A 282,307-nucleotide genomic window follows, 5' to 3' on the forward strand; every position below is an offset into this window, starting at 1 on the left:
TCCCTGGTGGAGGAACGAAGATCCCGCAAGCTGCACAGTGCGGCCAAAAATAATAAATAAATAAATAAATAAATAAATAATAAAAATGCTCAAAGGACTTGAAGAATAGATGTTTCTCCAAAGAAAAAATATATATAAATGGCCAATAAGCACATGAAAAGATGCTCAAAATCACTAATCATTAGGGAAATGCAAAACAAAGCCACAAAGAGATACCACTTCACACCCATTAGGATGGTTATTACAGAAAAAAAGGAAGGAAAATAAGCGTTGGCAGGATGTGGAGAAATTGGAACCCTGCTCTTTGATGGTGGGAATGTAAAATGGTGCAGCCCTTGTGGAAAACAATCTGGTAGTTCCTCAAAAAACTAAACCATAGAGTTACCATATGACCCAACAATTCCACTTCTAGGTATATCCCCAAAAGAATTGAACGCAAGGTCATGCAGAGATATTTGCACACCTATGTTCATAGAATCATTATTCACAATAGCCAAGAGGTAGAACCAACCCACGTGTCCATGGACAGATGAATGGATAAACAAAATGTGGTATATACACACAATGGGATATTATTCAGCCTTAAAAAAGAAAGGAAATTTTGCTACATTCTACAACGTGGATGAAATGTGAAGATATTATGCTGAGTGAAATAAGCCAGTGACGAGTATAAGTAAGGAGAAATACTGTTTCCAATTACATGGGGTCCCTAGAGAAGTCAAACTCATAGAGATGAAAAGTAGTATGGTGGGTGCTAGGGGCTGCGGGAGGAGGGATGGGGAATTAGTGTTTAATGGGTAGAGTTTCAGTTTGGTTGGATGAAAACGTTCTAGAGATGAATGGTGGTGATGGCTGCACAACAGCGTGAGTGTATTTAACGCCACTGAACTGTGTACTTAAAAATGGTCCAAATGGTAAATTTTATGTTATTTGTATTTTACCGTAGTTAAAAATATTTTGTAAAAAGAGGAAAAAGAAAGAGAGATAAGAGCCCATGAGCTGTGCTGGTGAGATCACGTGTATGTGTTGGTTGGACAGAGCCCCGAGGCCACATTTTCAATGGTTTAGTGACAGGTAAACCCTTGAAGGAGCTTGATGAGGCTGGAGAAGGGCCTAGAACTTTGAAGGAACTAGGTTAGGAGTTTTGGCCCAAATTTGGAGCTGGGTAGGGGTGGGAGGGTGGAGAGGATGACCGGCCAAGGTAGTCCCAGACATGGAAGGACAAACAGAAAGGGGCTTCTGTGTTGGGTGAGGTGTGCATTAGCCCAAGAAAGGCTGATTTCAGCTCAGTAGGAAGGAAGACTTCTTCACAATCTTGAGCTCTGAGTCATGAGAGAGTTGCTTTGTGGCACAATGACCCTCCTGATGTGGTCTAAATAGGACCCGGTGACCAGCTGAAAGCCCCACCCCACCAGAGAGTAACCCCCTGCAACCACGAACACCTCTGCGGGGCCTGCCAGACGAGTCGCACCTCCAGTCCCTGCAGGGCTCTTGTTCAGCAGGGCTAGAATTCCCTTAGTGATCCCAGGGCCTCGGCACCTCTCAGAGGCTGAACTACAGCCAAGCAACTGTTGTCACCAGGCCCTGTGTTTGTTTTTTTCTGACATCAACCAATTCTCCGACACCAGGTGGGTGTCAAAGGATTCAATTCATTTCTCACATTCACCTCCCGAGTGAGCACAGACCCCACAGGTGGAGGGCTCAGTCCCACAAGGCTACCCACACCCTGAAAGCAGTTGCTGCAGGCTGCCCACACTTCTGCCCAGCTGACTACAAATTCAGGGGCTCCTACAACCCTTCCTTTCATGTTCCACATATTGCTAGAATGACTCACAGAACTAGAAAAGCACTGTACTTGCAGTTGTAAAGGAAATAAATGAACAGCCGTATGAAGAAGAACATAAGGGAGGTTTGGATCCTCTGCGGGGGGTGGTGGTGGTGGTGGCAGAGTGCACCACCCTCCCAGCACATGGGAGTGTTCACCAACCCGGAAGCCTGCACCTCACTTGTCCAAGAGCACTATGGACATTTCATTACGTGGGCCTCAGTGATGAAGTCACTGCCACAGACTGAACTCCAGCTCCAGCCCCCGTGCCCCCGGGTGGGAGCTGATAGTTCCAGGTCTTTCTGGTGACCAGCCCCCCATCCTGAGGCGAAGTGAATAACAATAGACACCCCCACCACTCAGGCAATTCCAAGGGTCTTAGGAGCTCCATGCTGGGACAGAAAGTATACACCCAATACATATTTTTACTATGTTACACCGTGGGTTCAGATCCACTGAGCGCACCTGGTGGAAAGTGGATTGAGGCAGGCAGGTGGTCTCAGGGGGGTGGCTCATCTCCCTTCCTGTCGCCCCAGGGTCCTCAGGCAGACAGATGCCCACTTCCCTCAGTTGAGAAATGAGGGCATTCACTTTAAGGTTAGCTGTGAAGATCAAATGAGGTGTGTGTCAGAGTGCTTTAGAAATGTCAGAACTAGTGTCTGAGGCTGCCTTCGGGCCATTTCTGCACTTGTGCTCAAATACTGAGATTGGGCTTAACGGCAGATGTGGAAATCATTCATTCATTCCATCAGTGCCTTTGATGAGAATCATTCATTCATCCCACCAGAGCCTTTGGTGAGAATCATTCATTCATCCCATGTGGCCTCCCACTGAGCATGGCCTTCTGTTAGGTTATGAATACCTGCCCACCACCTGCTGAGTGTGGCCTTCTGGAAGGGTCCTCAACTTTAAGAAGGGGAGTTCAGAGGGGGCAGACCACTTCCAGATGTCTGGGAGTTCTTCTTCGGGTGGAGATGCCACCAGGGTATTTGCATAAGAGCTCCCCAGCCCGGCAGAGCGCCCGCGCCCCCTGGTGGCCTCCGGCTGCACCTCGCTCCTTCCCGGATAGGATCTGCAGCCCGGCAACCTGGCTCTGGGTTCCCTCCCTGGTCCGTCCATTCACTGGTTGTTCTTGAATGGCTTGCGAGTGCCTGCGGGCCTCCAGAACTCTCGGGCTGTGCTGTGCGCCACCAGCCACAGGGCTCTGAGCACTTGCAGCGGGGCGAGTCCAAAGTGAGGTGTGCAGCCAGTGGCAAACACACCCTGGGTGTCAAAGACAGTACCCCCAAAAGTAAAATGTGATGTTGATAATTTTATATTGGATGCCTGTTGAAATAATAATATTTTCAATAAATTGTGTTAAATAAAATACGATTAAAATGTATTGTGGCTGTTAGAAAGCTTAAAATTCCATATGTGGGGTGGATAGTGCCGTTCTAGACCCTTGGTTCCCAGGCTTTGGGATTTCACGGGTGAGCAAAAGCCCCCGCCCCCCCGCCCCACCCCAGGTCTGACTACCAGTTTGATACTTTGCTAAGTGACGGTGTTTTAAAAAGTACTGCCGCCGCTATTCCCGTGAGGATGGCAGGATGCCACGGTCAGAGTAGAGAGCCCGCTGAACTGCCCACTCATGGCCCATTGATTCGTCTTCTCACTGAGTAGGGAGAGCTCTGTCAGGCCCAGAGTGCAGGGCGGCTCTCCGAGGGGCCTCTCTTGTGAATGCGCACACGGTCTTTCCCTCTCCCTTCTCGGCGTCCACGCCTTCTGCAGCCCGATACCTGCAGGAGCCCTGCGAGGCGCGGGGACCCGGGAAAGGTGAGGAGGCAGGGGACTGCCCAGCCTCGGTCTGTGGGTGTCACGTGGTCCTTAGAGCCACGACCACTGTGCGAAGCTGAGCAAGACCCGGGCAGCTGCAATCAATCCCCAGAAGAAAGGGCAGGCTCAGTCCCTAGACCTGGCCCTTGGAATCCCATCACTGTCCCCTGATCCCTGCTGCCCACCCTGCTCTGCTCAGGGACGGAGAGAAATATGCTAGGGAAGGCCGCATTCCAGGTCCACATCCTTAGGCTCACTGGCGTAGTTCCTTGTCAAGGGTGTGATTTGGGCTCAAAATATTTTTTTTTCTTACTGCAACATAAAATACGTTCAGAGCATAAACTTCAAAAGATAGAGTTGACTAAAAGGAGATAAAGACACACAGCGACATCATACAAAAGATAGCACCGTTAGCAGTAAGATCTCTCCTGTCCTGCCCCCTCTAATACACACCCATATATTTTTCAAAACTGTAATTAGGGACTTCCCTGGTGTCACAGTGGTTAAGAATCCGCCTGCCAGTGCAGGGGACATGGGTTTGAGCCCTGGTCTGGGAAGATCCCACATTCCGTGCAGCAACTAAGCCCATGTGCCACAACTACTGAGCCCATGTGCCACAACTACTGAAGCCCGCATGCCTAGAGCCTGTGCTCCACAACAAGAGAAGCCACTGCAATGAGAAGCCTGCACACAACAACCAAGAGTAGCCCCTGGCCGCAACTAGAGAAAGCCCGAACGCAGCAACGAAGACCCAATGCAGCCAAAAATAAATAAATAAAATTTTAAGATAAAACAAAAATAAAAATAAAAAAATTAATCAGCAATCATATTAGGTACAATTGTATTTTTTTTAAAAAAGGGGAAAAAGGGACTTTCCTGGCAGCTCACTGGTTAAGACTTTATGCTTCCATTGCAGGTGGCGCGGGTTCAATCCCTGGTTGGGGAACTAAGATCCCACATGCCTTACGGTACGTCCAAAAAAAAAATGGGCAAAATACTTGAATAAACATTTCTCCAAAGGAGAGACACGAATGGCCAATGAGCACATGAAAAGTTGCCCAATGTCATCAGTTATCAGGGAAATGCAAATCTAAACCTCAATGAGATACCACTTCACACTCTTTATCATGGCCATTAAAAAAAAAAAAAAAGAAATAGGGCTTCCCTGGTGGCGCATTGGTTGAGAGTCCGCCTGCCGATGCAGGGGACATGGGTTCGTGCCCTGGTCTGGGAGGATCCCACATGCCGCGGAGCGGCTGGGCCTGTGAGCCATGGCCGCTGAGCCTGCGCGTCCGGAGCCTGTGCTCTGCAACGGGAGAGGCCACAACAATGAGAGGCCCGTGTACCGCAAAATAAATAAATAAATAAATAAAAAATAAACAAAAAACAGAAAATAACAAAAGGTTGGCAAGGATGAGGAGAAATTGAAACCCTTATACACTGGTGGTGGGAATGTAAACTGGTGCAGCCACATTGGAACCATCTGGTGGTTCCTCAAGAAAGTTAAACTTAGAGTTACCATTTGACCCAGCAATTCCACTCCTAGGTATATACAAAGAGAATCGAAAACTTACATCCATGCAAAAACTTGTGCACAAATGTTCACAGCACCATTATTCATAGTAGTCCACCAAATGTCCATCAACTGATTAATGGATAAACAAAATGTGGTATATGCAAACAATAGAATATCATTTGTCCGTTAAAGAATGAAGTACTGACATGTGCTACAATATGGTTGAACTCTGAAGACATTATGCTAAGTGAAAGAAGCCAAACGAACGAGATCACACGTTGTATGATTCCATTTATGCTAGGGGTCCCTAGGCTGCGGACCACTGGTGGTCCGTGGCCTGTTAGGAACTGGGCTGCACAGCAGGAGGTGAGCCGCGGGCTAGAGAGTGAAGCTTCATCCGATGCTCCCCATCACTCCCCATTGTTTGCATTACCGCCTGAACCATTCCCCCAACCCCTGTCCATGGAAAAATTGTCTTCCATGAAACTGGTCCCTGGTGCCAAAAAGGTTGGGGACTGCTGCTTTATGTGAACTGTCGGAATAGGCAAATCCATAGACACAGAAAGTAGGTTAGTGGTTGCCAGAGGCTGGGGAGAGGGGAATGGGCATGACTGCTAGTGGGCGACAGCTTCTCTTTGGGACGATGAAAAGTTCTAATATTAGATAATGGTGCTGGCTTGTTGCACAACCTTGTTAATGTACTAAAAACTACCGAATTGCCCATGTTAAAATGGTGAATTGGGGGGACTTCCCTGGTGGCACGGTGGTTAAGATTCCGCGCTCTCAATGCAGGACGCCTGCGTTCGATCCTTGGTCGGGGAACTAGATCTCATATGCCACAGCTAAGGAGCCCACCTGCCACAACTAAGACACAGTGCTACCAAATAAATAGCGTTAAAAAAAAAAGTTACTTTCTTCTTAAAAAAAAAGTGGTGAACTTTGTGTTGTGTGAATTATACCTCAATAAAAAGTGGCAGGAGTGTACGCAAGGATAATTGAAAGAATTAATTAAGTCTATGCATTTTTTGAGGGGAGACCAGTATAACTTTACTTTTTTTTTTTTTTTTTTGGCAGTACGCGGGCCTCTCACTGTTGTGGCCTCTCCCGTTGCAGAGCACAGGCTCCGGACGTGCAGGCTCAGTGGCCATGGCTCACGGGCCCAGCCGCTCTGCGGCATGTGGGATCTTCCCGGACTGGGGCACAAACCCGTGTCCCCTGCATCGGCAGGCGGACTCTCAACCACTGCGCCACCAGGGAAGCCCTACATTTAAAAAAAAAAGAAGGTAAAAAGGCCACCTTTAGGGTTCTGTTTCCTCATCTGCTAAATGGAGACGGCTTTTGCTGCTCCTGTGGTTCTGGAGGGACCAGACATGCTGAGGGAGCCACCGACTAAGCCACACATGGAATTTTCATGTCCCTGCATCTGGATAAGGCTCACTCCAGCATGCTAGACATCTTCCCTAGGGCCTCATGTAGTCCTCGAAACAACTTTAGGAGGATGTTCTAGCAGACTTGTTCTGTTGATAGGAAGCTGAGAGGAGGGCCCGTGTCTGGGTTACCCGATTCTAACAGGAAGAGCTGGACTTTTTTTTTTTTTTTTTTAAGAAATAGACCCCACATATACAGTCAATTGATTTTTAAAAATTAAGTAATTAATTAATGAGTTTTTGGTTGTGTTGGGTCTTCGTTGCTGTGCGTGGGCTTTTCTCTGGTTGCGGCAAGCGGGGGCTACTCTTCGTTGCGGTGCACGGGCTTCTCATTGTGGTGGCTTCTCTTGTTGTGGAGCACGGGCTCTAGGCGCGCGGGCTTCAGTAGTTGTGGCACATGGGCTCAGTAGTTGCGGCTTGCAGGCTCTAGAACACAGGCTCAGTAGTTGTGGCTCACGGGCTCTAGCGCACAGGCTCAGTAGTTGTGGTGCACGGGCTTAGTTGCTCTGTGGCATGTGGGATCTTCCCGGACCAGGGCTCGAAACTGTGTCCCCTGCATTGGCAGGTGGATTCTTAACCACTGCGCCACCAGGGAAGTCCAGAAGAGCTGGACTTGAACCCAGTCTGTGGAGCTTCGGGGTAGGTGCTCCAAACCCTCACCTCAGCTTCATTGTAGTGAACGGCCACAGTCTGACATGCTCAGAGCTGGCAGGTTTGCTTTGTGGGTACATGGCCCTTCTGGGGGGAGTGTGTACTTTTGGCATGGAAACTCTCTCTATGTGAACACTTCCCATCCTCAGTGGGAAACCTCAGCAGGTCAAAACACAAGACTGCAAAAGTGGCCCCTTCTGTGGAAGGCGGCCCTTCTGAGAGATAAACCCTTGACAAACCCTCTCTAGACCCAAGCCTGTCTGCTTTTGTTTTCTCACTGACGGGAGCTTTCTCTGCCAAGCTGCCACTCAGCAAACACCTCCTGTCGTTGGTCAGTGAGTGTCCACCAGGGCCAGCCCCGCACTGGAGCCAGCAGCTGCGGTGGTGAGCAGGGCAGCGTCCATCAAGGCCGCCATGACTGGCGGTGAGGACTGACGCAAACAATGACAGAAACCAATGAAATGTTTGCAGGTGACCTGCGTGCTTCAAGAGAGAAGTACTGTGTGTCTTACTAGCTCAGGACAAGGTGCTCCGCAGAAGGGGGCCATGAGGGTGGGGTGGGAGGGGAATTCAAGGAATAAAGAGCATGTAGGAGAGGACCTGAGGAAGGAGGCTCAAGCAGGTGAAGAGGGGCAACAGGGACACTCCTCCCAGAGGTAGAAGCATGTGCAAAGGTCCTGAGGATGGAAGGCGCTGGGGTCCTGTCACCTGAAAGCGCTCTGAGCTTGTGTGTGGGGATGATTCTGGAAGGCCAGCAGGCCCATCTGATTGGGATGTTGCCGTCTTCCTAAGTGTGGTGAGAAGGGGGTGTTAAGCCGGGTGGCATTCTCCATGGACAACTGGTAGCCACAGGGAATTAGACGGCAGCAGGTTAGGATTTGTGAGAAGGCGCAAGTCCAGGGTGAGAAGTGTGCTGATCCCACAGTTACTCAGGGGTGGAGCCAGCTTGCCTCGGCAGGGGCCCCAAATAATGGATGGAGGTGAAGGGAGGCGGCAGGGACAGGAACACCGGGAGGAAGGGTGTGTCCCAAAGCCACCAGAGTCACCAGAGCCGGGGAGAGATGCCGGAGTAGGCCATCTGGGGGCTTTGGGGGCCCCAAGGCCGGGCTTAGTCAAGCTGTTCTTCCAGGGCAGGAGCAGCCAGACACAGACCTGCATGGCGGGAGGTGACCCCCCCCCCACCGCCAGGAGAGGAGAGGTGACAGTGACATAGGGGAAGCCTCAGTAAGTTCTCAGCCCTTCCATGACACACCCAAAGGCCACGGCAAACAGAGAGCGACCTCTCTCCACACCAACAGGGCACAATCAAACAAGGATGCCCCCAAACTTAGGGTGCCCCAGGAAGAGGAAGAGAGCAGCTGTGGGGGCAGAGAAGCCACCTACTGAGAGAGGAGAGGAGAGGGCCTGGGGCTGGAGGGGGCCGGGGCAGGGGCAGGGGCTGGGGAGAGGCTCTGCTAGCCTGAGCGGGGGCGGGTGTGCTCACTCTGGCCTTCCTTGGGTTGGCTTCCTGGAGAAACCCCAGGCACGGGACGGGCTCCCAGAGTCTGGGGGGTCCTGGCTACCGGTGTCCCAGAGGTAGGGTTCCCAGGCCGTGGGATGCCCATACCCAGCACCGACACAGACAGCAGCTGGGACAGTGTGTGCCCCCAGTGTGTGCTCTGCCCAAGGACGTCCCAAGACAGCCCTGGGACCCCCAAGCTTCCCCAATGGCCCAATAGGAACAATGGAGTCCTACAGGAGGGGAGGAGAGAGAAAGAGACCAAGGTTCTGGGGACATTCGGAAACCCAAGAGGGGCAGCCTTGGATGCAGGGGTCAGCAGAGGACACTGGGGTGACATTTGCCAAATCGGCGGTGGCTGGAGACTGTCCACCCCCGGACACAAGCCTACGCCCATCACAGACTCAGCGTCCTTTATTGCACAGCAAGACTGCGATCTTTCCCCGGTGTGGGCGCGGGTGGAGAACCCCTCGGCCGGGCCCTGGTATGGGCGGGTAGGCCGGCTCAGCAGCCCGGCCACAGGAGGGTGAAGGCACCGCGGCTGCAGCGGAAATCCGGCTCTGGCTGCTCCGGCTTGGGCTCCACGGAGACCAGGCGCCGAGCCCCGCGCTGGATCAGCGGGATGCAGTCGGAGACGCGGACCTCCAGGGCCCGGCCCTCCCTGAAGGAGGGAGGTCAGGGTCAGGACGGGCAGGGCTCCGCAGCCCCGCAGCCGCCCCCACACCCCGAGACTCACCCCTGGCAGTGCGCGGCCAGCACGCCCACCAGCTCCCCGACGCGGTTGTCCAGCGGCGGCCGGGAGCGGTGCAGACACATCACCAGGTCGTCGTAGCCCCGCGCGTGCAGCACCACCAGCTGGTCCCGCCCGCTGGTCACGCTCAGCCCGGTCACCTGAAGGGGGCGGGGTCTCAGGGTCAGGGGCGCGGCAGGCCCTCCTCCCCAAACCCTCACCTCCGCCCCGCAGCCCAGGAGCACAGGCCCGCCTGCCCGCATGCATCTTCCCCTCCCCAACACCCCGCCCTCTCCCCCAGGCCCCACAGCCCTGCTGTCCCCTCTAGGTCCCCTTCCTCCCTCTCTGGTCCTGCCCATAAAGGGGAAGGTCGGGCAGGACGCACCGCACACGAGGGCTTTTTGCCCTAATGGAATGTTCTAGATCTGCACAGTCTAACGTGGCACCACTGCTAACCTGTGGCTCTCCAGCACCTGAATGTGCTGGTGCCACTGAGGAGCTGAACTTTTCCTTTTCTTTCCTTTTCATTGCATTTAAATAGCCGCACGGGTCGTGGCCACCATACCAGATGGTCCCCCACCCTGACAGGTACAGGGACCCCCAGCCTCAGTCCCTGCCCTGGGTCGCCCCTTTGCCTGTGGGAATATGAGCTGCTACTCCAGGGAGCAAGTGGGTAACAGAACTGGACAGAGGGGTGAAAGGGGGGGACAGGGTCCCACGGGTGGCAGCCACACACTGCAGCCAGCTCCATGCAGTCCAGTGGTGGAGACCCCCGGGCAGGCACTGGCACAGATGTGGGGAAGAGGGGCCATTTGGCATTTCGTTCTGCCAAAGAGTGGAGCAGGAGGGGGGCGAGGAGGCCGAGGATGGGGCTCTGGGCCCCCCACCCGTGGGGCAACCGGAAGCCTCTGCAGGCTGTTCAGCAGGGGCACATGGGGTGGGGGAGGATTTGCCATCCTGAGCTGATGCTGAGTTCTAGAAAGCTCCAGCCATCCCAGGTAGGCATGAGGGGAGGGGCCCGGCAGTGCCCAGCAGGACACCGGGCCAGCTGGGGCCGCATGGATGCCCCCGCCCCCGACCAGGGCTCACCACGTCCAGGGGCACGGCCCGCATCACCCGGTACTGCCGGCCCGGCTCCAGCTTGTAGAGGTGCCGGTCTGTGAGCAGCAGCGCCCGGTCCCGGCTTTTGTTGAAGCGATTCACCTGCGGGACAGGTACTCTCAGGGTCACTTGCCTGGCCCAGGGGGCTCCCCAGCAGGTGTGGCCGGTGGCCTCGCCTCCCTGAGGCCACTCTCTCACTGACTCGGCTGGAGCTGACTACTTTTGAAGTTTCAGGATCAGCTGTGAAACCTCTAAGCTAGGCCTGGGCCGGGGCTGCCATGGACCTGCAGCCCTGCATCCACTGCTCACCTTTCGGACATGGCTGGAGAAGAGCACGGCCCCGAAGCCGTCCTTTTCCCGAAGCGTCTTCAGTCGCTGAGCAAACAGGCCTGAGGCTGTGGGGTTGTCTGTGGCCTGAGGACAGATGGGGGCTGCTTGGGATGGGGTTTTGGGACCATGCCTGACTGACAGCAACTCTCAGGGAATTGGCACAGTTATCCTTGACCTCAGAGAACCTCGTCAGGCCATGCGCCAGCCTCCTGGTGGGTCCACCTGCCACGCTGGCTTCCCTGAAGGCCCACCGCACAGACCCTCTGCAGCCCTGAGGTTCTAGGCACACATGTCTGTGCCCTCCACACACCCCCCCCAGCCCAGCTCCCCACGCCAGGCCTGGGCAGACTGGGAGATGGAAGGGGCTGGGTGGGACCTCGCTCCTCCATGCCAAGCCACCCACCTGGGCAAACCTCGCACCCCTGAGGCTTCATCCCCTGCAGAATAGGGCCGGGGGGGGGCTCATAGCACCTGCGTGGGCCAAGGGGGGCCAAGGCATGGAGTCAGGGGGCTGTGCCTAAGAAGGGGGGTCTGTGCCAGAGAATGGGGGGGCTGACCTGAAAACACAGGAAGGCAAGTGGGAGTAGGGCAGAGGGGGAGGTGCTGAGTAAAGCCCAGGCTAGCTGGTTCTGGGTGAAAACCCTTGAACTTCAGAGGCCAGGGGCAGGAACAGAGGGGTACAGCCCACAGGACAGCCAGGCTCAGGGAGAGGACAGCTGAGGCGTACATGGGCAAGGTTTCAGCCTTGAGCCCCTCCTTGGCCCCCAGACCCCACAGCCCTGACACTTACGGAGGACAAGTAGTCCCGGGCCCAGGCCCGCCGGCAGCCCCAGTCCTGTCGCAGCTCCTGCAGGGCCGCCATGGCGGCCACCTTGGCCTTGATCTGAGCCATGTCTGAAGGGGGGATGTTCTTCACCAGCTGCCGGGCCCGCCACCTGGAGAGGGCCAGGTGGTCAGACAGACCCCCGTGCAGGTCTCACCCTTCCCTACTCCTGGTTGTGCCCCTTTTCCTGAGAACACACGTTAGTGCCTTTTCATGTCCCTTCCCCCACAGGATAAGGCCAGGCCCCTCAGCCAGGCACTAGCCACCCTCTGTGTCCCAGCCTCCCTGGTCTCAGTGGAAGGTGGCCTCTCCTGCTCTGAGCATGCTGGTTGCCCTTCCCACCTCTCCTAAAGAACTCCTACTCAGCCTTCAAAGCCCTGCTCAGCTGCAGAGTTTCCCCCACTTCTAGCTCTGACCCACCACCCTCCCTGCAAGCCTCTCGCAAGGAGATGGAGGCCTGCATACCCTCCAGATGTCCAGAATGGTGCTGGGGACATTAGGTATCTTCCACCGGCTGTGGGGTGTGGGCAGCCAGTTGATGTGCACAGCCCCCTGTTTTCCTGCTTATCCAATGGGACCACCTGTCTCCTGGCTAGCACCAAGGGGTTCAGATGGCCCGGTCCGGGTGTTCAGTGGGCTCTAGCTGAGTGGAAAAGAGTGAGGGGCGGTGACAGAGGGCGAGTACCTGCAGAAGAGTGCCTGGCAGATGTCCTGGAAGGGCTGCAGCACAGCAGGGGGCAGCGGCCACACAAGGTCACGGCCGTAGAGCGGGGGCTGCCGTGCAGCCTGGAATCGCCGCTGCATCTCTGCCAGGTGAGCGCGCACCTTGTGCCTCCGGAACCAGCGCATGATGGTGTAGACGGCCCTCAGTCGCCGGCAGTGCCGCCTGGCCAGTGTGCCCCGCCATGCCTGGTGGGCCAGTGGGAGGTGGTGCTCCGTTAGGCCCTGCCAGGCCCCACCTCCCTCACCTTAGGAGACCCCAAAATGGAGGGGCACCCGAGAATGTAACCGTCAAAACCCAGACTGAAGATCCTACAAGGCAAGCGGCCCGGCGAACCCACAGATTAAAACAGACTTAAGCAACGTATAGACCCTGAGTTGAACAGACTGAGGACACGACTGGGGACATGTGGTTATTGACTGGACAGGACAGCAGCAAGTCAGTGTGAACTTTCTAAATCCTGTTTCTGTGATGGTATTAGGTCATGTTCTTAAAAAAAAACCCTGTGTGTTACAGGAGATAACAGAGGTAACAATGAAATGCAGTGTCATCCTTAGTTGGATTCTGGGTTTTTAAAAGATGTAATGGGGGACTTCCCTGGTGGCGCAGGGGTTAAGAATCCTCCTGCCGGGGCTTCCCTGGTGGCGCAGTGGTTGAGAGTCTGCCTGCCGATGCAGGGGGCACGGGTTCGTGCCCCAGTCCGGGAAGATCCCACATGCCGCAGAGCGGCTAGACCCGTGAGCCATGGCCACTGAGCCTGCGCATCCAGAGCCTGTGCTCCACAAAGGGAGAGGCCACAACAGTGAGAGGCCCAATTAGTTAAAAAAAAAAAGAATCCTCCTGCCAATGCAGGGGACACGGGTTCGATCCCTGGCTCAAGAAGGTCCACATTCTGTGGAGCAACTAAGCCTGCGTGCCACACCTACTGAAGCCCGCGTGCCTAGAGCCCGTGCTCCGCAACAAGAGAAGCCACCGCGGTGAGAAGCCCGCGCACTGCAACGAAGAGTAGCCCCCCGTTCGCTGCAACTAGAGAAAGCCCGTATGCAGCAGCAAAGAGCCAACGCAGCCAAAAAAAGAAAAAAAACTACTCTACCATACCATTTAAAAATAAAAAAAATTAAAAAATAAAAGATGTAATGGGTCATAGTGGTACCCTTTCAGAAATTTAAATATGGCCTACATATTAGACATTCAGATGTGTAGAATATGTTTTATCAGTGTCAGGTTTCTTTTTTTTTTTTTTTGGCCATGCTCTGCAGCATGCGGGATCTTAGTTCCCACACCAGAGATGGAACCCGTGCCCCCTGCAGTGGAAGCGCAGAGCCCTAACCACTGCACCGCCAGGGAACTCCCAGTGTTAGGCTTCTTGAACGTGCTAATGTCAGTGTGGTTATAAAGGTGGATGACCTTGTTCTTAGGATATGCCTGCTGAAGGATTTAGGGGTGTCATTACTTTATATGGTTTGGGAAAAAGTACAAATATATGCATATGTGGGTGTCTGTATGTGCGTATGGAGAAAGAGAGATAGAGACAGAGAGAGAGACAGGGTGTGGGGGGGAGGGGAGAACATAATTGGAGCAATCCAGGTGAATAGTAATCATTGTACGAATCTTTCCACTTTTCTGTAGGTTTGAAATGTTAGAAATAAAAAGTTATGGGGAGAGGTGGGAGAATCCTTATCCTTTGGGTAGACATACTGAAATGATTGTAATGAAATGATTTGCTTCAGAACTGGGATAGAGGTGCGATGTCTACCCAAAACCACGTTGGTCATGTGACATGGTTGACACAGGGCAGTAGGCGTGTGGGAATATAGCACACCATTCTGCACGCTTTTTTCCAGGCCTGAAATCTTTCAGAATAAGTGGAAGAAAAGAAGGAAAAAAGAAAGGAATGAAGGAAGCCAGATTCCTGAATGTCTTGTTTTGAGCACCTGGGCCTGAGGCTGGTGGCCACAGAACAGAGGTGACCCGAACAACATCCACACTTTTTGCTTAAGTCAATTTCCGTGTCGGTTTGTCACCTGCAAGCGGAGGCTCCCCCGGTACTTGGAAGTGTGCCTGTTCTCCCCTCAGCGCACGCACACCCCCCCCCCACGACTCCGGGTGGTACACATCCATCTCTCCCCTCCCCCCAGGTAACGCACACAGCTCTCTCCTCCCCATCCTCCCACACCCTCCCCGGTGGCCGTCCAGCCCCGCCGCACCTTCTGTAGCAGCAGCACGATGATGGGGATGAGACACGCGCGGCTCTGCTCCAGCGTGACCAGCGTCCGGGGCGAACGGATGAAGAGTTTGCTGTGGCCGAAGGCCACGTCCCCCTGCAGCCCGTGCTGCTCCAGGAGGGCGCTCACGGCCGCCCTATCGGAGCCCAGCAGGTGGTTTGGCCACGTGTACTCACAGGTCATCTTGTACCTGTCACAGAAGGACCGAGCAGTGGGCACCAGACCCTGGGGAGGAGTGCGGACCCGTCCCGCCTTGACTCGCCCCGCCCCCATGCCCCCGCACCCCCCCACCCCCGCGCACTCCAGCGCCACGCCCACACCCTCCCTGCCGATCCCACGCAGCCCATCCCCGCCCCACCCAACCCCGTGTGTCACAGCAGCGTGCAGGCTCCCGCCTTGAAGTCTGAAAAGCGCCCGCTGCTTTGGGCACCCACGCGGCCCGCTGCTGGAGCCCCTCAAGGACACGCCCCCGGGGGAGGGGCCGTACCTGAGTAGGAATCGAGAATAGGGCTGGCGGGAAGCGAAGCCGGCCCTGCGGACCCTCACGTTCTCCAGCAGCCCCAGGTATGCGACCTGGTGGCGACAGTGGCCCTCGTCCAGCTTCGCGGCCACCTTGTCCTCATTGGGCTTGATGCAGCGGACGTAGAAGGGCTCCTGTGGGGACAAAGGACACTCGGAAAGGCCAGTGTCGCGGCCCTACAGTCACCCGGCAGGGGCAGCAAGCGAGCTGTCTCCATCCTGCCGTCTCCATCCTCCCAAGCTGCCGTCCGTCTGCGTGGGGAAGAGGCTCTCGGGGGAGGGGGAGGCTGAGGGCCCAAGGGCAGGCCGAAGGCTGAGGCCAGGAGGAGACTGGGGATGAGGAGTGGCGGGCAGCATGGGACCTGGGAGCCCAGTGCTGGGTGCGGGCAGGAGGCTGGCCCAGAGCCAGGTTCTGACCGGGCAGCAAAGCCCCTTAGCTTTTCCTTTCGCTTCCCAGAGGCGCTGCTGAGTCTCTGGATATTCCGCTGTCCTTCCACTGCCCGCTCTGACTTTGGGCCCCAAGCTCTGTGAGGTGCTCGTGCCACTTTCCTGTCCCTGTGGCCCCAGCTTCCAGAAGCTAACCCCGTATCTGGGCAGGGCCAGGGCTGGGCCAACCCAAGCTCTGAGCAAGGTCTCCCCCAGCCCATCCCCAAGAGGCAACGAGGGCAGGGGAAGGCTGCTGGGACCCCGCATTTACTCAAGCCTCGGCCTGGTCCAGGGCACCTTAGCCTGTGCAGCGGCCGGTCCCTCCCTGCTGGAGGGGGTGTGGCTCGCAGCAGACAGGAAATAGAAGGATCCGGAAGGATCCAGACTCAGGGTGGGGTTGGGGGGGGTGCCGTACCTTGGAGGCCAGGTTTTCCACCAGGGCCACCATGGAGTTCTTGAAGAGCGTGCCGGCCGTCAGGGGGCGCTTGGTCACCTCTGTGATGTCCTGCTGCCCATCTGGCCACATGGCCCGCAGGGTGGGGTCCGTGCTGTGGACACAGGCTGCATGGCCAGCCGCCCTCCAGGACAACCCACACCCCAGCCTGGCCATTTGTAAGCTTCATGGCCTCAGCTTTGACCCTCAGGCTGTCTGTGAGGGTCAGACCGGAGTGTCTGAAGGCCCTTCCAGCCAGAGCCCCTGGGCCCTCGCCCTCTGGTGCCCACACGCATGCCCACAGAGCCTGCTCACCTGTTGTACAGCAGCCGCTTGAAGTCCTGGAAAAGGGAGTCTCTGTTCTTGTCAATGAAGCCCTCCGCCGAGTACCTGGTCGGGGGGGACAGGGCCATTGAGGAGACGGGGCCCTCGGATGGCCCCCAGCATGCCCCTCCCCCTCCTCCCACCTGGTCAGCCTCCCTTCCTTCCTCCTCACGTGCTTCTCTTCTTCCCCTCTCCTTTCTGTCTTCCCTCTCATCACATAAGCCCTCCTCCCTCAGAAGTTTCTCTCCTGAGAGATGCCAAATGTCACATCACTGAACCCTGGCTCTAGCACATACATGCGGTGTGACCTGACCTAGGACAAGTTACTTAAACTCTCTGTGCCTCAGCAGAGACCACGAGCTCAGAACAGTGCCTACTGAGTTTCCAAAAACATCGGCGATTGCAGTTACAACCAGGAACTCCTGAGTCATTGGTCTATTTTGTTCCAGTGGCCCTGAGAACCTCAGATTCATCGTCTCGTCCCTTGACTGTTAGAAAGCTCAGCGCTAAAATCTTGGCTTCCCTTGCAGCTCCTAGAAAGGCTCAAGGCCATGGGATCTGACTTCTGGTGGCTTCGTCTTTTGGACTCTTATTTCTTCACCTTGTGAAGGACACGTTGGACACTTGTGCCTCTCTCTGTGTCACCTCAGATCCACTTCCGGGTGAGGTGAGTGACAGGGAAATTAATAATAATCATGGCCACTCCTGAAAGACACCTGGGGCCTCGGTACTCGGTGTGTGGCCCGAGGACCCGCAGTGTCCATCTGGCCTGGGAGCTCGTTAGAAACACAGCCTCTCGCCCCTCTGCCCCTCCTCGCTGGCCTGCACCTTGATGTGCAGGCTTTGCTCAAAGCGTGACAAGAACTGGCCCTGGGCTAGGAGCACAGGTCCACCCTGGCTGCACCTCGGAATCTCCAGCCCCTCTCCCAGAGATGGGCATTTTTTAAAAAGCTTCCCAGGAGATTCTATGATGCAGCCAGGGCTGAGAATCGCTAGCTTTTGCGGTACGCGGGCCTCTCACTGCTGTGGCCTCTCCCGTTGCGGAGCACAGGCTCCGGACGCGCAGGCTCAGCGGCCATGGCTCACGGGCCCAGCCGCTCCACGGCATGTGGGATCTTCCCGGACCGGGGCACGAACCCGTGTCCCCTGCATCGGCAGGCGGACTCTCAACCACTGCGCCACCAGGGAAGCCCGAGAATCGATATCTTAAAAGCCCCATTGTATGCTTGTGAATCTGGTGAAGGAAATATTTTCAGTGCCTTAAAAAGGGGAGGGGGCAGACGCTCAGTGGGGGGCCCTTACATGACATCCCCTGCATAGTGCTTGATCCGGAAGTCTCGGCCAAACTCCATGGTCTTGTCTGTGGGGCAGAGCTATGGGCGGGAGCAGGCCAGGTCAAGGCACAGAAGGTGTGGGGGGGATCTGGGGGAGGGGGGGACAGTCCTGCAGAGAAGGTTGAGCCACCGCCAAGGACCCCCCCCCCAAGACAGGCAGCGTGGCACCTGTGGCACCCTTTCCAGTGCTGGGACCAGCCGGAGGTGCACAGGGCGGGGGCGACCGCAGGGGCGGAGGGGCACCTGGCGGCTGGTGTAGTGTGGGTGGTGGCGGTGGTGCGTGTCCAGGGTCTGCAGGAAGATCCGGTCAGTGATGGGGCCCGCGCTGCTGCAGGCCTCATCCAGCACAGCCAGGATGCCCCGGTGGGGCCGCTCCACCAGGTCCACGATGGTGGCATTGTTGAAGTACTCCACCTGCGGGAGGGCAGGCAGGGCAGCTCCAGAGCCCCGTCGGCCGGCCTCTCGCCCAAGTGCCTGCTCGGCGCCCGCTCCCCCGCGTCCTCCTCTGCACACACCCGCCCGCCCAGCGCCATGCCTCTCCCTCCGGGGCCCGCGGTGTGCAGGACGGGCCCGGCACTCACGCTCTGCCAGGCGATGCCCTCCCGCTCGTATTCCTCCTGCTCCTGCTTCAGGATGAGCTGGATGAAGAGCTGCTGCAGCTTCTCGTTGCAGTAATTGATGCAGAACTGCTCGAAGCTGAAGGTGGAGGGGCCGTTGAGAGTCACGCCTCGACCGCCCACCCCAGGGCTTTGGCTCCATGGGGAGCGAGCGCAACATATGGCAGACTTCCCCGCAAATAGATCCCCTGAAGTTTGCCTGAGGGGGCTGGTGCCCGGCGCCCCAAGTGGCCTCTCTGTCGGGGAGCATCTCCCACTCCCAGGCCGCCCTTTTACCCGCCTGCCCCCAAGTCCAGCACACACGCCCTGGAGTGGATCTGGGAGTCCCAGCAAGGGGAAGTGAGCCGAGATCTTGCCTTCCCAGGCACCAGTGGACGGCGGCACAGCTGAGGCCGGCTTGAAGGCACGAGCCTGGGGCCAGGGACCGACCGGCACCGACGCCAGACAGCCTGCTCCCCAGCCCAGCCGAGCTCCCCAGGACTAAGGCGGCCTTAGAGGGTGGGCGGGGTCAGGGTGTGGTGGCAGGGCTACCCACCTGTTGACAGGGAACACCTCGAAGCCGTAGATGTCCAGCACGCCAATGACTGTGTCCTTGCCGTCGCGCCGGGGATCCCGGTCCCGGGGTTCCATGACACGGTTGATCCGGTCCACCACCCACTCAAACAGCCGCTGGTACACTGCCTGGGAAGAGGCCAGGAGCCAGCTGCCTCTGACTGCCTCTGGCCTCGTCTCCGAGAAGGCCTCCAGGTTGCCCCCCCACCTCCAGAGCACCTTGGCACAGGCGTCCCGGGCATAGCTGGCCTCGGCCACAGTGTGGCCCTTCTCGATGAGTTCCCTGCCTCCTGAGGCCACGGTGCGAGCCAGCAGGCAGCGCAGCGCCATCGCCCGGGGTGTGGCCGTCAGCTCAGCCACGTGGTCCACCAGCACCTCATCAGTCACCGCCAGGCACCTGTGCTCCAGACTGCCTTCCTCCAGCTCCACAAACTCGATGTTTCCCTGGTGACGCGGGAACCATGAAGTCAGGCTCCGCATCTCAGAGGAGCCTGCTGCATGCACCCCTCTGCCCCCGGCGGGGTGGGGGGAGGCAGGGACGCAGGGTACAGTAGAGCTTGGCTTCTACCACATACACAGCCAGAGAGAGAGAGGGGAGCGCTTCCTGGAGCACGCCAGAGCCTTCCCCAAGGCTTCCCACCCGAAAGTCATGTGAATGGTCCCACTGCATCCTTCTGCAGCTGGCTATGTGCTACCCATTCCTCTTGCTTCCTCAGAGAGAACTAAGGCTGAGGCACTGAGTAACCTGCCCAAGGCCACACAGCTCTTAGGTAACGGAAGCAAAAGGCCGGTCTGCATGTGCTCAGCTTTACTGAGCCCAGACTGCCCTTGCCTGCTAAGTCTGGGCTGATCTACCAGACAAGGACCAGGCCCATACTGGGCATGCAGGGCCCACGGCTCAGGGTCCGGCCTGTGGGAACCCATAGCCAAAGCAACTCAGTTTCAGCAGAGGGAGAAGTGGGCCAGTTACATGGCTGGGTTGTCAGAGGCCAGTCTTCTTCTCCAGGGGAGGTGCCCGGCCAGGGCACCCCATGGGGAAATGGCCACAGAGCCCACAGCCAGGCTCACCAGGTGCAGAATGGCGGCCAGGATCCGGTGCACGGAGGCCACCTCCTCAGGACTGAAGCCGATCACCCGCATGGCCTCCGTCACCGCTTGGTGGTGGCTCTTCTCGTCGCTGTCCAAGACCTGGGGGAGAAAGGGCTCAGCACCCCAGTGCCACCCTGAGCCTCGAGTCCTGTCCCAGGGTGCATGCTCACCCACTGCACCCCCATCCCGGCGCTGAGCCCCGATTCCTCCAACTGAAAGCCTGCCGAGTCAGGGCCCCACCAGTCCCTCTGAGCCATGCACACCGCCCTGGGCCCTGCTGAAGTCACTGGCCACCAGCACCAGGGTCCTGGGACTAAGCGTGATTAGAGCCTGGGCTCCCTGCCCCACTCACACTGAGCCCCGCCCCCTGGCGGGTGAAATTATAGAGCGCAGCGTTTCTCTGCAGGTGCAGTTCTTGCAGCTCCTTGTCCTCACAGCCCCGCAGCACCTGGAGGACCCGACACCCCTCCGTTAGGCCGCTGAGCTCCAAAGACCCCACCCACGTACGCAGGACAAACAGACGTGTCCTTCAACCACCGCTGACCCAACACATTCATGGTGTGGGTCAGCACAGTGATGGTATAGACACCGCCTGAGCCCAGGGAGAACCTACTTCTAGGTCAGATACTGTGTAGACACCACGCCTATCCAGGGAGAGACCACTTCAGTGGTCAGACATGGTGTAGATACCACCTGAGTCCACAGAGACCCACTTCAGAGGTCAGACGCATTGCAGACATTGCCTGTGTCCTGGGAGGACCTGCTTCAGTGATCAGACACGATGTAGACACTGCCAGTGTCCAGGCAGAGGCACTTCGGTGAGTCAGAAAGAATGTAGATACCACCCAAGTCCAGGGAGACACCACCTCAGTGGGTCTAACCCAGTGTAGACACTATCAGTGTCCAGAATCCACCTCAGTGTCAGACATGGTGTGGACACTGCCCTGCTCGCATCCAGGGGGACCCCACGTCAGAGTCAGATGAGGTGCACACACAGCCGTGTTCAGGGAGCTCCCACCGCAGTAGGGGTGGGGCCGGGGCGATGGCATGGAGGGAGAGGGGAGGGCAAGGGACTGTGGGTGGGGCAATCAGAAGGCCTTCCCTGCAGGTCTCCCCCTGCCTGCTTTGGCTCACCTGGTAGAAGGCATGGAAGTTCCTCTCGCCCACGTGCTGCTTGAGGACCCGAGACTGAGAAGAGAGGAGCAGCTGGACCGAGGCCTGGATGCTGGCCCCACCCCAGGGGACCTGTCCCAGAGCCCCCGGGGCAGTGCAGGTGGGGGTGGTGGCTGACCTGGCTATAGGGGGAGCCCCGCCCGGTGAAGCTGGGACATCTGAGAAGGTAGGTTCCTGCCCCCAGGGTGCCAGGCCTGGGGGGCTCAGCGTGGTGGGGCAGCTCTGCCTGGTCCCCCCGAGGGAGGCCTTTGTGTGGCCCACCTGCCCAGGGTCTCGGTAGTAAGGCCCACCTTCTCCAGCAGGTAGCTGTGGATGTGTCCCCCTACGGGGTCTCCTTTGAAGTCAAAGTTGATGTCCATGTACTTGCCGAAGCGGCTGGAGTTGTGGTTGCGGTTGGTGCGAGCGTTGCCGAAGGCCTCCAGCACGCAGGTGGACTTGAGCAGCACGTCCTTGACTCTGCGTGGGGCAGAGGGGCCGAGGGGCTATAACGCAAAGACCTCGCGCTGGGGACTGTGCCCAGGTCCAGCATCCCTGTCTGAGGCTTCCCCATCACAGGAGGAGAGGGAGCCTGAGGGCCTGGCCTCACCCTGCGCTGCCCCTTGCAGGCCTTTGACTCTGAGATGCTGGGAAAGGCACCTGCAGGGGGCTCATGCTGGTTGTCCTGTAAAGCCTTGAGCCTAGAAAGGCATTAGCCCTGCCTTCCCAGACCAAAGCTGCAGCCCAGTGAGGAGCTGGGTCTGGACGCTCGGTGCTGCCAGCCATGTGTGCTTGGGAACTTCCATCGCTGTTCCCACCCCACTCCTGCCCCGAACCCCACCTTACCCCACCTCAACAGGAAGAGCCGGGGCTCCCACACAGGAAGCTGTTCCTACAAATCCCCGCTGGTGAGCAGCTGGCAGGCAGGTGGGCCCTGGGTTCCGGGTTCCCGACGCAAACCCTGACACCCGGCCTGGCATCCTGGGCCTTCCTGACGGGCCAGCCAACTTCTCCACCTCCATCAGGTCCCAGTGAGGGCCCGGCACCCGTCTGTCGGCCTGCTGCACCTCACTCCCTTCCTGTCCCTAGAGGAAGGGCACCCACATGCTGGGCCTCACCTCTCCTTGGGTCGAGAGGTCCGGGCTGCGGCTCACCTGGGGGCTTGCTGACAGCCACTGAACTTGGCCTGAGCCGGGCTGCATTGTGTCTCTTGCCCCCCATCAGGCATGAGGCCCCTCCCCATGCCCTCCCCGCCCTCACCTCTCCACCTCGGCCCTCTGGCTAGGGTTGGTGACAGCAGCGATGTACTGCATGATGTGCTTGCTGGCTTCCGTCTTCCCTGCCCCGCTCTCCCCTGCCGGAAAGGACGACAGACCGTTTCTGGCTGTTCCCCCTTAACCAGCTCCCGGTGCCCATCTCCACTCCCAGGCGCTCCAGTCACCTCCCCATCTTTGACAAATGAAAACACTGGGGCCCAGGGAGGCTGTGAGCCAGAGCCTGGGCCCTGGCTGCAGGGCAGGTACCTGAGATAACAATGCAGGTGTCCCTGGACCGGCGCTTCATCGCCCTGTAGGCAGCGTTGGCCACGGCGTACAGGTGGGGCGGCCGCTCATAGAGCTCGCGGCCCTGGTACCTGGCGATGGCCTCGGGCCCGTACAGGGGCAGCTCCTGGTAGGGGTTCACGGACACCAGCACCTCACCGATGTATGTGTAGATGCGGCCCTTCTCGAATCTGGCACAGACAGGACCAGTCCTCAGTGCTCGGGGCCTCGGGGACACACACCTAGGTCCCGGGGCGCTGGGCCCAGGCGGGAAGCCTTGGGGCCCTGGCCCACCCACAGGGCTGAGAGTATAGACGAGGGTGTTGGGGTGAGAGGGGGTGCCGGCTGACTTGAGCCTTCCTGGTGCTGTTTGCCGGGAGTCGCACCCCACACAAGGCAGTGGTGGCATCTAAGCTGCTCTCCACGGGGATCCTGATGTCCCGGGAATCATGACTACCCACTTTATTAAGGGACTGACTTGCCCGAGGCCTTGCTGGCCAAGGCAGAGCTGGCAATGTGGGAAGCTGGGTTGAGGACCGGGAGCAGATGGGGGCGGGAGGCAGAGGGAAGGGCCTCCAGCTGTTTCCGTCTCAAGACCTGGGCGGGACCGGAAGCAGAAGCAGCCCAGCCCAGCCCCACCCAGACAGCAGGGACTGGGAGGGGTGCCACCACCCTCCCCCCGGGCACTTCCTCAGACTTCTGGACCCTTCCCTTCAGGAACCTAGTCACCCAGAAGGGTGCCTGTGTCCACCGTCCCTCTCTTGACTCTTCTGCCCTGGGAGGAGCACCAGCCTGCCTGCTGCCCTGACGGACCCGCCCTGCCCCTGACAGCCTGTCCTCTTCCTCAGCTGCCTCGGACGCGGGAGTTCCCTGGCCTGGCTCCCTGCACACCCGGGACCTGCTGGAGACAGACTCTCCCATCCACAAGCTGTGTGGCCCCAGGCTCAGGGTTCCATCGTTAATACGGAGATGGTAATACCTCTCTCAGAAGCTACTTTATAGGAATGAAGTGAAATCATGCTTAGCTCTCTGCCCCATACAAAAGAGAAGCTCATTTCCTGTCTGACTCTCCATCCCACAGCCCTGGCCTTGGCTCAGGGCCCGCCCGTGCCTGACTTCAGCAATCTGGGGTCAGTGGGACCTGTCCCCAAGCTCTGCACAGTCACCTTCTGCTCCCCCTGGCTGTCCAGGGATGAAGCCAGCTCCTGGTGCCACCCCATGTCACCACCAACTCGTCCCTGCCCTCTGCCCTCTGGCAAATAGGGCCCCGTGTCACTTCTACCAGCCACGCCCTGAAGCACCCCACATGCCCCCCTGAGAGTGTCATCTCAGCTTGTCCACCTGCACCCCCCAGGGTGGGCCCTGACCACTTCCCTTGGAGCCCCCAGGGCCCAGCACGGCCCCACAAGGGGGATGGAGCATCCACCCAGCCCGGGGGCCTGGCACCTGCCAGGAGGAGGGGTCAGGAGGCACCTGGGCTGTGTGGGAGGCCCGGGTCTGGGAAGCCTGCTCTAGCACTGGCTGGTTGCCCTGGCCCTGAGGCGGGGATGGGGAGAAGGGGAGCCCCTGCCCCTACCTGAGCTTCAGGTTCTCCATGAAGTCCTCCATGGTCACTTGGTCCAAAAGCACGAAGTCGGGCTTGCCACACTCAGGGCCTTCGTCCTCCATCCTGCCGGCGGGAAGCACCCAGGCCAGGTTGCCCCGACCTTCCTGTGCAGAGCAGCTCAGGGGAGGGGTGCTTTCGCACAGGCCCAGCCCTCCCTCCCACAGCGGTGTGGTGAAGTAGGAAGTGGCTTCTTGTGGCCCCAGGGAGGGGTTGCCCTCCCTGCTTGCCGTCCCCTCCCAAGGGGCTCTGACCCCTGCTTCCTGGTTCCCCTCAGAGCGTGCCTCATGGTCGAGGCAGTCAAGGAAATGCCGACCCTCTGTGATCTCACCCTCACCCCAAGCAGCCGCGTCTCTGCAGTCCCCGGCCCTGCTGCATCCGAGCCACGGGTGGGACCGTGAGCAGGGTTTTCTTGACGTGGCGGTGGCCACAGAAGCCGTCAGCTCTCAGACCTCAACACTAGGCGGATTTTCGGGTAGGTACATTGCACCTTGACAAAAGGTGAACAAATGCCGATACCCAGGCCCTTGGGGCGGGAGCCTAGGCAGTACTCCTTCCAAGTGTGACCACGCTGCGATGTGAACCACAAAGCCAGCTTCCAGGCTTAGCCCGCCACAGCCATGGGGCTGGTGGTCTGGGTTCGTCATGCTGAGACCCAGTCTTGCCACTGGTCCAGGCTTCTGGTGTTTCCCAGATGGGCTCTTTGTGTCCTCGGGGCCCACCTGCCTGTCCCTCTAGTAGTGAGGACCAGGAGCTGCACCAGGGGCCCTCCTGTCCCACCTTGGTCCTCACCTCCCAGAGGTGTGGCCTCACTCCTCTCCCTGGAGCAGGCGGGCCCTTTACAAGTGGCCAGACGGGCCAGCTCAGACTTGGACCACACGGGTTGGGGACATGGGGCAGTTCTCTCTCATCCCTCCCCTCGCACAGGGAGGACAGCGCATTTCCCAAGTTTGAGGCATCCGTGTACTACCTTTGGGATTCTCTACTCAAAAAGCTACTTTATTTAAGAACTGTCCTTCAGTCAAGTCACTTTTTTTTTTTTTAACCTGAATGAATAAAAGAATTTATTCTGTGACATTTAGGGTCTAGACTAGAATAAAATTTTTGGTTCATTTTAGCTCGAGACTAGAATAAAATTTCTAACCAAGCGTGATCAAAAGTCTCTTTTTTTTAAGTTTTATTGGAGTATAGTTGCTTTATAATGTGCTAGTTTCTACTGTACAGCAAAGTGAATCAGCTACACATATACATATATCCCCTTTTTTGGATTTCCTTCCCATTTAGGTCACCACAGAGCATTGAGTGGAGTTCCCTGTGCTATACAGTAGGTCCTCATCAATCAACTCACTTTTTAAACTCTGAAACATTGTTTGATATGCAAGGGTTTTTTTCCTTCAAATACTTTAAAACGAAAACATATCTAATGAAATTGTAAACTGCTTATTTTCAAATGCCTGATAAAACCAAGCCTCACAGCACTGCGCCCCTTCTTCTGAGGGGACCCTCCCTTCCGGACCAGGCTTTGGCTCCACCCTGCGCCAGGCCTGGGGCTTTTCTTGAGCAAGTTCTGGTCAAGTTTCATCCTCCCAGTCTCTGAAGACCCCCCCTTCGCACCCCCTGCCTCTTTGGCTGGTGCTTTTGAAGGGTTTTCCAAACCAAAGCTCAGGAGTACCTGGGGAGTTCTCACAGAGCCTCAAAGTTTCACTTCCCCAACCTCTGGGCCCGGGGTTTGCATTAAATTAACAAGTGAAAAAAATGACGCGGCTGTTCAGTGAAGCTTGAGACACTGAAACCTGAACTCTTTTCATGTCATGGGACTTCCCTGGTGGCACAGTGGTTAAGAATCTGCCTGCAGGGGACACAGGTTCGAGCCCTGGTCCGGGAAGATCCCACATGTGACGGAGCAACTAAGCCTGTGCACCACAACTACTGAGCCTGCGCTCTAGAGCCCACAAGCCACAACTACTGAAGCTCACAAGCCTAGAGCCTGTGCTCTGCAACAAGAGGAACCACCGCAGTGAGAAGCCCGCGCACCACAACGAAGAGAAGTCCCCACTCGCCACAACTAGAGAAAGCCTGCATGCAGCAATGCAAAAACCCAGCACAGCCAAAGCCAAAAAAAAAAAAAAAAAAAAAAAAAAAGCTTAAAAAAGAGAATTCATGTCACAAAATAGTTTCCTTTGGGTTTTTTTTTTTTTTTTTCATGTAAAGATGTCAAGACTGTTCTTAGGTTGGGGGTTGGCCCGTGGGTTAACCAGTCCCAGCTTTAGACCCTGCTACTGTGTGGCCCTGCACGTAACTGCAGTCAGGACTGTGCTCTCCACTGACAGCTGGCACAAAGGATTTGCCACCCGGTGCCTCATTTGTCTATGAGGCCAATGACAGCTCACCAGAAATCCTTCCCCGTCCTGGGTCTGGCTGGACCTCCGGGTCCGCTGGTCTCAGGCAGGACAAATGGTGGCCCTATATGCAGCTTCCCCGGGGTAGCGTCTGCCAAGTTGGGGCACAGTGACAGGTGGAACAAACAGGTGGTCAAGTGAGGACGGAAGGACAGCAGGGAGGTGCCCCCGGGCGCCGAGGGCGGCAGTTTCACTCTCATCATCTGACCTAGGTCGATTTCAAGATGCCGCCCTCTGTCCAGTCCCTTCGATGGCCCCTCACTCTGGCTCCCCTTGCTGGTGCCATTGCCCTCTGAAGCAGGTCCCCAGTCCCTTTGTTTCTCAGTTCCCCTACACAACTGTACCCACCTTAGGATTTGCTTTAACTTCACCTCATCTCAGAGCATACATACTGTTGGGTTAGTTGCAGGGAAGGGCCCTGCCAAGGTGCCCTGGAGCGGCATGTACCCACAGAGGCCACACAGCTCATCCTCTGACGCTCAGGAGGCTGCCAGGAGTGTTTTCCCTGGTACCCGGTGCGGAGCTGTGAGGCTTTCGGCCCCCGCCCCCTCAGGGTGTAGCTGCAGTGACTCGCGGGGCAGGGACCTTTGGCTAAGTTTCCACTCACACCATCACTAACAAACTGAATGTAAACGCAGCTCACTGAATCTTTTCTAGCTCAGTTGGCCTTGGCCTAACCTGCTGACATTCCTTGAAAAGGTCACAGCGTTGAACTCAATGGGCTTTTATTGTGAAGTTATTTATCACATGAAATAGATAACGAGGGTGCATCACTCATCCTACAAGTATCAATTCACACACTGTAGACTCAGCACTTTGGTGTGTATCCGAGTCTGACCCATGCTGGTGAAGAGGACAAAAGGCAGAGAACGCCATCAAGCCAGTGGAAGCTACTCCAGGACTGGTGCCCTACCACCCACTCGGCAGTCTCAAAAGCAATGAGAGTGGGAGACACCCCAGGGGCCCCCTCAAACTTGGCTGAAACTCCTTCAAGGAGGAGAGGGCCCTCCTCCTCTCTGTACCTAACATATGGAAAACAGAAACAGAGGCTGGACTGAACTACAAAGTTTACACCGTTTTATTAAATCCCTTGTTTCTCATCCAGGAGATGCCAGAGGGGCCTGGGTCCTGATGTACAGTGAAGATCCTTGTTCTGGAAGCAGACAACACGGCACCGAAACCTGGGGTCAGAGAAGGACAGTCAGATATGCAGACATGCACACCTGGCCCTGAGCCACCCACACCTCAGCTGGGCCAAGAAACAGAAATTCCTGACTCCTGGAAGGGGAGCAAGTGAGGATTTGAACCTGCTCAGAGAACTGTGGTGCAAAGGCTTGGGTTCAAATTCTGCTGCACCTTCACCAGGTGTGTCAGTGTGGGCACCTCAGTTCCCACTTCCTCATCTATAAAAAACGAGGAAGGGCTTCCCTGGTGGCGCAGTGGTTGAGAGTCTGCCTGCCGATGCAGGGGACACAGGTTCGTGCCCCGGTCCGGGAGGATCCCATATGCTGCGGAGCGGCTGGGCCCGTGAGCCATGGCCGCTGAGCCTGCGCGTCTGGAGCCTGTACTCCGCGACAGGAGAGGCCACAGCAGTGAGAGGCCCGCATACCGCAAAAAAAAAAAAAAAAAAAAAAAACCAAGGAAACAACTTGGAGGCCTGCTGTTAAAATACAGTGACGTGAGGATATAGCCAGGGATTGTTGTCATTGCCAACTGCTACTGAGTGGCAACAAACAAACGAACCTGAGTTCCCACTCCTGACTCCACCATGTGCCAAGAGGCCCTTGTGATGGAGAATTCGTAGCTGCCCACCCTTTCCAGGCTGACACACCACTGACCTAGGAGATTCTTGGGGAAAAGGCTGCAGGTTGAATCCCAAACCACAGAGGCAATCACAGTGCCATGCCGAAGAATCAGAGCTCCACGAGTCTAGATAGTAGACAACTATCTGTCCACAAAACAGTCTCGGGAGCTTAAAGACAATTCATCTTTCTGAGACTCAATCACCCGACTTACAATATGGGAAGGTAAGAATAAATGGATGGTTTTGAACCTCTTGACAAGGGGACTTAAGGAAAATTCACATATAAAATGGAAGTGAAGTGATTTGCTAGGCCAGACCCTGCATACTTACCACTGCAGAGTCCCCAGAAGAACCTGTCATCCACGGAAGGGATCATCTCTCCGGTGTCTCCTAGCTCTCACATCCTGGGATTTCTGCTGCTGAAGCTGGAGCAGGAACACAGGGCAGAGTCTGTTGGGGGTTGGGAGGCTGTGCTGTCAGGAACTGTGAATGGTCTGACATACCCCCCCAGCAATGGCACGTGACAAGGTAGCCCATCAGTTACATGGAAGCTGGTAGGAGACACAAAGCAAAGACAGTTGGTTATTCACCACAGCAGTAGGTAGACAGAACACCAGCGTTCTCCACCAGCCCCATTTCCCATCGGGTGACACAAGGGGAGCCAGAAGGCACTCACAATGCAGTGGGCTGCATCACAGAAAAGGCACCCTGAGCACAGGAAAGCCAAATCTTTTACAGTCGACAGTGGGCAGCACTGCTCTCTGCTCTGGAAGTACTAGCTCGTACATACCCAGGCTGTCTATTTGAACATCTTTGAAAAGAAAGTCAAAGGGCAGCCAGTGCCTCGCTTCTAGGATTGCAGAACCATGAGACTCACCGACAAGTGTCCCGACGGCAGCCCCAGGAGACTGGTGTGTTCAGCATTTGCACTTGGACTGAAGAGAGAGATCCGAATCTGCTAGAAGCCTTGACCTTCAAGGGAGAAGGTGTGGTGTGACCCCCGCTGTGCAGGAGCATAGGAGCTGTGCTGCCCTGCTATGACCATGCTGGCCATATCCCTGCCTGTACCCAACAGCCCTCACCCCAAGGCAAGGCCCAATGGCATTTCCCTAGAACCAAAACTTCCTACCCGCTTCTGGATTCCATTCCTCCCTCCCTCCGTTCCACCGCTGCAGAATTTAGCCTTTGGTTCTCTTTGGTTTACCCGCAAATGGTAATGTCCCAAAGGGCAGGGCCCATCCCTATCATTCCTTTCTACTCTTTATTCCCTGTTGCTGGTCTAACTTCACCTTTACCACTCCCTCTGAGCTTCACTTTCAACTTCTGTAAGGTTTCTGTTTGAACGATATAATAAAATAATACAATAAAATGTACCACAAGCCTGGAACAGAGCAAACAACCGAAATCCAAAAGGACTTCGGCAAAGATATCAACGTTCTCTAATCTGCACGGTGCAATATAGTAGCCACTTGCCAAAAGTGGCTACTGAGCATCTAAAAATGTAGGTAGTGGAAATGAAAAACTGAGTTTTAAATTTAACCATATGTGTCAAGTGGTCACCGCATCAGACAGTACAGATCTGTATGCTGCCCAGCACACCAGATAGGGAAGGCAGCAGGCAACTGTCTGAAATTTCTATAACCTTGCTCTGGATGGAGCAGGGCAAGGCCTCAAACCGTTTCAAAATTTTTCTTGCAAGCACTGTAGGAATGCACAGGGTCACTGCAGACCCAAGCACGCTGGAGGCTTGCAGCCCACATTCCTTCCAGCCCCTAAAGCTCTGGACAGACAGCCATACTCCTGCTGAGCACCAGCCGGGACCAGAAACTGGGACAAAAGATCACGGGTTGAATTAGGCCTACTTGGGTTTACCCACTGGACACAGAGAACTGACAAATAGTAGGAAGGGAAGGACTCCAGACAGCAATCCCTTCTGGCTCAGGGAGTAAGGGAAGGAGCCTTGGGAGAGGCAGCTTTGTCAAGCAGTTGAAAGGACAGGAGTTAACTTTAACTTCATTCCTTACGACCCTGTAAATATCCTTATCACCACCTCATTGCACAAAATCGCCTTTTCTTCCACAGTCTTCTCAGAACTGTAGACCATGACACAAAAGTTGACTCGATCCGTATTTTTTCCCATGAAATAATGGTGGAGAAGAACTGCGGGCCTAGTTCCGGGAACGGGAAGCTGGGGCCGGAGCAGTGTCACTTACCAGGCCATCTTACAGATCATCTGCTGCGGAGCAGTCAAGGGCCGTCCACCTGGAGGGGGCACGGGGTCAGCTCAAGCAAGGTCTCGTGTCGCCTCCCTAGATCTCGCCCCTTGGGAGGCTATACCCACGAGCCCATTCCTCCCGGCGCTGCCTGCCAAGGCCGCATGTGTACTCCGAACGGGACCCTCAGAAGCTCGGTTAGAACCACCCTCGCGTTTCCCCTCCAACCGCAGGACGGAACGGCCCGGGCCGGGCACCCGCAACGATCACTGGACCGACGGGGCCAAGCGCGGAATAACTTGGAGACGGCGCGCCCGCTCCAACTGGGCCCGGCGCCCCGCACCTCGCACCCCTGCAAGGCCCGCACGCCCTACGACCCTCACCTGGCCTCAGTAGATGGCAGGCACCGCCTGGGACCCTTGATGGCACTGGATGGCCACGACCCCCAGGAGCAGCCTCATTCCAACTGCCACCCATGGGTGCAGCCGCGCACGCTCCCGCCGCCCGCTGGCAGACGCACGTGGCATCACGTGACCTGCGCGGCCCTAGGAGATGACGTCACGAGGGGCGCCAGGGCGAGGCTGGGTGAGCGTTAGCTGCGCCCCTCGGTAGTCCCTTGTGAGGCCGAGAGCAGAAGTCTAGTAAACTGGTGGAGGCGGGGCGAGCCGCGTTCCTGTTACCCCCGGGAGGCGCTGGGGGACCCAGGAAGGCGGGGAAGCGGGCCTCGTAAAGGAACCGGAGGACGGCAGCCAGCGGGGAGCTGGGCGCGGCAGGCTGGTGCAGGCGGAAGGTCGCACAAGTGAGAAGCTGGACGCTTGGTCCCTGTTCAAAATAGGGGAAGACACCTCCTTTGCTTTTAGAATTGAATTCTCTGCCCTTTTCAAAGGAATGTCAATCCCTAATGGCTAAATATGCCCACGGCTAGTCTCACGACTCAGGATTGTTTCCCAAGGGCCTGGGAACACTCTTTCTGAAATGTTATTGTCAAGGGGGAGAAACTCTGATCTCCCAGTGTCCTGGGAGGCTAAGGGCCCACTTGTCACCTGACTCCAAATTGCCCTTAACTATATGGAAGAGTGGGGTTTCGTTCTGTGTTTGCGTCCCTTTTAACTGTGATGCGCATTCCACATTCTGGCTTTTCTTTCTCTTCTGTCTTTGTGGAGAGGTTCTCTGGGTTGGGAGGAAATTTGGGGTTTAAATATATTTCTTCCATGCAGGCAGAGGAAAGCGCATTGGAAGGTACTGAGACGGGAAAGGGCGTGGCTTGTTGGAAATACAGCTAAGTATTAACAGGATTGTAGAGTCCTCTCCATGAGGAGCAATGGATAAGAACTACATAGTCAAAGGTCTTGAATATAAGGCTACGAAAGCAAGAACTTGGCTCTGTAAAGAAAAGCAGAGCAATACTTGAAACTCATATTTTATGTATAGCACCTAGTAAATACATTCAAGCGGTTTACAGTATACAAATCCCATTATTTTGTTAAATGTCATGAGACAGATAGGGTGGGAACAGATTGCTCACATGGAGACTAACATTCACCCAAAGAGGTTAAGTGGCTTGCTCAAGATCTCATAGAGGGCTTCCCTGGTGGCGCAGTGGTTGAGAGTCCGCCTGCCGATGCAGGGGACGCGGGCTCGTGCCCCGGTCCGGGAAGATCCCACATGCCACGGAGCAGCTGGGCCCGTGAGCCATGGCCGCTGAGCCTGCGCGTCCGGAGCCTGCGCGTCCGGAGCCTGTGCTCCGCAACGGGAGCGGCCACAACAGTGAGAGGCCCGCGTACAGCAAAAAAAAAAAAAAAGATCTCATAGACTGGTAGGGTTTGTTTTGTCTCAGATCACTGCTCTGTCCATTCTGTCACTTTGCCATGATGTAATCGAGAGAACCAGGAACGTAACTGGTTATGGTGGGTCAGAACATGGGTGACAGTGTGGGTGTCTATGTGTGACCAAAAAAGGTGGGCTTGCCAAGGACTAAAAGAGGACAGCTTTTTTCTGAGATGATAACAAAATTCACTAGAAAGGGGAAGATGTTCCATGGAAACTTTTATCCAAGTAATAAAAAAGGATGCCAAAACATTAAAAACCACATAATCAAAGCTCAATTGCCTTATACTAGGAGGTTGCATGAGACTGGCACAAAGAGAGACAGACCTGTCAGCAATTTCTTCAGTACTCATCGGAATATTGAAAAGAACTTTTTCTAAAACCACATCTCCAAAGAGTAACTCCATTATTCTTCCAAGCCAATTGGGATGTATTCCTGGAAAGAAAATCAGAGATTTGGCTCTGAAAGAATACATAGAAAGCAATAGGAGCTTCCCCAGTGGCTCAGCGGTTGAGAATCTGCCTGCCAATACAGGGGACACGGGTTCGATCCCTGGTCCAGGAAGATCCCACATGCCACGGAGCAACTAAGCCCATGTACCACAACTACTGAGCCTGCGCTCTAAAGCCCGCAAGCCACAACTACTGAGCCCAGGTGCCACAACTACTGAAGCCCGTGCAGCTAGAGCTCCGCAACAAGAGAAGCCACCGCAGTGAGAAGCCCGTGCACCACAATGAGGAGGAGCCTCAGCTTGCTGCAACTAGAGAAAGCCTGCGTGCAGCAACGAAGACCCAACGCAGCCATAAATAAATAAATTAAATTAAAAAGAAGGTAATAAGCAAGGAGGTATCAAAGTAGGGCTTACAAGGTTTCTTTCACCGGAGGCACACAGGGTGGCTCTACTTCCAAGGGGTCATTATGATTTAGCGTTGGTTTGGTCCTTTATCATTTACAGGCCTGGAAACTGGATATTATAAATGCGTTGAGAATTCACTTGAATCAACTATAAAGGAATTCTTTTCTTCACTAATTAATTCAATACTGGATTTGTCACATGCACAGCATGGTATGAAGTATTGCATGGCATATGTCGAAGAACAACTCAGAGACACCTAGGTAGTTATTTGCTAGCTATTTAGTTCTCGATGGGTGAGAGGGACAAAAAGGAAAAAGCTGCAGTCAGCCTTGGAAACAGTGAAAAGATTCACTTAAAAAAAATAAAGAGCTGGAATCTAGTAAAGATGTGAGTCCAGGAAACTGTCTTTGAACAGGTCAACTGAGGGTAAATTTTCAGTTGTTCAGGGATTTTTCGAAAACCCTAGCTCGGAAGCATCTGTACAAAGGTGTCTCCAGGTGATGTCAGTGCCTTTCCATCTTAGTCTGGCCTGGTGCACATCATTCCTCTCATTAGAACTCTCAGATACAATGAGGAATCCCACACAGTCCCTATCTTTACAGGAACTTAAGGATCTAGTACAGGAATGTCCTAACGTGGTTAACATCAGAGACATATGAATAAAGTGCTTTGGGAGCGGGGGAGGAAAAAATTTCATCCAAAGATTTAGTGGAAGAGGTGATACTTGAGTTGGGTGATAAAATCTAACAGGTAAGTCCACCAGGGACAAACCAGGTGTCCAACGAAGTTTGTTTTATTAATCTGCTGCAACAAGGGAGAATCCCAGGGGATTCTGGGCTGCCTTTCATTACAAGAGTAGAAAAGGGGTTTTGTAAGGTTTGGGATTGCACGGAATAATTCTGAGGAGAGGAGAGGGGAAGTGAGGATCAGCTCCAGATTGCGGCTTTCATGAGGTGCAGGCAGTTCAGTAACTGGGTCCCAGTCATTTTTGTTCATGGGATGGGGCCACAGAGCAGGCTAGGGAAGTAAGTGGTAAGAAAGCAGTAATCACGACAAAGGAGGAGGTTGTTGGGACACTTTACAGCTGAGGTGTGACCTTGGCAGAAATATTGTTCTCAAGTAACACTGCAGCTAGCCTTATGTCTGTTACGAGAGACTGACAGACAATGGTCCGACCATTTACAAAACTAGCATTCTGACCCACAAACCGCAGCAACCAGCCCAGGGAACCAACCCCTTCTCTACAGTAGCCAGCCCAGGAAGCTGGCTGTTGTTAAGTCAGACTTGGGGGGAGTCAGACTGCTATCTCTAGTGACGATCCAGGAAAACAAATGATAACCTCCAAGCAAGCCAAATGGCCAGAACTTGGCCAATAATTTACAGCTTCCCTAATTTTTGTTCCCACTTCTAAATTAGGACCAACCAGAGAAAGCCCTACACAGTCCTCCAATCGATCGCATGGATACCCCACTTCTAGGTAGCCCACCTCCAGCCTCCCCAGGCCACACCCCCGACTTTTTCACTTGGAAGCTCTCCCACTCCTCTGCCTGCCTTTGGGTCTCTGCCAGATGCACGTGATGGTGGCTGACTCCTTCACTATAGCCAGCTCTGAACAAATAGCCTTTGCCTGTTCTCATTTAGTTGGTCCTCCTTTATTTCCAAAATTATCACCATCTGATTATTAGTAGGCAAAATTTTACTTGAAGCCTGGACTTGTGTGTGTGGAAATGAGGCAAAGGCGTTCTAATGGGTAGGAGCAGCCTGAGGAGAGTCAGCCTAGGATCAGGTTGTGAAAAAATAGCAAATACCTATATTAGCCTTTACCCCTGGTTCCTAGCACAGAGCTCCCACATCGCTTGAAATTTCCTGGGTGAAAGGAATGTCTTTGTTCTAATGAGGCAACTCTGGGTGGGCTCCTGGTTGGTTCCTGGATGGGAGCTGGTCACCAGAAAGACCATGATTAGGAGCTTGAAATTTTCAGCCCCACCTCCCCATCCTCTAGAGACAAAATAGAGTTAATAATTGATCATGCCTATATGATGAAGTCTCCATAAAATTCCAGTAGTATGGGGTTCGGAGATCTTCTAGGTTGGTGAACACGTGGGGGGTGGCTGGGAGAATGGTGTGTTCAGAAGACAGCTCTATACCCCTTCCCACATACCTTACCCTAAGCATCTCTTTTATTTGTCTGTTTGTCTGTATCTTTATCATATCCTTTTATAATAAACTGGTAAACAGTAAGTAAAGTGTTTTCCTGAGTTCTGTGAGCCATTCTATCATATTAATTGCACCCAAGGAGGGGGTCCTGGGAACCTCCAATTTATAGCTGGTCAGAAGCACAGGTAACAACCTGGACTTTCAATTGTCATCTGAAGTGGGGGGCAGGGCAGTCTTATGGGACTGAGCCCTTATCTGGTGAGATCTGATGCTCTCTCCAGGTAGATATTGTCAGAATTGATTTAAAGTGTAGGACGGGACTTCCCTGGTGGCGTAGTGGTTAAGAATCCGCTTGCCAATGCAGGGCACATGGGTTCGATCCCTGGTCCGGGAAGATCCCACATGCCGTGGAGCAACTAAACCCGCGCACCGCAACTCCTGAAGCCCGTGTGCCTAGAGCCCATGCTCCGCAATAAGAGAAGCCACCACAATGAGAAGCCCGCGCACTGCAACTAGGGAAAGCCCACGCGCAGCAATGAAGGCCCAATGTAGCCTAAATAAATAAATAAATAAAAACAAATAGTAGGTGTTAGGAGCAGCTACTGTTCTGAGGGCTGAGTGTCTAGGGAAGACTCCCTCCCCGCCTGCCCAGGGCTGAGGGCCAGACTTTGTTGGAGAGAGAATAGCTCACCGAATGGCAGAGAAGTGCTGGCAGAACTGGCTGAAGTCCACCCTCTGGAAAACTGTTCATGGAGGTGTCTTGCTGACCACTCGGATATAAAACTTCCCATGGGTGCTGGAGGAATCTGCCAGCTGCTGGGTACTGGGTACTGCTGGCAGCCCCGCACTGCAGAGCCAGGTGCTTCGGAGAACCCAGAGCTGGAGAAGCTACCCTTGATGTAGGGAGGTAGGCGCTTCAGAGGCCTCTTTCTGCAGGTGCCTGCCGAGAAAGCTCACTGGAACCAGGTGGCAAAGCCCCTTCCTCCTGCACTGCCTCCCAGCAGTTTCTCCTGGCAAAGCTTCACACTGGGCCACCTGGCAAAGGAGGAATGCTCAAAGGGCCCAGCTCCATCCCGCGAAGAGAAATGAGAGTGAATGTGGAGCTGAGAGACAATATATTGACCACTGGCACAGGAGACAGTACTCTTAAAAAAAAAAATCAATTGAGACAAAAACTGGTTTGGTGTCAGTTTACATTCTAGCTGTGCTGCAAAGTTCTTACTGCCAGCTTAGTCTAGTGGCAAAATAGTGGGGCTGCTGCTGCTGACTCCAGTTTGCAGTGTGCTTTTGGGCAAACCAACCCATTGGGACCTCATCTGTAAAAGGTGGCAGTTATTTCTAAGTGACTGTTAAGGTTCCACGTTTTATTCTGATAGGGTCCGGACGGGCTCGCTGTTGTATTTAAACTTTCCTGACGGGTTTGCCTAAGGAAGTCTGACATTGGAACAGACGAAGTCTTAGAAAAAAGCTTCACTGTGGCCGCAGGAACGGGAGGCAAAGGGAGAAAAGAAAAGGGAGTGGGTCCTACGCCCCTTCCCCAAGGCCCGGCTCCTCCAGGAGGTCCCGCCTTCGGTTTCCCGCAGGCCACGCCCTTCTATTCTCGCCGGCCACTCCCATCCACGGCCCCGCCCCTTTTGTCACCCCGCCTTCCCCTCCCACAGGCCCCCTCCTATAGACCCACACCCCACCCTCTTCCCGTCCAGCCCTTCCCCACAGGTTCCACCTCTCCCACCGGCCCCGTCCTCCGCTTCCTGTCGGCCTGAGCTCCCTCTCCCTGAGCGCCAGGCAGGCTGGGAAGTTGGCTGCCGTAAAGATGGCGGCAGAATTGAAAAGCTGGAGCAGCTCCCTTGGCCCTGAGGGGACGGGAGGGTGGGCTGAAGGCGGGGCAGGCGCGCTCGGGCCCTCCCTGAAGGGCGTGGGGCGGGATAGGGGCGCGACAGGCGCGCTCCCGCGGCCCTGAAGGGGTGGGGAGGGCAGGCGCTTTCTCGGTCGCTCACAAGGGTTGGGGGCGGGGCGTGTGGGCCGAAGGGGCGTGCGCACGCGGGGAGGGGCATGCTCGCGGGGGCGGGGCCGCCCCCTCGGCCCGGAAGTGCGGGGTGAGGGGTGCGGGTGCAGGGCGCGGACGGCCCCTGGCGGCCGCGGGCGGAGACTGCGGCCAGGCAAGCGGCGCAGGAGCGGCAGCAGCCGCGGGGCCCGGGCGAGCATGTAGCGGCAGCGGGCGGCGCGGGGCTCCCGGGGCGGGCCGGGCCGCGGGGGCCGCTCGCGGCGACATGGAGGAAGAGGGCAAGAAGGGCAAGAAGGTGAGCCTGCGGGGCGCGTCCTCCAGAAGGCCGGGTGGGGGGCGGGCTGGACCCCAGACCGAGGCAGGCGGAAGGCGGCGGGGCTGGGGTTCGGGGGGCGAGGGGAAGACGGGAGGGTCCCCCGGGGCCGCCCGTCGGTCTGCCGGTGCGGGGCGTGGGAAAGTCTGGCTTGGGGAGGTCCGTGGAGGGGAGTTCTGATTTGGGAGGTTCGGCTTGGGGAGGCTAGGCGTGGGGAGGTCCGGGACAGGAGTCTTGTGGGACTCCAGCGTGGAGAGGTCCCGGGCGGGAGTCCGGCGTAGGGAGGCCCGTCAAGGGGAGTTCCGAGGTGGGAGTCCGGCGTGGGGAGGCCCCAGGTTGGAAGTCTGGCGTGGGGAGGCCCGGGGGCGCACACTGTTGGAGGTGAGCGTGGCGGGCAGACCGGGGCCCCCGGGTGGACGGCGCACGGTCAGGCCCGGGACAGGGTCGCTGGAGTCGGTCTCCGCGCGATGGAGTAGGAGGCGAGCCCTTGGACAATGGGGTTAGGTGGTCCTTTGCCGGCCGGGCGCGCGGGGGAGGAAGGAGCCACGCCTTTCCGCCCCTTCCGGTCAGTGACTCTCCCCCAAACCCAGGCTCTGCACATGGCCTTCCCCGCGGGTCAGTGACCAGGGGCTGCAGAGGAGCTGGACCCCGTTATGGACGAGAAAGTTTTCCAGGGTTAGCATCTTGAGAAAATGGGGTGTAAGATTAATGTAGAAACATTTGCTGCTTAGTTGACTTCAATATTGGGGTACCAAGTAGAAGCAAAAACTTCATGGTGCAGCCCGTTCACGGTTCGGTCCGGCCGGCGCGGGCTGAGTAATACCAGCTGAGTGATTTCAGTGACGTTACATTTGGCAGTTGGATTTAGGACACAGTTCAAGAGGCTCCTTAGTCTTTGTAATTTTTTAAATGTGGCTTTAATTACAAGCTAGAGTAATTGATAAAGAAACTCAGCATTTTAAGGAGACAAATAACCATGTGAGGTAAGCTATCATTAAAATGTAGAATGGATTTCAATGAAATCCATTTCAAATACAGGCTTTATAATCGAAGTGTCTTACCTGTTATTTTCGTTTTAATGAATGTGTGTGCACTTTTATGTGCAAGTTTAAAACAGACCTTGATAAATCCTCTGATCTTCTGCTCTTCAGAGCCAGCTGTGTCCTTCAGTTGACGATTACTCATCACAAGGTGTCCCATTTTACAAAGGTATTTGAAATGAAGTGTAGCCAGGTGGTCTTCGGGGGATTGTGCAGTGCTTCTTCTGTCACTTTCTTTATTCATTGTTTTGTTAGGTTATTAATACACATGTGTAATTTAAGTGCAGTATCAGTTGCAGTTACCTACAAAGATGGTTTAAGTCTGGAAAACAGCTCAAGAAAGTGATTCAGCCTGCAAGCATTAGACCCCAGAGGGATGCTGCCCACCAAAAAGGGGGAAAGCTGAGTTCAGTGTTTCTACCAAAGCTGGTAGATGCCTTCACAAGAAATGTAGTCAGTTGCATCCTTTCCTGTCACAGATAAGCAGGTGGGCCAGGGCCCTTATAGGAGAAGCCCTGTCACCAGTGCTCTTGGCTGCCAGCATTCTGTAGATAAGCTGGCTCAGTCCTAGCAGAGGACCAATCCTAGCCACACGGTATCTTCCACAATCAGTCCAAATGATGCCTGCTAAGGAGAGTTATTCCCTTCAAGTGGGTACTAGCCTATCTGATGGGGAGGGATGAGAATGAATTTTTCCCAGAACTTTCAACCAGCTCTGGAAGAAGCATTTGAACATTCAGCATATTGAGAGAGACAGAGAAGTGGTAAGACATTCCTGAGCTTTTGGAATAGAACCAGTACATCTCAAGAATTTTATAGTGGGGGCAATGGAAAGATTCAGCCATAGAGAAGATTAATACATTTCATTGTCTCTATTAGAGGAGAGAACCAGTTAATTCCACAGTTGCCTAAGCCAGGAGGTTTGTGTTTTCTGTGTACTCTGCCGCTGCCGTATCTCATTTTCCTACAGGCAGGCTAGACAGAGAGCTCTGGGGCATAGATTTCTATCCAGGCCACGACTTAGCACACTTTACCTCTTGCTCTCAGCCAATCACAAGCCAGTAGAACCTTCCTGCTCTGCTGCCCCACTCAACGTGAGGTCACCTCCAACTCAGTCAATGTGATGCTTAAGTTGTTCTCATATCGTAAATTAACTAGAGCTATCGATTGTAAAACTTACACACAAATTCAAGTTGAAGCGGCGAGTAGTGACTTAATAGTTTTATGAAAGTACCATTTGGACATTTAAATTCTCTTTCCAAGTTAGCTTCCTCAAAAAGTGCAGATTTAAGCCTTTAAAAATGTAGATCGATAGGCTCTTCAGGTCTTCAGATGCTTGTCTTGGTGTTCTGTCAAGCAGTTATTCAGGCTTGTTCTAACGTGGCCTATTTCCTCAGGACAGGACTCATCGAGCTGCCAGAGAACCAGTAGACCAGAGTGGATTTCATATAAAGTGCACAGGTACAGCCCTGTCCTTTCTCAGGCTACCTTGGCACATACGATGAGGGTGACAGGAGCCAGTAATGTCCCGTGGAAGGTGCTGGGTGATGGGGTGTGAGAGGAGCTGATGAGGAGATGGGGAGGTCTGGGGTATGGATGTGTGGACAGAGAAGTCCACTAGCTGCCAGAGGCCTGGGACCTGGGGAGTAGGAATGACCATGGAGGTCACTCTCCTGCCTGAACATCCCCAGAGTGACTGGTACCTTTCAGGCCCCCATTCCTGCTTGGGGGTTTGGAGACTGAGGCTTCCTCCTTACAGAGCAGACCCAAGTTCCATGCATTTTGATACTCTTCTGTTAGGATGTAATTCCTTTTTGTAGGAAGCTTAGGTGTACGCTTGAGTTGGATTATGTGCATTTTTATAAAAACACTTGACTCAGATGCGGATCACAGCCTTTGCGAAGACACAGTTGTGGGAAGTCACCCTTGGCCCTCAGCCTTGTTCAGGTCCCGGTTTCTGCTGCTTCTGCTGCTCTCGGGGCATAGGTCGCACCACAGGTAGCCATGATTTCAGCCTGAACAAAGTTAAGTAGTTTTACATTGGTCGTTTTATTTGTATTCTTTAAATGAAAAAAAACAAAGGTTATAAAGTACCCTAGAAATGTAGGACTTGGTGTAAATGATAATGAGGCATTATTATTAATTTTGTTGGGTGTAATATTTGTAATGTTTTGTCAAGTTCTGATCTGATAGACATATACACTGGGGTGTTTATAGGTGAAACAATATGATTTCGGAGATTTGCTTTCCTCAGACTAGAAAAAAAAGAGGGGAGATAGCTGAATGCTTTGTCAGTGGTTATTCATTATTCGTTATTCTGCTTACTTTTGTGAATTTTTGAAGTTTCCATAAGAAAAGAGGGGAGAAAAAATTCCTCTAGGTTATGGGTCCCCAGTTATCAGCCCATGTACTTGCCAAATCATCCCTTAGCTAGTGTCTGTGAGGAAGTGGGAGTTTGAGCTAGACCAGCCCTCAGGCAGCCATACCTTCTCTACAGGTATGTGTGCATATGTGTAAGTATTTGTATAGCTGAAATGAAAGTTTAAAGAAACGATTATTACTACAAGCAGTGCACTCTGATTTTTTTATTCTGTTCTTTTTTTTTTTTTTAAACTGCTGGTCATGACCTACTAAATTGCTTTTATAACTATATTGATTCTGTAGGTGTCACAGCCATAATATAGGTTAACAAAGTGAATTTGGGCCCCTACACCTTGTTTTCTTTCCTCTCGGATAGTTGTCACAGTGATTCTTCGGTGGCAGTGTTGCACCCTGGGGTGAGGAGGCCGGAAGACCACTGCAGGAGGTATCTGGTGGAGACTAGACGTCAGGCCGTCAGTAGATGAGTCCAGAATAACTGGCAAACATGAGGCTCATTCCTCTTCTGGTTTGGAGAATTACCGTTTACATAGTATCATGTATTTATTAATTTTCTGCATTAGGAACTGTAAATTCCCTGGTCTTCTTCAGTCAGATTGATAACCCACTGATCCTGATAATTTAGGTTCAGAAAGCACATCAGAATCTTCTAGTACTTTTCTGTTTCTGCTCTGAGCATCGTTTGAGAGGAAGACTTTTTTTTTTTTTTTGCGGTACGCGGGCCTTTCACTGTTGTGGCCTCTCCCGTTGCGGAGCACAGGCTCCGGACCCGCAGGCTCAGTGGCCATGGCTCACGGGCCCAGCCACTCCGCGGCATGTGGGATCTTCCCGGACCGAGGCACTCCGCGGCATGTGGGATCTTCCCGGACCGAGGCACGAACCCGTGTCCCCTGCATTGGCAGGCAGACTCTCAACCACTGCGCCACCAGGGAAGCCCTGAGAGGAAGACGTTTTTATGACCAATAGTACTGCAATAGGGGGCTGCTCTGGAATGGGAAGGGCTGTCAGTGTTCTGCCCTATGAGGTCAAGGACAAGTGCCTTCTGTACCCAGTAAGTTTGGTCACTGCAGTTACTGTTAGTCTTTTATTTCTTCATTTCTGTCAGCAAGAATGACCCACCTGCTCCATCCTCATCACCACTCTGTGGTGTGATGCAGTTAAGTACTGTAGATTTAGCCGATTGGTGTGAAATCATCCTATTTATTTATTTGGGTGCCTGTTACATGCTTAGTACAGTGAGAAGGGCTGAGGCCATCTCATTTTATTTGGAGAGTAAGCTGCTCACACCATGTTAGAGAATGAGAGAAGGCCAGTGCCCTCATATCAGGAGAGACAGGTAGGCATCAGCCTTTTCCACCTGGGAGACCATGCATGTGATGTACAGAAGCAGGCAAGGTGGGGACTGAGGCCCTGAAGTGCTGGGAGGGCTTGGAGCCCAGGGTGTGTGTGTGTGTGTGTGTAGGGTTGGTTTTGGTCCCGGGTGCAGCTGAAGCCATTGGAGGTTTTCATTCATTGCTTTAAGAACTGTTCATTGGCACTGACTGTGCGCCAGGTGCAGATGCTGGGGAGACAGATGAGGTCTGTGGCCACAGAGCTTGAAGCGGAGCTTAGAGGACAGACGAGGCTGGATCTTAGGAAGTGTGATTTGATAAGAGTGAATAAGGAAACCTTTTTGTTATGAAGACATCAAGTACAAGTGTAGAGAAAATCTTCTAATGCAGATTCAAATGCCACAATGTCAAATATCATCAATGCATGGGCAGGTTGTTTCAGGTACACTTTTTCCTCATCCACTCCTGCTCCCCAGGTGTTATGGGCTGAACTATGCCCCGTGCCCCCAACTCATATGTTGAAGCCCTGACCCCCCCAGCACCTCAGAATGGGTCTGCATTTGGAGATAGGGCGTTTAAAGAGGTGATGAAGGATAAGTGAGGTTGGGCTTCCCTGGTGGCGCAGTGGTTAAGAATCCGCCTGCCAATGCAAGGGACACGGGTTCGAGCCCTGGCCTGGGAAGATCCCACATGCCATGGAGCAACTAAGCCCGTGCACCACAACTACTGAGCCTGTGCGCCACAAGTATTGAGCCCGCATGCCACAACTACTGAGCCCGCGTGCCACAACTACTGAAGCCTGTGCGCCTAGAGCCCGTGCTCCGCAACAAGAGAAGCCACTGCAATGAGAAGCCTGTGCACTGTAACAAAGAGTAGCCCCCTGCTTGCTGCAACTAGAGAAAGCCTGCATGCAGACCCAGCACAGCCAAAAATAAATAAATAAATAAATTTATTAAAAAAAAAAAAGGGTAAGTGAGGTCACTAGGGTGGGCCCTAATCCCATATGACTGATGTCCTTATAAGAAGAGGAAGTTTGGACAAACAAACACCGGGGACGTGCATCCAGTAGAAAGATGATGTGAAGATCAGGGAGAAGATGGCTGTTTCCAAACTGAGGAAGCGGCCTCAGGAGAAACCAGCCCTGCTGACCCCTTGGTCTCGGACACCCAGCCTCCGGGACTGCGAGAGAATAAATAACTGTTGTTGAAGCTGCCAGGTCTGTGGTGCTTTGTTCAGGCAGATTAAGGCAGTGGGTTATTTTGAAGCATACCCTAGACATCATGCTGATGTGACAAGAGTCTAATGCAGTCAGTCCTCTGCTAGGACTGGTTCGGTGGGACCTGGTCTCATTCTAGCCTGGAGGTTCTGAGGACCTGGTCTCCACTGTCGCCCTAGACGTGGATGAGCTACTCAGAGTGGCGGGACCACCTGCATGTGCTCTGTGTGGGCCACAAACCACACACTCAGTGTGGTCATGTGACCTAGGGTCTGTAGCAGGGGATTGGGCTGAGCCACATTTGCCCAGCCTCCGTGCCATTGTCCTGCCCTGTGTTCTTTGTGGGCACTTTGACTGCTCCGTTCGCCCTTTCTTATCCCTCAGTCCAAGGCCAGTGGCCGTTCTTCAGATGTGACACTCAGTGTTAATGGTTATGCAGTTGCGACAGAGTTTAGATTTGGATTTGTCGATTTAGTAGAAATAAAAAGGACATTTTTTCTTAGCTGTGTGCTGGTCCCAAAAATGTTACAGGTTCCTCCGAAGTGTGCCTGAACAGTAGCAGTTTTCTGCTGGATTGCGTTAAGAATTAGGGCATTTGATCACAGGCATTAGATGTATTCAGTGCCATGAAAAGAAATCCTCTTTAATGAGTGCAGTAGGAAGTTGGAATTTGGGCTTTTGTTCGAGGCTTAGGACGGCGAACTGCGGCGTGTATCTTGTAACCCAGGAGGCGGAAAGAATATTTGAATTCTGAAAGTGAGAAAAGTGGTCAATCTGACCCTGTTGTGTTACCTGGTGTGGGAGATGCTGGCTCACCTGTGTTGTTACTTGTGACTCTGAGAAGAAGAAACTTTTATTTGTTTGAATCTTTATTATTCATTCTATAGTTTGAAAGGACATGCAGTTTTTTCCCCAGATCTCTAATATGCTTCCTGTGTGTCGTTACCATTAACTCCACAGTCAGGTGTGGTTTAGAATATTCCATTTTCCCCTTGCCGTTTACACGATGGGGATACAGTTTTATTAGTTTAAGGCCTTGGACAGACCTACGTGTCAAGTATGTTATCCTACTTGTCAATGTCAGGAAATGTTCTGGGTCAGACTGTGTCTAAGTTTTTTATTACTGCCGGTAGAGGTGTCACTCTAAATAGCTCTTACATTTTATGTTCTGAAACATGCATAGTAGCTGAAGCAGACCTGCCCCTGGTACATCCAATGTCAGACCTATTTCAGGCTGTGTTCTAAGCCTCCACATAGAACGTGCATCTTCAACGCCACTTCTCGGAAGAGGAGTCTACAGCCACAGTCTGCTTCCTCCGCCCCCCACGCCCCAAGCATTTTATTATGAAAAGTTTTGAATACACCAAAGTTGGAAGAATTTTATGGCAAATACCCATATACCCACTGCCTAGATTCTACCATTAACGTTTGGTATATTTGTTTTATCTCATGTCTACCCATCTCTTCATCCTTCTACCTATCCATCGACCCATTTTATTTTTCTGATGCATTTCAAAGTAAATTGCAGACATCAGTTCACTTTGATCTAAACACTTCAGCATGCATATCATTAACTAGAGTTCAGTATTTGTTTACAGTTTTCTTTCGCTGTAAAGTTTATGGTGAAATGGACACATCTTAAATGTACATTAGCTCAATTTTGACAAAAGCGTACACCTGTGTAACCCACCCCCCTGCCAAGAAATAGACCATAATCCTCAATCAGAAAGGTCCCTTCCTACCTCTTAGGAAGTCCCTTTCCCAGGCAACCATTGTTCTGTATTTCCACTATAGATTATTGCTGTTTGGATTAATTTCCAATATACATTAGTGCTGTCTGAATTAGTTTTATCTGCTCTAGAACTTGATACAAATGGATTCACACAGTATACTTATGTGCAAGAACGTCTTTACTTAGCATAATGTTTTTGAGATCCATCCATAATGTGTGTATCAGTTATTGCTGAGTAGTTGTCTATGGTACATATATACCACGATTTGTTTATCTGTCACCTTTTGTCAGACATTTGGGTTCTTTTTAGTTTTGTATTATAATGAAAAGCTGCTGTGAACATCTGTGAATGACCCATTGTGTGGACATATGTTATCATTTCTTTTGGACAATAACTAGTAATGGAATTGCCCAGTTACATAGGAACTATATATTTAACTTTGTAAAACGTTGCCAAACTGTTTCCTACTGAATTTTTGTATGCTGATTCTGTCAGTTATTGAGAAGGGGGGTGTTAAAGTCTCCAGTTATTGTTTTAGGTTTGCTTGTTTCTCCCTGTAGTTCAGTTCATTTTGGCTTTGTGTATTTTTTTTTAAATAAATTTATTTATTTTTTAAATTTATTTTTGGCTGTGTTGGGTCTTCGTTGCTGCGCGCGGGCTTTCTCTAGTTGTGTTGAGCGGGGACTGCTCTTCATTCCGGTGCACGGGCTTCTCACTGCGGTGGCTTCCCTTGTTGCGGAGCATGGGCTCTAGGCTTGCGGGCTTCAATAGTTGTGGCTCACGGGCTCTAGAGCACAGGCTCAGTAGTTGTAGCACGTGGGCTCAGTAGTTGTGGCGCGCAGGCTCAGTAGTTGTGGCACATGGGCTCAGTAGTTGTGGCTCGCGGGCTCTAGAGCGCAGGCTCAGTAGTTGTGGCACGTGGGCTCAGTAGTTGTGGCGCGCAGGCTCAGTAGTTGTGGCACGTGGGCTCAGTAGTTGTGGCGCACAGGCTCAGTAGTTGTAGCACGTGGGCTCAGTAGTTGTGGCACGCAGGCTCAGTAGTTGTGGCACGCAGGCTCAGTAGTTGTGGCTCGCGGGGTCTAGAGCGCAGGCTCAGTAGTTGTGGCACGTGGGCTCAGTAGTTGTGGCTCTCAGGCTCCAGAGCACAGGCTCAGTAGTTGTGGTGCACGGGCTTAGTTGCTCCACGGCATGTGGGATCTTCCCAGACCAGGTCTCGAACCTGTGTCCCCTGCACTGTCAGGCAGATTCTTAACTGCTGCGCCACCAGGGAAGCCCCCTAGTACTCTCTGAGTTCTTGCTTACGTTTGCCACAACAAGATGCTCCAGGTTCCTCTGATACTTTCTTGTCCAGCCCTGAGCTTGATGTTTGTCCAAGGAGCACTGGTTGTGCTTGGTGGAAATGATACTTAGAAACCAAGATCTGGTCAGTAGATGTGCTTATTGCTACTGGGGTGCTATTACTTCTGGATCCTAGAGTTCATAACCCTGATTGGTGAGAAAGTTATTCTGATACAATCTACTCCTCTCTTTTGCAAATAGGAACCTCTTCGGTGTTATTTTTTCTTGACAGTATTTTCTGGAGCTCTTTCATTATGGGTATGTAGTTTCTTTGTTCTTTTTTAGAGCTGAATGGCATTTTCTCCTGTGGATTAATATAATTCATTTAAACAGTAGCCTGTTTATGGACTTTTAGGCTGTCATTTTGCTCTAACAAAAAATGCAGATCTTAGCTTTCTACCAACCTTTCATATGTGTGTAAATGTATTTATAGGATTAATTCCTGAAAATGCAATTATCAGGAAAGCATACGTACATTTGTAATTTTATAGATATTGACACATTGTTCCCCATAGTGATTGTTCCAGGTTTTCTTCTTCTTTATTTTTTAAAAAAATATATTTGTTTGTTTATTTGGTTGCTCGGGGTCTTAGTTGTGGCATGCGGGATCTTTAGTTGTGGCACGTGGAATCTTTAGTTGTGGCATGTGGGATCTAGTTCCCTGACCAGGGATTGAACCCAGGCCCCCTGCATTGGGAGTGTGGAAGAGTCTTAGACACTGGACCACTAGGGAAGTTCCTAGTTTTTATTCTTAACAGCAATTTATGATGTTTTTTAATATCCTGTTTTGTAATACCTTTGCCCACATGGCATATTTCCAAGCTGTTGAATATTTGCCAAGCTGGTAGATGAAAATGGCATTTGCTAATAATTTTGGATTTTATTTTCCAAAGTGCACTTAAAAGTTGGTTTTTAAACAATTAATTAATTAATTAATTAATTAATTAATTTTTGGCTGCATTGGGTCTTTGTTGCTGTGTGCAGGCTTTCTCTAGTTGTGGTGAGCGGGGGCTACTCTTTGTTGCAGTGCGCAGGCTTCTCATTGTCGTGGCTTCTCTTGTTGTGGAGCATGGGCTCTAGGCACGCAGGCTTCAATAGTTGTGGCAAGTGGGCTCAGTAGTTGTGGTGCATGGGCTTAGTTGCTCTGCGGCATGTGGGATCTTCCCGGACCAGGGCTCGAACCCATGTCCCCCGCATTGGCAGGCGGATTCTTAACCACTGCGCCACCAGGGAAGCCCTGATGTGTGTTTTTAAGAATCTTTTTATTTTGAAATAATTTCAAACTTAAGAAAAATTGCAAAACTGGCCCAGGAACTCCCACTAATTCCTTAGCAGAATTAGCGCTGAGGTGGAGGTGGAGTTGTGTGTGCACTGCCCATCCCTTACGCTCAGCAGGTGCTCGGTGTCCGTGTACGCATCTCCTGTGTTGCTTCCATCACATTCCTGACTATGTGCTCACCAGGGATGCGGATAGGTTTCCAAAGGCCGTCCTCTTGGCTGCACCAGTCTCTTCTGGTCGCCCATCACCAGGGGGTCAGGCTCTAGTGGAGATGCTTGTTGGCTTTGCCCATGGCAGCGCTTCCTTTGTGGGTGCTTACGTGCGGTCCATGAAGATTCGACGCATTGATAGGTTGTCACATCTGTCTTGCAGCAGGGAACCTGGATGTTTGCCCCTTGGTCAGTGTGTCCAGTGCGTTGGACTGTGGGACACTCATGATCAGTCATGCAGGCAGCTGCAGCCTTCCATGGATCATGCACCTCAGAAGTGAGGCAGGCTTTACCCTCCGTGACCTGGGTCCAGTCTGGTGGGCGAGGCTCTACCTGAGTCAGCAGTGTGGGTAAGGTAGTGGACCTTGCTTCCTCTGGGCCCAGACCACGTGCAGCCTCCTGTTTATGGGAGTGCATGGGTTTTACCTTTAAGTGGAGGTGTTCTTTCTGTTGGGCATGTCTGGGCCGGGTCTCACCTTATGAGAATGCAGTTGGGAGAGAACTTGTTCGAATTGTGGTCGAGCTGTCATCATTTTTCCTTCAGTGAGTCTTCCTCCCCCTCATCCCATTCCCACCTTGGGTGCTCCTGTCCTTACAGGAGAAGCGCCTTCTGTATCCCAAGGGGCCATCAGGGATTGGCATCCTCTCTGTTAGTGGCTGCGGGGTCAGAGTGTGACATGCTGTCCGTGATGCTGTCCAGATGGCCCACAGGTGACCCGGGGAAACCAGGCCTTGGACTTTGCTCTCCTCATGACCTGCCCCTTTAGACAGAGGTGGGCGGGTGGCACGTAACCCTCGCGGGTGGTTCTCTCTGGGAGCCATCAGTCTGCTGCGACTCCCACAAGAGTGAAGTCCCACCATCACTCGGCCGGTGCTGGCTGGGCAGCGATGGAGAGTTCAGGCAGTAAAGTCTGCTGTTCACTTTGCCAGGTGTAGGCAGACTGACTTGTTTTCTTCCCAGAGGGCACAGCTTTCTTTCAGAAGGCACTGGTGGTGTCTGAGGTGGCACATGGGGAGCCATCAGTGGCAGCAACACATTCAGGCCCAGTTGCCATGCTGGGTGGTATGGGGACAGCGGCCCTGCTGTTTGAGGGCTCCATGCACCAGTGGCTTCTACTACCCTGACTGGGTGGAACCTCGGGCCCAGACATGGGTTCAGTAGTGCGTCTTGGCCCCTTGAGGGGTGGCAGCACCTCTTGCCATGCATTTGGCAAGGCTTGCCATGCAGGGTCACCTACACCAGCCTCCAGGCCCTCCCACCAGTGCCTCTGTAGCTTGTCGCCCAGTTACACGGGCCGATGGAAACAGCTAGTGCAGCTCAAATGCAGAAACCACAGTCAGCGTTCAAGTCAACAACACAGGAATATGTGGGGCCTGGGGGTCCTCGTCCTCTTCCCCACGTACCCCAGCCCCCCAGTTCCCGCACCCCAGGCTGGGCTCTTGTATCGGTTGCTGTCTCCTCCCGCCCAGTTGCTCTACAGCCCCTCCAGCCAGCTTGGCTTTTCCCTTCGTCTTGTTGGAACGCCAGCGTATAATAGAAGATCCTGTTTACGATTATGAGTACATACCTTAGGGTTAAAATGAACAGAAATATCCAAAATCTCTATAAGAAAAACTCCTGGAACACACAAACATGGACTTGAAGAAGTGGAAGACCCCTGTGTTCGGGTGGGATAGTGGCATCATGACTGTGTCTGCTCTCCCTGAATTAATTTTTTTTTTTTTTTTTTGCGGTACGCGGGCCTCTCACTGCTGTGGCCTCTCCCGTTGCGGAGCACAGGCTCTGGACACGCAGGCCCAGCGGCCATGGCTCACGGGCCCAGCCGCTCCACAGCATGTGGGATCCTCCCGGACCGGGGCATGAACCCGTGTCCCCTGCATCGGCAGGCGGAATCTCAACCGCTGTGCCACCAGGGAAGCCCCTGAATTAATTTTTAACGTGATCCCAATAACTATACCATCGGGCTTCTTAATGGAGTGAGACCACTTGACTTAAAGCTCATTTTTTGTTACGAACAAGCAAGAACAATCTCTGAAGAAGAACAATAAGGGAACAACCCCAGATCGGGTCGTGCTGTCTCGCCCCCGATTGAAGCGGTGGGGTTGTCCTGGGATAAGCTGCAGGAACAGAGGAGAAAATACAGAAACAGACCCCCCTCCATGGAGAAACTTGAGTGCCCAGTAAAATGGTGTTTCATAGCAGTGGGGACATCTGAGTAATGGGTGATATTGGGGTAACTGGACAAACGTGTGGAAAAGGATGAAATCAGATCCATTCTTCCTAGTGTACACAAGGGTGAACAACAGATGGTTCAGAGATTTAAATAAGAGCAAAAATAATTAAGCCATAGAGGTACTAGGCAAAAACATGGGTGAATTCTTCAATGATCTGGGAGAGGAGGAAACTTTTTTTTTTTTTTTTTTGGCCGCATCGCGTGGCTTGTGGGATCTTAGTTTCCCGACCGGGGATCAAACCCGGGCCCTCAGCAGTGAAAGTGTGGAGTTTTAATCACTGGACCACCAGGGAATTCCCGAGGAAACTTTCTTAACTATTATTCAAAATTCAGAGCAAGGAGGGGAAAGACCAGATCTGATAACATAAACGTAAGCAAAGTAAAAAGACAACAAATCGAGAAAAAATATTTACAACTTAAAACAAAAAGTAAGTATCCCATATATAATAAGGTGCTTCTAAAAATAAGGAAAACAAAGGCTGAGGACCTGAGAGGAAAAAACAAGTCAAGAGATGGGAACAGACAGTTCACTGCAAAAGAAACTCAAATGGCTTTTAAATGTGTGAAAAGGCAACTCAGACTCTTGCATAATTAGAGAAATGCAAATTAAGAGCACACTGAGCTACCTTTTCTCAACTTTCAGGCCAGCAGACATCCCTACTTGGTCGGGCATGAGGAACCAGCCAGCATAGCTCTTGACAGGGCATAAGGGGCTATGTATGTCTGGCTGAACTCTGGTGCCGTGACTGACCCAGCATCCCACTTCCAGAAACCTCCCCCAAGGAAACATTGGCAAAAACACGAGGCAGTGTGTGCACCAGGCTGTTCATTTTGGCCTCCTTCCATCCCTGGGGTGCAGGCTCGCTACACCGTGCAGCCTCCTCACAGCGGCCCGGCCCGGGGTGGGAGGGTGCAGTGTGGAGCCCCATCTTAGATGATTATCTAGAGGGGAGGGGCTGACCTCTCAGCATGGGCCTTGTGAGTTTGGACCACGTAACGATTTAAAGGATTACAATTGAATCCAAACATTAAAAAAAAAAATTACTTAAAAAGATCAAAAGCAAAGGATTAGTAAAAATGGCAAAAACAAACAAAAGACATAACCCCACAGAAAAGAGTTATTTCAAGTAATGAAATCAGAAATTCGGCAGCAGGCTGGCAGTGGGACATGCACTAAGGACAAGAAAAGCAACAAAAAAACTTGAAGCAAATTGTTTTCAGTAATCATTTTATGAGTAATAATACTGGTATTATTGTCACTGTTCCGTATGTTTTAGGATAAAGTGGAGCTATAGTTACATTAACAACATGACACACTGGCTTTCACCGTAGGAGGAGTGGGTGGGTGCAGATAATACCAAAGTATGTGATCAATAACCCTGTCATCCTACTTTGGATTGGAAATACCACTGTGAGTTCATGAGGTTTTTCTCTTAAACACGAAGTGCTTATTTCCTCACTCTCTCTGGTGCCAAGTCCCAGGCGCAGCGAACGCCCTCGGTGAGTGGTAGTGGGCCTGAAACAGCACTTTCCTCTAGAAGCAGCAGTGGCCAATTCCAGGTCTGAGGAGCCCTCAGCAGCTGCCAGGGTCCACTTTGAAGAGGCCGCCGCTGGCCGGGGCGGGACAATTGGATCGTCCATAAGATGATGACTAATGGATTGTTTAGCTCCGGCGATTCCAAGGAAGCAGCATTGCTGAAGAGGAAGGATGATGCATTTAACTTGACTTTTCTGAATGATCTGTACCTCAGGGTGACCAAGTAGTCGAGGAGGGAAAAGGTCTCTTTATGTAAATGTTTCCACTAATAAATGATGAAGGAATTGTGGAACCAGACTGTTGAAAAATATCCAACTGTGAGACAAAGGGGCCAGGCCATAGCCATCAGTGACAGGTCACTGCCCAATATTATGTGCCCCCCGATGGAAGCATTCTTGAAAAAACATCACACTTGAGTTAAATAAAGCCTCATGATCTAACCACCGGTCTACAAGAAATACAGGGGCTGAGAAGCATCCTCAAAGTTGTGACAGAGATACAGCCTGAAGGAGCCAGAATGTGGGATATTATACAGGACGACCTGCCCTGGCTATTTAACAAATGCATCAAGAGACTTAAGAATTGTGTCGGCTCAGGGCAGTCTATTGATGGACCTGATTTGCATCTTGATTTGAACAAACTATTAAAAAAAAAAAAAGTGAGTCCGTTGGTGAAAAATTTGAACACCAATTGGATAGTTGAAGATTTAAAAAAATTCCTGTCAGGTTTTAAAGCAAAATAATGCCACTGTGGCTGTTTTTTAATTTTTATTATTATTTTTAAATTTTTAAATAGATTTATTTATTTATTTATTTATTTATGGCTGCATGGGGTCTTTGTTGCTGCACGGGGCTTTCTCTAGTTGTGGCAAGCGGGGGCTACTTTTCGTTGCGGTGCATGGGCTTCTCATTGCGGTGGCTTCTCTTGTCACAGAGCACGGGCTCTAGGCGGTGGGCTTCAGTAGTTGTGGCACGTGGGCTCAGTAGTTGTGGCTCACAGGCTCTAGAGCGCAGGCTCAGTAGTCGTGGCGCACGGGCTTAGTTGCTCCGCGGCACTGGTATCTTCCTGGACCAGGGCTCGAACCCGTGTCCCCTGCATTGGCAGGCGGATTCTTAACCACTGCACCACCAAGGAAGTCCCAATATTTTCTTATTTTTCATCTTTCGCTTTATGTCCTAAGATAGAGTTGGCAAGCTTTTCATGTAAAGGACCAGCTAGTAAATGTTGTAGGCTTTATGGGCCAAGAGGTAACATTCAGGGTTTTAAGGAGGTATCACGTCAGAAGAGAGAAAACAACTTTCCACATTTTCATTGATGAAATTCAAAGTATGATAATCACTAAGGACAGTGTTTTTGTGGCTCCATCCTTCCTAATAGGAATGGAGTTCTTTGGGGGCGCCAACGTTGTGCTTAATTGGGGTTCAGAGGTGGTGCTGTCGATCATCAAGTTGATTGGAATGTTCATTTGTAAAAGTGCCCCCGTATTCCAGGTCACTAATTTGGCTTTCAGTTACACCCATTTTATTATTCAGCCCTTCTATTGCACTCTTTATTTTGGCGATCAGATACGTAATTTCTAAGACACCTTTCTTGTTTGCTCTGCCTGTCTCTGTCTCTCTCTCTTGGCTGTATTTATGGATGCTGTTCTCCTCAAATGCCTCTAAACCCTCTAGCATTTAAGCCCCCATCCAGTCTCTCCTTTGCCCCCTGTGCTCCCTGCCCTTTCTCTTCCATGCTGACCCTGTTGATCATTGTATCTGTGAAAGCAGGACAGGTTGGCTTGTATGTGCAGCTGGTGGGCTTCCTTTCATTTCCTGTGTTTCCCCGGGAGGGGCAGCTCTGGGACTTCGGAAGGGTGGGCTGTGTGTTGCATGCAGGGGGACCTGATGGGGAGCAGGCAGTGGACTCAGGCCCCACGGTCACCAAGATACGTCCTGGGGGCTGCTCCACCTCCTGAGGTCTCTGAATCTCACTCCTGGTTCCCTTTCCCTCAGGGCTACCTGATCCTGCTCTGCAGGGGCAGCTTTTAGAAAGAAGGAGGAAGCGGAGTCCAGACAGTACCCACGGTGCCCTGTGTGTCTAAAGAGATAAAGGGATAGTCCAGTCAATACCAGATGTTTATTCACACAAATCTAGTGCCGTACTCCTTACCCGGTTTACTGTGCTTTCTACATCTGCGGCATGTGTAGTAACTGAGGCATGAAATTATTGTTCTGAACCAGTCTTTTCTGAATCAAGAAATACTAAACTTTGTTACAGTTTCAATTGAACCATATGAAATAGCCATTTTTATGGGCAGAAAACTGTTGAAAATTAGCACTTTGATCAAATCAAATCTAATATTAATCTACTATTAATAAATCTAATGTCAGTAAAATTGTATTATATTTGTTATGTTTTGAGCTGTGAATATGGTCACTCTAAATCATCACTCTAATTAACCAGAACAGTTAATTAAGTAGCCTCTCCTATTTGCAGCCATTCTGGAACATCTAGAGAGTGTAAGAGTCTTCAACATCAACAAACCCAACTTCTCCTTTTCAGGATCAGATTTGACCCTGAAGAAGTTAAAGTGAGCTTGCTCAAGGACATACTCTTTAGTTTCAAAGTTGCATCTCAAACGCAGGAGTCCTGGAGGCAGGTAGAGGCTTTTGTAGGCTGACGGGCATGGAGAAGGTGTGCTCTGCACAGGCCCCCTGGACTGCTGTGCCCTGAAGCAGGCAACAGCCGGCCGGAAACAGCCAGGTCGGTGGGTCCCACCACACAGGTGACAACGCACGTCGGGAGGGGGAGCCCCAGCAGTGCTCTCAGCTTGCTTGCTTACTCTTTCTAACTTTGTCGTTTGGATTTGCAGAATGGTCAGACTTGCAAAACAATGTCCTTCAACTGACTACACAGTATTGGCTAGAAATGTGGGGAGGCCACCCATGGGCTCTGCGTACTATAGAGGTAGTAAGGAAGATGCACTGGTTTAGTAAGAAGATGGGCTGGTGGGCTTCCCTGGTGGCGCAGTGGTTGAGAGTCCGCCTGCCGATGCAGGGGAAACGGGTTCGTGCCCCGGTCTGGGAAGATCCCACATGCCGCGGAGCGGCTGGGCCCGTGAGCCATGGCCGCTGGGCCTGTGTGTCCGGAGCCTGTGCTCCGCAACGGGAGAGGCCACAACAGTGAGAGGCCCGCGTACCGCAAAAAAAAAAAAAAAAAAAAAAAAGAAGATGGGCTGGTTTAGTAAGAAGATGCACTGGTTTAATAAGTCTGTGCACTGGTTTAGTAAGAAGATGCACTGGTTTAGTAAGTCTGTGCACTGGTTTAGTAAGAAGATGGGCTGGTTTGGTAAGAAGATGCACTGGTTTAGTAAGAAGATGGGCTGGCTTAGTAAGAATATGGGCTGGTTTAGTAAGAAGATGTGCTGATTTAATTAGAAGATGTGCTGGTTCATTAAGAAGATGGGCTGGTTTGCTAAGAAGATCTGCTGACTTGGTAAGAAGATGGGCTGGTTTAGTAAGAAGACATGTTGGTTTAATTAGAAGATGGGCTGGTTCAGTAAGATGTGGAGGTTTAGTTAGAAGATGGGCTGGTTCAGTAAGGAGATGCGGAGGTTTAGGTAGAAGACGTGCTGGTTTAGTATGAAGATGTGTGGGTTTACTTTACGTCTTTTTGTGCATGCAGCCTGTTTGGATTTTGCCAGCAGTTTTAGGGTGTTGCCTGCCTGAAACTTTTTTTAAAAACTGTAAACAGCTTCAGTGGGGTTTGCAGAAGGAAGCTGTGGTTTCTGGTCTTCCTGTTCATTCACATGTTTTTTTCAGAGGGAGGGCTAACATCTGACCATATTTTTCATCAAGCTCAGAAGTGAACAGAGGAGAATGCACAGTAACTGTCGGCAGAGGGGGAGGAAGCAGAATTCCTCCAGAGAAATTCCTCCTCACGCAGCCTTTCCAGCGGGGTGGTCCATGGAGAGCGAGGTAGGTGCAAACCCAGCGTGGAAAGAGCCATCTAGGATGACTGTTTGGGTCTTGTGACCTTTGCTTTGGGAAGGTGGGGTGGAGGGTTCCTGCTGGCTTCCGGGTCTGAGAACGGGCAGCCCCAGTGGCCAGCGAAGTGAGCAAGATGAGGAGCTGTTTGTAGGTTGCTGGGTTCGTCCATCTTCACTTAAGGAGTCAGAGGCTGCGGATGTCAGGGCTGCTGAGGAAGAGTGACGTTCATGTAGATTTGTAGTCAGTTAGGACCCAAGATGTGAGATGGAAAATGATTCAGGGAAGAGGTCAAGAAAGAGCACGCTCACAGTGCAGACTCGCGCCTGGAATTTCACCCGGGACGCCTGAGGGAGGAGGAGGGGCGCCACGTGCCCGGCAGGAGTGGCCTCGGCCACTGTGTGGACGGTCAGGCGCAGTGTGTGTCACCGGAGCAGACCGCTGCAGTGGGGGAGGTCAGGTTCACGTCTAGTCCTGAGATGGGGAACTTGAGGTCTGTAGGAGGTCCTGGGGCGAGGGCTGTGTCGTACTCCTTATTTGGGCCTCTGCGGCACCTAAGAAAGGCTCTTTTTCTGTTGGTAGGCGCTTAAGTGCTTAACTTTCTTTTTAAAAAGATAGTGAATCTGTTGACTTGCGTTACAGGGAGTTGGAGTTAAGATAGGCAACGTTGAGATGCAGTTTTAAACAGTGGTGCTTATAGGAGAGGATTTGTCGGGGTGCCTCGTGCACCTGGGCGGGGGTGAATCTGGGGAGTAGCTGCTGCCTTGCCCAGCTGGACAGTTGGACAGTGGCTCTGCCCGGCCCACGCTCTGGCCTGGGTGTCTATCCCTGGTGTTGTCCCGCAGCCCTGCAGAGCCTGATCCTCGCCGAGCAGTCCCCCTCTCTCTCCCTCAGCAGAAGGGGCCCTGGGGCAGGGAAGGGGGTCCCTCGAGGTGCAGCCCCAGTGCCGGGCACATGCCAAGTGCCCATTAGACGTTTGCTGAATGCCAAACTGAAGGACCCCAGGGCATTGCACTTGAAGCCTTTGTTCTGGGGCAGTCTTGTGTTACTAACTAAAGGAGTAGGTAAGGGTGCCTGAACACCATACTGAGGCATTCGAGGTGCCCAGTGCGTGTTTCCTTCCTTCACTGCCACACGCTTTCTCTAGAACGCGCTGGGCTGAGCGTTGTGCACATGGAGTTACTTGGTGTATGTCACCTTATTATTCACTTTGGTCCGCAAGTAGAGGCCACTGTCCCGTGAGCAGTTGTGCTGGTTCCTTCAGCACACGCATTTCTTATTGTAAATTAATAAACAGACACTCTGACGGAGAAGTTAGCCTCTGAGAATTTGTTTAGGAGATGCAGTTACTCGGAGCCTGGTCACCCCAGGTGAGATGCTATAAGTCAGGCTTTAATCTAACAATACCCAAGGCCAGCTTGGCCCCTGCTCCCTCCTCTAGGAAAGCGCTAAGTGGGCCAGAGTTTGTGTGTGTGTGTGTGTGTGTGTGTGTGTTGAAGAGCTGCATTTGAGGTTTCCAACTTCAAAAGTTGTTTCAAGCATAAGATGGAACATATATTGGAAGAATACTGTAAGCCTCTAGGGATCACTTCTGAGGCAGTTCAGAAGTTCTGCTCAGTTCTAGGAAGCAGCGTGTGTTCCGTGTGAGAAGTCTGCAGATGCCGGACAGCGCCGCCGGGGCCCCGCTTCCCCTCCCTGGATCTGTGCCTCGGACCCTCGGCTGGTTCCTTCAACACTCCGTTTCTTCACGAGAGATTCGGGCACAGGTGGACGCCGGTGACACTCGGTGCCAGGGCTCCATTCACGAAGAGAACCCGTGCTTGGCGTTGTGCTCCTTCCAGGGGCTAAATTGCTCCTTTTGTCTTTTGGGGTCAAAGATGGCAAGATCATTTCGGTGATGATGAACATGGGTGCTCAGTGAAAATACCTGTTGAGTGAAGGATGAACCATTGCACGGGCTAAAACCACTTTTTAAAACTCTGTATTGATCTGGAGGCTATTCCAGTGAATTAAAGACTCCACAGTCGTTTAATGGAATCCTGATCCTGTGCGTCGGAATATTCTTTTTCTAAAATTAATTAATTAATTTATTTTTGGCTGCGTTGGGTCTTTGTTGCTGCACGTGGGCTTTCTCTAGTTGTGGCGAGTGGGGGCTACTCTTCCTTGCGGTGCGCGGGCTTCTCACTGTGGTGGCTTCTCTTGCTGTGGAGCATGGGCTCTAGGCACGCAGGCTTCAGTAGTTGTGGCACGTGGGCTCAGTAATTGTGGCTCGCGGGCTCTAGAGCGCAGGCTCAGTAGTTGTGGCGCACGGGCTTAGTTGCTCCGCGGCATGTGGGATCTTCCTGGACCAGGGCTCGAACCCGTGTCCCCTGCATTGGCAGGTATATTCTTAACCCCGCTGCGCCGCCAGGGAAGTCCCAGAATATTCTTAATTGTTCTCAGTTTATTTTTTTCAAGCAGAACTTTCTTTTACATTTTCATGTTTAAAAGCAACATAGGCTCCAAAATCCTGAGGTGCCCTCTTGTTCATTGTGTTTCTGGAAAAGCTGAGGGCCCCCCACTGTGCCTGCCATCCCCCAGCTCCCAGCCGTGTCTACTTTCCAGCTCCTGCAGCGGGAGCGGGGTGTGCACCTCCTGTGTCACACGCCTGCTGTCCTCGGGTGGAGCAGCCGCCCCCGTTCTGCGCTGAAACAGGGCGAGGCGACAGAGGAAAGCTGCAGGTTTGCTGGGGTGCATTTCTTTACATAATGGTTTCAATATTCCACTTTCTAGGGAGGCTCATCCACTGGTTGAACTTACTTGGGATGTTAAAAAAAAGCACATGATGCCTGGGGTATGCAACACTGAGGACTGAGTTAGGGAAGCTGTGTCTGATTCCAGATCAGTCATGCCAAGTTCACGCTTGGCCAGGTGGTCTTGTGTGCAGCTTGGGTTCTGGGGCGGCTCCCCTCGCCTCTGCCAGCCTGTGAGCAGTGGAGGGCAGGTGCCATTATTCGTCACGGGGCCTCACGGGGCCGTGCCTTGTTGCCAGGGTAGCTCCTTTAAAAACAGGGCATTTGGGCCCTAAAGCACACCTTCGAGGCACCTGGCTGGCAGGTCTCATCATGGATTCAGTCCCTGTTCATCTGCTTTGGGCTTATCTCCCCCTGCTTGACGGTGACCACCTTGCGGGTGGGAATTCCGTCTCACCCCCCCACAGGGCCTTCCTTCCTGATGCTGGCTGGCACAGGCATCAGACACGTTACTGCTCCCCTGTAGGGTGCTGACTCCCAAGAGGTAAAGGCAGCAGAAGGCGGAGTGGGGCTCAGCATAGGGAAAGCTGATCCTTGAGCAGTAGGAGGCGTCTGCAGTGGGCGTCCTGGTTTCCTTGTGCAGGGGCCAGACATGAGGCATATGGGCTGGCGGAGGGTCTCTCCTTAAGGTGGGTTGCAGGACTCGGGCTCTGGGTCCTTGCCACACAGACTGATTCTGTGTGCAGACTGTGACTTTACGACCCGTCCCTCAACATTAAAATAACGGCATGGGTTGCATGTGGTCTGTGGACCTGGCGATTTGGCATGGGCTTCTTGGTAAGAGGCTGACCTTGGCAAACCCCTCGTCTCAGAACTGGTTTCTGTTGCTCCCAGGTGTAGAGGGGTAGCGAGGCGGAGCAGCAAACAGGTCGAGCTGAGCTGCTCTCGTGCGCCGTCGGGCCCAGAATCAACTGCGGGCTGTGCCCGTGCTGGTTATGATTGGGAGAGTGAACTTTGTGAGGTTACCAGGTGGACATGGTGTAGGGACAGAGGTTTACTCCGGCCACTTTGGGATACAGGCCGTCTGTGTAACGTTGCACCGCGCGTCTCGGTACTTGCACAGCCCTGGGGCAGTGCCTTGTGCGTCACAGGGGCTCGGAGGTTCTCAGTGCAGATACACAGTCCAGCAGAACAGGACCGAAGAGGCGTCTGTGTGCCCTTGACCGCCTCGGACGCCAGCCAGCGTGGCAGTCACGGTTCAGGGCCGGGCCTGACCTGCCTGCGTCAGGCTGGCGAAAGGTGATGTTTACGTTACTCAGCTCTCAGTGTCAACTTTACCCTCAGTGCTTGTCTGGCAAATGGCGGGTGACAGTGTCCCACCGTTTCCACGTGAGCCCTACATCGCGGTCACCTGGTCCAGACCCCCCCGCCCCCGGATTTCACCTGAAATGCCTCACCCTCTCTTCCACTCTCCGAATCTGTGCTGGGGCCGACAGCTCCTGTGGGATGGAGGAGAAAGAAGCCTGAGCAGGCCCAGGGGCGGGCTGTCTGAGGGCTGGGATCAGTCGTTTCGGGCTCCTCCAAGGAGCCCCCTCTCTCCTCTGTAGTTCATCTGAGATGGTGGAGATGATGCTCTCTTTATGATGGTGGGCTTGATTATCTTGTCTCCCTTAACCTTTCGTGCTGTTATCTTGTCTCAGCTTAAGTGTAAGCAGTTGTAGGCAGGAACTGTACTCATCCTTCAGAAACAAAGTCTTATGGATGATTTCAAATGTAAACAAGAGCAGAGAGAAGTAAACGAAGCCCCACACGCACGTCGTCTAGCTTTGATCCTCCCCAGCCCCGAGGGTCTCACATCAACATTATTCCCCCAGTCCCCCCACGCAGCACGAAGTGCTGAGGGGCTGCACTGGGATGGGCAGTGGGAACTCGGTGGGTGTCCAGCGCGAGGAGGGGCGCTCCGGTATTAGTTGTGGTGGATCAGTGGGGTAAAAGGCAACTATCCAAGGGCCAGGTGCTCAGGGATAAGGCGTGCAAGCCGAGAAGCAGAGGAGGAAAGCTGGGCTCTGGCTGTAGAAGGAGCAGGAAGAATGCTGGGGTCCACTTGGCTAAGGGCATGTTTTGTGTGGGGCGGGCCCTGCAGGACCTCCTGGAGACCCACGAGGCCTCACCTGCCTTTGTGAGGGAGTTAGGGCCCCTCTCCATCCTCCATCTGTGAGATTGACGGGCTGCCGAGGCACCTCACAGGCATTGTTTTGGGTGGGATATGGCATGTGGCTGAATTTCCCCCTTGCAGAGGAGAAACAGGAACAAGAGCTTTTGGTACGTGTTTGGTGACATAGGCATTTGTTTCTTGTAAGTGTTGGTCAGAGCTAGGCCTGCCCTAGGTCCCGGCCGCTGTCTGGCGTTGGGTCCTGCCCAGGCAGGCGAGCTGCAGAATCACAGACAAGACAATGGAAGGTGACTTCTCGGTTTGGTGTGGGTCATCACCTTTGGGTTTCGCTGCTGTGTTCGGTGATGTTTCCCTGCCCAGGCTGCACATTGGCGTCTTGTGTTCTCTGGTTTTACGTTCCTTTGCGTGACTGGAGGCAGTCACCTTTGGCCTCTGTGTGCAGGTGCCCAGTGCTCATGCCTGACTCTCTGAACATCTGTGCCCGCGGAGGGCCTGGAGGGCTCTTACAGACCTGCAGGGAGGGAATCCTGGGCCTTTTCCTGGGGCCCGCAGGCGAGGTTGACTTTATTCTCCCCGCTGTCCCTGGCTCTCCCTCTGCAGGTTTACTTTGATCGCAGGGTTGGCCTCCAGGCCCCTCTAGACACTGACCACGGGGTGAGGCCACCCAGGTGCTGGTCAGCGCCCTGAGCCCCTGAGGCCCCGGCGGAGGGAGGGGAAAGCAGAGCGTGTGCTGCGTTCCTACGGGAGAGGGAAGAGGCGGGCCTCGCGGTCGTTGAGCTGAGTTTCCTGTTGATGCCACAGCCCTGGCCGTACCTCCCCGCCTTCTCCGAGGACCCTGCAGGGAAGTGACCCAGCGGACCCGGGAGGTCACTTGAGAGCAACGCTGCATTTTTGTCTTCTGAGGGAACCTCTCCCTTCCTGCCCCTTCTCGCCTCCTGAGTTTACTCACCTTGAGAATTGGCCCTTGACCTTGTAAGTGTCCATGAACAGGTGAGGGGCCAGCCCCTCGGTGCCCGAGGCAGCACTGGGCCCGGCGCACCCCGGCTGGCAGTACCCGGCCCGTCTGCACGGGGACCGTGGTGGTGCTTCTGGCCACTTCTGCTTGTTAGCCATGGGTACAGTGCAAAGCCTTTGTGAATAATGAACTCCAATCATTGCCGTTTCTGCCTGCAGCCTGGAATTGTGTCGCCGTTTAAACGAGTATTCCTAAAAGGTGAAAAGAGTAGAGATAAGAAAGCCCATGAGAAGGTGACAGAGAGGCGCCCTCTGCACACTGTGGTGCTGTCCCTGCCTGAGCGCGTCGAGCCCGACAGACTGCTGAGCGACTATATCGAGAAGGAGGTGAAGGTAAGTCCACGGCCGCAGGACCCGCCTGCCCGTCGCCAGCAAAGGCCCCCTGATGCACCAAACGCCGCGGTTCTGGGACCCGTCCCCACTCACACCTCGGGTGACTCCCACTCGGTGGTGCCCCTGCGGTGGTGTGTCCGATAACTGGGTGCCCAAACCCCAGGTCTCTGTCTTCTGGCCCCATTTCTGGCTTTCTCTCCAGTAGCAAGCTGCCTCCTTTCTCGTAAAGGCTGGCCGTGTGTTTCGGTTCCTTGGTCAAGGCTGAGAGCTAATCCGTGTGCCGTTGTCACAGCCTAGGACACGGACCCCTGAACCCTGTCAAAGCCCCTGCCCACTTGTGGGTAAACATGATGCGCACTAGTGTATTGTCAGCGCTTCCCCTAAACACTACATGAAAAGAAATGAATAAAACTGCGCAGTCAGAGAGAATGGGAAAGGGGACTGTGGTGATGAGAGAGGCCCGTGAACTTGCAGAGGGAGCTGACGAAGGTTGGGTGACGAGTTCACAGAGCCCACGGAGCTGGACCTGTGTCCGTCAGAGGACGCAGAGCTGTCCAGCTGGACCTGGGGGCTGGGGGGGCGTGAAGCACGGTGTGGGCTTTTTGGAGGGGTTTGCTCTCACCTGCCACAGGGGGAGGTGGGAGGTCTCCCTGGTAGAGACATGACACCAGGGGGGCTTTAGACGTGGGGACACCTGGCCCGGAGGAGGGTGGGGAGAGACCCAGTGTGAAGATGAGCAGATTAAGTCAAAGCCTCTGTCCGGAGCGGTGAGAATTGCCCACCCCCTTTCCCTCAAGCTTCCAGATAGGCCTGCAACCAGGCCTCTCCCACAAGGGGATCCTCGGAGGGGTGCTTTCATGTGGAAGCCACGCAACCCGCAGAAGTGCCGCCTCGAATGACGCTGGGGTGACCCCCCAGCCGGCCTGAGAGAAGCTGACAGTCTGCACCTCTGCCCGTGCACATGGCCTCTTTCGTGGGCAGTCAGGGAGACGTGCACGTTTGAGCAAGACGTTTAATCTAAAGATAGAGCCCAGGACAAACACAAGACGTAAACGTGAATGCAACAGCAGCAGTGCGGAAACGGGGGGGAAAATAAAAATACAGAATGTTGTCCGAAAGATAAGAGGAAATCCTGTTAACTGTGAGATAGCAGGATAACAGGTGGAGACGAGCTTTCGGAATGAAAGGATCTTAATTATGTGTCGTAAAAGATTCACTAGAGGGGTCAAAAGACAAGGAGGTCAAACATCAGTAAACAAAAGGTGAGAGAGAGAAAAAAATGATAGGATCCATCCAGAAGGTTCAACCTCTGACTCATAAGAAGAAAGAATGGAGGAGAGTGGGAGGAAGTTGTTAAGACAGTAATGGAAGAACCTTGTGCAGAAAATTCACCACCAGACATGATTCTCAGATCGAGAGGGTCCCTTTCTGGTCGTGATGACCGGACAGTCAGGTTTCTAAAACGTGAGCCCTCAGAGCCCGTTCTGACGAGGTTCCTGGGAGATGTGCTGCCTCAGAGCACAGGGACGCACCAGGAAGGTGGGAGATGCAGATCCAGAACCGGGGCTCTAAGCACGGAAAAGAACAGAGGGAATTCCCAAGATGGGACTCTGAGGAACAGGCTAGGGCAGCTCTGGGAGAAGAGAACACAGATGGTTTTATATGTTGGAGTCGAGGCTGCTGAAGAATTGGGAAGATAGAAGTGTACATTGAAAACAAAGCAAGTGGAGGGAAGGGTGGGCCCATATTACACCAGGAAAATTTAAAGGTTGGGGACTTCCGCTTCCAGGAAGAGGGAGTCGACATATTTTTCCCTATTCCTCTCACTAAGTACACCTAAAACTCCTGGACGTTATATATACAACAACCGTAAGAAGGCTCTGAAAGGTAGAGTGACGGCAGACCATCCAGGGGCCTTGGGACCCAAGGGGCGACCCCTTTGGTGAGTGCCCCGGTTCTCTTTTTCCTCATGTATCCCAAGCTTGGAACTGAAGAAGCTGGCAACCCAGAGCAGCCAACAGGTGCACACAAAATCCCAACAAAATTCACTCTCTCTGGCCAAAGGACCAGGAAAGGGATGGCTTAGCAGGACAGAAAATGTTTTACAGTACCTGCTCAGTTCCAACCAAATGTGACTGAAAAATCTGTGGCCCCACTGCCGCCTCTACCAGCAAAGACTGTGTAGGGGCCAGCACCCACCCCAGAGAAGGCTGAGTGGGGAGCGGGGGCTTTATCCCTGATGAACCCCTAGTGGAACTGCGGTGTCAGTGGAGACCATGTGGGGAGCCTGGAATTCTGCCCTCAGACAGCAGCAGTGTGACACACACCACCCCTCATGTCATTGGGCCACTTGGGGAGCCAGAACGCCAACCATGTCCAGCAGGGAAGAGGAGCCCCCCACTCAGGTGGCAGCGGAGGCCAGTGGGGAGTCAGCCCTTCCACCTGGTAACAGAGTGTGCTCCCCTCCCGCTGTGGGACTAGAGCAGATTTCTGACACTTGTGTCCTCAGAGTCCTGGAGGGAGAAGAGACGGGGTGGGGTGGGGCTGAAAAGTTGATCAAAGGAATCGTGGCTGAAACTGCTGTGATTTGGTAAAAGACAGACTCAGAGATTCAAGAAGCTCACCACAGACAGGATAAACCCAAAGCAGTGCACACCAAGACACGTCGTAGTGAAACTTCCGAAAATTAAGACAAAGACAGAGTCTTGAAAGCAGTGAGAAAGAACACTTTACCTGTAGGGAAAGCGGAATGATAGATTTCGTGTCAGAAACCACGGGGCCAGAAGGAAGTGATGACATCCTTCAAGTGCTAAGAGACCCTGAAGAATCAAAGTCTGATGAAAGCACCACAGGCGACTGCACCCTCAGACAGCAGCCAGCAAACAGACCAGTCTCTTGAAGAGCACAGACTGCCACGGGTCACCAGTAAATAGATCATTTGAATAGTCCTGCAACTATTAAAGAAATTAAATATCTAATTTGAAAACTCCCATAAAAAAGTCTCCAGGCCCAGGTGGTTTCTGGAAAATTCTATCATATGTTTAAAGAGTTAACACTAATTCTACACAGTCTCTTCCAGAAAAACAGAAGGGGAGGGAACACTTTTTAACTCATTTGTGAGGTTAGTATTTCCCTGATACCAAAATCAGGCAGTACGAAGCAAAAAATATATTACGGTTGTGAATACAGATGCTTAGGTATAAACGTAACAAAACGTATAGGATTTGTACGCTGAAAACTACACAACACGGATGAAAGGATCAAAGATCGGAATAAGTGGAGAAACATACCACGTACATGGATTGGAAGATTCAACCTAGTTAACATGTCAGTTTTCCCCAAATCGATATACAGGTTTGATGCATTTCCTATCAAAATCCCGGCAAGATATTTTGTAGATATAGACAAGTGTTCTAACATTTGTATGGAAAGGCACAAGAAGTAGAATAGCTGGAACGGTTTGAAAAAGAAGAGTTAAAAGAGCGGAATCAGTCCGCCTGATTTCAAGATGTACTTTAGAGCTACAGCAATGAAGACTGTGAGGTAGTGGCAGAGGGACTGACACAGTAATCAGTGGAAAAGCATCATGAACCCAGAAACAGACCCAGACAAAGACACCCAACTGATTTTCGACAGAGGCGCAAAAAGCAAGTCAGTGGAAGGGCCGTCTTCTTAGCAAATGGCGCTGGAGCCGTGGGACACCCATTGGGACAAAAAGGAACCTCACGCTAAATCTCACACCTTATACAAAAATTAACTCAGAATGGATCATGGAATTAAAGGGAAAAGGTAAAACTCTAACACTCTTAGAAAAAAACCTAAGAGAAAATCTCCAGGACCCAGGGTAGGCAGAGTCCTTAGACTTGACATCAAAAAGGGAATGATTGGTAAACTGAACTTCAAATCAAATTTAAAAACTTTTGTTCTGCAGAGGACTCCGTTAGGAGGATGAAAACACAGGCTACAGACTGGGAGAAGATATCTGCAAACCACCTACCTGCCAAAGGTCTTTTATCTAGAGTATATAAAGAACTGTCAAAGCCCAATAGTAGAAAAGCCAACAATCTGATTAGAACATGGGCAAAAGTCATGAAGAGACATTTAGTTCACCAAAGCAGACAGTCAGTTGGGAATAAGCACGTGAAGACGTTCAACCTCACTAGCCGTTAGGGAAGTGCAAATTACAACCACAGGGAGACATCACTACACACCAAACAGAAGGACCGAAGTTAAATAAGTAGTGAGAACAGCAGATGCTGGCGAGGATGCAGAAGGTCACTCATGCATGGCTGGTGGACGTGTAGAATGGTGCAGCCGCTCTGGAACACAAGTGGGCAGTTCCTTAAAAACGAAACATGCAACTACCGTCTGACCTGGCAGTTGCACTCTGAGTATTTATCCCAGGGAAATGAAAATCTGTGTTGACACAAAAACCTATACATGAATATTAAAAGCAGCTTTATTCATAATGGGCAAAAACTGGAAATACCCCAGATGTCCTCCAGTGGGTAGATGGTTAAACAAATGATGTGCATCCATACCGTGGAACCCTACTCAGCTGTAAAAAGGCATGATTTACTGATTGCTTCACACCCTCCAGGAATCTGCCGAGAATTATGCTGAGTGAAAAAAGCCAATCCCCAAAGCTACATACTGTATGATTCCCTTTGTATAACATTCTTGATATGACAGAATTATTGAAATGCAGAACCGATAGGGCTTGCTAGGGCTTAAGGAGGCGACCAGGTGGGTGGGAAGTGGGTGCGCCTGTAAAAGAGAAGCGGGAGGGACCTTGTGATAGAATGTTCTGTAACCTGACCTTGTAGTCACTCTCCTGGTTGTGATGCTGGGTGATCACGAGATGTTACCTTAGGTATAACAGGGTGCGGGGTACAGTGGACTTCTGTGTATTATTTCTTACAACTGCATGCCATTTACAATTATCTTAGAGTTAAAGGTTAAAAAAAATTAAAGACTCTGCTTAAAGAAAATTGTGATTTCACTACCTCTTGGCACAGTGGTGAAATAGAATGTACCTAACAGGAGGATATAAGCACCAAGTAATGATTAAGTAATAATTATCTAAATTGTAAGAAAAAAGGAAGAAATGGGGGTGGTGATGTAAGGGAGTTAACTCTTTCTCTGCCGTAACTGGAAATCAACAGCTAATGTCTTAGATTGATGAATCAGGCAGTAGCAATGTAAAACCATTACTTAGAAAGTTGGTCCTAGATCCAGAAGACCCTGGAGTTGCTGCCTGTGGGAAGCAGTTTATAGGGTTGCCTGGGTTGGGACCAGATGGTTGTTTTTTGTTACACACTTCTGGGGACTATTTACGTTTTTAAACTTCCTACATGTATCACTTTGATAAAAATAAAAACAGCCACGACAACACAATGCACTAGTGGTGAGACTTTTCCTCCCGCATACTCGAGTGTAGTTCTTTATGGAAAGTAGTTTGTATTCAGAATGAACATTACTAACATGAAGGTGAGAGGCACTTCACAGTAGCTTCTTGTTTCTGAATGCTTACCTACTGTACGGCAACACTTTAACATTTTAAATACATTTTCTCATTGAATCCTCACCCGGCTTTTTTAAAGCAGAAGCATCCTTCCCAGGGTTTCGACCCCATGAGGCCCAGGGTGGTGCAGGGGTGCAGGCTCGGGACCTGTGAACCGACACTCTGGCTTTTAATTCGGGGGGCAGCAGCGGGTAATTAATCACATGTGTGATACCAAACCCAAGATGCTTCTTGATAAGCTTTGTTATTTCTTATTTATTGTATTTTTGAAAGTTGAATAGGTAAGTTATGGACATGGTACAAAATTCAGATAGTTGAATAGGTAAGTTATGGACATGGTACAAAATTCAGATGGTAAGGAGATGCCTGGTGAGGAGAGGTCCCCAGTCCCCCCACCCCCCTGCCCCTGGAAAGAACCATTGGCATCAGTTTCTCGTGTGTCCCTGCATGGGCGGTCTGTCCGTATCTGAGCGCACACATGCATTTGTTCCCAAACGATTACCTAGTGCACACTTTGCACCTCGTTATTTACACGCAACAGTATATCTTGACATATCTTGGTGGGTTGGGGCACATAAAGCTGCCTCGTCCATTTCCCTCCTGTTATAATGGCTGTACCGTATTTTATGTAACCAGTGATCTATTCATACATATTTAATTTGTCTCTGTTACACATTTTACTAACCCTCTAGGATAAATTGCAGAAGTAGAATTGCTGGGTGTAGGGCTCGGTTATTTTTGTCTTGACAGACATTTCCAGGTTGCCTTTCATGCGGGATTTAAGCTGGTGTACACCACGGGCAGTCTGGGCGAATGCCTGTTCCTCCACACTCTAAGGGGCCACATAGTGTACATGCGGGGCTTCTTGATCTTTGCCAGCCTGATGGTCATAGTCTGTTACATCGCAGTTTGTACTTCGAGTGAGGTTGTGTATCTTTTCATATGGTCGAGTCAGATCTCTTAAGTGTCTTTCTACAGCCATTTTTCTGTCGGGTGGTTGGTGGTTTTCCCATACGTCTTCCCTAGCGCTCAGTGTGGTAGGTGAGTTTGCCCTTCGCGGTGAAGTTAGTGTTAAGGTTTTCCCTGTTTGTCGCTTGTCTTTGTTCAGAGATGTCTCGGTTCTCTAGAAGCAGGGCCTGAAACTGGAGATTGTGTTTGATGATTCAGGGTGTGTTCTCAGGAGAAGGGGAGGGAAGGAAGCAGGATGGAGCAGAGGAAAAAGATGTGTATCTGCCCACTGATGGGCATGTAAGGGGCCCCTGAAGGCCACACAGGCACCTCTTTGTCCCCAGTATGTAGCAGCTTCCCCACCTCCTCATCATGATCTGGGCCGGTTGCCCCTGCAGCACAGTACCACCTTTCTCTGCTTGCTTGTCTGCTGGCATCAGGAGGTGACTGCGGTTTTAAGTTTAGATCCCTTTTGTGTCCCCTGGTAGAAGCCTTTTACCCCTAGAGCCAGGCTCTCAAAACACATGGAGCCAAAAGTTTCAGGGCTGGGAGCACACGTTCCCCAAGTGGGTCTCTTGGATTGATGGTGCTCAGAGCCACTCCTGCTGCCGTACCTTGGAGCCCAGAGCCATGCGTTCTGTCCACTGGGGACCAGGCGTGGTGTAATGACTGTTGGTTCCAGATGTGCCCTGCGTTCTGAGGAGGTGTGGCATCCTTGCAGGTGTCCCCTCCTGGATGTGCCCCGACCCTGTAGCGGACCTTGCCGGTGGTCTGGGCCCCTGCCTTTCAGCATTGTCTCAGACCCTCTCTTCCAAGCCTCGAACAGTTTCCTTCCCCCGTGTACTGTTACCCAAGTGAGTGGCTGTGAGTCCCTTCGGAGGGAACTGGGGGCGTTGCTGCAGCGCACACTCGTGTGGGTGTTACAGATTCCTTCTCCTGGGCTTGGCCTTTCCCTCAGGCACTTCCTGGGACTGGAAACCGGGTCAGAGACGGCCACTCTGCGTTGGAGCAGCACGCTCAGTGGCGGTGTCCTTGTTTGTGTACATGGCTCCCAGCAGCTCCCTGGCCCCTGGGAACACCTCTGCTCTAGTTGCATCTCTGTGGGGCCTGCATACCAGCCCCCGCCCCGCCATTTGGCCATTTACAGTCACTGCCCGCTGCAGTGAGCACGCCTGCCTGCCCTGCTCCTGGTGGCTGAGGGCTGCCCCCGGGCTTCTGCTCTCGCAGGGTCCTGTCATCCCCCTCGCTCCAGGAAGCCTAGTGCTAAAGCATCTCCCCCATTAGCTCTCCCCCTGAGAACAGCCACCGCCGAGCTGCTGGGTGGTGCCAGCACCCCTGCCAGCCCATTCGTTCCAGCTCATCCTTGAGGGTGGGGTGTCCTCCCAGCCCTCCCAAGTAGCAGGGGCAGTCGTGGGGTTCCAGGTCTTACACGGTAGACCCCGTCCAGCGGGCCCACCTCTCTGCATCTTTTGGAACCTTTATCCACAGTTGGTTCGGCAGTTCTGCAATCTCCACTGAGTTTAACATGGGCCTTGTGTTTGCTGAGCTTCTAAGCTGTGCTTGCAGTGCATGAGAGCCGTGTCCGGGCCCCTGACCAGGGTTAAGTGCAGAGCCCCATAGACACGCTCATCCAGCTGGCGGTCCATCCACCTCCATCTGGCACCTGCTGCTCCATCAGTGTTCAGTCTCTCTTCCCAGCGGGTCCCGATCGTGCTATGTTGAGATTTGATCCCAGGAACAGGTCTTATGGCCAGGAGGGGCAGACGGGGCAGACCCTGAGGAGAACAGCATCGTCATGAAAGGTGCCCATCCCAGTGAGGCCCGTGTGTCGTTTGTGAGCAAGGGCTGTGTGTGTGTGTGCGTATGTGCGTGTGGGGGTCCTGTGGCTTGTAACAAGTGGGATTGGACCACTTCTGCAGGCCTAGAGTGCTGAGAAGAATATGAGATTGAGGTTCTCAAGTGCATCTACCTAGGTGTCCCCATCCCACGTCTCATAGAGTCCTGCCGTTCCATCAGCGCCCACGCTCTGCCGTGGAAAACTTGTTGATCAAGGTCAAATAGGTGGATGTTATAGGGAGGCTGACTTCGGCTCAGTATAAAAATGGACTTCTCTTGTATCTCATCAGCAATTATTTTTGGAAATACTTTCCGCTGTTTAGAGCTGAAGTGACGAGCTCACCAGCACGTTCCTGTGTTGGCTGCAGTCTCTATAAGGGCGGCAGGAACGGCAGTGGGGTTAGCGGGTGCCCAAGACAGTACGGCTTTTGCTGCCAGGGCTGATGGAGCTGATGTGACCACTAGTCAGATGTCCCCTTGGTCTGTGTTGTTCCATCACGTTCATCCCTCTGCAGCTGTGACCTGAATGTGCTATGATCAGTTAACCGGCACAGCACGCCGCGCCATGTCATCTCACGGCGGGTGTGGGCTGGTCCCTGACGTCGCTGAAGGGGGCGCTGCACGTTGGTCAGGACTGGCAGGGGACTGCCCAGGACGGTGGGGAAGGCTTTTGTGAGAACTGCCCAGGAGGCACACTTTGTCCCATCTGGAGTTACAGCAGGAATGAGAGCTGCAATTTTCCTTTTTGACAAAACATGTTTTACTAATACATATGTTACAGCGAAAAAAATCTCCAATGAGTGAGGACTCACCTCTGTGAAGAAAGTAAATCCTTCTTGGTGATCTGTGAGCCTGAGTTTGAAGTGTGGTGGCACTTTGAGAAAGGCAAGACGGTGGTGGTGACCTTTTGTCCCCCAGGCCATGTGGAGGCGGGGCAATCCTTGTACAGTCCTGCAGACATGATAACACCAGGGCACTTTTATATGACCCCAACGTAGTCAATATATTTTTTATTACTATTTGAATTTAAGCAAAATTAATAATTTGGGATGATACACATCTAGAAGTGGTAACTAATACACAGTATAATACTGATTATGATTCAAAAGGTTTTTAGCAAATGCAATTATTGAGTGAAGCTAGGATATGATTTTTTTATTGTGGTGAAATATGCATAACATAAAATTAACTGTTTAGGGCCTCCCTGGTGGCGCAGTGGTTGAGAGTCCGCCTGCCGATGCAGGGGATACGGGTTCGTGCCCCGGTCTGGGAGGATCCCATATGCCGCGGAGCGGCTGGGCCCGTGAGCCATGGCCTCTGGGCCTGCGCGTCCGGAGCCTGTGCTCCGCAACGGGAGAGGCCACAACAGTGAGAGGCCCGCATACCGCAAAAAGAAAAAAAAAAAAAAAATTAACTGTTTAAGTGTATATTTCATTGGTATTAAGTATACTCACGTAGTTGTGTAGCCATCACCACCATCCATTTCCAGAACTTTTTCTTTTCAGAACTTTTCAGTGCAATATATATATACACACACCACATACTATTTATCCATTCATCTATCAATGGGCGTTGGGTTGTTTCCAACTTTTTTCTTTTTTCTTTTTTTTTTTTTTTGCGGTACGCGGGCCTCTCACTGTTGTGGCCTCTCCCGTTGCGGAGCACAGGCTCCGGACACAGGCTCCGGACGCGCAGGCTCAGCGGCCATGGCTCACGGGCCCAGCCGCTCCGTGGCACGTGGGATCTTCCTGGACCGGGGCACAAACCCGTGTCCCCTGCATCAGCAGGCGGACTCCCAACCACTGCGCCACCAGGGAAGCCCTGTTTCCAACTTTTGACTATTGTGAATAATACTGTTATGAACATGGATGTACAAATGTCTGTTTGGGTCTCTGCTTTCAGTTTTTTTTCTTTTTTTAATTGTGTTAAAATATAGCATAAAATGTACCATCTTAAACATTTTTAAGGGCGCAGTTCAGTAGTATGAGATACATTCACGTGGTTGTGCAGCCATCACCGCCATCCATTACCTTAACTCTTTTCATCTTGTGAATCTGAAACTATACCTATTAAACAAAAACTCCGCATTCTTTCCTCCCCACAGCCCCTGGCAACCATCGTTCTGTCTCTATGGATTTGACTTCTCTAGGAAGTTCATATGAGTGGAATCATACACTGTTAGTCTTTTTGTGACTGGCTTATTTCACTTAGCATAATATTCTCAAGTTTCACCTGTGTTGTAATGTACTGCAGAATTTCCTTCCTTTTTTTTTTTTTTTCTTTTTGCGGTATGCGGGCCTCTCACTGTTGTGGCCTCTCCCGTTGCGGAGCACAGGCTCCGGATGCGCAGGCCCAGCGGCCATGGCTCACGGGCCCAGCCGCTCCGCGGCATATGGGATCCTCCCAGACCGGGGCACGAACCCGTATCCCCTGCATCGGCAGGCGGACTCTCAACCACTGCGCCACCAGGGAGGCCCTTTCCTTCCTTTTTAAGGCTGAACAATATACTATTGTATGGATATACCACATCTCGCTTATCCGTTCATCCATCAGTGGACGCTTGGGTTGCTTCCATGTTGTAGTTATTGTGAACGATGCTGCTATGAACATGGGAATACAGAAATCTCTTTGAGACCCTGCTTTTAATTCTTTTGGGTTTATCTATACCCAGAAGTAGAATTGCTGGGTCATATGGTAATTCTATTTTTAATTTTTTGAGGAACCTCCATACTGTTTTCCACAGCAGCTGCGCCATTTTATATTCCCACCAACAGTACACAGGCGTTCCAGTGTCTCCACATCCTCGCTAGCACTTGTTATTTTCTGTTTTTGTTTTGTTTTTCACTAGCCGTCCTAATGAGTTTGAGGTGGTATCTCATTGTAGTTTTGATTGTATTTCTCTAATGATTAGTGATCTAAAGCATCTTTTCATGTTCTTATTGGACATTTGTGTATCTTCTTTGGAGAAAAGTCTATTCAAATCTTTTGCCCATTTTGGCATCAGGTGTTTTTTGTTGAGTTTTAGGAGTTCTCAGTATATTCTAGATATTAATCCCTTGTCAGATATATGATTTGCAAATATTTTCTCCCATTCCGTGGGTTGCTCTTTTACTCTGTGGATAGTGTCTCTTAATGTACAAAATTTTAAAATCTTGTTGAACTCCAGTTTGTCTGTTTTTTTTTGCCTTTGTCGCCTGTGCCTTTGGTGTCAAATCCAAGAAATCATTGCCAAATCCAATATCATGAACCTTTTGCCCTATGTTTTCTTCTAAGAGTTTTTTTTTTTTTTGCGTTAACGCGGGCCTCTCACTGCTGTGGCCTCTCCCGTTGTGGAGCACAGGCTCCAGATGCACAGGCTCAGCGGCCATGGCTCATGGGCCCAGCCGCTCCGCGGCACGTGGGATCCTCCTGGGCCGGGGCACGAACCCACGTCCCCTGCATCGGCAGGCGGACTCTCAACCACTGCGCCACCAGGGAAGCCCTCTTCTAAGAGTTTTATTGTCTGTTTGCAGTTCTTTTACATAGATATCCAGAAGTGGAATTGCTGGATCATATGCTAATTCTATGTTTTATTTCTTAAGGAATGACCATACTGTTTTCCATAGTGGCTGTACCATTTTACAGTCCCACCAGCAGTGCACAAGGGTTCCAATTTCTCCATGTCCTCACCAACACATTATTTTCTGTTTTGATGGTAGCCATCCAGATGGGTGTGAAGTAGTATCTTACTGTGGTTTTGATTTGCATTTCGCTAGTTACTAGTGATATTGAGAATCTTTTCATGTGCTTATTGGCCATCTATACACCTTCTTTGGAGAAATATCTATTTAAGTCCGTTGCATATTTCTTAATCAGGTTGTTTGTTTTTTTGTTGTGGAGTTATAGGAGTTCTTTGTGTATTCTGGATATTAACTTCTTTTCAGATATATGATTGCAAATATTTTCTCCCATTTGTTAGTTGTCTTTGCACTCTATTGATGGTGTCCTTTGATGTACAAAGTTTTAAATTTTGATGAAGTCCAGTTTGTCATTTTTTTCTCTTATTGCCTCTGCTTTTTTTCCACATTAAAGGTTTTTTAAATTGTGTTAAAATACACATAACATAAAATTTACCATCTTAACCATTTTTAAGTGTACAGTTTAAGTGTTCTAACATTCACGTTGCTCTGCAACCATTACCACCATTCACCTCCAGGATTGTTTTCACCTTGCCAGACTGACACTCTGTACCTATTAAACAATAACCCCGTTTCTCCCTCCTCCTAGCCTCTGACAGCCACCATTCCACTTTCCGTCCCTCTGAATTTGACTACTCTGGATACCTCGTATAAGTGGAATCATATAGTATTTACCTTTTTGTGCCTGAGCTTATCCTTGTTGTAGCATGTATCAGAATTTCCTTCCTTTTTAACGAATAATATCCCACTGTTTATAACACATTTTGTTTATCCAATTCTTCCATAAAGAATTGAGTTGCTTCCACCTTTTGTTATTGCCTGTGCTTTTGGTATCATATCCAATAAATCACTGCCACATCCAATGTCATGAAGCTTTTCTTCTATGTTTTCTTCTAAGAGTCTTATAGTTTTAGGTCTTAAATTTAGGTGTTTGATCCATTTGAGTTAATTTTTGTGTATGGTGTTAGCTAAGGGTCAAACTTGATTCTTTTGCGTGTGGAGTCTTGTTTTCCCAGTGCCACTTGTTGAAAAGATTGTCCTTTCCCCATTGAATGGCCTTGGCACCCTTATCAAAAATCAACTGACACTGTATATGAGGGTTCATTTCTGAGCTCTCTATTCTATTTCATTGCTCTGAATGTCTGTCTTGATGCCAATACCACGCTGTTGGTTATTGTAGCTTTGTAGTAAGTTTTGAAATCAGGAAGTGTGAGAATAGATGAAAGGTAATATTGATAAATTTAAGGAAGGGTTTGCATTTGGTTTACATGAACACATAGAAGAGGATAGGGCTTCCCTGGTGGCGCAGTGGTTGAGAGTCCACCTGCCGGCGCAGGGGACACAGGTTCGTGCCCCGGTCCGGGAGGATCCCACATGCCGCGGAGCAGCTGGGCCCGTGAGCCATGGCCGCTGAGCCTGCGTGTCTGGAGCCTGTGCTCCGCAATGGGAGAGGCCACAGCAGTGAGAAGCCTGCGTACTGCAAAAAAAAAAAAAAAAAAAAAAAAAAAAGAAGAAGATAGAAAGGCCTCTGCTAGCTGCACATCTGTGACAACGTTCTGGAATGTTCATTTGTAACAACCTTAAGTATGAGCCAGTAATTAGATGTGCTGCTTATTTATTTCTAAACTGTTCTGTCAGAGGGGTGGATTCTCAGCCCTGTAGAGAGTGGGGAAACTAATACACAGTTTAGTTTTATTCTCTCCCCCTCACCCCAAGCTTAGAAAGGATAAAATCTAAAACTTTTTAGAATGAGTATGCATTTCCCTTTGGAGCTACCCAGCACACACTGAACAGCTTTTGAATGCAGCTGTTGTGAAGTTTAGGATGCTCATCTGACTGTGCCTAGACTCAGCCTGTATCTGCTTCTGTGCCTTACGTGAGCTTCTGCCAGTCCCTCTTCTCTCTGTGCCAGTTTTCTTCTCTGTGGGCAGGTGGTTGCCTGGCACAGCAGTAGGTGAACTGGCTTAGGCCTCTGTGTTTACCTTGCTTGCATTTGATAATCCCCAGAGTAACCTGCCTGCTTGGTTCCCCCGTCAGAGAGGGCATCTGCAAACAAAGACAGTTCGATTTCTTCCCTCCCAATCTTTACCTTCTATTTCCTTTTCTTGTCTTACTGCATTATCTAGGACTTCCAATACAGTATTGAAAAGCAGTGGTGAGAGGGGACATCCTTTCCTTGTTCCTGGTCTTAGGCAACCTTAGAGCTTCTTACAATTAAGTATTGATGTTAGCTGTAGGTTTTTTGTACATGTTCCTTATCAAGTTGAGGAAGTTCCCCTCTATTTCTAGTTTGCTGAGAGTTTTTGTTATGAATATTAGAGGTTGTCAAATGCTTCTTATGCATCTGTTGATACCATATGATTTTTCTCTTTAGCCTGTTAAAGTGGTGGATCACATTTAATAATTTTTGAGTGTAGAGTCAAGTTTGCATACCTGGGATAAATCCCACTTGCTTTTGGTTTATAATTCTTTTTATCCGTTGTTGGATTTGATTTGCTAATATTTTGTTGAGGATTTTTGTATCTATGTTTATGAGAAATATTGGTCTTTCCTTTCTTGTAGTATCTTTGGTTTTGATACTAAGGTAATGCTGCCTCAAAAAATGGGTTAGGAAGTGTTTTCTCTTTTCATTTTCTGGAAGAGATTAGAGAGAATTGGTATAGTTTCTTCATTAAATGTTGAGTAGAATTAACCAGTGAATCTGTCTGGGCCTGATACTTGCCGTTTTAGAAAGTTATTATTGATTCAATTTCTTTAATAGCTTATATGCCTATTCACATTATCCATTTCTCCTTATGTGAATTTTGGTAGATTGTGTCTTTCAAGGAATTCCACTGGTGGTCCAGTGGTTAGGACTCTGCGCTTCCACTGCAGGGGGCCTGGGTTCAATCCCTGGTCAGGGAACTAAGATCCTGCAAGCCGCACAGCGCGGCCAAAAAAGAAAGAATTCCGCTGGGATCTGAGGACATACTTTGTATGGTTTCTATTCTTTTAAATTTGTTAAGGTGTGTTTTATGGCCCAGAATGTGCTCTATCGTGGTGAATGTTCGTGTGAGCTTGAGAAGAATGTGTATTCTGTTGAATGCTGTTGTTGGATGAAGCAGTCTGTTGATGTTAGTTATACGCAGTTGGTGGAAGATGTTGAGTTCACCTTTCTCCTTAATCATTTTCTGCCGGCTGGATCTGTCATTTTCTGTCCATTTCTGAGAGGAGGGTATTTAAGTCTTCAGCTGTAATAGTGGATTCATCTGTTTCTCCCCGTAGTTCTATCAGTTTTTGCCTCATGTGTTTTTGAAGCTCTCTTGTTAGGTGCATAAACATTAAGGATTGTTATGTTTTTATTATGTAATACCCCTCTTTAAAGTCGGTTTCTTGTAGACAGCATATACTTGTGTCTTGAATTTTTTATCCAGCCTGACAGTTTTTGTCTTTTAATTGGTATATTCCGATGATTCACATTTAAAGTGATTATTGACATAGTTGGATTAATATTTTCCATATTTATAATTGTTTTCTATTTGTTGCTCTTGTTCTTTGTTTGTTTTGTTTTCTACTCAATTTCTGCTTTATCTGGTTTTATTTGAGCATTTTAATAATTCCATTGTTTCTCCTTTCTTAACATATCAATTATACTTCTTGTTATTTTGTTTTGTATTATTTTATTCATTTTATTTTTGGCTCCGTTGGGTCTTCGTTGCTGCGTGCGGGCTTTTCTTTAGTTGTGGTGAGCAGGGGATACTCTTTGTTGCGGTGCCTGGGCGTCTCATCCTGGTGGCTTCTCTTTTATTTATTTATTTATTTATTTATTAATTATACAGCAGGTTTTACTAGTTCTCTATTTTTATACATATTAGTGCATATATGTCAATCCCAATCTCCCAATTCATCCCACCACCACTACCACCACCATCCATGCCCCCGCTTTCCCCTCTTGGTGTCCATATGTTTGTTTTCTACACCTGTGTCTATTTCTGCCTTGCAAACTGGTTCATCTGTACCATTTTTCTAGATTCCACATATGCGTATATGCGTTAATGTACGATATTTGTTTTTCTCTTTCTGACTTACTTCACTCTGTATCAGTCTCTAGGTCAATCCACGTCTCTGCAGATGACCCAATTTCGTTCCTTTTTATGGCTGGGTAATATTCCTTTGTATATATATGTACCACATCTTCTTTACCCATTCATCTGTTGATGGGCATTTAGGTTGTTTCCATGTCCTGGCTATTGTAAATAGTGCTGCAGTGAACACTGGGATGCATATGTCCTTTTGAGTTATGGTTTTCTCTGGGTATATGCCCAGTAGTGGGATTGCTGGGTCATATGATAGTTCTATTTTTAGCTTTTTAAGGAACTGCCATACTGTTCTCCATAGTGGCTGTATCAATTTACATTCCCACCAGCAGTGCAAGAGGGTTCCCTGTTCTCCACACCCTCTTTAGCATTTGTTGTTTGTAGATTTTCTGATGATACCCCTTCTAACTGGTGTGAGATGATACCTTATTGTAGTTTTGATTTGCATTTCTCTAATGATTAGTGATGTTGAGCATCTTTTCATGTGTTTGTTGGCCATCTGTATGTCTTCTTTGGAGAAATGTCTATTTAGGTCTTCTGCCCACTTTTTTTTTTTTTTTTTTTTGCTGTTTGCGGGCCTCTCACTGTTGTGGCCTCTCCCATTGCGGAGCACAGGCTCCGGACGCACAGGCTCAGTGGCCATGGCTCACGGGCCCAGCTGCTCCGCGGCATGTGGGATCTTCCCGGACCGGGACACGAATCCGTGTCTCCTGCGTCGGCAGGTGGACTCTCAACCGCTGCGCCACCAGGGAGGCCCTTCTGCCCACTTTTTGATTGGTTTTTTTTTTTTTTTTTAATATTGAGCTGCATGAGCTGTTTATATATTTTGGAGATTAATCCTTTGTCAGTTGTGCTGTTTGTACATATTTTCTCCCATTCTGAGGGTTGTCTTTTCGTCTTGTTAGCAGTTTCCTTTGCTGTGCAAAAGCTTTTAAGTTTCATTAGGTCCCATTTGTTTATTTTTGTTTTTATTTCCATTACTCTAGGAGGTGGGTCAAAAAAGATCTTGCTGTGATTTATGTCAGAGAGTGTTCTTCCTATGTTTTCCTCTAGGAGTTTTATAGTGCCCGGTCTTACATTTAGGTCTCTAATCCATTTTGAGTTTATTTTTGTGTGTGGTGTTAGGGAGTGTTCTGATTTCATTCTTTTACATGTAGCTGTCCAGTTTTCCCAGCACCACTTATTGAAGAGACTGTCTTTTCTCCATTGTATATCCTTGCCTCCTTTGTCATAGATTAGTTGACCATAGGTGCGTGGGTTTATCTCTGGGCTTTCTATCCTGTTCCATTGTTCTATATTTCTGTTTTTGTGCCAGTACCATATTGTCTTGATGACTGTAGCTTTGTAGTATAGTCTGAAGCCAGGGAGTCTGATTCCTCCAGCTCCGTTTTTTTCCTCGAGCCTGCTTTGGCTATTCGGGGTCTTTTGTGTCTCCATACAAATTTTAAGATTTTTTATTCTAGTTCAGTAAAAAATGCCGTTGGTAATTTGATAGGGATTGCATTGAATCTGTAGATTGCTTTGGGTAGTATGGTCATTTTCACAATGTTGATTCTTCCAGTCCACAAACATAATATATCTTTCCATCTGTTTGTGTCATCTTTTTTTTTTTTTTTTTTTTTTTTTTCTTTTTGCGGTATGTGGGCCTCTCACTGTTGTGGCCTCTCCCGTTGCGGAGCACAGGCTCCGGACGCGCAGGCCCAGCGGCCATGGCTCACGGGCCCAGCCACTCCGCGGCATATGGGATCCTCCCAGACCGGGGCACGAACCCGTATCCCCTGCATCGGCAGGCGGACTCTCAACCACTGCGCCACCAGGGAGGCCCTGTGTCATCTTTGATTTCTTTCATCAGTGTCTTCTGGTTTTCTGAGTACAGGTCTCTTACCTCCTTAGGTAGGTTTATTCGTAGGTATTTTATTCTTTTTATTGCAGTGGTGAATGGGATTGTTTCCTTAATTTCTCTTTCTGATCTTTCGTTGTTAGTGTATAGGAATGCAAGAGATTTCTGTGCATTAATTTTGTATCCTGCAGCTTTACCAGATTCATTGATTAGCTCTAGTAGTTTTCTGATGGCATCTTTAGGATTATCTATGTATAGTGTCATGGCATTTGCAGACAGTGACAGTTTTCCTTCTTCTTTTCCAATTAGTATTCCTTTTATTTCTTTTTCTTCTCTGATTGCCGTGGCTAGGACTTCCAAAACCATGTTGAATACTAGTGGCGAGAGTGGACATCCTTGTCTTGTCCCTGATCTTAGAGGAAGTGCTTTTATTTTTTATTTTATTTTTATTTTTATTTTTATTATTATTTTTTTCAGTACGCGGGCTTCTCACTGCTGTGACCTCTCCCGTTGTGGAGCACAGGCTCCGGACGCGCAGGCTCAGCGGCCATGGCTCATGGGCCCAGCCGCTCCGCGGCATGTGGGATCTTCCCGGACAGGGGCACGAACCTGTGTCCCCTGCATCGGCAGGCGGACTCTCAACCACTGCACCACCAGGGAAGCCCTATTCCTTTTTTGGGTTTTTTTTCCCCCTTCTTTTCTTTTTTCTATTTCCTTTTAAGTTTGGGGAGTTTTTACTGACATATCTCCAAGCTGTGTCCATCTACTGGTGAATGAATCAAAAGCATTCTTCATTTCTGTTGTAATGTTTTTGGTTTTTAACATTTCCCATTGATTTTTTTCCTTAGATTTTCCATCTCTTTGCTTACATCGCCGATCAATTCTTGCATGATGTTCACTTTATTAGAGCCCTTAGCATGTTAATCATAGTTGTTTTAAATTCCTGGTCTGATAATTCCAAAATCTCTGCCATATCTGAGTCTGGTTCTGATGCTTGCCCTGTGTGTTCAGTGTTCTTTGCCTATTACCATGCCTTATAATTTTTTGTTGAAAGCTGGGTATGGTGATTCAGGTAAAAGGAGCTGAGGTAAAGAGGCCTTCCTGCCTGGCCCCCAGAGTTTTGTCTCAAGCTTGTCTGTGCCCGTGTCCAGCCCTTGGTCAGTCCCCTTCTGGTGTGCCTCCCAGGCCGGCTCCTGTGGCTTCTCCCCGGGGGCTGTGATTCTCTGTCCCCCATTGCTCTCTCCAGTTTTGGGGGCAGCAGTTTGCCCTGTGACCTTGTTCTCTGATGGATCTGAGAAGACATGTTGATTTTTCAGTTTGTTCATCTCTTTTCTTGTGAGGACAGGAGTGATGACGGACTGGAGACAGGAAGTCTGTTGTCACCCTGTTAACAGCGACCTTAAACATTCGAGTTAGTGAGAGGATGAGAAATGTTGGCTTTAAGAGAAATCAGTAACCCATTAAATCACACTTAAAGACTGTGTTAATTGGTGGAGATGTGACGTGAACACAGCTGAAGCAGCACTGTGTCTGTACCGCACTCGGGGCCCTTTTCGTTGAGGTTTGTTAGGCAGGTGCTTCATGGCCTCGTGTCACTTCATTTCTCTGTGCTCACTACTCTGCTGCCTGGCCCTTCGTGAGTTAACACGTTTACTTTTAGCAGGTTGTGCAGAACCATTGTTTTCAGTTTCCAACCATGACCCGGACACACAAGCCATCCTTGTCTGTCCTTTTATTTATTTTTCTTTTTATCTTTTGGTCACACCATGCGCCTTGTGGGATCTTAGTTCCCCTATCAGAGATTGAACCAGGGCCCCCTGCAGTGGAAGCCTGGAGTCTTAACCACTGGCCCGCCAGGGAAGTCCCTTGTCTGTCCTTTTAGAATCCAGATTCCACCAAACTAATTTTGAGGTGTCCTTAAGACAGGACTTTGACGACAACATTGATGCAGTCTGGTGGGAAGTGTGGGAGTGTTCTCCTCGGCCGGTAGAGATTTTGCTAAAAATTTGGAGCACGCCACCTTGGGGAGTCCCCCACTGCGAGCTGGGACTGCGGCCAAGGGGCCTGGTGGTGGGGATGCGCGAGGCTCTCGCGGTGCTCTGCTGGCCCATGGTGGTGTTGGTTCATCTTCCCTTTCTCATGGCACTTTCTCTCTCCACTTTCTTTCAGTACTTAGGTCAGTTAACATCCATCCCAGGATACCTGAATCCCTCCAGTAGGACTGAAATCCTGCATTACATAGACAATGCAAAGGTAACCCCATCTGCCCGACTCTGTCCTCCTAACCCTCAGCCTGCTCCACCTCCCAACCCTGACCTCTGACCCTCAGCCTGCTCCACCTCCCAACCCTGACCTCTGACCCTCAGCCTGCTCCACCTCCCAACCCTGACCTCTGACCCTCAGCCTGCTTCACCTCCTAACCCTGACTTCTGGCCCTCAGCCTGTTCTACCTCCTAACGCTGACCTCTGACCCTCAGTTTGCTCCACCTCCCAGCCCTGACCTGTGACCCTCAGTTTGCTCCACCTCCTAACCCCAACCTCTGACCCTTGTTCTCTGACACCAGCTCTTGGCCCTCTGACCTTGGGCCTTCATGGCTGTGAGGGATGACCGAGTCCCATCATGTTAAGGGTGCACTTGGCCCTTGGCTATCAAGACTGTTCCTCAGTCTGAACATGAGCTTTATTCTCCAGACTCGCTCCTGGTGGTTCTGGGCTGTTTCACAATTCACGTTTTCAAGATATCCAAACCACACGCCACAGGTCTGAGTCTAAAGGCGGTTCCAGAAGGACCCCCCAACGTGGTTTGAACACAGCAGTGCCCTGGGGGCGAGCATGGCTGCTCTCAAGGGAGCAGCGCTCTGCTCATGAGTCAGCACTGGCTGTGTGGGCTGCATGTGCCACACACGGCGTGGGATCCCAGGGGAGCCCGCGGCCGGGCCCTGTGTTTCTGATGCCGTGTGGTTCCTTCCAGAGAGCCCACCAGCTCCCCGGACACCTGACCCAGGAGCATGACGCTGTGATCAGCCTGTCTGCCTACAACGTCAAGCTGGCCTGGAGGGACGGGGAGGACACCATCCTCAGGGTCCCCATCCATGACATCGCCGCTGTGTCCTACGTGCGGGATGACGCCTCACACCTGGTGGTCCTAAAGACAGGTATGGACCTGGGGAGCGGGGTCAGGAGGGTCCTTGGCAGATGCCGACCACGCCTCTGTCCTGAGGAGTGAGTCCGTGGATTTCATGGAGCTCTGGAGACAGTTTCTACAGCGGTGGGTCAGCCACTGCTGCCCACTGTGCCTGAGAGAAGCCCTCTGTCCAGCGAAGGGCAGTGACCCAGGAGGCTGTGGGGAACAGGTGCTGAGCTCAGCCACTGTCGCTCAGCGCGGCCCCCGTCCAGGATGCTGACGTGGCCGCTGGCACCCAGGCCTGGTAGAGCCCCGGGCGCAGGTGGCTCCACAGGCTGAGGGTGGGCCTCAGCTCAGCCCAGCCAACATTCAGCCCCTGCCTTTGGCCAGGCAGTCTTCCCAAAGTGGACGAAGCAAAGATGAGACCAGACCAGCAGTGTCTGCGAGACGTTCTGAGTGTGTCCGTGTAGGAGAAGCAGAGAGAACCTTAAACCAGCTGTCAGCTCCCCTCACCCAGCCCACTCCTCTCACCTGGCGATGAGGGTGCAGCGCCGCCTTACTTGGCACTGCCGGACTGGCTGCCTCGCAGGTCCAGAGCCCTGGCCTAAGTCCCCGAGAAATGAGGAGAGAAATCACAGTTTCACACATGCCGTGCCCTTCCCGGCGGGCAGTTCTCAGGTTATCGCTGCAGCATGGACGCCGTCCTGGGCTCCTTTAGGCTCTGGCGGCGGCTGGGTTGAGCCCCGGAGCTGCTCATTTCCAAAGGGCCGGTGGCGGGGCGTGAGGGTGGCCCGCTGGACCGGCCTGGGTCGCACGCTGTGCTTCCGGCAGTGCAGAGTTGTATTTCTGCTTGAGGTCGTTAGTTCATGGGGATCCGAGGGCTTCTTAAGAGCCAGGGCCCTGGTGAGCTTTCTCATTACTGACTCCTCGAGCTTCAAGGAGGTTCCCGTGCAAGGGCCCGTGAATCTGCTGGGGATGCTGCGGGCCCGTGTGCACAGGTAACTGGAGCGGTTTGCGCAGGTGGCTGCCGGGATTCCTACAGCCCCTCTCCTCCGTGTGGCTGTGGCTTAGCGTCCCCTCTGCAGCGTCACATGCAGCACGCACACACACTTCCCACACATGTGTGTAACACCCATGTACATCCCCGCACTCACTCGCATGCACTCACACGGGCCCCACACACTCACACTCGCTAGTTCACACGCACTCACACGCACCCCGCTCTGTCGTGCTGCACTTTGGAGCGAGAGCCCCTCTGTGCTCTGCTCGTTCCTCACTTCCCCGTGTTGTGTTCAGTGAGCAGCTACCATTTAACGACAGGCATTATTTTAGGTTGAACCACATGAAGCTGCATTTCAAGCTACAAAAATGACAATTGAAGGTGGCTCAATAGTAGAAAGCGTGTGACGTGCATGATCTCGTTTAATCCCCACAGTAAACCTGTCAGGAGGATTCTGTTTACTTCCGCTGCTGCTCCTGGACTAATGGGGAGCAGATGGCCGCCCGGTGGGTGGGTGGTGGCGGCTGCTTGAGGAACTGGCTGTGTAGCTGCTTCCACCTGTGCTGCCCAGCGCCGTGGTAGCTGCCGTGCCCTGCCAGGGGACTGTCCCCGCAGGAGGCCCGAGGTCTGGGGCCTCCCTAGGGACCGAGCAATGAGGAGAGCGCTCTGGCTGCGGGCCTCCCGGCGTTTGGGCCGGTAGGAGGCGAGCTGGCCCCTGGGTTTCTTGTGTCCAGGACATTTCTCAGCGTTAAGCACAGAGCAGAGTACTAGGAAGACAGGTAACCCAGTTATTTCTAAGAGAGGGGATGGGCTCCATAGGAGAAACTTCCCTAAAGATGAAAACCAGGGCCCAGGGCTTTGAGAGCTTTCAAGTTAAAGGAAGAGAATGAATTCCATGTCCTGGAGCGGCCTCCTCATTCTAGCAGATGGCCCAGAAGGGAAGCCTCCAGACCGGGGGCCTCCTGGTCTCTCAGAGGCTCCTGTGCCCATCACGCGCGCTGTGTGTGAAATGAGGCACGTGGCCGTCCTCAGCACAGGTGCCGGCAGTGGTAGCTAACACTTACTAAGTGCCTACTACCCGCAGGCTGTGTGCCTCCTTCAGCCCGGGCTCTGCTGGCATTTGGGACAACACGGGGTCAGGGGTAGGGGTCAGGTCTGGCTGCAGGAGGTTCCGTGTGGCAGGCAGAGCTCGGAGAGCATGCAGACATCTCATTAAAGGATGTTTCTATGGATGTAGGAGAGTGGACAGTGGATCTGAACCGGCACCTGTGGGGACAGCCTGTAGGCCTGTGGCTGGATGTAGCTGGGGGACTGGAAGGGGGCTTGCTTTGCGTGGCTTTGGAGCCACATGTCTGCTTCCTTGAGAGCAGCCACGGGTGCGAGCCGCAAAGCTACTAAAAATGTTCTAAAAAAGTAAAACGGAACAAGTAAAATCAACGTTACTAATGTATTTCATTTAGCTCTTTATGTCCAGACATCACGTCAGCGAGGTCAGGGTAACAGTTGCTAGTGAGTGCTCACGCAGTCTTCTTTGTCCTAACTGAGACCTTGTGGGTAGTTTCCACTTCAGGTACCGCTCAGCACCTGTGGCCCATGGGTCTGTGGGACGGTGCAGTCCGGGGTCTAACCGTGGGATTCATGGGGCTCAGCCTCCACACAGGGTGCGGCCAGCCCTGCCCTTCAGAGCCCTGGTCTTTGCAGGCCCATCCACCCCAAGCATGGCTGTTCCCGGTTGGGTTCCCGTCTCTCAGCCGTGTCTGAGCTTCGGGTGGTCTCCCTTCCCGGTGGGCTTGTGCTGAGCTACCCCAGCATCAGGGGAGCTCAAGCCTTCACCTCCATCCACTTCCTGCTCCCAGGTGTGTCTGAGCATCCGCTCAGACAGGCCTGGAGCCCTGTTCCTGTAGAAGCTTCCCTGGGCCCCAGGCCCCCCTTCCCACTTCAGGAATTCCCCCTCGCGTCCCACAAGACCTTGTGTGTGAGGGGGCGGTGTGCAGTGTCAGGCCCACAGCGGGGGCTCTCACGACCAGACCCCTACCTGGCTTCTGGCCCTCACGCACCCTCGGCCTGGCGCTCTGCCCCCTGTGCCTCGTTTCCCCATCTCTTGTCAGGATTGTGTATTAACCTTGTCACTAGAACCCTGTGGATGCTTTCTTTTGTGTAGATCAAAAGCAGCTGAACATTAGCAGTTTCATATCTCAGCCTAAGATATTCGCACTGTCTTTGGCAAAGATGCTAGAAGGTCATGTAAGGTGATGGCTTTGAGTGGGCAGTGGCAGGGGAGCGAGGATGGGAGGGTGCTCTCGTGAAGGGAAGGGGACGGTGGGGGTGTGCCTGGCTCGGCTTGTTCCCACCTGAGTCAGGTAGGGGCCGCCCAGAGCCTGCTGTTGAGCTCCCACACCTGCCCTAACCTGCCACGGTGTTGACTTCCCAGCCCAGGACCCCGGCATCTCCCCCAGCCAGAGTTTGTGTGCAGAAAGTTCCAGAGGCCTCACCGCAGGTTCCCTGTCGGAGAGCGGAGTGGGGCCTGTGGAGGCATGCTGCCTGGTGATCCTGGCCGTGGAGAGCAAGGTGAGCAGGGTTGGCAGCTGGTACCCAGGCCCTGCCCACGGCCTGCCCATCCCCCGCCCCCATATCCTGACCCAGCCCCACCTACAGCTTGTCCAGGCTCCACCCACACCAGAGCCAGCCCCGCCTATATCCTGATCCAGCCCCCTATACCACCTGACCCAGGTCCCACCCCAGGTCCCACTGGCTCCCAGTCTGCTGGTTTGTTCTTCTCTTGGTGGGCCTCACCCCTCCTTCCCCCACACGGACGGGGGCTGTGGTCTGTACCCCAAGCTGTGCCCTTGGGGAAGATGCTTGGGAGTGGGGAGTTGGGGCTTGGGGCCCCACCTCGGCCACCCAAGAGCCACCAGCCTCGGGGAGCCCCTTGATACCCTTCTGTTAAGCTTTCACATTTGTGAGATCAAAGCAGGGCCGCCCCACCTTAGGTAGCCTCTGATCAGCATCCCTCCTCCCCAGCCCCGCCCACCTTCCAGCTGGGGAGTTGTTCCTCACAGGGTCGCCTCACTGGCCTGTCCCCGCTAGAAGCTCCTGCAGACACTGCCCCGTGTCCCAGGGGCAGAGCTGCCCCAGATGGGACCCTGCGTTAACGGCACACATGTGAAACACTTGTGCGGTGTCAGGAATGCCGTCTGTGTGACCTGGCCCGGGGGCTGTTCCCTCCCTGCCCCTTTCCCGTGGCTGGGACAGGAGTGGGGAGACGGTGCTGGCTGGAAGGGCAGTGGAGGAGGAGGGCCGGCAGCTGACCCTCTTGCGGGTCCAGCCAGCTTCCTGGGTGTGGGCTGGTGTCCTTGCGGCCCCGTTGGGCAGTGGGAGGCGTCAGGCCCTCGGTGCAGGCATCCGTTCTGCATCTGAGGTGTCGAATGCCCGGAAGCGGCCCAGGAAGCCTCCGCATTGTCCTCCGTTGGCAGGTCGCCGCAGAAGAGCTGTGCTCCCTGCTCGGCCAGGTCTTCCAGATCGTGTACACGGAGTCCACCATCGACTTCCTGGACAGAGCCATATTTGACGGGGCCTCGACGCCCACCCACCACCTGTCCCTTCACAGTGGTACGTGAGCAAGAGGGCCCCGCCACCCCTTCCCACCAGGGCTCACTGTGCCGCGAGCTCGTCCCAGGACAGCGCCGGGGCAGCCTTGTTGAGCGGTGACCCTGTGGCCACCGTCCCGGGGGACGTGAGCCGACGCCCTTTGTTCCCAGACTTCACTGTTCGCGTTAATCTGCAAGTGTAGTCAAGGCACACGTGTTCCCCCCACTCCCTGCTTTAGGCCACCTGGTGGCTTCCTGCGTAACTTTGGGGGCCGGGAACACTTTTTCTGGAACCACGCCTGGCCAAAATCACTTTACCAAACTTAGAACCCAGGGCTGGGCGGGGCTCCCAGCACTGGGGCTGAGAGTGGGTATGGGGCCCCTTCCAAGACGAGGCCTGCCCGGGGCGGGGTGGGGGGCAATGGCAGGAAGAGCAAGGGGCCCGAAGGCGGTGTAGCCGGACCAGCACTCAGAGCCACTTCCCCCGTGTGGGCATCTGGGGAGCGTTTTCCAGAATCTGTGAGCACGCACAAGATGCTTCAGTTGTGTGGTAGCCCACTTGAGCTCAATCTTCTAAACACCAAGAGCATCCACTTTTCAAATGCTTAGTATACTGAGGACCCGTGGCTTCTGTCAGTCAGGTGAACAGAAAGAAAGATATTGGAGACAGCGCAGCTGTAGCCTCCGTGGCAGGCAGCCTCTGGTCTCTCTGTGGAGGAGAGTCCAGCCCTGCACGCGCCCCTGGCGGCTCACGTGTCTCCACGAGCAGCGCAGAGCCCTTTGCGCGCTGACGAAGCTGAGGGGGCTTTCTGAGGAAGGGCTGGCTCTCTCACCTCCTCCTCGTCTCGCTGTTCACGCTGGAGCCGCCACAGCACTGCAGAGATAGCCCGGCGAGGCCGGCAGCCTGTCCTCACGGGCAGGTGGGGAGGTTGAGGCCCAGAGGCCCGCGGCTTCCGCAGTGGGTAGCAGGTGGTTTATTGAGCTATATTTAAACGTTCAGCATTGAAATTTCCAGTAGTGGTTTTTTTTGAATAAGCTTTTTTACTAAAAAGTACACAGATCGTAATTATACCGTTAAATGAGTTTTCACGAAGTAAACACAGGATGTTCAGCCTGCCCACGTGGGCTTCCTTCCTGCCGGCCTCCTCTCTGCGTGGGTGTCCTTTGTCCCCCAGCCTTCAGGTCTCCCTCTGGGGTCCAGGCACACCTGCACTCACACCACGTGTGCACATGCACCCATCACATACATCACACACACGGCACACGTACGTACATCATCACACGCGTGCACACACTCCGCACAGCACACACGCTCACGTCCTCACAGACACTTCACGTACACGAGCGTGCACACCAGACGCTCGCAGCATACACACTCCCCATGCGCGCACACTCTCAGACACGCATCCTCTGCTGGTTTCCGCCTCAGGGCCTTCCTTGCCGGGTCAGTTCTCTCCTGCTGCTGTGACAGGTCACCACGACCGAGCAGCTTGAGCCACACAGACTTAGTCTCTCACGGTTCTGTAGGTTCGAGTCCACCGGGGGTCTCACTGGCTCCAATCAGGGTGCGGGCCAGTGGCCTTCCTCCTGAGACTCTGGGGAGAAGCTGTTTCCTGCCTTTTCCAGCTTCCTGTGGCCTTCCTCCCTCCACGGTCACAGCCATGGTGGCATCTCTGACCTCCTGTTGTTGCAGCTCCGTCCGGCCCCTCCCCCTCCACACCGAAGGGCCCCGGGGCACACGTCGAGCCCCCTCAGATAGCCCAGGGCGTCTTCCTGTCTCAGGGTCAGCTGCCCAGCAACCTCCAGCCCCGTCGCCACGTCATCTGGCACGTGCACCTGGGGTTTGGACGGGGGCATCTTGGGGCCATTATTGTGCTCACGGCACACTCCCCTCCCACTGCCAGCAGTGTCCCTTTTCTCTCCCTGTCCCCTCCCCCCTCCCACGTTTTCGGATCCCTTTTCTCTTAAAGCTTCGCTTGCTGCGTGTGATGGTGCCTCGGCGTCCCTCCTCGTCTGTGTCACACGGACCTTAGGTCATCTCTTTGGTGTTGCCCGAGTAGCTGCTGTGTACCAGGCCGTTTGCTGGTCTGAGGGGCTCAGGCACCCTGAGGCCCCGTGTCTGTCCTCGGGGAGCAGCCGTCCACCTATGGAGCCTGGCTGGGTCCAGGCTGGGGCTCAGACCTGCCGGCTCTGATCGTGGCTTCTGCCCTCACCAGCTGTGTGGCATGGGGCAAGTTGCATAACCTCTCTGATTCAGTTCCTCGTCTAAAAGTTGGAGCAGTGGTGATACCTGCTGGAATCAGAGAAGACAAAGTAGCACAGCCCCTAGGACGCTGCCGGGCGTGGTGCCCACGTCTGCCAGTGGTGCTTCTCTTGTCCTGGCCATTGGGAAGCCCTCTCCAGCCCTGCCACCTGGCACATCCTCCGAGAGCCAGAGCATTGTCCTGCCTCCTGCCCAGCCCTGCAGCAGATGGTGCATCTCACAAGACTCCCAGGAGGAGCAGGCGCGGGTGCAGCCCAAGGGGTGCACCCCAGGGGCCTGGCCGGCTCTGCCCATGAAGGCCTGCAGGCTCCCCACCGCCAGGGCTCTGCGTCTCCTGCTTAGAGCTTGGACACTGCACTCAGTGCCCCCTCCCTCATGTAACCCGAAGCTTCTGTGTTCTGCACTTTCTGCACAGACGACTCTTCCACAAAGGTGGACATGAAGGAGTCCTATGAGACGGAAGCCAGCACTTTGTGAGTACCCCACCCTGGTGGTGCCAGTATGGCTGCCTGGCTCCACCCTCCTCGTCGGTATCCCTCCCCCTGACCCCGCCCCCTTCAGGAGCCTTCCAGTGAGTGGGCTCCCCAGGGTCACACCAGTGACATCATCGCTCCACTGAGACCCTGCTAGGCTGAGGGCCCCTTCTGGGTCCTTCCCTGCACGTGTCTTTCTCTGTCCGGCCCGAGCCCCTCCCTCCGTGACGGGCCCCCTCCTCCTCTCAGACCCTGGCCCTAACTGGGCCCCTGTGGGGGGTCGAGGGTGCAGGCATGGGGCAGGGCTGGGGGGCCGCCCACCCACGGCTCGGCTCGCGTCCTTGCAGCTCCTTCCCCGAGTGTGCGCATGCAGGCGGCGTGTCGCCCTTGTCCTTCTGCATGCAGACGGCGCCCCACGCCAAGACGGTCAGTGAGAGCGAGCTGAGCGCCACGGCCGCCGAGCTGCTGCAGGACTACATGCTCACGGTACGCTGCCCGCCGCCCGCCGCCGTCAGGAGGCCCCGGCCCCAGAGAGCCCACGTGCTCTAGCAGGCCTGTGCTGGGGCCGGCGGTGCCTTGGGGTTAGAATCTCCTTGCGGGGGTGGGGCAGGGTTGGGGGGAGGATGAAGGCGTGCTTCTCTGTGGGGCTGGGGGTGAGCGTGGGCGCCTTGCTTGCAACTGGGCCTCGCTGCCTTTCCCACCAGGTCAGTCTTTGGGGAGGGCGTGAGTTGGCCAAGGCCTGAGCATGGGGGCTGCTCTGGCCTCCAGGGTTGGACCACAGGCCTGTCCCTGGGTCTCTGGTGGTGGACGGTAGCGGAGGACTGGGTCACTCCCTGGAAGGGCCAGATGGGCCTTGTCATCACTCAGCAGATTCTTTTCCCCCCACCCCCCGACTTCACGTGACGTTCTCATTAGAAACTCGGTCAACTGGCTGAGCATCACTGTGGGCTCCAGGGCGCTGGTCGCTGCCCCCTGGCAGTGGTGTGCAGACACGCTCTCCGCCCACTTGCGGTCAGCCTGGTCAGCTGCGGCTGCAGGTTAGGGCGGATGGTACGGGCTCCTCTCTCTCCTGCCGGCCGGAGCTGTGGAGCTGCAGGTCCTCTGGGGTCGCGTGGGGTGTGGGCAGGGGGGCGGCAGCGCCGGTCACCACCCCGCCCCGGGCCCGGCTCTCTCGGCAGCTGCGCACCAAGCTGTCGTCGCAGGAGATCCAGCAGTTCGCGGCACTGCTGCACGAGTACCGTGATGGAGCCTCAGTGCACGAATTCTGCATCAACCTGCGGCAGCTCTACGGGGACAGCCGCAAGTTCCTGCTGCTCGGTGAGCGCTCGACAGCCGGGGGCGCCGTTAGGAATGGGGCCAGACAGCGAGGCCTGAGTGATGCGGCTGACAGGGGCCGTCCCAGTGACGGGTGGGGACCTGCTCCCGGGGAAGCGGGAGGGGCCCCACGGGAGCCAGACTGAGGGTGAGGTGGGCGCCGTGCTGCCTGGAGAGGGCCGGGGGAGGCTCTGCAAGGAGGTGGCGCTTGTGCAGGTTTGGGAGGCGGGGCAGGAGCTTGCTGGGCGGGGTGGGGGTGAAGACGCCACTCCCGGTGAAGGGCGGCCTTAGCCGAGGCCCCGAGAGCTTAGCACGCGGAGTCAGCGCGGCGGGCGGGGGTGCCTAGAGCCTGCCATGGACAGGGCCCTGGACGGCTGCCCAGGCGTGCGAGGCTGGTAGCGCCTCTGCTTTCCCCACGCTGACCCTGGAGAACACGGCTGGTTGAGGGTGGCTGGTGGAGGCTCCTGGGTCCTGGGCTCTGCCCCCAACGGTCCAGTGGGGGCGCACCGCTCATGGGGGTGAAGGGCTGGAAGCGGACCTGCTGCGTCCAGTCCGAGCTCTTGCTGACCCCACTGCCCCCTGGAGTCAGTCACCACCCGACGCTGGGGTCCATGGCCCCTGTTCGTATTGTCCTCACATAGGAGGGGGTCTCTGTCCAGGAAATGGGTGGTCAGCCGGGCGCCGGGAGCACAGCTGGGCGGCGGGGCCCAGTGCTCGGAGCCCAGCATCAGCCTCCCCTCCGCCCTCTCCTCTCCTCTCCTCCATCTGGAAACCTGTGCAGTGGGGCTTCTGTGAGGACTGAGGGGAGTGACGCGAGGGTGTGGCTCCAGGCCCACGCCTGCCCCGCTGCAGAGGCAGGGCGGGGCCAGACGCGGGCGGGTGGTGGGGTGGCCCCCCCCCGGGCCGTGGGCTTTGTGCGGGAGCCTCAGGGTCAGGTGTGCTATGTCTGTGCAGGTCTGCGGCCCTTCATCCCCGAGAAGGACAGCCAGCACTTCGAGAACTTCCTGGAGACCATCGGGGTGAAGGACGGCCGCGGGATCATCACCGACAGCTTCGGCAGGTACCGACGGGCCATGAGCTCCACCTCCACCTCCACCTCCAATGGGAACAGGGCCGCGGGCAGCTCTGATGACCAGTCCGCGCCCTCGGAGGGGGATGAGTGGGACCGCATGATCTCGGACATCAGCAACGACATCGAGGCGCTGGGCTGCAGCATGGACCAGGACTCGGCCTGATGGCGCCGGAACCCCTGCCCGCCGCCCTCCCCGCGCGGGGCCCCGGGCGCAGGTGGCTCTACTGTGAAGGAGGCACCCTGGTGCTGGGGCGGAAGGCCGTGCTGCGCCCCCCTGCATGCCACCCTGCCTCGGGAGGGGGTCTTGTCAGCCAGACCCCGGACAGCTGTCATTTTGCACATGACGTTTCTATTGAAACTCTCAGAGACCTTAAAAGAAGTTTACTGCAATGTGAATAATTTATCTCTGCTTGCTAGCGTGTTCCTGCTCCAGTGGGGTAGGAGCCGGGATGGTGCGCTCTGGCCTCTGTCTCAGACCCGCATGCCCAGGCTGGGCACAGTGGGCTGGGCGCTCATGCCCGCTGCCTAAGGGGAGGGCCTGATTTGGGGTTGTGGACACAGGGCAGAGAGCAGGTGTCCTAAGCACACGTGGATGTGAACATCAGGCCCCCGCTGGGGGGACCTGGGCACTGGACTGTCTGAGGGGCACTGGCTGTCCTCCCCCCTCACCCAAGCCCCAGTCCCCGGCTCTCATCCACTGTCATGGTGGTCTCCACAGCAGACCTGCACACCACCGCTTCACCGGAAGTGCAGTCCCCACCCTGAGAGTGCGTCGTCTTGCAGCCCAGGGTCCCCGGTCGTCAGGAAGGCCAGCGGGGGCACTGTGCCCACCTCTTCAAGGCCCTTTGCCTCGTTCCCCCCTGGGCTCAGCCCCTCCTGTGCCCTTAGGACATGGGGAGGCAGTGGTGGTGACCCCAGGTCAGGGCCGTCGGGTTGCAGGCTGGGGCCTGGGCACTGCTGTGTGGGCGCGGGAGGGCCCTGCTCCAGGATTGCTTCCTCGCCCGCAAGACACCTGCGCTTTGCTGCGAGGCCCCTGACTGCGTGTGGGGGAAGCACCAGGCTCAGCAGGGTGGGTACTTGAGCCCCCAGGAGGGAGGGCAGGGCCGTGGGCTCGCGGTGAGGCCGTGTGGGAACCAGACGGGGGTCTGCAGCCCTCTGGGCTCCCCCCCTGCTGAGGGGCGGGGCAGGATGGGAGGAGGGGTCTCACACTTGGCTCTGGCCCCGGCTCTCCTGGAGCTGGTTGTGGGCCTGGGTTGGGCAAAGCTAAGGGAGACCGTTGGTAGGTGTTGTCTCTAGGCATGTGTGCAAATCGAACTGCCCTGGAAGCATCTGGAACAGCTAAAGATAGCCACCTAGTCCAGGGGCCAGCGCCTCCACAGCCCACCCTGGGCTTGAGCACAGAGGGGACCTGGTGTCCCAGGAGTGTTCTGTGGCCAGTCAGGAACTGCTCCTCCTCTCCGGGGGCTCCACGCACACGTGGCCTCCCACTTCGTGGTCTCCCTCTTCTGTCCTGGGGCATGGCTCCCACCCTGCAGATCCCTGGCCTTTGTAGGAGAGAGGAGAGGACACGGGGAGGACAGTGACTCCTAGAGCTCGGCCGTGGTGAGGGGCCAGGAACTTCGGGGCATGAACTGCTGAGTCCCTGAGCAAACGCTGCCTTCCTGCAGCTGCTGCGGCTCAGGGGCCCTGCAGAAAATTCTGAGCCCCTGTGTCTGGGGAGTTCCTTCCGGAAACTGCAGTCCCCAGGCCCATACCTGGGGCCGCAGCCAGGTGACTGGACTGCCCGCAATCTCTGGGCAAGTTGGGCGCCCTGGGACACGGGGGAGGGACCACCACCCTCTGGGACTTGGGGGAAGGACCGCCACCCTCCTTGGGGCCTGCGTGGCTTCAGGAAGCCTCTTCACGCTTCCTCCGACCCGTTTAGCCAGAGCCTGCGCTGGGGGAGCCTTTGGAGGAGCAGAGAGGCGATGAGGGGACACTGGTTTATTGAGCAGCAGAGCTGGGGGGCAGGGGTGGAGCCAGGTCTCTGGTCAGCAGCTACATTGTCAGCTCCTGCAGGAAGCGCACAAAGAGAGGGTCACATTATGTGAGGCCACAGCGGAGATGGCAGCAAGGCGCCTGCGAAGGGGCCGGCCACTCACCATGATGGCGTTGACGATATCGCTCTGGTTGTCCCTCAGGGCCCGCACGGCCTTGGCCCTTGACACGTTGGCCTGCGCCATCACCAGCTCAATATCCCGAAGCTCCAGCCCCGTCTCGTCCACCTGGAACGAGGCAAGCAGGGAGGTGCTGTAGCGGTCCCCTCCCCCGGGAAGAGGCCCCCAGCAAAGCTGCCCCCCTCGTGGGGCTGGGCCTGTGCCCCTGGGCCTCACCTCCTCGTCGTCGTCGTCCTCTTCCTCCTCCTTGCACTCTGGCCTCACCCTCGGCCCTGGTGCTGACTCGGGGACCAGGGCGGAGGGCTCTGAGGGTACCTTGAACTTCTCAGCCGCAGCTCTGTGCACCTGCTGGGACAGGTCCTCGATCTGCAGCACAGAGCACAGCTGTCAGCCGAGCCCACGCCCCCAGCCCCCGGCCCCCGCCCCGCGCCCTCGGCCGGCCAGTTGGACCTTGGCCTCGCCGAAGACCACGTAGGTGTCCGAGGCCGGGCTCTTAAAGACGTCAGGCTTGGCGATGACAAAGAGGATGTTCTTGGACTTCTGTATGGTGATCCTGGTGACCCCCTGGATCTGTCGTAAGCCCAGCTTGGACATCGCCTGGGGGCACAGCGGTCTCAGGCCCGGGCAGCAGCCCCAGAGGTCCCCGGTGGGGGCTGGGGGAGGGGAAGGTGGCACGCTGCCAGGGTCACAAGGGCTCTGCCACCGACTCCCGGGGACCCTCTGTGGACCCTCCCAGCTGGCCCCCAGTGTGTACAAGAGGGTGTCAGACCCGGGCTGAGAGGCCACGTCAGCTGACAGCCCAGGCCCAGTTACTTGCACGAGGTGTCCCGTTACTGCCTTTACCCAACGGCCCCTGCCAATGGACTTCATCGGCCATGGGGTGGGAAGGGGTCCCCTTACGTAGCCAGCCCCAGTCCTGGGTGCTTGGGTTGCAGGCCAGCCTGGTCCCTCCCGGGGGTGCAGGGTCCCAGCAGGGCCCCAGCCCACCTTTCGGGCCTTCTTCTCACTGCGGCTCTGCTTGACTTTGGTGACGGTCTCCTCGCTCCCGCCGCCTGCCGGGGCCTGAGGAACAGAGGGGTCTGAGCACCCAAGGGTGGGGCGTGGAGCCCTCCCAGGGCTGCATGTCCCCCCCGCGATAGGGCACCTGGGCTGGGCACTGCGCGGTCCGCGGTCCCGAGAGGTCCTGCTCCTCCAGCTCCGCCGACGACTCCCCGTGGCTGTCTGAGTGCTGGCCTGAGCCCGGAGCCTGCGGTGAGTCTGAGGACAGGGCAGGTGTGAGGGTGGCCTCCGCCTTCCGGACGGGGGCCTGGGGGCGAGCAGCACTGGCTCTGCGCCGGGGGGTGGCGTCCCTGCCCCTTGCAGCCCCCGGCTCAGGACACTGCTCCAGCCTGGATGCCCCTCACCTTCTTCCAAACTGTCCTGGTCATCCTGCTGCTCGGCGGCTGGGAGCCCTCGAGGTCCGGCTGGGCTCCGGAGCCCAGAGCCAGGAGGCACTTGGCAGGGGGGCGAGATCCTCGAGGCCAGGTCTTTGGCATGGGTAGCCCCCTTGGGGGCCACCTTGGGGCTGAGGAGGGGGGAGTGGGGCGGGAGGCTGACCTGCCCGGCCCCGGGGGGATTCTTGGTCCCTGAGAAGGCAGCCACCGCCCGCTGGCCTCTTGCCCTCGGTGGTGGGAGCCCCAGAGAGCCCAGGGGCTCCGTGCCCTCCCCCAAGTCTTCCCCGGGGACCTGGCAAGGGCAGGGGCCAGGGGGTGCCGCGCGGTGGGGGACTGTCTGCACGAGGACACCAGGAGCGGAGGACTCGGCGCCCTGGATGCTGTCTTGGGGTGCACTGGGCAGGCCCCCTGGGGGGCTTCGTGGAGGCTGCGGCGGGGAGGAGCCGAGGACTCCCAGGGCTGCCCGGGCCTGCTCTCCGCTGTGCGGGCCCCGCACAGGCTCTGGTTGCCTTGAGGGTAGTGGAAATGCCAGGGCAGGATCTTTGGGACAGCTCCCTCCCAGCCTGGGTACAGCCCTTGATAGAGACTCTGGGCAGGAGCCCAGCCCAGCCTCTGAGGCCACAGCCACGGGAAGCCCGGGCCCCAGGGCGGCCCTTCCCTCCTCCACGGGGCTTGGGGGCCCCACCTGGCCAGCCTCTGGGCTGCAGACGACTGCCTTTAGAACTCCATGCCCCTGGTTCTCAGCCCCTGGGGCCTCCTTTAGGGGTGAGCTGGGCTCAGCTCCATCACCCCCATGCACACGGGCATCAGGACAGGCTCCCCGCTCAGGTGCCAAAAGGTCCTTGGCTACTTCCTCCCCACTGGAGTCAGGCTCTGGGGGACTTGGGGCCTCCGTGGCAGGCTCAGGTGTGCCTGGGGCCTCCGTGGCAGGCTCAGGTGTGTCTGGGGCCTCCATGGCAGGCTCAGGTGTGTCTGGGGTCTCTGTGGCAGGCTTAGAAGGGCCTGCATCTCCGTCCAAGGGTATCCGAGCATCTGCAGCTGGCTCCAGGCCACCCAGATGGATCTGATCCAAGGCCAGAGAGTCTGAGCCTCCAGTGTGGTCTGGGTCCCTTTTCTCAGGCGCTGGCCTCAGTTCCAAAGTCTTGCCTCCTTTCTGTTGGGCTGTGGTGGTCATGGGCTCTGTCCCTAGGGTGTAGCCTTTGTCAGCCTGCAAGGCCTGAGGGCTGGCCTTGGTGGCAGATCCTTGGCTAGAGGGGAGGCCTGCATCCTGCAGGGGCAGGGATGCCATCAGGTCCACTTCATCCGACTGGGGTTCAGGGCTAGCCTCGTAGGCAGTTCCCTGGACTGAAGGAAGGCCTGCATCCTGCAGGGGTGGGGATGCGGTCAGGTCCACTTCTTCCAACTGGGGCTCAGGGCTGGCCTTGGAGGCAGATCCCTGGATCGAGGGAAGGCCTGCATCCTGCAGGGGCGGGGATGCCATCAGGTCCCCTTCATCCGACTGGGGTTCAGGGCTAGCCTCGTAGGCAGATCCCTGGACTGAAGGAAGGCCTGCATCCTGCAGGGGTGGGGGTGTGGTCAGGTCCACTTCTTCCAACTGGGGCTCAGGGCTGGCTTCAGAGGCAGATCCTTGGCCAGAGGGTAGGCCTTCATCCTGCAGGGGCTGGGATGCGATCAGGTCCACTTCTTCTGGCTGGGGCTCAGGGCTGGCCTCAAAGGCAGATCCCTGGACCAAGGGGAAGCCTGCATCCTGCAGGGGCAAGGATGCTGCTGGTTCCACTTCTTCTGGCTGGGGCTCAGGGCTGGCCTCGGAGGCAGATCCCTGGACCGAGGGGAGGCCTGCATCTTGCAGGGGCAGGGATGCCATCAGGTCCACTTCTTCCGGCTGGGGCTCAGGGCTGGCTTCAGAGGCAGATCCTTGGCCAGAGGGTAGGCCTTCATCCTGCAGGGGCTGGGATGCGATCAGGTCCACTTCTTCTGGCTGGGGCTCAGGGCTGGCCTCAAAGGCAGATCCCTGGACCAAGGGGAAGCCTGCATCCTGCAGGGGCAAGGATGCTGCTGGTTCCACTTCTTCCGGCTGGGGCTCAGGGCTGGCTTCAGAGGCAGATCCTTGGCCAGAGGGGAGCCCTGCATCCTGCAGGGGCAAGGATGCCATCAGGTCCACTTCTCCTGGCTGGCGCTCAGGGCTGGCCTCAAAGGCAGATCCCTGGACCGAGGGGAGGCCTGCATCTTGCAGAGGCAGGGATGCCGTCAGGTCCACTTCTTCCGGCTGGGGCTCAGGGCTGGCCTCGGGGGCAGATCCCTGGTCAGAGGGAAGGCCTGTATCCTGTAGGGGCAAGGATGCCATCAGGTCCACTTCTTCCGGCTGGGGCTCAGGGCTGGTCTCGGGGGCAGGTCCCTGGTCAGAGAGAAGACCTGCATCCTGCAGGGGCAGGGATGCCATCAGGTCCACTTCTTCCGGCTGGGGCTCAGGGCTGGTCTCGGGGGCACATCCCTGGTCAGAGGGAAAGCCTGTATCCTGTAGGGGCAAGGATGCCATCAGGTCCACTTCTTCCTGCTGGGGCTCAGGGCTGGCCTCGGGGGCAGATCCCTGGTCAGAGGGAAGACCTGCATCCTGCAGGGGCAGGGATGCCGTCAGGTCTACTTCTTCCTGGTGGGGCTCAGGGCTGGCCTCGGGGGCAGGTCCCTGGTCAGAGGGAAGACCTGCATCCTGCAGGGGCAGGGATGCCATCAGGTCCACTTCTTCCGGCTGGGGCTCAGGGCTGGTCTCGGGGGCAGATCCTTGGCCAGAGGGGAGGCCTGCATCCTGCAGGGGCAGGGATGCCGTCAGGTCCACTTCTTCCAGCTGCGGCTCAGGGCTGGCCTCGGGGGCAGATCCCTGGTCAGAGGGAAGGCCTGTATGCTGTAGGGGCAAAGATGCCGTCAGGTCCACTTCTTCCGGCTGGGGCTCAGGGCTGGCCTCGGGGGCAGATCCTTGGCCAGAGGGGAAGCCTGCATCCTGCAGGGGCAGGGATGCCGTCAGGTCCACTTCCGGCTGGGGCTCAGGGCTGGTCTCAGAGGCAGATCCTTGGACCGAGGGGAAGCCTGCATCCTGCAGGGGCAGGGATGCCATCAGGTCCACTTCCTCCGGCTGGGGCTCAGGGCTGGCCTCGGGGGCAGATCCCTGGTCAGAGGGAAGGCCTGCATCCTGCAGGGGCAGGGATGCCATCAGGTCCACTTCCTCCGGCTGGGGCTCAGGGCTGTCCTGGGGGGCAGATCCCTGGCCAGACGGAAGGCCTGCATCCTGCAGGGGCAAGGATGCCGTCAGGTCTACTTCTTTCTGCTGGGGCTCAGGGCTGGCCTCGGGGGCAGATCCCTGGTCAGAGGGAAGGCTTGCATCCTGCAGGGGCAGGAATGCCGTCAGGTCCACTTCTTCCGGCTGGGGCTCAGGGCTGGCCTCGGGGGCAGATCCCTGGTCAGAGGGAAGGCCTGCATCCTGCAGGGGCAGGGATGCCATCAGGTCCACTTCTTCTGGCTGGGGCTCAGGGCTGTCCTGGGGGGCAGATCCCTGGCCAGACGGAAGGCCTGCATCCTGCAGGGGCAGGGATGCCATCAGGTCCACTTCTTCCTGCTGGGGCTCAGGGCTGTCCTCGGGGGCAGATCCCTGGCCACATGGGAGGCCTGCATCCTGCAGGGGCAAAGATGCAGTCAGGTCCACTTCTTCTGGCTGGGGCTCATGGCTGGCCTTGGGGGCAGATCCCTGGCCAGAGTGGAGGCCTGTATCTTGTAGGGGCAAGGATGCCGTCAGGTCCACTTCTTCTGGCTGGGGCTCAGGGCTGGCCTGGGGGGCAGATCCCTGGCCATAGGGGAGGTCTGCATCCTGCAGGGGCAAAGATGCGGTCAGGTCCACTTCTTCTGGCTGGGGCTCAGGGCTGGCCTGGGGCTCAGATCCCTGGCCATAGGGGAGGTCTGCATCCTGCAGGGGCAAGGATGCCGTCAGGTCCACTTCTTCTGGCTGGGGCTCAGGGCTGGCCTGGGGGGCAGATCCCTGGCCATAGGGGAGGTCTGCATCCTGCAGGGGCAAAGATGCGGTCAGGTCCACTTCTTCTGGCTGGGGCTCAGGGCTGGCCTGGGGCTCAGATCCCTGGCCATAGGGGAGGTCTGCATCCTGCAGGGGCAAGGATGCCGTCAGGTCCACTTCTTCTGGCTGGGGCTCAGGGCTGGCCTGGGGGGCAGATCCCTGGCCATAGGGGAGGTCTGCATCCTGCAGGGGCAAAGATGCGGTCAGGTCCACTTCTTCTGGCTGGGGCTCAGGGCTGGCCTGGTGCTCAGATCCCTGGCCAGTGGGGAAGCCTGCATCCTGCAGGGGCGGGGATGCTGCCGGTTCCACTTCTCCTGCCTGGGGCTCAGGGCTGCCTGCAGCGGCAAACTCCTGGCCTATTTCTTCCTTCAGGTTCTGCAGAGAGTCGAGGCCCACCTCTTCCTTCGAAGTCTGGGGCTCTAAGCCTAAGGCAGCGCCGTCTCCCTCCTGCAGGGACTGAGGTGTGATTGTGGCAACAGGTGCTGGTCCCATGGTGGAGCCTGCCTCTGCTGCCCAGGCCTGAGGGGTCACCCCAGTGAGGCCTGGGGCTTTCTGTGGGACGTGAGGGGCCATAGCAGCAGCGGACACCTGGCCTGGAGTGGGGCCCACCCCGGTTATATCGGAGATGGGTTCCTGGCTCTTGGCAGCCCGGCCAACCTCTCCCTCGGACACCCCAAGAGTGGGCTCAGGGCCCCAGGAGGCGGCCTCACCAGGGCTGTCCTGGAGCAGGGTGGTGGGCTGTGCGTGGGGCTCCCCGCTGTACAGTCTCTCATCATCACCCCCCGCGTAGGAGGCGGAGTCGGGGTCAGAGGAGGCGGCCGAGGTGTCGTCTCGGAAGGCGAAGGCCTCGTCCATGCCCTCAGTGATGGACAGGTCGGACAGCGACTGCAGCGAGGATGCGAACGTGCTGTCGTCCTCGCCCTGCCCGGCCAGGTCCTCTCTGGGGCTGGGGGCCTCCTGCTCGCCCTCCTCCGCCTGTTCCTCCTCTTCTTCCTCGGCGGGCAGCGGTGTCACCTCGACAGCCTCCACCTGGAAGATTAGGCTGCCCTGGAAGGGCAGGAGGGAAGCAGGGATCATCGGGTCGTTGGCCAGGAAGTCCAGCTCGAAGAAATGGCCCTCCTGGCCCCAGGAAGAGCTGCTGTCTGCTGAGAGGCTGGACTCTGGGGACGAGGTGTCTGGGGTCCCGGCAAGGGGCAGCTCCCTCTCATCAGCCACAGACCCAGGTGGGGAGAAGCCCCAGCCTGAGGGCACATCCAGCCCATCAGCCGGGGCCTGCAGGCTCACGGAGCAGGATGGGGACGAGGCCCAGCTGTCCCCGTCTGCCGTGATGTAGGAGCCTGAGGGCGAGGCTGGCGGCGAGTTCCCCAGCTCAGCCTGGGCATCCTGGGCATCCCTGTGGGGCCCGGGGCCAGGGAGCAGGGTGGAGGCTGTCTCGGTCGGGGTGGAGGGAGGGGTGAAGTAGGAATCAGAGTCTGGGGCAGGGAAAGGCACAGGAGGGTCACCCTGAGAACACAACTCGGGGGGTGGGTTCAGGCTGGCGTGCCCACCCTCCCAGTCCCTGAGCTCTGGCAGGGTTGCCCTGGGCAGTGGGGATGCCCGGCACGTCTCCTCGCCCATCACAATCCGGGGCTCCAGGGAGGCTGGGAGAGGACCTTCAGCAGGCCGAACCTCGGGGGACCCTGGGCTGGGGCCGCCCTCTGCCTGGACTGCCCAGGCCGAGGGGGCGCGACCCGGCCCTGCATCCCAGCTGGCTCCGTCAGGCGGGGGCCGGGCACCCGGCTTGCTGGGCAGGAACGTGACAGCCAGGGCACTGGGCTCAGGCGTCAGGACACAGTGCTCCAGCTGGTCCCCCCTCGGGGTGGTAGGCGCAGCCGCATCGCAGGACAGATCTGTGGAGAGAGAAGGGCGTGAGAAGGGCAGGCATCTTCCCTGAGAAGCAGCTCCCAGGCTGCAGCCGTCCCCCCTCAGACGGGAGTTGAGCACAGGGCTGGGGGCCCGCGGGGGTGGGTGTCCGCTGAAAAGAGAGGTCACGAGAGGGAAAGGCGATTGCTGTGCCTGGGGGAGGATTTCCAAGAGTTCTGACCACAGTGAGCAGCTTGAGGTCTGGCTCTTCTCTGAGATGCTCAGTAAAGATGAGACCAGCTCCCGTCGCCTCGGACACTAGCCTGCTGACTCCTTGCCCGTAATCTGCGCTGCCTCGGCCGGGCTTGCCAGGAGAGGCCTGCTCATGACCCCCCAGGTCAGTGGCCCCCCAGGGAGTAGGAGGCCTGCACTCCACTCAGCTCTGGAACATTCCAGATCTCACGCCTGCTGTGAAGTGGGGCTCTTGCTTCTCTGCCTCATCTCTCCCCTTTCCTCGCTGCCTGCACCTGAGGCCAAGCTGTCGGGGTCTCCCTGGGCTCCACCCCACCCCTGTTCCCAGAGCTGGCACATGCACGAGGGGAAGCAGGGGCCATGGCGTGTGGTCCTCAGGCAGGACGTCCCAGCTCAGCCAGAGGCCGTGCTGGCAGTGGTGCTGGCCCTCCGGGGAAGCAGAGGCGGCCCTGCCCTGCCCTGCCCTGCCCTGTGGGCAGCTGTGGGGGCCTGAGAGAGCGTCCAGCTGAGTCGCCACGGTGGCAGCCACCCCGCAGGGCTGGCAGGCCTGGCTCCCTCTGCCAGGGACATCTGTGGGGCATCTCACGGCAGTGGACAGGGGCTGCCCAGGCCCCGGCCACATTCTCTGGAGGGTTCCTGTTCTACCATGCTCACCCAAGACCTCCCACAAGTACATCTCCTATGCCTCAGCTTTCAGTCTGCAAAGGGGAGTGTCTGCCAGGATTAGAGGGGAGCTTACGCAGGGGCAGCCCCCTCCCCAGGCTGCCCGCCGGCAGTGGCAGAACCCGGACCCTTGGGCCACACTGCTGGGGTGCTGGCGTGGCCAGGGGGTCCAGAGAAGGGGGTCCTTTGGGGCCACTGGAGTGCGATGAATACCTAACCCCTAGAGGTGGGTGTGGCAGGCAGGGCTGGGTGCTGGAGACCAGGCTCTTGGCACTGAGCCTGGTGTGGTACCCCTGTGCACCGCACTGGACTCCAGGGCCCCAAGACAGCCAGAGGGTGGAGCTGGGCCAAGGGAGCAGAGGAAGGGAAGCCAAAGGTCAAAGGCTTTTGTGCCTCATTCAAGGTCGCCAAACAGTCCAAGCACAGCCAGCCCTACCGCACTTCACCGGACCCAGAGGGAGGCCAGGCCCCTGGACACAGCCCTGGTTTCAGCCCCAGGGGACTTCTCACCCACAGTCGTGTGCCCTTGGCCCTCCCGGAGGCTCACATGGCTGACCTCCTGCCCGGTGGCCATCGCTGGCTGGTTCTTCCAGGCCCAGGCAGATTCCCTCCCACACTTGCTGACTGAGTCTGTCCAAGGATTCGGGCCTGCACTCCAGGGCTACTGCTCCCCAGGCCATGCTCCCCCAGGGCCTCCCACATTCCAGACCTCAGCCGGCACCTCCGGCTTCCCCAGGCTCCAGCTCCAGCCCTGTTCCTCCCTCCTGAGCCAGGACCAGTCGCCAGCCCTGAGGCGGCTCTCAAGCATCTGGAGGGGCGGGTGCCCCGCGCATCCCCAGTGGCCAGGGTGCAGTTGACAACCCGCGGCCGCGAGGCCCCTTGCTCCCCTCAGACAATGGGGCGCGGCAGGGGACCCTGGCGGGGAGCGCACGGAGCCCTGGACGCTCGAAGGCCTTCAAGTCGCTTCTGGCTGCTGGAGGACATCCCAGCTCCACCCCGCCCTTCCCTGCAGTCCTGAGTGGGGGCCAGGGCTGGGCTAGGATTCCGGTGCCCGGAGGGTCAGGAGACCAAGGAAGGGGATGGAGCGGGGATGGAGAAGGGAGAGGGACGGAGAGAGGGCGGGGAGCGGAGAGGAAACGGGGACGGAGATGGTTCGGGGACAGGGACGGAGAGAGAGGGGTGGAGAGGGGACGGGGACGACGGGAGGGGTTGGTGGAGACACGCAGGCGGGAGAGCCCCGCGGCCTCACCTGTGCGGGGCCCTGTTCCGCCCGCCTCCGGCAGCAGCAGCTCGGAGCGGGCAGCTTCCCCCGGCATGGCCTGGCCGTACGCCCGTCCCTCCGTCCCCTGTCTGTCCGTGAGTCCGTCCCGCGGAGCCTGCGCGGCCACCGCCCCTCGGCCGGGGGGTGAAGAGGGTCAGTGGATGACGTCAGCGCCGCCCCGCCCGCCCAGCGCTCCGAGTGAGCGTGCGCGGGCGCGCCAGGCACTGCGGTGCGCCGGGAGCGGAGGGGGTGGGGACAGCCTCCTTCCCTCCCCATGCCCCACCCCGGCTGCACTCTCCACCCGCGGTCCGCGGCCCCGCCTTTCCCGCAGCATCACCCCTCCGCCCCCACTAACGGGAGAGGGGTTCAGGGCCAGTCGGAGGCGTCAGCCCTTAGCCGGGTCGGGAAGAGTCAGAGGGTCGCCAGAATTCGGGGTGCGGGGCCGGGGGCGGTGTTGGAGGTTCTGGTGGGCGGGGCGCTTTGGGGGAGGCGGCGGCGTAGTACCCCTAATCGAACTCCCGGCCCCCAGCTACCCGGGCAGGGGTCCCCAGCCTAACCCGACGCCTCCATCCAAGAGGAGAGCTGGCGGCGCAGCTTCTCACTGATTGGCTGGTCCTCGCACGTCGGTCTCCGTGGCAACCGCCTCCCGGCTCCATGGCAACCAGAGCCGGCTGGCGGGAGCGCAGCAGGGAAGGTAGCCCCAGCGGAGCTCCGGGCTGACTGGTCCCCGGGGCTCCCCGCTGTCCCACCCTTCAGCTTTCGGGCAATGGAAGGAAGATGGAGAAACACGCCTTCCTCCATTCTCAGCAACCGCCCCTGCCACACCCCCGAGGACGCAAACCCTCCCCGAGCTTTCCGGAGATGCGCCCTTGCTTCCACGCAGGCCCGCCCGCACTCAGATTCGCCGAGCATCCGCCCTGTGCCAGGCTCCGGGAGACAGATGAAGATTGTCACCACCCCAGAGATAGACGGGGGCGGGGGCAGGCAATCAGAGCAGCCATTGTTGCGGAGGGAGTCTCCTCCATCCTCAATCTTCTGTTGGCTCTACCCCAGAGCCCACGGAGCCAGGGGCTGCCTGCTGGGCATCTCCCCGGTGCACCAGGCACCAGACACATCATGTCCCAATCTAAGCCCTGCATCTTGCATCCCTGTCGCTGGAAATCTGTCCGTCTGTCCCACTGTTGGGGGACTCCTCTTCCTCCCTTTCCTCCACACCCATCTTCACCCTCTTGGGTCTTGGAAGCATCCAAGAGTTTCTAAGTTGCTCCTTCAGGGAATTCCTTGGCGGTCCAGTGGTTAGGACTCGGCGCTTTCACTGCTGGGTCCCGGGTTCAAGCCCTGGTAGGGGAACTAAGATCCCACAAGCCACGGCACAGCCGGGGGTGGGGGGAAAGTTGCGTCCTCCTAAGGCCCCTTTCTCATCGCCTCAGCGGAGTCCTTCTTAAGTCTCACTTCTCTGCCAGCCCCTGTGGCATGAGCTTGTCGCCCTGCTCCTTCTGACTAAACCAAGAAAAATGCAGGAAATTAGAGACCACCAAAACTGAACTCTCAAAGATGAAAAGAGGGGGCCTCCCTGGTGGCGCAGTGGTTGAGAGTCCGCCTGCGGATGCAGGGGATACGGGTTCGTGCCCCGGTCTGGGAGGATCCCATATGCCGCGGAGCGGCTGGGCCCGTGAGCCATGGCCACTGGGCCTGCGCGTCCGGAGCCTGTGCTCCGCAACGGGAGAGGCCACGACAGTGAGAGGCCCGCATACCGCAAAAAGAAAAAAAAAAAAAAAAAAGATGAAAAGAGGAAGGTGAGCTGGTGAGGGACCCCAGGACTGGAGGAACGGCAGAGCAGCCCACCCAACGGAAGGGGACCCACGCCCGGCATTTCCTAACCCACCCCTCCTCCCCACACACAGCTGCTACCAGGAAGGCCAGGTATTCATCCTCATGTGGACGGGAGTCTGTCACAATTCTAGGCAGTCTGGCAGAACTGGTACGACGATCCAGGGAAGTCTCGTGATATGGGGTCAAGGGAAGCACATTCCTCCCCACACCGTGCCCCACCTCACTCAGGCTCCTGCCCCCCTGCCCCCCAACCAGAGGCTCTGGCGGATGGGGGCACTGGCAAGGGAAACCCCACCATGGCAGGCTTTCAGCCCAGCAAGCTGGGCTTCCTCCCCCAGGAAAACACCTCCTCCCCGACCCAAGGCACAGGATGGTCCAGCCTAGTTAGTGCCTCCCACCCATTCGAGAGCACCAGCAGGGCCCAGCGGCATGAGACCAACACAGTGCAAGAAAGCCCCTGAATGTTATACTGTCCTTAGAACCACAGGCCGTGAAAGCAGCCCAGGACCTGCATCTTGAACCCAAACAGGATGACTGCCTGCTAAAATTAAAAATTTGAACATAAAAATTTGAACATAAAGCCTGTCTGGGATACAATTTGAAAAAATCACCCATCATACCGGGGAAATCAGGGAAGAACCCAACAACCAGGAAAATCACATCTAGAAGAAAATTTTTAAGAAACACAGAACTGAACTGAATGAAGATAAAAATATAAAATATCAGATTATGTGGTCTGCAGGTAACAGTGCTAAGAGGAATATTTACAGCATATCAGAAAAGAGGAAAGGTCTCAAATCAATCATCTAAGTTTCTACCTCAGGAAACTAGGAAAAGAAGGGCAAAATAAAACAAGCAGAAAGAAGGAAAGTCAAGAGCAGAAATCAATGAAACTGAAAACAGGAAAACAACAGAGGAAATCAATGAAACAAAAAAGAATAGTTCTTTGGAAAATTGATAAAATTGCAAGATGGACAAAAATAGAGAAGACACAAATGACCAGTATGCAATGGGGGCTATGATGGTTAATTTTATGTGTTAACTTGACCGGGCTTGGGATGCCCAGTTAGCCCGTTAAATGCTATTTCTGGGTGTGTATGTGAGGGCATCTCTGGAGATTAGCATCTAATTCAGTAGACTGAGTAGAGATCCGCCCTCACCAATGTGGGTGGGAATCAGCCAATCCGCTGGGGTGGGGTCAGAGAGAAACAAAGATGAAGGAATGGTGGATTCACTCTCTTCTTGAGCTGGGACGTCCTTCTCCTACCCTCGGACATTGGACTCCAGGGCTGATACCAGTGACACGCCACCCCACATCCCTCCCCGTTCTCAGGCTTTTGCACTTGGACTGGATTTATACCAATGACTATGGTTTTCCTGGCTCTCCAGCTTGAGAAATGCAAATCATGGGACTTCTTGGCCGTCATAACTGCAGAGCCAATTCCTGTAATAAATCTCCACTTACATTTTTCTCTCTCATATATTCTGCTAGCCCTGTTTCTCTGGAGAATGCTGACTAATAACAGGGCTACAGAGTCTGAGGGCATTTCAAGGATACTAAGGGAACGCTACCAACAATGCTCATAAATTCAGCAACTTTGAAGAAAGGGACAATTACTTGAAAATTGAAATCTACCAAAAATTCAAACTAGATGAAACAGATAATATGAATAATCCTAAAACCATGAAAGAAATTGAATTTGTAACTTTAAAAAAAGCTTCCCCAAAGAAGTCTTCAGGCCCAGATAGTTTCACTGGAGTTCTACCAAGTACTTAAAGTAGAATTAACGTCAATTTTAGACAATCTCTTCCACAAAATAGGAGGAAATACTTCCTAACTCATTTTAGGAGACAAGACATACCCTGATACCCAGACCACGCAAAGACAGTACCCAAAACAAACAAACAAAAACTCAGACCAATATCTCCCATGAACATAGGCACAAAAAAATCTAAAATATAAACAAATCAAATCCAACAGTGTATAAAAAGAATTATACACCATGACCAAGTAGAATTTATTCCAGCTATGCAAGTGTGGTTCAACACTTGAAGATCAATGTAACCCACTACACCAACAGACTAAAGAAGAAAAATTATATATCAATTGATACAGAAAAAGCATTTGACATAGCCCATCAGCCAGTCAGATTAAAAAAAAAACTTCTCAGCAAGTTAAAATAAACTTGATAAAAATCATATACAAAAGCCTTACAGCTAACATCACCCTGGGTAGTGAAAGACTGAATGCTTTCTAAGATTGGGAACAAGGCAGGGATGCCTGTTCTCAACAGAAGCTCCCCTCCGCCGCCCTTTTTTCAAACAGTGCTGGAAGTTCTAACCCCTGCAGTAAGGCAAGAAAAATAAGTAAAAAGCAGATGGACTTCAGAATGAAAGCATGAGGAGCTCCACTGACCAGCTCCCCAGTGAAAACTGGTGAAAATTATTAAACAGGCAAACATTTAAAGCTCCTGGAAAGGGTCTGAAGGGCAAATAGGTGAAGAAATAGCTATTCAAGATCTACGCTGGGAATTCTCTGGCGGTCCAGTGGTTAAGACTTTGTGCTTCCACTGCAGGGGGAGTGGGTTTCCCCCGGCTGGGGAACTAAGATCCCGCATGCCACGTGGCACAGCCAAAAAATAAATCTGTGCAAATTTACGAAGAAAGAGTCTAGAGTATTTGAGAATCCACCTTGTGCAGAGTGGTGCAGCCAAGAACACAGGGCCCCTCACCCCCTGCCCCTACCCTGGGGGGATGAAGGGCTTTGACACTTATCCTGCCCCCAGATACCCGCTGCTGGAGCTGAACCCCAGGTAAGTGTGGCCAAGAGGTGGGGCTCCCTTCTGTTTAGCCCCCACTTGTGGGAGAGACTCTATTTCACCAAAATTTAGAACTTTAGTGTTTCAAAGGCCACCATCAAGAAAGTGAAAATATAGCCCACAGAATGGGAGAAAATATTTGCAAGTCATTTATCTGATAAGGGACTTGTTTCTAGAACGTATAAAGAACTCTTACAACCCAATAAGACAACCTAATTAAAAACTGGACAAATGATCTGAATAGGTGTTTCTCCAAAAATTATATGTAAATAGGCCATAAGCACATGAAAAGATATTAGTCATCGTGGAAGTGATAATCAAAACCACAATGGGATAGCGCTTCATACCCACCAAGATGACTAGAATAAAAAAATTAGGTAAGTGTTCAGCATTTGCCATTAGGCAAATGCAAGTGAAAAGCTATCACTCCATACCCACCAGCGTTGCTGCAGGAAACCCTGAGAACACCAAAGGCTGGCGGGGATGTGGAAGACTTTACTGCTTCTCACGTGGCCAGTGGGGCTGTAACATGGTACAGCACCCCCGCAAACACTGTGGCAGTTTCTTAAACAGCATAGAAATCCCATACGACCCAGCAGCTGTATTCCCGGGCACTTATCCCAGAGAAATGAAAGCTTAGGTTTACACAAACACCCGCACACAGGGCTGAATCCGTCTACCAGCAGTAACAAGGAAGGACCTACTGGATGAAACACCACAGAACGGTGCCGTGAAAAAACCCAGTATCTAAAGGTTATATACTGTATGATTCCTCTATAGAACATTCTCCAAGTGACAGAACAGACATGGAGGACAGGTTGGCAGTTGCTGGCTAGCTGAGAACAAGGTGGAGGCGTCCTGGTGGCAATGCCCATCTCCTGCATCTGGACCTTTATTCCCATCAGTGTCCTGGTGTGACATGTGCCAGAGTTCTACAAGATGTCACCTTTGGGGAGACTGGTAGGGGCACCAGGGACCACTGTGTAGTCCCTTACAACTGCAGAGAAGCTGTTAAAGTATCTCAGATAGAAGCCAGAGATGCTGGTGAACAGGACGAGCTCCTTCCTCCGTGGGAGCTCCCAGAGGCGCCCCCACTGGCTCAGCCCCCGTGCGCTTGTCCACACTCGCCCTTCCCTGCGGAGTGCTCCCTGCTCCATCTTGCCTGGGCTGGGACTCGGCAGCTCCAGAAAGCCATCTTGGCTGCCCTTCTCTCTGGGTGAAGAACCCCCGCCAGCCTGTGCAAATGACAAGGACCCACGTCCTGTGAGCTGGTGCCCTATGGTCCCCCCTCTACCCCAATGCCTGTGTGACTCACTCTGAGGGACCGCTTTGGGGGAGCGGGGAACAGCTGGGACGGGGGCCCACGGGGGCGAGATGGCCCTTCTCCTCTGCTCAGCCCCACTCACACCAGCCTCTCTCCACTCTGTACTGCTGGAGGCACATGACACTGCCCTGTCCTCAGCAACGTCTCTTGTGAGGGACTGGAAGAAAGCCCCCCCTTTTTTTTGGCCATGCCGCGTGGCTTGTGGGATCTTAGTTACCCAACGAGGGATTGAACCCCGGCCCCCAGCTGCGGAAGCATGGAGCCCTAACCACTAGACCGCCAGGGAATCCGGAGAATGCCTATTTCTTCCCAGCATTTGGGGGCGCTGCTGCTGGTGTGGTGAAGGGGGCCGGGCTACGCAGGCAGACGGTTCCCACAATGGCAGCATGACACCACAACACTCTGGTCCGGGGTCTCTTCTGGTCCCAGTGGCAGTCAAGTGCACGCCCGTCTTCTACTCAGAGCCAGTGCCTCCTGAGTGACTGGCCTCATGCCACGTGGCAATGTAGGCCGTCAGGGTCCACCCCTCTCCCAAGACCATCGGATGGGAGGGGACCTCCCAGGATGACTGTCATCAGTAACCACGCCATGATTAGAACCCCAAGCCATGCACTGAAAACCCAACTGGCCCCCCGGGAAGGTCCTCGTGTGCCGAGGCTCCGCACTGCAGGACTCGCCCTGTGCAGGGCTGACTGCGTCTGAGCAACAGGCCAGCCGTGCACGGATGTATACGAGAAGGGTCCTCCGCGGGTGGCAGAGAAGCTGGTACAGAGAGGCAGCTGATTAAAGATTTATTACCCACGAAAGAACGACCTGCCACTCAGAGATGCTGGCCACCAGCCCACTTCCGGCCAAGGTCCTGCCCTGAGGTTTGTCCTCGAGCGTGCCACCTCTGGCCCACCCAGCGCTCGTGGCTAGGCCTCCAGGGGAGTCCGGCCCCCTGGGCACACAGTCCTCGCTACGGGACAGGTTACTTGGCCAGCTCCTCCGCCACTGCTTTGCGCATCTTGTCCTTGAGGTAGGCGCTCTTCTGCCATTCAGACTTGAGTTCCAGCCACTCGTAGTATGGGACCTGGGGAGGCAGGAGGCAAGTCAGGGCAGGCGGGGACCCTTGTCTCGCCTGCTGCCCTGCACACCACACCCCTGGCCTCCAAATCCCGAAGGAAGAAGCCCACGGAGCTGCTGCAGCATGGGTGGGGAAGAGACCCTGACTTGGTCAGTGCTCAGAGCTGCAGGGGCCCACGGCTACACAGGACCAAGAGCAGCCTCTAGATTTTAAAAGTTGTACCAAAAGCAAAACAAAAAACTCAACAAGAGAGTCACTAATGTGAATCTCTGGCCCCTAACAGGACAGCCTGCTCCCGTGGCAGAAGTCTCTGCAGTGAAAAGCTGGAGCCAGGCCCCAGGGCCGGAGCACGGCAGAATCCTGGATGAGGCACACGTGGGCACTCGGACCTGGGCACCTGGTTGGTCTTACCCCGTCTAAGAGGCCCTGGCTGTGGAGGTGGGAACAGTGCCTATGGCATCAGATACTTAAAAGCTGTGTGACGTTGGGAAGGACACAACACTCTTTCAAGCTTCCCTTTTCTCACGTGAAGGGGGAATCCTAACATGGCTGACCTCAAGAGCTGGGGTCCCCGTGAGCACTGGCTCCTCCCATAACCCGACTGGGCCAGGGGCTTCTCCCTGTGCAGTCACCGCCCACCCAACAGATACTCACATCAACCAGCAGGAAGCCAGCGGCCAGCAGGTGGCGCCGGGCCAGCACAAAGCGCCCCAGTAAGTCTTTGCTTCGGCTGTTGAAGTTGGGGAACTCCCAGCGCAGGAAGGCCAGCCTGCAGGGAGAGGGGCGCTGTGGGTGCTGACGGCTCTCCTAGGCCCCTGGAGAGAAGAGGGAATGCTGAAGAGCCAAGTGCACGTGGCCCCCAAGGGTTGTGTGGTCGCTCACCTCTTGGCCCCCGGGGGTAGTGGCTGGCTGCCAGAGGGCAGGGCGAGATGAGGGGCCACAAAGGCCCTCAGGGGCAGGAGCTGGCTGTCGGTGTCCAGTAGCACCTCAGCATCTAGGGAGAGCATGGAATGAAAACGTGTTGGGGACTGTCCCTTGGCGTCCAACTGGACTGACAGCCCCGCCCCTACGGTGGATGAACAGAGACCCTGGAGAGCAGAGGGGGCAGGTTTAGAACAGTCCCCAGATGGGACTGCTGGGAGGGGGAGGGGGAGGGGGAGGGGGAGGGCCCTCACCCAGAACCCAGCCATACTGCGTGGCCACCATGAAGCTGCCCTTGTCGGCACTCCCCAGCAGCCCCTTCAGCGTCTCCTGCAGCTCCTTCTGCAAGGGGGTCACCTTCCTGTCAAGGGCCGAGGGCCTGGGGACCAAGGCTGAGGCTGGCAAAAGGGGGCCCATGTACTCGGGGTGCTCCAGCTGGGCAGTGGCATTGATATGGAGCAGCTTCTGGAAGGTGCTTTGATCCTTTGGGGACTTGCCACCTAACAGGAGAGGATGGAGAGAGAGGGGAGGGGCTGGCGGAGGGCCAGGAGGAAGAGGGCGGAGGGACACGGGGGCCAGGTGCGAGAGCCAGAGGCACCCCTCACCCAAGTCTCACCCTGGACTCTGGGTCAGGAGCAGCGGGAAGAGGGTTTGCCGGTCACCCACTAGGAGCGGACAGAGAAGGAGCAGATGCTGGGTGAGCCGGGCCTGCCCGGTCTCCCCGATGGTGAGCAGAGCCCCGAGGCTCCCAGGCTCCCTCCTGGCTCAAGGCTGGGGCGGTACTTGGGGTGGGATGGGATGGGGTGGGGTGGGGGCCGGGCGGGGAGGGGGATGCACAGTGGGCTTGCCATCACTCAGGAGAGGGAGGAATACCCCCCACTGCTCACCTAGAAACTGGGTGTGAAACTCAGGGTGGAGCACAGCCTGCAGCTCGGCCTCCAGCACCTGCTGCAGCACACACAGGGCCCACACCACGTCCACCTGCAGGGCTGGCTCCAGGCCTGCCAGCTCTGACCCCAGCTTCTCATGCACCTGGGCAAGGACGGGGTGGGGTAGGGAAAGCAGGTTTGCTCCGTGGCCGCAGGCATCCCTGGGCGGGCAGCAGCTGGAGCTGCGTTATGACCTGGCCACGCTGAGGCCCAAGGGGGTGATGGGGAGCAACGTTGGCCAAGGTGCTCTTGGTCAGGCTTGGGACACCCCTGGTGGAAGGTACCAGAAACCCTCCTCATCCCTTAGGCCCAATCTGGACAGCAGCTGGGTCCCCCCGCTGCCCCTCCCACTGGCAGGGACCTATGGCACAAAACCACGTCTCCTGCACAGGGGAGGTATTTCTGGCCCTGAGAGGAGTTAGCGATTATGAAAGGGGAAGCAGCTGGCCGGCTGCGGCAGTGCCCACCGCGGGGGCCCTAGGGTCATACCCAGTCCACTCACAGGACGCTCTCACCCCTGCAAGTGGATTGAGGTCTCTGAGCCCCAACAGGGCCTTCAGGGAGCACTAGGAAGCAAGAGCAAGGGTCCCCCAGCCCTACTGCTCAGTGAGCCGTCGGATGCCCTCCTGACCCTTGGCTGCCATGCCGGATTTTGCGTTTCGTCCCCAATCCCTGGGACGCCGGGCTCTAGCCAGCTCCCTCCACGTCCCCATGCCGGGCCTTCTTCCTTACTGCCTACACCCGGGGCCCCTCAGCACAAATCCGGTCTCTTCCCTCCCTCCCACTCAGTCCCGAGCTGCTCCGAGGAGGGCTGAGCATCCGAGGCAGGGAGAGTGCAGGAGCTGGGGGCGTGAAGACTGTACCAGGCTGAAGAATGGATCCTCCCGTTCTGGGTGGAAGTTCACACGGGCGAAAGCCAGGAGCATGTTGTACAGCTGTGGCAGAGTGATGCTCTGGGCTCTGTCCAGGACGTGCTGGGCCGGTCAGGGAGGACACAAAGGCCCGATGAGAGGGGCCCGGTGGCCAGTGCCCCATGCAGACCTGGTCCTCCCCCAGAGCCCACGAGCTCCCAGCCCCAAGGGGTAATTTACACAGGGCAGTGGGCAGAGGGCCAGACCCTATCCTCCCAGAGGCAATTACACACACAAAAGGTCCCTGACGACAGCTTTAGAAATAAATACTCCTCAGTCTACAAACACAGTTTCAACCTGTTGCACAGAAACCTAAGTGCAAACATCCTCTTTCTTCACAACTCCATTCTGGGGCAGCTGGAAGTTTAGGGAGAGTTTTGAGTGGATTCTCAGGCTCGCCGTCTACACTGCTCCCCACACAGCTACCCAGAGACAGACAAAAACTCTACAAAGTCTGGTGAAAGAATGGAATAAGCCGTTTTCAACCACATTTTCTTTCACTACTTTCACTACGTATCACTTCTCTCCAAATAAAAGCCAGAATAAGGACTCCATGTTTGCCACCAGAAAGTGTTTCCAGGCCGGAGGGGCCTCCCTAATGAAACGACCAGGGAGCCGGCTTAAGCAGGGGGTCAGGCACAGAAGGCCCTCAAAGCCAGGCCTCAGGTCTGTACCCCAGCTCACCTGGGCAAAGGCCTCAAACAGGGGCAGATTGAGCCACTTAAGGAAGGCAAAGGACTTGGTGCAGCGGGCCACCTCGCTGGACGTCAGGCGAGGAGTGTGGGGCAACAGGTCTGCAGCCAAGCGCTGGAACACCTGCGTCTGGTGGAAGCCGAGTTTGCCTTGGGGACAGAGCCCGAGATTTAACTGGTGAGGATCGGCAGGCCACCCTCAGGCCCACCCGCCACCCACCCTGGTCTCAAGGAGTAAGAGCTTGGTGTCTGTAACCAAATTTATCCCTGAGGCCCAGCAGAGAGGATCAGAGCCCGTGAGTCACAGTGTTTCTGTGGCAGCCTCTTAGGCCAGTGCCCGCCACGGGCGAGGCAGGCACCGAATTTGACACAGCTGCGGCCAGAACTCAGCCTCCGCCCCACTCTGCTCTCCGTGCACAGGGCTCACCATAGGCGTAGGCCAGGTCCAGGAGGATGCCTTTCGTCAGGGGGAAGGGCTTCTGGACCAGGTGGTACGAGATGGCCCGCAGCAAGGGCACCGACCGCCGGTTCTGAGCTGCCAATGTCACCAGCACCTTCCGCAGCTCCTCGGGGCCAAACTGCTCCACCAGCTCCAGGCACTGTCAACCACAGCCGGCAGGGGTCAGCTCGACGGCCCGAGGGCCAGGGGTCCCATGCAGTGCAGGCCCTGCGAGACAGTAACTGGGCCTGAGCTTACTAAACACAGGCCCCATCTGTGCAGGGCCTGCCCCACGCCCACCCCAGGGAGCCCCCAGACCGGGGCGCCATGTCCGCAGCCAAACTTATCCCCAGGTCCCAGGGCAGGGGACCTGGGGCCCATGAGCTGCAGAGCTTGCTGTGGCAGTCATCTGGGCCAGCCCCCGCTACTACGGGAACAGGGGCTGAATTTGACTTGACTGCGGGGCGGGGGGTGCAGCAGGGGGTTGGGCAGGCGTGGTATCTCTAGGAAGCACTAGCCGGAGGCTGAGCCACGGGGGTGGCCCAGGACACACTTCAGGAGGTGCCGGCCACGCCGCTTCCAGGTTATGTGCAAGACGCAATTTTGGAGGAATACAAAGGAGTGGGGTTCAGGCTCCGCACCCCCCTAGATGCTTGGAGGAGCCAGTGGGTGCGGAGAGCTGCCTCCAGCCGTGTGAAGCGCCAGTCCCTCCAGGGCCACGCCCCAGACTCCGGACAGAAGCTGCCAGGGCTCTGGATCCCAGTACCTTGTCCTCCAGGCGGGTCATCAGAGACTCGGAGAGGTGCCCCGTCTTCATCATCATGGCCACCACCGTGCGGCTGTCATTGATTTCTGCCCAGCGCCGCTCCAGGTGCACCAGCAGCTCCCCCAGCAGCTCCTGGGAGTCCTGCTCCTGCATGTAGGTGGCGCTGGACTCGGCCAGGAAGGCCAGGTGCTTGTACTTTAGCCTGCGCATGCGCCAGCGGACCTCCTGCTCCACCGATCGCAGCTCCTTGGAGGTGGGGGGAAGTCCCAGTGCATACAGGCTCCGGAGCAGCTTCACGAGGGTCCCATGCCAGACTGCAGTTATCTGGGTGGGGGGACACAGGCAAGGTCACACCTGGGACCCTGTTGACCCTGTGCTGTTACAGAGCGGGCCAAGGCTCCGAGCTGGTGGCTGCCTCCCTAGAAGCAGCTCCCCACCTGCCACTTACACAGGCGCACCAGGCTGCTCCTCCATCACAGCCTGTCTGGGCCAGCAGGCCCACCACAGCGCCCCCTGCAGGGCATGTCTCCAGGCCTCAGAGGAATACGGGGGCCACTCGCGGAGCCCTCGGGTCCCACCCCCAGGGAAGGCAGTATTTGGTAGCTGAGCAGGGCTCTGCTGTCTGCTGCGCTAAGGCTCTTAACTCTGCCACTCTGCAAGTCTCCTGAGCCCTCATCTGTGAAATGGGGCTGCACTGCTGAGAGGGGGAGCTGAAATCACACACACGACGTGAGGGGCAAACAAAAAAGCTGTTGTGCGAAAGGCCGGGCAGAAGAAGAAAAGTATGAGGGGCTTCCCTGGCGGTCCAGTGGTTAGGACTCTGCGCTTCCTCTGCAGGGGCCGGGTTCAGTGCCTGGTTTGGGGAACTGAGATCCCACAAGCTGCATGGTGCAGCAAAACAAAATAGGTATGAATTTGATCTCAGTATCACAAGAGCCCCCAGTGGCTCCTGCTTTTTCTGCAGATTTCCCTGAAGTAGGAGGGCTCTTTAAAAGAAATCTTATTCACTGCTTACCCTCCTAAATACTTTGTTCCTGGTTCATTACTAGCTTGTAATTTTGTTACAATGTAATTTTGTAATTACAATTTTGTAATTTTGTTCCAAATGTCCAGTCTTGTCTCTAAAGCTTACTTTGTGTGTAAAATGTTCAATGAATAACAACTAGAATTATAGTCTTAGAAAAAGAAGGGATCTACTTAATTTTTGAGTTATATTCTCAGTAAGAAATAAATCTGTACTGTGGCCTGCACATACACAATTAACTAAGACAAAAAGTTCCACGAAACACTTCCCTGACTACATGTGAACTGTTTTCTACATTACTCTATCTCATTAAAAACACTTGGCCACTTCTACTACACTTTCATAACCTACAGTTTGAAAAAATTCATTTAATGTGGCCCCTTCCTTGAGCTGCGAGTCTCCTCCTCCTCATCCCTGACAAGTGGACACAGGACCTTGCCCTTCTGGAGCAGCCAGGGGGAGGGTCTGTACCTCTCTGCTGCGCCCCAGGCCCTCTGGCTCCAGCAGACCCCACGGAGCCACGGGAAGAGTCTGCGTGAAGGGAGTCCTTCCTTACACGGAACACAAACTGGGTAGAGTCCTGCCCCCAATCCCTGCCACACACAGGTCCCTTCTCTCCACGCTCCACCTTTAAGGATCTGATCGGATAACGCCCATGGGCAGCTCAAGATCCTCCGCTAGTCACCCCTCATCTCCTCCAGCCTCAAGAGTGTATCCCCCATCAGCCAGACACTGAGTGGGGGCTATGCAAGCCAAGACTGCAGGGCGAGGGGGAAAGCCCCCAAGGCATTGAGAAGAACCGTGCTCGATCCTTGTGCTTCTATTTACTGTGTCTGCGTTGCCTGTAAGATGAGGACAGCAATATTCACCTAACAGACCTGCTGTGAGGATTAACAAAAGAGAAAGCAGACCTAGTTGGGAAGGAAATCCAAAAAAGAGGAGTTATATGTATTCGAATAGCTGATTCACTTTGCTGTACAGCAGAAACTACGGTGTAAAGCAACTATATTCTAATAAAAATTAATTAAAAAAAAAGAGAAGAAACACATTAAAGTACTTTGGAATCTATAAAATGAAAAAATACCACTGGACGTGGAGGGCCTGAACACACAGCAGAGCTCCTATCTATACCTGGAAAGTGACTGGATGCTTTGGACTCCGGGGCCTCTGCTGTTTTCTGCTTGTTGAACCTGCAGGAAGGGCTCTTGAACCCACCTGGCTGTTGACAAGATGGAGAAGTTGCCGAAAGCGGGCATCCTGTATGAGCAAGGATTTGTCTTTCGGCTTCTCAGACAGCAGGCGAGAGAGCTGGATGAGCGTGAGGGCAGCGTGGTTCTCGTGCAGACAGTGACCGCCACCCAGAAGCTCCAGGAGCTCCTCTGGCCTGGTGGCCTTCTCGATGAGCTGGTCCACCTCCTGGCGCTCAGGGTAGGGAGTAAACACCTGTTCCTTCTCCACAAGCTCTGACAAAGGACCTGGGAGGTGGGAGCTGGATGAGGTAGCCGAGGAAGTCAGAGGCTTCTGGGCTCCCCGGGCGAGTCTCAGCTGGCCAACCGGGGACACAGCAGGGGCCAGACGGGTGGCCTCCCTCAGGAGGCACGTGCATCGCTTCACCAGCCGAGCAGCCATGGCGGCCCGGGGGGCGGGGAGAGAAGCCTCCTAGCAAGTGACTCCAAAGCCCTAAAGAGAAAAAGGACAGAGAAGGGAGTGGTGCAGAGGCAGTTCCCGACTTCCAAACACAACAGAAGAACCAGACAAATGAAAGGGAGTCACAAGGACTTCCCTGGTGGTGCAGTGGTTAAGAATCCGCCTGCCAATGCAGGGGACACGGTTCGATCCCTGGTCCGAGAAGATCCCACATGCCGCAGAGCAACTAAGCCCACGTGCCACAACTACTGAGCCCGCGCGCCACAACTGCTGAAGCCCATGTGCCTAGAGCCCATGCTCCGCAACAAGAGAAGCCACCGCAATGAGAAGCCCGCGCACCGCAACAAAGAGTAGCCCCCGCTCGCCGCAACTAGAGAAACCCCACGCGCAGCAACGAAGACCCAACGCAGCCAAAAATAAAGAAATAAAATAAACTTATTAAAAAAATAGAGAGTCACAGCCACAGTCCCCATAAACCAGCCCAAACCTCTCCTTCCTGACTGACCATGTGCATGCAGCAGCGTTTTCTGAAGCAAAAATTTCAGAGGGCTTCTGCTTCAGTACATAATATAACCAAATAACCAGACTTAGGAGCATCACAGTTTGGGCTGGAGGGTTTCCAGTCCTGGCTGTAGAATCATCTAGGGAATGGTTCAACACCTCAGAATCCCAGGCCCGACCCAAGACCTCTTGAGTGGGAGTCTTGGCACACAGGGCTTGAACAGCGTTCCCCCCCTCTTTTTTTTTTTATTTTTAAAAGTACACAGGATTAAAAATTATTGACTTATGGAGACGATGAGACAATATTTTAAATTAGACTCATGGAAAACCCTGGACATATCGTCCATATATACATCCCACAGCTTCTGTGGATGTTATTTTAATACTTATAGCTGTGTGAGTGAGCCTCCCCAAACCAACCTACACTATTACTCACCGACCTACTAAACACACAGACACACACACTTTCCAAGAGCAAACCTCCTGAACCAATCATAAAAAGCACTTCACAACATGGCCCAGAACTATCTTCCCAGTTTTACCTTTTTCCTCCTTGGAACACACCCTCATTCTAAACAGGCCTTGCACTTTCATTACACCTTGGCAGGGCAGGGCAGGGCAAGGCCTGCTGCCTTGTTTTTTATTTAACCCCCCTTCATAGGGTTCGGAAAATCACCCCCCATCTTCCCGCACCCAGACGAAAAACGTTACCTCCTCCAAGAATGTTACATATCCCGATGCAGCTGCTTTTAACAACTCTGTGCTGCTCACCAGCGTGAATAAATGACCTGGGTAAGGCACACCGCCGGGGCACGATAAAAGGCGTTATAACCTGGGCCTCCCTCCTGCCAAAGCAGAGAACGTGTCTGACCTTCGATTTCCGAGAACTTGGTCTGGGACATTTTATTTTTACGTGAGCTCACTGTTGCAGCTGTAGAAAGCTTAGATTAACTGTACATAAAGCAAGAGACTCAGAGAGGAGGAACACCGACCCAAGGGTAACATCCACCATCCACAGAGCCCCAAAAGCGGGGAAGCACTGAAAACGTTCCCGACTAAAGACTGTCCTACGAGCTAGCGAGGAAAACAAGTTCAGAAGCCCAACTGGGATTTGTGGAAACACCAACCCAGAAGTTCGGCCCTCAGATGCAGAAAGAGAACGACGTGCACGAAGGGCAGCCAGCGACAGCGCAGAGAACCAGTGCGGGGCTCGCAGGCCGCCACGCGGGACCTCGGAAGAGGGGCGCGTGCGCGCGAGCAGGCGCGGCTCTGAACCGGGCCCGTCCCCACCCCCGTGCCCCCAGCCCCCCACCCCTACCCCCTGCGTCCCGTGCGCCCTCCAGGTCTCCTCTCCCGGCCACGCCCCCATGCCTTCAGGACCTGAGCCCCTCAGGACCCTCTTCCCCCCGGCCCCGAGACCTACGCCGCCGCCGCCGCCGCTACCGCAAGCGCCCCGGCTGACCTCCATACGCCCCAGCACGGCCCTGGGCCTACGCTACGCGGCGCGCTCTTTTACGTCACTCGGTGCGCCGCCGGAAACTAGGCTCGCCGCCTGCCGCCCAGCCGGAAATCACTCCCGGTTCCTTTTTCCTGCTGGGGCGATGTTTGCTCAGGGCACGGACTAGATGAAGTGAGTGACAGTTGCTGAGCAACTTTGGAAAAATGGGAAGGGCGGTGGGGAAGAATAGAGTGTCCAGAAACAGAGGCTGGGAGGCCTGGGGGCCCTCTGGTCAGTACCCAGCCCTCATTCGGAGTATAGGAGGCGACGCTTTGTCGTCAGTGCGTGCTTCCCTCCACCTCCCAGCCCCGCGCCTTACCCGCGGGTTTCTCACAGCCTCTAGAGAAGCCCCGGCTGTAGACTGCCCAGGGCTGGGCTGTGACACGCTGGGAAGGCCTCTCAGCACAGGTGTGCGGAAATATAGGCACAAATTGCCTAGATCTTGCAGTTTTTCCAAAAAAGGATCTAGGATTCTGGAATTTTATGTGCAGTCTCTTGACTTTTAAATATTGACGTTTACTTGTAAAAGAAACTGCGGGGTAAGCCAAGCAAGATGTATCTGAGTTTTGTATGTGGACTTGATTTATCTTTCTTCCTGCACGACTTTTTATTTCCATGGAATTAAGAATTGCTTTGTTTTTTTTTTTGGCTTAAGATTCCAGGGACCTGCCTGGCGGTATATTTTTATTTTTATTTTTTTAAATAAATTTATTGGGCTTCCCTGGTGGCGCAGTGGTTGAGAATCCGCCTGCCGATGCAGGGGACAGAGGTTCATGCCCCGGTCCGGGAAGATCCCACATGCCGCGGAGCGTCTGGGCCCGTGAGCCATGGACGCTGAGCCTGCGAGTCCGGAGCCTGTGCTCCGCAACGGGAGAGGCCACAACAGTGAGAGGCCCGCGTACCGCAAAAAAAAAAAAAAAAAAAAAAAGAAAAGAAAAAGAAATAAGTTTATCTATCTTTGGCTGTGTTGCTGCACGCGGGCTTTCTCTAGTTGCGGAGAGCGGGGGCTACTCTTTGTTGCGGTGCGTGGGCTTCTCATTGCGGTGGCTACTCTTGTTGCGGAGCACGGGCTCTAGGTGCATGGGCTCAGTAGTTGTGGCTCGTGGGCTCAGTAGTTGTGGCTTATGGGCTCTAGAGCGCAGGCTCAGTAGTTGTGGCTCACGTGCTCAGTTGCTCTGCGGCATGTGGGATCTTCCCGGACCAGGGCTCGAGCCCGTGTCCCCTGCATTGGCAGGAGGATTCTCAACCCCTGCGCCACCAGGGAAGCCCTCCTTGGCGGTTTAGTGGTTAAGACTCTGTGCTTCCAACGCAGGGGGCGTCGGTTCGATCCCTGGTCGGGGAACTAAGATCCCACGTGCTGTGTGGCTTGGCCAAAAAATTTTAAAAATGGAAAAAAAAATTCCATGTATTTGTCACAATTTCTACCTCAATCCTTCACCAGTTGTATAAATCTCTCAAGATGTTCAGACACTTCAGCTAGGTCACCAGTTTAATCTTACTGAAGAAGTGTCTTCCTGAACCTTCTGACCTCCTATGTGGATTATCACCTCTATGCTCTCAGCGCGAGTGTCGTCCTGGGATCTCCCTTTACCATGTCCTCAGTATTCCTTTTGCTTCTATTGATGCTAGCTCTCTTATTTTCTGTCCTTTATCTTATTTCTTGGTTTATGCCCTTGTTTGGGTGGAGCGCATCCTTCAGTACCTCTGTGAGAAATGATGCAAAGGAGGTCAGTAAAGGCCTTGCAGGTCTAAAATGTCTTTATTATATCCTCCTGCTTGACTGATAGTGTGGCTGGGTGTTTTAGAAATCATTTCCTGATTTTGAAGCCTTGGTTACTCTGTGAGCCTCTAGCTTTCAAGCTTTTTGAGTTTATGTGGAGTCCAAAAATTGTACGTGAGGTGTTTTTTCGCCCACCTTCCTTCCCTTCCTTCTTACTTTTTTTTCCTTCCTGTTTCCTTCTTCTCTATTCTTTTCCTTTTTTTTTTAAATTTCTAAAGTATGGAATCTAAATCTAAATCAATGAACAAAGGATGTTGCAGCCATCAAGCCACTACAGCTGCACCTTGATGGTGAACCCTGAGGGGACTCAGGATGGGAAAGAACAGGATACTGGCCCCAGATAGCTGAGGTGCGTATCAAAGGAATGATTTCAGTGGGCGCAGACTAGCATCTTCGCATACATAAAAAGCGCTAAATTAACTAACTTGAGATGCCCGGTTTTCTTTAATTAACAGTAATCTTTTGTTGTTCTGACCACCTGGTTTTTGTTACAAAACTATATATCCTGGTTCCTCTTCAATACCTCTTCGGAGCAGTCCCTCAGAGCAATCTGAGAGGCTGCCTCCCGGGTTTGAAATCCTCAGTCCACCAAATAAAACAATTCTCAGCTTTTAGATTGTGCATTTTTTTCAGTTGACAGGAGCCAGTCCAATGAGACCACATATTACATGATTTCATTTATATGCAGTGTCCTGAAGAGGCAAGTCTGTAGACTTGAAAGTAGATGAATTGTTTTCAGGGGCTGGGGAGATGGGGGCGGTGGTGTAATGGGGAGTGACTAATGGGTATGGGATTTCTTTTTGGGGTGGCGAAAATGTTCTGGAATTAGATAGTTGCACGATTAACTGAACGTATGATGAGCCGCTGAGTACACATTAAAGAGCGAATTTTATGTTAGGTGAATTATACCTCAATAAAGCTGTGATATTAAAAAGAAAAAGAAAGCGCGGTGGGCTAAACAGAAGGAACTCTAGCACGGGAGCGGAGCATATTGGCAGTGAACCTCGCCATCAGGCCGTTTTCTTGGGTATCTGCTGCTGCCATCTTCTTAGGTCTTTCCTCTTGGGCTGGTGAGACTTTGCAGAGGCATTTTCAGAGCTGCCAACATGTTGGGAGCCTGACTGAGGAGGACAACTGGGTGGGGCGGGGGGGTGTGGCCTCAGGTTTGAGCATGCGCATGTGTCCTTCATCATCGTTACTGTTGCTACGGAACAACCGACGCCGTTTGCTTTGTTATGCTTGTGGATGTTTTGAGGATGGCTTGTCTCTGCTGTGCAATGACTGGGACCTCCACTGGAACCACTCAGAGCTAGAGACAGTCTACCAAGGGCCCGTGTGTGCTGGCCTCTCTTGCTTAGCTCAGGGGTTCAGCCGTGGGTGCTCCAGCAAACAAGGGAGACCCTGTTGCCTTTCATGACCAGCCTCAAGAAGCACACAGGGTCTGCGTTCTCCATGGTGGAAGTGGCCATGGCCCCATCTAAACTCATGAGGGAGTCTCTGACCTCAGTCTCAAGGGGAGGAGTGCCCAAGGATTTGAGGCTGCATTTAGAACTGCCACAGTCACTCAGATTTTAACAAGGTAAGCCTGCTCTCCCAGAGGGTTGAGGCAATTCATTCCAGATGCCCTCCACTACCCTCTCTGGAGAGAAACTTCTGGCATTTTTTTGGTGGGGAGAGGTGTTGGAGAAAGGTAGTTACTCAGTTCTGTGGGTTTATTTATTTGGCTGCATCGGGTCTTAGTTGCAGCACAAGGTGGGATCTTCGTTGTCGCGGGAGGGATCTTTTTTTTTAGTTGCGGCATGCAGGATCCTTCAGTTGCGGCATGCAGGATCTAGCTCCCTGATCAGGGATGGAACCCGGGCCCCCTACATGGGGTGCGCGGAGTCTTAACCACTGTGCCACCAGGGATGTCCCCTTATTTCCTTCCTGATTCTACTTGCTAGCACCCTCCACCTTCCTCCTGATCCCAGAACTGCCTTATTGGTGACTTTGAGGGATGGAATGGCCTGGGGCGGGGATCTGACCTAAATGCCCTCCTCGGACAGCAAGGTCCTCGATGAGGAACAAGCCATGGGTCCACCTGGCAGGACATCAGAGCTGTAGGAGATGAGTTTGTCTCCTTCCCAGAGGGAGGGTGGAAAGGAGAGCCGGGATACCTCAGAGCCTTTCTCATCCAACACACTTGCTGACAGATGGAGAAACTGAGGTGCAGAGAGGTGTGGGTACTTGCCAACGCCTGTTCCCATTCCAGTTGGAATCAGGGCCAGATGAGCTGGCAGATGACCGTGAGGAGGTTAGGGTACCAATTTGGTCCTACTACCTGCCCACCCTGTAACCTGGGCCGAGTACTGAACCTGCCTGCCTCAGTCTCCAGGTCTGTCAAAGTGCTATTTCAGGATGTGTGGTCAGGATGCAGGGATACAGGCCTCTGTCGGGAGCCCTCCAGATAAGCCCCCCACGTGGATGCCCTCCCTCCCTTCCCTCTGCCTCCTTCCAGGCTGATCCTCGCACTCTTGCTACCACCCTCTGCTAACAGCGGCTTCTCTCCTGAAATTGTGCCTCAACTAGATGAGCAGCCATCCTGGTGTGCCCACCATGGTCCTGGTTTCAGCACAGGAAGTCCCCATCAAGGGAAATCCCCCAGTCCCAGGCCAACCAGGATGGTTGACCACTATGTCCTCAACCTGCCCTCTCTCTTGCCCCAGGTGGACTCAAACCACAACCTGCCAGAAGCCCTGGTGTGCAGAAGAGCCCTGACACAGCACGTCCGAGGCCGCCCGTCCTGACGGTCCTGCCGGCCAGGTTGGCCCTCCACTGGTGTCTGGAAACGTGGCTGCTAAACAGTTCCCGACACTGACAACAACTTTCCCGCTATGGTAAGAGTAGCCCCCTGTGCCCAAACTGGACAAGTAGAACGCTGTGCTGACAGCTGCTTTCCCTCGGAGAGTCTGGAATTTTGGTACACGCTGGGCAGAGGGTGCCTACAAGAGCAGCCCCTGATAAAACCCCTGGATGCCGAGCTTCCTTGGAAGACGCTTCCTGCCAGTGGCCCCAGCTTGTTGCCGGGGAATTCGGTGCCTCCAGGGTGACTCCATGGGGAGAGGTCTAGAAGCCCATGACTGGCCTCCTCCAGAGTCCACCCCACGTGCCTTTGTCTCTTTGCAGGTTTTGCTCTGTCCTCCTTTGTGAGAATACATCGTAGCCATGGGTGTGACTCTACGCTGAGTCCTTTTGGAGAATCACAGAACCTGGGGGTGGCCTTGGGGACCCTGGACAGACCTGGCCAAGGGCTCTCCTCTCAGGAGAAGACTTTCCCTCAGGGCCTGGTAGCATTCATGCGTCTCCAGACCCCCGAGTAAGAGGAGGAATCAGACCTGGTGGCTGTCCCAAAGTCAGCCTGGCCCCAGCTCTTGCTGGGCACATGAACATGTCCTTTCTGCCCTTCTCTGTGTACAGGAAACTGAGGCCCAGGGAGGGCAGGACAGCCCAAGAGCACATGGAGAGTGAGCACCCAGGTCTCCTACAGCCACCCAAACCTCCCCATGCCTCTCCATCCTGGCCGGGGGCTCCCTCCCAGCTGGGGTAGGGTGGTGGACCTTCTGCCCTCCCGAATCCTGAACACGGCCGGCTTCCCGGGGCCCACAGCCCATGGAATGACTCTCCCAGCCTTCCCCCTTGCCCTTCCTTCCATCATGTCCGTCCTTCCATCCCCCTTGCCCATCACTCCACCTTGCCCAGCCTTCCACCTCGTCCACCAGCAAGTCTTGCAGAGCCCTCCTGGTGCGGGGTGGAGAAGTGCACGGTATAGTTTATGGAGTGGGGCCTGGTGATGACAGCCTGTGGGCCAGGCACTGAGCCGTACTGATGGGTCCCTTCTTACAGCCTCTCCTGCCTTCCACCTGGGCTCCTGCTCTGGAGTCTGCAGGAACTGAGTACCTGTGCTGCAGGGGGCGGCCTCTCTGGGCATTGCAGGGGTGATAGAGCTATGGTGGGGCTAGGGGATCAGCCTAGTAGGTGCTGGGAACTCTGGGGTGGGCTGCTGTGAGCAAGCATCGAGAGGTGGTGCAGTGGGGAGAGAACCCCCTTCACAGCCCCTGGGTCTCTCTGGGATGGATGTCCAGCCCTTGAAAGTGACTATTAAAATATAGCGTGTTAATAGGAAATCTGAGATGACTGCCAGTGAAGACAGTTTATCATTCACAGTTCCCAGGAGAAGGAGACACATCCCTCCACGAAGAGCCACACGGGGAAGCACAGAGTCAGCCAGGAGGTGGGGAGGTGGGGGGCAGGAGTGGGGAGAAACTGTGGGTAGGAGCCTTTACTGTGGTTTCCTTGGAAGGAGCTGGAGAGTCAGGATGAACAGGCTTATTAGGACCGGCTAGTGTGAATAATGTCAGTGGGCTCTGGGGTGGAAGGTCTCCCCCTAGTGGTGTGGTCCCTGGCCTTGCACTGGGAGAGTGACCAGGAGTATAAGACCCCCTAGACGAGGTGGTGGGGGTGTGGTCTCCGGATTGGTTACTTTGCACCCCCAAGGAGGGGTGTGGGGGGCAGGAGGCTGAGCAAGGTGAGTCAGGCATATCATCGAGGTGTCCAGTGTATGCATGTAGGACAGATGTTAGAGCATCAGGTTTACAGAAGCTGGACACGTGGTTAATGCAGAGACTGGGGCGTGATGAGCATTCTCTGCAGGGGAGGAGTCCTCAGCATGGCGGGGGGAGGCTGGTGAGCCCCCATTCCGTTCCTTCTAAGCTCAAGTCAGGGTGGGCTCAGGGCCCGCCGGGGATCTTTTCTGGGTCTGGGTCCCGGCAGGAGTGGCAGCTCCGTCGAGGGGCTCAGCTCCATCTCAGACTCACCTCTCTCCCCAGAAGCTCTTCCAGCACCTGCCCAGCACAGGCGAGGGTGTGGGAGGGTGTGCCCACTGTCCTCCAGCCTTTGGGCTTCCTGGAGGTACAATAGCACCGCACTGTGAGTCCCTTTGCATGGTAGGTGTGGCTCCCTCAGGACCTGTAGCCCCATCTTTCTCACACCCTGGAACGGCCCTTTACCTGCCCAGCGTCCAGGCCTCCCTCCTGTGCATCCTCCTGCAGCCCCTCCTCTCCGGCGCTAAACTGTGCTCCCAGCTGTGCATTACCCAACTCAGGACCTTCCAACGTGGCCGTCCACACACCCCTCCCACCATCCGGCCCCCAACACGCCCCAGTCCTGGAAGGCCAGCTTTCTTTCCCTTTTTACTTTTTACCTCCCCTGGGAGCAGCTAGAAATGCAGAATTCCAGACCTTCAGACTTGGACTCTGCATTTTGGCGAGATTCCTGGGATTCGGGGGCACCTTGAAATCAGGAAGCCTTGCAGCCTCACCCAGCAGTCTTTGACTTCCTGGAGCTGCTGAAAGCAGCGTGTGGGCCCCACCTGCCTTTCCGACCCAGTTGGCCTGGGTGGAGCCGTCTGACACCACCAGGTGAACTGCCCTAAGCTGCACTTTGAGCCGCCTGAGGTGGCCCATTGGCCTGGGTGTAGGTGTCTAAAGAACTGAAAGTTGCTCATGTGGACTGTAGGTGTCGAAAACCCGGCTGCACATAAAAACTGAATAAAAACTGAATCTGGTCTTTGTCCCTGGCACACAGCTTCAAAAACTCTTGCAAATTCCTGAGTGATAGGAATTTCCTTATTAATTTCCTTTTGTTATTTGTAATGAGCCCCTTTCCCATACCCAAGTTTATGGTAATGAGGTGACTCTAGGCGTGTGATTAGAGGGCTGGGGATTGAGTTAATCACCAATTGCTGATGATTTCCTTGTAATGCTTTTTTAAAAAAATTATTTATTTATTTGGCGGTGCTGGGTCTTAGCTGTGGCACGTGGGATCATCATCGTTGCGGCGTGCAGGATCTTTAGTTGCGGCACGCAGGCTCTTTAGCTGCGGCATGTGGGCTCTTAATTGCGGCATGCGGGATCTAGTTCCCTGACCAGGGATTGAACCTGGGCCGCCTGTACTGGGAGCACAGAGTCTTAACTACTGGACCATGAGGGAAGTTCCTGACAATGCTTACTCAAGAACTCACAAGAAAGCCTTTGGACACAGAAACTCAGGGGTCTTCTGGGCTGGTGATGGTTAATGTGCTGGGAGGGTGGCATACCCTGAGCCCACGGAGAAAGAGGTTCCTGTATCCCCCTCCCACGCCCTCACCCTATGTGTCTCTTCATCTGGCTCTTCCTGGTCTGTATTCATAGAACTATAACATAAGTTTGTTCTTTCATAGGTCTGTGGGTCGTTCTACCAAATTATTGAATCTGTGGGGGTTATGGGAACCCCTGAATTTATAGCCTCAGGGCAGCGGGACCCAAACTTTTTGGCACCAGGGACGGGTTTCGTGGAAGGCAATTTTTCAGTGGACCTCAGTTAGGGGGATGGTTCAGGCAGTAATGCAAGCGATGGTGAGTGATGAGGGAGTGATGGGGAGTGATGGGGAACGATGGGGAGTGATGAGGGAGTGATGGGGAAGGATGGGGAACGATGGGGAGTGATGAGGGAGTGATGGGGAACGATGGGGAGTGATGAGGGAGTGATGGGGAGTGATGGGGAACGATGGGGAGCGATGAGGGAGTGATGGGGAGTGATGGAGAGCGATGAGGGAGTGATGGGGTGTGATGGGGTGTGATGGGGAAGGATGGGGAGTGATGAGGGAGTGATGGGGAACGATGGGGATTGATGAGGGAGTGATGGGGAGTGATGGGGAACGATGGGGAGTGATGGAGTGATGAGGGAGTGATGGGGAGTGATGGAGAGCGATGAGGGAGTGATGGGGAGTGATGAGGGAGTGATGGGGAGTGATGGGGAACGATGGGGAGTGATGAGGGAGTGATGGGGAACGATGGGGAGTGATGAGGGAGTGATGGGGAACGATGGGGAACGATGGGGAGTGATGAGGGAGTGATGGAGAGCGATGAGGGAGTGATGGGGAGTGATGAGGGAGTGATGAGGGAGTGATGAGGGAGTGATGGGGAGTGATGAGGGAGTGATGGGGAGTGATGAGGGAGTGATGAGGGAGTGATGGGGAGTGATGAGGGAGTGATGAGGGAGTGATGGAGAGCGATGAGGGAGTGATGGGGAGTGATGAGGGAGTGATGGGGAGTGATGGGGAACGATGGGGAGTGATGAGGGAGTGATGGGGAACGATGGGGAACGATGGGGAGTGATGAGGGAGTGATGGAGAGCGATGAGGGAGTGATGGGGAGTGATGAGGGAGTGATGGGGAGTGATGAGGGAGTGATGGGGAGTGATGAGGGAGTGATGAGGGAGTGATGGGGAGTGATGAGGGAGTGATGAGGGAGTGATGGAGAGCGATGAGGGAGTGATGGGGAGTGATGAGGGAGTGATGGGGAGTGATGGGGAACGATGGGGAGTGATGAGGGAGTGATGGGGAACGATGGGGAGTGATGAGGGAGTGATGGGGAGTGATGAGGGAGTGATGGGGAACGATGGGGAGTGATGAGGGAGTGTTGGGGAGTGATGGGGAACGATGGGGAGTGATGAGGGAGTGATGGGGAGTGATGGAGAGCGATGAGGGAGTGATGGGGTGTGATGGGGAAGGATGGGGAGTAATGAGGGAGTGATGGAGAACCATGGGGAGTGATGAGGGAGTGATGGGGAGTGATGGAGAGCGATGAGGGAGTGATGGGGTGTGATGGGGTGTGATGGGGAAGGATGGGGAGTGATGAGGGAGTGATGGGGAGTGATGGGGAACGATGGGGAGTGATGAGGGAGTGATGAGGGAGTGATGGGGAGTGATGGAGAGCGATGAGGGAGTGATGGGGAGTGATGAGGGAGTGATGGGGAACGATGGGGAGTGATGGGGAGTGATGGGGAATGATGGGGAGTGATGAGGGAATGATGAGGGAGTGATGGGGAGTGATGGAGAGCGATGAGGGAGTGATGGGGTGTGATGGGGTGTGATGGGGAAGGATGGGGAGTAATGAGGGAGTGATGGAGAACCATGGGGAGTGATGAGGGAGTGATGGGGAGTGATGGGGAACGATGGGGAGTGATGAGGGAGTGATGAGGGAGTGATGGGGAGTGATGGAGAGCGATGAGGGTGTGATGGGGAGTGATGAGGGAGTGATGGGGCGTGATGGGGAAGGATGGGGAGTGATGAGGGAGTGATGGGGAGTGATGAGGGAGTGATGCGGAACGATGGGGAGTGATGAGGGAGTGATGGGGAATGATGGGGAACGATGGGGAGTGATGAGGGAGTGATGAGGGAGTGAAGGGGAGCGATGAGGGAGTGAAGGGGAGTGATGGGGAGTGATGAGGGAGTGATGGGGAGTGATGAGGGAGTGATGGGGCGTGATGGGGAAGGATGGGGAGTGATGAGGGAGTGATGGGGAGTGATGAGGGAGTGATGCGGAACGATGGGGAGTGATGAGGGAGTGATGGGGAACGATGGGGAGTGATGAGGGAGTGAAGGAGTGATGTGGAGTGATGAGGGAGTGATGGGGAGTGATGAGGGAGTGAAGGGGAGCGATGAGGGAGTGAAGGGGAGTGATGGGGAATGATGAGGGAGTGATGGGGAGTGATGAGGGAGTGATGGGGCGTGATGGGGAAGGATGGGGAGTGATGAGGGAGTGATGGGGAGTGATGAGGGAGTGATGCGGAACGATGGGGAGTGATGAGGGAGTGATGGGGAACGATGGGGAGTGATGAGGGAGTGAAGGAGTGATGTGGAGTGATGAGGGAGTGATGGGGAGTGATGAGGGAGTGATGGGGAACGATGGGGAGTGATGAGGGAGTGATGGGGAGTTATGAGGGAGTGATGGGGAGTGATGAGGGAGTGATGGGGAACGATGAGGGAGTGATGAGGGAGTGATGGGGCGTGATGGGGAGTGATGGGGGAGTGATGAGGGAGCGATGAGGGAGTGATGGGGTGTGATGGGGAAGGATGGGGAGTGATGAGGGAGTGATGGGGAGTGATGAGGGAGTGATGAGGGAGTGATGAGGTAGCGATGAGGGAGTGATGGGGTGTGATGGGGAGCTATGAGGGGGTGATGCGGTGTGATGGGGTGTGATGGGGAAGGATGGGGAGTGATGAGGGAGTGATTGGGAGTGATGAGGGAGTGATGCAGGAGTGATGGAGAGCGATGAGGGAGTGATGGGGTGTGATGGGGTGTGATGGGGAAGGATGTGGAGTGATGAGGGAGTGATGGGGTGTGATGGGGAAGGATGGGGAGTGATGAGGGAGTGATGGGGAACGATGGGGATTGATGAGGGAGTGATGGGGAGTGATGGGGAACGATGGGGAGTGATGAGGGAGGGATGAGGGAGTGATGGGGAGTGATGGAGAGCGATGAGGGAGTGATGAGGGAGCGATGAGGGAATGATCGGGAGTGATGGGGAACGATGGGGAGTGATGAGGGAGTGATGGGGAGTGATGGGGAACGATGGGGAGTGATGAGGGAGTGATGGGGAGTGATGGGGAGTGATGAGAGAGTGATGAGGGAGTGGTGGGGAACGATGGGGAGTGATGAGGGAGTGATGGGGCGTGATGAGGAGTGATCGGGGAGTGATGAGGGAGCGATGAGGGAGTGATCGGGAGTGATGGGGAACGATGGGGAGTGATGAGAGAGTGATGGGGAGTGATGAGGGAATGATGAGGGAGTGATGGGGAGTGATGGAGAGCGATGAGGGAGTGATGGGGAGTGATGAGGGAGTGATGGGGAACGATGGGGAGTGATGAGGGAGTGATGGGGAGTGATGGGGAATGATGGGGAGTGATGAAGGAATGATGAGGGAGTGATGGGGAGTGATGGAGAGCGATGAGGGAGTGATGGGGTGTGATGGGGAAGGATGGGGAGTAATGAGGGAGTGATGGGGAACGATGGGGAGTGATGAAGGAGTGATGGGGAGTGATGGGGAACGATGGGGAGTGATGAGGGAGTGATGAGGGAGTGATGGGGAGTGATGGAGAGCGATGAGGGTGTGATGGGGAGTGATGAGGGAGTGATGAGGGAGTGATGAGGGAGCGATGAGGGAGTGATGGGGCGTGATGGGGAAGGATGGGTAGTGATGAGGGAGTGATGGGGAGTGATGCGGAACGATGGGGAGTGATGAGGGCGTTATGGGGAGTGATGGGGAATGATGGGGAGTGATGAGGGAGTGAAGGGGAGTGATGAGGGAGTGAAGGGGAGTGATGGGGAGTGATGAGGGAGTGATGGGGAGTGATGAGGGAGTGATGGGGAGTGATGAGGGAGCGATGAGGGAGTGATGGGTAGTGATGGGGAAGGATGGGGAGTGATGGGGAGTGATGGGGAACGATGGGGAGTGATGAGGGAGTGATGGGGAGCGATGAGGGAGTGGTGAGGGAGTGATGGGGAACGGTGGGGAGTGATGAGGGAGTGATGAGGGAGTGATGGGGAGTGATGGAGAGCAATGAGGGAGTGATGGGGAGTGATGAGGGAGTGATGGGGAGTGATGCGGAGTGATGGGGAACGATGGGGAGTGATGGGGAGTGATGAGGGAGTGATGGGGAGTGATGCGGAGTGATGGGGAACGATGGGGAGTGATGGGGAGTAATGAGGGAGTGATGGGTAGTTTTGAGGGAGTGATGGGGAGTTATGAGGGAGTGATGAGGGAGTGATGGGGAGTGATGAGGGAACGATGGGGAGTGATGGGGTGTGATGGGGAATGATGGAGAGTGATTAGGGAGTGATAGGGAATGATGGGGAGTGATGAGGGAGTGATGGGGAGTGATGGGGAATGATGGGGAGTGATGAGGGAATGATGAGGGAGTGATGGGGAGTGATGGAGAGCGATGAGGGAGTGATGGGGTGTGATCGGGTGTGATGGGGAAGCATGGGGAGTGATGAGGGAGTGATGGGGAGTGATGGGGAACGATGGGGAGTGATGAGGGAGTGATGAGGGAGTGATGGGGAGTGATGAGGGAGTGATGGGGAACGATGGGGAGTGATGAGGGAGTGATGGGGAGTGATGGGGAATGATGGGGAGTGATGAGGGAATGATGAGGGAGTGATGGGGAGTGATGGAGAGCGATGAGGGAGTGATGGGGTGTGATGGGGTGTGATGGGGATGGATGGGGAGTAATGAGGGAGTGATGGAGAACCATGGGGAGTGATGAGGGAGTGATGGGGAGTGATGGGGAACGATGGGGAGTGATGAGGGAGTGATGAGGGAGTGATGGGGAGTGATGGAGAGCGATGAGGGTGTGATGGGGAGTGATGAGGGAGTGATGGGGCGTGATGGGGAAGGATGGGGAGTGATGAGGGAGTGATGGGGAGTGATGAGGGAGTGATGCGGAACGATGGGGAGTGATGAGGGAGTGATGGGGAATGATGGGGAACGATGGGGAGTGATGAGGGAGTGATGAGGGAGTGAAGGGGAGCGATGAGGGAGTGAAGGGGAGTGATGGGGAGTGATGAGGGAGTGATGGGGAGTGATGAGGGAGTGATGGGGCGTGATGGGGAAGGATGGGGAGTGATGAGGGAGTGATGGGGAGTGATGAGGGAGTGATGCGGAACGATGGGGAGTGATGAGGGAGTGATGGGGAGTGATGGGGAACGATGGGGAGTGATGAGGGAGTGATGAGGGAGTGAAGGAGTGATGTGGAGTGATGAGGGAGTGATGGGGAGTGATGAGGGAGTGATGGGGAACGATGGGGAGTGATGAGGGAGTGATGGGGAGTTATGAGGGAGTGATGGGGAGCGATGAGGGAGTGATGGGGAACGATGGGGACTGATGAGGGAGTGATGAGGTAGCGATGAGGGAGTGATGGGGTGTGATGGGGAGCTATGAGGGGGTGATGCGGTGTGATGGGGTGTGATGGGGTGTGATGGGGAAGGATGGGGAGTGATGAGGGAGTGATTGGGAGTGATGAGGGAGTGATGCAGGAGTGATGGAGAGCGATGAGGGAGTGATGGGGTGTGATGGGGTGTGATGGGGAAGGATGGGGAGTGATGAGGGAGTGATGGGGAGTGATGGAGAGCGATGAGGGAGTGATGGGGTGTGATGGGGTGTGATGGGAAAGGATGGGGAGTGATGAGGGAGTGATGGGGAACGATGGGGATTGATGAGGGAGTGATGGGGAGTGATGGGGAACGATGGGGAGTGATGAGGGAGGGATGAGGGAGTGATGGGGAGTGATGGAGAGCGATGGGGAGTGATGAGGGAGTGATGGGGAGTGATGGAGAGCGATGGGGAGTGATGAGGGAGCGATGAGGGAATGATCGGGAGTGATGGGGAACGATGGGGAGTGATGAGGGAGTGATGGGGAGTGATGGGGAACGATGGGGAGTGATGAGGGAGTGATGGGGAGTGATGGGGAGTGATGAGAGAGTGATGGGGCGTGATGAGGAGTGATCGGGGAGTGATGAGGGAGTGATCGGGAGTGATGGGGAACGATGGGGAGTGATGAGGGAATGATGAGGGAATGATGAGGGAGTGATGGGGAGTGATGGAGAGCGATGAGGGAGTGATGGGGAGTGATGAGGGAGTGATGGGGAACGATGGGGAGTGATGAGGGAGTGATGGGGAGTGATGGGGAATGATGGGGAATGATGGGGAGTGATGAAGGAATGATGAGGGAGTGATGGGGAGTGATGGAGAGCGATGAGGGAGTGATGGGGTGTGATGGGGTGTGATGGGGAAGGATGGGGAGTAATGAGGGAGTGATGGGGAACGATGGGGAGTGATGAAGGAGTGATGGGGAGTGATGGGGAACGATGGGGAGTGATGAGGGAGTGATGAGGGAGTGATGGGGAGTGATGGAGAGCGATGAGGGTGTGATGGGGAGTGATGAGGGAGTGATGGGGAGTGATGGGGAACGATGAGGGAGTGATGGGGAGTGATGGGGAGTGATGGAGAGCGATGAGGGTGTGATGGGGAGTGATGAGGGAGTGATGAGGGAGTGATGAGGGAGCGATGAGGGAGTGATGGGGCGTGATGGGGAAGGATGGGTAGTGATGAGGGAGTGATGGGGAGTGATGGGGAACGATGGGGAGTGATGAGGGAGTGAAGGGGAGTGATGAGGGAGTGAAGGGGAGTGATGGGGAATGATGAGGGAGTGATGGGGAGTGATGAGGGAGCGATGAGGGAGTGATGGGTAGTGATGGGGAAGGATGGGGAGTGATGGGGAACGATGGGGAGTGATGGGGAACGATGGGGAGTGATGAGGGAGTGATGGGGAGCGATGAGGGAGTGGTGAGGGAGTGATGGGGAACGGTGGGGAGTGATGAGGGAGTGATGGGGAGTGATGGAGAGCAATGAGGGAGTGATGGGGAGTGATGAGGGAGTGATGAGGGTGTAATGGGGAGTGATGGGGAACGATTGGGAGTGATTAGGGAGCAATGAGGGAGTGATGGGGAGTGATGGGGAACGATGGGGAGTGATGAGGGAGTGATGGGGGTGATGGGGAACGATGGGGAGTGATGAGGGAGCAATGAGGGAGTGATGAGGGAGCAATGATGGAGTGATGGGGAGCGATGGGGAGTGATGAGGGAATTATGGGGAGTGATGGGGAACGATGGGGAGTGATGAGGGAGCGATAAGGGAGTGATGAGGGAGTGATGGGCAATGATGGGGAGTGATGAGGTAGTGATGGGGAGTGATGGGGAGCGATGGGGAGTGATGAGGTAGTGATGGGGAGTGATGGGGAACGATGGGGAGTGATGAGGGAGTGATGGGGAGTGATGAGGGAGTGATGAGGGAGTGATGGGGAACGATGGGGAGTGATGAGGGAGTGATGGGGAGTGATGAGGGAGTGATGAGGAGTGATGGAGTGATGAGGAGTGATGAGGGAGTGATGTGGGAGCGATGAGGGAGTGATGGGGAACGATGCGGAGTGATGAGGGTGAGATGGGGAGTGATGAAGGAGTGATGCGGAAGTGATGGGGAGCAGCAGATGTAGCTTTGCTCGCTCACCTTCTACTCACCTCCTGCTGTGCTGCCCGGTTCCTAACAGGCTGCGAATTGATACCTGTCTATGGCCCGGGGGTTGGGGACCCTTGCTTTATGGGATTGAGCCCTTGATTTTGGGGCCTGACTTGAGCTCTGGTTAGGTTTTTTTTTTTTGGCTGCATTGCAGTGCACAGCTTGTGGGATCTTAGTTCCCAGACCAGGGACTGAAGCCTTGCCCATGGCTGTGGATGCGTGGAGCCCTAATCCCTGGACTAGAGGGACTTCCCTCTGGCTGGTTCTGTCCGAGCTGAAATGAATTATAAGACACTCACTGGGTGTGGGGTGGGGTATGCACACGTCACTGGAGGCTGTAAACCAGGCTGCCCGAGGAACAGCCTCTAACACCTTGCCCTTCGTGTGTCCCCTATGCTGGTCAAGGCCAGTGAGGTCTGGCAGCCGCTGAGCCCCAAGCCCTCCCTGCAGGCTCTGCTCATGCTCCCCAAACCCCTGTTCAGCAGCACCTCTGAAAGGGGTCAGACCCCAGGGGCCGGCACTGAGAGCCTGGTGGAGAAGTCTCTCCCAGCCCAGAGACACCACCACGTCCCCCAGCTCCCAGCGCCTGGCTCTTCCAGGAGCTTCCAGGCCTGCTGGGGAGCTCCCGGAGGCAACCTCTGTATGCTTTTTCCCCCCCCACCCCCCCAGCAGGTGCCAAGGACAGACAGAAGACGGAGAGACATGAAGCCGAGTGGGTTTTTATTAGCAGCAGGTAGGAGGCATTTGGGGCTGATTGGATCCAAGAGAGAAGATTCTGGCTGAGAGGACTTGGACCGGTCCCTCCTGGCAGCCAGGGGCTCTCAGGGATGTCCCTCACTGGAGAGAGTCCTCTGCAGGGGATGCGGAGGCCTAAGAGGAGGTGGAGCCTGGTCATGATGGAGGCAGGGGAGGGAGGGATGCTGTGTGTGGGCCAGTGAGCCCTCCACACCTACCGTCTCGGGCCCTCACTATCGCCCGTGGGCAGGCAGGCAGGGGAGGGAGGGATGCTGTGTGTGGGCCAGTGAGCCCTCCACACCTACCCTCTCGGGCCCTCACTATCGCCCGTGGGCAGGCAGGCAGGCGAGGTCACAGCTGGCAGGGACTGTTATCCGGGAACCATGTCTCTGGGCTCCTAACCCAGACTCCTCCCCAGATTAAGTGGCAAAGGCACAAGCATTGCAGGTGGGCCTGGCTGGACCAAGTCCCACCAAGCAAGTGTTCCTCTGAGCCCCCTTTGCTAGTCTGAGACCCACTCTCTAACCCAATGGCATCAAGTGTCTGCAGAGGCCTGCAGCTGTTGCAGCCCTGGGTCACTGCTGCCTGAGCCCCCGCCCTCTCCTGTGTCTTACTGCCTTCAGGGACCTGCGGAGGCCCCAAGGTCAGGGGAGGCAAAGGGAGAAGCCAAGTCCACCATCCCCAGGGCAGTGTCTCGGGAAGGTGTCTTGTGGGCGGGGTCTCGGGATGCTTACCTGTGGCGGGGACCATACACCTCCTGGCACACGAGCTGAAGCAGCACTTCTGGCTCTCCATGCATTGGTCATCCCTGGAGCACTTGTCTCTCTCTAAGCAGAGCTTTGGGGCCAGCGGGACCTGCACCCGGGGACAGCGGCCAGCCTTTGGAACAGGCACTGGGGGAGAGGCGGGCCAGGCCTTCATGACCCGCTGGCTTGCTGGGGCCGCCCCACTGCTGGTCTCTGGCGGCCCCCAACCTTCACCCCCCCCTTGGTGGCCTGGAGCCAAAGGCTGGGAGGGGGACAGCAGCCCTCCTGGATTGCTGGGCCGCGCACTGGTGATGCTGGGAGGGAGTAGGCGGGCCGCAGCTGGGCCTCTGGTGGGTCCAGCAGGTGAAGCGGTGTCGTGGCCGGGCTGTTATGGGGCCGCTGGGCGGTTCACTGAGAGCGGGGTGTGGAGTGCCAGCTCAAGGGGACCCTGGACAAAGCTGGTCCCTCCCTCTCTCCAGATGGGGCTCCGCTGGGGCGCAGGGACGGCGGCATTACCTATGAGGGGGACCACGCAGGATTGGCTGCAGGGGCTCCTGGCGCAGCACTTGGTGCCTTGGGGACAGTTCTCATCGTTGACACAGGAGATTGTGCAGGAATCCTCGGAGGAGCTGAGCTCTGGGCACATGGCCTGCCCTGCACACAGGATGGGCAGGTGGGTGGGGGGGTGGCCGGATCCCGCCTCCCCTGGGGCTCCTCAGGGGAAAGCAAGGTGGGGCAAGGACAGAACCACGGGAGGCGGGTCCCCAGCAGCCCAGCTGCTCTGCTTCTACGAAAGACAAAATCTGCTGGAGATGTGACATGGCTGACAGAAGTGTGCGTCAGCTGTGAAAATCAGGAAACAAGGCCTCAGGCGCACTGCAGAAGGTGGAGTCAAGACCCTGAGGGGCCAGGACAGGCTCCCCCATGCCCAGTTAGCCGCCCGGTCACTTTTCACCCTGGGACAGTGGCCGCAACTAGAGAAAGCCCGCACGCAGCAATGAAGACCCAACGCAGCCAAAAAAAAAAAAAAGTAATTGGAGATTTTTCATGAAATCTAGCTTTCTCGTGTGGAAATAAACAAAACCAACCAGATGGGGAAGGCAGAGGTGTGTGTTCAGAGCTGGCTGTAGTGAGGGAGTTGCTCCCATCACTTGGTTTGGCAGAGACTCAAGGGCGGGCAGGGCAGTGGGACAGCTTCCTGGAGGAGAAGGGGCTCAGGGCTGCCCTGATGGGGGCTGTGGGCCTGGGGAAGCTGGAGGTGCCCTCACTAGAAGGGGGTGTCCCATGTGATTGGTTGGGGGAGCGTGTCTGGCTTTCTCTGGTTGGTCCTGAGTTGGAGGTAGGGACTGAAATTAGGGAAGCTGCCAGTTATTGACCAAATTCTGGCTTTTTGGGGCTGATTGTTACAGGGGTTATTGTTTAGCTTCCTGGATTGTCCCTAGTGACAGCCGGCCGGCTTCCTGGGCTGGCTGCTGCGGGCTGCGGGTCAGAAGCCTGTTTTGTATGTGATTCGGCCGTCAGTCTCACTGGGTCCTCTTGAAGAAGCAGAAGCCAGCCTTGCGCTTCTGTAATGGTGGAGAGGCAACTCAGATCCACTTCCCCTTCCCAAGGGCGACTCAGGAAGCCAAGCAATAGTGGTCAAAATTCTCACTGAAAGCATCAAAATCCATAGGATTGGAAGACAGGGACCCCAAGGTAAGCTTGGACAGCTGCCTTTGCATTCCTGCTCTAGGAAGTGAGCCGTGAACAGGAGCTTTGCTTTGGCCATGTCCCTTTGTCATAGCTGATCCATGACGCGGGCTTTGTGGAAGGCCACCGGGGACTGGGGACTCCGTTACCATTGATCCATGAGCGCAAGCAGTGCAGCGGAGAATAAAGGCATGGGGCCAGACTGGGGCTAGTTAGGGCCTGTCCAGTCTGGGAGAAGGGGACTGAGGCCAAGAGTGGGGAGTGTCTGGAGGGGCTGGAACGGTGGGAGCATGGGGACCGAGGGGACAGCAGCAGAGACAGAGACCCCACGTCTCGATGGTCCAGGAAAAGGGCTTTGCACTTTCATCCAAGTGTGATGGGAATAAATGAAGGGCCTGAGCAGAGGAGGGTCTGGTGCGTGTTTAGAAAGACCTCTTGGGCTGCTGTGTGGAGAACAGAGTGAGGGGTGGGCAGGGTGAGGGGGGAGACCAGGTGGCTTCTACAGCAGCAGGGGTGAGGCGGGGCGCTGTGCGGTGGGGGGCATCCGTGCACTTTGGAGGCAGACCCACCGGGACCCGGATATACAGCAAGCCAGAGGCCAGAAGTGTCCGGAATGTCAGGGGAGCTGTCAGCTTATGGGAAACGCATGGGGTTTGCAGGGAAAGAGTGCAGGAAGGGGTTCCTGGCTGAGCCCCGAGACACCATATTTGGGGACTGGTTGGGAAGAAGGATGCAGAACTCCAGGTGGAAGGGGGGCGCGGAATGGAAGCACCAAGAGCAGCACCTTCCAGGGGAGGGGACTCCCCTGAGGTGTCCCGGCTGAGCCTCCTTGTGAAGACGATGAAAAAGTCCTGAACAGAAAGCAAACCTCGCCGGGTAGCAACAAACGATCAGGAGCTGAGTAAGGTGAAAGAAGGACCCCAAGAAGGCTCAGCAGAGCTGCAAGTGGCCTTTGCCCTGCCAGCCGAACTTGATATTGAACACAGCCAGCAGGAGACACAAGGGGCTCTAAGGACTCAAAGATCTAGAAATCAAACGCTCCCACCCACAGAACAAGGCAAGGAAAACCATCTCAAACTGTGGCCTAGAACAGAGTAGAGAATACACCTCTGGAGAATTCACACCAAACACATGCAGCACAGAGCAGCCTGCTGGGGAGCTCGGCGCTGTGCAGACACAGGGATGGCTGATACTCTTTACAAAGTAAAACCCGGAGAAGAGAAACACTGTGGAGACCATCGTGTGGGGTCCTGAGGTTCTTCTCTGGAAGGGTGTTTGTGGGGCAGGGCTCTCCCCACTTCTGGTAGCTGCTGCTGGTCCCTGGCACACAAGGGTGGTGATGGTAGGGCCGGCCGGCAGGCCTTTTCGATCTGGAGATTTCTGCCTTAGCGGTAGGCTCCAAGGATGGACGTCCGTGCCTGGGTCCCTCTGCAGCACGGGGAGGGAGATGGGAGAGCGGGGGCAGGGTCCCAGGGGGCCCCCGGCCAGCCCACCTAGTGCTTAATCTTGTCCAGGTGGGTTTCTGACTCTGGTGGTTAAACAAGGCTTTGAATGGATCAGGTGTGGAACAACACCTGGGCTCAAGCTCTTCTTGTGGTGACAACGGCTGTTGTCTTTTTAAAAATTTTTATTTATTTACTTTTGGCTGTGTTGGGTCTTCGTTGCTGCGCACGGGCTTTCTCTAGTTGCGGCGAGCAGGGGCTACTCTTCGTTGTGGTGCGTGGGCTTCTCATTGCCGTGGCTTCTCTTGTTGCAGAGCACGGGCTCTAGGCTCATGGGTTTCAGTAGTTGTGGTGCATGGGCTTAGTTGCTCCACGGCATGTGGGATCTTCCCGGGCCAGGGCTTGAACCTGTGTCCCCTGCATTGGCAGGCAGATCCTTAACCACTGCTCCACGAGGGAAGTCCCGGCTGTTGTACTTTTGTCCTATATTTCAGGCAAGGGGAAGAAGGTAGCCTGAGTGTGTGACTCCCCTGCTGGAATGATTGGAGCTAAGGAAACTCCTTCTCGTGGACTCAGTGTTTGTGCCCCCAGTCCATATGTTGAAGCCTGAATCCCCAGTGTGAGGGTACTTGGAGGCGGGGCCTTTAAGGACATAATTAGGGTTAATTGAGGTCCTAAGGTGAGGCCCTGATCCCATAGGACTGGTGCCCCATAAGAAGAGGAGAGACACCCTCTTTCTCTTTCTCTCTCTTTCCATGCACATGCACAGAGGAAAGGCCACATGAGGACCCAGTGAGAGGATGGCAGCCTGCAAGCCAGGATGAAGCCCTCATTGGAACCCTGACCTTGGACTTCCAGCTGCCCACTCTGTGGTATTCAGATATGATAGCCCAAGCTGACTATGATACTCTTCTCTGACACAAGTGCCTGTCAGCCAGGGCCAGTGACAGACCTGACCTTTGCTGGAATCAGGCCAGGCTAGAGGTGCCAGGGGTTTTAGGGGAAGCAAGGGAGATTCAAGTTCTGAAGCTATGGAAAAACAAACAAGTACTCTCATGGTCCTCATGTCTTCATACTCCCCATAAAAGCTGCTCCTTAGAGCTCTTAGAGGGAAACATTCATTGGATTCGAAGTGGCTTTCTACTTTCTGCAAGTCCTTCTCAGCTCTCAAGCTCCGGTTCATTCTGGGACATCAAACCTGGCTTTGAAAGGCAGTGTCTGCACACAGAGCCTACGCAGCAATAGATTCACGTCCCAGAACTTGTTCTGAGAGCAAGCATGCTGCAAGCTTCCCTTGGTTCACTGCGAGGACAGGGTGGGCGCAGATGTCCGGAAGGGCTCACCTTCCTGCCTCTGGCTGGCAGCCCTCTTCCTGCCTCTGTTCATCCTGTTCCCCTGCCTCGGCCTCTTGCCCCCCAACCCTGCTTGGTTCCCCTCAGTGTGAGAGCCTCTCCGACCCCATCACACCCAGTCAGCCTGCCCCCTCTAGCACCACGTGGCCTGAGCCCTGCACTTATGACACTGCATCACAATTAGTGCTTGTTTTCCTAACTATGAGGGCAGGGGGTATGTCTTCTTTACCTCTGTATCTATCTTTATGGCTGTACCTATCTGCATCTGCCTCTAACATTCAGAGGCCAGGACATAGTAACTTGGTAAATAGGAGCGACTCCCAGGGCCTTGTCTTTTTGATGATGGCCATTCTGACAGGTGTGAGATGCTATCTCATTGTGGTTTTGATTTCATTTCTATGATGATTACTGATGTTGAGCATCTTTTCATGTGCCTATTGGCCATCTGTATGTCTTCTTTGAAAAAATGTCTATTCAAGTCATCTGCCTGTTTTTAAACTGTGGGTTTTTTTTTGATGTTGAGTTGTATGAGCTGCTTATATATTTTGGATATTAACCCCTTATCTGTCATATCATTTGCAAATATTTTCTCCCATTCAGTTGGTTGTTTTTTCATTTTGGCAATGGTTTCCTTTGCTGTGCAAAAACTTCTAAGTTTAATTAGGCCCCATTTGTTTATTTTTGCTTTTGTTTCCTTTGCCTTAGGAGACAGATTCAAAAAATACTGCTATGATTTATGTCAAAGAGTGTTTTGCCTATGTTCTCTTCTAGGAGTTTAATGGTTTCCAGTCTTATATTTAGGTCTTTAATCCATTTTGAGTTTATTTTTGTATATGGTGTAAGAAGATGTTCTAATTTCATTCTTTTAGATGTAGCTCTCCAGTTTTACAAGCACCACTTATTGAAGAGACTGTCTTTTCTCCATTCTATATTCTTGCCTCCTTTGCTGTAGATTAATTGACCATAAGTGTGTGGGTTTATTTCTGGGCTCTCTATTCTGTTTCATTGAGCTATGTGTCTGGTTTTGTGTCAGTACAATACTATTTTGATTACTGTAGCTTTGTAATATAGTGTGAAGTCAGGCAGCAAGGTACCTCTAGCTTTGTTTTTTTTTTTTTCCTCAAGATTGCTTTGGGCATTCTGGGGTCTTTTGTAGTTCCATATAAATTTTAGGATTACTTGTTCTAGTTCTGTGAAAAATGTCATGGGTATTTTGATAGTGATTGCACTAAATCTGTAGATTGCTTTGGGTAGTGTAGACATTTTAACAGTATTAATTCTTCCAATCCATGAACATGGATTTCTTTGTATTTTTTGAATTGTCTTCAGTTTTCTTCTTCAACGTCTTATAGTTGTCAGAGTACAGGTCTTTCACCCCCTTGGTTAAGTTTATTCCTAGGTATTTTTTTCTTTTTAATGCAAGTTTAAACAGAATTGTTTTCTTGCTTTCTCTCTTTTTTTTCTTTTTTCTTTTTGGCTGTGTTGGGTCTTTGTTGCTGCGTGTGGGCTTTTCTCTCTAGTTGCGGCAAGTAGGGACCACTCTTTGTTGCGGTGCGTGGGCTTCTCATTGCGGTGGCTTCTATTGTTGTGGAGCACGGGCTCTAGGTGCGCGGACTTCAGTAGTTGTGGCATGTGGGCTCTAGAGAGCAGTCTCAGTAGCTGTGGCACACGGGCTTAGCTGCTCCGCGGCATGTGGGATCTTCCTGGACCAGGGATCTAACTCGTGTACCCTGCATTGGCAGGTGGATTCTTAACCACTGTGCCACCAAGGAAATCCCTGCTTTCTCTTTCTTGTAGTTCATTATTAGTGTATAGAAAAGCAACCAGACTTCTGTATATTAATCTTATATCCTGCAACTTTACTGAATTCATTTATTAGTTCTAAGAGTTTTGGGTATTTTAGAGTTTTCTATGTGGAGTGTCATGTCATCTGCAAATAGTGACCATTTTAGTTCTTCCCTTCCAATTTGGATACAATTTAGTTCTTTTCCTTGTTTGATTGCTGTGGCTAGAACTTCCAATTCTATGTTAAATAAAAGTGGTGAGAGAGGGCAACCTTGTCCTGTTCCTGATTTTAGAGGAAAAGAGTATGATGTTATCTGTGGCTTTGTCATATATGGTCTTTATTATGTTGAGATATGTTCCCACTATATAAACTTTTTTTTAACATCTTTATTGGAGTATAATTGCTTTACAATATTGTGTTACTTTCTGCTGTATAACAAAGTGAATCAGCTATATGTATACATATATCCCCATACACCCTCCCTCTCGCGTCCCCTCCCACCCTCCCTGTCCCACCCCTCTAGGTGGTCACAAAGCACCAGGCTGATCTCCCTGTGCTATGCGGCTGCTTCCCACTAGCTATCTGTTTTACATTTGGTAGTGTATATATGTCCATGCCCCTCTCTCACTACATCCCAGCTTACCCTTCCCCCTCCCCGTGTCCTCAAGTCCATTCTCTATGTCTGTGTCTTTATTCCTGTCCTGCCACTAGGTTCATCAGAACCATTTTTTTTTTTAGATTCCAATATATGCGTTAGTATACTGTATTTGTTTTTCCCTTTCTGACTTACTTCACTCTGTATGACAGACTCTAGGTCCATCCACCTCACTACAAATAACTCAATTTCGTTTCTTTTTATGGCTGAGTAATATTCCATTGTATATATGTGCCACATCTTCTTTATCCATTCATCTGTCAATGGACACTTAGGTTGCTTCCATGTCCTGGCTATTGTAAATAGTGCTGCAATGAACATTGTGGTACATGACTCTTTTTGAATTATGGTTTTCTCAGGGTATATGCCCAGTAGTGGGATTGCTACGTCATATGGTAGTTCTATTTGTAGTTTTTTAAGGAACCTCCATACTGTTCTCCATAGTGGCTGTATCAATTTACATTCCCACCAACAGTGCAAGAGGGTTCCCTTTTCTCCACACCCTCTCTAGCATTTATTGTTGGTAGATTTTTGGATGATGGCCATTCTGACCCGTGTGAGGTGATTCCTCATTGTGGTTTTGCTTTGCATTTCTCTAATGATTAGTGATGTTGAGAATCCTTTCATGTGTTTGTTGGCAATCTGTATATCTTCTTTGGAGAAATGTCTATTTAGGTCTTCTGCCCATTTTTGGATTGCGTTGTTTGTTTTTTTGATATTGAGCTCCATGAGCTGCTTGTATATTTTGGAGATTAATCCTTTGTCAGTTGCGTTGTTTGCAAATATTTTCACCCATTCTGAGGGTAGTCTTTTCATCTTGTTTATGGTTTCCTTTGCTGTGCAAAACTTTTGAGTTTCATTAGGTCCCATTTGTTTATTTTTATTTTTATTTCCATTACTCTAGGAGGTGGCCACTATATCAACTTTGATGAAAGTTTTTTTTTATCATAAATAGGTGTTGAATCTTGTGAAATGCTTCTGAATCTATTGAGATGATCATATGTTTTTTATCCTTCATTTTGTTAATGTGGTGTATCACATTGATTGACTTGTGGACGTTGAACCATCCTTGTGTCCTTAGAATAAACCCCAGTTGACTGTGGTGTATGATCCTTTTGATGTATTGTTGAATTTGGTTTGCTAATATTTTGGTGAAGATTTTTACATCGGTGTTCATCAGAGATATTGGCCTGTAATTTTCTTTTTTTATGTTGTCTTTGGTTTGATATCAGGGTGATGTCCTTGTAAAATGAGTTAGAAAGTGTTCTCTTCAATTTTTTGGGATAGTTTGAGAAGGATAGGTATTAAATCTTATTTGAATGTTTGGTTGAATTCACCTGTGAAGCTGTCTGGTGCCTGACTTTTGTTTTTTGGATGCTTTTAAAAGAAAAAGTTTTTGGCTGCAGCGTGCTGTGTGCAGGATCTTAGTTCCCCTACCAGGGATTGAACCCGTGCCACCTGCAATGGAAGCGCGGAGTCTTAACCAATGGACCACCAGGGAAGTCCCTGTTTTTTTTTTTTTTTTTGGTGGTACGCGGGCCTCTCACCGCTGTGGCCTCTCCCGTTGCGGAGCGCAGGCTCAATGGCCACGGCTCACGGGCCAAGCCGCTCCACGGTATGTGGGATCTTCCCAGACCGGGGCACGAACCCGTGTCCCCTGCACCAGCAGGCGGACTCTCAACCACTGCGCCACCAGGGAAGCCCGGAAGTCCCTGTTTTTTGGAAGCTTTTTAATTACTGCTTCAGTCTCAGTATTTGTGATTGGTATATTCAGATTTTAAAAATTTCTTCCTGATTCAGTCTTGGAAGTTTGTATGATTTTAAAAATTTGTCCATTTCTTCTAGGTTGTTCAACTTGTTGGTGTGTAGCTGTTCATAATATTCTCTTATAGTCCTTGTATTCCTGTGGTATCTGTCTTTTTTTCCTCTTCTTTGTTTCTGATTTTATTTATCAAGGCCTTCTCTCTTTTTTCCTTAGTGAGTCTAGCTAATAGTTTGTCAGTTTTGTTTGTCTTTTCAAAGAGCCAGCTCTTAGTTTCTTTGATCTTTTCTGTTGTCTTTTTAGTCTCTATTTGATTTATTTTTGCTCTGGCCTTTATTATTTCAGTCTTTATATTAACTTTGGGCTTCGTTTGTTCTTTTTCTAGTTCCTTTAGGTATAAAGTTAGATTGTTTATTTGAGATTTTTCCTGTTTCTTGAGTTGACCTGTATTGCTATAAACTTCTCTCTTAGTACCACTTTTGCAGCACCACATTTTGGTATGTAGTATATTTATTATTATTTATTTTTTATTTTTTAATTTTTTTGTGGTACGGGCCTCTCACTGTTGTGGCCTCTCCCGTTGCGGAGCACAAGCTTTGGATGCGCAGGCTCAGCGGCCATGGCTCACGGGCCCAGCCGCTCCGCGGCATGTGGGATCTTCCCGGACCGGGGCACGAACCCGCATCCCCTGCATCGGCAGGCGGACTCTCAACCACTGCACCACCAGGGAAGCCCTATTTATTTTTATTTGTCTTCTGGTAATTTGTGATTTCTCCTTTGATTTCTTTGTTGACCCAATAGTTGTTCAGTAGCATGTTGTTCAGTCTCCACATATTTGTGATTTTTCCAGCTTTCTTCTTGTAGTTCACATCTAGTTTCATTCCATTGTGATCAGAAAATACGTTTAATATGATTTCAATCTTAAATTTATTGAGACTTCTTCTGTGTCTCAACATATGGTTTATCCTTGAGAAAGTTCCAAGTGCACTTGAGAAGAATGTGTATTCTGCTGCGTTTGGATAGAATGTTCTTTATAAATCTATCAAATCCATCTGGTCTGATGTTTCACTTAAGGGTGTTGTTTCCTTGTTGATTTTCTGTCTGGATGATCTTTCCACTGACGTCGGGGTGTTAAACTCCTCTACTGTTATTGTGTTACAGTCAATTTCTCCGTTTATAACTGTTAGTAATTACTTTAAATACTTTGGTTTTCCTATATTAGATGCATATATATCAATTATTGTTCTGCCTTCTTGATGAATTGTTTCCTTTATCAATACATAATGTCCATCTTTGTCTCTTGTTACCTTTTCTGGCTTGAAGTCTATTTTGTCTGGTATAAGTATGGCTATACCAGCTTTATTTTGGCTGCCATTTGCTTGAAGTATCATTTTCCATCCCTTATCTTTGAGCCTATGTTTGTCTCCAGAGCTGAGGTGAGTCTCTTGGAGGCAGCATATAGTTGGATCTTATTTTTTAATCCACCCAGCCACTCTGTGTCTTTTGATTGGTGAAGTCAATCCAGTTTCACTTAGGGTGATTATTGATAAATGAGGATTTAGTACTGTCATTTTATCTTTGGTTTTCTGGCTTCTCAATAACTCCATTGTTTCTTTTTCCTTGTGTTTCTGTCTGACATTTTGGTTTGGTGGTCTTCTTTGATATTTTTCTCAGTTTCCTTTTTTTGTGTGTTTCATGTCTCTGCTCTGTGTTTATGTTTTTTTGGTTACCCTGAGGTTTGTATAAAATGCCTCATAGATAAAATAGTCCTTTTTCTTTTTAAAAAATCTTGTGTGCCTGCCAATGCAGGGAACAAGGGTTTGAGCCCTGGGCCAGGAAGATCCCACATGCTGCGGAGCAACTAAGCCCATACGCCGTAACTACTGAGCCTGCTCTCTGGAGCCCATGAGCCACAACTACTGAAGCCCATGTGCCACAACTACTGAGTCCATGTGCCTAGAGCCCGTGCTCCACAGCAAGAGAAGCCACCGCGATGAGAAGCCCATGCACTGCAACAAAAAGCAGCCCCCGCTCGCTGCAACTAGAGAAAGCCTGTGTGCAGCAATGAAGAACCAATGCAGCCAAAATAAATAAGTAAATAAATAAATTTATTTAAAAAACTTGTGTAAATTATTATGGAAATACAGCATCAAAACTAGCCTCCTAACCTCATCTCCCCCCAACCTTTTTTTTTTTTTTTGCGCGGTATGTGGGCCTCTCACTGTTGTGGCCTCTCCCATTGCAGAGCACAGGCTCTGGACGCGTAGGCTCAGTGGCCATGGCTCACGGGCCCAGCCGTTCCGCGGCATGCGGGATCTTCCCGGACCAGGGATCAAACCCCTGTGCCCTGCATTGGCAGGCAAATTCCCAACCGCTGCGCCACCAGGGAAGTCTCTGTATAGAGTTTTCTTGAGTGACAATTTTTATCTTTCAGTATTTTGAGAATGTCACTCCACTCCCTTCTGGCCTGTAGGGTTTCTGCTGAGAAATCTGCTGATAGCCTAATGCGGGTTCCTTTGTAGATTACCATTCTTTTTTCTCTGGCTGCCTTTAAATTCTTTCTTTGTCCTTGACTTTTGGCAATTTTAATGTAATGTGTCTCGAAGAAAGTCTTCTTGCGTTGAGGTAATTAGGTGTTCTTGTAGCTTCATGGACTTGTGTATCCAGTTCCTTCCCCAAATTTGGGAAGTGTTCAGCTATTATTTCTTTAAATAAATTCCCTTCTCCCTCTCTTCTCCTTCTGGGATACCCATTATGCTAATATTGCCCTTCCTAAAAGATAGCTCTTGTATGATTTCCTCATTTAAAGGAATATCTTATTTCTCTTTCCTCTTTTACTTGTATTATTGTTAGATTTCTATCTTCTATCTTGGAGCTCACTAATTCTCTCTTCCCTATGGTCTGCTCCATTTCCAGTGCTAATACTCTCTTCATCTCATTTATTGAGGTCTTCAGCTCCAGAATTTCTCTTTGGTTCGTTTTTAGAGTTTCGGTCTTCTTGGTAAAGTGTTCCTTCTGTTCATCATTTTTATTCCTGAGCTCATTAAACTGCCTTTCTGAAGTTTCTTGTATCTCTCTGAGTTTCTTGATGACAGCTATCTGAATTCTCTGTCAGATCACAATATTTCATGACTTTATGTTTGGTGTCTGGAGAATTGTCATTTTCTTTTTGTGTAGTGTTACTGTGATTCTTCATGTTTGATGAACTGTTCCTTTGCTGGTGCATTTGAGGCTGGACAGGTTAGGAGTTAGAGTCCTTTCTTTTATTTTCCAGTAGGTGGCGCTATCACACAAGTTTTTGGGTTCTCTTAGCTGAGCTGCCTCTGGTTCTATTTCAGTGCACTTTCCAGCTTCATCGTCTCTGTAAAAGTATGGCTCTGTGCCTTCATTGTCATTTCTTGTGCCTCTGGGGTCATTGGTGCCTTGTTTCTGCCATCCCTGGGATGGTGGGCTCTTTCTTTATGTCTGGGATCCCCTGAGACACAGGCTCCCTGTGGAGGAGGAAGACAAGGGGAGGGGAGCCAGGGTCCACAGGGCACCTCTCCTGTGTCTGGTGTTTTAAGGTTCCCAGGCTCCACCACTGCAGATGGGGTCGTGTCGTGGGCGCCTCAGCGGCTGGGAGGATAGTCCCCCAGCCCTCACTGCCACTGCTGCCCAGTTACCTGTGGCCACAGGTGCCAGTGCAGCCGGGAGGCCTGAGTCGTATGTGCCCCTTCTGCTGCTCCTGGGTTCTCTGAAGCTGTGGGCTCAGCTGCCGTGGTCAGAGGGCTGGGACTGCAGGCAGGCACCCATCCCACTGTTCCCACGGTTCTGTCTTCTCTATTTCAGTTCACCCACCTTTAGATGTGCTGATGTGTGGACATTCCCCGTCCTGTTGTGTTGGGCAGAGGAGCCTTTGCTGAGCTGTGGATGTTTTACTGGGCATAGATCGAAGGGGAAGGACAAAGGTAGTTTTTCACTCAACCATGTTTCTGATGTCACTCTTTAACTTTAAAAGAGGCTTTTACAATTACTGAGTGGTAGCATGATCATAACAAATTAATTAAAAACAATTTGGCATCTTCCATGTTCTATTATTTTACATGAATCTAATCTAAAAAATTAAAAAGCAGTTTGCACAGCAAAAGTGTAACAGGAAGAGCCAAATTTGACATGTTGGATCTGTTTCTTTTACTTTAACCTTTGCTTTCTGCTGCTTTTGTTCACTAAAAGATACTGTCTATACACAATGGCCTGTCTCGGGGAACCCCGCCCCTCTGCCTTAATGTTAAACCAAAGTGCCTTTGTTCAGGAAAACATCTGGCCCTGTCCACCTGTGGATGGCTGCAAGAAAGAAGAAATGAACACCTCCCTTCCCTGAGGCTGGTCATTCCAGGTGATATTTGCAAAACTTATGGCCTTTTTACTTTACTTCCTCATCTCCTCCCCCTCTCTGTGCTATAAGAGAAACTGGCATCCAAACCCTGATAAGATGGTTATTTTGAGACTTTAATCTGCCATCTTCTCGATCTGCCAGCGTGCCTCAACACCTGTCTCTGATTTATTGGCCTGTCGTGCGGTGAGCAGAGCGAGCTTGGACTCGGTAACAAAAGGAGAAACCATGGATCACACAGAGGTGGGGGAAGCACGCAGCTAGACCAGAGGAAGAACCGGCATTTGGGCTCCATCTCTGCAGACCAGTGTTCTCCACTGCTCATGCTGCCTGGCAGTTTCATTAAGTTCGGCAAAGACAGTTCTATTCCAGCACTTGATGGCAAAACCCGTTTCCCAAGCTGCGGAGGGGGTGGCTTGGGGCTACCAGATGTCACAGCAGAGAGCTGTAACCACAGAAAATCCTGAGCCCAGAAGTGGGAAGTGGTGTCAAAGAAGGAGCCAGGGATAGCTGCTCAGAGGAGATGACTCCAGAGCTGGATCTTGGCGTGTGAAGTTGGGGGCAGAGCCAGGTGGAGACAGAAGGCACAGTCATCCAGGGGAGCAGACATGGAGGAGGGCCCCCGAGGGAGGAAATGGTGGTTTCCAAGAATGAGAAAAGTCAGCATCGTAAGTGAACAGTGAGGGCACAGAGATGCCTGGAGCGGGGAGCAGAGGTCCCTTGTGGCTGGAGAGACTGCACACAGCTCCCCCCTCAGGCTCAGCGCAGGGAGAGCAGGCCCGCCGCCTCTGAACCCACTCCTGCCAAGGTTCTGCCACCTCTGTCGGCACCCCTAGCCCTCATCGTCCTGCTCCCGTGATGTGTGGTCCTCTTGTGCCCACTGTGACACCAGGCGCTCCTGGCCTGGTAGCCCCTCCTTTGTGCCTGGCAGGAGGCTTAACCTCCTGCAACCAGCCTCTCAATGGCGAGGTCCTGAAGGCACGTGGCCGAGCCCTCTGCTTTGCTGGGGCTTCTGCATGGCCACCCGCTCGGCAGCCCTGTTTCTCCTCTGGGCTCCGGCCAGCCCCTCTCCTGCTAAGCCCGGGGGGCTTCTGGCCAAGTCCTGCCAATGTTAGCCCTAAATACCTTACTTCCACTCCTCACTCTCTCCTACCTCCCTCTCCCTGTGACCTTGTGCCTCAGGGTCCGTCCTCCTAACCGCTTCTCAAAATGCAGATGTAACGGCTCTCTTGCTCACCAGCTTTGGCAGGCTGAGTGAGCTGCCAGCCAGAGAGGGTGGGACATGCATGACCACCACCCATCCATCCATTCATGCAGCAGGTGTACTTTGGGTGCATACTTTTGACTTGGCACTGTTCAAGGAGCATGCTTCCCACAGGAGACAGGCAACCGTTCTTTCATTTCAGCCCCAGGGGTGTGTAGGAGAGCAGGGCCGGGATTTGAAGCCAGGGCACTTAGACAAGCCAGGCTCCATCCACCACGTGCTACAGAGGGACTTCATGCGAATCAGGTCATCGATCAGGTAAGGAGGTCATGTTATTGAAGGCTCAGGTCTGCCATCACTAATGCGAATTTCAGCCGGAATATCTGTCACGGTCCAGCTGGAAAAGGAAAGCTTGTTTATGGTGGGACTTTTCCAGTGTATACCTGCTGAGTGAATGGGTGGATGGGCAGCGGTCATGTATGTCCCACCCCTGTCTGGACGTGGTGAAAGAGGTGATTGTAGGGGAGGAGTAGAGGGAGACGGCCGAGGCAGGGGGTGAGTGTGGCGGTCTCTCTGCTGGTCCCCAGGGAAGCGGGGAGCACCTCCGCAATGCACACATTTCTCAAACCTGAGAAGGGAGGTTTGGGGAGACGGCCCCCCTCTCTGCCCCCAGGAGACATTGTGAGGACAAGAGTGCCATCATGGACTGCCACCAGCCTGCCCACCCCTGTGATTTGGGCAGCGCTGCTCCCCAGAACTTTCTCCAGTGGTGGAAGTGTGTCCAGTATGCAGCCACAGGAGGCTCTTGAGTACTAGCGTGACTAGTGCAACAGAGGACCTGAATCTGTAATTTGTTTCACTGCGGGTAATTAAACCTAAATAGTCACACAGAGCGAGGGATCTGAGAGCCACATCTCTGAGGCCGTGTTGCCAGCTGGCTTCCTGTTAGATTCTGCAGTAGGAGGCGTCACAGGGGGACTGGAGAGGGGAGGAGCGGGGCAGGAGATGGCCTCCTATTTTGTCCTGGCAGGGTCACTCCTGCAGTGGCCAGCGTCCATCTCCATCCAGGACCATGGAACGGGCCTTGTGGCTTGGTGCTCAGCAGGACCCCTCAGCCAGCCAAGTTTGTTCTGTGGGTGTCAGGCACACTGATGGCATCAGAATTTACACCTGTTTGAATTTTGACTCCCTAATGACTAGCGAGGTGACCGCATTTTATGTTACCCCGTTTCATCGTCTCCTGTGCCCTGCTTGTTCATACTCTGTGGCCCGTGCCCTTTCCTGTCAGGCTGTTACTGATTTGTAGGCATTCCTCTTACCTGTTGGATATGAATTCTGTGTGTTGCAAATACTTTCTTTCATTAGGTTGTTTTTATTACCACTCTATGGTATTTTTTTGTCTTGTGAAAGATGTAAAATTTTATGTGGTCAGAATTGTGCGCTACTTTATGCCTTCTTGCTATAACCCGGACTAACCTAGCCCAGAGTTATAAACACATCCTTCTGTAGTTTTAGTAATACGCTGATGGATTTTTTAACGTTAAGTTCTTTTGGTTCATTGGAAATCGTATGTGTGCGAATGTGTGTCAGGTCAGGAATTAATATAATTAATTTCCCTTAAAGCTGACAGATTGCTCCAAGCCCACTCTTTCCTCTTTGATTTTAAATGCTGCCTGTTTAAGGCCCTGTCCTTTTGTTCAATTTGTTCAGTTCCTTGAATTCTGCTGTCGCTCGGCAGTGTGTGTGGTGCAGCATGGCATGGAGGGAGGGTCAGAGCACACGGCCCGGCTCATGTGGGCACCACTGCAGCTCTGCGTGGACCCTGCGCTCCATCTTCAAGCTAAAATCCTGAAGCTCAGAGTTTCAGCCATGTGCTCACTTCACGGACCCTCAGCCTGTGGTTTCCAGCCGAGAGGGCCGGCTCCAAAGCCTGCGTTTTCCAGAAACTCGAGTGACAGGACCGGGGTCTGGGTGGTTCAGAAATGGTGCTCCAGGAACACCTCAGCGTCAGAGCGCCCAAGCCCCTGTCTGGGCTCGTTTTCTTTTCTCTCTACACTTTACCTGGGAATCTCGTGCTTTCCTTTGGCTTCAGATACCATCTGGATGCCAAAGACCTACAGGCCTGTTTCTCCACCCAACCTGCCCTCTGGTCTCCAGGCCCAGGCATGGACCTGCCTGGGGACATTCCCCTGCAAGGCTCAAGCAGACCCCTTCCCGCCAGCCCACATCTTTCTTCCCCCTACTCAGGGACTGCCACCAGCACCCACTGGGGGTTTGAGCTGCCATCCTGGGCAGCCATCTTTTTTTAAAAAATTGTGTTTCTTTGTTGTGGTTGTTTTTGGTTTTTGTTTGTTTGGTTGGTTTTTTTTGGCCTCACCGCGTGGCATGTGGCACCTTAGTTCCCTGACCAGGGATCGAACCTGTGCCCCCAGCAGTGGAAGCGTGGAGCCCTAACCACTGGACCGCCGGGGCACTCCCTGGGCAGCCATCCTTGACTCGTCACTCCCTCTCACTCTGTCCATCCCTTCTGGAGTCCTGTCAGCATCTGCCTGCTGTGCCCTCCCTGTGGCTAGAGGGGCCTGCTGAAAGTGCCATCTAATCAGCTCTGCAGAGCAGGCCTACTGCACACAAAATAAAACGGACATTCCCTGAGCCCCGCCTGGGGGCTTCACTGCTTTTGGCCTGGCCCACACTCCTCTGGGGTTGGACCTCCTCTTCCTCCCCTGCGCCCTCTCTCGCCTCTCCCACCTCAAGTGAACCCCACTCCCCTGGGCCTCCCCAGAAACCACTCACGTTGGTTTCATGCTGGTTCCTGGTGTCGGGGTCTGTTTCAGGGAGCCCAAGGCAAGACGTGAGCTGTACAGTAAGTCCCCTACATATGCACCTTCAAGTTGTGAACTTTCAAAGATGTGAACGTGCCTTCCATCAACATCAGGCATGAGTGACATTGCAGCTTTCCCTCTGACTCCTGTTGCTGACGATCCTTCAGCTCTACCATCTCCCACCTCCTCTCCCTCCTCCAGTCAGTAACTCTTCTTGCCTGTTCACTCGATGCCAGCCCCTGTATGCCAGCTGTTGTGCTGTACTACTGTACTTTTCAAGGTACTGCACTGTAAGATTAAAAATGTTTTCTTTATTTTTTGTGTTTGTTTGTTTTTTATGTATTGTTTGTGTGAAAAGTATTATAAACCTATTACAGCACAGTACTACATAGCCGATTGTGTTAGTTGGGTACGTAGGCTAACTTTGTTAGACTTATGAACAAATTGGACTTACGAATGCGCTCTCGGAACGGAACTCGTTCATATGTAGGGGACTTACCGTATTTGTTTTAGGGTGGATGAGTTTTCTGGAGCTGCCATGACACTGACCACAAACGCAGCAGCTTAAATCCACACACTTATCCTCTTATAGTTCTGTAGCTCAGAAGTCCAGTTTGGGTCCCTTGGGCTACAATCAGGGTGTCTCAGGACCCCCTTCTTCCTGGAGACTCCAGGGGAGGATCCATTTCCTTGCTTGTTTGTGTCACTGGCAGAATTCACTTCCTTGTGGTTGTAGGACTGAGGTCCCTCTTCCTCACTGGCTCTCAGCTTCTGAGGTTACCCATGTTTCTTATTTTTAAAAATTTATTTTTGGCTGATTTGGGTCTTCATTGCTGGGTGAGGGCTTTCTCTAGTTGAGGCGAGTGGGGGCTTCTCTTCGTTGTGGTGCACAGGCTTCTCATTGCTGCGATGCACGGGCTCTAGGTGTGTGGGCTTCAGTAGTTGTAGCACGTGGGCTCAGTAGTTGCGGCATGCGGGTTCTAGGACGTGCAGGCTTCAGTAGTTGTGGTGCACGGGATTAGTTGATCCACGGAATGTGGGATCTTCCTGGAGCAGGGATCGAACTCACGTCCCCTGCATTGGCAGGCAGATTCTTAACCACTGTGCCACCAGGGAAGTCCCCCACCCATGTTTCTTGGCTTGTGGCCCCGTCGTCCCTCTTCAGAGCCTGCAGTGGTGGGCGGAGTCCCTCTGGTGCCTCCTCCTTCCACCTCACCTCTCTGACCTGCGGGAAGGTCTCCCTGATTGAGGGGGTCAGGTGATAGGTTGGTCCCACCCAGACAGTCCCGGATGATCTTCCCATCTCAAGGTCTGTGCCTTAGTCACATCTGCAAAGTCCCTCTGCCACATCAGGTGACATATTTCCAGGTTCTGGGGATCAGGGCCAGGACATCTTTGGGGACTTTTATTCTGCTAACCACACTGGTCTTCCTCTTTCTCTTTCACTGAAGTCCAGGTTCATCTTCTCATCCATGACGTTAAAAGCCCAGCCACCAGGGGGCGTGTGGTGCTGGAGCCCTCCTCCCCGAGACCATCCTGGAGCGGAGCCGGGCCCCTGGGCTCCTTGGCCTCTAAAGAACTGGTTCTTGCTTTGCAGTGTCACGTGGGGAGGGGTTTCCTGCCTCTCTCTCTGTCCCCACTGGTCTCCGTACTGAGTGCCGCATCCTCTTACAGGAGAAGGAAAGTGCGTCCCCAAAGAACATCCCTTCAACTCACACTGTGCCCCCCAGTGTCCAAAGTACCTTTGCTCCTCCAGCCCTGGGAGAGGCGGGGCAGCTGCTGTCAGTGTCACATTTACCCCTGAGCTCACGAGAACCGTGCTCCAAACCGGTCCTGACATCAGCTCGTCGTTTGCCCGCGCCACAGGGCAGGAGCCTGGCACAGGTGGGTGGGGTCCGAGGGCTGAGGGTCAGGTGCTGTGGAGGGAGGAGGTCAAGTCCGGGAAAGGACTGTGCTCACTGTGTCCAGCTGGGGAGCACACTCACATCACACACATGCACACTCACAGGTACACTCACAGCACCTGCGTGTCACACATGGCACACACTGCACACACACACGCACACTCACAGGTACACACAGCATATGCGTGTCACACATGGCACACACTGCGCACACACACAAATCCACACACACTACACATACACAGACATCCACACATACCCACACACCACACACACGTATATGCAGCACATAACACACACGTGTTCACACACATATAAATGCAAACGCAAAGTCTCACAGCACACATATGACATAAGACCTACCACATGCCACATACAGCACTATAGGAAAATGAGAAAACAAACAGAAAGGAACACAAATTAAAATTCACCCCGGAGACTTCCCTGGCGGTGTAGAGGTTAAGACTCCACGCTTCCACTGCAGGGGGCATGGGTTTGATCCCTGGTTGGGGAACTAAGATCCCACATGCCGTGGGGCGCAGCCAAAAAAAAAAAAATCACCCCAAATCCCTTCAGATCCAGAAATGACCATGGGTAACATTTTGGTGTATTTTCCTGAAAACATTTTCTGATAGGTTTTACAAAAATGAAATTAAATGAAAGTAAACTTGCTTTGTTCATTTAAAGAGGAAGTAGGTGATAATGAATAGATAAACACAATGTGGTGTATAATACAGCAGAATATTCTTCAGCCCCAAAAAGGAAGGACACATACTACAATGTGGATGAACCTGGAAGACATTATGGGAAATGACATAAGTCAGACACAAAAGTGAATTCACTTATGAGGTCCCTAAGCAGTTAGATTCACAGAGGCAGAAAGTAGAATGGTGGTTGCCAGGGGCTGCGGGAGAGGACAAGGGGAATTACTGCTTAATGGGGGCAGAGTTTGGGAAGATGAAAAGTTCAGGAGATGGGTGGTGGTGATGGTAGCACAACATGTGAGTTCGCTTGATGCCCCTGAAATGTACACTTGAAAGTGGTTAGGATGGTAAATTTTATGTGATGTGTGTTTCACAACGACAACGACAGCAACAGGAACAACAACAGCAACACAGAGTTGAGTTCTGGGCCCTGGGAAACAGCTGAGGGTCAGGTCCCTCTCCCGGCCGGCCGAGGGGGATCTCCCTGCCGCCCCTACTTTGTATACAGACGCTCTGCCGCATCACATGCGGGAGTCACGTCTGGCGCTTCACTGAGGATGGAGAGACAGTGTTTCACCGGCAGGGGGCGCCAAGTACCCGTGCACCTGCCCCGCTCCGCCGGCCTGTCCAGCCAAGTCTCCCACGGTCTGGGTTTTGAGGGGAGTCTCCCAGAAGGAGTCGGCCCGCCGTAAGCCTTGGCTCCTCTCATGCTGGCTCCTGGGCGAGATGCGTGGAGCCGAGACGCCCCGTGTTTCTCTGATCCCATTTGCTCACAAACCCTCCACTTAGAGAAGCAGCTCCTTTACTGTCGAGAGAATTTGCTCCTAAAACCATTACGAGAAAAATTATTGAATAAATATCATAAGAATACTGTGTCAGTCAGGGCTGGATCAGGAGAGAGAAGCCACACAGTAACTGGCATGGGAGAGTCTGATATAGAGAACTGTGAACGGAGACTGGGTGGCCTACGAAGGAACGCAGGACCGCAGCTGTAGGGACGCCTGGTCAGCAGACCCCGGTGGCAGGGGGCCGCACCCTCAGGAGGAGCGAGTCAGGGGCCAGGCGCTGCCTGGGCGCATCATACGTGAGCGTGGGGACCGAGCGTCCCCGTGTCACACGTGAGAAGACGCAGGTGCAGGAGCCGCCGCTTCCTCTCTGGGGTCTCAGACCCTGGGGCCCAGCAGTACAGACGGAGAGCAGCCCCTGTGGGATCCAGCAGTGGGCCCTGTCCCCTCCCCTAGGGGCAGGGGATCTCCCCACCCCATGATACCCTCGGAGCTGGTCTCTGGGTGGCACTGGCTGCCAGGCCACTCGCAGGGGAGAAAAACCACTTGGGCTCACCCTTGAGGGCTCAGCTTACTCCACAGGGCCTGAGCCTACCGTGAACCACAGGGGAGGGCCTGTCTTACCCGTGGGGTCTTGTGCTCGTCCAGTGCCTGTGTTTCCCAGAGGACCTGGCATGGGTCCCTGGACCCTGCAGGGGCCCCTCCTCAATCAACACATCTGCTATTTTCCCATCTGGTGGCCCGTGGCCAGGCAGGGGTGAGGAGAGGACCTCAGGGAGCTGCCTGCAGGCCTGCTAGAGAAGGTGGGGTCTGGTGGCCTTGCCTTCCCAATGTGGAAGCCGCCTGCTCAGAGTGGGTGTGCTGCAAGGGGGAGCCAGATGAGGCCGACAGGCATGATGGCTACTCTGGGCCTGTCATGGCCATCTGGGTCCTCCCCATCTCCACCTCCATCTCCACTGTACCGTCTCCACCCCCACCATCTCTATCTCTACCTCCACCACCATCTGCATCATCTCCAGCTCCACCATCTCCAGCTCCACCATCTCCATCGCCACCATCTCCATCACCATCTCCACCATGTCCACCTCCACCATCCTCACCTCCAGCACCTCCACCTGCATCCCCCAGTACCTGTGAATCTCAGCACAGAGAAGCTTCTTTGACCTCAGTCCTCACCTCTGACCTGAGAACGAAGCAGGGCAGTTATCCCCTTCAGCTTCAGATGGAAAACTTGAAGCTCCCTGAGGGTTTTTTTTTTTTTTCTTTTCCTGAGCGTCTTGTGTTTAGGAGATAACAGAGCTTGGCTGGACTTTTGTGCATCTTGGACCCCCTGCTCCCCCACACCCCACTCTGAAACCCAGATCTGGGCCGCCATGTGGGGAGGGGGCCAGGCCCTGGGAGTGTCTAATGGAAGAGCCGGCACCAGGACTTGGACCAGATTTGTCGTTTCTAGGGGAAGTTTTCGAGCTTGGGGCGGGTTCCTATAAAAGCTGATTGGACCTGTTCTCAAGGGTGTGTGAGCTGAACCGAGGGCAGTTGGGGCTTCAGGGGAACAGGAGGAGGGCTGGCTGGGAGACCCTCAGGTGGGTTTCTGGATCCATCCATGTGGGGAGGAGATGGTTCTAGGGAGGGGTGACTGGCTCCTCTGAGAGCAAAGCCTGTGAGCTCAGGGAATCCCCTGGACCTGGCCTGTTCTCTCTGCCCTGAGGCCCGAGGGCTGCAGCTGGCCTCCCAGACATCATCAGCCTGGCCCAGAGGAGCTGGCTGTTTTGTGAGTAGGGGCTTCCATCCCTGGAGGGATCCAGGCTACAGCCTCTCCCCCTCTTAAGGGCAGATTGCTTGTGGATGAAACAGCATCGTCCTAGGGCAGCACCCACTCTCATGAGCACTGACCCTAACCCACCTGTCCAGGGTGTCCCCTTACCCAGCTTCCACCGTCCCACCTTCCCCTCTCAAGCTCATCTTTCCACAGGGACAGCCCCTCCTGTCTTCCTGGGAACATCACACCCTCACACCCGTGTACCCAGACCTAGTGGCGTAGACAGCAAACACGCGTCCTTCCTCACCATCCTGGGGGAGGCTGGCTCCGGCTCAGCCAGGACCTCAGTGCAGCTGGAGGAATGTCGAGGTGACCTCTCACCCCAGGGCCGCCCACATGGCTGCTCCTTGTCCGTGAAGAAGCAGCTCTGCACAGCAACAAGCCAGAGCTGCCCATCTCTTAAGTTCTGGCCCTGGAGTTCCCAGAACGTCCCTCCTTCTGTGATCCACAGACCATAGCAACCACTAATGCCAGCCTGGATCTGGCAGGGGGAGGGGCAGCCAAGAGTCTGATGACCTTTGAAGAGTCTCTGATGACCTCTCTGGAGAGAAGGGGAGCAGCCGGCTCTCAGCAGGGGAGACAGCTCTGCACAGGGGGGTCCAGTGTGCCCAGCGGGTGCCAGGACAGGATGAATGTGGGAGCAGCAGGGTGGGGCCCCAGCACGATGGCCCCTTTGGGACTCTCCCAACCCCCTTCTCACTACCTGCCTGAAACCACCTGCACCAGCAGACCACGTGCCCTGTGCGGGCCGTGGCACTGTGCACAGGGAACAGAAGCCAGGGCCCTGCCTCTCAGGCACTCCCTCTAACGGGGATGCGTGGGCAGCCTGTAGGCCTTGGGAGTTTGCCCTGGGGCACGGAGGAGCTCCATGGAAGTGGGATGCAGGGAGCCGAGTCTATGGGATGGGGGAGGGGAGGGCATCCCAGACAGGGGAGCAGCTTCCTCCAGCGCCCTGCCTCCCAGGGTGCTCGTTCCCTAGTACCGGTCAGTGTGGAGCCACAGCCCCAGGCTGGAGCAGGCTCCAGGGTGCTATCTGGTCTGCCCCCCGATCTGGCCCATCTCCCGCATTCCAGCCTGCTAGCTGTGTACAATCGCCTGCGAGGTCTGGCCTAGCCTCTCTCGTGGAGTGGTGTAGGCCTCTATGAGTCTGTGGCCTCCTGGGACACTGGTGGACACCTGGACCGTGCTCTTGGCTTGTCTCCCTTGGTGCAGGGCATCTGAGAGAGGGCAGCTGGCAGGAAACACTGGCTGAGACTTCAGCCCCCGCTGAACGTGTGGAAGGCCTGGGTCACAGGTTCTGAGTTGCCCCTGCATCTGTGCTTGCCACCAACTAGGGCAGAAGGCAGGCAGGACGGCTGGTCAATTTTAATTAGCTTGAATTCTCCCTTGAAATAATTCTGGTTGTAATCAGAAAAAGCACAGAAAGCTTCAATCCCTTATTAAGTGGACTTCCTCATGCAAGAAAGGTCAGTTCAGCTCTTGCAAGGTAGTTGTTTTGCGAGGCCTGTACTAGAATCCCTCTACCCGACCCTCCCTCGCAGGACCTGGACTTCGGGGTGGGGTTATTACCCACCTCCCACCACTCAGAGAGGTGGAGCCCTTGTCCAGGTGGGGAGCCCACTTGCTCCATCCCTCTGACTTGGGAAGGGCCCAGGCTGAGAGCAACCAATCCCTGAGGGGGCCCCCATATTCCCGACCCCGCTCCCGGAGCCCTCAGACCAGCACGTGCTGGGGGGGATGGACTGGGGGCACCGTAGGGCAGAGGGGTCCCCACCAGTGACAATGTGACCAGCTGTCCATGGGGCCAGAGTCTATGCTAGGGGCTGAGGGTGACAGAGGTGACCAAGCCAGGTGAAGTGACCCATGGTTGGAGAATCCCAGGTCCCTCCCTCCCTCCCCTCGGAGCCCATGACACTCCTCTAGGTCAGGTCCTTAGGGGTACCCAGTCACTCTCCTGGCCCTCGTCTTGTCCCCTGAGGCCTCCAGAGGGCACAGGGCAGGACCAGGGCCTGAGGACACGGTTCTAGCCATGGGCAGTGGGGTGTGTGCGTGAGTGCAGCCAAGTGCACGCGTGTAGGGCCCCACCTGCTCTAGTCCAGAGGGGTGCAAAGGCTCCTGGCACAGGCGAGGCCCCAGGAAAGTATCCTGGGGGCCTGAGGCCAATAAGAGTTCGGGGATCAGCTGCGCTCCACCCTGAGGGCTCCTCTCCGCACCCTCACACAGAGATATCCCCACTCTCAGCCAGCTCTCTCCCCAGGGGGGCTGCCCTCCCTGGTCTCTCATGGCACAGAGACGCACAGCAGTCCTTCTCCAGACACCTTGCCCAGCTCTTCTTCGGGCTGGGGTGAGGGTGGATGCATCCGCAGGATCCTGCCCGCCCTTGGCAGGCTGCCCTCACCCACCCCTCATCTTGCCCCGCAGCCCAGATGGGCGGAGCCTTCCAGGCGCTCACTTGCGGTGGGCCGCGCCCCCAGGGCTGCAGGAAGGGGGCTTGCGCTAGGGAGGGGATCCGTCCTGGGGAAGGACCGTCCAGTGAGGGAAGACATATCTTGGGGGATAGGACGCGTCCTTAGGTGACTCGTCCTAGGGATGGGAGCGTCCTGGGGGAGGAAGCGTCCTGACAGGGAGCACGTCCTGGAGGAGCACGACCTGAGGGAGGGCACCTGGGTGGGAGGGAGGCGCATCCTAAGGGGCGCAGAGAACATCCTGGGGGAAGGCACCTCCTGGGGGCGGGCTTTTTGTGGCCCCATCCCCGCCTGGGCTCCGCCCCCGGGCGCCCCTAGCGCCCCCAGCCGGTCTCAGCTGTACCGCGCGCCGCAGCTGGATGGTGCGCCACACAGCTGGACCGCGCGCTACAGCTGGTCAGCCATGGAGACAAGAGCGCGGCGGCGCCCGCACCTTTTCCCGCTACTGCTGCTGCTGCTACTGCTGCTCTGCGGTAAGGGGACGCTCGGTCCGGCACCGGGGGGCCCCAACCGCCTCTGGGGCCGTGGGATCCGCGCGGCCTTTGCCTTCCTGCATCCGCACCTGGCTGCACCTCCTCCCCTGCACCGACCTGGGCGAGCCCGGCGCGCCCCGCTCCGGAAGGGCGAGGGGTGACCGGGTGCGGCCCCCAGGCTCTCTCCAAGCTGATGGCGACCGACCGGACTAGGAAGGAAGGCGCAGGGTTTCCTGCGGGCTCTGCACCGCCAGCCGCAGACTCGGCCTGGGCCTGCTCCTCCCAGCTGCGATGTCCCCGGCCTCGCTGCCCTGGAGCTGGGGACGCCATGCCAGCGCGACACCCGAGCGAGCAGCGGCGGCGGGCATGTCCGTCTCCCTCCTCCCCGTGAGATAGTGCGCTCCTCGTCCCGGGGCTCCTAAGTTCACACCAGGCGCAGGGGTGTGGATGAAAGGAATCCAGAACTGGGAGTGCTAGATCTTCCGAGGACAATGTTTCAGTGTGAGTGTGTGTGCGCGCCTGGAGAGACTGGCTGGAGGGGGCAGGGGGCGGCTTTCCGAGGCTTCCCCTCCCAGATCCCTTCACCAGCAAGAAAACACAACACCTGGGAGAACACATTGCTCACAAATTGGGAATGGATTGAATGAAAAGGTTGTTCTGAAAGATCGTTCTAAAGAAATCATCCAAGAACAAGTAATAGGGTATGCGTGTTTGGGGAGGGCTTCGGTGGGAGAGACTTGCTGAGACTGGGAGTTGCAGAGCACGGTCTGAGCCTGGCCAGCTCTGGGAGGAGGGAGCCCTGGCCTGGGGTTCAAGGGTCTCAGGCCTTGTCCGTGGGGGCCACTGTCCCCTGGGTCCTTTGGGATACTCCCTTGCCCTCACTGGTCTCAGTTTCCCTGGCTGTAAGATGCAAAATTGGGCTTATTTGAAATATCATTGTCAGCTTCTTTTTTTTTTTTTTTTGTGGTATGCGGGCCTCTCACTGTTGTGGCCTCTCCCATTGCGGAGCACAGGCTCCAGACGCGCAGGCTCAGTGGCCACGGCTCACGGGCCCAGCCGCTCTGTGGCATGTGGGATCTTCCCGGACCGGGGCACGAACCCGTGTCCCCTGCATCGGCAGGCGGACTCTCAAGCCCCCCCCCCTTTTCTTTGATATTTTCCAGTCCTGAGGAGGAACAGGTGCAGAATATGAAATGGAATAAAGTTTTGGATAGAAAGGTTAGTCATAAACTTGACAGAGGAACTTGGTTTTAGTTCCGTTTTTGTTTTAACTTTTCCCAAATCTTTGAGGGAATGGGGTGATGATCACTCTGGTTACTTCCTGGTGAAATGGGACCTAGTCCTGCCTCAATTTGGGGAACGGACAAAGAGTTGGAAATAGTCCCTATTTCCAAGCTTAGCATCAATATTTTGTATTATGAAAACATTACTTCCCTCTTTGATTGCTTTGTCATAGCACCTAGACAAACATTTGAAAATCAGTAGATATATTACAATGAGGATAATAATCAAAATGCATGTTTGTACTATTCTCCAAATGTATTTTTTCCCTTAATGGTTAAAGCAGACATACAATGTATGTTTAGTAGACCACAAACAGGCTGTTTTAAATTAGCATAAAATTTGAGTTAAATCATGTAAACCGGGCTTTCCTGGTGGCGCAGTGGTTGAGAGTCCGCCTGCCGATGCAGGGGACACGGGTTCGTGCCCCAGTCCAGGAAGATCCCGCATGCCACGGAGCGGCTGGGCCCGTGAGCCATGGCCACTGAGCCTGCGTGTCCGGAGCCTGTGCTCCGCAGCAGGAGGGGCCACAGCGGTGAGAGGCCCGTGTACTGAAAAAAAAAAAAAAAAATCATGTAAACCAGAAAGGCTTCCCTATACCTCAATATGTGAAAATTTCTTCTGTCATTTCCCCCTTTTGACTCCAAATCTTTCAGTAGAAAGCACTGATGATAAAAATATCTGTCCCTTGATTGTGTTTGCTGCCTGCTCTGGGTCTATCATGTCCCTTGGTGCTACTCCTACTTTTTGTTTATATGTTTGCCTAGTTATCCATGTTGGGGGAAAACTAATCAGACATAACAAACAGCTACAAGGGTATGTTGACAGGGAAACATTTTATAGGTTATACATCTTATCAATTATATCAAATTGTCACACAAACATTGCACATGCTCCAAGCAGTAGACTTAAAGCAAGCAGTGATACATGTCACGAGTAGTTATACTCTGTTACAACTTTATTAGAGAAATTTTTTCATATAATGTTTTCCATGTAGTTTAATAGACCAAATAATCTTAATTAGTTTAATATGTCTTTCTGAGATGGCTCAGGGGCCCTTTGGGAAACTCAAAGTTAGCTAGAGAAAGAAACTTACAATCTGTTATCAAGGCAGCTCAATATTCCAGGAAAACTTTGTTCTCTTAACAGAGAGAGAAAAACAAACTCTAGTCCTGTATTAGTTTGCTTTTAAATTCAATCTAATCTCAATCAATCCTGACCATGCACAAAACTCTTTCCTTAAGGTTCCTTTTCCATAAACTTTCTACAACTTTCTGTATCTATATAAGTTTGTCCCTTATTTTTTCCCATCTAGAAACAATGAGCTCTAGGACAAAATTATTTTCCCTTTTTCTTTAACAAAAATATCTCCATCCTTCTCTTGCTGACAGCGTATTTTCTTTACATTCTGAAATGATTTCCTTATTATTTTTAATAGTTTAATCACATATTTATTTGAATTTTTAACGCTTAAAAACCTTAATCGCCAGCAAAAACCAAAAGCCAACTAACTGAACTGTTTGTTATACCAACGTTTTCTGATTGGCAAACTTATAAACTCTCTAACCTCTAAAAACATATTTTTTTTAAAGTACATTTTTATAGCATAATTTCTCTCTTTAAAGTGGTTCAAGATGTGTGTCTAATAAACCCAAACATCTTTAGTTTTTTTTTCTCTCATAAGACAAAAGAAGATAGACTTGTCTAGCAATCAATATTCCAGTATTTTATCTTAAAAATGACCTAGACCTTCAAGAAATTTTTATCCTTTAACTTAATTCAGCAAAACTCGAAAGTTTCAAGTTACTAAGAATCTGGAAAGACTAAAACGTAATTACTTCTAAAGAGTTCACCTAAAAGCTTCTATACCACTTATCTCTATTTTTTTTACTTATGACAGTATCATCATACCAAATTAATTTTCTTGTTGACAATTTTTTCAATAGATATAATATGAATTTACTGACTTTCAGTAAACTTAGGTACAATAAAATTATCATACTTAACATTGATGACTCTAAAGACATGTCTGTATTAACTATACTTAAACTAACTTTAATGCTGGATATTAATTTAATACTGAATATTCCCCAGATCACATGAACCTGAAATTCATTTTGGTTAGTTTTTTGTTGTATTTAGAAATTTTGATTTGTAAGCACTTACTTTTCTTTAAGCCAATTAAGTAGAGCTCATTTACAAATTAGTTTTGGTAATACTATCCAAGGATAAAGACATATAATTATAAAGTATACACAGACATACATATATCCAGATAGGCAGAGATCTCATAGCTTCATTAAATTATTTATTTATTTATTTATTTTCAGCTAGGGTGGGTCTTCGTTGCTGTGCGCGGGCGTTCCCTAGTTGCGGCGAGTGGGGGCTACTCTTCATTGTGGTGCGTGGGCTTCTCATTGCGGTGGCTTCTCTTGTTGTGGAGCACGGGCTCTAGGTGTGTGGGCTTCAGTAGCTGTGGCAGGTGGGCTCAGTAGTTGTGGCTCGTGGTCTCTAGAGTGCAGGCTCAGTAGTTGTGGAGCACGGGCTTATTTGCTCTGTGGCATCTGGGATCTTCCTGGACCAGGGATCGAACCCGTGTCCCTTGAACTGGCAGGCAGATTCTTAACCACTGCACCACCGGGAAGTCCCATACCTTCATTTTAAAACTTATTCATGAATCAGGTATTTATTTCAATATAAAGCTTATTAGTTTATAAATCTTATCCCATTTTTCCTCTCTATTGTAAAATAGCTCTAATGCATAATAGTAGCGTAGTTTAGGGACCCATTAAAGGGCAAATTTTCCCCCCTGAATCTAGGAAGTATTATGGCCAGGTTGTATTACAAAGGAAAATCATCTTTTTACGTTTCATTGGTTTGCAACTGGAAGTGGTCCACTTCTGGAGGATGCACCCTGAGGTGCTGCATTCAGAAAACAAATTTTGTTTCCCATAGAAGTCACACTTATGCCCAAGACAAATGCAAAGATACACACAAAGAACAAAATTCAACTCTTGTAGCACAAAAACAGAAGGGTGAAGTCCAACAATTCCCTCGACTTACCCAAATGAGGTTCCCTTTTTTAACAACAAACAACATACAAATGGAAAGATAGGGAATCAGGACATCGTGTGTCATGGCAATTCACCTGGCCAGTGTAAAACCAAAAATAATAGTTGGACTAAGTTAAATTTACTTACTTGAGTTTAAAAAGCCTCTTCCCCTATCCTTTTTCACTTTTGGTTGAAGTTCTACTAATTAATCCAAGGCCTACTGCTCGGTTTCATGCCTAGCCCTTGACCAGCCCCTTGGGTCTGGGTGTGAATCCTGGGGGCCTCCCTTTGCAGCAGCTTAACCCCAAGATTATAAGACACTTACTTACTGGCCCTTAGCTTCAGTTTCCCCCACTCTAGTGTGGATGCAGGAATAGCAACCTATAAAGGGCTGTTGTGATTGCCATTTGGATTCAATGAGCTCAGTCCCCATAACGACATGTGGGGCCCAAGAGTGTGGAATGAAAAGGTTGTATGTATGGGAAGCGCCCATCAGTGCCTGGGACGCATTCTGTGGGCACTTGAGTTTGCTAGCAACTGTGGCTCCCAGGGGCTCACTTACAGCACCCCCAGACAGAGTGCCCATGCCAGTGTGTATGTGTATTAACATGTCACTGTCACTGTTTTTGTCACTGGTGGGAGTAATGTTGTCCTGCTGTTGAGCCACCTCCTGTCACATTGGATTCTGTGGACTCAAGCGAGCCCAGATGCAGCGGCTGGATATCAAGTACCCCAGTGACGCAGTGATTGCAAGGAGGTGGTTAGCCGAGAGGTGTTTGAAGGTCCTCTGACGTCCCTATTCATCGTATAGATACAGAAACTGAGGTCCAGTGTGGGGAGGGAACTCCTCAGACTGCAGACACTGGGGGCAGAACCTTTCAGAAACCACACCCTCCCACAGCCCTACTGGCCGTGGCCCATCGCTGCAGAGCCTGCTGAGTCTGCTCGCTGCTGATTTGCACCAGAGGAGAACGAGAGCTTCTGTATTTCATTTCCAAATGACTGGCCATAAAAGGCCTTTCTCTTGGAAATGCATCTGTTTGGCTGTTTATCATCTCCCAGAGTCTGGAAGTCCCCTAGACAGAAGGAACACAGTCCTGCATTTTCTTTGTTTCTCTGATGGAACAAACTGAAATGGTTTTCTATTTCAATTTAATTCCCGAGACCTCTACTAATGCAGCTGGTAGCTTGAGTGGGTGGCGGCAACACACTTTCTTGGTGTTGTCAGGAATCTGCATCTTTACCTCACTGTTATAACACAGGGCAGGTTGTTGGGTTTGGCTGGGAGCCCCTTAAGCCTGTGCATCAGAAATGGTGCCATGGGCTTCCCTGGTGGCACAGTGTTTGAGAATCTGCCTGCTAATGCAGGGGACACGGGTTCGAGCCCTGGTCTGGGAGGATCCCACATGCCGCGGAGCAACTAGGCCCATGAGCCATGGCCGCTGAGCCTGCGCGTCTGGAGCGTGTGCTCTGCAACAAAAGAGGCCACGATAGTGAGAGGCCCGCACACTGCGATGAAGAGTGGCCCCTGCTCGCCGCAACTAGGGAAAGCCCTCGCACAGAAACGAAGACCCAACACAGCAAAAATAAAATTAAAAAAAAAGAAAGAAATGGTGCCGTAATTACTAGTCTCCCCACCCCCTCACGGAGGGCACCTGTGGTTGATCAGACAGGTGTCCCATGGTGCCTACCCTGTGCATCCTCACAGCATCCTCCCACCCCGCCTCCCGCCCCCATGGGTGGGAGAAGTTATCCCAGGAAACCTGCCTTAGGATGTCATGTGGTCCTTGATGATACATTCTCAACCTGCCCTGGCCAGGCCCCTGTGGTGCTGGGTATGTGGCGATTCTGGGACACATGGAGATTCTGGGTTCATGGAGCTTCTGTCCATGAGGAAGCAGGAAGGAAGAGGAGGAAGGGGCTCCAGTGGTGGGGAGAAGTGGGAGGGGAGGATGAGAAAGCCCTGGGCTGGGTCTCAGTGATCTGACAGGTGGCGGTTGGGTCAGGCTGAGGATGTCTAGGTGGTCCAGGTCCAGGGGGTCCAGGTCCAAGGGGTCCAAGAGGTCTAGGGGGTCCAGGTATTCAATGTCCAGGGGACATCTAGGAGGTCCAGGGTCCAGGTATTCAAGGCCCAAGGGGTCCAGGGGGTCCAGGTCCAGAGGATTAAAATCCAGGTCCAGTTGGGTCTAGATGGTGGTCCAGGTGGTCTAGACGGGCCAGGTCCAGTTGGGCCATGGCTGGGAGAAGTGGCAGCAGCCAGCAGGGGCGAACAGTGTGAGACTTGCCTGGCCTGTGCCCATGTGGGAGGAGGGTGGAGCCCAGGACAGCCATGAAGGATACTGAGAGGATACTGTCAGGGGACGACAAGACAGGCCCAGGAATGGGTACAAGGGCTGGATGTAGAGAACATCAGGTGGACTTTCAGAGCCTGTGGTGGGGAGCCTGTCAGCGAGCTGCGGGGAAAAGATGCCTTTGGAACAGGGCAGTCAGTGGGAGAAAGGAGCATAGGCTGCCTTCTCATCATCTGCCTCCACCTCAGCCTGAGAGCCTGCGTTCCCTAAAGTCACCAACTGCGGGCCTGCACGGCTCTGGACCCAGGGCTGCACCTGGGTTTGGCCCCCTACCATGTTACTGAGCAGGGGGATGACTTTCCCCGGTCACAGTGGCCCTGTCTTGTTGGGCTGTTGCAGGGATCAGTGAGCTGGACCCCACTTAGGACAGGGCACTCAGTGGACACTGGTCAGAACTCAAGTGGAGGGAAGCCGGGCAAGGATAGGGAAACCGAGCCTCAGAGAGGAGAGTGAGTGCGTCTGGGCCGGGGAGAAGAGCCACGGGGCTGTCTGACTCCCCTCTGACCCTTGGTTTCAGCGCTCCCATTTTCTGTCTCTTACTCTGCAGAGTGTGGGCCTGGGTCTCGCATCACCCACCTGGAGCTTGTCAGAGATTAGCATCTTGGTGCCCCAGGCCTGCGGGGTCAGAATCTTCATTGCACAAGATCTCCACGTGCCTGTGTGCACGTAACTGTGAGCAAGCATTGCTCTTCCCACTTGTTCTCGGCTCTGACAGAACGTTGGAATTATGTGGCCGTAGGGGCAGTTTAACAAACACTGATTCTTGGTCCCTGTCTCAGGGCCTGGGCTGTGGCCTGGGTGAGTCTGGTGTGCGGCCAAGTCAGACACCTCACGTGGTCTCCCTGAGAGACTCAGTGCTGAGAGGGGCCGGGAGGGACGCCCCTAGCCGCAGAGATCTCCAGGTAGGCTCAGGGATGGTGGTCTGCACCAGCCTCCGAGGGGAATGGCTTTGTTCTGCCTTCAATGGGCTTTTATTACAATGATTGTTTCCTTCAACGACCAAGTCGAGAGCTGTGTTAAAATAGAACCGAATGGGCAGCATGGGAGCACACAAGCCAGACCTGCTGGAGCCTGGGAGGGGGGGCTGTGGTGACCTGCAGAGGAGGTGGGCGGCCAGAGGGTTCTGGCAGAGTGGTGTGGAGGGGGGCAGTGGGGGCCAGATGGTGACAAGTTGAGAGAGATTTCCCAGGTGCATGACTATTAACGAGTGAAAACAGCCAGAATCAGAATAACTCCTTTTTTGTTTATAAACGGGGAGATAAGGCCCAGAAAGGTGAAGGGCCTCTGCAGAGCCACACAGCAAAGCAGTGACTACAAGGGGGCGGGGCTGGCATCTGATGGGTGGCGTGGTTAAGCTTCAGAAGGACATCACCCTCCCTTCCTGCAGAGATGGCAACCCTCCTCTTGAAGGGGCATCAGCTTCCATCTTGGCTGCTGGTTGCCTGCTCGCCTGGGACACCGTGACGTGAAGGCTCTGAGGCTCAGGCTGGGTTCAGTGGGGGAGTGCTGAGTTTAAAAACTCACCTCTGCCTTCTGTTAGGCTTTAAATAAACTGGGAAGGCCTGCACACCTGCACTAGTCTGGCTTTGGGTCCACCTTCCAGTGTCACTTCTTCTCCTTTTCACCCAACAACCATATGTATCCACCCCAGTGCCACTGGGCTCCTGTCCTACCCCTGCACACCTCTGCTACTCAAGTTTTTATAATCTTATTGGGTTTTTTTTTGTTTTTGCGCTACGCGGGCCTCTCACTGCTGTGGCCTCTCCTGTTGCGGAGCATAGGCTCTGGACGCGCAGGCTCAGCAGCCATGGCTCACGGGCCCAGCTGCTCCGCGGCATGTGGGATCTTCCCGGACCGGGGCACGAACCCGTGTCCCCTGCATCGGCAGGTAGACTCTCAACCACTGCGCCACAAGGGAAGCCCAATCTTATTGGGTTTTTTGTCTATTGTTCTATAAATTATTGAGAGAGGATATAGACTTCTCCAATGATAATTGTGGATTTGTCATTTTCTCCCTGTAGTTCTATTCATTTTTGCTCTGTGTATTTTGATGCTCTGTTATTGGGTGCATACATGCTTAGCATTGCTATGTCCTCTTGATGAGTTGAGCCCTTTATCATTATGGAATGACTCTTTTCATCTCTGGTAATATTCTTTGCTCTGAAATATACTTTGTCCAGTATTAATTTAGCCACTCCACCTTTCTTTTGATTAGTGGTAGCATGGCATATATTTTCCCACCTTTTATTTTGAATCTATTTGAGTCATTTTAAGGTAGGGTTCTTGTAAGTAGCCTAATATTGGGTCTTGCTTTTTGATCTCATCTAACAATCTTTGTTCCTTAATTGGGGTGCTTAGACCATTTACTTTCAATATGATAATTTATTGATATGGTTAGTTTTAAATCTACCATGGTACCGTAAGTTCTTCTTTCCCCTTTCTCTCTTTTTCTGCCTTCTTTTGGACTTAGTACTTTTTTCACTTTTCAACTTCTCCTTCTTCTTCTCCTTCACTAATTGGCTGTAATTATTATTATTTTTTGGTTACTTTAGTGGTTGCTTTAGGGTTTGTAGTGTATATCTTTAACTTATCACAGTCTATCTTTAAATGATATTATATCAATTCATGAATATCACAAGAACCTTCCATTTTTGCCCTTTATGTTATCACTGTCATACATTTTATTTAAACTTAAGTTGTAAATCCACAGTACATTATTTATTTTTATAAATTTATTTATTTATTTTTGGCTGCTTTGGGTCTCCGTTGCTGCACGTGGCCTTTCCCTAGTTGCAGCGAGCGGGGGCTACTCTTCATTGCAGTGCACGGGCTTCTCATTGCGGTGGCTTCTCTTGTTGTGGAGCATGGGCTCTAGGTGCGTAGACTTCAGTAGCTGTGGCTTGCAGGCTCTAGAGTGCAGGCTCAGTAGTTGTGGCACACGGGCTTAGTTGCTGTGCGGCATGTGGGATCTTCCCAGACCAGGGATTGAACCCGTGTCCCCTGCACTAGCAGGTGGATTCTCAACCACTGCGCCACCAGGGAAGTCCCCACGATACATTATTGTATTTGTTTTCACAGTCAGTTATCTTTTAAAAGATTTAAATATTGAGAAACAAATTTTATATATTTACTCCTAGAGTTACAATTTCTGGTGCTCTTCATTCCTTTGTGAAGATCAATATTTACTTCTGATATTATTTTCCTTCTCCCTAAAGGAAATTCTTAAATATTACCTGAAGTTTGAGTGTGCTTGTAATACCTTCTTTCAACTTTTGAATGTTTGAAAAAGCTTTTAATTTAATTTAATTTAATTTAATTTAATTATTTATTTTTGGCGGTACGTGGGCCTCTCACTGTTGTGGCCTCTCCCGTTGCGGAGCACAGGCTCCGGACGCGCAGGCCCAGCAGCCATGGCTCACGGGCCCAGCCGCTCCGTGGCATGTGGGATCCTCCCAGACCGGGGCACGAACCCGTGTCCCCTGCATCGGCAAGCGGACTCTCAACCACTGCGCCACCAGGGAAGCCCCCAGCTTTTAATTTTAAAAAAGCTTTTTGAGATATAACTCACATACCACACATTCACCCATTTAAAGTATATAGTTCAGTGTTTTTTAGTATATTTACAGAGTTTCTCAACTATCACCACAATCCAGTTGAGAACATTTCATCACTCCTAAATAAATTCCATGCTCATTAGCAGTCATGCCCCATTCCACCAACCCCCTTGGCCTTAAGTAATCTAATCTGCACTCTGCCTCTATAGATTTGGCTATTCTGCAGATTTCGTTAAATGGAATCATACAATATGTGGTATTTTGTGACTGGCATCTTTCACTTAACATAATGTTTTCAAGGTTTATCCAAGTTGTAGCACATGTCAGTACTTCATTCTTTTATGGAAAGAAATTACACTACTACATCTAGTAGTGTAATTGTGGGGTCATATAGTAATTGTATTTTTAACATTTTGAGAAACTGCCAGGAAACTATTTTCCAATGTGACTGCATCATTTTACCTTCCTACCAGCAGCATGTGAGGGTTCAAATTTCTCCACATCTTCACCAACATTTGTTAGATCTTTTTGATAATAGCTATCTTGGGGGGTGTGAAGTGATATCTGATTATGGTTTTTACTTGCATTTCCCTGATGGCTAATGGTGTTGATTATCTTCTCATGTGCTTATTGGTCATTTGTGTATATTTTTGGAGAAATGTTTGTTCAGATCCTTTGCCTATTTTTAAATGGGTCATTGCTCTCTTTTTATAGAGTCGTAAGAGTTCTTTATCTATTCTAGATACAAGCCCCTTATCAGAAATATGATTTTCATACATTTTCTTTCATTCGATGGGTTGTCTTTTCACTCTCTTGATGGTATCTTTTGAAGCATAAAAGTTAAAAAATTTGATATAGTTCACTTTCTGTCTTTTTCTTTTGTTGTTTGTGCTTTTGGTGTCATATTTAAGAAGACTTTGTCTTATACAAGGACACAAAGACTTTCTCCTTTTATCCTAAGAATTTTTATAGTTTAGCTCTTACATTTAGCTCTCTTATATGTTTTGAGTTAATTTTTGTGTAAATTGTGAGGAAAGGGTCTAACTTTATTCTCTTGCATGTGTATACACAGTAGTTCCAGCACCATTTGTTGAAAAGCCTATTCTTTCCCTGGTGAATTGTCTTGGTACATTTATAGAAAATAATTTTATTCTAAAATGAAGGTTGATTCTTGGATTCTCAATTTTATTCCATTGATCTATATGTCTACCCTTATGCCAGTACCACACTGTCTTCATTATTGTAAGATTATTGTAAGTTGTGAAGTTGTGAGTCCCACATAGGCACACATACACCGGATACACACAGTAGGGCAGCGTACACATAGACACACACATGTACAAACACACATACCACACAGACATACATATACATACAACACACATACACACATCAGGACACACACGGCAGGGCAGTACACATATATACATACACATACATATGTCAGGATACACATGGCAGGGCAGATATACCTACACACACAACACACACAGATGTGAACACAACACACACACACCAAGACACACATGACAGGGCAGCGTACACAAAGACACACACACACATAGACATACACACATACATATATCAATACAACATACATACTCCAGGACATGCACAGCAGGGCTTTCTCTTGATTATATGATGGGACCCAAAACTGGGAGTCATGAGAGGGAAGATTACGAGGTGGGGAACTGACCCCTGGAAATCGGGTGCCTGGAGAGGGTGGGGGGATGGGTCCTGAGGGTCAGACAAGCGGGTGTTCCCAGTGGGAGGAGGGTGTTCTCTGGGGGTGGAGGGGACAGGAAGTGTTGGGGGCAGAGTTCAGGAAGAGTGATGAGAAATCGTGGGGCAGGGGTCCTGCCAGACCCCAAGAGTGTTCAAAGGACTGGCCGCTGTTGCTGGACCCTGCAGCCCTCAGCCCCTGGCCTCCTGGAGTTCAAGGGGGTGGCTTTGACAGGGTGGGCAGTCCTTACTGTCAAGGGGCCTCTGTCGCTGCCCAGAGGCCTGGGACTGTCATCAGATTCTCAGATTCCTTCCTGGGACATGCTCCAGGTGCCCTCACCCTCGAGGTGCAGTGGTCGTCCCTGCTCCCTGCCCCCACCCAGCCCGGAATCCTTCAGCCCTCAGCCTCTCCACTCCCGGGACCCCTGTCCCTCTGCGTGCTGACTTCCTCTTACCTGCTTCTTCCCATGCCGCCCCGGGAGGCCACGGGCCCTCTGGGTCCTGTCTCCTTGATGCCTCCAAGTGGGCCACTCTTTCTGCACTGGCTTCCACCTCCCCGTGTCACATGGAGGTCAAGGTGAAGGAGGAGGACCCCAGCTGGCCTTGAGGGACATCAGCCGGAGCCCTTCAAGGCTCATGCCAGCAATTCCAGCAGTGCTCACGGCTGTCTCCTCTCTAGGGGAGTGTCCCCCAGCGGGCGGCTGCAATGAGAAGCGCATGCTGGCCATGCTGCCTCGCTGCGGCAAGACCTTTGCTGAAAGGATGAAGAAGGTGGAGGTCTGGAAGTGGTGCAACTTGTCGGAGTTCATCGTGTGAGTGTCCCTGCTCAGGCACTGGGCCTGCCCGCGCCCTGCCCACGCCGTGCCCATGGCTTGCCTACCCTCTGCCCACAGCCCGTCCGTATCCTGCTGACCGTGTGCCCGTGCCCCGCCCTTGCCCTGCCCACGTCCTGCCCTCGGCGTCTGTGCCCCGCATGCTCCGAGGTCCACTCCAAGCCTCACAACCCTCCGCTCCCCTCACGGACCACCCTGGCAGTTCCAAACTGGACACTCCAGGCTTTGTGTCCCCCATTCCTCTGAGCGAGGTCATGTCTCTGGGAAACCCTGACACCCACTGACCTTCCTGAATTGGGTTACTGTCCTTCCCTGGCGTGCCTGCCTCTCTTCACGGTCCATGCTGGGTGGAAATTGTCATTTTGGGTTTTCTTCACAGCACCGGCCAGGGCTGGGTTTGTAGTCAGGACCAGTGGACCCCGGAGAAACTGAACCCCGCTGGTTTCTACCTGGTACGGTGGGAGCAGCACCTCACCACAGAGGGCCCCACGTTCTAGAAGCTCCCGAGGTTTTTGATCTCCTCTGGTCACACCTAGCATCAAGTGTCAAGGTGGCCCTTTCACCTCCTCAGAAATCACCGACGGGCTGTGCCCGCCCTCCTGCACTTCCCACTTGGCCATCTCAACCTGGTGTGCTGCTGGCGGCCGCTGCAGACTCACACTGTCCTGTGAGCCGCGCCTGCCTGGAGGCCCCATCCTTCCTGGGAGCCCCGGGTTTGCTCAGTCGCATCAGCCCTTTCCCCTCCAAGACCCCGGCCCCTGTGTTCTCTGCCCCCAGTGGCGGTTCTAGGGGCTTCCACGCCCAACTCCCCAGGGGACAGTGGCTCCTTGTGGGCGCGTCCCCAGGCCCCTCGCAGACATAGTCGTTCGCTGAACCAAACGGTATGAAATTTCTGTGTCTGCTGGGAAAGGGGGCTGAGGGCTTGGGAAGGGGCTTGGCCAGGCTTCTTCTTGTCCTCCGAGCCTGGCCTGGACGCCAAGCCTGGAGTGGACACACAGGGGTCGGGGTAAGGGAGGATGAGGTGGGCGCTTCCCATCCTGTGCCTTTGTCACCTTCTAAAGCCTCAGTGAGGAGATCAGACATCCAGCCCTGGGGCCTGAGGACAGCAGAGGGGGCAGCCAGGAGGGGGGTCTGGGAGTTGGAGAGAGAGGGGCCGACATCCACCTGAGCAGGGTAATTTGCCTGGTGGGAGAGGGAGTCTGACGGGGGCGGTTTGCCTCGCTCCCGGCCTCTGCATCCCCCTTTCCCATCTGGCCTATGGCTGCGTCTTCTCTTGCTCTGGGAGCCAGGCTGAAGGGAGGACATGGGGAGGCCCTGGGTGACCAGGGTACGCTTGGGAAGCACAGACCCTGTCGTGACCCTGGTTCTGCAATGTCACACAAACAGCAGCTTCCTTGTGAAGGCCACCCTGATTTCATCTCCAGCCTGAACTCGGGCTGGCAAGTTAACAGGGCTCGGGAGCTGTGTGTGCAAATGTGTGCGTCCCTGCCTTCTGCCTCCCCAGCACAGGGAAGGGCGGGATGCTGGGATGTGGGAGTTGGCCTCTACAACTCTTGTCATGTGCCTGAGTGCCTGACCTTTCGGTGCCTTTCATTCTAAAAGCGTTTGCTATTAACATTCAGAGACACTTCCCAGCATTCTTGGGAAGCACCAGGTGTGGGCATTCTGCGCCTGGCCCCGTAGGTCGATCCACAGAGATGGGTGTTGTGCTCAGCTCTGCCCCATTCCTGGCCTTTGGGGCTCCCCCCGAGACCTCACCGAGCACCTACTATGTGCCAGTCACTTGCCAGGAGTGTATTCACTTCACCTCATTTGTCCTTTCAGTCACCTTATTGGATAAGAATTGTGAACCCCATTTACAGGTGGGGAAACTGAGGCTCACGGAGGCTAAGTTAAGTGGGCAAAGTCAGGAAGATGGTCAGGGGCCTAGCTGGGATTGAAGGACATTGATTCTTCATCCTGACCCCTAAGCTGCTGTCTTGTGCTGTTTTCCGTGCATGGGGGTCACGCGGGCCACACACCACTCCCCAGCGCTGCAGCTTGCTGTCCACAGTGGGGCTTCCCCCAGCTCCATCTGCTTCGTTTCAGCCCTACTGAGCCCTGGGGTGGGTTGGGGCTTGGCAGGTTGTCCGGTTAGAGGCTCTGTCTGGGGTGGCAGGTCACTGACGGGGCCCAGTGGGAGGGGTGGGTCTTGGGGAGTGATGTTTTTGCCCGAGGACCTGCCGGGTGAAATGTCCCAGGGCCTGAGCATGTCCCAGGGGCCACATCACGGCTCTGCACACGGATTCCAGGCCGTACCCTTTGCTTCCCACTCTCTTTTGCCTCGTGTGGCTTTCCCTCATCTGCGTTACCTGAGGGGTGCAGGGCAGATGTGTGCCTGACCAGCAACCCAAGCGTCTGGGCTGGGAAACTGCCTGGAACTGCCAGGAGGCGTGGGCACTACGAAGGCCTGGTTGAGCGATTAGCCGCCCCGTTTCCCACCGCCTTTCCAGGGAGAGACGAGGTTCTCTACAGGAAGTTCCTTGCAGGAAGCGGTTCCTTCCTGTTGCTCAGGCCAGGCCATTCTCCCTGGGTCCACACCAGAGGGAGGAGGGGGGCCACAGGGCCTGGTGCCTGTGGGGATCTGAGGCAGGAGCCTCTCCCGCCCCCATACCTGTCCTGCATGCAGCACTCTGCCAGCTGCAAGAGAAGGTGGGCAGTGCTGGAGCTGGTGCACCTTGGCACGTGTCTGACCAGCCCTCTCACCAGAGCATCTTGGACAATGGCTGCCAGCCTAGGCCACCACCCCCAGAGGCCGCTAATCCCAGGCCAGCTGGCCGTGGGGCTGAACTCTGGTCCTGGTAGCTGTAGCCCTTTTGGCTTCAAGGGCCGTCCAGAGCCTGCCTGCTGGATGGGCGTGGCTCCTCATGGGTGGTTTGCTGAGTGCCCTTTCCAGCTAACCGACACAGACAGGAAGACCTAGGGGCTGGGTGAATCCCACGTGTCCTGTCAGATGGGGGCTGGGGGAGGGGACTTCTGAGAGGAAGACAGGCCGGGGCTGGGCTCACAGGTGGGACACACTCCCCCAAACCAGGTAAATGAGGGCAGGCTGACTTGACTGGGAGGCCGCTGGCCCTCAGCCTGCCTCAGAGAGACCTCCTCCCCGGGGGGGGCCCATAGAGAGGCCTTAGGTGACAAGGGCCTTGCAGGTCCAAGTGGCTGTGACTCCACACATCCCTTGGTCTTGGAAAAAGAAGCCAGGCCCAGAGTACCCTCTGGGAAGACCTGAGAAGTGCTGGGCCCACACCTTGGGCGTTGGGAGTTCATGTCCTCATAGGAAGCAGGTGACGGCTGTGGATGACCAAGATGAGGGCAGGGATGATGGAGGAGATGCAGAACGGGGCATGAGGTATATTTTGGGGAGCTCATGGCCTCAGAGTTTCCTTGCTGGGCTCTGCTGCCTCTGTTTTAAGATGGGAAGGTCAGGAGTTGGGCTCGATGACACCAGGCTCTGTGCAGAGGTCATTGTCTGCTGGGGTGGGCACGAGGGGAATCGAGTTTGTGACGCAGCAGCCTGCGAAGGGGAGGAGAACATGGCTGTGTGCTTTGGGGAGGGGGCTCAGCGGCAGATGAAAGCGGGGCTGAGGCCTAGAGGTGGGAAGCAGGGCATGGGGTCGCCATGCCAGAGAACCTCTGGGCAAGGACGCCAGGGAGATGGACCCTGCTGGCCCAGCAGGCCCAATAGGGCTCATAGCAGGAGGCCTTCCCCTGTGGCCTGGGGCCATGATGAGAGCAGGAGGGCAGACGGGACTGCCCCCCACTTTCCCAGCGGTCAGGGCCAGCGTGAGAAGGAGCAGGGGAGCCAGGCGGTCAAGGCCTCTGCCTTCGCAGGTACTACGAGAGCTTCACCAACTGCACCGAGGTGGAGACCAACGTGCTGGGCTGCTACTGGCCCAACCCCTTGGCGGAGAGCTTCATTGCTGGGGTCCACAGGAGGTTCTTCCAAAACTGCTCCGTGGACAGGCAGCACTGGAAGGACCCCCCAGACGAAATTCTCATCCCGCTCATTGCACTGCCCATCCTGCTGACTGTCATCATGACTGGCGTGGTGGTGTGGCGCAGCAAACGCACCAACCAGGTGGTGTGAGGGCCCGGTGAGTCCGAGGGGCCCTGCCTGGAGAAGCAGAAGAAAGTTCTCCAGGGCTGGGAGAGCCGGTGGACACTCTTCGGCTGCCCCCGACCCTGCCTGGGCGGCCTTTGGGCTGGTGAAAGAAAACGTGCCGCGGCTGGAGCCTGCGTGCTGGGCACAAGTCACCGCTGCTTTGCCTACGCTGTCCCAGGCTGGGCTGGGGCCTCGGGGTTCCTAGCACTGAGTCCCGTGGTGCCCCATCTGCAGCCCCGGCCAGACCACGACCCTGCCCTCCCAACTGACTCTACCCCTGGCCCCAGCCCAGCCCTGACTCCACCCCTTGGCTCTGACTCCACCTCTGGTCCTGACCCCACCTCCAGCCCTGGCCCCACCCCCAGTCCCGACTCCACCCCCAGCCCTGGCCCCACCCCGGCACCATCTGAAAGGGTGTGCCTATTCCCACCTGGCTGGGGGTTGGGGGAAGAGAGATTGGGAGGGAGTTTTTGTAGGTCCTCACTTCGCAGGCCTTGAGTCCTCTGGGTAGGGAGCCCACCTAGAGATCTGGAAGACTGAGGGTTGGGTTGGGGGTTCCAAGGAGCCACAGCACAGCCTGAGACCTGCTGTCTGGGGCCACCACCAGGGGCTGGAGCTGGGTGGGCCTCCTTCCTAACGGCCCCCCGCTGTGAGCACAGCCTCGGGGTGGGGTCCCGTGTGCTCTCGTTCTGGCTGAGCTCTGTCTGCCATGTCTGTACTTTCTCTGAGTAAAGAGTCATGCTACTTCTGGGGTTTCCAGTTTTATTTCAGGGAATTCACAGAGACCCCACCTGGCCTCTTAGAACTGGCAAGTCCCCCATGCCCATTTTACAGATGGGGAGTGCCTGAGGCTCCAGAATGTCAGAGCTCAGAGTGGCAAAGAGAGCCTCATACCAGGGGAATGTGGGCAGGCAGGAGGGATCTACCCATCCAGCTTGAAGAGGTGTGCTTCCCACTGGCACCCTGCGCTTTGAGGATGGAGGGGAGACTATCCTTCCAGCATTTCAAGTTCGCCTAGGGCTTGCCAAGACCCCCACCTGGTCCTGGGGACCTGGGAGCAGCTGGTGGGGGCACTTTGTCTGCAGACCTCTTGTTGGGCCTTGTCCGTGTTCCAGTTCTGGGGCCGAGGCTTTGGGTTGTGGGCTGTTGGCTTCAGCACGGTCTTGCTGGGAGCCGGAGGTGGGCCATGGCTATGAGAGGACGTGGAGAGAACCTGGCAGGGCAGTCCCCATGTCCTTCAGAGGCCCCGCCCCCTTCCTGCCCAGAGATGTGGTGGTCCCCTGAGCCTGTTGGTCCCCTCCAGGTGCCCAGAGGTGCGGGTAGGGGCACAGTGTAGGAACAGAATCGGAAACTCCGGGCATTTCTGCTTCTTGAGGCAGCTTCGGCCGAGGAACAGAAGTCTGTGATCTGAATGTGAACCCACGGTGACTCCAGTGCATCTCCCGCTACCTGAGCCTCTGCTGGCCATCTTCGCTGGACGTCTGCCAGATGACATGGCCTCTGGAGGCCGGGGTGCAGGGTCAGAGTGCTTGCGGGTCTCAGACCATCTCAAACCTTTAAAATGTTGGCCCTCTTCTCAGATGATGTCCTGGGGGGCCTGGATGCCTTGGTGGGTGTGCAGCCCAGCCCCTGGCTTGCCCTGGCCACTCCCTGTTTGAGGGCCTCTGGAGCACATGCTGTGTGTGCCTTCTCCTCCCCAGGGGTCCTCACTTCCTGGGTCCCATAAGAAGCTGGGCCCCCACCAAGAGGCTGCTCCTGTGTGCACATGGCCGTCAAGTGGCCCTTCTTGGCTGCGGACCCCACCCGTACCAAGAGTGGTGACCCTTGCAATCCTGGGCCAGGCACCAGGCCACCTGACCACCCCCCTTAGCTCTACAGTGCACTTTCTTCACTATGCTAACTTTAGATACCTCCTGGCCCCACTGAGACCTCCGACCCCCGGGCCAGCTCCGTCCAGCTCTGGCTCTCTGCCTTCCCTCCCACCCAGCCTGAATCCTGGTCAGTGGACTATTGGTCATGCCTTTGCGTGCTCTGTCAGCCCCTCGGCCCTCTCGTCTTTCACTGTGCTCATTGGCAAAACCAGGGCACGGCTAACCCAGTTCTTTGCCTCCTTGAACCTGTAGCGGGGCTGCTGAACGTGTCGGGTGAAGAACGCACAGGGATGCTGTGTCAGCGCCTACTGCTGGGTAACAAATATCACAGGTTTCAAGGCTGGACGTAGTCCAGCTCTGCAGCCTGGAGTCAGGGTCCAGGTTTGCTTGTTCTCAGTGCAGGGTCTCTCCAGGCTGGAGCCAAGATGTCATCCGGAGCTCGGGGTTCTTGCCCAGGCTCACGGGGTGTGGCAAAGGCCAGTTGAAGGGCTAAGGGCCCCATTTCCTGTGGCTGTCGGTGGGGCTGCTCTTAGCTCCTAGAGGCCCTGCACATGTTCCTGGCTACATGGCCCCCTCCATCTTCAAAGCCAGCAAAGGAGACTGTACATCATATTGACCCCTCTGACCTCTAGACTTGGATTTATCAGGGGGAGTCATATGATTGGTAAGCCTGCCAGGATAATCTCCCTATCTGAGGGCCAGTAAAGTTGAGACCTTAATCACATCTGAGAAATCCTGTTGCCCTGGTTAGAGTTTGACTGAATAATCGGAGAGGGTGTGTGTCCACCAGGGTGGGGACCCCAGCACACCTGGGACCCCCACCCCGACCCCAGCCCCAGTTCTGCCCCTCCGTCTGCCTGGGTTTTCCTATGGATGTCTCACACCTCCTCCGCTTCGTCTCACTCCTTTATTTTGTCACTGTGTCCCACAATGGCAGAGGGCTGGTTCCCTCCATCTGGCACACTAAGTGTCACCCCTGTGCCCTGCACACAGTGGCTCTTGCTTTGTATCAGTTGAAGGCGGTGGGGAAGAGAATCCAGCAAAGGACATGGGCTGTGAGTGAGTGAGGGTGCAGGGAGCAAGGGGTCTCTAGGGCCGGCCCAGCAGTCTGATGTCCTTTGTGCACTTATTTCTAGAAACATTTATTAGCATGGGAGTCCCTGGGCACCATTTCTGGCTGAGGTGAGGTTGGGACTCTGAATGAGACAAATGCTCCTTGTGCTGTGTGTGTTTGGAGAGTCTGGAGTTCCCTGCACGGAGGGCCTGAGGGCTGGGGGCCGTGGAGCTGCCGCATTGCTGTGGACAGGATTGGGGGGTGGGAGCCCAGGTGCCGGTCCCCACTCACCTCATCAGGAAGGGAAATAAACCTGCATTCAACATTCACCCTGTTCAAGAACTTAGGATCCAGGAATAAGAGGCATGTCTACTCAAGTTTCATATTTGAATCTTTCCTCACATTTTCACCTATTGATGAATTTTTTTCTAGGATATGGAGGGTCCTGGGTGCCAGGCCCACACAAGGAACGTGTGTGTGTATGCATGTGTGTATATGTGTGTGCATTTGTGTCCCTCTTCCTCCAGCTCCCAGACAAGGGGATGCCATGTCTCTCCACTTTCTAGACAAGGAATCTTGATATGGTATTTCCCTGGGAGGGGCAGGATTTCTCATCCCCTCCACCCCAACCTCCATGTTACAGAGACTAAAGTTTAGTCATGAGCAGCTGAGATGTCAGGACTCCCTGCCCCCGGCCAGACCTCACTGGTATTTGCTGGGGGGCTCTACACCAGGCATGGCATGCTGAGAATACTGGGGCCCCATCAATGTCTCTTCAGCTTGCCTCTAAAGTGGAGGTTCCTGCCAGGAGAGGCAGGCTGAGAAGACCAGAAGCTGCCATCCCCATCCAACATCCTGCTCATAAAGTGGGGGTGTCATGCCACAACCCAAGCTCTGGACAGTGGGTCCGAGATCTTCCCTAGGGGAGAGGCAACCGTAAGGATAGGTAGCTCTGAAGCTCTCTCCATGACAACTGACTTTATTTAGAATAGAGCGTAGGGAAGTCCAAGCCTAAGGGAGCTCTCAAGAACTGGGGGCATTTTGGTGGCGAGTAGTGAGAAGTGGCTGGCAGCTCCACCGCGGAGGTGAGCATGAGAGGAGGCTGGCAGCTCCATAAGAGCACAAGTTAAACCACCGGCAGCTGGATTTTACCACCAGAGATAAGTGGGGACAGAGACTACTGCAAAGAGCCCCAATAGGGTCAGAGCAAACCTCATAGCCTGGCCTTAAGACCACCCCACCAAGGAACTCAAATTTAATTGGATTAGAATGTGGAGCATTTATGTCCTAGGTCATTGTCAACACAGTGGAGCATTCAGCCAGACACCAGTGGAGCCTGACAGCTGAGCGTGACACCCGCAGAGACAACAGATTCACACAGAGATCAGACACAGGGATATCAAAGGTGGCCCTGCGGAGCCTCTGTGGTCCTGAGTGTTTGTGGTGAGCCCAGGGCTGTGCTCTGAGAATGACATGTGGGCTCACACTGACGGTCCAGCCCGTCCACCCACGACCAGCATGTGAGCATCAGCATCCATCCCCAGTTTGTCCCTCATCCTCCAGTACTCTCTGAGAACACTGTGCAGACTTGCCTCTGTCTTACGTACACAGATCAGCCAGGTTCCCCTCCCCTGGAGGGGGTTGGTGCAGGAACCCTCGACGTGTCCTTGGCCGAGGTGTGCTCTGTGTGTTCTGTGTGGACCTCTGTACAATGGTCAGGGTGCTGCAGGGGACCACCTGGGTTTAATCCCAGCCTGACCACTTACGACGTGACCTTTGACAAGTATGTGGCCTCTGCACAGGTGGGTACCTGGTCTACACAGGGTCTTGGGAGGACGGGATGAGATAATCCACACAGCTTGCTGAGCTTGGCACACAGTAGGTGCTCACTGTTGGCTGCTATTATGGAAAGTCTGGGCTGGGGTCTGGACTGGGGAGTCCCTGGCGTGTCCCTTCGTGGAGGGTGACGTGTCCCTTTGTGGGAGTGGACGATGGTCCCAGGGGATGTGCTGAGTGGGGTGCAAAGAGAACTTAGGGCAAAGTCCCTAGGGTTCCGACCTTAGGAAGGAGGGTCCTGGGCAACAGTGAAGGAGGAAGAGAACCAGAGAGTTTCCAGAAGGCGTCAAGTGATGCTGAGGGATCCAGTTCATGGAGACCAAGAAGAATCCCCTGGATGTGGTCAGGTCAGGTGGAAATCCTGGGACCACTGTCAGAACCATCTCCTGTCCTGCAAGGCAACAGGACCAAGAACATGTCACCCACGGTGGGAAGCTTACGTGGCTTCAGTCGGGTCCTCGTGGAGGGAGGGCACTCCTGACCCTCCTGATGTCCTCACCATCCCCCCGACCAGCAGGCCACGGTTACACTGGGGTCGCTTGCTGGTGGAGCCCTGATCCTGCTGGGACTGTTGGAGAAGGTTCCAGAAAGAGCAGAGTTGGCAGATGACGGGTGGGCCAGAAGGTTGGGAGATTGGGTGGTCCTGAAGGGTGTGGGAGAGGTGCTGAGGAGCAGGTGGGCAGCCCCGAAGCTGCCACTTTACCAAAAAAACAACTGGAGATGCGGAAAGGCTTTAAACAAGGCGAGGTTCCCCTGGCGGGAGCAGATTTAAGGAATAGAGGAAGGAGGAACGGGCCCTCTGTGTCGTCACTGCAGAGGCTCCTCCCACCCACTGCCCCCTTAGTGGCCGGTCTAGCCTCCAGCAAAGCAGACCCACCCTTTCCCCACGGGCAGGGGCCCAAGTGGAGGGAAGCTGGGTGTCCTCTTGGGGAGCAGCATTCCCGGCAGGGAGGCAGAGATGTGCAGGCAGAGGGAGGGCATTTCCCCGCAAAGGTTTGACCCCGTCCCTCCTACACGCTTATTTCTGGTCCCTCTCATCAGGAGCCTTCTCCTTGGGGCTGGTTTGGTCACCAGGCAGCAAAAGCCTTGAGGCTGTTTTTACAGCTTGCCTCGGGGCAGCCAAGAAAGGGGAGCAAGGCCACCTGAGCCCAGCGCTGCTGCTGCTTCCCCCACATGCCTGGTGTCCAGGGTGCCCACTCATGTCCAGGGTGCCCACCCATGTCCAGAGATGCCCACTTATGGCTGGGTGTCCCTTTGTGTCCAGGGATGAAGACACCTTCTTATTGCTGTCATTTATGTTCAGTTAAAAGTGGATGCATTTAACTTGCAAAGTAGCCAAAATGAATGCAGTCAATGGAAGGGGATCAGTCAGAACATCAGAACCGGGGTGGGGGAGTTCCCTGGTGGCCTAGTGGTTAGGATTCTGGGCTTTCACTGCCGTGGCCCGGCTTTGATCCCTGGTCGGGGAACTGAGATCCTGCAAGCCACACGGCGCGTTTCCAGGAAGACAAAAGAGGCCCCCAGAGGTCACTCTTCATGTCTCTGACCATAACTGGGTACAGGATGTATGGTTGGCAACTGGCTGGCGCTGTCCCCTGAGTCCTGTGGGAGCAGAGAGGCCGTGTGTGGCTACACAGGTGCGCAAGACCTGGCTCCTCCCCGACTTGCCGAGGGGCCCCAGGAAAGTCCCTGGCCTGGCCTTCGGTCAGCAGAGGACACGGGGTGGCCGCGGGAGAGGACCCACAAAGGCTGCCAGAACCGAGTCACTGGGGCTTTGGCGACTGGTCCTGCCTGAGCAGGGGCTGGAGGGTCAGATGTGCTCAGGACAAAAGGAGGCTGGAGGGGATGCCGGGTGAGATGCAGGGTTGGACCCGGGGAGGCTGTGGACAAGGGGCAACTTCTTGAGGGACTGGGGTCCCCTCCACACCTGCCTGCCTATGAGAACTCTCCTTATCCGGAGGCGCGGCTCTGCACTGTCGTGATGGACGTGCAGAGTCAGAGGGTCCACATGGCGGGTGCCTGGTGTCTCCAGGAGGAAGTCTGACAAAGGCCGTTCCGGGCCTGCTCTGTGCTCGGGATCGGCCCCTGCCCAGGCGACTCCCCGATTGGGTTTGGCCAACGAAAGGCCCCAGCAGCTTGTAGAGCGAGCGGGTTTCTTCCCATCACTCCTGCTCCGTCGTCGGCCTCTGCAGCAGCTTCTGTGTGGCCACCCCTCCAGCTGGGCAGCCCCTCCCTCAGGGTGCAGGTGCCGGCTCCTCCCACCATGCCTTTCAGATGGAGATTCCCATCAGCAGAGCAGGAAACTGGGCGGCTTTGTTGTTTCTGAGGCTCACGGCTCTCTGTGATGCTCATGATACAGTGTAATTCCATCCGAGCTCCTGGAAAAAGCCAATTCACAGCCAACCAGAGACCATGGGATGGGAGGGGAGGGGAGGGAGAGGAGAGAAGCCTGAAGATAAGCCACAGGAATGCACGGTTGCCCTCCCACTCCACAGCCCTCCTCGGCCCTGAGTCTGGAAGGAATTGGGGCCTCCGATCTTGTCTGCCTGCCCAGCTAGAGCTCACCAGGGCTCTGTGGCCTCAGGGGACCTCCCTGTCTCGAAAGCCCCCCATCTGTCCAGCTGATCTGACTCAGTTAAAGCCAGAAGTATCGTCCCCTCCCCCAGTGCCTAGGAGAGATGCCCTCTGGAGTCAGCCTCACTCACAGCCCTGGGCCCCCGTCAGGTTACCCCTGGGCGGTCCGGGACAGCGTCCCTCCTAGGGCCTGCGGTGGGCTCAGGCTGCCCCACTGCCCGCAGGTGTGGGCTGGCCCAGAGCAGCCTGCCTGGAGAAAAGCCTGCCTCATGTGGACAGAGCTGCCCCATGGTGCAGTCACTGCCCAGAGGATGAGATCAAAGGCCTAGGGCTGCCCAACCTTGGGGCACAAGTACAAGCAGCGGGCGCCACTGGGGTGCTGCAGCCCCAGGACCAGATTCTGCAGGGCACAGGCATTCGTGGCCACCGGGGCCTCATCTAAATCTGCTCCCAGCCCGAACGGGTACCCTGAAAGGAGCTTGCGCCTTCCTGTGGCAGCCCCGCAGCGGCAGAGGTGGCTGACTGGCTTGCGGCTGTGGTTGGCAGCTGATCCCGGAGGAGGGGCCATGGGGCTCCTCTCTGTTCCCCCAGGATGTTGGCATCCCCGCCCCCCCGCCAGCACTGTAGTGAGGAAAGGCGCTGAGAGGCTGGTGGGGTCACAAGGAGTGATTCTTTCCCCATGTGATCTGACCCTAGGGGTGGAGGCCCACATGCTTTGCCCCCCACCCTCCCCCGCCTCCCTAGAGCCTCGTCCCTGCCCCCTCAGTGCCTCCCTCACCAACGCCCGGTCCTGCTTCCCCTCCCAGCCGGTCTGCACCTAGCCAGTGTCCCAAAGTGCAAGTCAGGCCAGGAGGCGGCGGTGCCCTTGGCTCTCAGCAGAATGTGCACAACCCCCCAGGCACGGTGTAGCTCCAGCCCACCCCCAGCCACCTTCCTCTGCACCACATGATTTTTGGGTTCTTTTCCTGGTGGCATTTTCAAAAATTTTTTTATTGGAGTGGAGTTGACTTACAGTGTTGTGTTAGTTTCAGGTGTACAACAAAGTGATTCAGTGATGCGTATCCAAATATCCACTCTTTTTTTTTTTTAGATTCTTTTCCCGTATGGGCCATTACAGAGTACTGAGTAGAGTTCCCTGTGCTCTACAGCAGGTTCCTATTAGTCATCTATTTTATATATAGGAGTGTGAAGATGTCAGTCCCAATGTCCCAATTTATCCCTTTCCCCCCCCATCCCCTGGTAACTATAAGTTTGTTTCCTACGTCTGTAACTCTACTTCTGTTTTGTAAATAAGTTCATTTGTACCCTTTTTTAAGATTCCACATATAAGCGATATCATAGGATATTTGGTTTTCTGTGTCTGACTTGCTTCGCTCAACATGACAATCTCCAGGTCCATCCATGTCTCTGCACATGGCATTAGTTTGTTCCTTTTTTATGGCTGAGTAATATTCCTGCGCGTCATGATTCTTGACATCACCAGCTCCTCCAATGCCAAGCCTACACACACCGTTCCTGTCCTGATGCCAGGACTCTCTACCCTTCTCGGACTCTGCTTGGGCAGTTATGACCCACCTTCAGGTCTCAGCCGAGACACTACTTCCTCCAGAGGCTGACTGGGCCCTGGTTAGGGGGGATGCACCCCTCATACTAATGCTTGCACAGCCTGCACGTGGCCCTGCACTGCTCTCTCCTGTGTGGGAGACGGGTCTTCTCTGCCTGGGTGTCACTTGTCAGCAGGTCTTATTACTTTGGGGAATAATTGTGAAAGTGTGTGAGTGTGTGTGAATGTATGTAAGTGTGAGTCAGTATGAGAGTGTGCATGCACGTGTTGTGAGTGTGTGTGATTGCGTGTGACCATGTGAGTGTGTGTGTGAAGTCAGGGAAGACACATATGGTTCCAGGATGGTGGTTGTGATGAACGGTGTGTGTCCCCTAGATGCATGTGGTGAAGCCCGAACACCCAGGATCTCAGAATGTGTCCTTCTTTGGAGATAAAACCTTTTTATTAAGGTTAAATGAGGTCACATGGCTGGACCCTAATCCCATATGACTAGTGTTCTTATAAGGAGATCAGGACACAGACACACACAGTGGGAAGACCATGTGGGGACACAGGGAGAAGACGGCCGTCTACACGCCAAGGAGAGAGGCCTCAGGAGAAACCTGTCCTGCTGGCAGCTTGATGTCAGACCTCCAGCCTCCAGAACAGTGAGGGAATAAATGTCTGTTGTTTAAGTTGCCCAGCCTTGTGATGGCAGCTGAGCTGACTACTGCAGATAGCGTGACCTGCCCCTTTCCCCGTCCGTGACCACTAGGAGAACCGGACGAGCCGGGGAGGAAGCTCTCTGCCCCTTTGGGCACCACGCACACTGTCTGTTTACAGGATTCTGACCAGAATGGAGCTGCACCCCTGCCTGTGTGTGTAGTCCTTTTCTGAGACTCTCTGGTCACTACCAGAAGTCTCTCTGTAGTCATCTGGCCAACCAGAGCCCATCTGTGTACCCTTACTCGGAGCTCTCTGGCCTCTGTCCCACTTCCTGGGGCTCAGTCTCCACGGCTGGACCCACCCCTTTGGGAAGCTCTCATCTCTGTGTTCACCTTTGCACTGAAAATGATCCTTCTGGCTGGAGGTGTGATATGAATGTCCTCTGTTCAGAGGGGCAATGGCCACCAGGCCACAGAGCAGTCAGCAGAGTTCTTAGAACTCCCAGGTCACAGAATGGGACGGCTGCAGAGGCTCCAGTGCTCCCGTAGTGGGTGGAGGGGAACTGGCGGGGAGAAGAGGTGGTCCTGCCAAAGCGCCTGGAGATGGAAGGTGACTGCAGCGCGTCCTTCCCTCGAGCACCGATGTGATTGTGTGCCTTGCTTTAGGCATTGTCCACCCAGGTGGCCCAGGACATTCCTTTCAGTCTCCTTACCGAGTTTCACAGGTCCCCTTTCCAGTTTGTTTCTGCTAAAATCTACTGAGCCCCAGTAAGAGCCAGGGCACGCACATCATATGTTTGTAAACTGACGCCCACGTCAAGCTACTTGCGACGGGGACTGTGTTGGCCTGCGCTCTGCGTTTCCTCCCATGCTCAGCCCTCGGCCCCTGACCCAACCCTGCATGGATGTGCCTCAAGTCAAACGCCAGTGGATGTTGAATGGATGCAACTGGAGGGAAAGTGGGTTCTGGCCACAGAAGCTGCTTCCTTTGGCTGATGCCTCTCTGCTCCATATGTTTTGTTTCTAAGCGTTTTGGTTGTTTACAAGGATGTTGTTTTCGTCCCTTTGGGCTGCTATAACAAAATACCACAGACAGGGGGTTTATAAACAGAAATCATTTCTCACAGTTCTGGGGGCTGTGAAGTCCAAGATTGCAGCGCTGGCCGATTCTGCGAGGTGTCTGGTGAGGGCTCGCTTCCTGGTTCTCAGATGGCGCGTTCTCGCTGTGTCCTCTTTTGGTGGAAGGGGCTAAGGATCTCTCTGAGGTCTCTTTTATAAGAGCTTGAATCCCATTCATGAAGGCTCCGCCCTCATGACTTCAGCACCTCCCTAAAGCCCCACCTACGTATACCATCACATGGGGCATTAGAATTTCAACATACGCGTTTTGGGAGGACACAAACATTCAGACCAGAGCAGATGTGAAAGGGACTCTGTCCCAGGGTGGCACCAATTCACGGTGGGGAATAACTGAGACAAGATAAAACAATATTATCATTGCTTCTGCGTGTAGTCTGTGGTGCTCACAATATGGTGTATTCATGGATGTCTCTTTGTTATACAGATCTGCTTTAGTACAGAAGTATTACTAATTTTACAACTGGAAGATTGAGTACTCAATCAAGGAATTAGCACCAAATAGATATTAGTTATGATCAATAAGATATCTGGGAAGCACAGATGCTGGTTTAGTTAACTAGCATTAATTAAATAGGTGCTTGACATTGTGAGGAGGGTGGGGTCCTTTAAGACACCATCTTTGCTCTCAAGGCTTCCCTGTCTCGGAGTCTTGGAGGTGAGGGATGGTTACAGAGAATTCCCCTACAGAGCAGAGTGAGGTCAATCCATCAGACAGATGGGAGGAAGGGGGTGTCCAGGGAGGGCTGGATCAGGCTCAGCTCTGTGCACCTGAGGAGCCTCGCAGAAGAGAATTGGTTTAGCCTTGAATGATGGGTAAGACAGGAACATGCAGAGAAGCAGCTGCACGAAACACTGTAGCTTCATAGGATACAGAGGAAGAATTGTCAGAGACACAAGGAGAAATAGAGGCATTTATAAACATTATGGGAGATTTGAACAGATCAGAAGTCAAACACAAAAAAGTAAGGATGTATAGGTTTTGAATAACAATAAGTTTGATATAGTATATATCTCATATTTACCATCATCTATCTATGTATCTATCATCTATCTATACTCTGCAAATATAAATAGTCATTCTTTTTAAATACCCATGGGAAATTGACAAAAATTGAAGTGATATTGGCTATATTATTGGACTAAAAGGCAAGAAAAAACACCTTTTTACTTGGAATTAAAGAAAAAGTTTCTATATATAAATAATTTTTGTTTCAAAAAGAAATAAAAATAGAAGTCATAAATTATTAAAAAATTAATAGCAATAAAAGCACCATCTATACACCTACGTACCCAAGATGTGTTTATATACACTCAGTGTGGGAAGATATGCAGAGTGTCTACTGCCCAGCATGACCTGAACAAGGGCACTGACCAGTCAGCATCCCTCCCAACATTGGCCAACTGCCAGCACAAACGGCTTAAGTGAAGAAAGTGCTGGGGATGCTGATGGGACCCAAATCCCTGATGGCCATGTCGGTGTATAAACTTAGACGCATTCTTCAGAAAATATGAAAGACCAAAACAAAATTAGCTGAGCATTCAACATAACACACTAGTAAAAAATAGCAAAGAAAACCCAAAAAGAATAGAAGGATGAAATAATGATAAAAGCAGAGGTAATAAAATAGAAAAGTCAGAGAAGACTTGAACAATAAAGTGATAAATACATTTTGGAGACCAAAGATGGGGTAGAAAACCTGAACAGGATAATATGCACAGAAGAAACTGGGAAGTTACTCAATTACCTTCTAAAATATGACAACAGGCCCTGTGGGTTTATGAGTAAGTTCCGTCATCTATTCCTATATTATATACAAACTGTTCCAGATGATCAACAAAATTGGAAAGTTCCCCAAATAATTCTACAAGGGCAGCATCACCTTGCCCCGTTAGGACTCATTCTGCTGCCCTTTCTGGCTGGGGAGAGATTGACCCTCCTGGGGTAGTCAATCTTTAGAGAGACAGCAAAGGGCCCATCTGGGAGTAGGCCTGTGATATGCAAACTGACCAATCCAGAGCCAGACCTCCTCTGCCTGGCCTGTGCACCCCAGGAGGCAATATTCCTCTCGCTCACTCATCCAAAGTCCAGGCATCAGGCAACTAGGGACCACACCTGTAGCTTAGAGCCCACCGGAACTATTCAAACAAGCCAGTCCTAAGCTCTTCTCCCTGCCTGCCCTGCCTTTCCTCTGGAAACCCAAATCAAGGGTCCTAGACTTTCCTTCACTCCCGCTTCTGCCTCCTGAGCACACTGGTGCTTCCCCTGTGGCCCTGCCTGGTGCGCTTCTTGTCTCTAGGACCTGGGAGTGAAATCAGCTTTGTTTTCCTGAGCCTCTCCTCTGTCTCCTCTTGTGCTTGCATCTTCCCATAAAAGGACACAGTTGGTGGTTTATTTTTTTTATCTTGTGACCAGAAGGCTGGGGCAGTGATCCAAGGACGTCATGAAAGAACTGGGCTGACTCTACCTCTCTCCACAAGCTTGTCCAGCTGCTGTACTTTGAGGTATTCCATCCACATCCAGGCATGAGGAGAGGGATAGGGTGAAGGGAAAGGCGTCTTCTTGTTGGGATACCACCTTCTATTCAGTAAATCCAGCTTTTCCCGGGACCTTCTCCTTCCCTCTCTTGGCCTGACTTATATCACATGACCACCTCTAGCTGCAAGAGCGGCTGAGAGAAAGTCTTTCAGTTCTCAGCTTCCAGAGGAGAAGCATGAGATAAAGGAGTGCGAATGAATTCTGGATGAAGCAGCCTGCAAAAAAACAGAGCAAAACTGGAGCACAGGGTGCATGTAGATGGGCACTTCCTTAACTCAGAAAAGGGCAGCTTCCAGAAGTCTGCAACACATGTGCTTCATCATGGAGAAGCATCTGTCTTAAATTCAGGAATAAAACAAAGATGTTCACACTCACAGCTGGCACTGAGTCTTATGGAGGGGACCCTAGTCAGTGTAGAGAGACTCAGACAATAAAGGACATAATTGAAAAGGAAGGGTCAAAACTGTCACTATTTGCAGAAACATGATGCTCTGTGTAGAAAAGCCAGGAAAATCATAAAAGTAGTTAGAACCAATGAGGTTTTAGTGGTGGCTTGAACCAAAATCAATTTAATTTATTTATATAACAGCAATATTCAGATATAAATTATTGTAGGAAATATCCTATCCACAATAGCCACAAAACTATAAGATATCTAGGAATAAACCAGATAGGACAACTGTCAAATATCTAGTATATATACACATATAAAGTATTTCTATAATTCAATCTAAACAAGACAGGCAAATTTTTTTTTTTTTTTTTTGCGGTACGCGGGCCTCTCACTATTGTGGCCTCTCCCGTTGCGGAGCACAGGCTCCGGACGCGCAGGCTCAGCGGCCATGGCCTGTGGTTTCCTTTTTATCCTTTACCCTCTGGCTTTGACCTGAGGTGGGGCTGAACCCTGGAACTTTGCTAAATGGATGGCAAGCCTCCAGGAGAACCTCCTTGTTTGTAGACAGAACATCAGACAAAGGGACCCCCACGTGCTGGAGAGGGGGATCCCTAGCCTTTCCTCGTTTTTCCTCATCTTTTGTTTCCAGCCCTACCTCGAGGCTTTGCCTGCTTTAAAAAAACCAAACTGGGTACGTGTCACACTTTCCTGTATCTTTACATGTCTCAAATTTCTTTTGTGAAAAATTAGATTTTTTAGGTAATCTATTGTAGCAACTCTGGATATTGATTCCCTCTCCTCAAGAGTTTGTTTTTGTTTTCTCATCTGCTTGCTCATTTGTTTAGTGACTTGGATAGACTGTTTTGATGAAATCTATATCCCCTGAAGCATGCAGCCTCTGATTTTACTCCTCAGAAGACACAGCCTCTCCTTGCCTAGGGCTGACAAGGGTTTTAACTGGGTTTCCTTGATATCCCTGTTGAACTTCCAGTTGGCCTACCTCTATGGGTATCACACCCAGGTATCACCCACTAACTGCTAGCTGATTGCTCTGTTTTTGATTGACAAGCCCTGAAACATACATTGCTTCACAGTCTGATCCAGTTAATGTCTCACTGTTTAGCAGGGCTTTCTTTGAGTCCAGTTTTGAGGCTTGCTCAAAGCCTTTGAGGAGGGCTCCACTCAGCTGTCTCTTTCCCTGGTTCTCTCTGTTAAATTTCTAGTCCCATTTCAGTTGCTGCTCTCATGGAGCTGCCAGCCTCCTCTTAATTGCTCACCACCAAAATCTACATCATGTTTGGCGGCGCCCTTGGGCTTGAACTTCCCCATGTTCTCTTCTAAATGAAGTCAGTTCCCCAGAGAGAGCCATAGAGCTGTCTGTTCTCACTGCTTGTCTCTTTCTCTGAGAACCTCTGGCCACTGTTTTGAGGCTGGGGGTCAGGACGGTGGCTTGCTTCTCTTGAAGTGACACCCCACTTTTACACTTGGGGTGATGGGCATATGCAGTAGCCTCTGGTATTTGTGGCTTGCCTCTCCTGACATTGAACATTACCGTATGATTGAGCTGAGTTGAAGACGATGTGGTTGGTCCAGGATTCTCAGCCTGCTACACCTGGGTAGAGCTACTGCCTTAGGAGTAGGGGTTGGTTGGAAGAAGGGATTCCCAGAGTTCGCAGCCACACTTGCCTGGGTTACAGCTGGTGGGGAGGTGAGAAATGCTGGTGGCTTGCTCCTGCTGGGAAATAACTGTAGCCATAGATTGGCTACATATATATATGTAATCTATATGGACATTCACTACAGCAGAAGTTTGGGAGCAACTGGAATGTTCAAGCAGAATACTAGTTAAATGCAGGGGTACATCTGTTGTGTGTTGAGTGGGGGTAATCCCCACGGTGTGTTGTCAGGTTCAGAGCAGTGTGTACTTCATGGCCCTGGTGGACCCAGTCCAGAGATGGACAAGAGAAGCAGAGGTTGACTTTTCATCTTATACCTCTTTGTACTCTTTAAATATTGAACATGTACATGTATTATCAATTCTAAAAATAATATTTTAAAATGCGTTGCTTAATATTGTTGGATTCCTCTCTATTAACCCGACCCCACTACTACATCTGCTCGATCTCCAGGTCTTATTGATCCTACCATGTAAAAGTTTCTCAAATCTGTTTCCATTTCTGTCCATCCCCTTTCCCATCTGCCTCCTACTCTCCTGCAAAGCCCAATTTAAAGGCCTCCCTGGGCTTCCCTGGCGGCACAGTGGTTAAGAATCCACCTGCCAAGGCAGGGGACACGGGTTCGAGCCCTGGCCCGGGAAGACCCAACATGCCGCGGAGCAACTAAGCCCGTGAGCCACAACTAGTGAGGCCGCGTGCCACAACTACTGAAGCCCACACGCCTAGAGCCTGTGCTCAGCAACAAGAGAAGCCACCACAATGAGAAGCCCACACACCGCAACAAAGAGTAGCCCCCACTCGCTGCAACCAGAGAAAGCCTGTGCACAGCAACGAAGACCCAACGCAGCTAAAAGTAAAAACAAATAAATAAATAAACTTATTAAAAAAAAATAAAGGCCTTCTTGTCCTGGGGATCCCTGATCCCCTCCCTCTGGCATGAGTTCAGTTCTAGACATGTTAGGTTTTGGGTGCCTGGGGTACATATCTCAGTCTGGAGCTTAGGAGAGATTTAGACCAAAGTTGCAGTTGTGAGAGTCATTAGGTACATTTGTGGCTGCGTTCTTGAGCACATGAATTGACTGGTGGCTACCAGAAATGATAGGATTTTCGTTTAGGACTGAGGATTGGGAGCTGATGTTTCTGGAATGGAATCTGGTTGTCAGGGACAGCTTCTCCCAGGCCTCCAATTTGATATTGGACTTCTGAATAGCTGCAGGAGCTGTAAAAACACAGCGAACTGCATCTAGCAGGATTTCCTCCGCCTGCCCGTGGGACCACACGGCATGTGTTTTCCCAAAGGTTAGATGTCATCCAGAAGCCCCTCCCACGCCTGGCACTGTGCAGGGGGTGGCAGGGGAAGGTGCTTCCCTCCATCGTCTCCTGGGATGCCCATGAGAGCTTCCACTTGAGAAGCATGTCCATTCATGACACATCTGCTGTGTGAGGTCAGCCTGGGTGCCAGCCTGGAGGGAAAGGTTGGGTGACAGGTCTGACCCCAGTGCCTTTGCTTGGTATAGCAAGGCTCTGACGTCACCCGGCCTCGACATAGGAAGAAAACCTGGCGCTCCTGAGGGCTGATTGACCTGAGGGTCAGGATGGAGCCATGCTGAGCGTGAACTTCAAACAGGAAACCTGCAGGTTTGTCCTATTGTCCCCTTGCTGAATGGCCATAGTTTCCAGCCTCCGAGAGAGGAGAAGCCCTGAACCTGAAACGAGAACTGAAGGCAGTAATGAAAGGGCTGGTGCAGCAGGGCCGCGGGCACATTCCATTCCCCCTGGGCTATATTAACACCCCCCATCCTTCAATCTGAGTCCCTTACCTCCCCAAAAGACCTGGTAGGGCCAAAGTCCCCTGCTACCTGTGCCCATTGTACCATGAGGGATGGTGGTGTTTGTTCAGACATCAAACCGATGCATGTCCATTTCCCCATAATTCAGGTAGTTCCGTGGGTTCCCTCCTGCTGACTTAATTTCACTCAGATAACGGATATGACAAGACGGTCACTACTTGGCTTTGAGTTTCAAGACTGACCTGAATTTCTAGTGAGGCAACAGAATAGAAAGCCAGGCTTCAAAAGGGACGTCTAAATTCCACACCTCCCCTTTCAGGCAAAGCTCAGGGTTCTGAGGACGCAGCGTGACATCAGAGACGGGAAACAGTAACGGAAGGCTTGGAGACAGGCAGGCCTGGTGGGATTGCTTGGCCTGACCACAGTCCTTCCTTTTCTTCCTCAGTTGGGAGAGAACCCCAGGTGCGGGGTGGAAACTTGTGGACAGGACTTTTGGTTAAAGAGGTGGATTAACACGGTCATTCACCTAAACCTGACTAAACCTACCCAGGAGGAACAAGAGGATGAAGAGAATAACAAAGGAAACAACAGCCGAGGAGAATCCGCAGCACAGTTTGAAGCCGGAAGTGGGTGGATTTTGGAAAGTGGAGGAAAGTGAGACCTAAGCGAGGCCTGGGTGGGCCAGGCCGATAGGAGGCAAGTGGGCGGACCACGGGACCCAGGACCCGGAGGGAGCCAGGGCTCCAGCGGCGTGGGCTGTGGGTCGGCCCCGTCTGCGGGGTGAGCAGTGAGGCCTCCATGCCCTCCCCGTGCCCTCTCCCCCCACAGGAGACCCGGTGACTCCAGAGGGGCTGAGGGGTGAAGGTGAGGCTGAGAGCCTGGGTGGGGAGGTGAGGCCCAGCCACTTTCTGTGCTCCTCTCCGGAATGTTCCCCACTCCTGCAGGAGGCTGGACAATCCCCACCCTGAGGAAGCCACCCAGCTGGGAGGCCAGAGCCATGCACGCTGACCTCTGGGGACCCCCGTGGTGAGGCTGTGTGGCCACATGTGGTCACCCTCCTCGAGGCACATCCGTCCCCCGGCCCTGTCTTCTCGCTGGAGCCTCCAGCCAGTGTTTCAGCGTTTTCCCTTTAAATAGTCACATGTGGTCCAGGGGCAGCTGACTTCTCCAGAGATCCTCTGTGATATCATGATTTATAATATGAAATATATATTTGGTCTTCATCCTGTTTATGGCACAGAGCTCCTCAAACCCTTGGAATTCTTAAGTGGTGAGAGTGATAAAGGTATCTCTTGTTATGTTAATTTTGGGAATTAATTAATTAATTAATAATTAATAATGTGATTTTGGAAAAGAAACTTCCGGTTGCCAGGAGATCCAACCGTGCAACCATGTGATTAGAGGGTTGGAACTTGCAGTCCCAATACCCCCGCCCTCCAAACTCCGGGAAGGGGAGAGGGGTTGGAGGCTGAATCAGTCACCAGTGGCCAATGATTTAATCAATCCTGCCTATGTAATGAAGCCTCCACAAAAGCCCAAAAGGACAGGGTTTGAAGACCTTCCAGGTTGGTGAGTGCATGGCGATTCGGGGAGGGCAGTGCTCCTGGAGAGGGTGTGGAAGCTCCATGCCCTTCCCCATACCTTGCCCTGCACATCCCTTCCATCTGGATGTTCCTGAATTACATCCAGTTATAATAAACCAGTGATCTCGTAAATGCGTAAATGAGTAAATGTGTTTTCTAAGGTCTGTGAGCTGCTCTAGGAAATTAATATTGAACCCAAGGAAAGAGGGGGTTGTGGAACCTCGAATTTAGAGCCAGCTGGTCAGGAGCCCAGGTGACAACCTGGGCTTTCAACTGGCATCTGAAGGGAGGGCATCAGTCTTGTGGGATCCGACTCTGTCTCCAGGTAGACAGTGTCAGATGTGAGTGGAGTTGTAGGACATCCAGTTGGTGTCAGAGAATTACCTGGACCTATGTGCGGGTCCCCACCCCCAAACTTGACACACACATTGGCAACTGGTGATGGGAATTTTAGCCTCTATCCTGAAAGACAGAGATCAGAGCAAACAAAGCAGACAGTGGAGCTGGGAGGACCCTGAGACTGAGGGGAGGGTGGAGGGGAAGACAGACCCCATCACCTCCAGCCCTAGAGTTACCGTCCTCAGTGAGACAGGAGGCCTTGCATCCACCCCACTGGATGCCTTTGAAGGCCAGTTCAGAAGGCAAGAGAGATGAGAGACACAAAAACAAAGTATCCAGTGGAAGGGTGGAAGGGGAAATCTCTCCCCATTCACTGCTCTCGCCTCGTGCACCTGTAGTGTCTCTCCCTGCTCTACCCGTTGTCTCTGTCCCTGCCTCTCCCTGTCTCGCCGTTCTTAGTGTGCTGAACCAGTTAGGGAACAAGGGGTCCCCCCACATCCTCAGCAGACGCTTGCTTCTCTCTCTTTGACAACCACATCTATCGGTGCGGGCATCTGGAAAGAGTGAATATCTATGTTCTCTAGGCTGCAAGGTGGAGGTAGACAAAGGGGTGGGGACTGAGTGTTGGGTCAGCCAACCACCTGGCACATTGACTTGGCCATTCTCTTCCTGAGGATTCCAGGGTGGTCTGCAATGCCCTGTTGCCACCCTGAATCCCGTGATGGACATCCTCCACAGACCCCTCCTTGGAGCCCTGTGAGGGTCTCTCTGGAATGTCTACCCTCGAGCAGAGTTCCTGGGTCTTCGGCACGCACCTGCTTCATGCTATGAGGGTCACCATATTGCCTTCCGAGATGACTGAATCCAGTTTATTCTCCTCCTGGTGGATCAGGAGCATTCCCCTTTCTTCACTTCTTAGCCAGCACTTGGTATCATACCCCTTTTTAATTTCTGTGTGTGATTCTATTGGGTACAAAGTGTCCTCTCCTTTAAACGCTGTGCTTTATCCTGTTACCAGTGAGGGTGAGAGTGTCCCACAGACTCATTAGCCAATGGGTTTCCTTTCCCATAATTCCTATTCATCCCCATCTATCTGTTGGAGTTTCTGACTTTGCATCATTCATTCCAGGACTTCCTCACAGTCCAGATTTCACTCTCTTGTCAGTTTTAGATGTGGTTTCACCCATGAATTTGTACATGATGTTCGTCACTGAACAGGCCTTCATATGGATGTGTCATCAAATGCATCAGTTCTTCACTTTTGGTTTGTGCTTTTATTTAAGAAGATTTACTTATTGTTTTTATTTTATTTAAGGAGGCTTTCTTCATCCCTAGTCACGAGGATATTCTCCATTTTCTTCTCATGGCTTTATAATTATACCTTTCCCATTGAAGTCTTTAATCTGCATGGCGTCTACCTTTGTAAATGGTGTGACATGGGGTCTGGCTTTGTGTGTCTCCATGTCAGGAACAAGGAACAATACCTCCCATGAAGCTGTCCTTTCTCCTCTGCTTTCTGGTGTTGCTCCCTCTCATATTTAGCCCCCCAAAGGGGCCTTTTGTTTGGAGCAAAGTTGGCTGCTGTCATTGAGGTTCTGAAGCAGGTCTTGAGGTAGGAGATGTATAGGCCCCAGGCTGAGCAGCTGCAGCTGTCTCCTGCTGATGCTTCGAGATGGGTTACCAGGAGGACCATTGGGCCCTGATCGGGTGCATTCCTGCGGATTTCCTGGCCCAACACATGCGCGGAGAAGGTCCTTAGTCCAGGGTGAGGACAAAAGGAGGGAGAAGATGCCAGCTAGAATCCGTCTTGGCTGAGAGATGCGTGCTCACACCAGGACCAAATGATTGACCAGAGACAACCCGGAAAACTGCCCCTATGTAAGCAATCTAAGCCACTCCTATTGGGTGCAACTCACTCTGAGCTCGCCTGTGTGCTCTTTCACAGGTATTTTGTTTTTTTCCACACATACTCTGCTTCTTCCACATGTACTTTGCTTCTAATAAATGCTTTTATCTTTTTCAAAATCTTGGTCTCTTTGCTGAATTCTTTCTTCAAAGAAGACAAGAACTGAGGTCTTTCTTCCAGCTTTTCACCTCTGGAATCAGTCTGTGTGCCTGGGAGAGCGAGTCCTCCCTCTGCTCTTTTTCCAGAGGGCACTGAGCTGTCTGCAGATCTTTCCTGTCCTGTATGAATTTTAGAAGGTCCTTGTTCGCATTCTTCACAAATTCCAGTGAGAGTTTCGAGTGGGATGGCACTGAACTTGTAGTTTATACAACTGCAACTTTACACATACTTGTGTAACAGTTTGACTGCTTCTTACCTTCTGTATGGAGCGCAGGGGGGCAGTGGTGTGTCTGTCTCCTGTGTCCTTGGCCCTCTGGCACTCATGCACGCAGCATGTGGGCTGCAGAAGGAGCTCACCAGTGCCTTGTTGAATAAGTCTGTTGAATGGTCATGTTAAATAATGATGCTTGTGAAAGCACTTTGCAAACTAGGAGGAAGCACACCAAGGGGCACAAACCACAGGCCAGGGCAGCCCGGGGCTCACTTCTTTTTCCCCCTCCCCTCAGGCAGGTGGGGGCTGGCTTCTTCACCTGCATCATGAGTGATGCCTCCAGCCCAGGGTCACTTTGAGGATCTAAGTGACCCCTGACACGAAGGAAGCACCACATGTAGATCAGCTCTTAGCATTATGGCCGAAGCTGATGTGAAGGAAAGATGATACTAATTCGACTTAAAAAACTGTCTCCTGATGGCTAAGGGAATCTGCTGGTGGGTTGCTTAGGCACACTTGATGTGTTTTGCCATCTGTCTTAGTCAGCTCGGTTGCCATAACGACATATTACAGACTGGCGGCTCAAACTACATTGATTTTTCACAGTTCTGGAGGCTGGAAATCTGCGATAAGGGTGCCAGTGGGGTTGGGTTCTGGTGGGGGGGCCTCCTCCTGGCCTGTAGATGGCTGCCTTCCTGCTGTGTCCTCACATGTCACAGAGAGAGAGAGAGAGAGAGAGAGAGAGAGAAAGCTCTGGTGTCTCTTCCTTTTATAAGGCCACCAGTCCTATCAGATTAGGGCCCCACCCTATGACCTCATTTAAGCTAATCACCTTCCTAAAAGTCTCATGTCATCTTCTGAAAGTCACATTGGGGTTACAGCTTCAGCACATGAATTTTGGGAGACACGGTTCAGTCCGTAGCACCATCCTATGGCACAGGATGCAGAGACAGAAAGGTTTCCCTGTCTATCTTGGCTGAGACCTCAGGACCACAGGTGCCCACTGCCTCCCTTTGAGGGAGGTGAGAAGTTGGGACTTAGGGCAGCAGGGCTCTGGCAGGTAGAGGGAGGCTTCTTGGGAGACAGGTGGCTTCTCCTGACCTTGAGTCTTCTGGCAGGAGCATCAGAGGAGGCGGCTCAGAGGGTCTCACGTGCATCTCCTGCTGTTCAGCGTGGAGATGCCGTGCTGGGGGAGGACCTGAGCAGCCCTAAGCCCCTGCCCAGACCGGGGAGGGGGTTGCCAGGGGATGCCCCTGCACCCACTGCCCTGCAGCCTGGTGGAGCCCGAGGTGGGCGCAGGAAGTGGCGGGGAGCAAGGCCTTCCCCAGACACTGGTTTGTACGTTGGGCTGGCTGCTTTAACAGCCAACCTGGAGGCTGTCTCAGGACCAAGGTGGTTTCTGTTACCTGAGAGTGACCAGAAAAGTGAGGGCTTGCCTCAGTGTACCTCTGAGGCAAGACAGGGGGCAGCCCACTGGAGGCGACTCAGGGCAGCGGGGCTGCCGTCCTGGAGCCCTCAGGGCTGTCTTCTCAGCCCCACGTCACAGGTGGAGGACGGAAGCACAGAGCGCACTGGTACCCAGGGCACAGGGGCGGGGCTGTGGCTGCGGGGCCCACAGGCTCAGTGCGCGGCCCTCTGTGAGGGTGCTGTTCCCACTCCGGTCCCCCGGGGCCGCTGAGGTCCGTCCTTCCCCTTCTGCTCGCCCCAGCACTGCTGGGCCCCTTGACTCCCCCTGCCTTCCATCTCAGTGTCCTCCATGCTTTCAGGGCACCCCCTGAGCAGGGGCCTGCGCCTGGGCAGGGCAAGTGTTCACTCCACTCCCAGCGCTCGGGGCAATGTCTGGATATAGAAGCGCTGGGGCAGTGACCTGGGGGAGCCTGAGGGGTGACAGCGGCTGGGTGACGGGCAGCAGGGAGACATAGGCCTGTGTGTAAAACAGCTCTTCTGAGCATGCAGAGGGGTCCTCGCCCTGAGTCTCAGGAGAGCAGAGCCTGGCCAGGATCCCTGGGAAATCTGGGAGAGGGGAGCTCTGGAAACAGCCCAGGCCAGCGGTTTCCAGAGACGCTGGGATGTGGGATCTGCGGAGGGGTGGGTTGCGTTAGGCCCAGAAAAAGGATGTTCTTCAGGGTCCTGGTGGGTCAGAGATCTGGTGAGTCCCAGAGAAGGGACGGGTGCGGACAGAGCTCATGGACGAACGTACCACGTTCGTTTGACACGGGTTTGGGTCATCTTTCTAGAAAACCCAAACCCTGGTTCACACATAATGATATTTAAAAAAAAAAAAAAAAGCTTATCTTGAGTAATTTCAAATGTATAGGAGTTGCAAGAAATCCCATAAACTTTTTACCCGGATCACCGACTGTGACCATGGCACATGAACATCTTGTTCTCCTTCTGTCTGTATACCTACATCTATCTGTGGACATTACGTATATGTGTACACATGCTCTTTACGTGCTTCTTCTTTTCTTAAAAAAATATTTATTTTTAAATTTATTTTTGGCTGCGCCAGGTCTTAGTTGTGTCGCTCTGGATCTTCGTTGCAGCATGCAAACTCTTAGTTGCAGCATGCATGTGGGATCTAGTTCCCGGACCAGGGGTTGAGCCTGGGCCCCCTGCATTGGGAGCATGGAGACTTACCCACTAGACCCTTTATGAGCTTCTTATACTCCTTTATGTATCCATGTATACCAGGACACCAGGGAGTGGCTGGACTATTATAACCGAAGGTGGGGTCTGACTGCTTGCCGCTCAAACGCCAATAAAAAGGCAAGGTTGGCGGAAAGGAAAGCTTGCTTTATTTTGGACACTGGCAGCCAGTGGGGAGGGCGGACTTCCATCCAAAGGCCTACTCTCCCCCGACAATCCGTGGACAACAGCTTTTATAGACGGAGGGAGGGGGCTACATGTAGAAACACCACAGTCAGCTTCGACAGTCATCTTGAAATTGGTCATGGGGTGGTCTGATCAGCATCATCTTGATTGTTTTAAGTACAGTTAATCTTCAGTTCCACGGTTGGTTTGTTCCCATTTCTCTGAGGCCAATTATTGGAACTGTGGCAGCTGATGTCATGGCTACCGTCTGGTCATTATGTAGTTCACTTCTTCCACTTAGTGTGGGTTTCAGTCTCTATAAGACAGCTCCCAGGATATGGCTCAGAATATTGTCTGTAGCCCTTGAGAAGGAACTAAGTGTTCTTACTATGCTTAATGACTAAACTATTATTATTTGGTCTCCTTTGACTGCTTCCCTTTGTTTCTGCATTTTCTCATGTCTCTGATTAAAGTTAGTCTTCGGCTAAAGTTTTTCCACAAACAAAAGGCAGGCGGAGGACATGGCGGGCAAGGACCATAGAGTCCTGTTCTGTTTCACCATCATTGGGTAAAGAGATCATGAAATGACAGAGTGGAAACACTGCAGCTTGAACAAAAGCGGGCAGAGCTGGACAAAGGGAGGAGCTATCAGACTTCTCAGATCCTACAGGACGCATAACAAGGCCACTTGGCTGTGAACTTAGGTAATCCTTCAAGGAAAGGGAAGACCAACCTCAAGGCAACTCAGAGGTCAGCAGGGCTGCCCCTCCCACTGCAGACCCAGGCTGCCCATGCTGGGGCAGTGCTGCCTCCTCCTCCAGGCCACTGGGCAGGTGGCCACCACCCAGTGCCTCAGGGACCAGGCTGCCCCCATGGCAACACTGCTGCCCGGGGAGCCCAGGAGGCCATTTCTTCCCTTTGCACCCAGGCTCAAACTCACATACCCGGGTCGTATTCACATACTCAGGGTCAAACCCAAACGCCCAGAGTTATACCCTCACTCAGGGTCACGTCCACGTCAAGGGTCAGATCCTCACACCCAGGGTCACACCCAGACACACAACACTCCCAGGGTCACAACTACACCCACGTCCACCAAGGCCACCCTCATACTAAGTTGTCCGGTTCCCCGGCTGGCCTATTTTGGTCTCTCTTGGGTGAGGGGCAAGGCTCTGGCCTCTCTGGGGGCTGCAGGTGGGTCATGGCTTGGGGGCTGCCTGGGCACTGCCAGGACATGTTTTGGTTCCTGGGAAAGTCCCCCGTGTTCGCAGACTGTCCCCCCCCTTTGGCCTCAGGAAGTCCCCCGGGCTGCCGCATGGGCATCCCTTGACACCAAGGCCCTGAGTCACCCTGGGCGCCCCCTGCTCCCCTCCTGGCCTCGCTCCCCCAACACCACAGCCATCCTCTGAGCTCCTCTGGAGGCTCAAGGTGGGATCCTTCCTAAACCAGACCAGTTCCAGCTGGTACCCGGCATCTTGGCGGGATGGGGATGGGGATGGAGGTGGTCAGGGAAAGTAGGGAAAGGGAGGGGGCAACGTGGCCACTGTGGCATTTGCCCAGTGCTCTCTGGTTGTGCAAGGGCACACTTGGGCCCACGGCAGCCCCTCCACGTGTCTGCTGTTGATGGGAACAAACCCCAGACTCCCTGGGGAAGTTGGGGGGGAGGGGTGGGCACTGGTCCCTCTGGGCCTCCCACCTCCTCCTGGGCAGTGGGCCGCCAGCCAGCCCTACCCCACTCCCTTCCCGCTGTGGGGAGAGCAAAGGCATCATGGCGGGGCTGGGCGCTGAGGTCCAGGGGGTTTTTCCAGGGAAGGGTCAAGGGTCCTACTGACTGCTGAATCCTCAGCTCGGAGGACTGGACAGTCCCTTGCTGCTCAGAAGTCTCCCACCCCTCAGGTGAGCACCCAGGAGACAGCCACACCCTGGAGCAGGCACCCACCCACCCCCTCCCTGCCCCCGGATCCCTTCTAGCATTGCCTGACTGCAGACCTCATGTCTGGAGCGTCACAGGGAGCGCGGTGCCAATGCTTTTCCTCTTCTGGGTGAAACAAGAGCTCAGCAGCTCTCTTGGCTTCTGAGGAGTGACAGGTAGCTGATGTTCCCACACAAACTGTGTATAATTTTAGCTCAAAGTGGAGCCACCACGTTTTCAATCTGCCTCATGTGGGTCGGTTGAGAGCTGAGGCATATGGCCCTGAGGTTTTGAAGGGATGGGTGAGAGCGTGTGGACTGACTAGGCCGGGCCCTCTGGTGTGCGGGGAGCCCAGCTTTTGCAGAGGTTTCCTGAGCCTCGACCTCCCCCCACCGGGCTCACCCACATCCCCAGCAGGCCTCCTGCCCTGTTTTCTCAGCTTTCTGCCCTCCTGACTCCACGAAATCCCACCTTGCAGTTTACCTGGGCTCAGCCTTGGCCCCTTAACGCAGAGGCTGGCTGGGGGTGCTGGGGGTGAGGGGTCTCCCGCACCTGAGACCCCTCCTTGGGGCCCTGCACTCACAGCCCTTAGGGTGCAGTGGAAAGGCCCTGGGCCAGCCCTGCCCCTCGGGAGCCTCACCTGTTGCGGAGAGAGGGCAGAGTCCCGGGCCTGGCCCCCTTCAGGTGCACCCGTCATATTTCTCTGCAGACATGGAAGCCTTGCAGGGACGTGGCCCCTACCTCCCCACTCAGGGACTTGGATTCCCGCCCATGGAGGTGACCTCTGCAGTCTTTGGCCACGGCCAGCCTTCAGTATATGTTGGAAGAATTGGCTGGTGTGCATTTGGCTTTTTTTTTTCTTTTGGGGGTACACGGGCCTCTCACTGTTGTAGCCTCTCCCGTTGTGGAGCACAGGCTCCGGACGTGCAGGCTTAGCGGCCATGGCTCACGGGCCCAGCTGCTCCGCGGCATGTGGGATCTTCCCGGACCGGGGCACGAACCCGTGTCCCCTGCGTCGGCAGGCGGACTCTCAACCACTGCGCCACCAGGGAAGCCCAGCAAATCTGTTTTTATATAGACAGGCACGTCTAAGTAATAACTCAGTTCACCGTACTTTCTCTCTCTCTTTGTGGAATTTTAATTTATTCAAAAATTTCCAGATAATCAAAGATCATTCACGAATCATGGACTTAGAGCCAATCAGGCACCTTGGAAATGATATTTCAGCTAACTGTAGCCACACGCTCACTGCAGATGTCCCAGACCTGTTGGTGTGACTGTGGACCCACAGCATTTGCAGCCTGGTTTGACATGTACAAACTGATTTTTTAACAATAAAGACATTAGTTATTATAATTCAATTTCGTTGAATACCTGATTACATCCACAGTGCTAAATGTTTAGTGGAAATGATAGTGACTCATAAAACCAGAATAGGAAATTGAAGACGTTTGAATTAATTCAATTTATTAAGAAGAAACAGACACAATTTGCTTTGCCTGCATTGTATTCCACATTGTGAATACCATACAGGAGAAGATAAACAGCAGAATTTTTAATCAAGATTAGACCAGTTAGATTTGTCTAAGGATGAACTGTGACATGTAATATTAAATGAAAATTCTTTGTAATCCAAGAAAAATCCTTGTATAATTCTCCTGTGTTTTCAGAGCATAGTGACATTTAAAAAAAATCTTATTTAAACGTCTTGATATTTTAGGCTTTTTTGGAGCTGTTTCCTTTTTACTACTAACTAATCACATTCTCTGCTCTTGGCCTTGTAGCCTAGCAACAGCATCTAAATTCAAGGTTGGTGGAGGCTTCAGTTCCATTTGTCCCTCTGAGTTGGAGTACCCCCTCCACGGCATTGAGAATTTTTCTTAAAGAGTCAGCTTTTGTTTTGTTTTGTTTTGTTTTGTTTTTTTGCGGTACGCGGGCCTCTCACTGTTGTAGCCTCTCCCATTGCGGAGCACAGGCTCCGGACGCACAGGCTCAGAGGCCATGGCTAACGGGCCCAGCCGCTCTGCGGCATGTGGGATCTTCCCGGACCGGGGCACGAACCCGTGTCCCCTGCATCGGCAGGTGGACTCTCAACCACTGCGCCACCAGGGAAGCCCAAGAGTCAGCATGTTTGAATTCAAAGCACTAGGAGGTGTTCATTTCCTTCTTAGAGGTCTTATGTAAGTGCCTATTAGGATCTGTCAACCAATACAAACAGATTTGCCTTTCAAATGTGAGGCTTGTTGATTCCCTTGGGCAGGGGACATGTCCTTCTGAATCTATCTTCTCCTGTGTTCCTGGGACTGGCTAATAGTCAAGGGCATGGGCCTAAGGACCACACTTTCCAAGCCGTCGTGGTGTCTCTGGAAAGACTGCTCCCTTCCAGACACACAGACCTGCCAAAGAAACCAGAACACGGACACTTGCCCAAACACACCTGCAGTGGAAAACAACAGAAAAGGGCCCCTGCAGGTACACAGAGGCCTGGCGTGGGCGATCGGCCTCCTAATGAATTTAAATGGGGGCCTTCGTTCTCTGCACAGCAGTGGATGGCTTCAGGTCCATCACCCACCAGCACAGTGTGGGCCCACGGGGTCCATTAGGACAGCCAGAGACCAGGGCTCTCGCCCCTGTGGGTTGTCCTATGATTACACGGCTAATTGTTGACAGGGTTGTATTTAACTCATGAACCAACAACAGACCACCTCCCCTGAACGTCTGTGTATATCTGATGGCAAAACCACACCACGGGGGGCCTTTCTCTCCGAGGTTCCAGGGCTGTTGTCAGCCTGCTACTTTGTCATCCAGGGTCATTACAAGCACACAGGGACAGCAGTTTACACTTTCCCACAGCAGGAGATGGAGCAAAGGTTGGCAATCAGAAAGTGCTCTGACATGTACCAAAAGTCATCTTGTTTGACAACGAATACAAATGTCCGTTCACATCTGATCTGGATTTATCAGGCCAATTATTCCCACCCTTGTAACTCCAGCAAGATGCAGTCATCCATCTGTCTCCTCGCTTCCGGCCCCACCAGGGCCCCAGTTCTGCTCCCCTCAGCCCGGCTCAGGCCAGGCCAGGCTCAGGTTCTTACAGTCTCTCTGGCACAAACCCTGGCATCATCTGTGATTCCTCCCTCTGTCTCGCGCATGGCCTGGAAATGGGGGAGCCGGGCTGGGTGGGGACCAAGACTTGGGGGATTCTTGCATTTAAAGGCGGGGAGACAGGATCACCTGGAAAAGGAGGCAGAGAAGACCCCGGAGAGATGGCGTTGGTGAGGTCTTCCAGTTATGGGAGCAGCAGCAGTGACCAATTCTGCCACGTGGCTGGGTAAGGAGGCCATTGAATTCAGTGACTTTCATTGAATTCGCAAACACCATTTCTTAGAGACACAACTCTAAATATCCACTTTCTTTTGGAGATTTATTACAGCTTCTTGTTATTTTATTCTTTTTAAAAATAAATAATTAATTAATTTATTTATTTTGGCTGTGTTGGGTCTTCGTTTCTGTGCGAGGGCTTTCTCTAGTTGCGATGAGCGGGTCCCACTCTTCATTGCGGTGCGCGGGCCTCTTACTGTCGCGGCCTCTCTTATTGCGGAGCACAGGCTCCAGACGCGCAGGCTCAATAGTTGTGGCTCACAGGCCCAGCTGCTCCGTGGCATGTGGGATCTTCTCAGACCAGGGCTCGAACCCATGTCCCCTGCATTGGCAGGCGGATTCTTAACCACTGCGCCACCAGGGAAGCCCTAGGATGACTATTATAATCATTTCATGCTTTACACCTCACCTGCTTCCTAAAGGGTTTCAAGGCAGCTTAAAAATACAGGCTGTTGAGAAAGATTGACTTCTGGAAAGGTGAATCTTAGGAACCTACTTTCCCACAAAAGCAGCAAAAGTAATGACAAACCAATAAAACCCAACCATTTCAGAACTCTGGAAATTAACCAAAGGTACAGAACAAACTAAAAAGCATACATTCGAGAAAAAAAAGTATCCTGAATTTTCCTAAGAACAGCAGGGTATGTGGTGGTGTAAATTAAGGCTATGACATCTGCCCCTCCTCCCCAGCTCAGTGGCATGAAATGTTGGCAGCTTTGCAGCCAACAGAGGAATGACCATTTTGAGAGCTCCACTAAAAGCCCGAAGCTCAGAACAGAGTCAACAGCTTGACCAAACTAGAAGTAACCTGGAAAATCTTCACTCCGCTGTTATAGTCTCTACTTGATTTGACTCAGAGCTCAGTTCTGAAAAAAAAAGCCCTATCCTATTACAGAAAACACTAGCAATCTGCTAGTAATATGGAAGCTACACAGGCTATAATTTCAGCTGAGGTGAAAAAAGACTGGCCAAAAATGTAAAAGGAAGACCTGGAGAACTAGATGACCATAGGGTACTTCAAAAAGCTCTGGCACCTTCCTGGGCATGCATAGGGCTGCATCCATGCCCAGGAAGGACCTGGGAAATGGGCAAGCAGGAAATGAAAGCTAAACCATCTTGTAAACTGCCAACAGTTTCAAGGTGGGCCTTTACAAACAGATCCCGTTGGCAAAAGGTGGTTCAAGGCATTGAAGAACATCATAGGATCGATAACTGGCTGATCTCTAAATGATACTGACCTGCGTGACTCATAGGAAGCCAGACTTAAAAATAACAAAAAGAACTAAAGCTAGGAGAGAACTCAATGTGCACGCATTGCCAGGAATACAGAATCTACAGAATTAACCCAGGAAAGTCACAAAATAAGTAAACAGCAACAAGAACAAGAACAAAAATGAAACAGCAGCAGCAAATTCTGTGTGTGTGTGTGAAAGAGAGAGAGAGAGAGAGAGAGAGAGAGAGAGAGAGATTCTCTCATCCTGATTTCATCACTGGTCATTTAGTCCTGCCTCCGGGTAAGGGGAGCAGAAGTGCCCGACTCCCTGACCCCCCTCCCCTTGCCCCCGAACAACAGGTGGACCACAGCAGGTGGACCACAGTGGTGTCTTCCCTGGTCCTCCCGCCCGCTGCTGTGGGACCCAGGTACCCGGCATCTGCTCTGCAGGTCCGGCCTGAAGATCCTCTATTTGCCTTCGAGGTGTGAGGGAAACAGAAGCACAGCATGGCCCTGGTGGACCTGACAACCCTGCCCCTGCTCTTTCCTCTGTATTCTGCTTCCCTGATCTCCAAGAAAGACTCTGACATCTGCATTTTCTCTCCCTCTTCCTGTCTTTCCCAGTCTCTATCTTTTTTTCTGTCTCAATCTTTCTTTCCCCTTCCTCTATCTGTCTCTCTCAATCTCTCTCTCTGTTACTCCGTCTCTCTCTCTCTCTCTTCGTCTATTTTAAGGAGTTGGCTCATGTAATCATGGGGCTGGCAATTCTGAAATCTGCCCGGCAGGAGGCAGGATGGAGACCCAGGGAAGAACCGATGCTGCGATCTTGAGTCTGAAGGGCGTGTGTAGGCAAAACCCCCTCTACCTCAGGAAACTTCAGTCTTTTTTCACTTACAGGCTTCACCTGATTAGATGAGGCCCACCCATGTCATGGAGGGTAATGTACTTTGATCAAAGTTCACAGATTTAAATGTTAATCACATCTTTAAAATACCTTCATAGCAACACTTAGATGAGTATTTGACCAAACACTGAGTACCATGGTCTAGCCAAGTTGATACACAAAATGAGTTATCACAGGCATCACGTGAGACTGAAATAAGAGCTTTTGTTTAGGGGACGGGGAGCGGGGCGGGGGCTGGGAGTCTCAGCAAGGCTCTCTTGTCCACTCTGGAGTCTATTGGGGACAGAGGCTCCAGAGAATCATGGAGAAGCAGCAGCTCCCTCTGCAGGTGGCTAGAGTGAGGACTGCCACCCGGCACCGCAGACCCAAGCTTCAGGGGGAAAGACCAGAGGGTACACGGAAGACTCCTCCCACCTCCGTGCCCGGGCCTGCGAACCGGGAGCTGGGAGGGTGGTCTACCCTCCCCTTCTCTGACTGACAACATGAGGAGCAGGGATGGGCATGAGCCCCCGGACCTGACCTGCCAGGCTTGCCCAGGGCAGGTGGTGCCCCAGAGGTCAGGATCCACCAGCCCTTCCTTCTAGAAGGAGGTCAGGAAGCTTCTCTCTTTCCTCTTTGCACCTGAGGATCCTTCGGGGTAAATGTCTGCTCCATGTACTGGAAATTGCCTTGGAGTGTGTGACAGATGAGGTGTCAGGGTTGGGAAGGGGTCCAGCTGTGGCTGCAGGCTGAACTCTGCAGTTGCTAAAGCACCTTATCAGTGATGAAGGTGAAATATACATACACACACGCACATATGCACACATGTATTTTCTATCACCCCGACTGCCTGTTTTTAGTTGATTCCACTTCAAGAGGTGGCAGAAAAGGTGTGACTATTGCTCTTAACACCTAACTGGCATAGCCGCTGTCAGCAGCACCTGTGACTTTTTCATCAAGGAAAATCACAAATGATTCCATATTGCATTACAGTTGTGGCAGAGAGTCTGAACATGGTTTATTTTCATCATTAAATTTCATAAAATTATGATGCTTGTTGCACACTCTGCAGGATTTTGCTTTATTTAATGCATTAATAAAGAAGCACACATATCACAATATCCCAACTGCATTGTCTCTGAGATTGTCAGGATCGTATTTATGCATTTAAAAACATTATTCTGTGCCTAGTCACATCCTTGGCTGTTAGGACTCTATTCCAACATGTCACGGGGTGACCCCAAACATGATTACACTACAAATGGCACATGCAGTCAAGCTAAGTTCACAGATAATCAAGATCCTTAGAGATGCATTCACCCAGGTTGTACTACTCAATGAAAACTTTATATTTTTAGTTTTTAAAAATTTATTTTACTGAAGTATAGTTGATTTACAATGTTGTGTTAATTTCTGCTGTACAGTGAAGTGATTCAGATATATATATATATATATATATATATATATATATATATATATATATATATACACAGACACATTCTTTTTCATATTCTTTTCCATTATGGTTTATCACAGGATACTGAATATAATCCTCTGTGCTCTACAGTAGGACCTTGTTGTTTATCCATTTTATATATAATAGTTTGCATCTGCTCATCCCAAACTCTCTATCCATCCCTTCCTCACCCCCTTGGCAACCACGAATCTGTTCTCTATGTCTGTGAGTCTGTTTCTGTTTTGTAGATAAGTTCATTTGTGTCATATTTCAGATTCCACATTTAAGTAATATTGAAAACTTACTTTAGATCTCAATACTGTAGAATCTAGAATCCACATTTGGTTTTAGAATTGAAGAATCAGGCCTCCATTCCGGAAAAGGCAAGATGTTAGAATTAAGCCAAGATCATGGACAAGACCACCCTCAAGTGAAGAATGAAGCTGGAGGAGCCAGATGGCATCATACCCACAGCCCCTCCTCCTGGCTAGATGTACTCATCAAAGCATTCAGGAACAATCCTTCCCTTGCATTGATTCTAGACTGTGACTTGCCAAATAAACAGGGGTTCTAGGGTCAAGAATGCACATTTGGTTTCAAAATCAAAGCTCTAGATGCTCTGCCCAGAGGAAGAGAGAACTCACGAGGCCTTAGAATGAAGACAAGACCAAGGACAAGATCCCCGTGATGAGCAGGCATGGGCATCGAAGGCACCCCAGAATCCCCTGGGGCCAGGACTGGGCACACGGCTCTGCATCTGAGGTCCTCACCCTTGGCCTCACCATCCACCACTCCTCCTGGATCTCACCCTTTGCAGCCGCAGGCAGGCCTCCTGAGGACGCTGAGCTGCACTGCAGGAGCCACAGATCTGAGAAGTACTGCCTGGTCCCACAGGCAGTGGAGCTCCAGGCAGTTAAGACAACATGAACACAGACCGAGCCTGCTGCAGGCGCCAGAGTAAGTGCTGATGCTGGCAGCGTCACCCCTGTGAATGGATGCTTGATGACAAACAGGCACATTGTCTCAAAGAAGCCCCCACAAATTACTAAACTCATCACAAACTGATTTCAGTGATTTTACCATAGACAAAACTGCAGACCCCTCCTGTTTTAAAATTGAAGTATAGCTGATTTATAACATTGTGTTAGTTTCAGGTGTGCAGCAAAGTGATTCAATTATACATATACATATATAACTTTTTCAGATTCTTTTCCATTATAGGTTATTGCAAGATATTGAATATATTTCCTTGTGCTATACAGTGGGTCCTTGTCGTTTATGTATTTTATATATGGTAGTGTGTGTCTGCTAATCTCAAACTCCTAATTTATCCCTCCCCCTACCACTTTCCCCTTCGGTAACTGTAAGTTTTTTTTCTATGTTTGTGAGCATATTTCTGTTTTGTAAATAAGTTCATTTGTATCATTTTTTAGACTCCACATATAAAATGATATCCATCTTTCTGTCTGACTTATTTCACTTAGTGTGGTAATCTCTAGATCCATCCATGTTGCAAATGGCATTATTTCACTCTTTTTGTTATGGCTGGGTAATATTCCATTGTATATATGTCTTCTTTATCCATTCATCTGTCGATGGATATTTAGGTTGCTTCCATGTCTTGGCTATTGTAAATAGTGCTGCTATGAACATTGGGGTGCATGTATCTTTTTGAATTAGCATTTTCCTCTTTTCTGGATATAAGCCCAGGAGTGGGATTGCTGGATTATATGGTAACTCTATTTTTGGTTTTTAAAGGAACCTCCATACTGTTCTCCATAGTGGGTGTAACAATTTACATTCTCACCAATAGTGTAGGAGGGTTCCCTTTTCTCCACACCCTCTCCAGCATTTATTATTTGTAGACTTTTTAACGATGGCCATTCTGACTGGTGTGAGGGGATACCTCACTGTAGTTTGATTTGCATTTCTCTAATGATTAGTGATGTTGAGCAGCTTTTCATGTGCCTGTTGTCCATCTGTATGTACAGATCCTTCCTTAATCAAGGGATCAAGATTTGTGTCCCTGCAGGGGGACACACTGACACACAGTGTCTCCTAGTAGGAAGCAATGGCTTCTGGAGTCTTACTGTCCCTGGAGCATAAACTAATCGAGTCATGAGGAAATACCAGACAAAGCCAAGTCGAGTGACTTCTGTTAAGTAACTGAGTGTACTCTTCGAAGGCGGATTGAGTGGTGGTGATAGGGACGGAGAGAAGGAAGGCTAACTCGGGAAATACTCAGGAGGTAATCTCACAAAGAGTTCTTTTCTGTACGTAGCATGTGCCACTTTGTTTGTAAGAAAGAATGCACACATACACACACAATACATAACAGAAGCCTGTTTGCCTGAAAAGAAGGTGAATAAACTGGTAGCAGTGGTAACCTCTGAGGAAGGGATGTAGGAGACAGGCATACTTTTCACTGTAAATCCTTTTACTTTTTGTCTGAATTATTGAAACCACTCAGGTGTGCAATTTATTTAAAGTTTACTCTTTATTCATGTAAAAAGATGGCCCTTGAGCATTATGTTAAGTGGAAAAAAAACCCCACATACACAAAGAGAGTACATATCATAAAATTCCATTACACCAATTTCAAAAGTTGAAGTCCTTATCGGTAGAGTCAGAGGTCCGTCTGGGGGTCGGCCTCACCCTGAAGTGTGGCAGTGGCTGGAAGGGGTTCCAGAGAGCCTAGAAGCTTCTTGGGTGGGTCCTGCACACACTGTGTTTGCATGTTGTGGAAATCCGGCAAGCTGTACGCCGGTGAGTTGTGCAGCTGTGCAGTGCCCGCTACAGTTGCATTCCAATAAAAATAGTTAATAAAGCCCAACAGTACTGAGAAGGTCTGCAAGGCTCCTCATAAGCCTCTGGACCATAAGCTTGGTGAGGAGGGGCTTGTTCACCATTTTACACCCCTCGCCCGGAAGGGCAGAAGCTTCCTGATGTTCATGGAGTGTGTGGTGAGCTTTCTACCCACAGGGTCTCCCATTTCAGCACTGGACAGCTCTGTGTGCTTTTTCTAAAGGACACCTTCCATTTCTTGAATAGATACAAGCTTAGAGCCTGTGATGTGTTTGGTGCTGAGAGATGCAGAGATGAATGAACCACAGGCCAACTTGGGGGGACACTCACGGGTATCCAGGCACAGAAGGAATGACTGGACCGCAAGGTAGGAGGGTCACACAAATGGAATGCGGTGGAGAGAAGTGTGGGCCAGCTATGAGAACCTGGCAGTGGAGCTGGATCTTGCAGGATGCACCGGAGGTAGACGTGAAGAGGTAGGGAGGTGCATTCAGGGAAGATGAGACAAGGAGATCGAAGGTCTGAGGTTAGGAAACCTGTTCATTGCAACGATGAGCTTTCATTTATTAGGATGCTCCATAAAGTGTTACAGGAAGGCGTGGTTTGTTAATGGGCTTAAGTGGAGGTGTGGACTCTGGGCCCTTTCATCCCCAGAATCCTGGGGCTCTGCTTTGTGGACAAGAAGGGCGGGGCAATGATGCAGGGTCAGCCAGGGGAAAATAACCAGGAGCTCTTTGACTCTTACAGCATTTTGGGGTGGGCGGGGCAGGTACTGCTTCTAGGCAGGATGTCCTGACATTTAGAGACAACCACTGTGACATCCTGCATGTTAGGGGTCAAGTTACAAACACCACACATTTAACTAAAAACAAAACAAACATTTCTAATATTAACAACATCATAAAATCATTCATAAGGGGTTGTTTTTATATATCTTTTTTTTTTTTTGGCCACACCGCGTGGCTCATGGGATCTTAGTTCCCCAACCAGGGATTGAACCCGTGCCCTCGGTAGTGGAAGTGCAGAGCCCTAACCACTGGACCGCCAGGGAATTCCCTGCTTTTATATTTCTTTTGTAGTATTATTTCCTGCATGCAAATTAAAATTTGGGAGAGCATCAATTAGTGCTTATCAAGGTTTGCATATTAAATATTGTTTTGTTAGGAACTTCAGAAAACTATAAAAATGAAAATAAGAATTGCTTGTATATTACTATCCAGAGACAATCATTCTTTGTAGTTTGCTGTGTTTTCCTCAAGTTTTTATATACTATGTTTTATGCATTATGCTTATTTATTAAAGGTTAAATACAATATTACATAGGAAATATTAAACAGTATATACGTTCTATTTTACATTTTATCTAATATATACATTTGTTTACATATTTATGTGTTCCGTATACATTGGAGTCCAAATTTAACCAGATACATGGAATGCTGGATAAAGTAAATAGGAACTGGCATTTAAAAAAACAACAGACAAAGGAGGTGCAAATTTAAGACTGATTAAAGTATACAAAAACTCTGGAGCTCTGTGTTTAATTTTGAAATATGAACTCACAATGCATTTTGCCTCTGTATTGTATACATGGACATCCTTTTATTGCACCTTGCTTATTGCTTTGCAGATACTGTGTTTTTTACAAATTGAAGGTCTGTGGCAACCCTGCATTTTGAGCAAGTCAATTGGTGCCATTTTTCCAACAACATTTGCTCACTTCATGTGTCTGTGACCACATTTTAGTAATTCCTGCAATATTTCAAACTTCCTCATTATCATTTTGTGATTATGATCAGTGATCTTTGATGTTACTATTGCAAAAAGTTTATGACTCACTGAAGGCTCAGAGGATGGTTAGCATTTTTTAGCAATAAAGTATTTTTTTTTTTTTTTTTTTTGCGGTATGCGGTCCTCTCACCGTTGTGGTTCCTCCCGCTGCGGAGCACAGGCTCCGGACGCGCAGGCTCAGCGGCCATGGTTTACGGGCCCAGCCGCTCCACGGCATGTGGGATCTTCCCGGACCGGGGCACGAACCCGTGTCCCCTGCATCGGCAGGCGGACTCTCAACCACTGCGCCACCAGGGAAGCCCAGCAATAAAGTATTTTTAAATTAAGGTATGAACATTGTTTTTTTTAGACAGAATGCTACCGCACACTTAACAGACTACAGTATCGTGTGAACGTAACTTTTATATGCAGTGGGGAACCAAAAAATCCGTGTGACTTGCTTTATTACCATATTTGCTTTACCGTGATATTCACTGTACTGTGGTTGTCTGGAACTGAACTGGCCGTATCTTTGAGGTACGCCTGATGTGAAAAATTTTCTGTATATTCTGATGTTTTGGCATCTTGAAAACCCTTTCTGGCTGAGGAGAGACTACCCTTCCTGGATCAGCCAATCCTTAGAGACAGCAAAGGCCCCATCCGGGAGCAGACCTGTGATATAGAACTCCGCCGTCCAGAGCCAGACCCCCTTTGCCTGGACCGTGCCTCCCAGGAGGCAATATTCCTCTGCCTTAATCACCCAGAGGCCAGGCACCAGGCAACTAGGGACCACATCTACAGCCCAAAGCCCCCCAGAATTATTCAAACCAGCCATTCCTAAGCTGTTTGCTCTGCCCTGCCCTTTTTTCCCAATAAAGGCGGTGGCCTCGGCTTTCCCATCACTTCCGCTTCTGCTTCCTGTTCACCCTGGTGCTTCCCCTGTGGCCCCGTGTAGTGTTCTGGGTCTCCTGTCTCTAGGACCTGGGGCTGTAATCAACTTTGTTTTCCTGAGTCTCTCCTTTATTTCCTCTTGCGCCTGTACTTGACTGACCATCTCATACAAGAGCATAGAACAGCCTTTAAAAATACACATATTTCCTCACTCTGTACGTCACGAAGGCCAAGAAACCAAATCCAGCTCAACTGACAGCCTTTGTACCCAGCCTACCACCCCTCAGACTGTGGTCTCCCCCAAACCACTGCCCATTACAAGGAGCACTGACTCCAATGAGAGGTGGCCTATCTTACGCTAGAAAAGGACAGTACGGGATGTCTCATCTCACCAGAAAGCTAGTGAGACTACCTGAAAGCTAGACTGACAACTGCCTGAGTCAGGGCAAAGGGTTAAATACAAAGTTCTTTTTTCATGGAAATTTCCAGCTGATAAGTGAGGAATGATAGACCAGGAACATAATCATTTTGTAAATAACATCATCAGCCAGATACCATGTCTCTGATAGAAACACACAAAGACATCCCTGAGTATGACTGGGACTTTAGATCTGACTACCACTTATAGTGACTCGGGGGCAGGAGGACTCGCTAACTGGTGCCATCGCTTTTCTATCAGGAGGGGTCAGATTGTGAGAATCTTTCCAAGACCAATGCTCTTGTTTTCCCAAAGAAGTTGGGTTCATATCACACATCATCTTACAACAGAGTGTTTAACAGCAGTATCTTGTGAGCATTTTGCTACAGGCATTGTGCTTCTCACAAGGACACAGGACTGGGCTGTGACAGAGGTGAAGACACTGGGCGTGGCCCCAAGGCACTTAGCACCGGGAAGACACACTGAGAACGAACTCAGTGGCATAAAGTAGCCTTAAATTCGCGCCCTCTGAGTTGCAAGCGTCGCCTGAGGTGAGCAGAAGGGAACCCTCAACCTGAACTCTCTCTGTCACACCAAATTGCTTCTACACCAAACTGTGTCCTGATCTCCACCGCCATTCATGTGTATGTTCGTATGTTCGTTCGTTCGTTTGTTCATTCATTCATTCATTCATTCATTCAGTAAATGAGGCGTAGTCCCTTCCAGGCACTGGTTGTGGCTGTGCAGGGTGTGGAGAGCAGAAGGATGTTAGTGGCAAGATGCGTGCTTACGCAACCAAACCAGGCTAGGAGTGAGGGTCTGCAGATGCAGCTTTGCTGAGAACATCCTGGACCCAGCCCTGGAGTAAGCATCTTGGACGCAACCTGGGGCGCTGGGGCGCTGGGGCGCCGGGGCCCTGCGTTGTGGCCTGGCCTCTGCTGCCCCCTGCCGGCGATGCTCTGCTCTGCGGGCACTGAGCTCCTTTCTCACCCCTAGTGGAGGATGCAAGGCCCCGGCCTGCTGTTTTCAAACCTCAAAGGGCAGTCTTTCTTCAGTGACAAACAGGCTGCCTTCTTGAACTCTGTCAAAAGAGTGTCTTTCCTGTTAAGAGGGAGGGTATTTTCCCCAGATTCCCTGACACTTGTTTGCCCCAGCACATCTGAGCGTCCCTCTCCCCTGAGGGTCTTAGTGAAACGCTTTGTTACAGAGATTAGAGCTGGAGGGGCCTCAAGGATGTGCAGACCCAACGCCCTGCCCTCACAGGCTTTACAGCTGAGGGGCGAGACCCCCGAGTGGGAAAGCACACCGTCAGCTAGCTAGGGGCCGGGCCAGGCAAGGGAGCGGCCCCTCCTGAATTTTAACCCAGGGTCCCCCAGAAACTCACATGTCCTCAGAAACCCAGAGAGGGTCTGACTCTTCCCCTGGGAATCCTGGGGAGAGGACCAGGGCTGGAGAATGTGGGCCTGTGTGGCTCTGAGCTCATTTGTCCCGAGAGGGTGGCTATATCCCTCAGCCTGATTTGCTGTTTTGGGCACCATTTTCCTTGCATTGCCCCTCAACTGACATTATAGCTTTTTACTTTTTTTTTTTTTTCTGGTTCGTTTTGTCATCCTAAATTAGAAATAATCCCAGAAAAGGAGTCAGGATTATCTTAAAGCAAAAGGACAGCTTTATTTTTCTTCACGAGGTTTGCAAACTGTGACCGAAAGTACGTTCCCAGGGAGGGAATGGGCCAGGGTTGGGGGATTTTTAAAAGCAAAAACCACAGAAGTCACCCTTGGGAGACTTGCAAAAGGGGGTTGGATGGCCCTTATAGCTTGACCATAAGTTTTGGATGTTTGGCTGTCCTTGGAGCTTCTCTTTGGGAACTTTCCCAGGTAGGACCCTTAGCAGAGTCAGAAGTCCTTATAGGATTTGTTGTCTCTTGGTGGTTTTTCTAAGAACACAGAGTATGTGACTGAACCCCAGGTCTGTCTTGTCTGCTTGGTTCCATTTTATTTTGGGTCTCTGTTGGCCACACTGCATCCATTTTTCTACTGATACGTTCTTTCTGAAGGGGATTCTTCTTATTTTACTTTTCCTTAGGGGATTTTATTTTATTTTTTACAGATGGATATGAAGCAATATCTTATTCTTTTTAAATCCAGTGTTCCTAGTGACTTGAATGGAATAAAATAATAAGCAACCTTTTGAGACTGAATTTTTTCCCCCGCTGAGCATCACGCCCCTGAGTTCCATCAAGGTTGTCGCATGCTTCAATAGTTCATTGCTTTTTTTTAAAGACAATTTTAAAAGAGGAGTTTTGGGTTGACAGCAAAATTGAGGGGAATGTATAGAGATTTCCCATATAGCGTCACCCCGCACATGCATAGCTTCCTCCATTATCAACATTCCAAGCAGAGGGATACATTTGTTACAATCTATGAACCTACAGTGACATGTCATCATCACCCAAAGCACATTGTTTACCTTAGAGTTCACTCATGTGTTATGTGTGCTTTGTATGAATTTGAACAATGTATAATGACATGTATCCACCATTATAATATCACACAGAGTAGTTTCAATGCCCTAAAAATCCCCTGTGTTCCATCTAGTCATCCTTTCCTCCCCTCAGCTCCTGGCAACCACTAGTCCTTTTACTGTCTCTCTGTCTGAGAAAGTATTTCTCTTTTGTTTTTGAAGAATAATTTGGCAGAGTACAGAATTCTAGGTTGGTGGGTTTTTTCTTTCAGCACTTCAAATATTTCATATTTTGCTTGCATGATTTCTGAGGAGAAATTGGATGTAATTCTTATCTTTTCTCCTCTATAGGTAAGGTGTTTTTTCCTCTGGCTTCTTTCAGCATTTTTTCTTTATCTTTGACTTTCTGTAGTTTGGAAATGATTTGCATAGGTGTAGGTTTTTTGTTTTTTGTTTTTTGTTTTGACTTTTATTCTGCTTGGTGTTGTCTAGGCCTCTTGGATCTGTGTTTTGGTGTCTGACAATAATCTGGGGGGAATTCTCCGTCATTAATGTTTAAATATTTCTTTGGTTTCTTTCTCTCTTTCTTTTCCTTTTGGTAATCCCACTAGGTATATCATAGCTTTTGTAGCTGTCCCACAGTCCTTGGGGATTCTGTTCTGCTCTGTTTCTTTTCAGACTTTGTTGTCTTTGCTTTTTAGTTTTATGGGTTTCTACTGATATATCCTCAAGCTTGGAGATTCTTTCCCCAGCCATGCCCAGCCTACTAATAAGCTCATCAAAGCAGTCATTCTTCATTTCTGTTACAGTGTTTTTGATTTCTAGCATTTCTTTTTGGTTCTTTCTTGGGATTTCCATCTCGCTGCTTACATTGCCCATCTGTTCTTATATACTGTCTGCTTTATCCATTAGAACCCTTAGCATGTGAATCACAGTTTTAAATTCTCTGCTGATTCCAACATCCCCTGTCATGTCTGGTTCTGATGCTCGCTCTGTCTCTTCAAACTGTGTTTTTTTCTTTTCCCTTTTAGTGTGCCTTGTAATTTTTTCTTGATAGTTGCACGTGACATACTGGGTGAAAGGAACTGCAGTAAATACGATGCCTTTAATCACGTGGTGGTAAGGTGTAGGGGGAGGAGAAGCATTCTATAGTCCCGTGATTAGGTCTCTGTCCTTTAGTGAGACCACACCTCTGGACTGTGGACTTTACAAGTGTTTCTGTTTTTTTTTTTCCCTTCTCCCTTAGGTGGGACAGTATAGCCAGAAGGGGCTGGAGTTGGGTACTTCCCTTGATCAGTTAAGCTCTGATCAACCCCAGCAGGTTAGGCTCTGGTTAACAACTTTCTCCTTGTTAAGATGAACTGAGGGCTCTGATGTATTTCAAAATGGTTCCTTTTCCCCTCCCTCTACGGGAAGTGCAAAGGGATTTTTCTGTGATATTTACTGTGAGAACTTGGCTGTGCTCCTGGAGGTCAAATTCACAAACGTGTAGGGGCTGCCCTGTGTCCCTCTGGAGTTTTTAACTCTCAGTCCAGCCCACGCCTAGCCTCCGGTAACTCATTACAGTTCTGGTTTTCCCACCTTGACTGGTTCCCGTGGAGGTTTCTGCTCCAGTGTACCGTGATTTTCTGTATCTGCCTTCCCACTTTTGGAGCCGAGGTTCGGCACGTGACCTCATTTCTCTTACAGCTCTAAGAAGAGTGGTTGATTTTTCAGTTTATTCAGCTTTTTACTTGCTGTTAGAAGAGAAGGGCTACTTCCAGGCTCCTTACATGCCAAGGAAGTGTTCATTACTTTTTATTGCTGAATAGTATTCTACCATATGGAATGTACCAGAATTTGTTCAGCCATTCACCTATTGAATGGCATCCGGGTTTTTTACAGTATTTTTTCTATTATAAATAGAGCTGCTGTGAATATTTGTGTAGAGGTTATATGTGAACATATGTTTCTATTTCCCTGGGATAATGCACAAGATTGTAATGATTGGGTTATAAAGCAAGCGTGTGTTGGGTTTTGTAAGAAACTACCAAATCGTTTCCAGAGAGGCTGTATAATTTTACATTCCCCATTAATACATGTGAAATCCAGCTTCACATTCTTGCCAGTTTTTGGCATTACCACTAATTCTCATTTAAACTTTATTTTTATTTATATTTAAAGGTATATATTGATGTCTCATTGTGGTCTTAATTTGTATTTCCCTAATGGTTAATGACATTTACTCGTGTTTATTTGCTCTCTGTATCTCTTATTTGGTGAAATATCTTTTGCTTTTTTTCTAATTGGATTGTTTGTTTGTTTTACTTTTGAGTTTTGAGAGTTCTCATATAGTCTTTATATATGAGTTCTTTATATATTCTAAATACAAGTCCTTTATTGGGTAAGTGGCTTGCAAATATTTTCTTTCAGTCTGTAGTTTTTTTTTTTATCAGCTTAATGGACTTTCAAGGAGCTAAAGTTTTAAACTTAAGTCTAATTTATTAAGTTTCTCTCTTATGAATCATGTGTTGGTGCCGAGTGTAAGAACATTTTTGTTAATGCTAGGTCCCAAAGATTCTGTTTGGTTCTAAAGATAAGTCAGTGAACAAAACAGGCACACAGCCTTTCCTGTGGGGTTAATTTTCCGGGGGCAGTGGGGTGAGACAGTAATCACAATAAACACATTAATGTATAGCGTGCTAGTTGGTGAAAAGTTGTAGGAAAAACAAACAGGGAAGGGTGGGGTGCCTGTTGGGGTGACTCCATTTTGGGGGGGGTGCATTTGAGCAAAGGCCTGAAGAAGATAGGCGACTGGGCCTCCTGGAAACCCGGGTTAGGGCGATCAAGGAGGCCAATGCGAAATGAAGATGAGAGAAATGAAAAGAAAGCGTGAAATGAGAGATGTCTCTTCTGGGGTGCTTGAACATACAATCTGACCCCCTCCAGGATTCTCACCCATCTCCTTAGAGAAGACCTTGGTGCTACGTGCAGGGGGCAGAGGGTGGATTCTGGCTGCCTCAAAGCTGAGCCATCGCCCAGACCGCAGAGCAGGGCACATCTGGACTGGAAGTCAGGACCCAGAGGAACTGTGCTTGGGACAGATGAGATTTCCTGAATGACGGAAGTCAACCCCCACTCCTGAAGGTCATCTGTGAATGCCTCTTTTATTACCTGGGGAGGCTGGCAAGCATCCTCTTGTCTCACAGGAAAAATGCAAATAACAGCAATACCATTTCCACCAAGTTTTATGAGAGTCAAAGAATACTCTCAGAACGCCTTTCACAGAGGCTGGCGTGTGGGAATAATCCATAAAAGACGTGTATTCTTATCAGTATGGGGAGTGGCGGTTAAAAGGAGCACTCTTCCTTTGGTGGGAGGTGGGGGGAAGTTGGCCAGCTTTCAGTTTCTTCATCTTAAAATGGGCTTAATGCTAGTACTCACCCAGCAGGACTGTCTGCAAGGTGACAGCACCTGTGCTCATGAGTGGAACCCGGCACAGAGTAAAACCCTTTGGATGAATTTTGTTCTTGTTAGCAGGGAAAGACCTATGTCTGATTCATTGTTGTATCAGTTCACTGGGGGAACTGAACTAGAACTGGGCAGAAGCGATGTTCAACCAAGTATTTCTGAACTGATTTGTATCCAGTAGAAATCAATGCAAAGCTGGGTCACTGGTGAGCACCTGTGGTTTGCCCAGACATTCCTCCACCTCCCTCCTGCTTTGGAGGCCAGCCTGGCCCTTTCTGGAAGCATCACACGTCCTGCTTTCTGACCTCATATTTCTAGCAGAAGCCTCAGATCCCTTCTTGACCACACTGCCCGATCACAGCAGATTAGGCCAGTTGGGCCCTTGACCCAAACTGATAGCCGTCTCCTCAATCTTCTTCCTTCTCATTTCTGCATCATTAATTAAATTCTTTAAGTTATATTTTGTATTTCATCAAAGTAATATGTACATGATTTAAAAGGACAAATGCTCTAGACCTTTAACTAAAACAGCAGTTACCTGCTTCATCCCTACCTGTTCTAAATTCTTACTACCCATTGGCAACCACTGTTAACTCTTTGAGGTAATGGTCTGTTCTCCATCTCCCTATTTCTAAGGAATAAATTTCTGTTGCAATTTCTTGGTTTTCCAGGTTTGGATGCTATCTACTGTTTCTACTGTAGAAAGGTGAAGATTTAGCTTTCTTGCCTCCCACTCATAAACCCACACCTCCCTGGTCCCTGATGTGCTCGTATAGTTTTGTCACAGAATCTAGATCAAGAGCTAGTGATTACATTTTCTAATAGGTAAGTAGTGTTTGTTGTTCCAGGACTTGGAATGCTCTCATTTCATTTCCATTCTTGTACAAGTTTTCATTCCTGGAAATTAATAATTACCTTGCTGTTGTGTTTACATAGGTTCCTGGGAACCTGTGGCAGAGATTGTCGTGTGTCCACCACAAACACCTGTCCTCCCTTCTTTTGGGCCCATGGTTGGACTGCATTTCCTCGCCCTCCTGGCAGATGGGTGTGACCATGTGACTAATTCCTTCCTGTGAGAATGTGAGCAGAAGTGATGAGGGGGACTTCCCTGGTGACACAGTGCTGCCTGCCAATGCAGGGGACATGGGTTCGAGCCCTGGTCCGGGAATATCCCACATGCCACAGAGCAACTAAGCCTGTGCGCCACAACTACGGAGCCTGCGTGCCGCAACCACTGAAGCCTGTGCACCCAGAGTCTGTGCTCTGCAACAAGAGAAGCCACCGCAATGAGAAGCCTGCGCACCACAACAAAGAGTAGCCCCTGCTCGCCACAACTAGAGAAAGCCCATGCACAGCAATGAAGACCCAACGCAGCCAATAAAAAAAAAAAAAGAAGTGATGACGGACACTTCTGGGCCATGACCATTGCAGTGGACACAACTCCTTCAGACTCCTTTCTCCTTTCCCACCCACAACAAGCTGAAGTGGCCCAGACCCTGTTTTGGGGATGATAGAGCCCCTGGGGATAGAAGAACACAACTTGGAAGGAAGATGTGTCACTTTTTCCAGCTCACCAGCCTGGAGCTCACCTTGAACTGCGATATGAGAGGGGAATGAATCTCGCTATTCTTCAAGGTATTGTGTCTTGAGGTCTTTTTGAGCTTATCTTTACATTAACTCTGTTAGTTCCTTGAAGCAGGATGATGCCATCATCAAGATGAATAACGTGTCACTTGGGCTCAGCAGTCTGGTGGTGAGCAAACATATTGCAATCTGGAAAGCTATTTGTATCAGTAAGGGTTCTCCAGAGAAACAAAAACAACAGGATGTGTATGTGTGTGTTTGTGTAAACCTTCTTTAAGGAATTGGCTCACATGATTGTAGAGGCTTGGTGAGTCTAAAATCTGATGGGGAAGGCCGGTAGGCTGGAGATTCAGGAAAGAGTTGCAGTTTGAGTCCAAAGGTCATCAGGCTGGAGATCCAGGAAGAGTTGGTGTTGCAGTTCAAGTCCAGAGGCCATCTGCTGGCAGAACTCCCTCTTGCTCAGGGGAAGTCAGTCTTTATTCTGTTCAGGCCTTCACCTGATGGGATGAGGCCCACCCACATTATGGAGGGCAATCTGCTTTACTCAAAGACTATTGAGTTAAATGTTAATCTCATTCAAAAACATACTCACAGAAGCATCCAGAAGTATATTTGACCAAATATCTGGGCATCATGACCCAGCCTAGTTGACATATAAAATGAATCTTGACACTCTCATTAATTTATTCTGAACTGAAAAATCTCTTCTCAATACATACAAACACAGTAGGTGTTATGACAAATACAGCTGGTTTTGGAGACATCTCTCCTCCTGCTCCAATGGGCAGTGGTGGCTCTCTGCACCGTTTCAGAATTGCCGTCCTAGGACTTCTCTTTTCTGGCATCTTGGAAAATTCTTTAAAAACTTATAAAACTCTTTGCTCCCAGATTTGCAGAACTTCTATTTTTCTCTTTCTTGGTTTATTCCCTTGTTTTTTGTAGTTTGCTGAGAAATAGTTTGAAAATATTTTCTTCCCATCTGTGGTTTATCTTTCAATTCTCTTAATAATGTCTTCACAAAAGCAGAAGCTCTTAATTTTCATGAAGTTAATTTATCAAATTTTGCTTTTATAGATCATGCATATATTGTATCTAAGAGAATTTTTTGCCTAATCCAAAATTAAAAAGACTTGTTCTTATATTTTCTTGTAGAAATATAATAGTTTTAGGCTTTACCTTTAGGTCTGTGGTTAACTTATCAGTTTGTTTTTGTATATGGTGCAACCTATGAATTGAATTTCCTTCCTTCCTTCCTTCCTTCCTTCCTTCCTTCCTTCCTTCCTTCCTTCTTCTTTCCTTCCATATCTCTGTCTATGTCTATATCCTTATCTATTTCAACTTGTTTCAGCCTCATTTAAAAAAAAGACTTACCTTTCTCCACTCCCATCTGAATGACTTTTATTTCTTTTTCTTTCCTTATTGCACTGGAAATTCATTTCTATGAATAGTGTATCCTCCTATACAATATTCATAGAAATGGTGAGAGTGGAACACTTGTCTTGTTCCTGATCTTAGAGGGAAAACATTTGCTTTTTCATCATTATGATGTTAGCTGTGGGCTTTTGTACATACCCTTAATCAGGTTCAGGAAGTTCACTTCTATTTCTAGTTTGCTGAGAATTTTTATCGGGAATGGATGTTGGATTTTATTAAATGCATTTTCTGCAAACATTGAGATAACCATATGTATTTTCCTTTTTATCTGTTAATATGTATAGTGAATTACACTGATTGATATTCTAATTTTAAGTCAACCTTGAGTTGAACCCCAGTTGGTTGCAATTTATGATCTTTTTATATATTGTTAGTTTCAAGTTGCTAAAATTTTGTTAGGAATATTTACACTTATCATGAAAGATGTTATAGTTTTATTTTTTGGAATATCTTCATCTAGTTTTGGTATATCAGAGTACTTCTGGCTTCTCATAATGACTCAGGAAGTATTCCCTCCTTTTCACTTCTCTGTGGATTTGTTTATATCTCCTTGTCTATGTAATTTTTACTTCATGTATTTTGAAGTTATGTTATTAGGTACAAGCATTCAGGATTATGTTATGTCCTCTTGATTGACACCTGTATCATTATGAGAAGATTCTCTTTATCCCTTGTAATAGTCTTTGTTCTGAAATCAACTTTGTCAGATATTAATATGCTATTTCTTTCTTTAGACTAATGATAGCATGGTATGCCTTTTTGCGTCCTTTACGTTTAACTTATTTGTGTCTTTGTATTTCAAGTAGATTTCCAGTAAGGAATATATACTTGGGCCTTGATTTTTCATTCAATCTGACAACCTCTAACTTTTTTTTTTTTTTTGTGGTACCCGGGCCTCTCACTGTTGTGGCCTCTCCTGTTGCGGAGCACAGGCTCCAGACGCACAGGCTCAGTGGCCATGGCTCACGGGCCTAGCCGCTCTGCGGCATGTGGGATCTTCCCGGACCGGGGCACGAACCTGTGTCCCCTGCATCGGCAGGCAGACTCTCAACCACTGCACCACCAGGGAAGCTCCCATGCCACTTATTGTGTTGGATTATCAGCTTTTTTTGTAGTGATATTTTAGTGATTTCTTTAGAGTTTGTGGTATACATCTTTTACTAATTACAGTCTACCTCTGAGCAATATTTTACCACTTCTTGTGTGGTAAAAGGAATTTACAACAGTGTACTTCCATTTCTCCCTTTCTGTTCTTTGTGCTATTATTGTAATATACTTTACTTCTACATATGTTATAAATTCCACAATATATTGTTATTATTATTGCCCTAAACATTAAATTATCTTTTAAAAAGCTTTAGTTAATTTTTTTACATCTTTATTGGAGTATAATTGCTTTACAATGTTGTTTTAGTTTCTGCTGTATAACAAAGTGAATCAGCTATATGTATACATATATCCCCATATCCCCTCCCTCTTGAGCCTCCCTCCCACTCTTCCTATCCCACCCCTCTAGGTAGTCACAAAGCACCAAGCAGATCTCCCTGTGCTGTGCGGCTGCTTCCCACTAGCTATCTATTTTACATTTGGTAGTGTATATATGTCAATGCTACTCTCTCACCTCATCCCAGCTTCCCCTCCCCGCTGCCCCATGTCAGCAAGTCCATTCTCTACGACTGCGTCTTTATTACTGTCCTGTCCCTAGGTTCATCAGAACCACTTTTTTTTCTTAGATTCCATATATATATGTTAGCATATGGTATTTGTTTTTCTCTTTCTGACTTACTTCACTCTGTATGACAGACTCTAGGTCCATCCACCTCACTACAAATAACTCAGTTTTGTTTCAAAAAAGCTTTAGTTAATTTTTAAAAGTCTTTATAATTTCTCATGTAGTTACCATTTCTCCTGTATCCTTGGCTTCAAAACCTACAAAACTGAAGTATCTGGGCATGAAAGGAGTTGAGGAATTCACCAGAAACTCTGTTCCAGGAGGCTGGAAGGGAAATGAGGTAGAGAATATGCCAGCCGCCTTTCTGGGGAGCGTGTCTAGAAGGAGGAAACTGTGCATTGAGGATGATGTGTTTACACACCATTAGTGGGTTAATAATGTGCTACAACTCAGCTCCGTAAGCCTTGCACCCCATCCGTGAAGTATTGCCTCTGCTAACGGCACCGTGAAAATGAAACATTTGTTTGTTGGGGTGTAGGAAAATGAAAAAACTAATTATAGTGTCTTCTGTGGGAGCCTGGAGCACTGGAGTCATGGTTACAGTTCTACTCTATGTGGGATTTACTTGAATTATTTTTTAAAAAATTTCTACACTTGATGTGACAATAGATTTACATAATGAACATTTGTCAAGGGTTTCAAGTCACAGCTTTTATAGACTTCCATCATTTCGTGAAAGAAGACAAATTTTTGGAGTTTTGTGAATCTCATAATAATGTGGGCCTGCCCACGTGGACAACTGATATGTTGTGAGGAATGGAGCTCATTTATGTACCGCTATTTGGAAGCTCTGAAATAACACCAGGGGCTAATCCTTAACAATTGGAATTATCATGCTGCTCATTAGCTTTAAAATTTGTCTTTAAAATTCATAATAGTAAAAAAAGATACAGAGAGAGAAATAGGTGAAAAGATCTGAATTTAAACCAAAGTCTTGCTACATAAGATTAATTTATGTTTTTTTTGTCTAAAAGGTATAAAAACTGCCTGGTTTTGTCACTTCTTTGAGTCTCATATTTTTATGGACTCCCGTACATATGAAATTAAATTTGTTTTTCTCCTTTTGATCTGTCTTTTGTCAATTTAATTATTAGACCAGCCAAGAACCTAGAAGGGAAGAAGGGAAGATTTCCTCTTCTACAGAAACATATGTCTGCATACTGACCTGTGCATATACACATGTCTATAAATATATGTTTGTCCATATATGTCAATGTCCATTCATCTGGATGTACATTTGTATATTAGGTTAAACATGAGTTCATAATGATGCCTTCACCCTCCATCCACTACCACATGGTTCAATCTAGCTTTTCTCCCGTGCTGAACTATAAAACGATATTTGAAAAAGGAACTTGTAGATCATTTACTGCCATTTGTTATGTTATTAAAAAACTAGAAATTACATTTTCTATCTCTTAAAATGATTGGCTTAGAGTGCTTAGTCTGTTTTAACCCAAGGAAGTAAAAAGTTTTTTACTTTCTGTAATCTGCCAAGATGGCAGAGACTCCTTATCCTACCAGGTACATTTTTGTGCTCTTGGTGACTTTGTTATGTCCTTCATTAAAAACAGAACATGGGAGGGAATTCCTCAATTCTGCGATAAATCAGGCTCCTTCAGGCATGTTATCATCTTCTATGTTTATTTAAAATAACATATGTTATTTTGCTTAAATGGTAACCAATCCATCTTCTTAGGCATCTATGGTTCCATCTTAATTAAGTGACCAAATTACCTGTTATAATTCTTTTGATTTTTTTTGTCTCACGGAGATCAAACCCTGAATTCAGGAAAATAATATATTTTGGATTTAAAAAACACTTAAAACCATCCTTGTGATTTCCCACAGAACTGTCAGAAAAGCACAAAGATTTGTTCTTTTATATATAAAATGAGCTATGGTAGAAATAATGAGTTTTTTTGTATGCTCCATATTTCTTAATTAGTTCAACACTTAAAAAAACTGTATGGAAAGATCTGTCAAATCAAAGGAGAAGTTCAACCTTCCCAAGGTTTCAGGTAAAACATCATTAATATAACTGTGTTTTAGAGATTGTACACTTCACAGGCAGGTTCTGGAGATAAGTCAGTGCCCTCACTTTCTGTAGGATGTTCTTAACTGCAGAAGAAACACTGATTAAATCCATATGCAGTAATTATGTATTGTGCTCCCTCTATTTTCCTACTGTTGGTAACTGTAATAAAATAACCAGAGCCTTGTCATCAATAGCTGGTTTCTGCTTTCTTGTGATTGCCTGAAAGCTCTGCTCTAATTTACAGGCTGAGAAATTAGGTCTTCAACAAAGAAGGTTAATTTCAGAATCTAGTACTGAAAGGACTGCACTAGGTACTGTCAACGACTCAGATTCTAAAAATTCTGTACAGACTTTGGACTTAAGCTGATGTTGCTTAGACAACTTTCAGACTGCAACTCAGTAACAAAAACCAAAGAAACACAAAACCCTCCCCAAACTCTAATAACACAATTTAAAAATGGGCAGAGAACCTGAATAGACATTTTCCCAAACAAGTCATACAAATGGCCAACAGGTCTATGAAAAGATTTTCAATATCATTAATCTTCAGGGAAATGCAGATGAAAACCACAATGAGATATCACTTAACACCTGTTAGAATGGCAATTACCAAAAAGATAAGAGACAATGTGTTGGTGAGAGTGTGGAGAAAAGGGAATTCTCATGCGCCGTTGGTGGAAGTGTAAACTGGTGCAGCCACTGTGGAAAACAGTATGGAGATTCATCAAAAAATGAAAAATAGAACTACCATATGATCCAATAGTCCTACTTGTGGGTATTTATCAAAAATAATTGAAGTCAGGAACTTGAAGAGATACTAGCACCCCCATATTCATTGTGGCACTATCCACAATAGGCAAGATGTGGAAACAATCCAAATGTTCATCAACAGATGAAGGGATGACCAAAATGTGGTATATACATATACGGGAATATTGTTCAGCCTTAAAAAGAAGGAAATGCTGCTGTATATAACAACACGGAGGAACCTTGAGGTTCATGTTAAGTGAAATAAACCAGTCACAGAAGAACAGTTAGTGTGTGTTTCCACTTATATGAGGAATCTAAAATAGTCAAGTTCATAGAAGCAAGGAATAGGATGGTTGCTGCCAGGGGCTGGGGGAGGAGGTTGAAGGGGTTGCTAACCAACGGGTATGAAGTTTCAGTTATGCAAGATGAATACATTCTAGAGATCGAACGTACAACATCGTGCCTATAGATAACAATACTGTATGGTGCACTTAAAAATCCGCTAAAAGGGTAGGTCTCATGTTATGTCTTTACCATAATAAAATAAAATTAAAAAATGGCTAAAATGGTAAATTTTATGTTATATAATATTTTCTATAATTAAAAAAAACCAATGCCAATTAAAAAAAAGATTTCTAGCAAGCTAGAACTGCTTTTTGAAAATAGAGTGCTATCCCAGGATCCCATGGAGCAAGAATTAATTAGGTGGGAATGAATGAGCTGATGAGAGAAACATAACTGTGATGATTCATTTGGAATATTGTTGAAACTGCATTTAATGATCTATTTTCTGATGTGTATAAGGGTAAGCCCATTGCTTTTCTTTTCTTACTTATTTCTAACCCTCAATTTTATATACTGTGCTTTAGCAAACTGAAATGAAGTTTTTTTTTTTTTTTTTTTTTTTTTTGCGATACGCGGGCCTCTCACTGTTGTGGCCTCTCCTGTTGCAGAGCACAGGCTCCGGACGCCCAGGCTCAGCGGCCATGGCTCACGGGCCCAGCCGCTCCGCGGCATGTGGGATCTTCCCGGACCGGGGCAGGAACCTGTGTCCCCTGCATCGGTAGGTGGACTCTCAACCACTGTGCCACCAGGGAAGCCCCTGAAGTTTTTTTTATAAGGGTCTTGCTCTCCTTCAATTATTTGGTGATACGCCCTGTCTTTATAGCTCACACTATACTGTCATACTTCTTCACTGTGGCCAGAGAGGTGTTATGAAAGATCTTGTCAAATGTCTTGTCTGCGTCCAGGTACATTTATTTCTTAGACCTTATATCCTGGGCCTCCTTCTCAGACGGACCTTACGGAAAAGGCAGCACCCTTCACACTGTGGTCTTTGGGACCCTGTGGGTGTGATGACATCACTGCTTCCCTGTCTAGATATGCCTGGGCCTCGGCTTAGGTCCCTGACCCTACAGCCTTATCTGGGACCAGCGTAGAGTTCCAGGGTCTGTAGTTTTCAGAATGTATGTAATAGTGGTTCTGATACCAAGGGGTCTGGTACAAGTTCCAGTGTGAGTGAGTATGTGTATGTGGAGGGGGTTTCCCCACACCACCAAGGAATTCTCCTCAGCACCAGCTGGGTGTCCTACAATTCAACTGGATTCTGACACCATCTACCTGGAAATAGCATTAGATCCCATGGGTTAAGGGCCCAGTCCTACAAGACTGGCCCCCTCATCCTCTCTCCCCAAATTCAGATGCCAGTCTCAAGTCCAGGTTGTCACCTGTGCTTCAAGTAAAGCACCTATAGATTGGCGGTTGCAATGACTCTATCCTTGTGTTGCAGGAAGGGGGACCCCTTCCAGGGCCCAAGAGTGGGCTCTGGTCTAACACTTGGAAATGAATTGTCCGAGGAGACACGTGCTGACAAAGCAAGAGACTTTATGGGGAAGGGGCGCCCGGGCGGAGAGCAGCAGGGTGAGGGGACCCAGGAGAACTGCTCTGCCATGTGGCTTGCAGTCTCGGGTTTTATGGTGATGGGATTAGTTTCCCAGTTGTCTCTGGCCAATCATTCTGACTCAGGGTCCTTCCTGGTGGTGCCAGTATCACTCAGCCAAGATGGATTCCGGCGAGAAGGATTCTGGGAGGTTGGTAAGACATATGGACTGGCACCTCTCTCCTCTCTCCTTTGACCTTTTCTGAATTCTTCCGGTTGATGGTAGCTTGTTAGTTCTGCATTCCTTACCAGGACCTCCTGTTGTAAGATAACTTGTGCAAGTTGCGACTATCTTGCCTGGCCAGGGTGGTGGTTTCAGTCACTGTTTCCCCTAACACTTGGGTTTGATTAATTTGCTGGAGTGGCTCACAGAACTCAGGGAAACATTTACTCAGTTTACCAGTTTATTAAAGGATATGCTAAAGTATACAGATGAACAGCCAGATGGAAGAGATGCACAGGGCAAGGTATGGGGAAAGGGCACGAAGCTTCCATGCCCTCTCCAGGAGCACCGTTCTCCCCAAATCTCTGAGTGTTCACCAACCTGGAAGCTCTCCTTTTGCTTTTTTTATGGAGGTTTCATTACATAGGCACGATTGATTAAATTATTGGCCACTGGTGATTTTTTTTTAACTTTTTATTTTATATTGGAGTGTTGTTGATTTACAATGTTGTGTTAGTTTCAGGTGTACAGCAAAGTGATTCAGTTGTACATATACATGTATCTATTATTTTTCAAATTCTTTTCCCATTTAAGTTGTTACATAATATTGAGCAGAGTTCCCTGTGGTATACAGACACACTGCTATATTTTTAAAGGCCACTGGTGACTGATTCAACCTCCAGCTCTTCACCCCTCCTCAGAGGCCTGGGGGAGGGGTGGGACTGAGCGAGTTCCAACCCTCTAATTGTTCTCCTGGCAACCAGCCTCCATCTCCCCAAATCACCTCATTAATATAACAAAAGACAGCTTTATCACTCTCTTCCCTTAGGAAATTCCAAGGGTTTTAGGAGCCCTGTGTCAGAAATAGGACAAAGACAAAAGTAAGCTCTCCATCCTTGGTTTCTGTATCCACGGATTCAACCAACCATGAATCAAAAATATTCGAAAAAAAATTCAGAAAGTTCCAAAAAAGCAAAACTTAAATTTGCTGGATGTTGGCAACTATTTACATAACATTAACATTATGTTAGGTATTATAAGTAATTTAGATATGTATGTAGTTTATATGTATATACTACGCTATTTTACACAAGGGACTTGAGCATTCATGGATTTTGGTGTCCATGGGGCAATCCTGGAACCAATCCCTCAAGAACGATTGTATGTATTTCTCAATATAAATCACAATATCACAGTATCTTACTTCTTTATGCTTTTTGAAAATCCACCATTCTCTTTTATCCCTTCGCTATCGTTCCTCAGAGATTCCCGATAGGTTCACTGGTCTCATTTGGAAGTACAGTGGGTTAGAACCTGGGGGGGATTAAAGAGTATTGTTGCTGAAATCTCTGCTTCTCTGTGCACCGATGCCGAACAGAAATACAGAGACAGAGATTTTGGAGGATGAGAGAGATGGCTTTATTTTCCTGCCAGGCAGAAGGGAAGACACAGCAGGCTAGATCCTCAAGAACTGTGCCCCTTTCCCTAGGGAATCGGAGAAGATTTTACACTTGGGGCTCAAGGTCTGGGGTATGTGATAAGGATCAAAGTAGTGAAAGTCTTGCTTTCTTTTTCCTTTGCATTATTTCAAAACAGTCATAGCTGGCTTCAGGCAGCCTCGTAATTGGGGTCGGGCAGTCTGGTAATTGGGTCCGTTTGTCTCTGGTTTATCGGCCAGCGATCTTCTTTCTGAAATGCAAAAGCTACAGGGGGTGATTTGTTACCAGGGGGCGTAGAGAATGTAAGCAACTGGATGTAATAAGGTTAGGGAGTGATAGGCACAGGATGTAACTCACACAGAGTTAGGGGTGATAGGTGCAGAATGTAATTTACATAGTGTCAGGGAGTGAGGATAGCTTTGTGAAGTACAAATCTAGTTACAGACACTACAGATTAGTAACAGTTAAAATAAAACTAGGAGTGATTAACTCTTTCAGGCCAGGTTATGTTTCTTCTCCAGCCTTTCACTGCTCCCTTTGCTTTCCTTGCTCTCAGGAAAAGGAAAACTTCATTTCTATTTTTGCTGCAACAGTATCAACAACCAGATTCCAGAAGGCCCAGGGTGCCCCTGGGGTGGTGAATAAATAAATGGAGCAATGGATGAACGGTTGCCTGACTCTGGCTTCTTGTTGACCTTTAGGTTTCAGCTTAAATGACGTTTCCACAGACCAGCCTGCCTGCCCATTCAGTCCCACACCACTTCCGAGATGCTCTCTTTCATGGCACCTTTGTATCTCACAATGTTCTGTGTGTGTTTGTTAATGTGTTTAATGTCCATAATCCCCCTAGAGAAGCGACTGGCCCTGTGCCCTCCTCACAGCTCATGCAGCTCTGGGCTTGCCTCAAGCACAGAATACACAAAAATGTCTGTTGGGAAATGACAGAGTTTTTATTCCTAGGATTTATACGATTTGTTGAGTAGATGAATGAGTGAATGAACAAATGTAAATATCTCCAGGATTCAAGGAGCTGTATCGTTGTTGTTGGAAATTGTCTTCCATGTGGGGCATCCAGACCAGAAGGGGAGACACCAGGTCATCACCACTAGAAGCACCACAGACACAAAGTACCAGCTCTTGTCCTCCCGTCTGGGAGTCCCCGTGAAATAGTGGCCAGTGGGTAGGTTCTCTCTACGTGTGTCCCCACTTCCCAGGGGGACTTTCAGGGAGTCATCCATAGAAAGATTCTCTGGGGAGGGGACGAAATGAGTGATGTCCAGCTGATTCAAAGAAAGAACTAAAAATTCAAAATGGAAACATAACGTTTTCAACAACAGACCTGAAAAGTAGCAAAGGAGGTTGCTATAGACCAGCCCCATGAGCATTTGAAATAAGGTAAGGTCGCCCTTAAAACCTAACTGTAAAATCAATCCACAGTCTCTCAGAGATGTGCCAGGTCATCTACAAAAGACATGGCAGGATGCAGACGACTTCAGCCAAAATGGATGTGGCCCTTGCTATGTGTCTGGAGAGTTTCTAAGCACTTTGTTGTCCTGATGACAGCCATGTGACTCATTTTGTAGATGAAGACACTGAGACACAGGGAAGGGAAGTAAATTGCTCAGCCACCCAGCTGGTAAGTGGCAGGATTGGTGCACAGGGCAAGTCGTCGGGCCCAGAGTCTGCCTGTTGTAAGATACCTGCTGTCCAAAATCCAGAAATAGCAAGATTAAAACCACCAGATTAATAAAATTGTTTTTACGAGACTTTATTGTACATATAGGAATGGTTCGCAAATTCGGAGCTTCCAAATTTAAAACTGATATGAAACTCAGGGTCATGATGTTATAGGATGTCTTATAAAGTGAAAATGAGGAAGTTTAGCATTTACAATGATTGGTTATTACAATGGGTTTTCTAGAGGATTGGTTAAAAGTGGTTATCTTATACCATTTTTAGAAAGATGACTTGTTTATGATCATCAGAGACATTTACAAGAAATAACCTAAGTTTTGCTTATGTTTGTGAAATAAGCTAGATTTAGTTTTGCTTATGTGGCTTCAGTGGTTTTGTCTGCTCAGAGAATTCTCAAGTCTGGTCTCCACTTTGTATTGAATTTGAACATTGCACCACATGTGAAATGGTATAACGTTATTTGAAGGTAGACGTAGATTATTTTAAAATGTATATTGTAAACCCTAGAGCAACCACTGAAAAGTTTAAAGTGGAAGTTTAAATGATTTGCCAAGAGAGGAGATAAAAATGGAATAATATAAAATGTTCGACTAAAACAGGAAAAGACAGAAAAAGAAGGAAGAAAAGAGAAGACAAAATGAAACAAATAAAAATTTTCAAGTCCGACTATACCAATAATTATTTGAAATATGATTAATATAAATATACCAGTTGGAAGACATATTTTGTCAGATTGGATGAAAATATAAGACAGAACTATATATTGTCTCCGAGAAACCCACTTTAAATATTAAGACTCAGGTAGCTAAAAGTAATCCACAAAGAGATAGATTACCTATGTTAATTTCAGACTAAGCATTCTACAGAATAAGATATATCATCAAGGATAAAGAATGACATTACAGAATGATGAAGGGAAAAGAAGACACAATAATCCTAAACGTGTATGCACCTAAGAACAGAGCATCAAAATACATCAGATAAAGGTGATAAAACGAAAAGGAGAAATAGACAAATCGCTATATGGTTGTAACTTCAACACTCCTCTGTCAAGTAATTGATAGATCAAGCACATAGAAAATCAGTAAGGACCTCAACAGCACCATCAATCAACTGGATGTAGTTGACATCTGCAGACTACTCCATTCAACAATAGCAAAATGCATATTTATCTCAAGCTCACATGGAACATTCACCAAGATGAATCCCATTCTGGGCCATGAAACATGTCTTAATATATTTAAAGGAATGAATATCATATAAAGCATGTTTTTGGACTACAGTGAAATTAAATTAGAAATAAGTAACAGAAAGGTGAAAATTTTCCAAATATTTGCTAATTAAACAAAACACTTTAAAACCCATGGATCAAAGAAGAAGTCTCAAGAGAAATTAAAATATACTTCTTACAATATCTTATCTGGTTTTGGTGTTGGGTGTTAGTGTAGTGCTGCCCTCATAAATGAGTTGGGAAGTACTTCTGCTTCTGTTTTGGGGGAGAGATTTCTAGAAAATTTAACTTAGCACATTTCGGGGATGCATCTAAAGAGGTTGGTAGAAGGAAATCTATAGCACTAAAATGCAAATATTAGAAAAGAAGAAGGGTCTAAAATAAGTAATCTAAACTTCCACCTTAGGAAACAAGAGTTTGAAGAGCAATTTAAAGCTAAAGCAGGCAGAAGAAAGGAAATCATAAAAATTAGACCAGAAATCAACAAAATTGAATACAGGCAAACAAAAGGTAAAATCAATAAAACCAAAAACTAGTTCTTTGAGAATATCAGTAAAATTGACAAATCTCTAGCCAAGCTAACCAAGAAAAAAGAGAGAAAACACAAATTGCCAATTATGAGAATGTAAAGAATTTAAAGCAACAATAATCAAGACTGTGATATTGGTGAAAGAACAGACACATTGATCAACAGAAGAACTTAGAAGTAGTCTGACACAAGTATAGTGAACAGACTTTTGACAAAGGCATAAAGGCAATTCAATGGAGAAAGGATAATCTTTTCAGTAAAAGTGCTGAACAACTGGACATCCATATGCAAAGAAAAAAAGAGCCTAGAAACAGACCTCCACACCTTATATAAAAATTAACTCAAGATAGAAATAAATGTACAACATCATAAAACTTCTAGAAGAAAACATGTAGGAAAATCTGCATGACTTCAGGTTTGGCAATTTTGTAGTACAATACTATTAGCACAATCCATGGAAGAAAGAAATTAATAATTGGGCTTCCTTAAAATTGAAAACTTTAGCTCTGTGAAAGACTTTTGCTTTGTTAAGAGAATGAAAGTACAAACCACAGACTGGGAGAAAATATTTGCAAATCACCTTCCTGATAAAGGGCTTGTGTCCAGAATAACAAAGAGCTCTTAAAAGTCAACAGTATATAAACCAAGCAACACAATTACAAAATAGGCAAAAGATCTAAACAGACTTTTCCCTAAAAATGACATACAGATGGTAAATGAGAATATGAAGATTCTCAACATCATTTATCATGACAAAAACTTACTGGAATGTCTAAAATTAAAAAATAAAAGAGGATCATACCAGTTTCTGGTGAGGAGGCAGAACAACAGGAGCTCTCATTCATTGCTGGTGGAGTTGCAAAATGGTACAGTCACTTTGGCAGAGAGTTTGGTAGTTTCTTATAATGCTAAATATAATCTTATCATATGATCCAGCAATCATGCTTCTGAATATTTTTCAACTGATTTGAAAGACTGTATCCACAAAAAAAGCTGCACGCAAATATCTATAACAGCTTTATTCATAATCACCAAAAACTGGAAGCAATCGAGATATCCTTCAACAGGTGAATGGATAAACAAACTGGTCATTTATACGGTGGGATATTGTTCAGTGATGAAAGGAATGAGATACCAAGCCATGAAAAGACATGCATGACCCTTAGATGGTTATTGGTAAGTGAAAGAAAGTAGTCTGAAAAGGCTACATATTGTATGATTCAATTTATGTTACATTCTGGAAGAGACAAAAGTATTGAGGTGGTAAACAGATTGGTATCAGCAGTTACCAGGTTTTCCTGGGCTGGGAGGGTTGAATGGGTGAAGCACACAGGATTTTTAGGGCAGTGAAACTACTCTGTACACTTTAATGGTGGACACATGACACTGTGCATTTGTTAAAATGGAACTTTACATCACAAAGAGTGAACCTTAATATATGCAACTTAAAAATTCATCTAGGAGTTTGGAGGATCCCAGATGGAATTAATACTGAGAAAGATAGCTTTCACAAATGTATAAAATAACCTCATTAAGGGAGTGGGAGAATAAGAACCTAGGTAACTCTGGAAATGAATAGTAACTGTAGGACTAAGGGCAGAAGCTCTTGCTCATGGCACTGTCCTCTGGTTGGTAAAGTTGTTCCTTTTCAGGGCAACAACTCTGAAACCACTCCGCAGATACTGTAATGAGCAATTAAGTACATGAATGGTGGATGCTGGGAGCAGATTTCTCACTACTGCAGAGGGAGGAAGCAGACAAGCAAGGGAGGAAGGCTGTAATGGGCAAAGTGGTATTAGGTCACAGTCTGAGGGACTTCCCTGGCGGTCCAGTGATTAAGACTTCGCCTTCCAGTGCAGGGGGTGTGGGTTCGATCCCCGGTTGGGGAGCTAAGATCCCACATGCCTCGTGGCCGAAAAACCAGAACATAAAACAGAAACAATATTGTAACAAATTCAATAAAGACTTTAAAAATGGTCCAATCAAAAAAAAAATCTTAAAAAAAAAAGATCACAGTCTGAGGCATCAATGTGTATTCATGTTTAGCTAATACAGCTACAGACGGTACACACAGAAATGATCAAGATATCCGAATGCGAATGCACACGGGTTAGCACACACACACATATTACATTGCTTTGTGTGCTGAGAAGGCCTAGAAGGAAGGACACTCCAGTTGCAATAAGCACAACCAGTGCCCAGATCTTGGTTTCTATTCCCATTTTCTGATAAAAGGAACTAGGGCTGCTTGGAGGACTGGCTGATTCTGTCCCTGGACAGGGAATATACAGGGTGAGCCTGGAGAACCTACCTGGTAGTGCCAGAAGAGGAAGTGTCGGAAAAAATATGATGATGCCACAGGAACACGGGGACCCAGTGGAGGAGCTCATGATGGCCAAAGCTGGGGCCGATATAGCAACAAAATTAACCCAGTAGTATTGGATTACAACCCAAAGAATAAAATAAATCCGCGAGTGTGATATAAATAAATGGCTGAACACACAAATAAATTATAAGTGGGGAGAAGCAACAAAACTCTTGTGAAGAAAATTCAAATAATTTATGAAGATGTTTTGTCTTGCTGGAAGTGGAACATAGCTCCCTGTCCCTTAAGTGTGGGCTGTGCATAGTGACTTCCCTCTAAACAGCACAGCATGGAAAGGGAAAAGAGTAACTTCACAGTGGAGACATGACCTCAGCCAGGTGACCAAGGTAAGCACCATAAGTCATGTTGGTAGTATGCATCCTTGATATCATGTGATGAGAAGGGCACTCTACCTCTGTGGTCTTCCTCCTAAAAACCTATAGGCCCAGTGCAATCATGGAAAAACATTAGATAAACCCCAATTTAGGCAAATTGTACAGAATACCTGACCAATATGTCTCAAAACTGTAAAGGTTATCCAAAACAAGAAAAAGCCCAAGAAACTGTTATAGCCAAGAGGGGTCTAAGGACACATGACAACTAATATTATATAGTGTTCCAGGTGGGACCTGGAACAGAAAAAGGAATGTGGATAAAAAACTGAGGGAGTCCAAATAAAGTGTGGACATCAGTAAATAATAATGTGTTGATATTGATTCACTAGCTGAAACATACTAATATAAGATGTGGACTGTAATATAATAATATTGTATATAAGATAATACATAATATAAGAATATAACATAAATAGTGGAAACTGGGTGTAAGTTATACGAGAACTCTCTGTACCATTTTCACAACTTTTTGTAAATCTAACACTAATCTAGAGTAAAAGTTTGTTTTAAAAATATTTCCTTTAGTAATAAATGTCTCCAAAAATATAAGGTACAAAGATGATTAAATTAATCAAATCATTCATGCTTGTTACATAATGTTAATATTCCATATTTCACTTAATAGTGAGAAATTTTTTCATATTTGTATACAAAATAAAAATCCTATTATAGATTTACTCTTCTAACTCACTATTTTTACTTAATAAACTGATATCAAATTGCTTTTTGCAAACTCCAAAAGACAGAGTGATTTCCTGATTATGGAGGAAATCCATAAAACAAATTTATAAATGTTTTATAAATGAAAATGGTGTGTCCCTCAGGATTATTTTTACTGTTGGGAATTAAGGTAGTAGCAATTTAAAAAGGTTTAAAGGGACTCAGATTAATAAGAGCTTTCTTTTTGTGACCATAGTCTCCTATTTGTACTGTGTATGTATGTTCTACCAGTTAAAAACTCAGCTAGGGCATTTTGGTACAATTTACATCTGGATAAATGCATGTTTATTGTGACCTCTTGGGGAATGTTAATATTATACTATTTAATAACTTTGGGTTAACTACTTAATAACTTAAGGTATTTTGTGTTCAAAATTGGAAATACACAAAAAGTGATTTCCAACGGATTTTTAGTTCTTTCAATTTCTTTTAGGTTATTAAGTAATTCTAGATTTACTCCTTTCTGTTTGATAAATCAATGGAGGTGTTTAAAACTTTTTTGTTTGTTTTATGAATGAGTTAAAAAATTTGAGTAGAAAAGATGGAAAAGTCAGAACAGAGAAACAAATTGACTCTTTAAAATATTAATTTTATGCACATATATTTACAATTTAAATACCAAGCACAGTGACAATTTTTTTGCTTGTTAATTAGAAAATTAAAACTCAAAAGCTTAGCACTTTGAAATAAGTGCTTGCTGTGCTGAACTGTGACACATGACATCAAGAGTCTCTTTTAAGAATCAGCTCGGGCTTCCCTGGTGGCGCAGTGGTTGAGAATCTGCCTGCCAATTCAGGGGACACGGGTTCGAGCCCTGGTCTGGGAAGATCCCACATGCCGCGGAGCAACTAGGCCCGTGAGCCACAACTACTGAGCCTGTGCATCTGGAGCTTGTGCTCCGCAGCAAGAGAGGCCACGATAGTGAGAGGCCCGCACACCGCGATGAGGAGTGGCCCCCACTCGCCGCAACTGGGGAAAGCCCTCACACAGAAACGAAGACCCAACACAGCAAAAATGGATAAATAAATAAATAAATTTAAAAAAAAAGAAAAAAAAAAGAATCAGCTCTTGTCTTTCTCCCAGTTATTTCTCACTCTAGTACGGTTTCCTGAAAATGCCCTGAGGTTCTTTAATTCATGCAAAGAAGAGCTGTGGTACTGTCTTTTTTTAAAAAACCACTGTATTCCTTTATCATCTAGTTTTGTCCTTTCTAGGTTTTCTATCTTTTCCAATCTTGGGTTCCTTTCTGAGTTTTCTTCTCCTTCAACCTCAAGGTGAGAGGATTTTCATCAGAAGCTGTCTGCTTGGCTGATGCCTCATGGAAGGTCACTTGTCAGGGTCTTCTTCGTTTTGTCTCTGCTGTATTTAAGAAGAACATCTTCAGGAACAGGTTATGTAGCCGCTTGAGTTTCATGAGATGACATATTCCAAAATGAAAATGGGTTGACTTTAATTTTCTTTACATATATTGAGATACATAAGGTAATTATGACATTCTCACCACCCTTGTCTGCAGTACCCACTGATTATGACCCCTCATTCTCTACCCATTGTACTGGCACTATCTCCCATTGGAAAGGTGACATCCTATTTGCACTGTGCTTATATCAGTATCTCTAAGTCTGCTCCACATACTTGTATTTTTAATTTGAGGAAAGGGACTCCCTCTCAAAATGGTGATGATGTGATTCTAAGAGGGGGGACCCCACTGTTTTCCCCCTCCCACTCCTTGGGCTCAGATGCAGGCACAGTTATGGAAGCACACAGCAGAACAGGACAACTAATGCTCCCGATTTTGGGCCAGAGGAAACACACGAGAACCTCAAGCAAATGGAAAGAGCCAGTGAGATCTTGGTGAGCAAGGAGCCTGGGAAAGTGACCCCATGATGTTGTTTATGGGCTTCTGAGCTCACCCCTAAGCTGCGCATGTGTGGATCTGGTCCTACTCAGCCAAGGTTTTGGTAACCTTGCTGACAGACGGCACCCATGTCTCAGACTGGCCCCTGAGCTATGCACATGGGATAGATCCAAATAGCACTGCAGAGGCTGTGAAAACCAAACTTTGATCAGGATGTAGCCAACAGAAGGGCTGGAGCTTAAGACTTGACTGCCTCCTAAAACAAAAAATGAACATTCTCCATAAAATTTACATAAGACTTAGAGTTACATCACTTAGTATTTAAAATTATACAGTTTATAATTCAATATGACTTCCATACATAGAACCTGGACAGTCTCAACCACATGGACAAGCTGATCGACAGAAGCCAATGCTGAGAGGATGGAGCTGTAGGAATTTTCTGATGTATTGGTTTCCTATAGCTGCTGTAACAAATTACCACAAACCTCATGGCTTAAAACAATACAACTTTGTCATCTTATAGTTCAGGAGGATCAGAAGTCCAAAATCAGCTTCAGTGGCTAAAATCAAGGCGTCGGCAGGGCTGCATTCATTCTGCAGGCTGAGGGATAATCCATTTCCTTGACTTTTCCAGCTTCTATGGGCTGCTTGCATACTTTGGCTTGTGGTCCCACATAACTTCCATCATCATTCTCCTTCTCTCAATCTGACCCTCTTGCCTCTGTCTTATGAAGACCCTCGTGATTACAGTGAGTTTACCAAATAATCCAAGATAATCTTCCCACTTCAAAATTCTTAATCACATCTGCAAAGACTCTTTTGCCATGTCAAGTAATGTTTTCACAGGTTCTGGGATTAGGACATGGACATCTCTGTAGGGCTATTATTCCACCTACTGTATCTGGCAAAGACCTTAATGTAGCTATTGTAAAAAAAAAAAAAAGCTATTGTATTGGAATCTAAAAACATTGAGTTCATAGAAACAGAAAATAGATTGGTGGTTACCTGGGGCTTGGAGGTGGTGGAGATGGGGAGACGTTGGTCAAAGAGTACAAGACAAATGAGATGAATAAGTTCTGTGGAGCTAGTGTATAGCATGGTGAATATTGCTCAAGATACTGTATGGTATACATGAAAGTTGCTAAGAGAGTAGATCTTAAAATTTCTCACCACTAAAAGACATGTTTTACCTATGTAAGGTGATAGAGATGTTAACTAACTTTACTGTGGTAACCATTTCATAATACATGTGTGTATCAAATTATCAGGTGGTACCCCTGAATCTTACACAATGTTATATGTCATTTACATCTCAATAAAGCTGGATAAATGAATGAATGGATAAATGAATGAATGAATGGCTTGTGCTTCCTTGAGTCCCAAAGAAAGCAAGTGTTTTTTACGTAAAAATGGGGATGGGACCGAGCAGGGCGACTTCACGGATGTTTTGGAAATGGAGCTAACATACCAAGTGGATTTATAAACCATGACTTTCAAAGTTTGAGCATCTAATCAAGTTCTCACTTAGAAATTGGACCTCAGCTTGTTTTCTCTGTGGCCTCCAGCATGGGAGAGGCAAGGATTGGTACAGCCTGTGCTTCTCTCATTTATCTGCAGGGTCGAAGGCCCTGCTGGGGCCACCTCAGCTGCCAGTTCATTTGCTTTGACCCACTCAGCCCCGTGTCTCTGCAGATGATGAAAACCCAGGGCACGAATATCTGGAGATGAGCTTGTCATCCACCTGCCCTGCAGGGCCCTGCTGACTGCACCCCCATCTCGTGATGGAGCCTGGCCCTCCAGGTGGGGGCAGCTGTTCCTGTGGCCACGGGGGAGCTTTCAGCACAGCACTGCCTTGGAAAGTGATTCTATTTTCAAACGCTGGCACGGGACTCTCCCTGATGGCCGTGCTTCTAATTAGCTTGAGAAAACAAATAGCTCTTCCGTCAGGGGAAATTTTTGAGTGGCAGCTAGTTATCACCCTGCAGCCCCAGCGGCTGAATCAGCCTTGGGCCCTTGTGTCCTGCCGATCACCCAGGCCAGGAGCCTCCTGGACCTCACTCTGTACCTGCTGCCTCCAGACCCTGCTTCCGCTCACAGGTACCCTCACCATACCTGCACCAACTCAGACCCTATTCTTTCTCTCCTGAAGGATGGTGTGATGAGTAATTTTATGTGTCAACTTGGCTAGGCCATGTGGCCCAGGTGTGTGATCAAACACTAGCCTAGATGATGCTGTGAAGGTACTTTTTAGATGAGATTAACATTTGAATCAGAAGACTCTGAGTAAAGCAGATGACCCTCTAAAATGTGGTGGGCCTCCTCCAATCAGTTGACGGCCTTGAGAGAAAAGACTGAGGTCCCTTGAGGAAGAGGAAATTCTGCCTCCAGACTTGAGCTGCAGCATCAACTCCTCCCTGCATCTCCAGCCTGCTGCCTGCCCTGCAGATTGTGGACTGGCCAGCCCCACAGTAGTGTGAGCCAATTCCTTAAAATAAACACCCCTCCTCCATATATATATGATATACACACCTATAGGATATGTGTGTATTCACTCACTCACACACACACATCTTTGACCCATAGGTTGTTTAGGAGTGTGTTATTTAATTTCCACATATTAGTGAATTTTCCAGTTTTCCTCCCTTTCTTTATTTCTAGTTTCATACCATTGTGGTTGAAAAAGACACTTGGTATGATTTCAGTCTTCTTAAATTTGTAAAGACTTGTTTTGTGACCTAATATATGATTTATTCTGGAGAATGTTCCATTTTTGCTTGAGAAGAATGTGTATTCTGCTGCTGATGGATGGAATGTCTGTTAGGCTTTTTAATTTATTTTTTAAAATTTATTTATTTATTTTTGGCTGTGTTGGGTCTTCAATGCTGTGTGTGGGCTTTCTGTAGTTGTGGTGAGTGGGGGCTACTCTTGGTTGCGGTGTGCAGGCTTCTTGTTGCAGTGGCTTCTCCTGTTGCGGAGCACAGGCTCTAGGTGCATGGGCTTCAGTTGTTGTGGCACGTGGGCTCAGTAGTTGTGGCTTGGGGGCTCTAGAGCGCAGGCTCAGTAGTTGTTGTGCACGGGCTTAGTTGCTCCCCTGCATGTGGGATCTTCCCAGACCAGGGCTCGAACCCGTGTCCCCTGCATTGGCAGGCAGATTCTCAACCACTGCGCCACCAGGGAAGTGCCTCTGTTAGGTTTTATGTCTGGGTGATCCATCCACTTTTGGAAGTGGGGTATTAAAGTCTTCTACTATTATTGTATTGTCTTTTTCTCGCTGCAGATTCCTTATATTGCTTAATTTATTTAGATCCTCTTTTGTTGGGTGCATATATAGTTACAACTGTTAAATCCCCTTGACAAATTGATCCCTTTATCATTATGTAATGACTTTCTTTGTCTGTCATTACTATTTCTGGCTAAACGCTTATGTTTTCTGATACAAGTAGAGCTATCCCTGCTGTCTTTTCCATCCTTTTACTTTGAGTCCATGTGTGTCCTTGAAGCTGAAGTGAGTCTCTTTTAGGTAGTCCCCTTGCATAGGGGACTGTTTGGCATGTGACAAAAGTGGAGAGGGCTGTCTGGGATGACAGGAGGTGGCTTTCCTGAGCTGTCGGGAGTTTGCTTCTCCTAATGCCTCACTCACTATCCCTGGAAGGCTCAGGGCTTGGAAGATGAAGCTGGTTGGGGAAGAGTCTCTCAGTCTATACACTGGTCCATCTGGTTCATCCTGTTACTCTTGCTCCCCCATCCCCCCCCTCCAAGAAAGACGAGTTCCTGTCCAGCTGGCTAGACTTGAGCCCCTGATAAAGCCATGGTTGATTCTTCTGTGTCATCAAAGCATAAAAGCTGATGTGCATTTGTGAATGCTTTCTCTCTCTCTCTCCATCTCTGAATCTTTTGTTCCTTCATCTTGGATTCTGGAGGGAGACAGCAGACCCTGTGCCCTGGGTTACTTAAGCCACTCTCTTGGTTGCTCTTATTTTTGTCTATCCATCATCTCTTTGGGGGACTGCCCCTTCATCCCCAATATGTGGTCCATGTGGCCATCTCAGGCCCAGGTTGGGCACATGACGTAGGCCTGGCCAGTGAGAGTGCTGCATTCCTCGGCCATGGTGATTGGCTCAGGGATGAAACATGACCCAAATCAGGACCATCAGAGCCAAGCCCAGGGTACTGTCAAAAGTAGGGGGAAAGTACTCCTCTCTCTTTCAGAGATGGCTGGAGCTGAGGACCAAGGAAGTCAGAGGCTGCTGGGAGCCATCTTTTCAGCAGCTGGAGAGAGCATCCTGAGGGTGAAGGTCAGAGTGGGGAGGGGAGGAAGGGGGAGGAAAGGAGGGAAAGAGAGAAGTGGGAGGGGGACAGGAAGAGGGGGAGGGAGGGATGGGGAGGGAGAGGGAGGAGGGAAGAGGAAGAGATGAGAAAGCCAATACGGTCCACCATCGCTGTTTTGTTCTAGTCTGTGTTTTCTTAAACTGGTCTGTGTCCTGAGTAAAGCTCCCTGTGTCCCCCTCCATCTTCTCCAGTGAGGCCTCCCCCAGGAGCACTGGGCTGGCCTGTGTTCCCTGTTCTGCTGTGTTCTGGTGTGGGTGCATTTCTGCCTGGGACCAGGTTTGGAGGAGGGGGTGTGGCAGTGGAGCCAAGCCTTCCATTTCCCTGCTTTAAGACCCTCTAATACTGTCAGAACCCTCCCTGACCCCCAGCAAATCTCACTGACCTTTCCCCGGAGCCCACAGGGATGCCCCTCCTCCTACTACTACATGGAGGGGCCGGGAGGCCCCCAGAAGCACCGGGGCCACCTGGGCAAGTCCCTGCTCTGAGTCCTGCTCTCTGCCGCCTCCAGCCCGGGGACCTGCACCCCAGGTGGAGGGGGCAGGGTCAGACCTGTGAGAGGAAGGGACATCTGGGCTCTTGTCCCCGCTTTCCTGTGACCTCCTGTGTGGTCAGGAACTGGTCACCCTGCTCTTCCTCCCGGTTTCTACCCTGGGAGCTTGGGAGACACAAACTCCAAGAGCCTTCCTGTAACATCTCATCATTCTTACCTCATCCATCTGGGCATATAGAGGAATCACATTTGGCCTTCGGCAGTTTCTGGGCAGAGGCAGGTCTGTGGTGCAGCCCCCTAATGGCTGTGAGGGACACCAGGGGACCTGTGTCTGGGGCTCTGAGGAAACGGTCTCCTGGGTGTAAACTAAATGGGGTGGCAGGCAGGAGTCCCTGGCACAGGGTGACTGACCGCTGAGCTCCCGCCTGGCCAGGAGCCAGTCAAGCCCAGATCACCGCCAGCAAGCCTTGGGGATGGGAACCCCTGCGGCCAGGCATGTGACAGACTTCGGGAAGGGGATTTGCAGCACCTCTGCCTTAAGCTCTCCCACTGGGCTCTTCCCAGCTCTCACCTTACATAACCCACCGTGACATCAGCACTCAGGACTTAAATTGAAGCACTTTGTGGAATAGCTTCGGTTTACAAGCACTCTTTTAATTTACTTCAAGTAAAAAAGAAGGACTAAGCTAAAATCATTTGACCTGCTTCTGTGCATTTATTCAGTGGCTCACACTCTGCTGTACTTCAGATGCCAAGGAAAATGCATGTCAGTCCTGATGCCGGGTTGGTTCTTGGGACCTGCACAGTTCTAGGCGGATACGACCCAGGTTCCCTTCCCTGCATGGCTGCGTGGGGCTAGCCCTTCTCGGGGACTGTGCTGGATACTCACAGTGTCTCAAACTGGTGCTGGAAATGCCTGGTCCCAATTCACACGCAACCTCCAGTTAGAGTGGAGTCTCCTTGCCCTTCCTGACTTGAGTTCTCTCCTCTCTCCTTGTGTATCTGCCTCTTTCCCTCAGCCTACGACAGTTTTGACCCCTGGTGGGGTGGCGTGGAGATGAGGAGAAGAAGGAAGGGGGTAGGAAATCTATTGCCTGGGCTTCAGCCAGAGGAGGCACAGGCATGCGAGGTCCAGGCTGGGCAACCTGCCACCATCCTGCAGAGGAAGCTCTGTCTCTGTCTGCTTCTCTTGCACCCAGAGGTTCATCCCATAGGGGCCGTCATCCCTCTGGCTGCCCCTTGGGGTAGAGTCTACAGCAGCCCCACTCTAGTTTTCTCCGGTATGAGGCTGGCATCCAGTTCATGTTCAAGGGGAGCATTCCGACAATTTTTATTTGGCAAATATTGCATCTAGTCCCCACAGACATCTTTTGCCAGTGTCCTCTGGAAAGGGCAGTATTCCTTAAATAGTCCTCAAGTGTTTCACCTTTGTTATTTAAAAGCCTATATTTAATTTTGTTTCGATTGCCAAAGTCACAGTCTGCAGCTGTAAAATTACTGTTCTGTATAGGATCCATCTAAGGAGACTCGAGGTCCGTACAAAGGGTACTTGAGGGCTTCCTTGTTCTGGTGTCAGGAGCCTTCTCATATGTACTGGAATTACACCATGTTTAGGAACCTCTATTGTATCTGGCATTATTTCTAGTGCTGTATTGTTTACATTAAAAATTTTTTTTTATGTGTATTATGATGTTTTGACATCTTACAAACACCTTCTGGCTGGGGAGAGACTGGCTCTTCTGGGTTAGCCAATGCTTAGAGACAGAAAACAGCCCATCCAGGAGCAGTTCTGTGAGATGGAAACTAACCAGTCCAGACCTCCTCAGTCTGGCCCGTGCGCCCCAAGAGAAAATATTCTTTCACCTTAATCACCCCAGGGCAAGGTTCCAGGCAACTAGGGACCACATCTATAGCTTAGAGCCACAAGAATTGCTCAAACTAACCAGTCCTAAGTTGTCCACCCTGCCCTGCTTTGTCCTTCCAAAGGAAACCCTAATAAAGGCTTTGGCATTGGCCCTCCTCTCACTCCTGTCCTCTGCCTCCTGACCAGCTAGTGCTCCCTGTGGCCCTTTGTGGTGTGCCATGTCTCCTGAGTGTAAGAAATTTGCTTTTCTGAGCCCCTCTTCTGCCTCCTCTTAGGCTGACTGACTAACCGTCTCGTAAAAGAACACAGAACAGGTGCCCAGACCAGAAGAAGAGACAAGTTTGCCTGTTCCCACAGAGGTCATTTCTTTCTTTCTTTTTTCATTGAAGTATAGTTGATTTACAATATGGTGTTTATTTTTTTACCCAGCCAAACTCAAGTCCACTTGCCCATGTGCAGTAAAGCCACTCTACTGACACAGGGTTATCTTGAAGGAAAGTGTAACATTTATTGCACCACCAAGCGAGAGTCCAGGCAGCTAGCGCTTAAAAGACCCAAACTCCTCGATGGCTTTCAGGAAAAGGTTTTTAAAGGCAGCGTGAGGGAAGGTGTGGTGGGGTGTGTGATCAGCTCGTGGACATTCTTCTGATTGGTTGGTGGTGAGGTAATCAAGAGTCAACATCACCAATTTTCTGTTTCCAACAGCTCTGAGATCTGTGTGCTTGTGGGCAGTGTATAGTTAACTTCTTCCACCTGGTGGGGGTTTCAGTATCTGCAAAACAGCTCAAAGGACATGGCTCAGAATATTATCTACAGCCCCTGAGGAGGAACTAAAGTCCTTGACTTTGTTTAATGGCTAAACTATTATAATTTTGTCTTGATTGACTGTTTTTCTTTGTCTCTGCATTTTCTCCCTTCTCTAATTAAACTTCTTCTTTGGAACTCGGGGAAGGCCCAGGAGTCTAAAGTTTTTCTACAAGAAAGAGGCAGGCAGAGGACACTGAAATTGAGCAGGGTCCTGTGGGGCTCCCGGGCATGGAGGCCTTTTTTGTCCCCCATTTCTTATAGGCAAGACTCCAGCCTCCATGACCTTCCCTGAGTTCCAAGGGGGCAGATTTGAACAGTTCTTAATCAAGGGAGGAGCAGCCAGGAAACCACCTGAGACAAAGGAGGCAAGGATATACAATGGAGAAAAGACAGTCTCTTCAATAAGTGGTGCTGGGAAAACTGGACAGCGACATGAAAAAGAATGAAATTAGAACACTCCTTAACACCATACACAAAAATAAACTCAAAATGGATTAGAGACCTAAATGTAAGACTGGACACTATAAAACTCTTAGAGGAAAACATAGGAAGAACACTCTTTGACATAAACCACAGCAAGATCTTTTTTGATCCACCTCCTAGAGTAATGGAAATAAAAACAAAAATAAACAAATGGGACCTAATGAAACTTAAAATCTTTTGCAAAGCAAAGGAAACTACACACAAGACAAAAAGACAACCCTCAGAATGGGAGAAAATATTTGCAAACGAATCATTGGACAAAAGAATAATCTCCAAAATATATAAACAGCTCATGCAGCTCAATATTAAAAAAACAAACAACCCAATCAAAAAATGGGCAGAAGCCCTAAATAGACATTTCTCCAAAGAAGACATACAGATGGCCAAGAAGCATACGAAAAGCTGCTCAACATCACTAATTATTAGAGAAATGCAAATCAAAACTACAATGAGGTATCACCTCACACCGGTTAGAATGGGCATCATCAGAAAATCTACAAACAACAAATGCTGGAGAGAGTGTGGAGAACAGGCAACCCTCTTGGTGGGAATGTAAATTGATACAGCCACTATGGAGAAAAGTATGGATGTTCCTTAAGAAACTAAAAATAGAATTATCATATGACCCAGCAATCCCACTACTGGGCATATACCCTGAGAAAACCATAATTCAAAAAGACACATGCACCCCAGTGTTTATTGCAGCACTATTTACAATAGCCAGGTCATGGAAGCAACCTAAATGCCCATCGACAGACGAATGGGTAAAGAAGATGTGGTACACATATACAGTGGAATATTACTCAGCCATAAAAAGGAATGAAATTGGGTCATTTGTAGAGACGTGGATGGATCTAGAGTCTGTCATACAGAATGAAGTAAGTCAGAAAGAGAAAAACAAATATTGTATATTAACGCATATATGTGGAACCTAGAAAAATGGTACAGATGAACCAGTTTGCAGGGCAGAAATAGAGACACAGATGTAGAGAACAAAGGTATGGACACCAAGGGGGGAAAGTGGCAAGGTGGTGGTGCTGTGATGAATTGGGAGATTGGGATTGACGTATATACACTAATATGTATAAAATGGATAACTAATAAGAACCTGCTGTATAAAAAAATAAATAAAATAAAATTCAAAAATTAAAAAAAAGAAAAAGAAAAAGGAAGAAACCACCTGAGGCAAGATTAAAGGAACCAGAGAAGCTCATCAAGGTTAGGAGACCAGCCACCTGAGCCCCTGCACACACCCTAATCTTGTCAGCAACCCCATCCTTAGGAAGTATTGTCATAAAACTCCTCATCAAATCCCTCTGGGTTGGGACACATAGTTTTTTGAGGCACGAGCCCGCTGCCTGGCAAAGTAATAAAGATTCTCCTTTCTTTTCTTCCAAAGCTCTGTCTCCCCATTTCTATTCGGCACTGGTGAACAGAGGTCAGGTTTTGGGCAACAACATGGTGTGGGGAAGGCCCCCCCATGGGAAGGGGAAAGCCTGTCCTGGAAAGGCCACATAGGGTCCTGCCTGGTTGTAGTTTTAGGTATACAGCATAGTTACAGCATAAGGATTCAGTATTTTTGCAGATTATACTAATTGATGTTTAGACAAAAGCCTTGAAAGGATTATGATACACTGGGACATTTCCATCCACCTGGGGGCAATAGCATCTGCTGATGTCCGTTATGGGTCCTGTGCAAACTGACCACTCCCCTTCTTTTTTTTACTGTTTATTTATTTATTTGGCTGCCTGGGTCTTAGTCGTGGCATGCGGGCTCTTCATTGCCACGTGTAGGATCTTAGTTGTGGCATGCGAGATCTAGTTCCCTGACCAGGGATTCACCCCAGACCCCCTGCATTGGGAGCGTGAGTCTTAACTGCTGGATCACCAGGGAAGTCCCTGACCCCAGCCTCTTCGAATTCTAATTTCCTCTTTGCTTCAAGCATGACAAAGCCACAGGGCATTCAGGGGAAACCTAGTACAGCCTTCTGGGAAGGCAACCTGGCCTCACTTTCTCATTGAAGACCCCTCTGTGTGCTGGCTGGGTTGCCCAGTGAGGTGAGGTGCTCTCCTGACCTCGCTGAAGCCATTTCCACACTCCTTGGGAGAGCTGGTGATTACTGTGCCTTAAACAATTTCGTGCTCCAGTGAAGAAATATGGATGACCAAAAAGAAGAAAATCCTCTGTTAGCCCCATCCTGAAGCCCCACCTGTAAACCTCTGAGTCACTTTCAATACCCACACACATGGCTTTCAGGAAAGAGGGCTGCCCTGCAGAATACACAGGCAGCTTTTACAACTTGACACTATGTGATGAACAGGTTTTCGTATGGTTATGTTGTCTTCTGCTACATTATTTCCAAGTTTTGCATAATCATCCCATTGAATGCACATTGTAAATGCATTTAATCAGCACTAGAATGTTGGCCAGAATCAATGAAAAATTAATCATTTGGACTATTCGTTATTGTAAATAGCCCCGTGAGTCAAATCCTCATGTGTGCTCTTTTCAACACAGCCACAATCACACCTGAAGGCCACAGTTCCAGATATGGAATCTCTTGGGAGGTGCTGTACAGAGGCTTGTGATACTTGTTTGATACAATTTTGATACCAAATTGCTTTCATAAATATTGCATCCGTTTCTACTCCTCAAAGAGTGTGTCAGATGCTTTCTCACCCACTGTGTTAACACTGGGATTATCCATGCTTTTAATCCTTGCCAATTCAATAGGTGAAAAAAAAGTCATCTCATTATTATAATTGGTAATGTTCTGGGCCTGCTAATGGCCGTCAGACATATGCTGCTGATTATCTTTCGAAGTCAACCACTTAAAATGTCCTTGGTAGAAGTAGTTTGTGTTATAATTTGTAACTGGAAGATTTATAACAAGCTAATAGAAAATACTGATGTAATGTAACCACCTTCAGCTAGAAGGCCACACTCTCAGAATAAGACCTTTTCCTTTCAACTGCCGTTAGGGTGAGGCTTTCCAACTTCCATTCTGTCAAATGCAACGTTAGTAAGAAAAATTGTCCAGGACGATAATTCGGGTGCTATAGTGACCCCAAAGCAATAAGCAAGTGAGGAATTTGTTATTAAAACAAGAATATCCTCCAACCAACATGGCGGTGTGTTAATGCTCCGATAACATTGTTGCAGAGGCAACTCAGTGCTTGCTGGTTTCTAAAAGCTGATAAGTGTATTTATTCTATTGTTTTGACTTTGCTGTACTGTGAGTAATTTTACAGATCACTAATTTCAACGCCACAATCTGTAAGCAGAATGAAGTTGCTACATTCTTCCAATTAATTAACCAACAAATTCAATTTCACACTACAGAGTTTTGGAATAGCAACTGTTTACCGAAATTACCATTGCAAATAATGAAACTGAATGTTTAAAGAACCAACATTTAGTATTGTCAATTAAGTCTGGGCTAAATGTTAATACGTATAACACAGTGTGGGAAACCATCTGCTGGAGTGTCAGTTTGCTGAGAGCCTTCGCCTCCAGCAGCCTGGTCTACACAGCCTGGGGACGTGTCCTCTGGGAAGCAAGGGGTAATTGCAATTTGTTATGCAGCCACTTCCATCAGGGGACACTATCACTAAACTACCACACACACACACACACACACACACACACACACACACAGAGTCAGCTAGGTTATTTCGGCTTTCAGAAGGTTCATTTACTGAGTAATCAGCAATGTGACAAGAACCTCATTTAATAAACTTCACATTCAATCTTGCCATGTGTTCATTTTTCAATGTTCTTCCAGCCTTTACCCCTGGGAGTGCACACGTCTTAAACATGTGCAAACAGCACATGTAGTTAGTTGTCCCTTGGAATCCACGAGGGATTGGTTCTAGGACTCCCACAGATACCAAGGTCCAGAAATGCTCAAATGCTTTATATAAAATGGTGTAGTATTTGCATAAAACCTACACGCATCTTCCTTATACTTCAGATCATTTCTAGATTACTGACAAAAATTGACACAATATTAATGCTATGTAAATAGTTGCCAGAGCTTGGCAAATTCAAGTTTGCTTCTTGGAACATTCCGGAATCTTTTTTTCTGATTTTTTTTTTTTTTTTTTGGCGGTACGCGGGCCTCTCACTGTTGTGGCCTCTCCCGTCGCGGAGCACAGGCTCCGGACGCGCAGGCTCAGCGGCCATGGCTCACGGGCCCAGCCACTCCGCGGCACGTGGGATCCTCCTGGACCAGGGCACCAACCCGTGTCCCCTGCATCAGCAGGCGGACTCTCAACCACTGCGCCACCAGGGAAGCCCTTTCTGAATATTTTTGATCCGTGGTTGGTCGAATCTGCAGATGCGGAACCTGCTGATATGAAGGGCCGACTGTATACAATTTCCCGTAATTGCATCACAAATGTCTTTGTTATCACTACTTGGTCCTTTAGTTATCATGCTGGCTTGCTTGCTGGCTTGCTGCAACTCTCCCTTTGGAGGGTTTGACGACAATAATTCTTCACGTGGGTGGGCTGTGATTTGCTTCACTTTTCTTCTATTGTTGCCACTCAAATTGATTCCTATTGCTGATGATTATTAGCCATGAAGCATGGGGGCTTTTCATAGTTTGGTATCATTTTCTTAGAATGAATTCCCAGTAATTTTGAAATACCAAAGCAAAGGGGAATTAACGTTTTAGTGCTTTGTGTTTTTCTCGCTAGCATATTGTGTTTCTGCTTAACCCCTTGTTTGCAATGCCCTTCCCATTCATTTCTTTGGATGGTAAAGCTATCTAAGATAAAGAAGCTTTGTTTTCTAGGTTTCTATCCTATCCCCCTGCACTGCCTCTATCTCCTCTAGGTTTCCATTTTGCCTGCTGTGGAGGCTAGGTTCCCATTTGAGCGTGCATGCTCTAAAGCTGGTGGGAAATGCTGTGTTCACGTACTTAGTGGAGATTGGCTACGGGCAGGCTTTTCCTCCTGTCACCACCTGGAAACCTTATCTTTGAGGATATCGGTTCTCAGAAAGGCTGTATTCCAAGGGTGCCCTGCCTTGATGGAGTCTGGGGAGCTGGCCAGGGGTGTGGACCTCTCTCGCTTTGGAGGGTTTGCAGACAATGCTTGGCCTTTGGTCTCACTCCTCACCTGCTCCCGTCCCACCCCTTCTGCTATCCTGCCTCTTGTGCCCTAGACCTGGATCCTCTCTGGCTTCATTTCCCTGGAGAGGAAACCCTCTGTCTCCTGGTGAGAGGTGGAGGGAAGAAAAGCCAGCACTAAGTGTGAAGAAGGGACTGGGGACTCATCCAGCCTGTGCCCCAGCCACTCCTGGGTTCCCTGGAGCATCAACCTGCTCTTTCTGGGTGGCCCCTCTGAAGGCACCTGGATGCCGGTGCCCTGTCCTCTGCTAGGTCACTTCCTGGCCCTTTGCCCAGGCTGATCCAGCTAATAAGGAAAGGAGCCAATGACTCCAACCCGAGAGGGTTTTCCACCGAAACCCCGGTGCTCTTCCTGGTACATGGCTCCCTCATTCCTGCCCTCAGCTTGGTAGTGGTGACGGTGGTGGGGCTCTCATCTGGGGCCAGCCTCTGGGCTCCGAGCCTGACCCTGCGTTTGTCTGTGCCATGACCCCTAACTGTGTTTCAGTCTTCCTCCCACAGCCTGTCTACTCTTGCCAGAGGGGAAAGTCGGGGGGCTTGCACCCCACCCCATCAGGGCAACGGTGGAAAAGCTGCGTGGCATGCGCCGGTATGAGGAAGGGTGGCTGTGTAGTCAGCTTGGTGTGGGCACAGAGGTTGATGCTGTGGAGGTAGAGGAGGGGGATCTGAGACTCACATAGATCACATACGGGTCTTTGAAGGAAGCTGCTGCTCTCAGGGTGGAAATATTGCTTTTTAGAGATCTTAGAATAAAAAAGTGATAGTTCATCATAGAAAACATCTGTGTCTGCCTTCCATGTTCCTGCAGGGGCAGAGTTTGCCCTTCTCCTAGGCTCCCTCCTCTCCCCCGCCACACCCTTGGCCACTGCAGTAAGGGAGACCCCTCCTCTCATTAGGACAGCAGCCAAGCCTGGGTTAAGGGGGGGAAATCTTTCAATGATCATCAGGTCACCGGGGCCAGTGGTGCTGGGGATGGCAGGCTGACACATTTAGCAGCCTCAAGAGAAGAGAAAGCACAGGTGATCTTTGCTTACAGGGGATGTGCCCTGCCCAGCCAAGATGAGCAAGTGCAAAGTAGAGGGAGAGTAAGGGAGGGAGGGACCTAGGAGGGCTTGGAATGCTTCCTCCTGGTGTCTGTGAAGAGTGAGGGGCTGGGAGACACAGGGAGGCTGACCCCAAATCTCCCCCGACTCCCCTAGCCCAACAGGGTAAGATACATAATGCTGGCATCTAATCTGAGATCACCAGGCACGAAAAGAAGCCAGAAAAGAGGACCATAATGAGAAGAGGAATCAATCACAGAAGCCAACCCAGAAATGAATGTTTGTGGCATTGTGTTAAGCAAAGCATCCTTAGATATGATACCAAAGTGTGATCCATAGCCAAACAAACTAAGAAATTGGACTTCATGAAAATTTAAAACTTCTGATCTCGGGGAGACATTAAGAGAATGAAAAGGCTCAGCCACAGACAGGGAGAAAGTATTTCCAAAGTATTATTTATGTCTGACAAAGAACTTGTACCCAGAATGTAGAAGGAACTCTCAAAACTCAGTATAAGAAAAGAGACAAAAAGAGAATAAAAAAAAAAGACAAGACAAGAAAAGAGACAACCTAATAAAAAATAAGCAAAAAAATTTTTACGTAGATACTTACTTCAAAGACAATATATGGATTGCAAGTAAGCATATGGATATCCTAAACAACACTAATCATTATAAAATACAAATTAAAACAAAAATTAGAACACTTTCATTTCTCTAGTATAAATACTAGAAGAGGGATTGGGGGTAGTGCTGGCCAGTTCCCCTAATGCGAAGTTACTCCCTGCCCCCCACCCCTTCCATGCTGTGCTCTTCATTAAGAAGTTACTACGTGCTCCCCACCTTCGAGGGGTGGGGAACAATGCTGCACCACCTTGTGGAGGGGGAAATAAACACCTTGGACCTCTGCTGCAAGAAGCCCTGTCCATTCCCTCCTGTCTACTCATCTATTCAATCATTTACATCAGCAAGAACCCAGGGATGTTTATGTTATACTTTGTGTTATAATCCAATCCTACATTATTTATTTTGTTGCTCAAATTGTTTCCAGCTTTGGCCATTAGGAGCCTCTTTGGTTTACTCCTATGTCACTTTGTGTACTGCTATCATTTTGTGCTTTTTGAGCATTTTCTTATCTTTTATAACACAAGGTACTGCAGAATCATCTCATATGTCAATATTTCCAGCCCCAGTCCTAGAATAAGCCATTTCTTTAAGGAGCCCTGGTTCCTTTTACTGAAGAATGCTCTTAGAGACCATGATCTGGGTGTTGAATGTGCTCATTGTTACAGGAGTGTCATTGATTCTAGGCTTTCTCAGCAGATGGGGCTGGGAAACATATGTGTGTATACTTACCTGTGCACACACACACACACTCACACACACATCCATCTGTACCTATATTGGGATAAACATAAGTTCATAGTTATCTATCCAAATTTTATTCCATACCACATGGTTCATGTTAACCTTCTCTAGCTTTTCTGGAACTTCTAACTCCAACAGTGACAAACCTGGTTCTCACCATCCTCTATCCATTGAGTTAATTTTTCATTTCCAGTATATATGTATAGTGATTTCAGACTTGTAAAATCATACTCCCATGAGAAATAACTTTGCCAACTAGAGTGCAGTGCTTATTTATGTACTGTTCTTTTTGCCTTGAGTCGTACAGACTCCACTCATTTCTAAAGTTACTGAGGTCAGGACCTCTTCCCCACTCCCTTCAGTGAAATTGGTTCATACTTTCATAATCTAGTTAGATTCTATTGTCATATTCTGCATTCCTTCCTGGGAAAAACATACCTGAGTTGTGATCCAATATTCGGGACCCACTGTTGTCACTATATACAGCCCTGCCTCCAAATGCCCACAAAGCTGGTGAATAGACACTAGAATGTGACTGCAGAAAAATCTCCCATTTGTGCCAACAGAAATAGCTGAAAAAGGGGCAGGAGGGCCCCTACCTCTTTTTTTTTTTTTTTAAACATCTTTATTGGAGTATAATTGCTTTACAATGTTGTGTTAGTTTCTTCTGTATAACAAAGTGAATCAGCTATACGTATACCTATATCCCCATATCCCCTCCCTCTTGAGCCTCCCTCCCACCCTCCCTATCCCACCCCTCTAGGTGGTCACAAAGCACTGAGCTGATCTGCCTGTGCTATGCGGCTGCTTCCCACTAGCTAGCTATTTTACGTTTGGTAGGGTATATATGTTAATACCACCCTCTCACTTCATCCCAACTTACCCTTCCCCCTCCCCATGTCCTCAGCCCCTACCTCTTCTGCTTTCAATATCTTGTATGGATGCGTCTAATTGGTGAAACTGGAACAGGTGCAAAGACATGTGAGAAATCTAATTTTTTGTCCCCAGGCTCTGTGGAAGAGGATGGCCGGCCTGGAAAAAATTGGAATGAATGTGATGTGTCAGTCCCCAATCTCCACCACACGGAACCAGGGCAGAGTGGAGACTCCCAGGGTGGAGGACAATTGCAACGATCCAGGTGAGAGGTGAAGTGGCTGGAATAGGGTGGGTTGGGGGGTGGGGAGTGAGGGGGACAGATTCAAGAGTGGAGGTGTGGGCAAAGCCAGAAAGACAGCTTTTTCTACTGGGAGAGGCATTCTTTCTCTCACCTCTGTAAAAGCCCACAGTTGGCAGGTATTACAGCCCTTTATTCCCAGGTTCCATAACTTTAGGTACACGGCTCTATACCCAAGATAGGACCCTATGGCTACAGCCAGCACCCTACTCCAGGTTAATTGTGCCGTGACCCCAATTCCAAGACATCTCACACGTATCTTTGTGGTTCATGTTTCGAAGGTGAAACATGTCTTCTGCAACTGAGAAAGGATCCTGGGGCTCGGCATCTTTCTATGGTTGCCTGTGCTTCCTTCCTCCCCCGGAATCTTTGCCTTTATCCACACCTTTCATGAGTAAATTGCGCGGTCTTGCAAGTCCTCCCAAGTATCCAACCCCATGTAATTGCTGCACCTGCAGTCAAGGTTTGGTTGGGGCTGTTGTGTCTCTCATTCAGGAGGTGTTTTTCAGTCTTGTATTCAAGGAGGGAGTTGGGGTAAGAGCAGAAGTGGAATCCCTTTCCTCCCAGGAGGATTCTTAGAAACTTATGGATGTGTGTGGGGAAAGGATCCACCGAGGTCTCAGTCACACTCATTGCTGACCTGGCTTACGGAAGCTAATGACCTCCACTGACGTGCAGGGGTTAATTATAAAACAATTTGTTAATGTATGTCATTTGTGCAGACCAGAATATTCCCACCCACATGACCCAGTGCCTCCCTTCCAGAAGGTAGACCCACATGGGCACCAGAGAAAGGGAGGTTCATAGGGGCCTGACTGTCACGCTATCAGGTAAGACAACCTACACCTATTTAATGGGGTCAGTCCAGGGTACTGCCCTGTTGTAAGGGGGATGGCTTTGCCAAGAGGATCAGAGAAGTAAAGGTCTCCCACCTTGCCTGCGCCATCTCTGTGACTTCCCTTGCTCTAAGCTTCCGTGGCACCAGAACGCCCTACCGTAGCCACTCTCACACACACACACCACACACCCTCTCCTTTCAGATAAGACAAGGTGGTCACAGCCAGGAGTCACCAGGGCTGGTGGTTCAGGCACCAACCACCTGCACTGTGCACCTGTCCTGCCATATATCAGCCGGGTGGCCTAGCAATTTACCTCATCTCCCCTCTGCCCCCCTCCTACCCCCTGTGGCTCAGTGTCTTCGTCAACAAAATAGGTCACATGATTGTCATCAGGACCACAGAGTGCTTAGAAGCTCTCCAGGCACATAGCAGGTGCCACATCCATTTTGGCTGAAGTTGTCTGCATCCTGCTGTGTCTTTTGAGGATGACCTGGCACATCTCTGAGACATGGTGGATTGATTTTTCAGTTTGGTTTTGAGGGCAGCCTTACCATATTTCAAGTTCTTGTGAGGCTGCTCTATAGCAACCTCCTTTGCTAGTTTTCAAGTCTGTTATTAAAAATGTTGTATTATGTTTCTATTTTTAATTTTTAATACTGACCTTGAATTATCTGGACATGGTTAATTTCTTCCCCTCCCTGGAGAACCTTTCTATGGATAACCTCCTGAAAGCAGTCACTGGCAGAAACCCTCCCTGGAAGTGGGGACACGTGTAGTGAGAACTTGCCCACTGGCCACCATTTCACGACGACTCCCAGATCCCAAGACAGGAGCTGGTGCTTCTCTTGGTGTCTGCGGTGCTTCTAGTGGTGCTGACCTGGTGTCTCCCCTTCTGGTCTAGATGCCCCACATGGAAGACACTAATGTTTCAACATCACGAACACTAGGGATATTTCCACACTTCCTCATCCATCTGTTCATCCACTCGATAAACACGCATTCCATGACTGCCGTGGGACAGGATGGCCCTGGGTAGGGAGACGGCAATAAGGAAAATGGGTCAACCTCTGCTCCGTGGATTTGACATTTTCATTGGGATAGCCAGACACCAAACAGGCTGAAACATGCTGTGAAGAAAGACAAAGCGGGGTAGGCTGGCAAAGCATGGCAGGTGACATGGTATTTTATCTTAGTCTCTTCTGGTAGAGCGATGTTGAACATGGGTGAAGGAAGTGAGAAGTGGTCCCGGCTTCCAGAGCAAATAGGAGATCAAAGTCTCCAAGGAAGAAGCCAGTCTGGCATGTTGGGAGGGTGGGAGGATGGGGATCGGGCATGTCCTTCTGGGAAAATGGAGAGCGGTGCCACCTGAGGGCAGGGGGCTGCACCTGGATCTGGTTAGGCCCTTTAACAAACTTTGGGTTTGGGAGTGACAAGATCTCACGTCTGTCTAGAAGAAGAAGGCTGGCTCCTGTGTAGAATTAAGAGGGGAAGAGCAGAGGGAGGGAAGTTAAGAAGGCATCACGTTGTTTCAGCAGGTGCACTGGGCCATGAGACGTGGCATTGTGGGTGAAGTCTAGGTGCCTGCGTTTGGTGTAAATAAAGGTGGTGCCAGGTTTCTATCTCCGCAGCCAGTTACAGAGGCAAGAGTTGAGGTGCCATTTATTGAGATGAGAATGGCTGGAGGCAGCAGGGGTGGGGGGGCTGAAGTCCAAAACTGGTGGATGTTTACACTTGGAATGCGTCTTAGACTTCTGTGTGGAGACTGAGCAGAGGTGTCGAGTCTGAGAAAGTTCAAGTGAATGGTGTGCACATGGAGTTGGCCTTGAAACTGCTGGTGTTCAAAGCCACTGGACTGCAGGAGGGTGGACACAGAAAGCAGGAGATCTGAGGATAGCCTCAGGGCACTCAATTTCAGAGGTCAGTAGGTTAGGAAGAAAGTGAGATGTGAATAATGATGGTGCAGTGGGCGAGCACAGTGGTTTGGGCGGCACTGGGGCTAACATGGTCATGGCCATCTTGGTGTAATGTCAAGGGAGCCATGATGGTGGTGCTGTGGGTGATAGGGCTGCTCTAGGCAATGGTCACGGTGCTTCTAGACTCTGCTGTTCTTGGTGTGGGATTGACACTCAAATTGATTCGTCATCTGGTAGCTCCTTTATTATTTATTCTATTATGTCCCCTAGCATGTGAAGAGCCCCTCAAATTGAGTTACACACAAGTCTTTCTCCCAGCTCTCTGATCATCAATTATTCCACACTTGAATGAATTTTTAAATACATGTAATAAGATGCAGTGGCTTGCTACCAGACACTGGGAGACAAGAATTACATTTTTGAGTCTGCTAATGTAGACTCTTAGGATGGAACATTGGCTTTAATCTTGTCTCCAGATACCAGATACCTTTCCTTTTACCCCACAGCACACTGCTAATTCTCAAAATTACATCTGTTAAAGGTATCTATCACAGTTGCTTAGAATGATGAGGATTTATCCTAATGAAAATAAATATCCTGCCAAGCATGGTTTGCTCTCTTTGAATGCAGTGCTTGGTTTTTCCCAATTTCACATCCACAGTAAGTACTGGCTGGTTCAGCAGTCCAACATGGCAGGGGAGAAAACAATGCCCACCTTCTGCATGGCTCTGTCCATCTGGGAGCTGTTTCCAGCAACACCTGTAGTAGCCTTAGTAACTCAAAGTCTGGTGTGGAATTATACTTCTAAGAAGGATTCCAGAAGCCAAGTTCAGTGCCCAGGGTTTGTTTGGGGTGTTGGGGGAGCTGGCTGTCCTGCCTCCACTCCCCCATACTGAGCCCCACCTGCTGACCACAGGGGAACTTGCACTGTCCTGTCTGGTTAGTCCTCCCGGCCTTGGTCTCTGCTCTTCTTGCAGCCAGGGGTTTGCTATTTCACTCACCTTGCTCCTGGTGAAATTTCTGCAGAGCCTGGTGCCCCCGGGACGGTCATGCCTCATCCTTCCCTGGACCCCACCATGCAGGGAGCTGTTTGTTGGTGGGACCACTGCCTCTCCACACTGAGCCATGCGGGGACTGGTTTTGTGTCTTATTTACCTCCCTGCTTCCAGCATAAGGCTTGGTGTGAGGTCCATGTTCTTGAACTCATAAATGAATGAGGAATGAATGAAAAAGAAATATTCTGAGTTGAGATGGCACTGCCTATCCTGTCCAGGGAAGCCCTAACCCTGTGAAAGCCTCAGAGTCCATGAGTCCTGCTCTGTCATGCTCCTGACTCTGGTCTCCATATGTATCAAACAGGGAGGACAGCCCGGCCTTCCCCATGCCTTCAGGATGAGTGGCGATGCATGCACGTCACCTGGTTCCTGGTAACCTACTCCAAACTCAGAAGGACTAGCAGAGGAAGGCAGAGCCTTGACCAGATTTACGTGCGTGCGGTTGAGAGTATCAGGATTACATGCAGCCTCAGAGCGCCAGGGAAGATTGCTGTCCACAGCAGTCCTCAGAGATGTGCTCCTGAGACAACAGAGGGCTCTATTTTAGTGGCAGGAGCCTCAAGGTATCTTTTGAGTTACTGGAGAACAGAAGTCACAGGGCCTCCTGGACGTGCTCATCTGAAGGCTATTTTCAGCAGGAGGAGAACAGAGCATTGCTCATAGCTGCTTTTAAGCCATGCCAGACAGTTTCCTGGACCTCTGACTTCCCTCGAAGACTTTCATCTAGATGTATCTTTCCTTTTACTCCCAAGAGCCTTCCTGGGGAGTCAAGGAGGAGTCTGTGTTGTGGGTGAGAGGTGGGTGGGTCGGAGGGCTTCCTGATGGCACAGGCAGTACTGGACAGAGGAATTGCAGGAGGGCTCCACCTTGCTGGCCAGCTCAGCATACTCATTTGACCGGTGGAGACTCTGATGCCCCAAATAAGGAAGTGCCCGGTAACGGCAGGATCTCTCCCTTCCTCAGGAGTCTGGACATCTTCTCCAGCACAATGTGCTGAGTGGCCATGGACTAGCCCCTTCCCCCCTGCCTGTTCAGAGTCCCTTGAGGGCTTAGTACAGAAGGCAAGGACTCTCCTCTTCAGCACTGATCATTGCAGGGACAGGAAAGAGCCCCCGCCTCACAGAATTGTTTCTCCTTGAATCTGTGATTGAATGATGACAATGGGGAGAGTGGTTCTCAGTGGGTCTTCGGTAGCTGAGACGCAGAAGCCAAGATGGAAACTGGAACATGTCCTCGGATGGGACAATGACAAAAAAAATCTGCTTTCTTTTTATCAAAGGTAGCATATCCATTGGTGTGTGGACTTTTTATTTCTGAGGATGAATATTTCTCAGTTTATTTCAATAAGTGCACACTGAGCACAGGCTGTGGGTCAGGCACTGCCCTAAGCATCCAGGGACACAGGATGAGTAAGATGTAGCCTGTCCTGGCAAAGAACTCTGGGCTCAGGTTTGGTCTGAGGGCTCCAAAGGGCCACCCCCTCCTGTAGCCCCAAAACCAGGCCTCTGGCTGTTGTTGAGTGGGTATGTGACCTTACCGTGGCCAGTCAGATGCTTGAAAACGGAGCCAAGAGCTGGGAAAGAAGCATCCTTGGCAGGCATGGATGGAACGGAAGGATGTAACTGCAGCCACTGTCAGGGAGGTAGGTGGTGGTGCCAGGGGCTCAGTGCCATTTGTACTGTCCACAGATCAGCGTATACAGGGGGCTTCCTGAGGGCTGTTCCACCTGTGGTCCATGCTTCCGCTCTCCCTTTGCTCCTGTTCATATTCTAATCTGCCAGATAGCTTTTCGATGAATTCCTTTTACTATTTAATCAGTCAGAGTCCATTTCTGCTGTTCATAATTAGAACCTCAACTCACTTAAAACTGTAACCCATACAACTTCGCCTCAATTAAACTCTCTTAAAGCTTTGATAAGAGCCACCGTTGTTCTGGGGGAAACTGGAAAAGTCTGCACACAATTCAGATGAAGGAACTGAGCAGGGGGCTGTGTCCCTCGTTGAGGGAGCGTTCAGCTTGTCTCCATGGGTGGCAGTTAGACCCAGAAGAGTGGTCATCTTATAGGATGTTAGATGTGAAGCAGGAAGAGGAAGCCTTGGGGAATCCTGAAGGGTGGGTTCCTGAGTAGATGTGGGACACGTGTCTGGAGAACTCTCAGAAGCCGTTGGGAACAATTTTTTTTTGTGGTATGCGGGCCTCTCACTGTTGTGGCCTCTCCCGTTGCGGAGCACAGGCTCCGGACGCGCAAGCTCAGCGGCCATGGCTCACGGGCCCAGCCGCTCCGTGGCATGTGGGATCTTCCCGGACCGGGGCACGAACCCGCGTCCCCTGCATCGGCAGGCGGACTCTCAACCACTGCGCCACGGGGGAAGCCCCGTTGGGAACAATTTTGAAGAGCTACTATCTCCCAGTTAGGCCAGGGAAAGCTCATGCCATCATAATTTGATGATAAAAACGAGGCTTCATTTTGTGGATATAGTACAGGTTCATGGGACCTTGCTCATATGGGTTATACATTAAAATACAAAAGTTTATGCTTTTGGATAACAAAGGAGTTTTCTTATTGTTTATACTTATGACATTTCCCCAGACTTTTTTTTCATTGGGGATATTTTTTGTAATATTTCCTAATCTGAATCCTTGTCTGGGGCAAGACTTCTGGAAGTTCTGAATGAATGGCTTGGCAAATCCTCTCCCCCACAAAGCATACACAATACTGGACAAAATTGTCAAAAAATAATCTCTTAAAGTTTCTGTCAAATTGGCCAAAGTCATACAGCAAGTTGAGAAGCATTTATTCAAGAAAGTCTACTGAAACTCGGTTTAGAAAATAGTGGGAGGGCGTCCCTGGTGGCGTAGTGGTTGAGAGTCCGCCTGCTGATGCAGGGAACACAGGTTTGTGCCCCGGTCCAGGAAGATCCCACATGCCTCGGAGCGGCTGGGCCCGTGAGCCATGGCCGCTGAACCTGCATGTCTGGAGCCTGTGCTCTGCAATGGGAGAGGCCACAGCAGTGAGAGCCCCGTGTACCGCAAAAAAAAAAAGAATCTTTGTGTCACCAATGTACCGCGCACAGTGAGCCTTCTTAAACGGCCGTTTGCCTGCAGAGGCTGTCTTCATGTCTCCTAGTTCCCACAACACGACATCTCAGGAAGATCTCATGGCCTGAAGAATCTCTGTAAGTGATTAGGACTCACTCTCTGATGTGAAAATCCCATTGAGTCTACACCGAAACTTCAACCTGATATCCAGTCTGGAGTCCCCTCCCTCCACGCTGCCCTGAGATGTCACCTGGCACCTGCTTTGGGGAAGGGGGCACGGTTTCCTCTGGCTGGCTTCCTGCAGGGCTCTTTTCTTCCTGGCGTGTTGGGAGCATGGAAAAAGGAGGCAGACAACTCTCCGTGACTGGTGGACTTGTCCAAGCCACTTGAGGAGGCTTCAAGACGACTACACACCGGAACCGGGTGCCAAAGAGGGAGCGGAGACAGGAGAAGTTTGCATGTTGCTATGAGAACCAGGGTCAGACTGAGGCCCCTGGGGGCCTCCCCAAAGTGGCTATAGATGAGTCGGTCGGTGCATTCACTTTTTATTGGGGTTATTTCTTCAGACCGAAATTATTTCCGGGAGAACAAGTGCTTTTTGGCTGACTAATCTGGAGCCCTGAACGTCTAAACGTGCCCAAGCCTCCTGGCGCCATCATCTGCTGTGGGATGCTTGCAGCCCACATGGATGTGCGTGGAGCCCGGGGGCCAGCCAGGGTCACCGGGGCTGGCAGGAGAGACGGGCGCTCTGGGGTCCTGTGGAAAGCCCACCCTCTCACCTCCCGCAGTCAGATGGAGGTGAACGTTGGTGTGTTTGTCTCCTTGTGGGCGTGACGGGAGGACAGAGCCCGTCGGGGACACCGGCTGTCCTGACTGGTGGGAGGGGTGCTGGGATGCATGTGGGGTCCGCGTGGGGAGGGGCTCCTGCTGGGTCCAGCACCCTCTGGACAGTGGTCCTGGGATGCCCTCAGGGGCAGTCAGGGTCCACATTTAGCTGAGTGGAGTGGGGTGGGTGTGCCTGGGCCCCTGAAGCTGGCTGGGGTGGGAGGTTACTGGGACTGCCCTGGGGTCAGCACAGACACCTCGACGCTGTGTTCCCCCTCCTCTGTCTGAGGCCCGTGCCCCCCAGGGAGGTGGTGGAGTCCACAGGCTAAAGAGGGAAAAGGAGAGTGCCAGTTTTTTGTTCTTTGGGACCGAGAGAGGGGGCTGGTTGGAAGTCTCCATCCTGACACTGGAAAGACCTCCAGGACTGGCCTGGTTTGGGCAAATGCAGGACCTCAGAGCCCTTCTGGCCTCGCCACCTCCCACCTGCGGCTGGGGCCTCTTGCTCATCAGCTCTCTGCTGTGGCTGGTCCCGCGGCCTCCTGATCACTGAAGGACTCCTGGAACACAGCCTGACTGCCCCAGCCACACCTAAGACCAGGCTGCCCTGGGGGCGGGGAGGGTGGGAGTGGGACACGGGCCAGGCAGCATTATCCCCATTTCACAAATGGGCCAACTGAGGCCCAGGTGGAGCTGGGCTCTAGGCTTACTCTCCCATCTTGGGACCCCGGGGGCGAGGAGAGAAGAAGCAGGTGGAGCCGCACAAGCTCACTGGGGCCTCTGTGGACGAGTGGGGGGAGCCGGCAGGCCACGTCTGGCTGTGGTGATGTTTGTAACTAGCAGGTCTGTTATTGCCATCGCTGTTGTTGTTGTTTTGAAAGATGGTCTGAGGGACCCCTCGTGACCAGCCCTGCAGCCCGCAGACCCTCTGGGATAGGGCTGAGAGGGGCTGAAATGCAAAGCTGTGAGAGCCTCTGGTCCATCCTCCACAAAGTCCCATCACCAGCACAGAGCAAGGCTGCTGAGAAGCCTCCCCCATGGATGAGATCTGAAGTGAGTATGTTTTACTTTCAAAAAGCACAGACTATTTCCAGACCGGACATTCTGGCCTATTTGAAAAGTGTTTCAATTACTTTCTGGCTGTGAGAATACACTGAGCAGTCTCTTGGGCTCTCCTGGATCCTAGAAATTGGCTTCCATCTTCACTTAAATACCCAAGCAACAGGGAAGACCCTGCACTTCTGCTACATAGGTGGAGAATGTCCCTTTAATCCATTTTTGTAGCAGCAAACATAGAGCTCCGGGTCCCCACGACTGGTGGCTTGGACCTGGGCAGGCCTCAGCCATGCCGCTCACCTTGTCTACCTCTCAGCCAAGCAGCATCTGGGTCAGAGGGGCTGGCTCTGTGCCCGATGCTGACCCCACTTGGGATTACCGGAGACAGCATATTTAACTGAGGATGTCCAAGGTATGCACACATAATGGTACTGCAGGGATGCCCAAAACTGCTGTGTTGGGGGGAAGCCCAGAGATGTGGAGGATTCTTGTTTCACGTGTGGGTGGGAGAAAGGAGAGGAGCCTTGGAGCTGGACCGTGGACGAGCCAATATGAAGGGAGGGGGCACTGGGTGAAGAGGCAGGACCAGAAGGCATGGCACTGCAGGTCCTCGGGCGAAGGCTGTGAACTGGGTCTAGCCAACTGGTCCTCATGGGAGGGCATGCGGTGTCTGGTGACCCTCCATTCTCTTCTGCTCACCAGCCACACCGGGCAAGATCTGCCCAGCAAATCAGCCAGGTGTGATGCTAGATGCACTGGCTGCTTCAGACAGCAGGTGAGCTGCCCACCTGGCCTGGGTGCGGCTGAGGTGCTAGGTCTGCCCTGCCCGCTCCCACAGCCCTCTCCTCATTCCACTTTCCCTCCGGCCAGTGAGCCACCTTGTCCCCTGAATGTCAGGAAGTGGTGGCCTCGTGCAAGCCTGTGGTTCCCTGTGTTGATGCTTCACCCGCTGCCCTGCGGGAAGCTTGCTTGGCTGAGGCTACGGGCTGGGGCGGTGTCGAGGGAGGGACCGTCCCCGCTCCACCAAAACCAGCTAGGCAAGCGAGCACTGCGGACCCTCCCTGCTCTGGACGAGCTCAGAGACCTACCCAGCTGGCTTCATCCTGCAGCAGCCAGGGCCCAGCTCCCACACGCACAGAAGGAGGACATGGCTCCAGGCACAGACAACGCCAATGTTTCTCAAGTGGGCTCAATTGACCTTTTTTCACAAAACACTGGAAAATGTAAATAAGGTCACCTGATTTTAAACTGAGGCCATATGGCATTTTAATGGCCCCCACTTCTCTCTCTCTCTCTCTCTCTCTCTCTCTCTCTCTCTCTCTCTCACACACACACACACACACACACACACACACACACACACACACACACGATGGCCATTTCCAACTACTGAGTATTACTAAAATGATGATTCATGGCTTGAGAAATATGAACATTTGAATCATAAGCAATTTATGCTTTAAACACAGTCATTGCGGTACGTTTGTTTGGTACTCAGCCTCGTCGGGGAAAACAAACGTAGCTGCACATTTCATTAGGGACAGCGTGTCTGGAAAAACAGAAGGTTGTCTGTGCCAGAAAATGCTTGTGGGGGAGGCCCTCTCTAACTGTCTCCTGTCTCACCCCTCACTTCACCCACGAGGAGCGCGGTAGCCGCAGCAGGACCCGGCTAACTTGAATGCCTGTGACAATGGCAGAGTGGTTAGTGCAACGAGCGCACTAGTGACCGGTGTTAACACCCTCTCCCCACGTTGGAATGGAGGTGGGAATAAGGCTCAGGAAAGCTTCCCTAAGCTCTGCCCACGTGGCGGAGAGACCAGCCTACTCGGCAGGGGTGTGTGGGTGAGCCTTGTTCCCAAACCACAAGTGCCCAGAAGAGCTGGAATTGGCCGTCTGGGGAGTTAGGCCATTGCCTCTCCTTTCTGTCCACAGGACAGAACCTCCCACCTAAAAACAGGCCCAGTCAGAGGTGGTGGGGTGAGGGCTCTGCATGGGTGCATTTGCACTAAATCCGGGAAATAGCAGCTGCGTCCTGTGTGTCAGCCACATCTGCACCTCCAACATCTGGTTCACTGAGAGGGAGTCCTCCTCAGAGGACCATGCCCACGACGGGAAGAGTCAAAGGCAAGGCCAGTGGATGGACCGCAAACCGCGTTATTGACTGGCCTTCAGGGGAGAAGCATGTTTCTGGAGATGGCTGAGAATCTTTACGTGTTTATTCTTTTTTTTAAAAAATTATTTATTTATTTACTTATTTTTGGCTGCGTTGAGTCTTCGTTGCTGCGCGTGGGCTTTCTCTAGTTGCGGCGAGCGGGGGCTGCTCTTCGTTGCAGCGCACGGGCGACTCATTACGGTGGCTTCTCTTTGTTGCAGAGCATGGGCTCTAGGCTTGCGGGCTTCAGTAGTTGCGGCACACGGGCTTAGTTTCTTCGCGGCATGTGGCATCTTCCCAGACCAGGGATCGAACCTGTGTCCTCTGTATTGGCAGGCGGATTCTCAACCACTGCGCCACCAGGGAGGCCCCACGTGCTTTTTCTTTTTAAAATAACTTTCCTCTTTTTTCGTAATCATTTAAAGTTATCTCAAAGGAGAAGCTCCCGGGAACTGTATTCAATATCTTATAATAAACTATAATGGAAAATAATCTGAAAAAGAATATCTATATGTAGAACTGAATCCCTTTTCCTGTACACCTGAAACTAACACAACATTGTAAGTCAACTAGACTTCGATAAAAAAGAAGCTCCCTCATTAATTTTCATATTAAAAAGTTTCTTCACAATCTCATTATTTATTTTCTCAGATAAATTTTAGAATCTATTGTTTAGTTCAAACCAAGGCCACTGGGATGAAATTGCATTAAATCTCTATACTGGTTTCGACAGAATGGGTATTTTGGGGGGAGTTTTCTCACCCAGACACATAACCCCATGACACAGGCTGCCGTGTTAAAACAGGGGGGACCTTTGAGACTTTAATGAAGATTTGAAAGTGAGAGACATGTTTCATCACAGAAAGCAACACTTCTCTATTTTATTTTTAATCAAAATGGAATTTAAATTTCTTCATTCATGATGAGTTTTTAGCTTGTTCTTGTCATTTATTTAAAGCTTTTTTTTTTAAAAAAAGCATTTTTTGAATCTTCCATTTCTTAGAAGAAGGTGTCAGCTCCATTTTAGTTGCTTTTATGTTCTGTGGCGATTGGAAGACAGACAGTGAGATGGGATAGGGAGGACAGCTATCAGGCTCTGTTTTTGGGTTAAAACCCCCAAATGCACCCGGGTGGGGTCTGGGGGTGGAGACGTAGCTGCAGCCCTGGGAGGTGCACAGGATGTCATGGCGAGTCTGGGGGCGTCAGTGCTCAGCACCTGGACAGCATGTGTGGCGGGAGGCCAGGAAGGACCTGTTGAAGAAATGCAGACGTGGGCACCATGTGTGTCTTCAAGGGGCAGCCGCGGTGAGGGGCATGTGATGTGACTTCTGCAGACTGAAAAGGCAGAGCAGCATTACCAGTTTCCATCTAAAGAGTAAAAGTCCTCTCATTGGAGGCAGAAGGCGGAGTGGGCACCCCTCCCACTGGGAACACACGTGAAGAGCCCGTACTCTGCTCTCTGACCCGGTGGGGATGCTAGGACTCTGGGCTCTGTGGCCATGGGTCCTCTCGGCTTGGCACGGCTTGGCTGGTGGCTGCACCAGGACACCTGGCAGAAGTGGACAAATGCTGGTTACCCTTCCATTGCCCGCATCTGCTTCCTGCATCTGCTTCCCAGCCCCGCGAAGCCTCTGCCTGCCACTCTCTCCCCCCCTCCCCTCCAGCACCTTCTCTTGCACGGCTCTGGGGACACCCTGCTCCACTCTGCAGCTTGGGGCCCAGAATAGCTGCCGCTCCAGATGGCAGGTGCGTCTGGCTCGGCCTCCCTCCATCCTCTCCTCCACACCTTCCTTCCTTCCTTCCCAGATCACTGAGTTGCAGCCTCGTGCAGGCAGCCAGCAGGCTGGGAGCTGTGCCACTTTGCTGGCCCTCCCTTCCCACCCGGGACTCCGCCCTCAGCAAAACCAGCATGTCTTAGCATCTCTGTCTCCCAGCCCTTCGTGCTGCAGCCAGAGGGGTTTCCTGGAACTCAGCGCTCACCGTGCCCCTGCCAGTCCTCATGATTTTGTTTATTCTCTGCTCCTGATCGGGCTCCCCATCTTTGTTTTGCTCAGTGTGGGGTGAGAGGAGATAAGGGTAGCCGGCTCCTGTTTAAAAATGATAAAAGATAAGACAAGAAGAACAGGTTGGGAAGTCTTCCGGCAAACGTGCACGGGCGTGCCGGGCTCCGTGCATTTCCACGATTCTTTCACTTTATCAAAATAGGCACTGTGATCCCTGTCGCTTTTCAGAGGTGAAATAACCAAAGCTCAGAGAATCTGAACACTGGCCTGGGACTTTAACTCGATGCTAGTGTTTGCACCTTTCTGATCTGAATACAGGCCTGTTTCTGGAACAAGAGAAACTGTACAGGGAAGAGACAGAAAGAAGTTGAAAATAGAATGAGCAGGCGAAGCCATTTTGCTCTTAGCTAAGAAGTTCTAGAAGGATTATGACCACATATTATTCAGCATGAGCCCGCAGGGGTGAGGCACTGCCTCACACAAGACAAGGAACGGCATGGTCCATAGAAAGCAACCCCATACAAAGACCAGCACGTACCAACAAGGTCAGCTGAGCACACAGATGGTTTCGGCATCAGAGGCTGTGCCTTCAGCTTGGCACACAAAACATTCAAGACTCACTAAATGCAAAGACATGTCTCAGTTTGCTTTTGATTTAGTATCCCTGGGGTGGAATCCTGTCTTGTTGATTCTTGTCTCCTTTGGTGTAATCTTCATTGGGTAAAATTGTCAAGAGGGTTAGAAAACAGGGTAAGGCCAGATAGATGCTTGTGACTGAGGGCAGACCTCTCACAGAATTGTGGGACTCCAGTGGGACCTGGGGCACGTGGCTGAGGGAGGGACAGCTCAGAAGGCCAGGTAGGGGCTGGTGATCGCCCAGGGCACCTGCCAAGCCATGGGGGCCAAGTCGGGACCACCACCCAGGCTGGTGCTCTCCGAGAGTGGTTATCTACCGCACTCAGCTACCTCCTGCACTTTCCTGAATAGGGTTGCTTAAATACAAGAAGGTCCATACTTTTATGTGTAAATTACTTTGCTAAGTCGCTTGCAAACTCAGACTGCAGCTTACACGTTTGTCAGGCCTCACAGCACCTATCTGGGCAGGTAGATGTCCTCAGAGAATGCCTGACAGTGTGATTTGGCTTAATTTTTGAACATGTAAGTAGTGGAAGAAGCAGAATGTTGACATTTCAGATCATCGTGATCATGGATGTGCAGAGATGGAAACGAGATATTGCCTAGTTAAACTCCCCTGTCTTATCTCTTAATTCTCTTCCAGACGGTTCTTTGGAGAATTTTGATTTTGAAGAGTGATCTGTTGTTTGTCCGTGACACAGGCATCAATGTGTTTATTTCAAAAGTCGGGACCCAATGAGACGGCATGCAGGATCATTCCGAAAGTGACCATGGACAATACAAATCTTTGCTGACTTGTAATCAGTATGCTAGATATATTGAAACGAGACAGAGGGAGAGAGTTCCAGAATTATCTATCCTTCCTTAAGTTCCTCCTTACTGCTTCCGCTCAGTCACTCCGCTTTATCTGCCACACCAGCCATGCAGCACTAAGCTGGGGACCCCACCTCTCTGAGCACAACTGCAGGTGCGGGGGCCTGTGCAATTTGCTACAGTGATCCCAGAAGGAATGGTGGGCGTCTGACCCTGTCAAGTCCTTGCTGGATTACTACCTTCTCCATGTCACTGAAATTGCACCCGTGCCCAGTAGCCCCGCCCTCCTCCTCCCGCCCTCACCCCTTGTTCTTTTCTCCTCAGTGCTTATGAAGCACCCTCAGTGCACTCTGTGATTCACCTATGCATTAAGTTTGGTACCTGCTGTCTGTTTACCCTGCTCGTGGGTTAGCTCCATGGGCCAGAAGTGACACATGGTAGGAGCTCAGTAAATACCTGTTGTAACCACGTGAAGTCCTGCCAGGGAGGAAGGAGCGAAGCAGTGGAACCAAGGGGGCGGCCCCAACAGAACCAACAGGACCCTGTGCTGTGCCAGCCTCTCACTGAGTATCTCCTGAATGCCTGCATCTGAGCTGTGAGGAGAGTCTGGGTTTCCTCTTGGCACCTCTGTTTCGTGGTGGACTAGGCAGATAGGTCTCTAATGGTGACAGAGGAGGGTGGCCCGAGAATGGGCAAGGACATGAAGGAAGGAGAGGCAGGTGCTGCAAGACTCCGAATGGGTCCAAGGGGCACAGGGCTCACCCAAGGACAGCCTTCCCAGGAGAAGGTGCAGGAAGCAAGGTCTTCTGGAAGCTGTGCAGGTAGAGGCTGGGGGTGTACAGAGCTGTGGTCACTGGCTAAGAACTCTTCTCTCCTGGGAGAGTCCAACCACATCCTTCCCAGGCTCCCGGATGGTCCCCCACTCCTGTCAGACAGCCTCTCCAGGGGTGGATCGCAGTCAGCTGTGCGTTGGCAAGGTGTCTTGTCCATGCTCATCTCAGCCCTGATCTTTGCGCAACAAGCAGGAAAGGAGAAGAAGGAGCTGGACGGCTTCTCCCTGACCCTCCCGCCTCTGTGCTGGTGGGCAAGCATCAGTGTCTCTCACCCCAGTCACTTCATCTATAAAATGGAGGATAATGCCTGTCCCACATGTGCCCTGGCTTCTTGTGAGGATCAGAGAGACGAATGGAAATGTTGTGGGTCAAACTGTGTCCCCCAAATTCACAGGTTGAAGTCTAACCCCCAGGACCTCAGCATGGGACTCTTCAAAGGTCAGGTCTTTAAAAAGGTAATTAAGTTAAAATGGGGTCATTTAGGTGGGCCCTAATTGAATATGACTGGCATCCTCATAAGAAGAGGTCAGGACACAGACACGCACAGAGAGACACTCCGATGAGGACACGGGGAGGGGACGGTCATCTACACACCAAGGAGAGAGGCCTCGGGAGAAAGCAGCCCTGCCAACACCTTTAGCTTAGACTTGCAGTGTACAGGACTGTAAGATGAGAAGTGTCTGTTGTTTAAGCTGCCCATTCTGTGGTCAATTAAAAGACTGACCAAGCAAGCAAGGCTCCTAGCCAAGACCCAAAGCTACCCCATGGTGGACAGGGGGCCACAAGGGCTCCTCTACCGCAGTGACCAGCTCCACACCCAGCCAGGGAGGCCAACATTCCAGCTGTGCTTTGAATGCCCAACCACACCATTGGTCAAGATGGCCTATGTACAATTCCAGACGCTATACACAGAGACTCTGGGCAGCCCCGCCCCCAGCATGGTGATTCCTATTCAACAATACTCCCAGCTCTTTCCAGATCCTGAGGACTCCTGGGAAACCATGATGGTAGATGTCATTCTCCAGGCACCCTCACACTGCACCACTCCCTACACCAGTCACCACCACGCTGCCCATCTCTGTTCTCCTGCAGCTGCAGATGTGGTCGCCTCATCCCCAACCAAGGCCCCAGTCAATGCTCAAAGACTACAGGAGACACCGCTGTGGGATGTCCTTAGAGTGTTGGCCTCGTCCCCCCATGGGGGCCCAGCCCAGCCCCGCCACTTTCACTGATGCATTCCCTGCAATGCTGGGCAAATTTGCTGCCCACCAGCTCCCGAGCTTGGCTGCATGTTCTCAGCATGTCTGCATGTGTCACCCAGCATGTGAGAAGCCACTGAAGCTTGGACGCTGTAGCCATCTGGGATCTTCACAGTCATGAATTCTGCTTCAACATACTTCTTCTGAGTCTGCGAGGGTCCTCCTGACACTCCCTGAGGAGATACCCTGCAGCCCTGGCTGAGCGCAACAGCCTGAAACATGAGAGGGGCTTGTGGTGGAGGAAGGTCAGGGTTCCTACCAGCCTGGGCACCAGAGGTCACAGAGGGCCTGCTGGTCCCTCAAAAGCACCCCAGCACATTCCAGGGCCGTCCTCTTACTCGTCACATCGCTGTGAATGCCAGGATTGAATGTCCTATAACCAAGCCCCCCCAAGCGTAGTGGCTTAAAGTAGTGATAGTTTATTCTTTCTCAAGATCACCTGTCACGGTCAGCCCACCTCTGCACCCCTGTGGGCCCCACTCAGGAACCCAGGCCCAAGACTGTCAGCGTTCAGCCTCCCAGGGACAGTGATTGGTTAGCAATGGCCTCATGACCTGCTTGGGGCCAAAGAGCGTGAGGAGAAGTAAGGGAATTTCCTTGTTTCAAAGGGACAGCAGCAAAAATAGTCTGTGTGTCCCCTGCAGGACAAGGGCAGGGAGCTGGCCCTGCTGTGCTGCCAGCTGCCTTGCTGTGAACCAGCCTCAGGTGGAGCCCACTCCGGGGCCGTGGTGGTAAGTGACAGAGGTGGGCTCTGCCCCGCTGGGACCCCACACCTGTGATTTCTAGCCTGGGAGCCCGTCCTTGTCCTCAGGCTTTCAGCCCGTTGGGGCAGGTTGTGTAGTTTGCAGCTCTGCCACCAGGACAAGAGGCAGGAGACTGAGATCCCCCCTCTGGCCACCTTGGGGGCAGGACTGGAGCTAGGGAGGCTGGGAGGCCACAGCCGGGAGTGGAGCCTGACAGTGGTGGTGCAGAGAGGGCGGGGGGCGGGGGTGGGCACGTGGGGCAGGCGGAGGTGGCATGCAGGGCTGAGAGCTCGATGGGGGGGTCTGAGAGCCATGTTGGTCGAGGGACACATCAGGAGGACAGGCGGTGGGGACGGGGAAAGCCGGGCCAGACGCAAGGCATCCCAGAGAACAGCACACGTGGGAGTCGTGGCCCAGAGGTACCAGCAGGGCCCTCCCCCTCCCCACCAGCCAAGTGTCATGTGACCACTCACTCTCATTTCACAGTCAGGTCCGGTCAGCACTTGCCAGGCCTGGGAGCAGACGTTGCACTGATGCGACACACACACAAAAAAAAAAAAAAAAAAAGAGAGAAGAAGAAGAAATCAAGGCATTGAGTCATTCCCTCTTTTTCAGATTTTGGAGAAATTCACAAAGTTAGGAACGTGTATTTCATGAAGGTTTGGTGATCGATGAATTCCCACCGTGCACCTCGTGCGTTTCTAGGCACCCGAGGAGCACGGGGGCGTCTCAGCGTGTGTCTGTGACGTTTAAAATATCTTTTGGCTCCGGTCTTTTCCTTTCTCTCCTCAGAAAACTTCCCACCGAGAAACAAGGGGTCCCTTCATTTCTGGTCATGCAAGCCACCAAAAAAGAAGGTGGCCCTGGGTATCAGATCAGGGACCTCACGGGCAGGGAGCTAACACTCGTCCTGTCACACGTGTCTGTAGGTGCTGACCTGGCGACCTGGTGGCACGTCGGAATGTGGCACCCTGTCCCCGAGTGCACATGTATGTGTACACACATGCACCCATGTCAGGTGCCAACGCACACATGAACTCACATGTGCACACGCGCACCTGTGAACACACACACAGATGCACACCACACCCTTCAGGCTCCCCAGTGGCCCGTGTGCTGGGACCTTCGGCTGAGGGGCTGTGCCTACGACCTCTGGGGAAAGGGTGCTTTCCTGAATCATGCTGCTCACATGTCATCACGCTGACTTCTCTGACGCTCCATTTTAAACAAATTCTGAGATTTCAAAATGGATGCGGTCTTGACCTTTACGGAGACTCGGACGCAGAGGGCTCTCCAGCTCCTCAGAGGGTTGTATGAGGTACTCCCAGCCCAGGGGCCACAGCTCCTGCCTCTGGGGCCTGGGGCCTCCGCGTCTGCACCCCATGGGGCTGTAGCTCCGCCCACTCAGCCCTGCACACACAGCCTCCTCCCCCCTCCCCCCTGGAAGCTTCCTCCTCGCACGGCTTCACGCATGAGTGTGCGCCCTGTGCCCGCTGCCCCTGCTGTCCCACAGACCCGGTCACGTCGCTGCGTCTCAGGACAGGGCCACCCACTATCCGTGTGGTCAACAGGGAAAGCCGGTGATGGCCAAGATGGGGCTGTCCCAGGAGACCAGGTGGAGGGGCAGCCGCTGAGGTGTCCCCAGAGCCCTGCCCTGGGGCTTGAGTTCCGCTGACCCCATTCTGCCCACATACCCTCCTTTATATCTGCTGGCAGAACCACGCATAAATGCAAACCACTTCCAACCCCTCCCCAGCAGATACTGGCCGTTAGTGTGTGACGGAGCAGGGGTGGGTACTCATGGTGTGGGCTTGAGCACGTGCACTCCAGGCAGGGACGCTGCACAGGGCATGGTGCACGTGGCTGTGGTGTGGATTCTGGGGATGCGGGGGACGCCCTCACTGAGCATGGGGACGTGGGGGTCACCATGGGCTATGGGGGGTCCACGAAGACCCCGGGAGGGCTCCACATGTGCTCTTCATCCAGGCCTCATCGCCGGGTGAGGAAGACATCACGACTGCATCCCAGAGGTAGAAAACTGAGGTCCCGCCCAGGCCACACAGGGAGAGAAAGACGTGGGTCAAGTCCTGGTCACCTTCCTAAACTGGGTGCAGCTGCCAGTCGTGACCTCTGTGCGTGCAGCTGGCACTGCCCTGGAGCCTGGAGACAGACCACATGACCCCCACCCCTTTCAGTCCCAGGGGCGGCTCTGGGCACCGGTGCCCTGGAGACCACGCAGAGACGCCGGCTGCAGAGCGAGGCTGGGGGCTGGACTGCTTCAAAAGGCCGCAGTCAGGTGTCTTGTCTTCGTTGTTAATTTCTATAGCAACAGAGACAGCTCCAAAAAATTAAGCATCGTAATCTGACCTAATTGGTGAAGCCATTCCATGGCTTCAGGAATTTTTTTAGTTTCTTGTTGCTTATTATTCCTGTAGGTCCTTAATTACCCTGAGCTGCTGACACCAGCTAAGAGAAGCTCCAATAAAATAATTAACCTCCCCTTTCACTGGCCGTGGTCAGGAGCAGTCCAGATTTCCTAGCTAGACAATAAAATGAGCCTCCTTCGGGGCTAAGCCCAAAGCAGGCAGGGTAGGAACATTGGCGTGTGGACCTCGGCGGCGTGTTGCTGACCTGCAGCCATCTCTTCTTTTATGGTGTGTGAGCTGCCCTCATGGCCCCTCCAGGTTCTCTTGGTTACATCACCCACCCCCTCCCCCTGTGGAGCTCGCCAGTATCCTGGATTTTGTCTTAATCGTTCCTTTCTATGCTCTACTGTTTATGGCCCGTATTTGAGTCCCTGGGCAGCATGTCGTGCAACTGTGTCTGTTTTTAACCTGCCATGGACAGTCTCTTGCTGTACTTCGGAGATTTGCTTCTTTCACACATCTTGTGCTTCTTGGACCCTCCAAGCTGATGTGATAGCCGCTGTCGGTTCGGTTCCCTGCGGGGCAGTTATCCAGGCATGAAGCTGGGCCACTGGCCCCAGACTAAGACCTGAAGCCAGCGGCCCCCAGTCCGCGGGGAACCAGATGCGTGAGAAACAACCTTGCCGAAGGCGATGAGATTTTCTTCTATGGCTGCGTATCATAATTAGATGAAACGGACTGATTACATATCAAATAACAGTTGAAAACAACACCAACAAAAATCAAATCCAAGAGAACAACTTATGATTATCTTACAGGAGATGGGAGAAGTTATAGGAGAAGACATTTTCTGTTTGATGAAAAAAAGGAAAAAATATACAATAAGTGTTAAAGGTATTTATATTTAATGAATCCAAAGACTTGCCTACGTGGTGTTTGTCAAACTCTGGAGTTTGAAAATTAATAAAAACTAACAAAAGTAAGCTAATTAAATATGATGTTTCAAT

General features: G+C 51.5%; 5 protein-coding genes and 2 long non-coding RNA genes across 18 annotated transcripts; 3 read left to right on the top strand and 4 right to left on the bottom strand.

The window, feature by feature from the left end:
• Positions 1 to 9,157: 9,157 nt before the first annotated feature.
• MYO1G (myosin IG) lies at positions 9,158 to 24,329 on the bottom strand. 2 transcript variants are annotated; one of them, XM_081244117.1, is made up of 22 exons: positions 24,223 to 24,329; positions 22,629 to 22,837; positions 22,366 to 22,459; positions 21,420 to 21,585; positions 21,091 to 21,144; positions 20,309 to 20,404; positions 19,936 to 20,055; positions 19,087 to 19,311; positions 18,851 to 18,996; positions 18,280 to 18,394; positions 17,942 to 18,112; positions 17,667 to 17,737; positions 16,356 to 16,430; positions 16,023 to 16,155; positions 15,150 to 15,316; positions 14,645 to 14,852; positions 12,402 to 12,625; positions 11,684 to 11,828; positions 10,873 to 10,977; positions 10,552 to 10,665; positions 9,469 to 9,623; positions 9,158 to 9,393 (listed from the first exon to the last, which is right to left on the bottom strand). In XM_081244117.1, the coding sequence occupies exons 1-22, from the start codon at positions 24,312 to 24,314 to the stop codon at positions 9,237 to 9,239; spliced, it is 3,042 nt and encodes a 1,013-aa protein (XP_081100243.1). In that variant the 5' UTR covers positions 24,315 to 24,329; the 3' UTR covers positions 9,158 to 9,236. The 2 variants fall into 2 exon arrangements, with proteins under 2 accessions (XP_081100243.1, XP_081100242.1); XM_081244116.1 differs by lacking the exon at positions 24,223 to 24,329 and having other exon boundaries at positions 22,629 to 23,190.
• Positions 24,330 to 27,703: 3,374 nt separating this feature from the next.
• Positions 27,704 to 31,177, bottom strand: LOC308622813. Its single transcript, XR_014016683.1, has 5 exons — positions 31,049 to 31,177; positions 30,666 to 30,714; positions 29,330 to 29,424; positions 28,783 to 29,003; positions 27,704 to 27,829 (listed from the first exon to the last, which is right to left on the bottom strand). It is a non-coding gene; the product is annotated as an uncharacterized lncRNA (long non-coding RNA).
• A 6,464-nt stretch (positions 31,178 to 37,641) lies between these two features.
• Positions 37,642 to 93,477, top strand: CCM2 (CCM2 scaffold protein). 5 transcript variants are annotated; one of them, XM_081244442.1, is made up of 11 exons: positions 37,642 to 37,806; positions 55,924 to 56,079; positions 62,167 to 62,340; positions 82,411 to 82,494; positions 83,213 to 83,396; positions 86,797 to 86,933; positions 87,839 to 87,974; positions 90,631 to 90,688; positions 91,036 to 91,174; positions 91,867 to 92,005; positions 92,957 to 93,477. In XM_081244442.1, exons 2-11 carry the CDS (start codon positions 55,981 to 55,983, stop codon positions 93,235 to 93,237), a joined length of 1,431 nt encoding a protein of 476 aa, XP_081100568.1. In that variant the 5' UTR covers positions 37,642 to 37,806; positions 55,924 to 55,980; the 3' UTR covers positions 93,238 to 93,477. The 5 variants fall into 5 exon arrangements, with proteins under 5 accessions (XP_081100568.1, XP_081100569.1, XP_081100571.1 ...); XM_081244443.1 differs by having other exon boundaries at positions 55,965 to 56,079; XM_081244444.1 differs by lacking the exon at positions 55,924 to 56,079 and having other exon boundaries at positions 37,644 to 37,806.
• A 1,551-nt stretch (positions 93,478 to 95,028) lies between these two features.
• Positions 95,029 to 104,919, bottom strand: NACAD (NAC alpha domain containing). The gene is made up of 8 exons (XM_081244440.1): positions 104,727 to 104,919; positions 96,634 to 102,609; positions 96,375 to 96,487; positions 96,218 to 96,292; positions 95,681 to 95,827; positions 95,447 to 95,596; positions 95,216 to 95,338; positions 95,029 to 95,126 (listed from the first exon to the last, which is right to left on the bottom strand). The coding sequence occupies exons 1-8, from the start codon at positions 104,791 to 104,793 to the stop codon at positions 95,112 to 95,114; spliced, it is 6,666 nt and encodes a 2,221-aa protein (XP_081100566.1). The 5' UTR covers positions 104,794 to 104,919; the 3' UTR covers positions 95,029 to 95,111.
• Positions 104,920 to 111,492: 6,573 nt separating this feature from the next.
• Positions 111,493 to 121,135, bottom strand: TBRG4 (transforming growth factor beta regulator 4). Of its 3 annotated transcripts, none has more exons than XM_081243369.1 (11): positions 121,073 to 121,135; positions 118,678 to 119,142; positions 116,439 to 116,762; positions 115,661 to 115,832; positions 115,226 to 115,383; positions 114,494 to 114,604; positions 113,589 to 113,733; positions 112,956 to 113,201; positions 112,663 to 112,774; positions 112,435 to 112,549; positions 111,493 to 111,786 (listed from the first exon to the last, which is right to left on the bottom strand). In XM_081243369.1, exons 2-11 carry the CDS (start codon positions 119,089 to 119,091, stop codon positions 111,685 to 111,687), a joined length of 1,899 nt encoding a protein of 632 aa, XP_081099495.1. In that variant the 5' UTR covers positions 119,092 to 119,142; positions 121,073 to 121,135; the 3' UTR covers positions 111,493 to 111,684. The 3 variants fall into 3 exon arrangements, with proteins under 3 accessions (XP_081099495.1, XP_081099494.1, XP_081099496.1); XM_081243368.1 differs by lacking the exon at positions 121,073 to 121,135 and adding an exon at positions 120,738 to 120,854; XM_081243370.1 differs by lacking the exon at positions 121,073 to 121,135 and adding an exon at positions 120,322 to 120,698.
• Positions 121,136 to 121,152: 17 nt separating this feature from the next.
• Positions 121,153 to 155,699, top strand: LOC308622169. Of its 5 annotated transcripts, XR_014016572.1 has the most exons (6): positions 121,153 to 121,240; positions 125,594 to 125,764; positions 138,781 to 138,974; positions 142,202 to 142,304; positions 150,816 to 150,934; positions 151,279 to 155,699. It is a non-coding gene; the product is annotated as an uncharacterized lncRNA (long non-coding RNA). The 5 variants fall into 5 exon arrangements; XR_014016573.1 differs by lacking the exon at positions 138,781 to 138,974 and having other exon boundaries at positions 121,155 to 121,240; XR_014016574.1 differs by lacking the exons at positions 138,781 to 138,974; positions 142,202 to 142,304 and having other exon boundaries at positions 121,155 to 121,240; positions 151,279 to 152,881; positions 155,398 to 155,699.
• Positions 155,700 to 157,210: 1,511 nt separating this feature from the next.
• RAMP3 (receptor activity modifying protein 3) lies at positions 157,211 to 181,193 on the top strand. Its single transcript, XM_081243371.1, has 3 exons — positions 157,211 to 157,269; positions 176,176 to 176,308; positions 180,200 to 181,193. The coding sequence occupies exons 2-3, from the start codon at positions 176,214 to 176,216 to the stop codon at positions 180,453 to 180,455; spliced, it is 351 nt and encodes a 116-aa protein (XP_081099497.1). The 5' UTR covers positions 157,211 to 157,269; positions 176,176 to 176,213; the 3' UTR covers positions 180,456 to 181,193.
• The last annotated feature ends 101,114 nt before the right edge of the window (positions 181,194 to 282,307 follow it).

Source organism: Mesoplodon bidens, assembly GCF_964165515.1.
Source record: "Mesoplodon bidens genome assembly, chromosome: 9".
NCBI lineage: Eukaryota > Metazoa > Chordata > Mammalia > Artiodactyla > Ziphiidae > Mesoplodon > Mesoplodon bidens.

What these genes read in the sequence shown, in the direction of transcription:
- MYO1G (XM_081244116.1), bottom strand. Translation starts at nt 23,055, where the DNA reads ATGCCACCACTGCCTTGTGTGGGGTGCGACTCCCGGCAAACAGCACCA. An exon ending in ACTTCCATGCCTTCTACCAG is followed by an intron (nt 20,405 to 21,090) that starts GTGAGCCAAAGC and finishes CGGGTCCTCCAG; the next exon opens with GTGCTGCGGGGCTGTGAGGA. An exon ending in GGGCCGTGCCCCTGGACGTG is followed by an intron (nt 9,624 to 10,551) that starts GTGAGCCCTGGT and finishes CGCCCCCTTCAG; the next exon opens with GTGACCGGGCTGAGCGTGAC.
- CCM2 (XM_081244442.1), top strand. Translation starts at nt 55,981, where the DNA reads ATGCACAGTAACTGTCGGCAGAGGGGGAGGAAGCAGAATTCCTCCAGA. An exon ending in CCTGGTGGTCCTAAAGACAG is followed by an intron (nt 83,397 to 86,796) that starts GTATGGACCTGG and finishes TTGACTTCCCAG; the next exon opens with CCCAGGACCCCGGCATCTCC. An exon ending in TCCTGGCCGTGGAGAGCAAG is followed by an intron (nt 86,934 to 87,838) that starts GTGAGCAGGGTT and finishes CTCCGTTGGCAG; the next exon opens with GTCGCCGCAGAAGAGCTGTG.
- NACAD (XM_081244440.1), bottom strand. Translation starts at nt 104,793, where the DNA reads ATGCCGGGGGAAGCTGCCCGCTCCGAGCTGCTGCTGCCGGAGGCGGGC. An exon ending in CCGCGCAGTGCCCAGCCCAG is followed by an intron (nt 96,293 to 96,374) that starts GTGCCCTATCGC and finishes TCTGTTCCTCAG; the next exon opens with GCCCCGGCAGGCGGCGGGAG. An exon ending in TGGTCTTCGGCGAGGCCAAG is followed by an intron (nt 95,597 to 95,680) that starts GTCCAACTGGCC and finishes TCTGTGCTGCAG; the next exon opens with ATCGAGGACCTGTCCCAGCA.
- TBRG4 (XM_081243369.1), bottom strand. Translation starts at nt 119,091, where the DNA reads ATGGCTGCTCGGCTGGTGAAGCGATGCACGTGCCTCCTGAGGGAGGCC. An exon ending in TCCATCTTGTCAACAGCCAG is followed by an intron (nt 116,763 to 118,677) that starts GTGGGTTCAAGA and finishes CCCCCCACCCAG; the next exon opens with ATAACTGCAGTCTGGCATGG. An exon ending in TGTTTGAGGCCTTTGCCCAG is followed by an intron (nt 114,605 to 115,225) that starts GTGAGCTGGGGT and finishes TGACCGGCCCAG; the next exon opens with CACGTCCTGGACAGAGCCCA.
- RAMP3 (XM_081243371.1), top strand. Translation starts at nt 176,214, where the DNA reads ATGCTGGCCATGCTGCCTCGCTGCGGCAAGACCTTTGCTGAAAGGATG. An exon ending in AACTTGTCGGAGTTCATCGT is followed by an intron (nt 176,309 to 180,199) that starts GTGAGTGTCCCT and finishes CTGCCTTCGCAG; the next exon opens with GTACTACGAGAGCTTCACCA.